The sequence below is a fragment of the Amblyraja radiata genome, chromosome 34 (genome assembly GCF_010909765.2).
Source record: "Amblyraja radiata isolate CabotCenter1 chromosome 34, sAmbRad1.1.pri, whole genome shotgun sequence".
Classification (NCBI taxonomy): Eukaryota; Metazoa; Chordata; class Chondrichthyes; order Rajiformes; family Rajidae; genus Amblyraja; species Amblyraja radiata.
Window position 1 is genome coordinate 12,961,449 of NC_045989.1, and position 229,249 is coordinate 13,190,697.

The 229,249-nt window shown below is 44.3% G+C and overlaps 4 protein-coding genes across 6 annotated transcripts; 1 reads left to right on the forward strand and 3 right to left on the reverse strand.

Annotated features, from left to right (window-relative positions):
• Nucleotides 1-8,126: 8,126 nt before the first annotated feature.
• Nucleotides 8,127-132,652, forward strand: frmd5 (FERM domain containing 5). Of its 3 annotated transcripts, XM_033050464.1 has the most exons (15): nucleotides 8,127-8,421; nucleotides 86,097-86,201; nucleotides 99,423-99,465; nucleotides 101,385-101,463; nucleotides 106,275-106,372; nucleotides 109,182-109,305; nucleotides 109,570-109,657; nucleotides 111,013-111,101; nucleotides 112,585-112,648; nucleotides 113,787-113,878; nucleotides 116,687-116,761; nucleotides 117,703-117,771; nucleotides 118,519-118,625; nucleotides 130,404-130,738; nucleotides 130,918-132,652. In XM_033050464.1, exons 1-15 carry the CDS (start codon nucleotides 8,320-8,322, stop codon nucleotides 130,963-130,965), a joined length of 1,518 nt encoding a protein of 505 aa, XP_032906355.1. In that variant the 5' UTR covers nucleotides 8,127-8,319; the 3' UTR covers nucleotides 130,966-132,652. The 3 variants fall into 3 exon arrangements, with proteins under 3 accessions (XP_032906355.1, XP_032906354.1, XP_032906357.1); XM_033050463.1 differs by having other exon boundaries at nucleotides 130,404-132,652; XM_033050466.1 differs by having other exon boundaries at nucleotides 8,369-8,421; nucleotides 86,097-86,176; nucleotides 130,404-132,652.
• Nucleotides 132,653-133,935: 1,283 nt separating this feature from the next.
• wdr76 (WD repeat domain 76) lies at nucleotides 133,936-148,553 on the reverse strand. The gene is made up of 14 exons (XM_033050100.1): nucleotides 148,064-148,553; nucleotides 147,670-147,765; nucleotides 144,098-144,159; nucleotides 143,535-143,699; nucleotides 143,453-143,504; nucleotides 142,420-142,509; nucleotides 141,314-141,357; nucleotides 141,064-141,217; nucleotides 140,083-140,244; nucleotides 138,430-138,548; nucleotides 137,509-137,607; nucleotides 136,640-136,792; nucleotides 135,956-136,009; nucleotides 133,936-134,791 (listed from the first exon to the last, which is right to left on the reverse strand). Exons 1-14 carry the CDS (start codon nucleotides 148,277-148,279, stop codon nucleotides 134,521-134,523), a joined length of 1,737 nt encoding a protein of 578 aa, XP_032905991.1. The 5' UTR covers nucleotides 148,280-148,553; the 3' UTR covers nucleotides 133,936-134,520.
• A 2,347-nt stretch (nucleotides 148,554-150,900) lies between these two features.
• Nucleotides 150,901-192,539, reverse strand: blm (BLM RecQ like helicase). Its single transcript, XM_033050276.1, has 22 exons — nucleotides 192,259-192,539; nucleotides 189,142-189,240; nucleotides 187,843-188,609; nucleotides 186,337-186,508; nucleotides 181,421-181,518; nucleotides 180,415-180,547; nucleotides 178,060-178,820; nucleotides 175,867-176,058; nucleotides 173,901-174,019; nucleotides 172,989-173,102; nucleotides 171,585-171,683; nucleotides 169,607-169,755; nucleotides 166,544-166,650; nucleotides 163,297-163,457; nucleotides 161,575-161,770; nucleotides 159,898-160,088; nucleotides 157,910-158,057; nucleotides 157,318-157,517; nucleotides 156,976-157,171; nucleotides 155,655-155,777; nucleotides 154,778-154,973; nucleotides 150,901-152,422 (listed from the first exon to the last, which is right to left on the reverse strand). The coding sequence occupies exons 2-22, from the start codon at nucleotides 189,237-189,239 to the stop codon at nucleotides 152,275-152,277; spliced, it is 4,368 nt and encodes a 1,455-aa protein (XP_032906167.1). The 5' UTR covers nucleotide 189,240; nucleotides 192,259-192,539; the 3' UTR covers nucleotides 150,901-152,274.
• Nucleotides 192,540-197,377: 4,838 nt separating this feature from the next.
• On the reverse strand, nucleotides 197,378-221,629 carry ctsh (cathepsin H). Its single transcript, XM_033050278.1, has 12 exons — nucleotides 221,311-221,629; nucleotides 217,910-217,941; nucleotides 214,919-215,024; nucleotides 213,951-214,021; nucleotides 211,731-211,835; nucleotides 209,288-209,374; nucleotides 209,141-209,196; nucleotides 208,692-208,773; nucleotides 205,694-205,762; nucleotides 203,865-203,971; nucleotides 201,740-201,865; nucleotides 197,378-199,332 (listed from the first exon to the last, which is right to left on the reverse strand). The coding sequence occupies exons 1-12, from the start codon at nucleotides 221,381-221,383 to the stop codon at nucleotides 199,251-199,253; spliced, it is 996 nt and encodes a 331-aa protein (XP_032906169.1). The 5' UTR covers nucleotides 221,384-221,629; the 3' UTR covers nucleotides 197,378-199,250.
• Nucleotides 221,630-229,249: the final 7,620 nt, after the last annotated feature.

Here is a 229,249-nt window from a genome sequence, read left to right on the forward strand (position 1 = left end):
GGCAAAAACAGGAATTTGATTACATAGATGCTATGTAATCAAATTCTTTGAACTAATTTGTTGCCTTTTAAATGTTCATATATATATCGGTTTTCCTACAAGAGCATAGTGGTTCTGACCCTAACCAGTTTTAAGAAGGGTCTCGACCCGAAACGTCACCCTTTTCTTCTCTCCAGAGACGCTGCCAGAGACACTGAATTACTCCAGCTTTTTGTGTATATCTTCGGTTTAAACCAGGATCTGCAGTTCCTTCTTATACATAGTGGTTCTGTTCCTGAACTAGACATGTAGCGAACGGGGTTAAAATTCTGATGTGGTGATTTGCGAGTTTGAATTCGCATTAAATTCCGTATTGCAAATAAAAACTTTGTCTCAGCATAAGTGGCCGCAACTCTGTCAGTTTGTGTGACAGCCCATTTGGTTCACAGCGTCCTACAGGAAGAACACCTGCCATTCTCTCCCAGGGGAACGTGACTCGGCTACTACACTGGCAGATGTGTCTGCTAACTTCCCTCTGAAGGGCCCTGTCTTATCAAACTGCTTGCCCAGTTTCTCAGGGTCAGCAATGAAAGGATCAGTGATGCTCACGTCCCCAGAAGTGTTTTTTTACATCCCCCTGCGTGGACGACTGCAACTTTTGTCTCGATTCGTTTGCAGTTGGGTCTCTTGACCAAAGATCATAACGCTATAATCTTTGCTCTTGACACTTGAAGAAGAGTCGAAGCTGACTCTCGCTGCAAGACAAGTCAAGTCGAGCTTCTTGTCATATGTGTAGATATGGTGAGGTACATGTACAATGAAGAACTGAAGGAGTGATGCACTGGGCTGGGCTGGGAATTGGGATTGGGAAACGTCCAGGATTCACGCAAAGTTACCAGCAATCTCTCGACAGAAGAGCCAGCTGGTTTCGGGGCTCCAGTGTGGAGTCGAGTTCTGTCAGCCATTCCCTGGGCTCCTCGTGAAGTCCAGTGTTGAAGCAGAACCACGCCGCGTGGAAGCCTGGGTCGGCACCACGGAGGCGGGAAATGGGGCGTCGACAGAGGCGAGGCGTCGGCGGCAGCGGTGAAGCCTCGCGGGTCGACGGTCGATGAGAGCGTGGAGGACCACCGTGAGGGAGGTGGGAGGGGAGAACAATGGGGACCCGGCGGGGGGGACTGTGAGGGTGGGAGGGGAACTAAAGAGGGAGCCGGCGTGCTTTTGTAACTTTGTCAGCGCCATGGGTGGCTGCTATTTGTATACACTGTGCCTAGTCACATGTGACAATAACGTATTCCTTCCTATCCTATGCTTAGATGTAACCATAATCTTTGGATGTAACACTGCTCACAGATCCCGTGTAGCATTGCCGGCCAGACAGCTTCAGTGACTGGTTGCAATCCTGACCTCCGGGACTCCAGGGGAGTTTGCACCTTCTCCCTGTGAAATGAGGGGGACAGGGCTGATAGAATTACTTTCTGAGAATGGTGTGGATGTGAAGGGCCAAAAAGCCTCTTTTTATATCATGGGAAAATATGACAGTATGACCCAGAGCCAGGTTAGATCAGGTATTGGACCCAGCAGAGAGTCCTGGGCAGTAGAAAGGGGCACAAAGCAACATATTTTTAATTATTTGTATTTTGTTTAATGTTGTTATTTTAAAGTCATTTAGTTGGTTTTTATTTTGGATTTAAATATTTGGATAATTCGAAATATTGCTTAGTTCATTTTTACCTTTGTAAATGTTTTTGTATGTCAGAGTCATTCAGAACAGTGAAAAGCATAGACAGCTTTCACTGCTGGCACATCTGTGGCGGAGGTTTACTGAGAATCAAAGCGGGGAAGCAGAGCTTGTTCTGGCCAAACCACAACACATTATTAGAGAGAATTGGCCATAAGGAGAGGTTGGACAAACTTGGATTGTTTGCTCTGGAGCAGTGAAGGCTGAGGGGCGACCTGATAGGAGAACATAAAATTATGAGAGACAGAGAAAGGGTAGATAGTCAGAACCGTTTTCCCGGGGCAGAAATGTCCAATATCAAAGGGCATAATTTTATGGTGAGAGGAAAAAGGTTTAAAGGAGATGTGGAGCAAGCTTTTTACAGAAAAACGCACTGCCAAAGATTGTGGTGGAAGCAGATATGATAGCGGCATTAAGAGGCTTTCATATAGGCACCTGGATACACAGAGAATGGAACACATGCAGTCAGAAAGATTTGTTTAGTTTGGTATAATGTTCGACACATTATGAACCCAGGGGCCTGTTCCTGTGCTTTATTGTTCGATGTTTATATTCTATATTACCACCTCCTGAGAAAGGGTGAGTGAATTTGCTGGGGAAGGCTCCAAAGTGGAATGGGGAAAATTACGATGGGTGTATCATGGTGACCCGTGACTTAAGATGCCGGCCTGCTTTTCCTTGTATTCAGACTGACCTTTAGTTCAGTTAATTAACTGGGAGTGTTAGTGTGCATGACTTCTGGGAATTAAAGATAAGACATTAAATAAATATGGAATAAAATGCGGGTTTCAGTTATGGTGGCCATCAAACCATTGGGCTGTTGTGAAAATCCACGGTTTACAAGGGAGGATAACTGCTTTGGCCTGTGTGTGACTTTCTCTGTCTCTCATAACTCCACACCAATGTGTCTGCCCTCTGAAATCGCCCAGCAAAGCACCAGATAAGTGTGTTAGGTATGGGCAATATTTGCTGCCCCACATGTGATGCACACATATAGTGAGAAAAGCTTATACCGTCACTGTAATAATTACCAGTTCCTTCCTTCCGGCTCAAAACTATATTTCTCTAGTCCTGAATTTTATGTTTTTTTCTGCATTCACCAGCAGCGAGCTATGAACTCCTCGGATAGAAAAAGTGATAGGTTAGTTCTGTTTATAAGGCATGGAGTATGCAATTATGACAGACAACCAGGTTTAGAGCATGTAGAGTATATTTGGTTGGACAAACAAAATAGCAAGGGAAAGAAAACATTGGTAGGAGCCATGAAAGGTAAATATAAAATAGACATCATATTCAAAAAAGAACATCAATTAAATAATAGCAGAGAGCTAGAACTGTAGCATGATACAGCACAGAAACAGGTCCTTCAGTGCAGCCGTCCACACTGACCATCAAGCGCTGATCTTCACTCTAATCACACACACATTTATTTTATTTTTCTCCACATTCCTATTAACATTCCTCAGATTCTACATCCACCACCCACTAGCAGCAACTGGTGGATGTGGAGGAAACCCGAGCACCCGGAGGAAAGCCTGTTGTCACACGGAAAACGTGCAAGCTCCACACAGACAGCAACTAAAGTCAGAATTGAACCTGTGCCGCTGGGGCTGTGAAGCAGTAGCTTGACTAGCTGTGCCACTTACTACTGAACCCACTCCAGCTAATGCTTTCTTCAAAGTATGCTAATAAATCTGTCAGGAAAGATTCCCATTCAGGACGCCATGTAGAGGTAGTAATGCATTAATCACGGGTAACTTTAATCTTCATGTAGAGTGGGTTAATCCTATTGGAAATGGTAGCCACATGAATGAATTCATGGAGTGCAGTCAGGGTAGTATCTTGAAGTAAAGTGTTATGGAGCCAACCAAGGAACAGCCTATCTTAGATCCAGTAATGTCTAAAGAGACAGGTTTAATAAATGATTTTAAAGTAAAAGATCCCTTTGGAAGCAGTGAATGCAGTGAGATATAATTTACATTTGGCTAGAGAGTAGATAACATGAATCTGAAACAGCCTTGTGCAAGTTAAACAAGGGGAATTACAAAGGCATGAGGGTAGAAGTGGACTGGGCAAGTAGATAAGCAGGTATTCATGGATAAGCAGTGCCTGCTGTTTACGAAGATAATTCATCATTCCCAGCAAAATTATATCCCATCGAGGAGGAGAGAATGTAAGGGGAGAAACCAATCATAACTAACCAAGGATATTAAGGAGAGTGTTAAACTGAAAAGCAAACACAATGTGGCAAAAGTTATCAGTAGATCCGAATAGTGGAATAATTTCAGCCAACAAAGAAGGACTGGAATCAAAACTGAAGAGAAACGCAGAGTAACTGGTAAAAAAATAGTTTTAAAAAAATCAACAGCAAGAACACTTTTAAGTACATAAATAAACAGGAAGAGGGAGAGGTCAAAGACTTTTTAGAAACTGAGGCTGGCAAACCGTTACGGAGAACATGGAATAGGAAGCAGTTAGCAGATATTTTGTGAGAATCTAATGGTCACAAGTAATTTGAAATCCTTGTTAATGCTAATAAATACAGCGAAATAATATAAATGGCATCACTAACAGTAGATGGTTAGTAATTAAAATGAATTGCAGATACTGGTTTATACTAAAGCTAGATGCAAAATGCTGGAGTAGCCTCATCCTTCCCAACCTGAAATGTCACCTATTCATTTTCTTCAGAGTTGCTGCCTGACACGCTGAGTTACTCCAGCAGTTTGTATCTGACTTTGGAATAAACCAGCATCTGCGGTTCCTTGTTTCTGCATAATGTTTGAAAGAGATTTGAACTGGACCATGGATTTGTGTCAATCTTTAGTAGATAATTAGTATCAGGCAAACCAATAGTGCTGAAATCTGGACCTGATAATTTGCATAAAAATAACCAAAAATAATTGTCGATGGAGATAATTAATGCACCAGTTGCAATCTTTCTAAAACCCCGGGATTCTGGAGAAGTCCGGGAGGATTTCAAAAGCTGCCAATCTTGAAACACTTATTCAAAAAAGATGGAGAAGGAGGGGGTGCAAGAAATAGGTATCACAGGTAGACAGGGTGGTGAAGAAGACATTTGCCATGACTGCCTTTATAAGTCAGGACATTGAATACAAGAGTTGGAATATCATGTTACAACTGTACAGGACATTGGTGATACCACACCTGGAGTATTGTGTGCAGTACTGATCACTGAAGACATTTATTCTCAGTCCTGAATGTCAAAGGGCGGATAAGCTTCTAGCGAGCCAAGGGCCATCCACACTTCAGTAGAATTTACGATCACTGTAAGGAATGATGATAAAGCACACACATCAAAATCCTATACGTCCAGCGGCAGAAGTCCGCAGGAACTGGAGGGCGGGGATATGTGGTGCGTCCGTTACCGTTCCCGTCGGAAACCAGCACCACTGTGTCGCTAATGTTTTCAACGATGATGAATGAAGTCTGATCACTTAGCTATAGGAAGGTTGTCATGAAGCTGGGAAGGGTGCAGAAAAAATTGCCAAGGATATTGCGGGACTGGAGGGCTTGAGTTATAAGGAGAGACTAGATAAGATTATTTTCCTCTGCAGCTAGGAGACTGAGGGGTGATCCTGCAGCTGTATATAAAATCATGAGGTTCAGAGATAAATTGAATGGTCACAGTCTTTTTCCCAGGGCAGGAGAATCTAAATTTAGAGAGCATCGATTTAACGTGAGATGAGAAAGATTAAAGAGGACCTGAGGGGCAACTTTTCACACATGACAGGTATGTAGTAGAAATGTGGAACGAGCTGCCAGAGGAAGTAGGGGAGGTGGGTCCAATTATAGTGTTGGTTAGGAACATGCATAGGAATGGTTTATACAAATATGGTTGTAATACAGGCAAATGGGACCAGCTCATCTGGGTAACCTGATTAGTAACTTGAATGTCCCTGTTCTGTGCTTCCTGGTTGTTGCAGTCTTCAGGCTCCTGTACCTTCTACCTGAAGGTAGCAGGGAGATGAGTGTGTGGCCAGGATGTTGTGGGTCTTTGATGATACTGCCAGCCTTTTTGAGGCAGCGACTGCGATAAATCCCCTCGATGGAAGGAAGGTCAGAGCCGATGATGGACTGGCCAGAGTTTACTACTTTTTGTAGTCTTTTCCTTTTCAGGGCGCTCAAGTTGCCGAACCAAGCCACGATGCAACCGGTCAGCATGCTCTCTACTGTGCAACTGTAGAAGTTAGAGAGAGTCCTCCTTGACAAACCGACTATCCGTAGTCTTCTCAGGAAGTAGAGGCGCTGATGAGCTTTCTTGATAATTGCATTAGTGTTCTCGGACCAGGAAAGATCTTCATAGATGTGCACGCCCAGGAATTTGAAGCTCATGACCCTTTCAACCATCGATCCGTTGATATAAACGGGGCTGTGGGTCCCCATCCTACTCCTTCCAAAGTCCACAATCAGTTCCTTGGTTTTGCTGGTGTTGAGGGCCAGGTTATTGTGCTGGCACCATATGGACAGTTGCTCGATCTCTCTTCTATACTCTGACTCATCCCCATCAGTGATACGTCCCACAACAGTGGTGTCGTCAGCGAACTTGATGATGGAGTTCGCACTGTGACCGGCTATGCAGTCATGAGTATAGAGTGAGTACAGCAGGGGGCTGAGCACGCAGTCTTACAGGTCGAGGATCCAATTGTAGAGGGTTGCGCAGAGACCCAGTAACCAGCTTGGAGCGGATGATTGTGTTAAATGCCGAGCTGTAATCGATGAATAACAGCCTGACATATGAGTTTTTGTTGTCCAAGTGGTCCAGAGCGGAGTGGAGGGCCAGCGAGATTGCATCCACCGTTGATCTGTTGTGGCGGTAAGCGAACTGCAGTGGGTCCAGGTTTTTGTTGAGGTAGGATTTGCTCCATGATCAACCTCTCAAAACACTTCCTAATTTGAAGAAGGACATTACTGCTATTGAGGGAGTGCGGCTTAGGTTCACCAGGTTAATTCTCGGGATGGCAGGAATGACTTTTGATGAAAGAATGGGTCGATTGGGCTTGTATTCACTGGAATTTAGAAGGATGAGAGGGTATCTTATAGAAACATTTAAAATTCCTAAAGGATTGGACAGGCTAGATGCAGAAAAAAATGTTCCTGATGTTGGAGGAGTCCAGAACCAGGGGTCACAGTTTAAGAATAAGGGGTAGGCCATTTTGGACTGAGATGAGGAAAAACCTTTTCACCCAGAGTTGTGAATCTGTTAATTCTCTGCCACCGAAGGCAGTGGAGGCCAATTCACTGCATGTTTACAAGAGGGGGTAGATTTAACTCTTAGGGCTCTAGGAATCAAGGGATATGAGGAAAAAGCAGAAATGGGGTATTGATTTTAGATAATCAGCCATTATCATATTGAGTGGCGATGCTGGTTCGAAGGGCCGAATAGCCTACTCCGTCGCCTATGTTTCTATCTGACTATCCCCCCCCCCTTCATATATGTCATCTATTACCTACCACGCTCTGTCCTACCCCTCCTATCTTCCAGTACTCTCGCCCCCCCCCCCCCCCCCCCCGCAACAATCAGTCTGAAGAAGGGTCCCGACCTGCAAGGTTACCAATCCACAATTTATAGGGATGCTGTCTGACCCGTTGAATTACTCCAACACTTTGTGTCATTGTCTGCGCTAATGTGATGGATCGGCCACAACGTTATTGAATAGCAGTCACGGGGAGCCGAATGGCCTGCACCTGCTTCTATTTCCTATGCTCCGTGGCGGTGCTGGCACTGGTGGAGCCTTTTGTCTCCTTGTATTCGCTGCCTGCCTGTGCTTTCTCCGGCTACGGGCTCTTTCCACCGTAACATTCCCAACGGGGCTGAAACTGTTCTTGGAAATGGGAACAGTTCCAGCGTTGTGGCTGAATCCCACCTTGTACCGATCCCCCCCAACCGATCTGCCAGATAATAAAGGCAGATTTATGCACAACAGCAACCAGGAGCTGTGCAGAGGCGCTGCAGACACGCGGAGAGAACAAATTAAACCCGGTGCTGTCGGAGCCATTATTACACGACATTTACAAGGCAGTAGGCACAATGGGAAATGCAGAACCAGCGGACAAAAAATACGAAACAATTCGATGCAAATACCGAATTAAAATCCTGGCAGATCACATTATTTATTGCATTGCAAAAAAAAAGCATTTAACTCGGAGTCCTGCACAAGATTGCCTCCAATTCCTGCAACGACCTTCCTCTCCAGTGTACACGCTCCCTCTGCCCGGGCCCGCTGGTCTCTGCCCGCCTATTGGTTGGCGTTAAGCCCCGCCTACCTCGACCCCGCGGCTATTGGGTGGAACCCACGCCACTCAGGCAACGCATGTCGTTGATTGGAGCAGCGGGCTGCCCGTCAGGGGCTGCTCCAGACCCCGCCCCCCCCCAGGGGCAGACGGATACTTTTGTGGCGGCCGATAGTTTGTGTTAAAGGGCCGCGTCAGCTGGCGGCAGCGATGAAAGGGCAGCCCGGCCACAGCGCGCTAGCGAGCAGCCGGCGACCGCGGTAAAAGCCCAGCAAATCACACACAGCCGGCTCCCGGCGGATCGGTTGCCTTTCTGCGGCTCCCCCGCCGCCTCACACAGCTGAAAGATGCTCAGCAGGCTGAGGAGCGGCAGCATCAGGAACCTGGACCGCGAGTTCGACTGCACTGTCAGGCTGCTGGACGATTCCGAGTATCCTTGCACCATTCAGGTCAGTGCGGGGACCGACGCGGCCGCGTGTGTGAATGAAACACTTTGCATCTCTTATGTTCAATCCGCGGGCGTGAATGTTTGATAACGGAGTTACTGTCTGTGTGCGGATGCAACGCCGAGCTATTCAGCGGCCAACCTGCGCCGAATGAATGGGACGCCGGTCGCGGCGAAGCCCGATTACATCAGTGGAAGCGGGCTTGAACTTCTCTGTTAAACTGTTGGTCCTCACTCCATCCTCCCCATGGTTTTCATAATGTAACTTCAACAAAATGTAGGGAGTGCTTCTGCCACGGCACAGAGCTCCCGTGGCGTGGGAGAAGCAATTTAATTGTGCACATTGCATGGCCTAAAGCGATGATTTGCTGTGGATTAGGTGCCTTTCTGGTGGTTGGTGTTAGAGAACGGAGAATGATTAGGATCAAAGTAGGATAACTCTTGGACGTTCAGACGAGCATATCACTCCGGGAAGATTAATAAATCTGGGGCTTTAGAATTGTAGTGATCTCGATTCCACAGAGGGTAACACAAAGAGATATTAATTGAGACACAAGGAATTGCAGATGCTGGAATCTTGAGTAAAACAGTCACGAGTAAAACACAAAGTGCTGGAGGAAATCAACGGGCCAGGTAGCATTTGTGGGGGGAATGGGCAGGCTGACTGATCCCGATGCATCTCTGCACCAGCGTTGAGTGCTGAATCTGGGGGGATTGCAATTTAAGTTTCTTAGTGCTGGTCGTGTGCTAAATGTCATCAACTCCAATTCATCTCCTCCCGCTCCCCCAAGCCGGTCCATTGCGGTTCCCCAAACGAATGTGTGCAAAGTACAAGATAACTTTGGTGAAATAAGCTGTTCTTTGGTTGGACGGGTCCCTGCCATTGGCAGCGGCAGGGCGCGAGTAAGGACCAGTGGCGTCCTGCAGCGAAGATGCTTTGTGGCTCGCGGGTACGCCTCACGTCATGGTTTACTCGGGCTGTAGTAATATGTACTGGCACGGAGAATGACATTGAGCAAAGCCGCAGATGTAAACAATAAAAAAACCCGAGTAAAACAAGGTGACGGCTGCGGACTGGAAGTTGACAGCGCAGCAGACGGCGCTAATGTCACTGTATGTCCTTACTAGCCCGCAACCTTCACACCGAGCACCTCTACGCTGGTAACGTGTCCCCAGGCACTTTACAGCATAGGAGGCAAAACCTAACGTCGTGACACCTTAGAAAGAAAATTACTGTGCTATTTAAAGCACAAACGTTAAAGCAATCATTGTCTTTTTCAAGCATATTTAGTCATCGACAGGGTGCAGAGGTCTCTGGTGGGGTCAGCATGTATTATCAGCCCAGACTGGGGAGGAGGCTAAGATGTAACTATATTGGTGAATTTTTAAATATATATCAAAATAAACTTTATTCAAGGCAAAAATATGTACAATACAGGAACCGTGCAAAAAACTCATCCGACATTATCGGAGGCTACACTGTTTACACTATATTGGTGAAATAAAACAAAACAGATAATGTTGGAAACACTCAGCAGGTCAAGCAGCGTCTGTGGAGTGAGAAATACGTTTCAAGTCAACCACCTTTCATCTGCTGTGACCTGAACCATTTAGCTCTGTTTCGCTCACCTCAGCATCTTTTTGTTTCAAGCATCTTTTTTTTTCATTTATTTCAATTTTCTCATGGTTTTCGAATCAAATACAGGTCAGAGCGGGCAAGAAACATTGATTTTCTTCCATGAAGAACACCAATGACCAGATGGGGTTGGACAAACATCTGCCGGTTTTCTGGTCTTCTAAATTCCAGATTCCAGATTCATTTGATTTTATTGTATTAAATTCCTTTGATGCATATATGATTCGAATTTGTCTCTGGATTAATGATCCAGAACACTAGCTAATAGTTTTAGCCTGATCACTGAAGTGAATTTTACGGAATATCTTAAAGGAGAATGAGGTTTTCTGAAGGAAATGTCTTGGTAGCTGAATGCGTGGTTCTCAATATTGCAGAGGCCAGGATTGGGAGAGCACCTAGATCCTGGAAGGTTGTAGGTCTGGAATGATGGGACTGAGGAGGTTAAAGAATGCTGAAGGTGGAGGTAACATTGATAGTAGGGTACAGGAAATGCAAGTAACAGAGAGAGGGTGGGTTGAACTGACACAGAGGGTGGGTTGGAGGTTACTGAGGGAAGAAAGGGAGAGAAGCAGGGATGGAAGAGGTGAAGGAATTGCTCTCGGCATTCAATGGATACTTCTGAAGGATGGTTGCAACATAGGAACACAGTAGGGTATCATTATTAAATTATATCCATCCGTTTGAGTTAGCAAATAACTGGATTTAATATTATTATTCTGATTTAGCAATTTCTACACCCTGTTAGAAAGTTCTACTCTCTCAGTGCTCGTCTGGTGTCCAATGTTTCTGGACTTCATCTGATTTCACGGTTGCTTCTTCTGACCTCCAAAATAACATCTTCTCGATGTATCTTTGATAGAGAATTCACCCCTGGTTTACATAATATTTTGTCACAGTCTGAACCTTGGAGCCAAAGTATTATTATAGGAATCCATTCCAATTCTTCCAAGGGCAGTATTTTTCCCCATGGTGTAGCATTCAGAGCAATGCCCACCAGTCCAAATATGATCCAATGAAGGGTTTGTGCAGTTTGGTAAAACTTTCAACCTTTTTATTCTACCAACCTAATTGTAAAAGCTATCATTTCATTTGTTTTCTTTTTGGTGTACCTAGTTCTGACTGCTCTTGGGATGGTACTTTGGTACAGCTAGCAGAGCTGTTACATTTGTGCCCCAAGACTAGGTTCACTCCTGACCGCCAATGCTGCCCATGTGGAGTTTGCCTGTTCGCCCACATCGGTTTTCTCTCGGTGCTCTAGTTTTCTTCCACAACTCAAAGGCATGCAAGTGGTAGATTGATCAGCCACTGCACATTGCCCTGGAATGTAGCTGAGTGGTAGGTTGTGAGAAGAATTAAATGGGATTGGTGTAACTGGGTGCTTGATGGTCAACATGGATTTGATGGGCTGCAGGATCTGTTTCTGTGCTGTGTGACTCTATGATATTCTAGTAAAACCTTAAGTTATTTTTGGACTCCACCGTTTACATATTTTACAAATATATAATCTCACAGTGGCCTGTGTGTAAAAAAAAAAAAGCATCTATTGCCATTTTTCCCAACCACTATGTCTGCATAGTTTTAACATTTGTCAACATGAATTACTAATTGCCAAATTTTGTGTCATTAATAAATATTGATAAATAGCAATCCATTGTGTATTCAACTGTGGATGAGGCTCTCTCAGAGCGAGTGCCCAGTTGAAAATGTTGTGCATATTTACAATAGCCACTCAACCACTTTGGCAGTGGCACCCAAGGGGAGCTAAGCCAGAGAAGGCCAATCGAGCATGATGTGAACGCTTAACACTCTTATGTCTGAAGTAGGGTCTCGACCCAAATCGTCACCCATACCTTCTCTCCAGAGATGCTGTCTGTCCTGCTGAGTTACTCCAACTTTTTGCGTCTATCTTCGGTTTAAACCAGCATCTGCAGTTCCTTCCTACACTCTTATGTTGAAGTTGGGAATTAGTTAACCATTGTTTTAATTATATTTTAACCATAATAATATTATTTGCTCACTTAGTAAATCCACAGACTGAGTAAAATTAGTCTTAATTTGAACCAGAAATATATTCGGACAGACAACTTAAAGTAGAGAAACGAGGAACTGTTGATGCTAGTTAGAAAAAAGAGACAAAGAGCTGGAGTAACTCATCGGGTCAGGCAGCATCTCCGGCGAACATGAAAAGGTCATGTTTTGGGTCAGGACTCTTCTTCAGTACAGGTACAGGAGGCCAGTCAGCCAAACAAGCTGTTCTTCCATTCATTGGTGCCTTGGTTCTGTAACCAATGGCAACCTTATCTTGCAGATATACTGTCAAAGGAAAAAAGCCCTGCAGAATGATGGAAATTAGGAATAAAAATAGGTAATACTGGAATTCTCAGCAAGCAAGGCAGCATGTATGGAGGAGAAAACAGTTAATGTACCAGGTTGAAGACCCTTTATCAAAGTATGGTCAATTTTAGATTGGAAATTTCCAATCCACTCTGACATCAATCTTGTTTATGGAGAGAGATCCCGAATTCAGCTCCCCCGAGCTGGAAAAAGGGCTTCCTGATATAAGCCCAGGAGTGCTCTATTCAACCTAAACAAAATTACATGGCTGCACAAGACAAATGCTGTCTTTGTTCTGAAGATAGACATAAAATGTAGTAAGTCAGCGGGCAGCATCTCTGGAGAAAAGAAATAGGTGATGTTTCGTGTCGGGGCCTTTCTGAAGATCTGATGTGCTTATGGAGGCATACTATACACACATTGTTTGCCACATACCCGATGTTACACAGCAGTATACTTCATTGACTATACACCGCTGAGGTCATGAGGTGCTACCTAAATTCAAGTCTCTTTATTCTGTTTGGGACATTTCAGTGTTCTTTCTGGGATATATGACAATAAAACTCTTGACTCTTGACTCTGCTCAGTGTTCAGCAGTTAACAGACTTCTTGAAGTGTTTAAGGAACACATTCATTAATTGCAACTAATCTTGTCAGTGACTGAAATAACGTCTGGGTAATTAAAACCGTAATCATATCCATTATATAAAACCAATAATGGTTGAATTGTAAGATTCTGCCCCCAGCTCCCTCTCTTGAACTTGCAATGAAAATGTGGAGATAATTGCTGCAGTGTTTCTTATTCTGTTTTAATAATGTGATTTGAGGTTTAAAACAACTCATTTAAATGGGCAGAGTTGTTCCAGGTTGTATGTGCTATTTTGACAATTTAGTAAATGACCTTGAAGGATACTTGCTATATTCTGTGCAGCATGGTTGTAAGGACAGGTGAGGGATGTGGGGTTTTCAATGGGGAACTGGGTTTAGCATGGAGCTGAGGGTTGGTGGTTGGTGGACAGTTTGAGTGTTACTTTGTACCAATGCTCACAAATCACTGCTGTAACCAATCTCAAAAACAGCTATGTTGCAAAACTATTTTGGTGCCAATACAACTCAAAATGATTGATTTCATTTCCTTTCCCCTCAATCTTCAAAGAGTATATAGTAGCCTGGTTATTATGTTACTGGACTACAGATCCAGAATCTTAGGTTCAAATCCCATCTTGCATTTGGGAATAAATTCACTTAGCTAAATAAATCCAGAATTTTAAAATGTTGACATCAGCGTTGGTGACTGGAAATCTACCAGTTAGTCGTCAAATCCCATGCGGTTCCTTAACATTCCTCAGTGAAGGAAACTGATGATCAACTGAAAGTCCTGACTCACGATAAAGTGGTACATTGTTAAAGGTGCTTTGAAATGCATTGAGTAAGCCATTATATTTAAGGGTGATTAGAGGTGGGTAATGAATTGTGGTCTTCAGTGATGCTCACATTCTGTAAATGAAAACAAAAATGGTGTCATGTCAAACATGTCTGTGGCTAAATGTAGAAAAAAGGAACTGCAGTTGTTGGTTTGCACAAAAGGTAACAAAGTGCTGGAGTAACTCAGCAAGTCAGGCAGCATCTCTGGAGAACATGGATAGGTGATGATTCTTGTCAGGACTGTTCTTCAGACTGGAGCAGGGCCCCGACCCGAAACGTCACCTATCCATGTTCTCCAGAGATGCTGCTAGACCCGCTAAGAGTTACACCAGCACTCTGTCCTTTCATATCCATGACTAAACTTGTACTCGCATGTACTAAAGGCCCAGCACTTCCTGCCGGGGGAGCCACCCATACCCACCATTAATGGACCTGCTAAGTCCACCCTGGTTTACGTTGCATGGATCTCCAATGAGAAGTTCCAATTTTCATCAGCGAAGTCTAGAACAGCGCACAGTCTCTCATGTGTAAACATCAAATTGTGTCAGGGCCAGAACAAACCCATCTCACTGAAAAGCTGAAAGAAACAATGTTGACTTGTTCTGCTATGTCCTTTTGGTTTAGCTGGCTGTAAAAACTCGTGAATGTCTCTAATCAATATATTTAAAAAAGCTATTAAGAATAATTAAACAATTAAAAGCATTTAAATATACTACATTAATTAAAATATTCATATGAATATATTAATTGCACACCTGAATCATGTATCCATTCACATCATTGGAATGTTTAGTCCTGTTGTCCTTGTGCTAGATATCCTGGCCATATATTAGGAGGACAAGTTCCTCAACATTACACCTCTTGGGAAGCTTAAAACGTCCCATATTGCTTGGGTGTTATGAATTTCCTGGCACTGGGGAGTGTTCGTAATTCTACAGGGAAGTGATGGCTTTTCACAGGAAAATACTTTCCAATTCTTATTGGGCTCAATGTCCCAATGTGCCTGTGATATCCCTTTACAGCTCCACTGTGTAATGGGTGTCACATAAATGCATGTTATTGTTAAATCATAATCCAAATTTTGTAAGGCATGGTCTGTAGATGTTGCTGGATTCTTGTAACTGAAGCACATTTTACTTTAAATTTACTGAAGTCCTGGATATGCTCTCTTCTAAGATGTTTCTGTAACCAAGGATTTACACTGCTGTGATTGTCCAATTGTCAGGATAATACTAATAAGCATGAAGAAGGTGTGCCAGTGCTTCTACATTCTTAAAATGCTCCAACTAACCTCAACAGGTGCACAGTTGAAAGTATCCTGACTGGTTGCATCACAGACTGGTATGGCAGTCAGGTGTCAGAGGTTATGGGGAGAAGGTAGGTGAATGGAGTTAGGAGGGAGAGATAGATCAGCCATGGCAGAGTAGACTTGATGGGCCTAATTCTACTCCTGTCACTCCTGACCTTATGGCAGTTCCAATGCAAAGGAAAGCAAGAGGTGGAAGAGTGCAGTGGACTCAGCCCGTCAATCATGGGCACAGCCCTCCATAAGGCAGCATCCGTCATCAAGGATTCCCACCATCAGCCCATGTCCCTTTTTTTTTTTGCTGCTAACGTCAGGCACAAGGTACAGTAGCCTGAAGTCCCGCATCACGGGGTTTTGGAACAGCTATTTTTCTACAATCATCAGGACCTTGAACTGACCTGCACAACCCTAATCCTACCTCAGCAACAGAAAACTTCAGTTTCACCTCTTACACTACCAGAGATTTGTTACATGATTGTGTTTGTGCACTAATGTTTTGTATTTTGCACAATCCTTTTCTTTTCATTGTCTTAATTTATGTAGAATTAGTGTTTTGCAGCCAATGAACTACAGTCACTATTGCAGCGTGGGAAACGCAGCAACCAGTTTCAGCAGAGCAAGCTCCCACAGACAACAACATGATATTGGCCAGCTCTTTGATGTTGAATAAGGAGTAAATATTCCCTCCACTAGATTTCCTGTAAATGGTTTCAGAGGAGTATTTGCACGAGAGTGGGCGGGATTTCCAGTTGCTTTCTTTTCTTGTTCAAGGGACATTACTGGCATAAAGTGTCTATTCCCCCATTGTGTTGGACTGAGAAAGAAGTTAAACACTTTGTGGGTGGAAGTAACTGAAGTCGTAAATAGTTTGGGTAAGGACTTCCCTCCTGAAATGGGCATGAGTGAAGATAGACACAAAGTGCTGGAGTAACTCAGCCAGTCAGGCAGCATCTCTGGAGAAAAAGGATGGGTGACGCTTTGGGTTGGAACCCTTCAGACTGAATGTAGGGGGGGGTGGGGGTGGAACTAAAGGCAGAGTGGAAGCAGAGTGATCCAAGTAGGCGTGAAATCTGAATGAATCAGATTCGGATTATATCAAAACACAATGTGCTGGAGGAACTCAATGGTCAGGCAGCATCTGTGGAGGGAATGGGCAGACAAATCTGATTATAACAGTCTCATAGTTTTATAGTAGCTGTTCTCAATCCTAACTTGAATTGAATTATTTGATTTTAAATTCTCACTGCTGAGGGTGTGATGGCAAAGAAATATGAAATGCGTATCTCTGGGTTAATGGTCCTGAACTCTGGCTGCTGGTCTGTTAACTTAACCACATGCTGTTGGCATATCCCACCTCATCACCCCCCCCCCCCCCACATCGTTGCCTCCAGCAGTGTAGCCCTCCATCAGTATCCCACTGGACACCAACAGACAATTGTGTCCGTGCAGGAATTGAACCTGCAGAGGCTGAAGCTGGAGCACTGTCCTCAGAACCACACGGACATGCTGTGTAAAAGGTGAACAGTTGTTAGTGTTGAAACCAAAAGTATCCGCAGTCTGTAGGAGGACGGGGTAGTAGTAACCTTGAGATGAAACGGTCACCACGTTTACCTGGAAATGGTTTCTGCAGGTTCACAGCTGTTTCCCTTTTGTGATATTTTAGTTTGCTTTTCCAATCACGTCCAGAAAATTCTCTTTTATTTTGTGCGAATGGCTTTTTTTTTTTTAGTGCTGTGTTCAATTTCCCTTCAGACAAGTACTGAGCTGCACGTGTCTTCTGTGCAACTCCGATCATTTTGCGGTCAAGGTTACTCACGAGCCTTCATTAACTCCTCCCTCGTCGCAACGAATCCCCTCCCCTCCTCATTTCAAGCCACAAAAGGAGCTCCATGGCATCTGGAGGAAATATCACACGAGACCTGTACTGAATCTTACGGAGATTTCCCCGCTTGTCCCGTTCGGTTTGGGGTTTTGTCAAATGCTCCGTGCCCTCATTCCACAAGTGAACACATCAGAATGCAGCGGGCATCCTGAGACCGGAACATTTTTCAGCTGAGCGATCTGCTGCCCCTCCCCCGCACTCAGACCCCACCGCCTGAGCTGCTGACTTCACTCCGTCATTACCCTTGCTGTTATTTCCAATCCTCTGAGACGCTTCCTCAGTGTCAGTGCTTTACTTGGATCACCGATTCCATTAATTCCATCCGAAGCAGTGAATTGCTTTGACTTAACAGCCCGACTCAAGAAAGCAACCCAGTTGTGCAAGAACTGAAAGATGAAAACGCTTTACTGCAGCTTGAACTGGAATTTCAAGGAGTGTTTTATTTTTAGCCAAATAATATTAGAAGATGAGGGTAAACCTCACTATTCTGAATATTCCAGCAGTTTGCCCCACTTGCTGATAACACCTTATCCCCCAACCATTGGATTTTGGAGCCTGTTGAGGTTTACATAGGTCAGTAAATATGAAGAGTTGATCAACTATTAGCATGCAGTGAACTCCTTACATGCTTCAAGCAAATTAACATTGAAATATAGACACAAATTGCTGGAGTAATTCAGCGGGTCAGGCAGCATCTCTGGCGAAAAGGAAGAGGTGACGTTTTGGGTCGAGACCCTTCACCAGATTATGAGTCAGGGAGGGGGACACCATAGGTATCGGAAGGTACATCACAAAGCAGAGCTTGCATCGATGACTCGGGAAAGGCAGAGCCCACAATGGTCCATTGTTGGTTTGGTGGCGAGGTGATAACGAAGAAATACAAACGGTGAAATTTTGAACATTGAAAGATGTTGTAGACCAAGATTTTGTCAACTGCTGGTTTACATAAAAGGACACTAAGCACCAGAGACCTAGGTTCGATCCCAACTATGGGTGCTGTCTGTACGGAGTTTGTACGTTCTGCTCGTGGGTTTTTATCCTGGCGCTCCAGTTTCCTCCCACACTACAAAGTTTGTAGGCTAATTGGCTTGGTAAAATTATAAATTTCCCTAGTGTGTGTAGGAAAGTGTTAGTGTGTGGGGATATCTGTTCAGGGTGGGCCGATGGGCCTGTTTCCGCGCTGTATCTCTAAACTAAACTAAAAAGGCCAGCTGTGATACACCAACAGTGTGGATCTTTGGGCCAGGAGACATCTAATTTCCTAAAGTTACTGGGACGAGCCTTCTGTGTTTTCAGCACGCTTGGTACCTAATCTCACTGTTCAGAAAGTGATTATAGTTCTCTCTGTTGGCCCACTGATAACATTACTTGTCCGAGTGATGTTATCATAATAGTTCCACGGAAGGAAGGAATCCACCAACCCAATTTGCCAAATGCTCGCAATGGTGCCTCCATGTGCCCTGTCTCAGAAATCCAAGTTTAATTACCTTGATAGTCACAAGGACTTTAACCCTTTTAGATCCCTGTTATCAGCGATTCCAAACATTGTACTTTTCATCAGGTTTCATTTTGTTGAGAGAGTAGAATTTCTTCGATGCTGAGACTTTTATATTGCAGACTTTAAGAAGCACACTGACAATTGTGTTCTGAGCTAGAGATGGATGGAAGTAATTATAAATCGTCCCAAAACCACATAGCAATAATCACTGGACTTGAAACGAGAGATAGTTATAGAGCGATGCAACATGGAAACAGGTCTATCAACCCAACTCATCCATGCAGAGTTAGCAAGACCGACTTGCCTGTGCCTGTATCCCTCCAACCCTTTTCTATCCAGCTACCTGCAAGCTCTCTTAAACTTGGGCACAAAACTAGCCACCCTCCAGTCTTCCGACACCTCGCCCTATGCTATCAAAGATACAGATATCTCCACCGAGAACTGCTCAATTTATTCCCTAGCTTCTCACAATGTCCTTCAATACATTTGATCAGGTCCCAGGGAACTTATTCACATTGCATTTTAAGAACTTCAGCGCCTCCTCTTAGAAACATAGAAACATAGAAAAGTAGGTGCTGGAGTAGGTCATTCGGCCCTTCGAGCCAGCACCGCCATTCAATATGATCATAGCTGATCTCTTCTGTAATGTGAACTCTCCAAGTACAATATGAACTGTTTCATTAAATGGAAGTGGCTTTGAGGTCTTGGTGAGAAATCTGATGTTGGAACTTAACAAATTTACATAGCGTCTTTCACCACCTCCAGGGTTGAAAAGTGGTCTTGTAATTTTCACAGCAATAAGGTGAGGCATGGTCAATGTTGTGATGTGAACAGTTTATACACAGCAAAAACCTCTTCAACAGTAATGACCAAATAACCTGGTGTTTTCTGTAGAATTAGATGAAAGATAAATGTTTGCTTGGACATCTCCAGGCAGCCCCAAGTTCTTTGAGTAACCTGACAGGTTGGGCTGAAAACTTACTTGAACGTGACAAAACTACACTTGACCGTGTGGCACCTCTTCAGTTCCACACTGGGAGTGTGGGTCCGTGGGTTTGGGTCTCTGGAGTCAGACTTTATCAAGTCAGACTTTTGACTGTGAGGTCAGTGTGTCATTCACTGACTCATGGCCAGCACCCTGGATATATCTTGATGCCAGCACTAAGTGTGTGCAAGACTATTGGCTGTTGATTACATGTGTCTTACATGAAGCTTTGGAAGGGGGGGGGGGGGGGAGAATGATATGGATAAGGTATGGAACAAATGGCAATCAGCTCATTGAATATGGAGATGAAGACTCATGGCAGGAATGGGCTGGCAAAGTCAAGCTGAACTGCTAGAGCGTACTGGCTTAATCACATCAAGAAAGATATTGAACATGCCCTTAACCTTCCCTCGCCACAAGCCACATTGGTAAAGCTGAACATTTTATTTTGAAAGAGGTCACCCTGGTGGTGTTCAGAACATTTGTTAGTCCCGGGCAATGTTAATATGAGAATCATCTTCATGTGATGTAAGTAGACCCTGATTGCCATTGTGTTCCTGGGCACTGGAAGAGCAGAGGCTCAGCTTTGGATCAGGTCAAATTATTCATTATAACTCAGTATCAATGGATGGCAGTGTAAACATTAGCATTTAATGCAATGACTTGTGTTCAAGCTGCTGTGTAATGCTGTTAATTTTTTTTCTGCATCAATATTTTTGTTGTTCGTGTCGTACATCATTGCTGCACAGTTTCAGCTGGCCAGCACTGGCGGAGGCACTGAGATTCAGTGGCACCTTTCGCAGGAGGAAGTCACAATGATTCAGGAGCAGGAACGTGCAGCAAAATAATCTAGTTAGACCAGGCTGCAGAGAGCAAGTGGACAGAGCTGCATCCGGTTCACTGGTAATGCAAATTTAAACCAGAAACGGGGAAAAGATGGAGATGTAGTGGAGGTCTGAAATAGGAGGAAAGATTAAAGGTTTGGATTGGATCATTCATAGAATAACACTATGTTGGAAAAAGCTGTAATCCTTAGAAGCTGACATAAAACCCAACAATCACTGCTCGCTGTAAACATGTCACATCGCAGCACAGAGCAGAGCCAGGCAGGGTTTAACTGCACTGCATAGGAAATATTTCAGCAGGTGATCAGGAGTCTGCACGGTGAGGTAGGTTCTGATGACCATCTTGAGGGGAGCGAGGCCAAGAGGTTTAGGAAGTGATTTTCAGAGTGGAAAACACAGTGTGTATCTGTACACTGTGGATGGCTCGATCGTAATCATGTATTGTCTTTCCGCTGAGCTTTACACTACACCTCAGTACATATGACAATAAACTAAACTGACTAACTAACAAGCACAGCTTGATTGCCTTCAAAGATAATCTAGTGCAGAGATTTTATAGTGTTGAGGAGTTCATAGATGCAAGGTGAGGAGAGAACACGGAGGGATGGGAAAACCAGGAAAAGATGCACAGAGATTCACAGATTTTTGAATATTAAGGGATCTGGGGATAGAACGTAGAACAGTATAGCCTGGGAACAGGCCATTTGGCCCACAATGTACGTACTGAACATGGTTAAACGATTTTTCTCTGCTTGCACGTGATCCATATCCTTGCATATTTATGTGCCGATGTAAAAGCCTCTTAAATGGCCCTACTGTGTCTCCCACCACTACCACCCTGGCACTCATCACTCTCTATGTATTGGTGGGGTGGGGCCAAATAAGCTCCGGACATCGCCTTTAAATTTTCCACCTCACTTTAGTCAGACATTTGTACCCCGAGGACAAAGATTCTCTCTGTCTACCCTATCTATGCCTTTCATAATTTTGTATACTTCTACGAGGTCTCCCCTCAACATCCGACACTCCAGAGAAAACAATCCAAGTTTGTTCAAACTCTCCTTGCAGCTAATATCCTCTAATCCAGGCAGTGTTCTAGTAAACCTCTTCTGCACCCTCTCCAAAGCCTCCATATCTTCTCTGTAATGGGTTAACCAAAGTCCTTTAAAGCTGCAACATGACTTCCTGAAAAGTGCAGGTTTACTACAGGAAAGTTGCCTGGCCGGGAATGATTCCGTGATCCCAGTGAGCAGAGCAACTGGTAGTGTTCCCACCGAGTGAAGCCAAGCCCTCTAGTAGGCCCGGCTCACCTGCCGCGGATGTCGATGGGAGCAACGCCGTGAGAGCGAGGAGGGACCCGCGAGCGACCGCCGAGAGAACGAGGTGGGCCGTTGGAGAGCGGACAGGGCCGCTGAGAATCAAAGGGACCCGGCGGGGGTGGGATGGGGGAGGGGTTGTATACGGGTTGCTGCCACGTGCAACAGCAGGCAGTAGATAGGACTGTGTGGTGAACAGCGCCAAAACATGGTTTGTCAGCGCCAAAACGTGGCGACACTTCTGTACTGCCTAGGTGAGGTCTGCTACATGATTTTACTGGGTTTTATGCAAAGCAAAGCATTTCACAACAACGCATGCATGTGACAACAAAGTATCATGGAATCAACCCCATTTATCTTGCCACCAATCTATATATAGCTACCAACCCACACAACTTTGGAACATGAGAGGAAACTGGAGCACTTAGACAAAACCCATGCAGTCACCAGGAAGATGGGCAAACTCCACACAAATGCACTGGAGGTCAGAATCAGACTCTGGTGGCTGGAGCAGTGAGGCAGTGGCATTAACTGCTGCACTAATACTTGCACTGCACTAGCGAACGCATGCACTGTAGTGACAGCAAGCAAAGTTAGTTTTATCAAACATACTTGCATTTATATATCACCTATAATGATCTCTGGATGTGCCACGTGCAGCCAATGAATAGCACAACCAATGTTGTGATGGAGGGTAATTTAGTGCACACAAGCTCTTACAGATGGCATTGTGATGGTGTCTTTTAAGGATAAATATTAGACAGAGCACTAAGCACTCCCCTGCTCTTCCTCAAACAGTTCCATCCGGAAAGGTGAGTCACATCAAGGTGAGTCGAGTCATTTACCTGGCATTGTTCCACTCACTGCCTGTGCACTGGTGTTCCATTCAATGTTATCTCTCCAGTGAACTACCACTAACTCCAGTGAGTAGGACTGAACCTGGAGCCACAATATGATGGAGCTGAAGCCTATCTGAAGCAACCCTTGTTGCAAGAAATTTGGGTCAGTCACCTGTTACTGTGACAAGTGTGTAATTTATTGCCCAAGATATTTTGTGCTTGGATCAGGATTTCTACCAGAAGAAAGATAAAAATATCATTCTCTAATTCAACATAAACAAAAGCAAGAGATAGATCAGTGCCAAATGAAATTATTTTTTTGCACATAGTACTGAGATTTTTTGAATACTCTGCATTTTCTGGGTAACAACACATGCGTCATCCATGCTGTGACTCATAATTAAAACGGGATTATTAATTATTTTTAATTTGCACTTCTGCGCGTTGTGTATAAACGGATTGCATGACACCCATTGGGACTGACATTCATCCATCCTCGCTGCACAGAGCAAGTTGGGATTCCATGAGTAGGGAAGATACTGGTCCATCGACATTGAAAGCAATGGGAGGGATTGAGTTGGAGGGATTGTGCCCTGGAATTCTTTAGTAATAAGATTGCATCATTTACCAGCTCTGAATAACACGGAGAAAGCAAGTTACTTAATGTTCTGGAGTTGTTCAACTGGAAAAATTACAGAGAAGATTTATGAGGATGTTGCCAGGACTCGGACGACTGAGCTATAGGGAGAGGTTGAGCAGGCTAGGACATTATTCCTTGGAGTGGTGGAAGACGAGGGGTGGTCTCATAGAGCTGTATAAGACCATGAGAGGAATGTAGGGTAAATGCACAGCATTTTTTATGCAGAGTAGGGGATTCAAGAAACAGATTTAAGGTGAGGGGGAAATATTTAAGGGGCTGTCCCACTGCGGCGACCTAATCTGCGAGTTTAGAAGAGTTTGCCGTCGACTCAAACTCACAGCACATGGTCCTAGGAGGTCCTATTAGGTCACTGGAACTCTCCTTCATGCTCGAGGGAAGTTCCCGCTACTTGCGGCCTCAGTTTGGTCGAGGAAAATTTTACAGCATGTTGAAAAATTCTCCGCGAGTAAAAATTGGTCAGCATGGTTCTTTTTAACTCTTCATATTGTGTTTTTGATTTTTGTCTTTGGATTGAATTCTGCCTTGGTGATGTTTTTACTATTTATTTCATTCTGCTTACATGTTTTTACTCTATTTGCTAAATTTTGTAAGGTGTCCTTGAGACTCTTGAAAGGCGCCCATAAATAAAATGTATTATTATTATTATTGTAGTGCAGTAGAGTAGGGTCGCTATGTAGTTACAGGCAGTCGGGGGCAGCCGTAGGCAATCTCCTTCGCTGGCCGGGCATTTTAATTGGCTCATTGCAATTTTCAGGACCAAGGAAAACCGACCGGTAAGTTAAATGCCCACTAAACGTTATTTAACGTTGTCTGGCTTCTTAAAAGTGTCTCCCCCACCTTCTCCCCCCTTCTTTCCCCCCTCCCCCCGCGCTCTCTAAAGGACTTACCGCACACTGAGCAGCTGTCTTTTACCTTCCTGTTCATCGCGGGTGTGAATTTCAGACAGCGCTCCCCCGCTTTCCCTGGTCCCCGCCTTTGCGGAGTGTGTGTGTGCGGTCGGTCGATCCAGCTCAAGGTTTTTCAGGCGAGTTGCCCTCGAGCTTGAAGGTCGAAAACAGTCGCTGAAAGGTCGTGTTGGTGGGACAGTCCCTTTAGTAGGAGCTTGAGGGGCAGCTTTTTTATACAGAGGGTGGTAGGTATATGGAACCAGCTGCCGCAGGAGGGACAGTGACGAGGGAGGGGCAGGTACTAACCAACATTTAAAAAGTATATTTGGACAGTTTCATGGATAGGATGGGTTTGGAGGGATACGTGCCAAAGGCAGGCATGTTGGTTTGCGTGGACAAATTGGGTTGAAGAGCTGTTTCCAAACTGTATGACTCTATTACTCTAACTCTACAGTGAGACTAGCATGCCGAAATGGATGATGTGTTTGAGCATTGTTATAACAGTGCAGGAGGCCCCAGACAGGTCAGTGTACAAACCAGGTGGAGAATTAAAGTGTCAGTCAGTGAGGACCTCTGCTTCTCCCTACGAACTGAGCACAGATGCTCCACAAAAGATCACCCTATCTGTAGAAACAAGGAACTGCAGATGCTGATTTACAAAAGAAGACAGAGTGCTAGAGTATCTCAATGGATCGGGCTACATCTCGGGTGAATGGGGATAGGTGACGTTTTGGGCCAGGACCCCTTCTTCAAATTTTGCTGAACGAAAAGGGTTCTGACCTGAACATCACTTATACATGTTCTCCTGAGATGCTCCCAGCCCCGCTGAGCTACTCCAGCACTCTGTGTCTTCCACCCTCTGTGTTTGGTTCCTCTGGTATAGCGGAGATCACATTGTGAACACCGAATGCAGTGTACTGGATTCGACAAAGTGCAAGTGAATCACTACTTCACCTGGAAAGACCCTTGGGTCCCTGGATGGTGGGATGGAAAGAGATGAAAGGACTGGCATTGCATAGCCTGTGGTTGCAAGGGAAACTGTTGTAAGAATGGGAGTGTATGCCACAGGTGGAAGAGCAGACCAGGGAATTGTGAAGGGAAGTGCTTATGTCTTTGTTTGTGTATGAATCTGCATACACACGCATGTGCACATGCATGTACATGTGTGAGTGTTGCCTGGTGAGGACGGGTTGGTACACGGTTCCAGGCCCCTTATGATGAAGGATTGGCCCAGGAGATTTGTCTCTGGGTGCCTTTATCTATATTACTAAATCTCTGTTCTTGACCGCTTTTGGCCTTCTGTGCTGCAATTTCCGAGAGAACGCCGCCACATACGGCCGTCATTTTTGGCCACCTCGCTCAGAGCCCCCCTCCGCCGCATGTGTGCCGAGGATTTTTCCCGTCGATGAAAAATGACAGAGATATTAATGTTTTTACAAAATTCCCCATTCTCTCTGCTGCCCCCGCTGGCGGCAGGGGGGAGGGTGGGACTATAAAACCAGGAAGTGGTGTGCCTCAATTAATCTCAGCAAGATGGAGCTCTGTCAATTAGTCTCTGTCACTCTGAATGACACTGAACAAATGTCTACAGCAGTGAGTACCCTTAATTTGGTTTGAAAATGAAAATATGGTTGGAGGTAAAAAAGCACTGCCTGCAAATGGTTGTTTGGGTTTGGGTTGAAGTAAAAAGGCACTCTCTCTCTCTCTCCCCCCTCTCCTCTCTCCCCCTCTCCTCTCTACCCCCTCTCCTCTCTCCCCTCCCCTCCCCCCCTCCCCTCTCCTCCTCTCCCCTCCCTCTCTCCTCTCTCCCCCTCTCCTCTCTCCCCCCTCTCCTCTCCCCCTCCTCTCCTCTCTCCCCCCTCTCCTCTCTCCCCCCCTTCCTCTCCTCTCCCCCCCCCCTTCCTCTCCTCTCCCCCTCTCCCCCCCCCTCTCTCTCCTCTCCTCTCCCCCCTCTCCTCTCCCCCCTCTCCTCTCCCCCCTCTCTCTCTCTCTCCCCTCTTTTTCTCCCCCTCCTCCCCTCCAACCCCTCCTCCACCATCCCTCCCCTAAACCCACACCCCTACCCCCTTCCCTCCACCCTCCCTCCCCCTCCCTGCTCCCCACCTCTCCCCCGCCCCTCATCTCACCCCCTCTCAGCACACCCTCTCTCTCCCTCCTCCCCCCCTCCCCCCCTCCCTCTCTCCCCTCCATCCCCTCCCCCACCCTCCCTCCCCTAAACCCCCTCCCCTCCACATCCCCTACCCTCTTCCCTCCTCCCTCCCCCTCCGTGCTCCCCACCTCTCCCCCTCACCCCCCTCTCAGCACCCCCTCTCTCTCCCCCTCACTCTCACCCTCTCTCTCTCCTCCCCCACCTTTCCCCCCTCAGCCACCCTTCCTCTTCTCCTCCTCTCCACCCCCTATCCTTCTTGCCCCTCTCTCTGTGTATCTGTCTCTCTCTCTGTCTCTGCCCCTTCTCTCTCTGCCCTCACTCTCTACCCCCGCCACCCCCCCCCCCCCCCCCTCTCTAGATGTGACTGCAAGTTGGGGGCTATGCGTCAGTAGATAGGGTGGTTATGGGGTAAAAGGAGCAAATTAATAATATCAAGGGGGGTAATTATCGTGAGTGCGGGGGGGGGGGTTGTTAGTGTGTGACGCTGCATGCCGCCTCCCCCCCCACAACCGCACGTTGGGGGAACAGACCCAACGGGTCTGTACTTGGTCTAGTAAGGAGTAAAATAACAGTAATGGGCTCGGCAAAGGAATTTACTGAACAAATTGAGGATGGAAATTGCATTGAAGAATTATTATGTGTGGAGCAGAAAAAAACACCAGATTCAGCAGCAATTCTCATTTCAGGTAGAGCAAAGGAGGAGATGAAATAAAACAACTTAATTGCGTAATAAAAATGATATAAACATCAATAAATACTCTCGGCCCGAGTGCAACCAATTGTTCTGCTGCACTGAACACATCGAGACTCCAGCAGCTGCACAGGTTGGACAGATTTGCCGATCCCTGTGTTTGATGCCATGTCTCTCTCCGCCTGCTGGTTGGAAGATTATCAAGTTCCATTTTGAAACCATCATCTCTGTGATAATCAGGAGAGTTCACTCCGTGCTGGTGTTTGCTGAGGTTCTCCGAGTGGCTCACTCTCCTCTTGGTTAGGTGGATGCATGCTCACGTTCTGTTTGAGTATTTGGCACAAAACCTGGGCTGAAAAGCCCCACATGGTGAAACAGTCAGAGCGCTGTACCATGGGTGGAGCAATGGCTAGGGAGCGCTGGGCCATGGGAGAGTTAGTGGAGTAGGTGGGGCAGTGATGAGGGAATGCCGTGCCATGGGAGGGGCAGTGGCGAGGGAGGGGCAGTGTTGAGGTCTCGCCCTGGGAGGGACAATGATGTGGGAGTGGCAGTGCTCATCATGCTTTTAACATCTTTAGAATGGGTTATCTGGTTATTTTTCTCAACGCAGTTTGTGAAAGCGCGCCGTACATAAATTGACCGCCTGGCTCCCTAATTTCTATTAATGACGACTCTTCAAAAGGTGCTTCATTTAGTGTGAACATTTTGGGTGATTGAGCCTGAGAAAGGTGCTCCAGAAAGGCAAAAAGATTCTTCAGTGCTGGTGATTCCTGAAGCTACAGCAGATGGCAGAGTCTGTCCTGCAGATGGTTATGGGAAGCCATGTCTCCACTATCTCCTCATGTGGCCACAACCAGCTGTTCCACGATGTTCTCACCAATTGCATTCACTTTTGTTTCCAATTGTAAAATAATTTGGGCAGCAATTTTCTTCACCTCCAGCAATATCAAGGCAGCCACCACAGCTGGAGGTCTTATCCAAGTGTCAGTGGCATTGATTCAGAGCAGTCAATTTGTGCACAGCAAGATCTCACAAAGAGCATTGTGATACATAACGGGTTAATCTCTGAGCAATGATGGATGAGGGATGAACATTGGCCAGGACTTGCGTCAGAGGCAGTGTTGCAGTAGCTGTTCTCCCTGTTAAACAGTCAAGCACTTTCTGAAGAATTCTTTGGCAGAGAAACAGATCCATTAATCTTACTGAGTGAATGTAGCTCGGTGTCAGAGCACAGCCTGCCGAGGCGTCCTTCACCCTGATAGTCACTGGCAGCATGAACATTGACTGGGAGCCGATAACCAAACAGTGCTCAACAAACCTAAACCCAGAGGACAGAGGTTTAAGTGAGAGGAGAAAGCGGGGAAGGAAGCTGAGGGTCAACTTTTTCATACAGAGGGTGGTGGGTATATGGAACAAGCTACCAGAGGAGATAGTTGAGGTAGGTAGTATAACAACATACAAAAGACATTTGAACAGATACATGGATAAGGAAGGTTTAGAGGGATATGAGCCGAACATGGACAAGTAGGATTTAATGTAGATGGGGCATCTTGGACAGCATAGGCAAGTTGGACTGAATAGTCTGTTTCCAAGCTGTGCAACTTTAGGATTCTATGACCCATATCAGGTTAGAGATACCAGAGGGAAACGGGCCTTTCAACCCATCGAGTCCATACTGACCATCAACCACCCATTTGTACCAATCCTACAATAATCCTGTTTCCATTCTCTACATTTTTTCCCTTCAGCTCACAGATTCTAGTACTTACCTACACACACCAGTGGAAAATTATAGGAGCCAATTAACCTACCGACCCACAGGCCTCTGGGATGTGGGAGGAAACTGGAGCACCCAGGGGAAACCCACATGGGCATGGGGACAACGTGCAAACTCCACACAGTCAGCACCCGAGGTCAGAATTGCACCTTGTTCACCGGAGCTTTAAGGCAGCAGCTCCAGCAGATGCTGTACCACCTGTCATCAGGATCAGTCAATACTGTTTGTCAATTCATTCAATCCAGAATAGGAAGTAAGGCCAATCTTCCATTCTCTCCCTGTTCTTTCTCTGCTGACTCAGTGAATGAAAAATTGACCCCCAATCCAGGATCCAAAGCTGGTTTGCAAGAATTTTATTTTTGATGCAATCACTGATGTGCCATAGTCGGCTGTGGAGGTCAAGTCGACGGATATTTTTTAAGGCAGAGATTGACAGATTCTTGATTAGTAAGGGTCAAAGTTCAAAGTTCAAATTTTTATTTGGTCACATACACCTTTAGGTGTAGTGAAATTCTTTTTGCCATGCAGCACATAAAAAAAGAATACAACATGACAGTAATAGATAGTTTCAACATCAAAACATCCCCCCACAATGGTTCCCATTGTGGGGAAAGGCACAAAGTCCAGTCCCATCCCCATGTCCACCCATAGTCGGGCCTCCTTACTCGAGACCGTGGCTTCTGGAGCCGACAGGGCCGCGCCGAATGGAGCTCAACTGGCGATCTCAACAAGAGATCCGAGGCTCCCGATGGAAAGTTCAGCGCCGCCGCCCGCAGCCGCTCCACAGACCCGCAGCTCCGCAACGGACCCAGCTCCAGTTACCGGAGTTTCAACAAAGTCACCGCCAGCCCCGCAATGGCGCTCCAGCGCTGCACCGCCGTCCTCCGACCCGCAGCTCCGCCGATGCCGAGCCGGTACCGCTGCCGCCGGTGCCACCGCCGCCTCAGAGGTTATGGGGACAAGGCAGGAGAATGGGTTTGAAAGGGAAAGACAGATCAGCCATGATTGAATGGCAGAGTAGACTTGATGGGCCAAATGAACTAATTCTGCTCCTAGACATTATGAACTTATGATTCACAAAGCAAATAATGACCAATTTGCACACAGCAAATCCCCATGCATAAAAGTGAAGTAAATAGCCAGGCTGTCTGAAATGTTGGTGATGTGTGGGAACATGAGAATCAGCAGACTGGAGGACAGCAAATATAATGCCACAGAATGACTGGCATGATGGTGGGTCAGTCATGCGGGGAAGCATTGGGTTGACTAGCTTCATATTCAGGAACGTTTGGAAGATTGGGACATCTCACTGATCACCTATCATACACAATTCTGATGAGGCTCAATGGCCTGGATATGGGGAAGAAGTTTCCTGCAGCTACAGGGACTAGAGCTAGTTATTTGAGATTGAGATGAGGTGAACCTGTTGAAATCAAGCCTCTGAATATATTTAAGGTGAGAGACAGCTTTCTAGATACAAAACCTAGGGATAAGGTATTGAGGTAGAGGATTGCTCATATTGAATAGTGAAAATTTGAGTGTCGAATTGCCTACCCTTGCTCTAGTTGTGCTCTGCTTCTATAAGAAATAGAAGAGTTGGTCATTCAGCTGTCACTTCCGCTCTGACATCCAGGTTTAGGAGCTGCATCTTCCCTGCAACCATCAGGCTATTGAATACTACAAACACCAACTAAACTGCAAATTGTCTTGGATACATGGAGGACTTTGGAGTTTGTTTTATTTTGCACTAATATTGGGGGTTTTTTTAATTGCTTTTTTTTGTTTGTAATTTTGTCGTATTGAGTACTGTGCTGCTGCACGTAAGAATTTAATTGTTCTGTTTCGGTACATATGACAATTGAACATTCTTGTCCCTCACTTGACTCTTTCCTGCCACTTTCATCCACCGGCTCTGCATCCCCTGACCCCCTCACTATTCAAATATCCTATTCAGTCTCTTGAAGGCACTCAGTGATTGAGCTTCCATGGCCTTCTAAGGGAGTGTGTTCAACACTCTCTCCACCCTTTAGGTCACAAAATCCTCTGCTCATCTCTGTCTTGGAAGAATTGATCTTGCCCAACACTTCCTAGTGCTCTGCAATTAGTCCCAGAGGATGGCAGCTGTTCTGTCCAAAGGACAGATGGTGCCCAGATTAATGGGACAGATTTCCATATTATCATACTCTCCCAGGGTGAAGAAAAAGGCCATTTAGCCCATCCAGTCCATGCTGGCTCATCAAGTAGTCCCATTCCCCTGTGGTTCTCTCTGCATCTCCATCAATGATCCCGTTCACCGACACATTAGGGACAATTTACAGTGGTCCATTAACCCATCAACACACATGCCTTTGGGATGTGGGAGGAAGCCAATGCACCTGGAGGAAACTTATGCAGTCACAGGGAAAGCGTGCAAACTCCACAGTGACATAATCGGAGTTCAGGAATGAACCCGAGTTGTTGGAGCTGCAAGACAGGGTGAGGGATAATGAAACCATCTGTCATCGAAACTGGCACCTACTTGCAATTATGCATTTGTGAATTAACGCATAAATCCCAAGATTGCTGTCATTTATTCACTCATACTCTCGCCTGAACGCAAGTTTGCCCAGAAATTCCACAAAAGCATCTGAATAGACAATAATTGCAGATTTATATGAATGTCCTGCTATAAATTACCCTGAAAATCTTGCCTGCCGTTGCATTAAATTGTAATGCAAGGAGCCATAATTACGGCTTAGCAAATTATCCACTCTCAAATAACATTCTCTGTAAATGCATTGTAATTTCCTTATCTGAACATTTCAAATTATAAGGAATAAATTTAGGATATATCCTCTATCTTGACTGCATCAGTTCCAATATTTACTCGGTGATCTTTTAAAGTGTATTAAATCTTAATTAAAAATTGATGCCAATTGTTTCCTGGGTTGTGGCCTGTGAGAATTCTTTAGTGTGATTTGTTGTTCAGTTGGCCCATTGACATTATGGCTGCAGGTTCCAGGGATCCTTTTAAACTGATGTTTGGTAGTGGCAGTTCTTTCCGTAGAGATCACTATCTCTTCAGGACATTACTTTGTTGCTGACTATAAATTCTGGGGCAATGTATTGTCTGAAGTACAGTAGGCCCAATGGGCGCAGGAACATAACATGTTACAGCCCAGGAACAGGCCCTTCAGCCGCAATGTCTATGTTCACTTTGATGCCAAATAAACTAACTCCATCTGTCTGCTCATGAACAATATACCCCCTTCCCTATGTGTTTATATGCCTGCCTAAATGCCTCCTAAACGTCACTATCGTATCTGCTTCAACTACCTACCCTTGCAGCGTGTTCCAGACCGCACTACTCTCCGTGTAAAAGAAAAGTGCCTCACACGTCTCCTTTAAACTTCACCTCTCTCACCTCAAAGCTTTGCCCTCTAGCATTTCACATTTCTACCCTGGGGAAAAAGACTCTGACTGTCTTCCCTGTCTACACCTTTCATAATTTTATAAACTTCTATCACATTGTCCTCTGCCTTCAATGCTCCAGAGAAAAAAAAATCACGTTGATCTCTCTTTCTAGCTAATACACTCTGATCCGCAACTTCTGCAACTTCTCTGAAGCCTCCACAGCCTTCCTGTAATGGAGCGTTCAGAACTGCACATGGTATCAATTAACTCTGAGGAGAACTGAAGCATCTGCTTGGGTTTTGTGCTTGAGTGCCTGGAGTAGAACCACAACTCCTGATCTGATCAATTGACACCTTTTGAATCGCCCTTCACTCTCTGCTTAGCCAACCAAAGCAAATAGTCTTTCTCCATGATCGTTTCATTTAAAAAACCTTCCCTACTTTAAAAGCCTTCTCTGTTCCAGGGGGAACAATTCAACTGTCTTTCCTGCGAACTATAATTCTTCAAAACTGCCAGGAGATGGATCGACCCGCTTTCTAAAAACTCCAGCTGTGGGTTTTATTCTCTTCGCTGGGTATTATTGGAACCCTTCAATTAAATTTCCACCTTCTAGTCATTTACAATGCCCATTAATATTTGCATAAACCATCCGAACTCTGCTATTAAATTGGTGTCTATAGTTGCCCCACAGCATCAATTATTACATGGGTTGGGATGAGTGTGTGAGGATTTCTGAGCATTAATATCCCATCGTCTGCAGTTATTATCATTGATAGTAATTGTATGATTTATGGTAGTTTTGCCCAGACATATTCATTAACACAATTATCTCTGCCATCCAACCAGTTCTGGTCAGAAATAGAGTAGAAAGGTCACTTGGGAAGAATGTGAAACCTCCCTGACTCTGGAGGTTTGACCACCATGTAGACACCAGTCCAGAACTTGTTTCGTAAAATCTCTCCTTGCACCTCTGCCCAGTCTCGCTGTTGAGTTTAACCATGTCCGGGGCTTGTGTCACAAGATGTCCAGGAATGTGTAGGTTAACCTATGATGAGCTTTTGTCGGCACTGGGCCTGTACTCGTTGGAGTTTAGAAGAATGAGGGGGGACCTCATACTGAATTCAGACCTAAACATACTGAATAATGAAAAGCTTGGATAGAGTGGATGTGGAGAGGATGTTTCCACTAGTGGGAGAATCTAGGAGAAGAGGTCATAGCCTCAGAATTAGAGGATGTTCTTTTCAGAAGGAGATGAGGAGAATTTTCTTTAGTCAGAGGGTGGTGAATCTGTGGAATTCTTTGCCACAGAAGGCTGTGGAGGCCATGTCAGTTGATATTCTTAAGGCAGAGATAGATAGATTCTTGATTAGTACATATGTCAGAGGTTATGGGGAAAAAGCAGGAGGATGGGGTTAGGAGGAGTGATAGATCAGCCATGGTTGAATGGGTGAATCTATCACGTGTGAACTTGATGGGCTGAATGGCCTAATTCTACTCCTATTCCTTGTGACCTTGTCCTTTCACACTGTACATCCAACATGAACTGTCCAACATATTCCGTTGCTGAGGATGCATACGGGTTGTATGGGTCAGTTCAAGAAAACTGATGGATGGAGGAAAGTAGCTGCTCCTGAACTTGGTGATGTTTTTGAACCTCTTTGTGAAAGGCTTCAAATTAGGTTCAATATTTACTTGGTTTTTGCTCAGTTCCACGGACTAGTCTCATTGAGCCTCACCCCTGGAGAGAGGAGACACTGCCTCATTTACAGGCTGTTATATGCCTTTCCTACGAGATGCCAGGCAAATACAGTGTGGTGATTTAGAAACAGATCAATGGTTAATTGTGAAACTCGGACAGTGCGCACTTCACCCTGTTATGTCTGCCACTTCACATTGCAAAAGGCTGCATATTCCCCAATATAGGCATTATACAGGATTAGATCCTAACATTCCCCATCAGAACTTCTAGAATTTGATGTATAAAAATAATAGAGAAACATGACCCTATCATTAATTAATGCATCTGGAGTCTCAGTGCAGATCAAGGCCAATCGGCCCACCACACCTGCGTCAGTTTTAAAGGGCTCTCCAGTTAATCCCAAACCACCCCTCTCTGCAAATTTCCCCTTCCTGAAAAGCTCCATCTCCTGCAGTGCGTCCATTGGGCCTGTACTCGTTGGAGTTTAGAAGAATGAGGGGGGACCTCATACTGAATTCAGACCTAAACATACTGAATAATGAAAAGCTTGGATAGAGTGGATGTGGAGAGGATGTTTCCACTAGTGGGAGAATCTAGGAGAAGAGGTCATAGCCTCAGAATTAGAGGATGTTCTTTTCAGAAGGAGATGAGGAGAATTTTCTTTAGTCAGAGGGTGGTGAATCTGTGGAATTCTTTGCCACAGAAGGCTGTGGAGGCCATGTCAGTTGATATTCTTAAGGCAGAGATAGATAGATTCTTGATTAGTACAGATGTCAGAGGTTATGGGAAAAAGCAGGAGGATGGGGTTAGGAGGAGTGATAGATCAGCCATGGTTGAATGGGTGAATCTATCACGTGTGAACTTGATGGGCTGAATGGCCTAATTCTACTCCTATTCCTTGTGACCTTGTCCTTTCACACTGTACATCCAACATGAACTGTCCAACATATTCCGTTGCTGAGGATGCATACGGGTTGTATGGGTCAGTTCAAGAAAACTGATGGATGGAGGAAAGTAGCTGCTCCTGAACTTGGTGATGTTTTTGAACCTCTTTGTGAAAGGCTTCAAATTAGGTTCAATATTTACTTGGTTTTTGCTCAGTTCCACGGACTAGTCTCATTGAGCCTCACCCCTGGAGAGAGGAGACACTGCCTCATTTACAGGCTGTTATATGCCTTTCCTACGAGATGCCAGGCAAATACAGTGTGGTGATTTAGAAACAGATCAATGGTTAATTGTGAAACTCGGACAGTGCGCACTTCACCCTGTTATGTCTGCCACTTCACATTGCAAAAGGCTGCATATTCCCCAATATAGGCATTATACAGGATTAGATCCTAACATTCCCCATCAGAACTTCTAGAATTTGATGTATAAAAATAATAGAGAAACATGACCCTATCATTAATTAATGCATCTGGAGTCTCAGTGCAGATCAAGGCCAATCGGCCCACCACACCTGCGTCAGTTTTAAAGGGCTCTCCAGTTAATCCCAAACCACCCCTCTCTGCAAATTTCCCCTTCCTGAAAAGCTCCATCTCCTGCAGTGCGTCCATTGTCTTCTCAGAAGCATGTCCTCACTGTCCTAGGCGCAGCACTCTCTTTTTAAAACATCCTTAGTTTCTCAATGATTTTTTTTTTTTGGCTCAAAAGTGCAGCTGACCAGAATTTAATGCAGTGTGTTACAAATAGCACAGAAATAAACATTTTCTGAGGTCACAATGGACGACTTTGACTTTGAGACGGAGCTCCCTTGGTCACCCTGTGCTGATGTTGCCTTTTATGTCATTTATCATGATCCACATTTACCCAATCAGCAACCCTCGTCTAATTCCGCTTTTGCCCCCCGTTCCCACCGGGGGGGGGGGGGGGGGGGGGACACACAAGTTCACTGCACTCTGTTCTCACCAGCAATAGCAGGGAGTAGTTTTCAATGGTACACAAAATTGCTGGGGAAACTCAGCGGGTGCAGCAGCATCTATGGAGCGAAGGAAATAGGCGACGTTTCGGGCCGAAACCCTTCTTCAGACTTCAGACAAGTTTTCAATGGATTCAGTTCATAAAGGGGTAGCCAGATTCAATGGAAGTCCATACATTTGTCTCTTGAAGCAGGCATCATAATGATTACAAACCATTCCTGAATACACTGATAATCTCTGCTGGCACTAGCTCATAGAGTCTTACAGCACGGAAACAGGCCCTTCGACCCAACTTGCCCATGCTAACCAATGATCCCCCATCTACACGAGTCCGACCTAGTTCAAAAACAAAAGAAAGCTAAAAGGACAAATGTCTGAAAGAGAAGGTGGGAGATGCTGGAAGCACCGGGCAGGTTGGGCAGTCCCTGTGGACAGTCAGTGGTCCAGCCCACACTGAATGGCAATGGGCTGCTGTATGTGGGTCACTGAGTTTCAGACCAACATCTGTGAAAACATGTGGGAGGTGCTGGGTGTCAGTCAGGGCCCTGCTCCTTTCCTGAACCCACCACTGAATCCCAGGGCATCCCAGAATGTCCCCAAATTTGTAACTTTCCCCTTGTTACTCGGCCCAGCTACATCCTCAGGTAGCTCATTCCATACACCCACACCCTCTGTGTGAAATTGTTACCCCTCAGGTTCATATTAAATCCTTCCCATCTCACCTTGAACACATCAAGGACCTAATTCCCCCACCTAGGAAAAAAGACTGTGCATTTACTCTATCTATTCCTCTCATGACTTTGTACACCTCTATAAGTCCACCTTCAGTCTCATGCACTCCAAGAAATACAGTCCTGACTACAGGTGTTGTAGTTCAAGGGACACCTGTGGCTCTTGTACAGGTCACCTCTGCCCCAGATATCTCAATGGTCCAAAAATATGAATCCAGCCCCTGTGTAAACTCCACAGTTGCATATTCATTTGTGCTCTTTATCTATTCCTATCCTTATTACTACACGGACAGGCAGTAATTCAGAGATTATTACCCTTAAAGTTTTGCTTCGTAACATTTTGCCTCACTCCCTATATTCACTCTGCAGAACCTCATCCCATTTCCTAACTATGACATTTGAGCCAATAATTTTTATCTGCTCCTCCACCTCCTCCTCGAGAATATTCTGCAACTGCTCAGAGACATCACGTACCCTGGCACCAGGAAGGTAACACATCATCTTGGAGTCTTGGTTTCAGCCACAGTGTCTCCGGTGCCACAGACCTGATGCTGCTGATGCTGCTGATGCTGCTGCTCTCCCGAGCTGTCAGTACCCCTAACAGTATCCAAAAGGGCATGCTTGTTTTCGAGGGGAGTGGCCGCAGGGGATTCCTGCACTCTGCTTTCTCTCTTTCCCTTTCCTGGTGGTCGCCCAACTACTTTGTACCTGCACCTTTTGTGTGACCACCTCAACTGTAGCTCCTATTCAGGTGATTCTGTCAACCGAATGATCCCGATGTCATCAGCTGCTATTCCAGTTCCCTCACATGGTCGGTCAGGAGATAGAACTGGACGCATGTCCTACAGGTGTACTGCAGGGTCCCCTGACTTCCCACATCCCACAGGAGGAGCATACCATTGCCATAATTGCCATCCCAACTGCACTAAGCCTAAAGAAGAAAGTAATTAAAAAAATCTTACCCTATCCTACCATCACCCTCTGCTCAGCCTCCTGGATGAAGCGTCTCGAGCCCAAGACTCAACACTCACCCTCACATGCAGCACTGCACCTCAACACCCAGCCTCTCCTAAATTTCCTGGATGGCCACTGCACTGGTGCTTGCCTTCCTTGCACACACCACTAGGAGCACTTACCATGGGACATTAACAACTGCCTTTTAAATCTCTCCTCAGCTGCTCAGTCGCAAGCGAAACGGAGAATAAATTGACCGATGACATAAAATAATTGATGCCTTGCACAGGTCTTTGTGGTGTTTTTAAACCCCTTTTACAGCTGGGATCCTTCCACAAACTGGATGCAGACTGATTATCGCAGACACCTAATTTGTGAGCTACAGCTCACCTCACACAATAACTCGCACTCAGATGCATTTCACCATCCTGCACGTGACAACCAGAGAAATAAATGAAGCAGATCTGACTGGCAGGTTTTATAAATAAATATTAACATGCTAATTGGTTGCAGCTGCAGCTCTAATCATGGCAGGGTGGGTGGGGGCGGCGGCAGGCAGGTTGCTGTAGTTTTTTTTAATCCTTAAAACATAGAAGGTAGAACAGTGCAGCACAGGAACAGGCCATTCGGCCCACAATGTCTATGCTGAACATGATGGCAAGTTAAACTAACCTCTGCTGCTTGAATGTGTGTTGTATCCCTCCATCCCTGCAGATGCATGTGCCTCAGCCTCTTGAACACCACTATCTTATCTGTTTTCACCACCATCCCTGGCAGCACCACCTCGACAGCAGTCTATGTTTTTAAAAAAAATTCTTTAAACCTTCCCCCTCTGACCTTAAAGTAATGTCCACTAGTGTCTGACATTTCCATCTAAGGAAATAGATTCTGACTGTCCACCCTGTCTGTGCCTCTCATAATGTTATACGCCTTTGTCAAGTCTCCTCTCAGCCTCTGACGCTCCAACAATCCAAGTTTGTCCATCCTCTCTTTATAGCTAAAACCCTCTAATGTTCTGCACCCTCTCTAAAGCCTCCACATCATTCCTGCAATGGTTCAACCAGAACAGCACACACTATCCCAAATGCAGCCTAACTAATGTTTTATAAAGCTGCAACATGACTTACTGACTCTTGTACTCAATCCCCCACCCAGTGAAGGCAATCATGTCATACGCCTTCTTTACCACTCTTGTCTTGCTACTTTCTGGAAACTATGGACATGGACCCCAAGATTCATCTATACATCAATGCTGTTAAGGGTCTTGCCATTAACTGGATAATTTCACTTTACTTTTGAACTTCCAAAGTGCAACAACTCACAGTTGCTCGGATTAAACTCCATCAGCCGTTTCTCCGCCTATATCTGAAACTGATCTATATCCTACTTAATCCTCTGATATCTTCCTCACTGTCTGCAACTCCACCCATTTTGGGATCGTCCGCAAACTTATTTTTGTATAATGAAACAAGAACCCATCCTCCTTTATAGAATACTGCTATATAACCTTTCCTTCTCTGTGTCCCGTCCATTGCAGCCTCTACACGCCTTCCCATAAGATATGTCTGACATTCCAATTATTTTAAACTTATTTTTTGGTTGGTCATAATTTTCCCTGGTGTCCGTACCTGTGGTTGTGGAAGGTGTTATGGGAATGTAGTCTTTTTCCTCATTTATTGTGCTTGGCAATGGCACCCAGATAATAGAATAGCCAACGACTCAATGATAGGGGAAGTATAATGGGCACGAAGGTCATTTCTATCCTCTTCCCCATTAGCTGCAGATGCTTTTGTTGGTCGTCTATCTTAGCCGAGTGCGAGGCTGATTACACAGCTCCTTCCGTCTCTTCTTCCCCACATCCCAAAGGACCAGGAGGCCAAATATATTGCAAACACAACATATCCCCTGTTAGTTTCCCATCTGGCGCTAAAGCTTCTAATTAAAAGCAATTTTATAATGTTGGTTTGACAAAAGAAAAGGTGGTGTCAATCTTCATGCTGATTAGGAATCCAATGCACAAAATATGTAATTACTAATTAGCTTCCACTGGTCTGTAGTTTATTCCAGACATCTTGACCCATTCGCAGGGAGACTCCAGGGGATTGAGGAGGCAGCTGAGGCAGTGGTGTCTGAAGTAATTGACTGATGAATACGTTGGGTACAATCTCTTTCCCCTTCTATTGATGCAGCTGATACATAAACACTCTTCAGGTGTGGCCTTGGCACATCTTCAGATATTGGCAGCAGACCCAAAAAGCTGGGCAAACTCAGCGGGACAGGCAGCATCTCTGGAGAGGAGGAATGGGTGACCCAAGGGTCTCGACCCGAAACGTCACCCATTCCTTCCCTCCAGAGATGCTGCCTGTTCCACTGAGTTTCTCCAGCTTTTTGTGTCGCTCTTCAGTTTAAACCAGCATCTGCAGTTCCTTCCTACACATTCAGATATTGGGATATGGGTTGTATGCAGGTAGACAAGTGATGACCTTGGCATCATGTTTGGGAATGTGGTTCATATTTTCACCACTGAGTGTTTGATGGTCAGCAAGGATTCAGTGGACAGAAGGGCTGCTTTCTGTATGGTGTGACCTGACAAGTAGGACCATTGAGAGTAGACGTTAACAAATCGTTGCAAGAGCACGCATTCTCTGCAGTCTCGTCTCTTTCTCTGGTGTTCAGCGGCCGATATCATTAGCCATACAAACGTTGATATCTCCGGATTCAAGTGCCTCTTGTTCATGTATGCGAAATGCCAGATCTGACATCTTCCCACAGCAATTTCCCAGTGGTACACTTGCCTGGTGAAAGGCTGGTGTTTCAAACATTGATATCATGATAAATATTAAAGGCTGACTTATTGTGCACCAGCGCTCCTAAGCTGCACAAGGTCTCGTGACATGAGACGTTGATAGTTGTTCAGGATTTGCACAGCTTGCTGCCGTTGTGTATGTGAGATGATGTAGCCAAGGTTTATACAGTTCCTCATTCGGTCAAATTCCACACACTCACTGGCCGACCCTGGTTAGACATTTTCAGGAGAAATCATTGTACCAGCTCCTCCTCTGCATCCCCACCACCCTCCCCCCTTAAGTCAATCAGAAAACAAAGTGTTTCCTCGTTAGGCATGCATTACACTGTCTCTCAGACAGCCTTTTCTTCCCTCCATTCATCCGAGGGTTAGCTAATGACTAATAACCCAGAGTAGAAATGCAGAGGGGAAACGTGATTGCTGAAACACCATGTGATGCCATTTAATTTCTATCTCCTCTGAAATTTGTGTCAATTAAATCATTTCAATGAAATCAAATTGCAGATGTAGCATTCCTGCATCGTACACTGGAGGCATACATTGGGGAATTAGTATAATTCCATGGGTGTAGAAGGATTTTTTTTTTCAGAAACACATTTTAAACTATTTTTTTTTCTGGGGTATTATACTTCCTGCTGTGTTCTGGAGGTGATTCATTATACCTGAAGGGCTAGCAGCTCTAAATGACCGTCTCACCCAGAGAGATGTGAATCTGTGGAATTCTCTGCCACAGAAGACAGTGGAGGCCAATTCACTGGATGTTTTCAAGAGAGAAGATATAGCTCTTAGGGCTAACGGAATCAAGGGATGTGGGGAAAAAGCAGGAGCGGGGTACTGATTTAGGATGATCAGCCATGATCATATTGAATGGTGGTGCTGGCTCGAAGGGCTGAATGGCCTACTCCTGTACCTATTTTTTATATTTATTTGTTTCTATGTCTGGTTATTCTGCGGTACATACGCTTCGTTCGAGACTCTGGCCCATAGATGCTGCATGGAGCAACAAGTTTTCACCCTTCCATCTCGTTGACGTAATGGATCACATCACAGTTCAGTTCAGTTTAGTTGTCACGTGTCCCAAGGTACAGGGAAAAGCTTTTGTTGCGTGCTAACCAGTCAGCGGAAAGAAAATACATGATTACAATCGAGCCATTTACAGTGTACAGATACATGATAAGGGAATAAGGTTTAGTGCAAGGTAAAGCCAGTAAAATCCAAGCAAAGATAGTCCAAGGATCCCCAATGAGGCTGACGAAACAGCAGGATTTCAATGTGAAACGTGGACCATCCCTTTGATTGCATGGATGCTGCCTGACCTGCTGAGTTCATCCAACATTTTATTTCTGCTCCATATTCTGGCATCGGCAGTCTCTTGCATCTCCAGAAAAGCAAGAGTTGTTCTCCTCGCAGGTTGTTGGTCATTAGGGGTGGCTTTTTCTCTCCCCCATTCCTGTGCTCACTCCCCTACACCATTCCCCAATGCAGCAATTATTCAGTGTTAAAATTCTCACTTCCCTGGTCAAACCCTTCCATGTCCTCACTCTTTTTTCCCCTCTAATTACTTCCTTCACATTTGTCCAAAATCTTTGCTCTCCTCCAATTTTGGCCACTTGTATATTGCTGTATTTAATTACATTGTTATTAAAGGCCTTGCCTTCAGCAGCCAAGCGAATCGTTCGATGTTGGCTGCATCCTTCCCCCCATTGACAAACTGTACACTGCAAGGGCCAGGAAGCGAGCGGGTAAGATCATCTCTGGCCCCTCTCACCCTGGCCACTGAAGCACTTCCCTCTGGAAGGCGACTCCGGACTGTCAAAGCCGCCACAGCCAGACACAAAAACAACTTTTTTCCACAAGCAGTAGCTCTACTCAACAACCAAAAGTCTGTAGCCTCCTGTTGCTCTGGTATTTTATTTCATTTGCATGTTTAAACTATAATGTTTTACTCTTAATGTTTTAATGGTTTATGTTTTATTCTTAATTGTTTCTTGCGAGCGGAGCACCAAGACAAATTCCTTTTATGCGTACATACTTGGCCAATAAACTTATTCATTCATTCATTCATTCATTCATTCATTCATTCATTCATTCATTCAAAACTCTAAACTCTGAATTCCCTCTCCAAACATCTCTCACTTCCCTTTTAAGATTCCTTAGATCCTTGCTCTTTGACCCAGATTCACATAATTTGCCCGAATAACCCATCTCCATGTAGGGTTTCAACCTGAAACGTCACCATTCTGACGTCCCCCCTCCCACAGATGCTGCTTGTTTCTCCAGAAGATTATTTGATACCCTAATAGCTCTTCTGGCTCTGTTAGTATCTGGGCTTGAGAACCCTCTTGAAATATCTGGCAGCATGAAAAATGCTGGCTAGCCAGTAAGTGAAACTTCTTTGTAAAAATGTGGAGCATGGTTAAGGGAAACCCGAGCCACGCAGAAAGAAAACTAGGTCACATCTACTTGTGGCAAAGCCCAGGTGGCTTGTGTTCCAATTTCATTCACATTCACTTCACCGCGTTCACTAGGAAGCCCTTTGTCCACAGACAACCATCCTGGCCTTGAGCCATGGCCTTCCATCCCATATTAAACACTGTGGTGGCATTTGCTCCTTTGGCACCGTGGCGTTTAGTTGAGTTTATTATTGTCATGTGTACCGAGGTACAGTGGAAAACATTTTGATGCGTGCTATCCAGTCGGCGAAAAGACAATACATTATTAGAATCAAACTGTCCACAGTGTACAGATAGAGGATAACAAGTATAACATTTAGTGCAAGATAAAATTGATTGGTTCAGCTCTCTGCTGTTGTTCCCTCTGGATATCCCATATGGTCTTCAACTGCAAACACTCACCCCCCGCCCCACACCCCCAGCTCCACAATCTCTCCCCTCCCCTTCCCTCCCTCTGCCCTCTCTGTCTCCTCACTGCCCTTTCTGCCTCCTCCCTCTTCCCTCCCCTTCCCTCCTCCCTCCCCTTCGCCCTTCCCCTCTTTCCTGCCTATGCACCCCTCCCCACTTTCCTGCCTCCCCCCCCTCCCCCCCCCCCCCTCCACTTGTGCCTCTCCCTCCCCTCTTCCCTGTCTCTCTCACTGTCTCATTTAGCAGAAGCCTCTCCACTTTTGAAGTGTGACACTGAACGTGTGACTACAACAGTGTGAAAAATCCTCTCAGACTTCAGGAAGGTCAGACATTTGTATTCGTTGTGAGGGAGAGTGTTAATTCGCCACATTTACTGTTCCGTGAAATAATTGTTCATTATCACCTTGGTGTCATTTATAGTGGGATCCTGTCCACTGCCTGAATGTAAATTAGTGGTGGAAGACATAGAAACATAGAAACATAGAAAGTAGGTGCGAGAGTAGACCACCAGGTCCGTCGAGCCCGCACCGCCATTCGCTCATGGCTGAACACTAAACAGACACACTTACCCACAAACAGTAGACACAAGACACAGAACACAAGACACTACCCTCCCCTTCATACCGCTATCACCCCTCTCCACCCCAAGAACCGCGTGATCTCCTGGGGGAGGCAAAAAACCGGATAAAAACCCAGGTCCAATTCGGGAAAAAAAATCCGGGAAATTCCTCTCCGACCCCAATCCAGGCGATCGACACTTGTCCAGGAGATCACTCAGGTCTTACTATACTAACCATACCTAGGTCCATATCCCTGCCCTCTCCCCGTAGCCCCTTATCCCCTCGGCAGCTAAAAAACCATCTATTCTAGACTTAAATATATTTAACGTTTCTGCTTCCACTGCTCCCTGGGGCAGTGAATTCCATAAATTAGGGGATGGATAGTGTGCCAATCCAGCGGCTGTCTTGGCCTGGATGGTGTTGATATTCTTGTGTGGTTGGAGCTGCACTCATCCAAGCAAGTCCCATCACGCTCCTGACTCCTGTCTTGAGTTGGTGGAAAGGCTTTGGGCTCAGCAGTGGAACCTGGGCTATCATTCCGGTTGTGGACAGAATCCTCTCTATGGGATACCTGGATTTTGACCTTGCAGACACAGTGTTTATATGTGTAGGAAGGACCTGCAGATGCTGGTTTGCACTGAAGATAGGCACAAAATGCTGGAGTAAAGGAGTATGTACCAGGTCGAGACCCTTCATCAAACATCAACCTGAAGGCAGTCCGCCTGCTTGCACGGACCCACCATTCTATGGGAACTTAATACAAGAGTTCTGCCTAGAACCTGATAATATTCCTCCCACACATTATCTTGTTGTTGTTGTTTGTGAGAACTTGCCGTGTGTGTATCGGTAATACCACGTCTTTTGTGATGTCGTAACATTAGGCAAACCAGCTATGAGTAAATGGTTGGAAGAAGGGTCCCGACCTGAATCGTCACCCATTCCTTCTCTCCAGAGAAACTGCCTGTCCCGCTGAGTTACTCCAGCCTTTGTGTCAGCTGCAGGAGTGCCTCCTGAGCTGACCCTGAGAGCACGGAAGGTAAGACTGGGTCTTTTGTCCAGCATCAGACTCCGTCGCTGACTCTCTCCACCTCCACTCTGGTTCCTGGCCTTTGAGGGCGACCAGGGGCCGGACTGAGCAGTTTCTCCTGATGAACACCCACCCCCTGTAGAATCCCACCAGGTTCACGTCGCTCCAAGAGGTGGCAGCCATATGAATCTGGTCGTAACCTCTTCACAGGAAGGCAGCAAAGGTGCGGGCAAAGGGCACAGTCCGAATCCCACACGGCATCAGCCAATCTTCCCTGTCCCGCCTGCAACTGGTCCAAAACACCGCAGCGAGACTCCTGACGGGCACCCGAAAAAGGGACCACATCACCCCGATCCTGGCCTCTCTCCACTGGCTCCCTGTGCGGTTCCGAATAAATTTCAAGATCCTTCGTTATGTTTACAAAGCCCTTAACAGGCTTGCCCCCACCTACATCAAAAATCTGCTTACCCACCACACCACCTCCAGGTCCCTCAGATCTGCCGACTTGGGGTTACTGAACATCCCGTGGTCTAGGCATAAGCTCAGGGGCGACCGCACCTTTGCGGTTCCTAGACTGTGGAACAGCATCCCTCTTTCCATCAGAACTGCCCCCTCCATCGACTCTTTTAAGTCGAGACTTAAAAGTGATCTTTACTCTCAAGCCTTTCTTGACGTCCTCTGAGGGAGGGTTATATATGTATGTATTTATGTCTGTACTTAATCTATGAACCACTGTTGTATAACGTTAGTACCTCCACCAATGTAAAGCACTTTGGTCAACGAGAGTTGTTTTTTAAATGTGCTATAGAAATAAAAGTGACTTGACTTGACTTGACAGCCCACCGCGACACTGATCATGTTCTGCTCCGCGATGTACAAGTCGAGTACGTCCTTGGTGGGCTGACGGACTTGCTTCTGTGCAGTCTGACTCTGTGCCTCTCAGAGAAATGCAGGCACAAACAAATGCAGGTTCACCAGGATGGTGCCTTGATTACAGGATATTAGCTATAAGGAGAGGTCAGACAAATTTGGATTGTTTCTCCAGAGGGGCAGAGGCTGAGGGAAAACCTGATGGAAGTTTACACAATTATGAGAGACGTAGATGGGGTCGACATATTCAGGACATAGTTTCCAAGGTGGAAATACTGTATTAAGATCAGAGGAGGAATGTTTGGAAGGAGATGTTTCACAGGTAATGGTGAGTGCCTGGAACGCGCTGTCAGGGGTGGTGGACAAGACCGATACGATAGTGGCATTGAAGAGGATTTTGGATAGGCACTTGGATATGCATGGAGTGGAGGGATATGGAGCACTTGCAGGCAGAAATCATTAGTGTAAGCAGGAATTGGTTGAAATAGGCGTTATGTTCTACCCTGACATTGTGGGCTGCAGGGCCTGGTCCTGCGCTGTATTGTCCTATGGTTCAGCTGCTTGGTTTTGCCTTGACAATTCCCTCAATGCGGTTGGGAACAGGAGAAACAACAGCTCCTTCACCCACCCCCAACCCCACCCCGCACCCCCACCCCTCCTTCCCAATCCCATCATCTTTCTCTCTCCTCTCCCCACCACTTCCCTCCTCTCTCCACCCCAGTGCTGTTATAAAGTACATGTTCAGTAAACAGCTGCTGCTAATGTGCCCCCAGCCCGTGGAACAACACAACCCAGGGCTTTAACTAAGTCTGACAAAGCCTCTCCTCTTTAATTTGTTTGTCATTTGTTTTCGGGGATAATTAATTCTCTGTTGCAGCTGCACTGATCTTCTCATTGTTAACCAAAGATCAATCGCTACAGTGTAAAGAGTTTGTGTGCCTGGACTGATGGGCTGGCTTTGTCTTTGTGTGTAGTTAGCACCATTAAATACCAGTTTTACACTGGATTATCATTCATAATCAGAATTTAAATAGGCCTTATAATCAAATTCCATGCAGCAAGTCGAGGCCAAGTTATCAGTGTTAAACATATTTTTGCTGTGTTTGATCTTGCTCTAGTATATCGGTCTGGTCCTATCTTTCTCTACCACTCTGCCAATCCTGCTGTCTGTCCGTATCTGTCAACCTCTCTCTCTCTTTCTCTGTTCCTCCTTTGGCAGGTGTAGCTGGGACCCCTCGTCCCCTTGGCATATGCCCAGCTGACATTGTGTGATGTGACTTTGCACAACACAGAAGGCCTTTCATTCAGGCTAACGCAGGCTCTCATCACTGTTCCAGCAACGGCAGGGCCCATTGTGCAGACACACAATTCACCAGCTGTGACAAGCTGCGCCCATCGCTGCTCCCCTCGATCGGCACAGAGCTGAGCCCAGCTGCAACATTCGTGACAGCTTCACCACTCAAATTGCCCAGTCCCTGGTCAACCTCTGCTCCCCACAGCCCAGCCCCCCCCTCCTGCAGGCTAATGCAGCACAAACGATTACTGAAACACTTCACGTCTAGTTTGTAACCTGTCGGCTGCTTGCCAAGGATGACTCTTTATTTTTCCAGAATATATAGACATGGACAGAAGAAGGACAAATCCCAGGGAGTGACCTGAGAAGCAGCAATCTGGGAGGTGTATGTGCAGGGGAGGTTGGGGGCTGTGGTCTCCAGGTCCAAGGTGAGGCTTGTGCCCAGCAATAACTCCATGGGTCAGCAGCACCTCAAGCATGTTCCTCCAATCCCCCTTCGGCTCACCAAGTCCATGCTGACCAGCAATTCTCGTACACTAGCACTATCCTACACACTAGGGCCAATTTACAATTTTACAGGTCAATTATCCTACAAACTTGTATTTCTTTGGAGAGTAGGAGGAAACCGGAGCACCCGGAGAAAACCTACTTGATCACAGGGCAAACGTACAAACTCTCTACAGACTGCACCTGTAGTCAGGATTGAACCCAGGTCTCTGGCGTTATAAGGCAGCAACTCTACCGCTGCACCACTGTGCCTCCCACAAACAGCGACATTGTAATCACAAGGCAGGTAGTTTTATGGTGGTGGGGAGAATAATTATTGATCGTGTGGGGAAACTTAATTTAACCTCACTCTGAAGGCATTATCTCAAAGAGTGCAGTATTTCTCTGAGACCACACTGGATTCTCTGGAGTGGGATTTAGACCTGGCACCTTTAACCAAAAGATAAAAGTGCAATTCATTGAGACATACCCAGTACCTGCTCTGGGTTTGACCATGTTGTACCCAGTCTGGGTTCAATTGTTCTGTACCTAGTCCAGGTTTAACTCTAGTTGACCCACTCTAACACTGCTTGAGTTGCAGGGGTTAAATGCTAACCTCTGGAGGAATGCTTCAATCCTTTGTACTATCCTTGTCTAGCAGCGGAATCTGATGCTTCCTGCTGTGAGGAGATTGAATCATGTGTAATATTCATTATTTATTCAAACAGCACAATGTATTCTAGCTGGGCTTGGATATTTTCTCCACGTATGCTGTGTAAATTGAACGTTGTATTGACTCGGGGCTAGGTGACTACTTTCCCCAGTTAATCTCCCTGTTTTATTTCAGAATTGAGAAATTGTTGCTCTCATCGCTGTTCCATGGGGCTATAAGTAGAGACAAACATTTCTTGCTGGCCATCTGTTCCAGGCTTGTTGTCTGGAGGAATTGGTGGTGGTTTTTCATGGAAGGGGATGCTGATAATCTCTATGTTACAAGCAGCAGAGACAACTTAGAACATAGAACACAGAATACAGAACAGTACAGCACTGGAACAGGCCCTTCAGCCCACAATGTTTGTGCCCAACACAATGCCGAACTACACTGATCTCATCTGCCTGTACAGGGTCCATATCACCTCTATCCCCTGCACATCCCCATGTTCCTATCTGAAAGTTTCTTAAATGCCACTATTCTATCCGTCTCCACCACCAACCCGTGGCAGTGTGTTCAGTTCCCCACCCCTCTCTGTGTAAAAAAAACTTGCCCCACACATCTCCATCAAACTTTCTGCCTCTCAGCTTATAGCTGTGTCCTCCCGACATTTCTATCCTGGGGAAAAAAGGTTGTGTCTGTCTACCCTATCTATGTCTCATAATTTTATGCACTGTCCATCTATCAAGTCCTCCCTCAATCTCCAACGTTCCAGAGAAAATAATCCAAGTCTATCCAACCTTTCCCTGCAACTGTCGCCCTCTAACCACGGGAACATTCTTGTAAACCTCCCCAGAAAATCTCCACATCGTTCCTGTAATGGGATGACCAGAACAGCATGCAATACTCCAAATACGTCCTAACCAATGTCTTATAGAGCTATATCATGAATCCTGACTCTTATACTCAATGAAGGCAAGCTTATCATTTGTTTTGTTTACCCTCCTATCTACATGCACTGCCACCTTCCGTGAGCTATGAACTTGGATTCCAAGATCCCACTGCACATCAGTGCTGTTAAGGGTCTTGCCATTAACTGTTTAAGAAGGAACTGCAGATGCTGGAAAATCGAAGGTACACAGAACTGCTGGAGAAACTCAGCGGGTGCAGCAGCATCTATGGAGCGAAGGAAATAGGCAACGTTTCGTCCCGAAACGTTGCCTATTTCCTTCGCTCCATAGATGCTGCTGCACCCGCTGAGTTTCTCCAGCATTTTTGTGTACCTTGCCATTAACTGTATATTCTCCCCTTACATACAAGTTCCCAAAGTGCAGCATCTCACACTTGCTTGGATTAAACTCCATCTACCATTTCTACGCCAATTTCTGCAGCTGATCTATATCCCGTTGTGTCTCCTGACTCCCTTCCTCACTTGTCTGAAAATTCTCCAAGTTTGGTATCAGCCGCAGACTTACTCACCAAACCCATCTACATTTACGTCCAAGTCATTTATATATATCACAATAGATGGAGTCCATCGTGTGAAATGCTTTTCAAGTTGGATTATCACTGGGTAATGAGTGGTTAGTGATCACTGCTGTCAACGGGAAATTGTCAGAGGCTTCATTGTAGCGTTTGGTAAAGCACTATTTAGTAACTTCAGTAAAGTGATGGCCAGTAACAGGTACAGCCATTGAGTTGGCAGATTTATCTTGAACAAAATTCCTTCAAAATGTTCCCAAATCAGCAATAATATAAGATTATGTTAGTAATGAGAAAGGTCATTAATGGAACATTAAACTGATGTTAAGAAATGTTGGACTCATGTGTTTCTAACAGCACGTTGCCAACTGTCTCTTTTAGGACCTTTCTCTGCATTCAAGTGTAGTGATGTGCTGTGTACACAAGTGACATAGTCTCGGGGACAACGGTCATTATTTCCATGGAGTGATTGGAAAACCCAGGCCAGCTCTCCCTGGAGCAGAGGAGGCAAAGAACAGGGTTGACAGAACAGACAATTATCGAGGAGTTTAATCTAAAAGTGGAACAGCAGTTGCTTCCAGTGGTGGGAGCTCCATAACATGGACTGAAGCAGGAGGGGAGAGGAGGAGATATGTTATAACAACCCTGGAAGCAACTTCAACACGACCTTTCTGAAGAGAATTGAATAATAATCAAAAATGAAGAAATCCAGGGATATAAGGGAGTGGACAAAGAACTCAGGCAGGCTCAATGGGCTGAACAGTCTGCTTCTGTGCTCAAATGCCCCTGTCCCACTTAGGAAACCTGAACGGAAACCTCTGGAGACTTTGCGCCACACCCAAGGTTTCCGTGCGGTTCCCGTAGGTTGCAGGTGGTTGCTGGAGGTTGCAGGTAGTGGAAGCAGGTAGGGAGACTGACAGAAACCTCCGGGAACCGCACGGAAACCGCACGGAAACCTTGGGTGGGGCGCAAAGTCTCCAGAGGTTTCCGTTCAGGTTTCCTAAGTGGGACAAGGGCATAAGGTTCTGACATCTTGCAGTAAGATGAATGCACTGTTTATATGAGATGGTACTGTCCAGGGAATTGTTTCTTGGTTCACGGGAGAATCCTTGCTTTCTGTTAAATCAAAGTCTCTGGTCTTTCACTGGCCTGGAGTATAGGCGCTGGCAGCAGGATGGCATGGCTGATAACATGGCTCCAGCTGATTATTGATCTTGAATTATCTGTCCAACTGCTGAACCATGTTTAGAATGGAAGGCGTTATACAGAGTGGAGAGGGAGGGTGTTATTAGTGTTGACAATATTGTGCGTGTTGGAGAGGACAGGACAGGATGGTGCAGAGAGACTTGTGGTCGTAGGAGAGAGTCAGACAAAATGCTCTGTCTAAACAGTGTTTAAAGTTTCAGGCCTATACATCCTTTTAAGAGACTCATCTCAGGATATGAATATCACTGAGATATGACAGGTATTCAACTGGGAAATAAATAAGAAATAAATCTCTCCCACTAATGAAATCTTAAATCATGCCCAGGACTTTCAGTTCCACTGTTTCAGTCACACTAGGTTCTGGAAACTAATAATTCTTCTTCTAATGGGCCTGTCCTACTTACGCGACTTTTTCTGCAACTTCCGGCATCTGTCATTGGTCGTTGCAGGTCGGTGAAAATTTTCAACATGTTGAAAATCCAGCGACGACCAGTAAGACGGTACGACTCTTTGGGCGACTGAGGAGACTACTCACGACCATACAGGCAACACCCTGTGGCGACATGTCACGGGGTGAAGCCTGTATGGTCATGAGTAGTCGCCCAAAGAGTTGTACCTTGTTCTGGTTGCCGCTGGATTTTCAACATGTTGAAAATTTCGGCGACCTGTAACGACCTATGACGGGTGCCGGCAGTCGCCGAAAAAGTTGCGTAAGTGGGACAGGCCCATTACATAGTCTCTTGGAAGCAACTCATTGTTGGTCCTGCTCGTTCTGTGGGGTCTGGGGTGGTTGATGAAGCTGATGTAGGAACCACGGACTCTTCCACAGATGGGGCAGTGTGAGGTGTGACGTTCTGCCCAACATCCACCTTGGGTTTGCACAGGGATTCACGGATGGCCGAATCACAGGTGGTGATGGGTCAACATACATGAGAGAGATAGAACACCTGGATGTGTGGTGGCGCAACAAACTCCTCTCGCTTAACGTCAAACACGACCGCTGAACTAATTGTTGACTTCAGAAATGGGATGCCAGGAGACCCCGTGCCAGTTTTCATTAGCGGATCGGCAGTGAAGAAAGTTGACTTCAATAGCTTCAAATTGACACCTTGTACGGCTCGACACATAGATGTAACCACAAAGAAGGCACACCAATGTACAGTATCTACCTTCTTAGAAGTTTATAGAGATTTTGCATGTCACCGAATACCCTAACAAACTTCTACAAATGCACTGGTTGCTTCATGGATTGGTACGGCAATTCCCACATCAAGGAAAGCAAGAGGCCACAGAATGTGATGGACTCATCTCAGTACAGGCTGAGTAACCGACACAGTAACGATGCCCATCACTGGCACAGTAACCGTGGGCAGTCTGTCATCGTCAGTAACAGAACACCACGTTTTCTAATTTTGTTTTTGCACCAATGTCTTGTTTCGCACGTCCTTTTCTTTTTCACTGTCTTGTATAATTGGAATGTGGCACAAGCTATTAAATTGTGCACAGAATGATCCAACAAAAGTACTGCACATAAATACCAAATGTGGATTGTGGGTTCAATATTGGCCCTGGGCAACACTGTCCCTGTGATCTTTCGCTTCCACCTCCGTGGGCAAGTTCCCAATATCAGATGGCACATCCTGTAGCGCAGCTCCCCCGCAGTGCTGCACTGCCCCACACCTGGAGTGTTGGGCTGGGTTACATGCAGCAAGTGCAGCTGCTGCCTCACAGGTTCCATTGTCCCCTGTGATGTCAGTGTGGTGTTTGCACGCTCTCCCTTGTGTGGGTTTCCTCCAGGTGCCCTGGCTTCCTCTTACATCATAAAGACTCTGTAAATTGCCCCTGGGGTGTGTAGGTGAGTGCTAGAATCTGGTAGCAGTCGATAGGAATGTGGGGAGAATTAGTGGGGAATGGGACTGCAGAGACTCGATGGGCCGAACAGGCTCCTGTGACATGAGGAAATCTGAGTCGATGACTGTGAGTTGCGAAGACCACGTGATGCCATTAGATTCTGAAGCCAAACAGGACACTTGGAGAATGTTGACATCATCTGGATCCCTGTGTGTGCGGAGGCTCTGCAAAAATGCAGCAAAACACTGTCCATCAGCCACCTGGCATGTACTGGATGCAAGGCTGCGTTTAATAGTGTTGTAGTAATTTACTAATTCATGAATTTAAATCACTTGGCTGCTTGTCAGAATGCAATAAGCTGCACAATGATGAGCAATAACAAACATTTAGGATCAATCTGCAGTCCTTTCACATCCGAGAGTCCTTCTATGCCCTAGAACCATCAGGACTGTGTATGCTTCCAGTTCTGCCATCCCATCTGGCCCTGATCACCGTCACCCCCACCATTGTCAGCTTTGTGCGTGGCTCTATGGTAGAGCCATCGATCATGATCAATTACTGGTTACTTCTTTACGTGATGGTGGAATGGTTCGCCCAGTTGGTGGAAGGTGGAGGAGGTGGATTGTGACGTACCTTTGTCTAGCAGGTCTACTGACACAAAGGACACTGAGTTACTGACGGTGACACGAGGACTCTTCCCACTTCCGTCAGCGAACTCTGCCCATTGTATTAAGTTCTCCCTCAGAAACCCACTTGCATGTCTTCAAGCAGTTTGGAAGAGTGTGACAGTCGTGAGATTATCTTTGAATCTCATCATCTGGAGGCCCAGATCTCAAATCCAGTGGGGCAGCTGGTGAATTTAAATTCAGTTTAGTCTTAAGGTGTTTCTGTGCAAGTCCAAATGGTTCAACAAGGTCCCTCAGGGAAGGAAGCAAATGTCAGGCAGTAGTTAGGACTTTTATAACTTTGTCGACGGCAAAACATAGCGACACCTGAGTTTCTGCCAAGGCGAGGTCTGATGCATGATAAGTAAATAAGTAAATAAGTTTATTGGCCAAGTATTCACATACAAGGAATTTGCCTTGCTGCTCTGCCCACACATAACAACATGACAAACAATGATGTCATGGGTTTCGCTGGGTACATGTGACAATAAACACATTGGAATTCCAACCCCGATCCAGAGTTGCTGACTCTTGCCTGCCCTGGACAAGGTGTACCGTGCAGGAAGGAACTCCAGATGCTGGTTTAAACCAAAGATAGACATAAAAAGGTGCCCTGTGCCCCTGTCCCTCCCCAGGGATGTGAGCGGGATCCTCCCCACCTCCCCGGGGAGATGAGTATGAGCAGTAAAGAGACACGGCTCACTAATGCATCTTTCGCAGTGTGTGCTGCCACGTCAGATGGGGAAGGGGGGCTCTGGCGTCCAGCGTCGTGGGGACAGGTGGGCGGCTGGGAAGGGCTCCATTGGAGCAGGAGCTGGACTCCATCAGCTCTCGGACGGTGCAAAGTGATAACCAGTCGGTTTTTGCAGATCTTTCATTAAACCTATAATTAAATGAGCATTGATCGCAGGGTGGTTGGCAGCAGGAGATGCAGGGAATTGATCACTGCAGTAAACCTTCGTCTCTATGCTGCTGCTGAGGACCCTGCACTCCTCAGGCTGTGTGTCGTGGAGTGGGCTATCAGTGCTCGCTCCCCCCCCCCCCACCTACATAGTCCCCTGGTATTATGGGGTGGGTGCAGAGCTATTGGGGGGGAGGAGGAGCTGACAGATGTGTGAGATGGTTATTCTTGGGGCCGGGAGCTGAGTGTTGAGAGGGTGGTTCCCCAGTGATCTCCGCTCTCTCCAGACTGGTTTCATCACCGTCCTGTGCTGCTCCCCACTCTGTGGGATGGTGCCTCTGCCGGGGAGCCCCTGTGATGATTCCTGTGTTACTGTGGTTCAGCAGGAGTCGAGCTGTAGAGCTGAGCCCTAGTTCTGACACATGGGCACAGACATTGAGATTAACACCCGGGTGCAGTACGAGCTTGACCGCTGAACTACCAGAGTTTTGCTTTTTGGAGAAAACTTTTAGAAACATAGAAACATAGAAAATAGGGGCAGGAGTAGGCCATTCGGCCCTTTGAGCCAGCACCGCCATTCAATATGATCATGGCTGATCATCAAGAATCAGTACCCTGTTCCTGCTTTCTCCAAATATCCCTTGATTCCGTTAGGCCTACAGATGTCCTGAAGGAACTAAGAGATACCCAGGCTCAATCCTGACAAAGAGCAAGGGCGTTCTCCCCAATTCACAAACTATAATTTCACAATTATTGTAAAATTCAACTGGCTAGTTAATGTATATGGTGATCCTTGGATTTGCAGATGCTGGTTTGCAAAAAAAAGATACAAAGTGCTGGAGTAACTCAGTGGGTCAAGCAGCATCTTTAGCGAACATGGATATGTAATCATGTATTGTCTTTCCACTAACTGGTTAGCACGCATCAAAAGCTTTTCATTACAACTCGGTACACGTGACAATAAACTAAACTCAAGCTCAAACCCAAAAAAAGGTGGCGTTTTGGATCGGGATCCTTCTTCAGACTGATTACAGGGATTGGGGGGGGGGGGGGGGGAAGAAAGCTGTAAGAGAGGATGGGGCAGGCCAAAGCCTGGCATGTCGTGGGTTGATACGGGGGGGGGGGGGGGGGGGGGGGGGGGCGGTTGGTAGTTAATGTCTATGTTCTCTCCAGTTCTGCTGCAGCCTCTTTACCCAGTAGCCACTTTACATCATGAGTCCAGCCAGCAGGTTGAATCAATCAGAATTTGCTCCCATAATTGGCATGAACATGTGCTTGATTTTAGAAATGAACTTGCCTAACAACCCAGTGCAAGATTATTCTCAACCAACCCCAGATGATCATCTTATTGTCATAGTACCTTTTCTGGTGGCTCTCCGATTGCCATGTTACTACAGTGACTAGACTTTAAGTGCACTTCAATAGCTGCAAGTGCTTCAAAGGATCGAAGACATGGAGCAATTTCCTTCTTTTCTAGAAGGCATTCTGGAGTTGTTGACATTTCAGGACAAGAGATGACTTGGGCTCCTGCATTAATTTTCCAAGCTCTTTGTTTTATCCACTTCCCCCGTACTTTCTTTGAAGACCTGTAATTTTCTTCTTCAAATATTTATCAACTTCCCTTTCGAAAGTTACAGAAAGTTCCAAGATTGGCTTGTGGGTATGTTATTTCATTATCCCATTGATGCGTATGTCACTGGCAATTCACTCTCCATTCCTCATTGCTTTTGAGCTGAGGAGTCAAACACATGGGGAAGGTCTGGAGTCCCAGAGAGGCCGAGTTGTGGAAGGACTGCAGATACCCCCCCCCCCCCTCCCCCTCCCCATCCCTCAAAGGGCATTAGTGAACCAGAAGGGGTTTGATGATAACTCAGTGGCACTGCAGAGACCATTATTGAGACCAACATTTTAATTTGTGTTTATTTACATTACACAAGAAGACAGGAGCAGGAATAGGTCACTCACCCCCCTCAGGCTTACCCTGCCATTCAAAATGATATTAAATTATTTGAAGTTTAGTTTCCGAGAGTGGTTTCAAATTCAGACCTCAAATTCATAGATCTTTGCTCTGGGAACTGTCTCTGGCCCTACACTATGAACAATAACTTCATTTCATTCCTAACAACCCCAATCTTGGGAAAATAAACATGATCCTAAACATCACCTATCCATGTTCTCCAGAGATTATGTTTGACCGGCTGAGTTACTCCTGCACTTTGTGTCATTTTGTGTAAACCAGCATCTGCAGTTCTTTGTTTCTACATTTTCCCCATTTTCTCTCTTTCGTATTTTGACAATTTCCATTTTCAAGTTACTGGAATTGTTATCTCGCCAAGCTCATAGTTTGAAAGAATTACAAAATCCTTTTAATCTTCTGTACTTCCAATTCTGGTTTCTGCTTTCTCAATAGTCATTACAACTGAAGGTGCTCAAAGCTGGGCTCAGTAGCCCTGATTTAACAATGCAATGTGTAGAAACCTAGTGTAATCCCCAAAATCGCAGGTATATGGGACTAGGGGAGATTATGTGTTCGGCACGGACTAGAGGGGTCGAGATGGCCTGTTTCCGAGCTGTAATTGTTATATGTTATATGGTTATATGGTAATACAGGTTTGGATTAGATTCGTTTTGAGATACAGTATGGAAACAGGCCCTTTGGCCCACCGAGTCCATAAGGACCATCGATCACCCGTTCACATTATGTTTTCCCACTTTCTCATCCACTTCCAACACACTGGGGGCAGCAAAGGCCGATCAACCTGCAAACTTGCACGTCCTTACGACGTGGAGGGAAACACAGAGGAAACCCATGCAATCACAGGGAGAACATACAAACTCCACATTGACAACACCCAAGGTCAAGATCACATCTGGGTCTCTGGCACTGTGAGGCAGCTGCTCCACCAGCTGCGCTACTGTGCTGCCCATTGACTGTGAGACTGCTGGCTCTCTCTATAAGTAGCGTTGGGTTAACATTGGCACAAACATTTTCATTTTGATCCAAACAATTATTTAATAGCAAAAGTATTGTGTCTTTGCTGTTCTGTTTTTACAATAATCCCCAAAATTGTTGACATTTTACAGTTAAAACTGATGTGTTATGCGGTAGACAGAGTGAAGCTGTTGATCAGACACATTCTAGCTTCTGGAGAAGCTATATTTTAAAACAAAGCTAATTTATTGGATCCCATTTTAGGTTATTGTACCATGTGCCACAGGCATTTTCTCTGAAATGGCTGGACTGTAAAACAAACAGCTCCCGTGCCGCATGTGACACCTGTGATAGAATTTGAAAAATCTACTAGTCTCAACTGAGCAATTAAATGATAAATTGGACAGTTTATGTTCTGTGCACATGTGCTATTAATCTCCTAACCACCAAGTTATCAAGGGTAACCATTACTTGAGGCAATATACAAAGCAAAATATCCCTGGTACAATATTTGTGCAGGAAAGAAAATCATTTGATAATCTTGCACAAGTACTGAGTGATGCAAAAATGTTTGATGCTGGTTCACTTGACGCTCCTTAAGAGTTTGACGGATGGTTTTGAATTATGAGGTGCAAAGCCCCTTGCAAAATCCCAGTGGACGGTTCAGGAGGCTCAAGGAGTGTGTTGGCACCACTGTGGAATTGACTGATTACAGATCTCATTACTGTGGAGCACTTGCTCTGTGTGAGTGATGGTGGAAGCTTGAATGAAGTTGGGGGAGAGGAGCTCCCTGCTGTTTCTGGAGGAACTCCTCACTTGTTGCTGTGCAGCTGAGGCTGAGTCAAGGAGGAGTAAGCAGAGTCTCTTTTTATTTATTCAGTGCCCAGGGAGTGCCAATGATGAAATTCATTGATGTACACATTGTTCCTGGGTCGAGAGACTAGTCAATGTAACATCACACGAAGTATAAACCAGATAACATATCATCCTTCAAAGGTAATCCAATTGAATAGAAACAAGTTAATCCAAGGGTAGTTCGGGGCTCTTGAAGTTTATGTCATACTTGGTTTAATGGTGTGAAAGGGTTGAAAGCATCACTGAATATTGTTATAAATTCTGCAAAAGGACACAATGTGCTGGAGTAACTCAGCAGGTCAGGCAGGATCTCTGGAGAACATGAATATGTGATGTTTCAGGTCGAGACTCTTCCTGCCTGAACAGGTGAGCAACTCCACCACTTTGTGTCCTTTTGTTTATTAACCAAAATGTGCAGATCCTTATTTTTACATAATTTCTCTTCACTTTGGTAATGGCTTAACGGGGAGATGTGAAATAAACTATAATGTTTCTGCTTATAAAGCAGTCCGTGGATGGAGATAACTTGCTCCTACTCCCATTTTGTGGTTTCTATCGTATCGGACTTGCTCTCACCCCTTTAAGATAATCACCTCTTTGCAGATCCCCAACTACAGATAAAAAATTATGAACAATTGCAAATAATTAACGGCATAGTGGTGCGGCTAACGCTGCTGCCCTGGAGACCCAGGTTCGATCCTGACCTCGGGTGCTGTCTGTTAGAGTTTGCACATTCACCCTGTGACCGCGTGGGTTCTCCTCAGCTGCTTCAATACCCTCCCACCCACCTCAAAGACAGGCAGGTTTGTAGTTTAATTGGCTGTTGTAAATTGCTCTTAGTGTATACGTGAGTGTGAAATCTGGGAGGATTTAATGAGAATGTGGGAAGTATGAAAAATAGGACATGTAGAATTAATGCAAAAGTGTAGTTAATAGTCGGTGTTGATTCGGTGGGTTGAATTGGCTGTTTCCATGTGGTATTTCTCCTTGATTTTACATTGCGAACCAACCTAGATTTGCTAAAAGTGTCTAATTTTCAAATGTGACCACGACCGTGGCTATTCAGAGAAAGAAGACACAATGTGCATATGTTTGTGGAAGGCACTTAATGAAATACCTTTACGTTTGTGGATGCAAATACCATTCCAGACACTTCCAAAGTCCTGTGTTGGTGATGAGGGTTTGTCACGGGGCGGCCTTTGCACCTTTCAGGTAAACAACAAGCAAATAAAAGGGTCTTGACCCGAAATGGCACCTATTCCTTTTCCCCAGAGATGTTGACTGACCCGCTGAGTTACCGCAGCTTTTTGTGTCTATCTTCAGTTTGAAACAGCATCTGCAGTTCCTTCCGACACAAGTAAATATTTTGTTTGGAGGAGGGCACAGAGCCAAGGCCAAGGTGGCCACTCCTGTGTTCCCTGAATGATGAGGCTGTCGTTGCAACTCAAAATACCGGAGCCTGAATATCAAGGGCCACTCGCTGAATGAGTCTATCTTTTGCTTTACAGCTATTCCGTCAATTTCTTTCATCTGCAATAGTTATTTAGTTTCTCTACCTATTAATACTGTTGTTCTCTCTCTCTCTCTCTCTCTCTCTCTCTCTCTCTCTCTCTCTCTCTGTCTCTCTCTCTCTCTCTCTCTCTGTCTCTCTCTCTCTCTCTCTGTCTCTCTCTGTCTCTCTCTGTCTCTCTCTGTCTCTCTCTGTCTCTGTCTGTCTCTGTCTGTCTCTGTCTGTCTCTGTCTGTCTCTGTCTGTCTCTGTCTGTCTCTGTCTGTCTGTCTCTGTCTGTCTCTGTCTGTCTGTCTCTGTCTGTCTCTCTCTCTCTCTCTCTCTGTCTCTCTCTCTCTCTCTCTCTCTCTCTCTCTCTCTCTCTCTCTCTCTCTCTCTCTCTCTCTCTCTCTGTCTGTCTTCTTGTATTTTTTATATTTTCTCTTATTTTTCTCATTTTTATTAATCATTTTTTCTTTCTCCCTCTGCTGTTTTTTCTCTCTCTTGTTTTCCTCTCTCTGCACACAACCCACTCACAGTAGCTGGATTTATGATGAAGGTGCAGAGGCTTCTGCCGTAGCAGCTGGAGTCTGAGTGAAGGAGCAGCAGCAAAGCAGTGGATCAGAGTCGGGACAAGCAGCAGGGGCCAGTGCAGTTAGCGCAAGCAAGGAGCCAGCATCAGCAATGGTTGTATGAAGTCTGCACTGCTCCCACCCAGTCCCTCTCCCATCACACAGCTGGCCTACATTAGCAGCAAGACAATCCAAGTCAGTCCTGCCCAAACCACCAAACTATCTGGGTGTCCTGAACAACTTCCCCAAACCATATGGATGTAACACAAGGTCCAGATTGGGAGGCATCAGGAGGGTGTCCCAGGTGCCTTAGTTGCCAGCCACTAACACAAGCAAACATTTTGAGCTCAATAGTTTAGTTTATTGTCACGTATACCAAGGTTAAAGCATTTTTGTTGCATACTGTTCAGCAAAGCATTGCTATACATAAGCACAACCCTAGATTAAGTACAAAGTGTAAATAAATCATTCACTGAGACAATATGCAAGAGTCACAGGGTTTTGGCACCATTTTCAACGAGTGTTGACCATGTTGCTAAAATGATAGAGCACTGAAGAAGACCACTTGGCCCATCGAGACAATGCTAGCTCTCTGTCCCACTCCATTGCTCATTCCCCACAGGTGCTCCTGTACTTGCATTACAGCCACTTCTCTTGTTAGGGAGTTCCTGCTGAAACTTCCCAACAACCGACTGTGTGGAACAACATATCAACTTCCCTCCAGTTCTCCTCCAGCCACCCACAATCATTTATCATCCATTCTGCCTGAGGACACCACCCCGTTTGATGCCCTTCAAATCAAATCAAGTTTATTGCTCAGGTACAGGTACAATGAAAGTGCTGTTTGCGGAAACGTCACAGGTACCTAGGCTCAAGCAACACACAAAAAAACATAAATCATGCATGAAGTGAAATTACCCGAGCAGATTCGAGATCTGTGCAAGACTTGTTTCTGCGAATGGCAGGGTGAGTGGAGTTTGCCACATCAGTTTAGCTGTGGCAGGTTGGACCAGCAAAGCAATTAGACCATCTCATCGCCTCCTGCGAGAAATGACTCGAGGCGTTCTTGAAATTTGAACAGATTTGGTCTGTTCCATCAGTGGGCTGCAATCATTGAGTGGCACTGCTTTATTAGTGTAACAAATCCGTAGCTATAATAGGCTTCCACTGGGAGGCAAGGAATGTGGGGGACGTGGGAGGAGAAGAGGGGGCGGGAGAGCAAAGGAATGAAGGGTGGAGAGAAGAGAGATAGGTGAGGGGGCAGAGGGAAGGGGAGGAGATAGGTGTGGCCTAATCAGTGTTTTATGAATGTGTAGGAAAGAACTGCAGATGCTGGTTTAAATCGAAGGTAGACACAAAATGCTGGAGTAACTCAGCGGGACAGGCAACATCTCTGGAGAGAAGGAATGTGTGACGTTTCGGGTCGAGACCCTTCTTCAGACTGATGTCAGGTGAGTGGGCGGGACAGTTAGAATGTAGTTGGAGACAGTAAGACTGGTGGGAGAACTGGTCAATGTTCATACCGCTGGGGTGTAAGCTAATATGAGGTGCTGTTCCTCCAATTTGCGCTGGGCCTCACTATGACAATGGAGGAGGCCCAGGACAGAAAGGTCAAATTGGGAATGGGAGGGGGAGTTAAAGTGCTGAGCAACTGGGAGATCAGGTAGGTTAAGGCGAACTGAGTGGAGTTGTTCAGTGAAACGATCGCTTGGTCTCGCCGATGTACAGAAATTGACACCAGGAACAGCGGATACAATAGATGAGGGTAGACACAAAATGCTGGAGTAACTCAGCGGGACAGGCAGCATCTCTGGAGAGAAGGAATGGGTGACATTTTGGGTCCGAAGAAGGGTCTCGACCCGAAGCGTCATCCATTCCTTCTCTCCAGAGATGCTGCCTGTCCCGCTGAGTTACTCCAGCATTTTGTGTCTAACTTTGATTTAAACCAGCATCTGCAGTTCTTTCTCACACATACAGTAGATGAGGTTGGAGGAGGTGCAAGTGAACCTCTGCCTCACCTGAAAACACTGTCGGGGTCGTTGGATGGAGTCGAGGGGGGAGGTAAAGGGACAGGTGTTGCATCTCCTTCGGTTGCAGGGGAAAGTACCTGGGGAGGGGGTGCTTTGGGTGGGCAGGGACGAGTTGACCAGAGAGTAAATTTGGATTTCTGTGGCACCCACGTCCACATTGGGATGCTTCAGAGAGGCTGGATGAGAGAGTATTATCAGTCCAGGACACTGGGGAGAATTAAAGTCATTCCTGAGTTCTTTTTTCTGATAGTGGCTCTGGGACCGAGAGGTCAGTTTAAGTTCTTATCTCTGACAATGCGGCTACACTCCATTAGGGCTGCACTGCCAGCATCATCTTGAGTTTTTGTTCTCAGGGGTCAGTGTGGGACCTGAACCCACGACCTTGTGAATCTGAGATGAGAAGTCACATAATACAACACGGAAGGTGTTTGTAATCAGTGCGGTGGCAGGAGGGGCATCTGTGCCCAACCTGTGAGTCGACTTCAGCCGCTCTCACACGAGGTGGTAAATATGTGAACCTGGCTTCGATCCTATCAGTCAAACCAAGTCAAGTTTATTGTCATGTACACAAGTACAGTGATGTACGGGTACAATGAAAATCTTGCATCGCTAGCACACAGACAACACACAAAAATGTAACTTAGACATAAATTATACTAGACAGTGAAAAAAAGACTGCAAAATATAACATCAATTAGAAACAAGTTGATGGTAATGCAAGAGGGCATGGCCCAGATGGTGGGCATCCTTGATAATAGATGCCGCCTTCTTGAGACAATGCCTCACGTAGATGCTCGCAATGGTGGGGAGAGTTGAGCCCGTGATGAACCGGGCTGAGTCCACCAAACTCTTGTGTTCCTCTACATTGGGATAGGACATGATGCAACCAGTCGGGATTCTCTCTACAGCACATCTGTAGAGGTTTGCTAGTGTATTCGGTGATGTGCCAAATATTTAAAACTTCTAAGAAAGTCAAGTCAACTTTATTTGTCACATACACATACAAGATGTTGTGAAATGAAAGTGGCAATGCCTGCAGATTGTGCAAAAACAACAGAACAGAATAGAACTTAATCAGTATTTATATGTTAGGGAAAAAATAAAAAAATGAATAAGACACAACACAACAGTAAATTAGTCCCTGGTGAGATAAGAGTTTACAGTCCTGACGGCCTGTGGGAAGAAACTCCGTCTCATCCTCTCTGTTTTCACAGCATGACAGTGGAGGCGTTTGCCTGACCGTAGCAGCTGGAACAGTCTGTTGCTGGGGTGGTAGGGGTCCCCCATAATATTGCTGGCTCTGGATCTGCACCTCCTGGTGTATAGGTCTTGCAGGGAGGACGAGTGTAGTTCTCATAGTGCATTTGGCCGAACGCACTACTCTCTGCAGAGCCTTCCTGGGCAGAGCTGATCCCAAACCAAATTGTGATGTTGCCGGACAAGATGCTTTCGACAGGCCCAGAGTAGAAGCACTGAAGGATCGTCAGAGAGACTCCGAATTTCCCAGCTGCCTGAGGTGGTAAAGGCGCTGCCTTGCCTTACTCACCAGTGCGGCAGTGTGTGTAGTGCATGTCAGATCTTCTGTGATGTGGACTCCCAGGTATTTAAAGCAGCTCACCCTGTCCACAGTAGCCCCATTTATCTCCAGTGGCGTGTACATCCTCGGATGTTGTGCCCTTCTAAATTCCACAATCAGCTCCTCAGTTTTAGTGACATTCAAGAGGAGGCTGTTGTTCTGACACCAGAGTGCCAGATCAGCCACCTCCTCTCGGTAAGCCTTCTCATCGTTATCGGAGATCTGGGCCACCACCACAGTGTCATCAGCAAACTTGATGATGGAGTTGGCGCTGAACCCTGCCACACAGTCATGTGTGTACAGGGAGTACAGTAGGGGGCTGAGGACGCAACCCTGGAGGGATCCTGTGTTCAGGGTGAGGGGGTTGGATGTATGTCTCCCCATCTTGACCACCTGGGGCCTGGCGGTGAGAAAGTCCAGGACCCAGGCACACAGGGAGCGTTCAGCACCAGTTCCAGCAGCTTTTCAGCAAGTCTGGTGGGGACTATGGTATTGGAAGCGGAACTGAAGTCAATTAACAGCATCCTCGCATAGCCCCCCTTCTGGCTGTCAAGGTGAGAGAGAGCAGTGTGCAGACCCTGGGAGACCGCATCATCCGTGGATCTGTTTGGACGGTATGCGAACTGCAGCGGGTCCATGTTGCGAGGGAGCAGATGTGGTTCTTGACCAGCCTCTCGAAACATTTCATGACTACCGAGGTGAGGGCCACCTGTCGGTAGTTATTCAAGCAGGCTGGAGAGGCATTCTTTGGCACTGGTACAATGGTGGATCTTTTGAAACAGGCAGGGACCATGGGCTTGGCCAGGGAGAGGTTGAATATTGTGGTGAGCACTGGAGTTAGCTGAGTACCACAAGACTTTAGTACTCGCCCAGATATACCTACAGCTTTCCTCGTGTTCACACGCGTCAGAGCCCTCCTCACTTCGTGCTCGGACACCGAGAACGTGTGCACATCCCCAGCGGTGGACGCCCCTCCAGCCTCGTTAGCCAGCATGCTGGCGGTGCTGAGTTTAGACGGCGAGCTAGGGGTGATGTTGCCTGTCTTGAATTGTGCGTAGCAAGAGTTCAGGTCATCAGCTAGGGAGGTGCCGGCACTTCCGGTTGAGGGGGGGCTGCTCCGGTAGTTAGTTATAGCCTGTAGCCCCTGCCAAAGATGTCTGGTGTCCTGCTGCTCCATCTGCGACTCCAACCTGTCACTGTACCTCCTTTTTGCGTCCTTCACCGTCCTTCGCAGTCTGTAGGACTCTGCCTTGTAGACGTCCATATTGCCGGATGCCAGGCCGGAGTTGTAAGCAGCGGTGCGAGCATTCAAGGCAACACGAATGGACCTGTCCACCCAGGGTTCTTGATTAGGAAAGATGCTAACCCTTACCGTGGGGACGATGTTATCGGCTAGGTATCGGCTAAAGTAGAGATGCTGGCATGGTTTCTTCATGAGTATGTCAGTCACAACGCAGGGAGGAAGGAAACTTGAAGGAAGAGGCTGTGACATCAAAGGCAGCAGACCGCAAGAGTTGGCAGAGCTTCGATATTTAAACCTTCACACAGTTTCTGTGCTGGTTGCTGCTTGCACAACTCAGTCATCAGGGCATGTACTCTGTCTGCAAAGCCCAGGACCGCACACAGTGCTCAGAGGTGCTGGCACCGGGCTCAGTGCAGCTCAGCTTACCTTATCCTGAATAAAATCTTTCTGTTTTCACCCGTCCATTCTCAACAAAGCCAGCTTGAATTATTTTGGCTGGGAGTCCTAAACTACCTCCCTAGTGGTGTGCGATGGACAGAAGCTGGGCAATGCTTTGGGACCTGATCTCTCGTCAACACTGTGTACGATGTGGGCTCTGTGGAGTGGGGGTGCAGTGGCTGTGGGGAGGAGTTAGACCAGACCCATCCAGGGCTAGAGGGCCACAGTGCTGGGCCAGGCTCCACTCACCTGGGTCGTGTCCCATGGATATGAACATCAAGTGGGAGTCTCAGCTTCAAGGTGTTGATTGGGTCCAGGGAGAGAAACTACTTCCTCTGGCGGGCAAATCCAGCACAATGAAGAGTGTTTGTGAAGTTAAAGGGGAGCAGAATTAGGAGCCCCTCCCTCACAATGGGGGCAAGGATGAGGAAGGGAGGGGGCAGCTGGAACTTACAGAACTCAAACTGAAGTCTCTTGTTGGTTAGGAAATTGATGCTTAATGATAATATCTGTGATGAGCTTACTGAATAATGTCTGACGATGGGACAAATGGCCTCCTCCTTATGGCACTGAAAATTGGAAGGTTGGAAACCAAGAAACATACACAAACCTGGAGTGTGTGTGTGTGTGTGTGTGTGTGTCATGGACAAACACACACACATACAGAAGCATTCTCATTCCCTCGCACACATACATTCTTTCGGACACTCACAAGACATACAGTCTTTCTCTTTTTCACAGACTCACACTCTCCCTCTCCCTCCCACTATCACTCTAATTTTCACTCTCTCACTCACTCACACTCTCTTTCACTCTCTCACACCCTTTCTCACTCTCTCTCTCTCTTTGTCTCACTCTCTCTCGGTCACACTTGCCATCACTCTTCCACCCACCCACCCACACACACAGTACAGTAAAGAAAAGCTGATTATTGTGGTTTGCAGATTGCGAACTGCTGAAAGGGATCGAACAATATCAAACGCGGACAAATTGGGAATTCTGAGTTTCACTGAAGACTCAGAGGTTCAAATGGCGATGTCTGCAGCTGTAAGTGCTGGGAGTGGGTTGTTCTTGTGTACGGGAGGGGGGATCGGATACCACACAATGACAACCATTGAGAGGCAGTGATTTTCCAGAAGGTCTGAAGCAGTGACATCACCTTTAATTCTCCTCCAAACAAATCATTTGGACAAAAGGGGATGATGCCACAAAAACACAGAGGCAGCATTCAGTCAAATACATTGTTTAGTGGACTGGCACAGCGGGCACATACACACACGCACACACACACGCACACATACAGGCACACATACACGCACACGCAGGCACACATACACACACACACGCACGCACTCACCCACACACACACATGTACGGGCACACACACACACACACACACGCATACACACGCACACGCATACACGCACACATACACACATACACACACGCATGCACACACACACACACACACACACACACACACACAAATACACATACGCAAACACACACAAAATACAGGTACACACAGATACAGATGCATACATGAACGGTAAGAGAGAGAACACTTGCCTACTTACATGACAGATGGACACTCACACAAAGGCAGACATACAGGCAAATGCCTAAGCCAACACTCAAGCACAAGCTGTCACGGTGGCGCCTTATTGCTGCCTTACTGCGAATGCAGCGCCGGAGACCCGGGTTCGATCCCGACTACGGGTGCTGTCAGTACGGAGTTTGTACGTTCTCCCCGTGACCTGCATGGGTTTTCTCTGAGATCTTCGGTTTCCTCCCACACTCCAAAGACGTACAGGTTTGTAGGTTAATTGACTTGGTAAATGTAAAAATTGTCCCAGTGTGTGTAGGGTAGTGTGAAGGGCCTGTCCCACTTAGGCGATTTTTCAGCAGACTGCCGGCGACTGTCAAGTTCCCGGCAGTCTGTCAGAGTGGAACACACGCACGCACGCACGCACGCACACACACACACACACACACACACACACACACACACACACACACACACACACACACACACACACACACACACACACACACACACATCGCAAAGGTGGGGGCCAGGGAAAGCGGGGGGAGCGCTGTCTGAAATTCACATAGTGCAAAGCGAAGGTGATACAGACACACACCGCGATGAACAGGGAAGTTAAGACGGCTAGCACAGTGTACGGTAAATCCTTTAAAAGAGGGTGAAGGGGGGAGAAAGGGGGAGAAGGGGGAAGAAGGAATGGAGACACTTTTAAGAAGCCAGACAAGATACACAGCTGTGAAGTTTGGTGGACATTTAACATTACCGGTCGGTTATCCTTGGTTCTGAAAACTCGTGCTTACGTTTTTGTTCCCCAATGAGCCAATGAAAATGACCGGTCAGCAAAGGCGATTAACTAAAACTACCTACGACTACCTCGACTACCTATAACTACATAGTGACCCCACGGCAACTGCACCTCCGACTACAGGATTATCAATTTTCTCCATGGCGACCATACTGAGGCCGCGACTAGTTCCCAGAATGCGGGAACTCCTCGCAACCATGAAGGAGACTCACCAGAGACCACCAGCGAACATGTGACGATCATGTGGCGAGCGCAGAGTCTCCTGCACTCGCCTAAAAAGTCGCCTAAGTGGGACATGTTCTTTAACGTGCGGGGACCGCTGGTCGGCACGGACCCTGTGGGCCGAAGGGCCTGTTTCCGCGCTGTATCTCTAAACTAAACACATACTGAACACATGTACATAGACACAGACATGCATCAGGACATACAGTCAAACAGAGACAGATACACAGGAGACAAGTTCACTCACGTACACACATTGAAACATTGAGGGTCATTTCAACCAGTTAACATGAATCACTGCACTCCATTGGGGCCACTCATGGTTAGCTTGTGATTCAGAGCACACTTGTGATAAGTATGTTGCCCTTGTTTCAGGAACAAGGACGAAAACATCCCAGCACTCTTCGCAGGGACATCAGTCAAAGAGGGATTGGCAGCGAGCCACATGAGAGGCGCTCATATACACGGTTTGGGAGGGAGGTTTCAATCAGCATCTTAAATGTGGAGAGGAAGGTGGAAAATACTTTGGGAGACAATTCTAAAATTGTGGACTTTGGCAACTGAAGGCATGGATGCCAGTAGTGGAGCAAAGGAAATCGCTAAGATTAATCCACACGATTAAGAACTAATTACTGAGAGAAGTCTCTGTAAGTTAGTATCTGCCTCTAAGGTCTTGGCACCCAGCCTGAAGAGCGGTCTCAGTCAAGGTCAGAAGACAAGCAGGATTTTTTTTCATTCATGTTCTTCAGATGGTTGAGCTGGTGATTGATGTGGATTGAAATAACAACTTGGAGTTAAGCAAAAACATCTCAAGGCTGTAATTAGCAATGGTGGCCACTGACCCAAATGTTAACAGGAGTCACGCACGGTCCAGAACATGAGTTGAATTTTAAAGAGCATAGTTAAAGAGAACAAATGTGTAAAGAGGTGGGGAGGAGGGGGCAGATGGAGATGGGAGGACAGGAGTTGGTGAACACAGGAGGCAGGCAGGCGAGTGGGGGAGGAAGCAAGATGGGGAGACTGGATGAGAGGAAAACCAGGGGGAATGAGAAACGGGGAGCGAAGGTTGGTGGAAGGTGGTTGCAGTGAATTTATTCTTGTAAATGGATCATAGAGGCAGTTGTACCACATTGGAAGAACGGAGGTGGTGCATTTAAATCTCCTCTGGGTGTTGGAGAACTTGTGGACTGGGTTTATTCAGTTTACAGATCCTGGATGGGGAATGATCTCTCTGATATCTACAAGTCGGTATCAATTTGAGATGTATTTATCAGAAATACACCCAACGTTCACAGGGTGCCTTGCCTCTGAACATCAGTGCTGGTCCATTGTCTATTGGCTTCTTCCACGGTTTGCTCAGAGACATAGTCGACTGATCTTAAGGACATTGTGCAATGCATTGAGCATCCATTGGCAGCAATTCTACCCTTTCTTTAGTTTAGATATCCAGTGTCTGACGGTTTTTTTAACTTTCACCAGCATTCATGCCATTTTGTATTCTCCCCATAGTCTCATCATCTCTCTCCCCAGATTCCACCACTCTCCCATCTTAGAATCATAGAATCATACAACATCTACCTCATTGCAACCCTTTGTAGTTATAACACTATATATTCTGCACTCTGTTTAGTTTCTCTTTTGCACTACCTGATATAGTTATGCATGGTATGATTTGTTTGGATGCCACACTGTATCTTAGTACACATGACAATAATAAACTAATACCAATTCTCTCTGTGTGAGGAAAATGCCCCTCGTGTCCCTTTTAAATATTTCCCCTATTACCTCAAACCTATGCCCTGGACTCCTCTACCTCGGAAAATGTCTGTGACCATTTGTTTTCCTTACCAATGCCTCTCATGATTTTCTATATCTTCATTAGGCCACGCCTCAGCTTGCTGTGCTCCATGGAAAAATGGCACTCTCTTCGTGAAGGCTCCAGGCCAGCCCTGGAGAGGTAGCATCTGATAAAGTCACAGGTTGGGGACACTGACCCTTCAGGTGGAGAGGCAGGTGTTCAGCATGTGTTTAATATCCAGGCCAGGATATTGCTAAACATTTCACTGGTCGTTTGCCACCGGCTCAGTCACCAGTGTAACAAAGCAATTTGTTGAAGGAACTCAATGGGACAAGGCAGCATCTGTGGAGGGAAATAGATAAGTGACATTTGCGGGTTGGGATCCTTCTTCAGTCTGATGAAGGGTCCCAGCCCGAATATGTAATCTGTCCATTTCCCTCCACAGATGCTGCCTGACCCACTGAATTCGTCCAGGTGCTCGTTTTTTACTCAAGATTCCAGCATCTGCAATCTCTTGGGTTTCCAATCCCAAGATTTAGAATCTTATGATGTGAACACAACTAGCAACGTCTATAGTCCACCTTTAATTGCCCTTGAACTGAATGTCTGGCTGGTGTTTTCCTGTTGAGTCACCCAGATTGCACATAAAGACCTTCCCTGGGATTCTATGATAATCCACAAGTTCTTGGATACCATTACCAATGTCACTTTTTAAAATTCCAGTGTTTCCTGACTAATCAAGGTTAAACGGTTGGTTGGCAGAGGGAGAATTTATCTCATTTCGCCCAATTGTTATCCGGGCCCCAAGATCACCAGAGAGAGGAGGGGATGGGAGAGGGGGGGGGGGGGGGAGGTGGTGGTGGAGGGGGGGAGGGGAGAGAAGGATGAGGGGGGGGGGGGGGCTGGTAGGTGGCTCCCTCGGCTCTTGGAGGTTTGAGTTGAGTGACAGCTCGGAAAGCTTCACGTGCGCATTCAGAAAGCCACTGAAGTGTACTTTAATCGGGCTGCAAGCAAATTATTTCCTGTTCTTTCATTTCTTTTGCTATTGAGTGGATTTGCAGAGACAGTGCTTGTCAAATACTATTTGACGCAAATTCCGTGTGAGAAGAATTAAATGCAAAATTTCCCTCTCAGGTTGATCAGTAGATTTCCGAGTCTCTGAAGCACAGATTGTTGTGTGCGTGTCAGCGGTTTCCCAATTCATTGGCAGGATAAGTCAGTCAACACAGTTTCCATCAAGGTCCTGGTTATGAGGGTCTGAATAACCGTCCTGACCCAAAATGTCACCTATCCATGCCTTCCATGCCCATATCCATGTTCACCAGAGATGCTTAAGAAGGAACTGCAGATGCTGGAAAATCGAAGGTACACAAAAATGCTGGAGAAACTCAGCGGGTGCAGCAGCATCTATGGTGCGAAGGAAATAGGCAACGTTTCGGGACGAAACGTTGCCTATTTCCTTCGCTCCATAGATGCTGCTGCACCCGCTGAGTTTCTCCAGCATTTTTGTGTATCTTCACCAGAGATGCTGCCTGAACCTCTGCGTTACTCCAGCACTTTGTATCCTTTTTTGACCGATAGTGGATGTTGATTTCTGGTCTATCCCTTGAGATGGACCAGGATGCCAGGAAAGGGAAGAGACAGATATTGACCATGTGAAAGTAGGAGATGGAATTTGGGGGAAAAATCAAATGAAATGTGTAAATTCTGCACGTGCAGGGAGACAGAAAAAGTGTTGAGAGAAGGTGGGAGTTGGTGTGAACCAAGGACTGTTCCACAGATTCACTGAAGGGGCAGGTGCAGCTACACTTTTGGCTTGGCGCAGCTGAGTGCAGTTAGAGGGGAAGATGTTCAGGTGAAGGAGAGTGATGGCAGTAGCGATCCTGGTGTGGATGGAGGTGTCGAGGGGTTGGACATCATGGTGTGAACCAAGGGAACTCTCCTGACTCCTTCAGGAGAAGCTGTGTCATTGATCATAGTCAACGCTTGTCCCTCACTCACTAAATGTAAATTATATCCAACCTGGCCTTTGATGACGTCTCATTCCCATCCTCTGTCTGCCCATCCGCCATCCTCTTCTTCCTGAAGGTTTCCCCCTTTTACAACTACCTCTGCCACTGTTGCTCTTTCCCCTCTCCCTTTTAAATGCCTAATTCTAGTGTCAGAACTATCCCCATGAGCAGTGCCAGGCAGCCTTAAGGCAGTGGCTCTTTGAGTTGAGATATAGTTGGGCAACACAAAGGTGCCACACATAGTGCAGCTGCCTCACAGCCCCAGTGACCCTGATTCGATTCTGGCCCCCAGTCCCATCTCTGGAAGTTGCACGTACTCCCCACGATCGTAACGGTTTCTCCCGGGTGCTCCAGTTTTCTCCCACATCCCGAAGATAAGCAGGTTGATAATTGGCTATTGTAGGTTGTCCCAAGTGCAGTTGGCCGGTGGGACAGTCAGGATGGGGTTAGTAGATGTGTGTGGGTATACATCACAGGGAACTTTGTGGGGACATGGGATTGTGCTGAGACCTGGCATAGACTCGGTGGGCTGAATGGTCTCATTGAAATATATGATAATAGGAAAATAAAATATAAAATATGTTATGATGAAGGCAGCAGTGTGGGCGAATGATCACTGGAGTGCTTAATTCTCTTGAATTCTTGCGGGAAGCTCAGAACAGCTGTCAGAAACATTATCTATGGTATTGTGTCCCACTCGCTGTTAATCCAGTTCTTTAAGAGATTAATTTCATGCTTGTGACATTTTTAGTGTCTCCTGTATCAGACTTCAATCCTCCTCTTCTTCAGTAACACTGGAATTGAGTGGAATCGGCCAGCCTTCAACTCGACCGAGAAAAGTGAATCTGGAATTCTGTAGCGTTTCTCACATCCCTGTCGGTTCCCAATGCACTCCACAGTCAACGAGATACTTCTGAAGTGGAGTCAATGTTGTAATTTTGGAACTTGGGCAACCTGCTTGTGCTGTGAGATCTCACAGAGGAAGGTGAGAATGAACTAACCACCTGCTGTGGCGGTCAGTGCTCTGCAGGGCGGTTTCTTGCCTCAGAAAACTGCGCAGTCCCTGCTCTTCCTCAAATCGCATTAGTTTCAAAGGAGGAGATATTAAATAAATATTTCTCAACCACTTTTACTGGAGAGAAGATCATGGATGCTAAGGAATTGAGGCAAAGGAGTTGTGATGTCTCAGATCATATATATACAATACAATACAATACAATTTATTTGTTGTCATTTGAACCTCATTGAGGTTCAAACGCAATTTGGTTTCTGCAGTCATACACACAAGGAAAAGAACAAAGACACAACACAATTTACACAAACATCCATCACAGCGCATCCCCTCCTCGCTGTGATGGAAGGCAAAGACTTATCTCTCCCCTGCACTCCCCATTCTCCGCCCGATGTCAGAGTCAAAGCCCCCGTCGGGCGATGGTAAGTGTCCCGTGGTCATTAAAGCCGCGCCGGACGATGCAAGGCTGCGCTCCGGGTCTTGTTGTTGGAGCCCCCGGCAGGCGCTAGCAAGTCCCGCAGCCATTCAAAGCCGCGCCGGGCGATGATGTAAGGCCCCGCTCCAGGTACTCTTCAGCCCCGCAACTCGGGCGGGAGAAGTCGCCGTTGCGGAAGCCCCGAAAAGCGGTCACCCAGCAGGGACCCGCGGGCTCCCAGTGTCACCGTCCCCCAGACCTGCGGTTGGAGCCTCCGAATCTCCGGGGTCGGGCCGCAGCAGCGCGCCACCACAGCTCCACCCGCTCCGAACTCGGCCAGCTCCGCGATGGTAAGTAGGTCCGCAGCTCCGCGACTGGAGCCCCAGGTCGTTCCGGTTGGAGGCCGCTCCATGGTGCTCGGCCCCAACGACAACGGAGACCCGACAGAGAAAGGTTTGGGTTCTCCTTACAGGGAAAAGATTTTAAAAGTTTCCCCACCCCCCGCCCCCCACACACATACCCAGTTTAAAAAAATAATAAAAACTGCATTCAAACGAGACAAAAAATAATAAAAAGACAGACGGACTGCAGAGGCCGCTGCGGCGTGAGTCGTGCCGTCCACCCACCTCTGTGCTTGCCCTCATGCTTATTCATACTAATCCAACTTGCCTGCACTAACTCTCTGCCTTGCTCATTGAATTACCAATGTATTACCAATGTATTACCAATGTATTACCAATGAGGAGATATTCCAAGGTAGCAAATTCTAAAAGTAAAGGGTGTAAGCTGAAGGTGAGAGGGGAGAGGTTTAAGAGACCTCAGGGCCAACTTTTTTCTCTCAGAGGGTGGTCAGTATCAGGCATGAGATGCCAGAGGAAGAAAGAGACGCAGATGCAATTATGACTTTTAAAATAAATTTTGATTTAAGGGCTAAATGCAGGCAAATGGGACTAGCCCAGAATGTGAAGTTAATTGGCATGGACAAGATGGGCCAAAAGGCCTGTTCCTTTGCTTAGAGCTCAGTGACTGTATGACACTATGAATATGAAATTGACCTCATGGTGACTGTGCTCTGTGGAGGTCAGAGGCGACGTGGTCAAGTCCATTTCCAAGACCACAGCTAACGTTTCAGTGCAGTACATGGGTGGGGTGGAGTGGGGTGGGGTGGGTGTTCTGGGATGGGCTGGGGCAGAGTGGAGTGGACTGGAGTATGGTGGGGTGGGGCGCTTGGTAGCGGAGGGTGCTGCATTGTCAGAGATGCCATCTTTCACATCCTTACATCAGAAATTGAAGTGATGTCCTGTCTGCCTTTCAAGTGGTTTCCCACTGCATTTGTGTTGTGCAGTGGAGAAATAGCCCCTTCCACCTACCACCTCTGTGCTGGCCGTCATGCCTATTCATACTAATCCAACTTCCCTGCACTAACTCTCTGCCTTGCTCATTGAAGTACCTGCCCATGTGCCTCTTAAATGTTGTTACTGTTCCTGCCCCTACTATCTGCTTTGGCAGCTCATTCCAGATACCAAGTATTATTGTTTCTATTAAGAGAGAGTTAGATAGAGCTCTAGGGGCTAGTGGAGTCAAGGGATATGGGGAGAAAGCAGGCACGGGTTATTGTTAGGGGACGATCAGCCATGATCACAATGAATGGCGGTGCTGGCTCAAAGGGCCGAATGGCCTCCTCCTGCACCTATTTTCTATGTTTCTACTTTGTATGAAAAATGTATCCTTCAGATCCCCTTAAAAACGCCTCCCTCTCACCTTAAACCCTCTAATTATAGACACCCATATCATGGGAAATAGGCACACTATGCCTCTCATAATTTTATACTGATATCATGTCAGCTCTCAGCCTCCTTAGCTCCAGGGAAAACACACCCAGCTCTTCCAATCTGTCCTGATAACTCAAATCATCCAATCCAGGCAAACTCCTTGTGAATCTTTTGTGTAGCTTACCCACATCCATTCTGTAGCGAGGTACTGCACACAGTATGGCTTCACCAGCATTTTGTACAACTCTAACATGAGGCCAATATTTATCCTCAACATCACCACTTAAGGAAATACCACTTAAAACGCAGGTTGATCTGCTGCGACTGATCAAGAATAAAAAGGGTAATTTCAACATTGCTGTGAAAATCGATTTATGTTTAAAGAATTTCTCTGGCAGCAGCATTAGTTTAATGCATGGATTATCTTTCTGAAATTAAATGCAGAACAGGCTGTAGGCAAAGAATAATTACCATGAGAATGTTTCACGGGGGGTCCCCTGGGTTATCTCATCTAGGGGAGGAGGGGAATTGCCCATCCATCATTTCTCGGATAACATTCACCAAAACACACCGCAAAAAAATGAACCTAAAGTCATCAGAAGCATAATCCTCAATGCTAAAGATATTTTAAAAAAGAATAGCGAAGAAAATAAATATCTTCATTGAATTCGATGAGAGTTTCTGAGAATAGACCATGGGTCATAAAGTAGTTATCATTTATCAGATTTCACAAATAATTAATTCTCTATTGAACTTTCGAGCGGATTTATTGATCTTATATTAATGCCCTCAGGTCATTAATGCCACCTTTCTCAATCTGTTTTTGCATCCTCTCCAAGATATCTATATATTTGTTATTGTTTTCTGGCTACTCCAAGCCTAGCTAACAGAGGTTAAGTCCAAGTTTAATGCAATGTATCTACATGTTAATTCTGTCCCTCTAGAAATAAGCCTGCTTTCTGGTTTGAAGGGACATAATAGAGTAATGATTAAGGTCAGAGCTTGCAGAGTCGGGGGACTTGCCACAGAATGAATCTCCATCTGGTTGCAACACAAAGCAATGATTCAAAGTAACTGGACCTATTCAGTGGCAAGGATAGAATGTACCATATGGTTGACTCCAGGTGTCGAGGACCTGGCTAGTCTTCATTTATCCATTCACCACCATGGCATCATTCAAACTGTACAAACGTCAAATTAAAGACAATGCTCATGAGTCAGCAGATAACATTTGCAGCTCTGTGTTTTTTAGTAATTTTTAGACTTTCGACTCAAAGCCACAATTTAAAAACATATTGATGAAAACAAATAAGAATAAAGGAAATTGGACTATTTGTCCATTGCCTTTCTCTGCCCGTTTTGTCCTTTAATAAGGGGTGATGGTTGAGAGGAAGAACGAGTGGACTCCGTGCTGAACGAGCTACAAGAGAGAGTGAACTCAGGATACATGCACACCATGGATAAAGAGTACACAGTCAGGAAGTCATGATGAATCTGTATGTAAAAAAACTGCAAATCAAATCATTTCAGATGGTGGAAATCTGAAATAAAAGTAGAAAATGTTAGAAATACTCAGCGGGTCAGACAGCCTCTACGGTGAGAGAAACAGAAGATGTTTTGGGTTCAAGTCCCTTTGTCAGAATTGGGAAAGGAAAAAAACAGGTTGGCTTTCAGTGGCAGAGAGTGGGGAAGAATGGCCGAACAAAGAGAATATCTCTGCAAAGATGAGCCCAAGTGACTTCATGTGGCAATTAGTATCACACATATACTTTTTGTCTGCAATATGTGTTACTAATAGCAGCCTAGTGGGGCATGCCCTGCAAAACAGACTATATTAATAGAAAAATAAAAACTGAGCCAAAATGATGAGAGCACAAATGGCCATTTCGGATGCAGACAGACAGACAGACAGACAGAAAGTGCAAATTGGAAATGCAAGAAACTGCAAATGCTGGAATCTTGAGCAATAACTCACTGGGTCAGAGAGCATCTGGGGAGGGAATGGACGGGTGACGTTCAAGGCCAGGACCCTTCAGTCTGTGGAAGGATCGCAAATTGAAACATTCCATCCCCAGATGCTGCCTGACCTGCTCAGTCCCTCCAGCCTTGTGGGGTTTTTTTCGCAGAAAGAGAAAATTACCTAAAGCTGGGGAACCAAAATCTGGAGAATTCAATATTGAGTCTGGAGGCTGTGACGGAAAGCAGTAAGTGGTTGTGGTCTGGAATGTGTGGCCAGGGTTACAGTGGAGGCAGATTTGATTGCAATTTTCAGAAGAGAGCTGAATACGTTTCTATAAGGAAAGAATTTCAGGGCTGTGGGAAGGGGTGGGGGTGGGACGGGCTGGTTTGCTATTACATAACCAGTATGCTCAGTCGACCAAATGCTATCCATCCCTGCTGTCACCATCCTATGATCTGTTCTGTCCTTAATTCCAATTTTCTGCAAAATCCCCATATACATTCCCTCCTCTAAGCTGCCTATTCTGGCCTCAAGCGCATTCAATGACTGCCTACAGTCCTCACTGCCATACTGAATTTCAAAAAATCACAGCTCTCAGAGTGAAGAGATTCATCTACATCTCCCAAAAAAAATAGCCGCCCCCTTATAAAGAGGAATAATTTATGCTGAAGGTGACTGCCAAGATGGTAAAGCATCTGAGAAACAGAAACAAAATAACTTCGTAGAATGCCACATAATTCAAAACTGAAATCTGAGGTTTTACTTTTCAGTGTGAAAAATGAAGACGTCAAACATTGCATACAAAACAAGATTCTGAATGAGGCAATGGAAAGTACATACAAAGCCATGAGAAATGGCAATGCAAGTTAATAAGGAAAAATAAATTCACACTAAGCAAGGGGGATTATTCAAGAGTTTAGCTTTCAGAAGAAGAGAAGCTGTGTGAAATATGCTTTGGCCTTTGATGAGATCACAGATGGAGTCTGAAATTTGCTCACAATTTTAAGAACATAAGAAGTGGAGCAGGAGTACTGGCTACATCATTTATTAACATTATGGGTGATCCACCTCAACACCATTTCCCATATCCGTTGACTTTCTCAATGCCCAGCGATCTATTAAATCAATTCAGTGATTGAGCCCCCACAGGTTGGAGACTTCCAAAGATTCACCACTCTGGGTGAAGGAATTTCTTCTCCTTTCAGTCCTTAACAGCTGATTCCTTTATCTGAGACAGTGACCCCCTGGTTCTAGACCCCACAGCAAGGGGAAAATTCTTCCCTGCATTCATCCTGGTGAGCCTTGTAAGAATTTTGTAAGCTTCCCATTCTTCTGAACACTAGAGAATATTTTGGTCAACGCAATCTCTCCACACCAGCAAATCCACCATCCCTCGATTCACCATTTCGGTGATTCTTTGCTGGACACTCTCTGTGACAAATGCAACCACTTTAAGGCAAAGAAACTAAAATGATACACAATGCTCCTCGGGTAGTCTCACTAGGGCCCGATGTAATTGCGGTAAGATATCTTCACTCAATTACTCTTGTAATTAAGCCTAACATAACATTTGGCTTCTTATCGCTTGCTCCAAAGAAAGAACAACAGTGTCACATAAAAGGCACCCAACACTTACTCTTGAATCCAGTCTTCATTCCATTCCCGCTGCCAATTGTCACAAATATACCATCAGTGTACTCGGAGAGCAAGAACAGTACTCATGGTTCAGCAGTTAATGGGTGCAACTCTGTGTCACAAACAATTGTATTTTTTGTTGCCATTTATTTATAAGAGACCATTGATAACATTTGAATTACATCACAACAGCACGGTGGCGCAGCGGTAGAGTTGCTGCCTTACAGCACCAAAGACCCGGATTCGATCCTGACTAGAGGGTGCTTTCTGTATGGAGTTTACACATTCTCCCCGTGACCTGCGTGGGTTTTCCCCGGGTGCTCCAGTCAAACACCAAATATGTACAGGGTTGTAGGTTAATTGGCTTTGGTAAAGATTGTAAATTGTCCCTAGTGTGTAGGATAGTGCTAGTGTACGGGGATCACTGGTTGGCGTGGACTCAGTGGGACGAAGGGCCTGTTTCCACACTGTATGTCTAAACTAAACTAAACACAAGGTTCCCACCGGAAGTTAAAGAAGCCCTAATTTTCTCATAGTAGAGAAGGGAATCTCACTCACTCACCGGGTGGTTGTGACAGGGATATACTTTGGGGAGGTTGGATAAATATGGGGAATGTTGACAAAAAAAGGAAAAATGGATGTGGTGAGTGCACATGAAACTGGCTGGTGGGGCCGAACAGCTTGTGTGTGTGCTGTATGCCATGTGAATGTGTACCTCGACTTTGCAATGATTGGTTTTCCTGTCTGATCCGTGCTCTCCTAACCGTGCTAAACTTGACCTTCTTGCTCAGCGTGTAGCTGAACTGGACACTCTGCCAGCGGTGTTTGCCCAAGTACTTCAATGTGTTCAGTCCACTTGCAGTGGAGAAGGGATGCAGCCTGACAATTCATTAAGCCAACATGTGTCAATTAAAGACATTCAACTGGAAACTAGTTTCGGGGACTTGCTGTCTCCTTAGGGGGACCTTTGAGTTGTGGATATTCTCCGATTCTTAACTTATGGGCCTCACTGATCTCTCTGCCCCATCAGCGGTCGTGCCTTCAGCTGCCTGGGTCCCACACCCTCCCTATCGTTCCGTCCTCATCCTCAAAGCCTCTGGGTCCTCATTAACCTCCTTAAGTGGCTCAGCAGTAAATTTTGTTTGGAAATCATTTGAGAGCCACTATTTTGGAGCTTTTACTTAACTGCAAGTTGTTGTTTGAATTCTGTCATCCGATGGAGAACAGTCAGAAGGGGATGGAAGGATGTTCACCCTACTGATTCATTAATCTGATCCTCACTTTATTTGCCAACTCTAAAATTTAGTTCAGTTCAGTTTAGTTGAGAGAGAGCTTGACAATGGAAATAGACCCTTCAGCCCACCAAGTCCACACCGACCATCGATCGCCCACTCACACTAGGTCTGTGTAATCATGTTTTTCCACCCATTCCCTGCACACTCGGGGCAAATTATAGAGGCCAATTAACCAACAAATAGTAAAGTGTATAGAAAAATGAGAGCTAATCTCACTGTAACTTTTAAGATTCAGAAGTTGAACAGCGTAGACACTGGAAGAATGTTTCCCCTTGTGAGTCGTTAAAAAGGAATCAGCTAACAAGGAGGGATTTCTTTCCTCAATGGGCTGCAAGCTAGTGTTTAGGGATCGCTGGTCAGCGCGGACTCGGTGGGCCGAAGGGCCTGTTTCCGCGCTGTATCTCTAAACTAAGCTAAACTAAATCAAATTTGTGTGACAGGATTTCCACCTCTCAAAGCCATGCTGACCTGGGCCTCAGAATGAAATTTCCTTTTAGAAATAGTCATAGAGAAATACAGCACATAAACAGGCCCTTCAGCCCAACGAGTCAATGCCATCCATTCACACTGTCCCACATTCTCATCAATTCTCCTCTAATTCTACCACTCACTGCACACGCGGGGCAATTTACAGTGGTCAATTAATTGACCAGCCCGCCTGTCTTTGGGCTGTGGGATCTCGAGCACCCAAGGAAACCCATTCAGTCACAGGGAGAACATGCAAACTCCGCGTAGAGAGCACCTAAGGTCAGGATTGAACTTGGGTCGTTTGCACTATGAGGATGTGGCTCTACTTTCAGGCTGAGCTGCTGGGGCCGTTCTCCAGAGCTTGTTCTGTGTAATTTCAGCAAAACGTCACTCATCCTGGTGCAGCCATTAAATGCTTTTGAGGAGAAGCTGAACAAATGACAGTGTGTGGCAGGCAGGAGGTCATTAATCAGTAGCCGAAGGAAGCTCTGCTCCTTTATTGCAGGATGAAGAACAGAGGCTGCTGACGTCTCCTTTGGGATAATTCCTTTCCACAGAATCCAACAGGGAGAGGAGCGTGTGTTATCCATATTTAGCGGTGTGGAGAGACCAGTGTGCTGAAATTAGCCGGTGCTATAGTAACATGCGCCATCCCAAGTGAAATCCCTCTGACACTTCAATCCAAAGGAGAGGTCATTACAGTGTGAGATGTTTGTATGTTTGCTCACAGTCCACTTGTCACCCCCCCCCCCCAGTAAGGTTGCCCGACTGCCCTGCCTCAGATGTTACTCATCCCCTCCGTCCATGCTCTACCTCCCACCCCCACGCTTCCGCCCTCCCCCTGCTACACCCAACTCCATGAAAAAACCCTTCCCAGGTTTGCCCCTCCCTCTCTTTCTTCACCTCCTGCAGTTCTAGAAGTCTGATCTGTCCTCCACTTCTGCTGTCTTGATAATTCCCAAAGTTATTTGCTGTGGTGTCATGTCTTCAACTGCCACGACCCTGAGCTCTGGAAAGTAGGAGGAACATAGATAGGATGGGTAGTGAGAACCTTCTCCGTAACACAGACAGACAAAGGCTGAGGTGTGGAGTGAAGGGGCTAGAGGGGAACCAAGAAAAAGTACTTTCATCTGGCGAATGGAATACGCTATCTGAGAAGGTGGAAGAAGTGATTTTCATAATAGCTTCAAAAGTATCTGGATGACCACTTGAATCATTGAAGAAGGGTTTCGGCCCGAAACGTTGCCTAGTTCCTTCGCTCCATAGATGCTGCCATGCCCGCTGAGTTTCTCCAGCAATTTTGTCTAACTTGAATCATTAAAAAGGCGAAGGCCATGGACCAAGTGCTGGTAAATAGGATCAGTATAGACAGATAGATGCAATAGTCAGCCTGAACCTGATGGGCCAAAAGGTCTATTTCTATGCTGAATGACTCTTTGATTCTGTGGTTCAACCTTGTATCCATACTTGCCTTGTGAACATATCTCAGTTTGTGCTAAACGAAAAATGGACATCAATTCACTAAAAGAGGTTAGAACAAGAGTTAAATTTTAAAGGGAACACCTGGAAGAAGAAAGTGGTCTTGGGTTTAGGGAGGGAATGACCAGTTTCAGGGTCTGGGCAGTGGAGCGATGGAATTTGGGGAGGAACAAGAGGCCGGAGAAGGAGATGGAAATTCCCGATGTGGAAAGCCATCAGCGTGGGCGAGGGAGGGAGGGAGGAGACATTTCTTTGTTTCGACTCTCCCCCACCCACCCCCTGAACTGCTGCATTCCGTCACTGTTCCCAGCCTGGAACTAAGCTGCCCCTTTGTCCAGGACGTTTGAAAGATTGTTCCTAAGTTGTTCAGACATTTAGCAAGAGTATTGTCTAATGTAGCCCAGCAGCTGCCAAAGTCGGTCTCACAAACAGGCTGGCAAACTGTCGGACAGCATTTGCCATGTGATTGAAGATCTCTACAATACTCCCATTATTGTCATAAACTCACATCAAACCAACAAGCGGAATATCCCAAAATAAAGAGGCTTGACCTTGAACGCAGCAAATGTTTATCTGGACCAGAGAAGGCAGTCTAATCTAACAGCTCGATCTTTGGGCCTTGTTGCCTCTGAAAGTTTCAAGGCCTCATCTCCAAACCCCTGGGCAGACTTTCCTCCAAGTCAGGTCGTGGTCTGGAGAGGCCGAGTGCATGACTGGAGAAGCTGCAACCAGGAAGCTTTGGGTACATGTGCTTGGTCATTCAGGACATATACATGATGTGAATGATTGCATTGCTCCAGGCCAGACGGTTCTGATGTTATGGAATAATAAGTGACTTGAGCGGTTGCAGGGATTGGATGGTAACATGCAGTAGGACTGAGGGGCCGAATGGCCTGCTCCAGCTCCTGTTGCCTTGTAGGCAGCAATGATTTGAACCAGTCTCCCTGATTCCATTATGTCATTTAGTGCCTCACTTGAGGAGGGATGAGTGGTGAGGGGGATCAGAGCCGGGCACTTTGGCCCACACTCAGCACTTGAGATCCCACATCTTGCTCCAAGCTGAATGTTCCAGGTTCAGAAAATGCTTCTTCCCCACAGCCATCAGGCTATTGAACTCAACTCAAACAAAACTCTGAACATTAATAGCTCATTATCTGTTTATTTGCACTTTATCTGTTTTCTTTATTGATGTGTGTATATATTTATACAATGGTATATCGACACACTGATCTGTTCTGTATTTATGCCTTCTATATTCTGTTGTGCTGAAGCAAAGCAAGAATTTCATTGTCCTATCTGGGACACATGACAATAAACTCTCTTGAATCTTGATCTTGAATCTTGTTCTGCTAGGACCGGCTGTTCACTGAGATTGTAACAAAGCCATATCTTCTTTGATGTTGATCAAGGGGACACCATGTTCCCTCAGTAAGGAGTAGATCCTGGTGTGGGGCCGTGGAGAGTGTGGAACCAGTTTCTCCCCTCTGACGAGAACTCTGGAGCTCCTGTCTCTCTCACTGGGCTGTCAGGAGGGGGATTGAACCACTAAGCCTCCATCCATGTCTCGTGCTTGCCTGGATTACCACCATACCATTGACTCAGATGCTTTTTGAGTAACAAGCCCTCCTCCCGCTGACAGGGTGCGATCCCGTTGGTTACCACAGCAAACAGTCGCATCTTGCTCTCCCAACCAGTTAGCATTCTGATATTGACGTGGGCCCGTCCCAGTGGGAACCGGTCAGTGGACCTTGCTTGTGCCTGCCACATACTAACGAGAGGTTGCCATTGTTTGGTCTTTGGGACTCAGCAATTAGTTTAATTGGCTGGCAGTCTGGAAGTGTAGCTGAAAATTACAGGCCGTATCTCTGGATGACAGCCAGCTGAGAGGCACACAGCCCCAGTGTCTGCACTGTGCTTGTATTGAATCAGAACACCGTCAATCCCCACCCCCCGCACACACGCAGTCAATTGGCAGCACCGGGGCAGTGCTGCTTTGCCAGAGACGCCATTCGCTGCCTTCATGTCCAGCACAGACATTGTGGGCCGAAAGGAGAGAATGAATGGGCTTCTTCAGAAGGGTCTCACCCGAAACGTCACCCATTCCTTCTCTCCATAGATGCTGCCTGTCCTGCTGAGTTACGCCAGCATTTTGTGTCTATCTTCCATTTAAACCAGCATCTGCAGTTACTTCCTACTCAGGTATTTCAGATATCTGGATTGCCTCAAGACAAATTATTCAAAGTACTCAAAGACCAGAACTGGAAAGATACCCAAGCCCAAGCTGTAGATAAAATGGAGGCAGTAAGCTACCCCTCACCCATCCCACTGGATCCCAATGTTAATTCCTTCCCTCACCACTGGGTGGGAGCAGTGAGGCACTGGGACCTCAGCAATGATGCCACTGGGAATTGGGGTTAGGTGAGAGACTCCAGGCCTAGTCAGTACCAAATTATGCTCACAACCCTCAGCTTCGTGGCCACAAAGGTGGTGGGTCTGCAGGAGGAAGTGTCAACCTGAACAATCACAAATTAAACAGGGAAAGGAAAGGCACAAGAGACTGCAACATCAAGCTGGGTCAGGCATCATCTGTGGATGAGGTTCAATCCCCAACCAGCTCAAATCTCCCATTTAATGTTCATAATGTCAGATTTATGATTGATAACTCTCCTCTAAAGCAAACTAGGATACTTGGCTTCCTTAAAGTGCTATATTAATGCTTGTGGCTGTTGTTATGTAGATAAGACCATGAGGATTTTAGCCCTTGTTCACAATGGGTAAAGTTGGGTCAACATAAACATTTGGGGGGCACAGTGGTGCAGCGGTGGAGCTGCTGCCTGACAGCACCAGAGACCCAGTTTCCACCCTGACTATGGGTGTCGTCTGTATGGAGTATGTACGTTTCCCTGTGCCCACGTGGGGTTTTTCCGGGTACTCCTGCTTCCTCCCACGTTCCAAAGATGTACAGGTTTGTAGGTTAATTGGCTTTTGTTAATTGAACATTGTCCCTAGTGTGCTAGTGTAATACTAGTGTGTGGGGTTGTCGCAGGTTGGTGCGGACTCGGTGGGCCGAAGGGCCAGTCTCCATGCTGTATCTCTATAGTCTAACGTCTAATAAGCTAAGGGTGAATTCCCGATGAATCAGTCTGCCTCGTTGTAATCCTTGCACTTTTTATCTACACTTTCTCTGTACACTATATTCTGTATTCTGTATATATTTTTTGCATTGCTTGATGTACTCCTACAGTATATGGTATGATTTGTGTAGGAAGGAACTACAGATGCAGGTTTAAATCAAAGATAGACACAAAAATGCAGGAGTAACTCAGCAGGACAGGCAGCATCTCTGGAGAGAAGAAATGGGTGACATTTCGGGTCGAGACCCTTCTACAGACTGATGATTGAAGAAGGGTCTCGACCCGAAACATCACCCATTCTTTCTCTCCAAAGATGCTGCCTGTCCCACTGAGTTACTCCAGCATTTTGTGTATGCCTGGATAGCACACAAAACAGGGTATTTGCCTGGATAGCACACAAAACAAGGTTTTTCACTGTACCTCAGTACGTGACATTAATAAACCAATACTGACAAGATCGCCAGCTCAGCGCTATGAGCTGAAGTGTACGTGGAAGGCTATGCTATGTATTGCTGGTACAGGGAGGCATGTTGTCAAAGGGAATAACTCTGATCTGTTGATGGGGAGCAAGCCCTGGGCAGGGTGTGAGGTTATTTGTGCTGTTTATGTCCTTGAGTCGGATGACCAGTTCTCAATCCCGCGCGCGCTCTATGTCGGACCACATTGCAGTGATTACTGTGGCGCTGCCATTGAAGTGACAGAGTGAACACCCTGTCCAGCCCTCCAGATCTGCTGCCTTGTGCAGAACATCTCAAACAACTCATGCAGGAAATGTTGTTGGTTTGTGCAGAGTTGTCCCAAATATTCATCAAGCTCAGTCCTGAATCTCTCCTTGGCCATCAGTCACATCACACTCCGGGGAGTGCCGGTGACATGGTGACATCCAACAACAGCCTCTTCAAGTGTTTATTTGTCAAATGCACCAGATATCAAACCGGAACAATGAAACTCTTAGTTGCTGCAAGCACATTAGATGCAGCAACAACAATAAATAAACTTGAAATAAACTATCAATTATTCTAAGTCAACCTGACCGTGACAGTGCAAAAACCGAAGTATGTTTAGCAACCATAGCTGTACAAAATCCTTAGTGGTTTGGTGCTGAGAGAAGGTCATGGTTAGAGTTGTGCAGGGTGCTTCACGAGCCGGATGATGATGGGAGGAAGCTGTTCTTGAACCTGGAGGTCATGGTTCTCATGCTGCTGCACCTTCTTCCCGATGGCAGCAACAAGATGAGTGTGTGGGCAGGTTGATGTGGGTCTTTGATGGTATTAGCCGCCTTCTTGAAGCAGCTCTTCATTTAGGGTATAATTCAATGTCAATAGCCTCACATTCAAACAGGAAGCCTCAGTTGCAGTGAATCCAGGGTGAACTGAACTCGTGTTCTTGTTGTTATTTTCACAGCGGGATGCCAAGGGTCACTATCTGATTGATCTTCTCTGCCATCACATGAACCTGCTGGAGAAGGACTACTTCGGAATCAGGTTTGTGGACCCTGACAAACAGAGGGTAGGTTCTGGGAGAGGCTGTTGGGCACCAATCAAGCACTGTCAGAGTTATTGTGCCCTGGCTTTTCCCCACAGAATCTCTTCCCCTTTTATACACTGGAAACAAAAGCTTCAGATTGAAGCCATGGATCAGCCTTAATTTCATTGACTGGGACCGTTTTGAAGGGCTGAATGGACGTATTTGCATTAGTGTTGGCTCTTCATCTCATAAAACATTTTAGTGCATCTTTGATCCCGTGGGAACACGGGGAGGCCATTCAGCCCTTTACAATTGTTTTCCCATTCAGTGAGGTTGTGGTTGCTCAGTATTTACACGCCCTGGTTCTCTAACCTGTATTCCCACAGCATCAAAAACCTTATCAGTCTCAATTCTGACATTTCCATTTGGCCTCCAGATTTTTTGGGGGAGGATGTTGCAAATATTCTCTCCCCTTGCTGTGAAGAAACACCTCCTGAAGGGTCTGGCTCCAAGTTTAATGTTTTGTTCTCTCCTCTTGAACTTCGTTCAACCCATCAATTGATCCATCAGTCCACCTTCACTGTTAGTGGCAACCATGTATAAGAGTGGAGGAGATGATCTTTGACCGAGAAGCCAGCGCGCGTATCAAGGACCAGCCTCTTCTCCCTTGTATGAATAAACGCCTCTGCTAGATTCGGCAAGGCTCAGTGTTAAGTTGGCTTCATGCAAGATCGAAGAGCAGGCTGCGTCCTTGGAGGGTAACGTTATGGTACTGGGCCAGAATTTACTGGAGTGGGCATCTTGCGACTTTCATCCATTAGTTACATTTCTTCTAGTGCGTTACTGAGGGAATGATGCATCATCTGAGATCTGGATGAGACTTTGAACTTTTCTCTTCTCTCATGTGCACAGGCTTGAAGAAAGGCAGGAGTTCTTCATGGTCTCCTGACCAAAATCTGACTTTCTAACAAATGTCAGTGGGAGCTTGCTGTGTGCAAGTTAGCTCCCACATGAGCTACACTGCAACAGTGGCTGCACATCAAACAGGAACCCTATAGGTTAATTGCTCAGGGATGTGAAAGGTGGCATAGAAAGCAGTTTGTTTCAATAAAATTTACCCACAAAGAAATAACAAGATAAACAGTCCATCTCCTTCACTCGTGAGAGGAAAGGACAGAAAAATAAACCGGGAGAAACTCAATGTCAAATTGGAGATGGAAAGAACAATAAAGAGAATGTTAAAATTATAAAGGAAAAAAATTAAAGATGTCAACAACGGAACAAATGATGCCCTGGACTGCAAATTGTTCACCTTTTGGGTTAATGGGATTAATTGGAAAACTGTAATGATTATTTTATTGTTAAAGGGGTCATTATGCTGTTAATTGCCAGACTTGATTTTCTGCACTGAGTTTAATGTTTAATTATTGTGCAAATGTAACAACCTCATGTTAACCATGGGGAGGTTAAACGCGAGATGCCGCTTTGTGAAGTTAACAGAATGCTGCGAATCATCCGACCAGTTGTTGCCATTCCCACTCTGAGTGGTATCAACTGCTCGCTGTAGTTGCTGCCAATTAGTGCCCAGTAACCAAGGGCATTGTTCACCCACTGTTACTTCCTGGAAAATCTGTGCCATTAAGTCGAGTAAAGCTGTTTCACTTTTGGTGTCTTAGATTTTAGTGTTTTGGCAGAAAATGTAACATTTGGGATGTGGCAATCAAGTCAGTTCTGGAGATATAAGAGGCTGCAGGCGCTGCATGGCCCACTGAGTTCCTCCAGCGCTTATGTCAGTATGAATTGTTGGAACTTTGGGTTGATGTGATTATGTATGCAACATCAGTGAAAATCCATCCATAATTGTTGCAAAAATATGCTTGCCCAGAGAGACCCTTGGATTCCACAATACAGGCTGAACTCGGGTTTCCATTTATATGGACTCCCGTTTGACAATATTATAGAGTCATACAGCATAAAACCAGGCTCTTCTTCCCAACCTGACCAAGATGCCCCAGCTAAGCCAGTCCCATTACTTGTCCAAGTGTCTTTCAAATGCTGTTATACTATCTGCCGCTAACCTCCTTTTGACCATAAATAGGAAAATACATAAAAGTCACTCCACTTACTCACCTCCAACACTGTTACAGAGAATGGCCTTAAAATCACGGCAGACAGGCAAGAAAGAACAATTTAAAATAGAGAGAGGGAGATGAAACTAGTTTTGTCATTCATGGTAACGAACATTCATTTTACATCAGACTCTTGAATGTAATAATATTATGGGAGGTTGTTCGTAAGTAGGGGTGTGTACTAGTTGAGCCATCGAACCCAAGGATGGCTTATACAGTAAGCAGAATATACACTATCGTGACAGTTATTATTTTTAAACAAAATGTAGTGTCAATGTTTGCTGTGTTCGTAATTCATTGGGATTAGTTTATTAAAACACCGTTGTAGCACAACTTTCCCATGAAATAACAAGAGTGGGGAAGCTTGACACATCTCGTTCCCTCATTATAGTGGCATGGTCATGGTTTATTATTGTCATGCATGTCAAGATACAGTGAAAAACTTTGCATGATATCCAGTCAAATCCTGGTGTACACAAGTACAATCAAGCCATGCACATGTACAACATGTAGTGCATTAGAGAATAATCCCAGAGTGCAGATTATAGTGCTACAGCAGTTTAGTGTTATAGTTAAAGAGAAAATGCAGATTAAAAAAAGTGCAAGGGCTGTAATGAGATAGGTTGGGAGATCGGAACTACATCCTTAGCTTCTGAGGGGATCGCGACTGCACAGTTTGGATCTGAGAGATAAGACTTGTACTTCCGCCCGCTGGTAAATCCAAAACACCTGCCCTCTCTCTCCCAACATGGCATCTCTCCTAACAAGCCCGTGGGTGCCAGTGCCATGGTGAATTGGAAGGTTAGCATGGCAATCTGCGGCCCTACTTTCACACCAACATGCAAGGATTGACGTAAACTCAGCAACCTCCAGTATTGCTGATGATCATTTAATCAGCAAAGGTTAAAGTCTTCATATTTCCGTTGTGGAGAATCTTATAATCGAAGGGCATAGTTATATTACGGTATGGTGGTATTAGACAGGATCTGAGAAAGAATGCTGTTCATCCAGAATGTTTGGAATCTGGAACGCACTGCCTAAAAGGGTGATGATGGCAGAGACTCTCATTGTATTTACCTGGACAAAGCACCTGATTCATCGGCATAGCTGTCTACGGACCACTACCTGGAAAATAGGATGAGTGTAGGTGGATACGATGGTGAACATAGACATGATGGGCCAAAGGGCCTGTTACTGTGCTGTCTGAGTCTTTGACTTCAATCAGGTTTTGTTCTTCCCAACAGCAGGAAAAAACTCTTTTGTTGCTCCAAATGTTACTCTCTGAGGTCAAGTCAAGTCAAGTCGTCAAGTCAAGTTTATTTGTCACATACACATACGAGATGTGCAGTGAAATGAAAGTGGCAATGATCACGGACTTTTGTGCAAAAGACAAACAACCAAACAACCAAACAAACTATAAACACAATCATAACACACATATACCTTTACATAATAAATAATGGAAGGAAAAACGTTCAGTAGAGTTAGTCCCTGGTGAGATAGGCGTTTACAGTCCGAATGGCCTCTTGGAAGAAACTCCTTCTCAACCTCTCCGTTCTCACCGCATGGCAACGGAGGCGTTTGCCTGACCGTAGCAGCTGGAACAGTCCGTTGCAGGGGTGGAAGGGGTCTCTCATGATATTGTTGGCTCTGGAGTTGCACCTCCTGATGTATAGTTCCTGCAGGGGGGCAAGTGAAGTTCCCATAGTGCGTTCGGCCGAACGCACTACTCTCTGCAGAGCCTTCTTGTCCTTGGCAGAGCAATTCCCAAACCAGATGGTAATGTTCCCGGACAAGATGCTTTCCACCGCCGCTGCGTAGAAGCACTGGAGGATCCTCGGAGACACTCTGAATTTCCTCAATTGCCTGAGATGGTAAAGGCGCTGCCTTGCCTTACTCACGAATGCTGAGGCATGTGATGCCCATGTCATATCCTCGGAGATGTGGACCAGATATTTAAAACAGTTCACCCTATCCACAGGATCCCCATTTATCCTCAATGGAGTGTACGTCCTCGGATGATGTGCCCTCCTAAAGTCCATGATCAGCTCCTTCGTTTTTTTGATGTTCAAGAGGAGGCTGTTATCCTGGCACCAGAGTGCTAGACCAGCCACCTCCTCCCGGTAGGCCTTCTCATCGTTGTCTGAGATCAGGCCCACCACCACAGTGTCATCAGCAAACTTAATTATTGAGTTGGAGCTGAACCTAGCCACACAGTCATGTGTGTACAGGGAGTACAATAGGGGGCTGAGCATGCAACCCTGGGGCGATCCTGTGCTCAGGGTGAGGGACTTCGATGTATTCCCTCCCATCTTGACTAGCTGGGGCCTGGCGGTGAGAAAGTCCAGGACCCAGGCACACAGGGAGGTGTTGAGCCCCAATTCCATTAGCTTCCCGGCCAGTCTGGTGGGGACTATCGTGTTGAAGGCTGAACTGTAGTCTATGAACAGCATCCTCACGTAGCCCCCCTTCTGGCTGTCCAGATGGGAGAGAGCGGTGTGCAAGACCTGGGAGACCGCATCGTCCGTGGATCTGTTCGGACGGTATGCGAACTGCAACGGGTCCATGTTCCGAGGGAGGAAGGCCCAGATGTGTTTCTTCACCAGCCTCTCAAAGCATTTCTTGACTACCGAGGTAAGGGCCACCGGATGGTAGTCATTCAGACAGGCTGGGGAGGCATTTTTTGGTACCGGTACAATGATGGATTTTTTGAAGCAGGCAGGGACCACGGACTTGTCCAGGGAGAGGTTGAATAATGTAGTGAGCATTATTCTAACTCTAACTCTGATATAAGTTCTGTTTGGACATTACAATGCTGAAATTTGATGTCTCAATTCTATGCACTGTGCCTGCAGTGGTTTGCTGAAATTGAATATCATTTTTTTTAAATAACCTTACGTGCTTACTTTGCATGTCTGCTGTGCTGAGATGCAGAGTTGAACTTTCATTGTATCTGTACCTCATTGTTCTCGCATAAGCTTGGGTATAGTTCCAACCGATCTTCCAACCAACCCCATTGCAGACGTTGCAATGTTTCTGTAACTGTAACTGTATCTCTGTAATGCTACACTCAGCACGTTGGTATTTTTCTCTCTGCACTACCTGTTGTACCTGTGCATGGCTTAATTGTACTCATGTATAGGATGATTTGACTGGATAGTGCACAAAGTTTCACAGTATCTCGGTACATGTGATAAACATAAATCAATACCAATACTAATACATGTTCGTATGAAAATAAAGTCGACTTGATCTGACTTGAATCATTTGTGTCCCATGACTCTATTCTCAGGCCCTCCTATTTCCACTTTGTCCCTCAGGATGGAGAGCCCCATGCAAACAACAGGTCAGTGGGTTTACTCCAGTCGGCTGGTGGAACCCCAAATACCCCTCGATGTCAGCAAGGTGGCAGAGGCGGCACAGTGGCGCAGCGGTAGAGTTGCTGCCTTACAGCGCCAGAGACCCGGGTATGATCCTGACTACGGGTGCTATCTGTACGGAGTTTGCACGTTCTCCCTGTGACCCCATGTGTTTCGCCGGGCGTTCCGGTTTACTCCCACACACCAAAGATGGGCAGGTTTGTAGGTTAATTGGCTTCTGTAAATTGTCCCTAGTGTGTAGGACAGAACTAGTGCACGGGTGATCGCACAATGGCGTGGACGGGGTGGGCTGAAGGACCTAATTCCATGTAGTATCTCTAAACTAAACGGATGACTTTGAGAATTGGAAATATGACACATTGATTTGGAGGAGAGGTTATATTCCTGATTCCTTGCTCACCCTCTCTCCCTGTGGAGCGCACTAAATCACTGCTCTTAATTCATGGCTAGGACCCGCACAAGGGCATCCCTTCTTGAGGGTTGCCATGGCACCATTTGACGTCAAGAGTATAATTTTATGCCTTTAAACAGAATTGTCACTCTTGCGGTGTCGAGAGACAGATTGCAGAAAATAGGATTCTTCCTATTGCTTGAAAAGTTAAAGTCGCATTTAATTCAAGTTTAAATGAAGGGCTTTGAGAGTGTACAAGGAGAGAGAGGGTCACCTGAGCCACAGAATTCATGTAACTGGTGAAATAACCAGAGGGGGAGACTCAACTCAGAGAGCAAGCTATGAACTAGAAGGGGATGTTTGAATGGACAGAGAGAGTGGAAACATCAGGAACTTGCAATAGAACAATGAATGAATACTTGAAGGGGCGAACATTATAGGGAGGAAGGAGAACGCAGCGAAGAGAGACCCTATGGGGGATCCTTATAAAGAGCCAGCACAGAGAAAATGGACTGAATGGTTTCTGTCAGTGTAATATAAATCTGAATGAAGGTGCTCACAAGACAATAGAGAACGTGGTATATTAATTATAAACTTGTGGATTTATTGCTTTGCTATGTTGCAGATTTTAAACTTTAGACTTTAGAGATACAGCGCGGAAACAGGCCCTTTGACCCACGGAGGCTGCACTGACTAGCGATCACCCCGTACACTAGCACCACCCTACAACTTGTAACAATTTACAATTTTCACCAAAGCCAATTTTAACCTACAAACCTGTACATCTTTCGAGTGTGGGAGGAAACTGGAGCACAGGGAGAAAGCCCACGCAGTCACAGGGAAAATGTACAAACTCCGTACAGAGCACCTGTAGGGCATGACTCGGGGCCATTCAGCTAAATCTGGAGTTGTGCTGGCAAGGTGGAGAGTAGACAGAGGTCCTGTTTGAGGTGGTCACAGGCGAGAGAACACAGCGCCTTGAAACATTTGGGCTCAGTTGGGGTGACAGCTTTGCTTGGAGTTTCATCACATGACCCTCCTGTCTCAAAAGCTCTGCCCCCTCTGATACCTCCATGGTGGATTGATCATTCAACATATTTACATCCGTTGGCAAATTGTCATTTTCATTTCCCCGCTGAGTGTTTTCTGACTTTAGTCAAACTGCGTTTGCAATAACTAATTGTATTGTATTGTATTGTATTTTAATGACCACACAGCCAGGCTGGTGGAATTTGTTATCAGTACAGCTCGATACAGGTTCCAACATTTCATCAAACATTAAACTTGTAACATAGATATACATACAGACACATTTCATAATACATAAGGGCCATGCTTATTCGTATTTCCTCACCGTACAGATTTTAAAAAGTTAATTGCCGTGGGAATGAAACTGTTTTTGAAGCGGTTTGTTTTGGAGGCAATTGACCTGTAATGCCTCCCAGAGGGCAGTAGCTGAAAGGCATAGTGTGCAGGGTGAGTGGGGTCAGAGATGATCTTGCGGGCTTTGTGAAGCGTCCGTTTGTGGTAAAGTGATTCAAGGGATGGTAGGGGTAAGCCAATAATTTTGGATGCTCTGTTTATGATGCGCTGTAATTTCTTCCGGGAGAGTGAGTCGAGACTGCCGAACCAGACTGTGATGGATGAAGTGAGGATGCTTTCGATGATGGCTGTATAGAAGCGGAGCATGAGATGAGACCTTACTCTGAACTTCCTTAGCTGTCGAAACCTACAGAGCAAATTGAAACTTTAGGTGTTGATGGCACAGTGGTGCAGCTGCTGCCTCACAACGCCAGCGACCCAGGTTCGATCCTGACCTCAGGTTCTTCCTGTGAATGTGTGTGTTTTCTCCGGGTGCTCCCAAAGACGTGTGTGGGTTTGTAGGTTTAATTGGCCCCTGTAAATTTCCCTGAGAGTGTAAGGAAATAGGATAACATAGAGCTAATGCAAACAAGTGATCGATGGTCAGCATGGAATTAGTGGGCCGAAGGGCCTATTTCCAGAATGATTGTTCAATCAATCAATCAATCATTGAAATACCGCAGTGATACTGCTCCCAGATTGCTGTTGATCCATAATTCCTGCAGAATCCTGAAGCTTTGGGAATCCCAAGGCCCTTGCAACATTTGGTGGACAGGGTTGGGCATTGTGATCACCTCACTGCATCCGAGCTTGTTGCAGCTGCTATCAGAAGTGATTTTGTGCTGCGGTATAGGCAGAACCCGTTTGTTCTTGGTGTTAAACTCAGCTGCAGGGAAGATGAATGGGGTGAAGATCTCTTTTCACTGCAGTGACCTGCAGTAATTGAGTTTAGATGATCTTACTGTGACTCAGGAGAAGAAAATTAATTAATATGGATGCCTGCCAGCTTTGTACATGGATGTTGGTGATGTTCTGCACCATAGAAACTTAGCAAACTAGGTGCAGGAGTAGGCCATTCGGCCCTTCGAGCCATCACTGCCATTCAATATGATCATGGCTGATCATCTAAAATCAGAACCCCGTTCCTGCTTTCCCCCCCCCATATTTATTTATTTATTTATTTGTTTGTTTATTTGTTCCGAACAAGTAAAGACATAAATAGGAATAAATAACAACAACAAAATCGAAATAGTCAAACATTTGGACATTCCAGGCAATATTTGCAAAGCAATGAAAAGCATAAAGCAAAATTTAAATGTCCAACACTTTTTCTTTACAAGCTCGAAAAGGAGTGAGAAGAAGAATAACTTATTTAATCTCACCCCTTCTCCCTAAACCCTTCTTCCATATTTAATAATTAAGTAATTAATAATAATAATACCCCAGACAATTTTTAGAGATGCACACAAACATATATATACATACAACTGATATACACTTACAAGTAATATGTATGAAGTAACCAAAAAACATAAATAAATAATAAATAAAATAATAAATAAACATTAACCCCTGTTTGTCAACCATCCCCTTCATCCCTGTACCTTGTGAAAAAAAGTTTTTTGTATGTCATTTTGAACTGGTTCATGTTTGGACATTGCTTTAACTCCACATTCAAACTGTTCCACAATCCTACTCCACAGACCGAAATACAAAAAGTTTTTCTGGTCATGCGGACTCTTTGTACCTTAAAATTAAATATTCTTCTTAAATTATAACCCCCCACTCGCTCATTGAATAATTTTTGTATATTTCCAGGTAAGTTTTTATTTTTGGCCCTAAACATTATCTGTGCTGTTTTAAATGCAACCAAATCTGCTAATTTTAATAATTTTGACTGTAAGAATAATGGATTAGTGTGATCCAGATACCTGACATTGTGAATAATACGTATTGCTCTTTTTTGCAGAATAGTTAATGAATGTAGCGAACTTTTATAGTTATTGCCCCAGACTTCTGCACAGTAATTTAAATAGGGTAAGATTAGTGAACAGTAGAGAATGCGGAGTGATTTGTGATCCAGAACCTGCTTAACTTTGTGTAATACAGAAATGCGTTTTGACAGTTTGGATTGTACATGTTTAATGTGTGATTTCCAGCTGATTCTAGCATCCATTATAACCCCAAGAAATTTATTTTCATGAACTCGTTCAATTTCAACCCCATTTATCTTTATATTCACTTGTGTATTTGTTCTGCAATTACCAAATAACATTATTTTGGTTTTGCTCAAGTTTAATGATATTTGGCATCCACTGCCTTCTATGGCAGAGAATTCCACCGATTCATAACTCTCTGGGCAAAAAAATGTTTCCTCAACTCAGTCCTAAATGGCCTACCCCTTATTCTTTAACTGTGACCCCTGGTTCTGGAGTCCCCCAACATCGGGAACATTGTTCCTGCAGCTAGCCTGTCAAATCCTTTAAGAATGTTATATGTTTCTATAAGATCCCCTCTCATCCAGTGAATACAAGCCCAGTCGACCCACTCTTTCATCATATGTCAGTCCCGCCATCCCGGGGATTAATCTGATGAACCTGCTGCACTCCCTCAATAGCAATAATGTCCTTCCTCAAATTAGGAGACCAAAATTTAAATCTTGCCACCAAAGTGGATAACCTCACATTTATCCACATTATACTGCATCTACCATGCATAGGCCACTCACTCTACATATCCAAGTCACCCTGCAGCCTCATAGCATCCTCATCGCAGCTCACACTGCCACCCAGCTTTGTGTCATCCGCAAACTTAGAGATTTCACATTTAATTCCCTCGTCTAAATCGTTAATATATATTGTAAATACCTGGAGTCCCAGCACCGAGCCTTGCGGCACCCCACTAGTTACTGCCTGCCATTCTAAAAAGGACCCGTTAATTCCTGCTCTTTGCTTCCTGTCTGCCAACCAATTCTCTCTCCATGTCAATACCCTACCCCCAATTCCATATGCTCTAATTTTGCACACTAATTTCTTGTGTGGGACCACGTCAAAGACTTTTTGAATGTCCAGATACACTACATCCACTGGCTCTCCCTTATCCATTCTACTTCTTACATCCTCAAAAAATTCCAAAAATCACTCAAGCATGATTTCCCCTTCATAAATCCATGCTGACTTTGACTGATCCCGTCACTGCTTTCCAAATGTGCTGCTATAACATGTTTAACAATCGACTCAGGCATCTTAGCCACTACCAATGTCTATAACTGGTCTATAATTCCCTGTTTTCTCTCTTCCTCCTTTCTTAAAAAGTGGAGTTACGTTGACTACCCTGCAGTCTACAGGAACTGATGCAGAGCTGAGAGAACATTGATCACCAATGCATCCACGATTTCTAGGGCCACCTCCTTGAGCACTCTGGAATGCAGACCATCAGGCCCTGGGGATTTATCTGCCTTCAGTCCCAACAGTTTACCTAGCACCATTACCATGTGGATTCCCTTCAATTCCTCCCTCCCACTAGATCCTCGGTCCCCTAATATTTCTGGGAGATTGTTTGTGTCTTCCTTAGTGCAGACAGAACCAAAGTACTTGTTTAACTGTTCTGCCATTTCTTTGTTTTGCATTATAAATTCACCTGTCTCTGATTGTAAGGCACCTACATTTGTCTTCACATCCCAGCAGAGAGAGCAGTAGGTAGAAGAATAGTGCTGAAGACCATCACTGGGTGGACTGGGGGCAGGTGTACAGTGATCCCACCAGCGAGGTACAGGCAGGGGCATGATCCTCAAAGAAAGGAAGAAAGGTAGATGGAACAGCAAGGGTGCGGCAGGGACCTGTGTATCTAGGGAAAATGCACGCATTTCCACATAGCTTTTTAAAATATTTTCCCACCCACATAATTATTGATCATCCTTTGTCCAAACTTTAGAACAACACAGGCCACTTCAGAGGGCATTAGGTTCCAGCACCCACTGGTGTGGCTCTGGACTCACACCTTGGCCGTGGCAATGGAGGCTGGAAACTTGCATTCCTAAAATACATCAATGAGCTTGTTGGATGTTTATAACATTGACAGCTCCAGCCTCACTTTAAGCGATGGCAAATTTCCTGATGTTTAAATTATTTTTAGAATGGATTTGTATTCCCAACTTGCTGTGGGTGCATGTGCTCTCAGCCTCACTGGGGGGGTTAGCCCAGTGTTACCCACCACAGTCACCTCTCACCAACACTTGAGGGTTGGTCGGTGTAACCCGCCTCCATCACCTCTCATCCTCACTGGAGGGTGAGCCCAGTGTAATCCATCTCTGTCACCTCTCATGTCCCATGGACGGTGAGTCCAGTGTAACCCACCACAGTTACCCTCCACCCTCACTGGATGGTGAGCCCAGCTGCCAGAGTTTAGTCTCAACAGCATTGTAACTGGTACCAGGAATCCACTCTCACCCTAAACCTTGGAACATTTCTACACTCTCAAGCACTGACATCCCCATAGACATAATGCACACAAGAAGGTAATTCGGCCCTTCCTGCGCATGTTAGCCCTTTGAAATAGTTCTTCATTTGTTCCTATTTGTCTGCCCCCCAGAACTGACCTGCTTATTGTGGTGTCAGCAGTGAATCCTGATCTGAGAGATACATTGGAATTATTTGGGAGTTTCTCATAAAGATCAACAAAATAGCAGCAGGAATAGACCACTCAACCGCACAGCCCTGCCTTGCACAGTCAACATGAGTGTGGGCTTCTTTTCTGTCCCACCTCCTCCTGAGACACAGAAATAGAGTTGCCAGAACTTTCCATCGTCCTGTAATGTTTGTTTGCCAAGAGAAGTGTTGATGTATGCGTGGAGAGTGTGAATCAAGGAATAGGGTGACCTTTCATCAGGTGGAGAGGGTGGGCTTGTCCTAGCAATGGTCAGGAGAAGGTGTGATGGCCTCAACAATGGCTCACTGTGACAGGAAGAGTAACTCAGGACCACACAGGATGTGACATTGTCAGGCAGCCACCGCTGTTTTGTCTCCCTCCAAATTCAATTTCTCCAATCTCTGCATCTCTCTCCACTTGAATTTGATTCTTGTTTCTTTCCTGTTGGTTTTTTTGGAGAGATTGTTACCAAATAGAGGGAATGTCACTGGAGAATGGAGGGGTGAGGTTGAGGCCAGGACCTGCGTGCCTGTGGCAATCACACATCAACCGGGTGGCAATGTGTCCGGGTTGGTGGCGAGGATAAGTCACTGCCTGTGATCCGAATGGGTTGAAAGCCTGAGGGGTTACCCAGTGTGTAGAGACGAACTGGTGAATTCAACAGCACAGTGCAAGCTGTGGAGCAACTAAACTAAATGAGGGATAATACTCTTCCTTTGCAGGTAACATGAACCTTGGAGTATGCGATTGTCAATTGCTTAATTTTAATGATTTTGACTGGGAAATTGGAACAAAAAGTTGCAGATGCTGAGATCTGAAACAAAAACCGAGAATGCTGGAAACACTCATTAGATTCACCTATAACGTGCTTGCTGATCTGATGCAGGTGGGGCTCAGTGAGATGAACCAGAGAAACCTTCAACTCAACTTAAATTCTTGCTGCTGGAACTAACACTCATGATTGTGGTTAATTTATTGTCTGTCTTGTCCTGCCTTGTATTCCCAACACTGCACCCCATTCCCATCATGATAAAGGTGAGTGTCTCAATGCTCCCCGAGCTGAGAGCAGTGTGGTAAGATGGGACCTGTTTCCAAAATCGTGATGGTTGAGAGGACTCAGTGTGGGAATGGACACACTATCCTCATCTCTCTCCCTTGCAGTAGCTGTGAGTCGCAATGCTTTGTACAGCTCACCTGGATATCCTTCCAACCCATCTTCAAGGGATCAGGAGGAACCCATCGAACAACAAAGACCTTCTTCCGTCTACCCACCGAGCTCAATGTGATTGTGTATCTTTATCAAGTCACCTAGCCGTGATGTTTTAATCGTGTCTTCCTGTTATTGTTTTCACAGCACTGGCTGGATATCTCCAAATCCATTATTAAACAAATGAAATGTAAGTTCTCAAATTATTGGCAGTTTTTCTAGAAAAAAAAATGTTGTATTGTGATTTTTCCAATGAAAATGTTACATTTAATCTTTTTTGCAATGTTTTTCGATTTTTCTGTGTTCACTACGCTGTAGTCAATTGTGGTAGAACATCAATATATAATCCCTGGTTTCTCAAATCAAGCATTTATCAAAACCAAAAAATAGCAGATTATTTCAGATCTTGGTTACTCTGCTCTGCTGGCTAATCCTCTGGTTCTAATTCCAATGGCTGACCCTGCCTCCAATTATAATGGACATACATTGGAAACAAGGTCACACAAGGCCCAATTATAATGGTTGACCCTACCTTCAATTCTAATTAGTCACCCTGTCTCTTATTGAATTGGGAGACCATATCTACTACTACAATGGGTTCTTTACCTCTAATTCCAATTGGTAACCCTGTTATTCCATTGAAAGATCCTTCCTTTTATTCCATTAGGAGCCCCTGTGTGACCTTGTTTCCAATGTATGTCCCTGTCTCCACTTCCACTGAATGTTTTTGCCTTTTATTCCTTTGGGAGACCCTGTATTTTATTCCAATGTGTGTCCTGTCTCCAATTCCCATTGGTGACCTTGCCTCTTTATCCATTGGTTGCCCCGTCTACAAATCCATTTTGTGACTGTCTCATTCCATTGGATGACCCCGTCTGCAATTCCAATGAGTGGCCCTGTCTGTTATTCCACTCAGTAGATCCTGCACTGTTTCCCTCCCCTGTGCCCCACCTGAACTCACACCTATCTCCCTCCTTCCTTCTCTACCTACAATCATCTCTGTGGCTTCACAACTCTAACCTTTGTCCACCCATCTACCTATTACCTGTCACGCTTTGTGACTGTTAGATAACCAGACTGTTAGGTAACATCTGACTCCTTCACCAGCTCATGTGATGGTAAATATCTGCCTGTCAGTCTCCAATGTAGGCGATTCTAAGAACATTCCATTAATATTAAAAAATATATATGGGTGAGAACAAAACACCCAGCCTGGCACTGTAGGTCAGCTTTGATCTATACGTCGGTCTTCGGCCCTGGGTCACAGTGAAGGGGCAGGTGACTGATGGGATTGGTATGAACTCAATGGGCCAAACAATGGGCCAAACAACCTTCTTCTGTGCATGAAGGAACTGCAGGTGCTGGTTTAGACCAAAGAAAGACACTTATCTATCTGTCTTCTATTCATTGGTAGAGTCAATGATGAATAGAAGACAGATAGATACGTGTCTTTCTTTGGTCTGGTAGAGTCATACAACATCCTCGGTCCACCACAACTGTGCTAATCATTCTCTACTATCTATCTCATCAGAGACCCTGAGACTATCTTAGGTCAGACTTTACTGGACTATAGTTACCCAACCAGATGCAACTACATTTAAAGTAGCTCTTTCTTCCCAATAACCCTTTCTGGCTTAATCCCTCCCTTCACCACCTCCAGTTTAAATTCCATTTGGAATATTTTGGAGGACCAAGAAACCAAGAACCAAGACTTTAACTTGCAATAAAAAATGTTATTCATGTTATTCCATTTATCATGCATTTGTACACTGTGGATGGCTCAATTGTAATCATATGTTGTCGTTCTGCTGACTGGTTAGAACACAACAAAAGCTTTTCACTCTACGCCGGTACATGTGACTACAAGCTCAACTCAAACTCAAACCAATCACTAACTGCATGTGGATAAACGTGAGGGGAAAAGGAAAAGAAGGAGAGGGGTGGTCTGAGATCAGGTGGGGTAGCGGTTTGAATCATTGATTCGGTATAGTAATTTACAACCCGATTGCAAAAGAAGGGAATATAATCATTGATTATTATAGGCTGTTTGACAAAATAATTTTGCAGTGCGCACCCAAAAATGACATGACTCTCCCCTCTGTTTGGCAGCTCAGCCTCCGTATACCATGTGTTTCCGCGTCAAGTTTTATCCCACGGACCCTGCCACACTGAAGGAGGAGATAACTAGGTAAGGGGCTGTTGGCCACCTGTTATGGGCTATTGTCCAGGCAAAGAACTACAGATGCCAGTTAATACACAAAAGGAGAAAAAGTGTTGGAGTAACTCAGTGGGTCAGGCAGAATCCCGGGAGAACATGGATGGGCGACATTTCGGGTCGAGATCCTTCTTCAGACTGATTGTGGGAGGGGAAGAAAGCTGGAAAAGGGGAGAGGCAGGAGGACCTGGTTGGCAGGTAAAGGTCGTCACAAGTGGGAGAGGGGGGGGGGGGGGGGGGGGGGGGGGGGGGGGGGTGGGGGGGGTTGATAGGCAGCTGGTTGGAACAAAGACCAAGGATAAGAAAGATTAGGAAAAGGGGAGGTGAAATGAGACCTAGGTGTGCTTGTTCATCAGTCACTGAAAGTAAGCAAGCAGGTACAGCAAGCAGTGAAGAAAGCTAATAGCATGTTGGCTTTCATTACGAGAGGATTTGAGTTTAGGAGCAAGGAGGTCCTACCGCAGTTGTACAGGGCCCTGGTGAGACTGCACCTGGAGTATTGTGTGCAATTTTGGTCTCCTAATTTGAGGAAGGACATTATTGCTATTGAGGGAGTGCAGCGTAGGTTCACCAGGTTAATTCTTAGGATGGTGGGACTGATATATGATGAAAGAATGGGTCGACTGGAATTTAGAAGGATGAGAGGGTATCTTGTTGAAACATATAACATTCTTAAAGGATTGGACAGGCTAGGCCATTTTGGACTGAGATGAGGAAAAACCTCTTCACCCAGAGAGTCATGAAATTCTGTGGAATTCTCTGCCACAGAAGGCAGTGGAGGCCAATTCACTGGATGTTTTCAAGGGAGAGTTAGTTTTAGCTCTTAGGGCTAAAGGAATCAAGGGATATGGGTGGAAAAACAGGAACGGGGGACTGCTTTTAGATGATCAGCCATGATCATATGGAATGGCAGTGCTGGCTCGAAGGGCTGAATGGCCGACTCCTGCACCTATTTTTCTATGTTTCTATGTTCTATGTTTCTATGAAAGGAGGGGAGGCGTGAGACAGGTTTGAAGAGTTACAGATTGTAATGCCAGAGGGAGGAAAGCAGCAGAGGGGAGAGGTTAGTGGAGGGTAGAAATAGGTGGGAATGTTTGGTGGGGCACATGGGAAAAAAGTGCTGCCTATCAAAACCCCGTCCCTCCTCTGTGTTGATCTATTACCTGCCACATAGGTCCTGCCGCTCCCTTTTCCCAGCTTTCTCTCACCTCCTACAATCGGTCTGAAGAAGGGTCTTGACCTGAAACGTCTCCTATCCATGTTCTGCAGGGATGCTGTCTGACCCGCTGAGTTACTCCGGCACAGGCACGTCCTTATGACAATCCACCCTAGATATAATAAGTCCCTAACCAGAGAGCGGGAGACTGTAACTCCGAGCAAGGACTGCCACTTTAAGGCTCATCACTCATAAAGCTCTTCTGTGCTCCTTAACGCATAAATAGATGCTTTCTATGTACTTAACTTTCATTGAGGTTTAACTTTACTGTGTCACAGTGTTCAAAGCAGACATTCGCTCCTTCTGGAAGGTAGTGCTATCTAGCTGTGAAGAGAAGCAGTATTGTAACTCAATCCATTCAGAGGCTGTTGCGATCCTTACGGACTCCAGGCTGATGTGATGTGGAACACAGTCTGATCAGTTTTACTTTCGGATCTGCAGCCTCCGCAACTTTACGTTCTATTTTAACGTTGGAACATTGACTAATCATCAAGACAATCCTGTTAATATTGCTTGGGGAGGTTAGAAATATCCAAATTTTGCCTGTTAGGAGATAAATTATACTGAAAGATATGAGCTGAGAAAATCAAAAAAATTAATCTAAGAAATGTTGATAATTTTTATTCTCCATTGGGATGAGAGGATTAGTAAAGGCCAGTTTTTATTGCCCATCCCCCATTGTTCTGGGCACCTACAAGAACATTGGTAGACTTTCTGATAGAGCTGGTGGTGATAGGGACGGAAGCGGAGTTCCAGGATTGAACCCAGGAACAATGAAGGAACAACAATATATTTCCAAGTCAGATGGTGGGGGGGCCTGGAGGTGGCTGTGATCCATTAAACATTGTCTGGTTCTCTTTGGCATCAATCAACCTCTCTTCACATTTTCTACACCCCAGAGTATGTATAATGGGGAGTGGATCTGCCTCATATACTGTGTGTTAAATGGAATCTAAAAAATGATGCAGAGTCCAATTGATACCATTAACTTAGTGACCCTCTCATTCTGTTTCTCCTTCACATTCTTCAAATTTCAGATGAATGTATCTTTTTTTCTCTTGTAAATATGCTAAACAGAATCATTGTCAATGATGAAAAACTCATCATGGTCACATCCTGAGTAAGGTTTGACCTCATATAATGTGCTCCATCAACTTTATTAAGGGTGATGGAAGTTATGCTTTGTAAAGAGAATTGAATGGGTGCACAAGGGGGAATAACTTGCAGGGCTAAAGGGTACCAGCAGGAGAAGGGAGTGAGGAGGTTGCTCCAATGAGGGTCCCATAGACTAAGGGTGGAGTGGTCTCCCTCCTTGCCAGAACAATCCCATGATTGTATATCTGTTAGTAATTAAAACACAAAGACTGGAGTAACTCAGCAGGCAAGGCGGCATCTGTAAAGGGTATGAAAAGGTGATACCTTGGGTCAAGATCCATTTTCAGATCAAACCTAAAACATTACCTATTCATTCCCTCTACTGATGTCCCGCATTCCGTGGTTATGCTCAAGATTTCAGCATCTGCAGTTCTTGTTAATTATGTTGGTCCCGTTATGGCAGAATAATTACGATGACAGTTCAGGACATGTAGAGGGGAATGGATGGGGTGGATCATTCCACCTGTGCATTAAAGCCTGGAGATTCACGTAAAGTTGACCAGAGAGTGTGCGGTTTCACAATTGACCAATGCTTGCTGTAAATTGCGTGAGATAACTTTTTGTTTGGAAAAGCAATGAGTCGTGTGTTGGCCTGGTCCACAACGAGGCAGGGATGAATCACCAAAGGCCAGCATCCAACAGTTGTTGTGACCTTCAGTGAGCTTTTCAAATTCAGGGTACTTTCAGTGGCAACGGCATTGTTGGAAATACTTACATTAAAAAAAACATTTAATGAAATAAGAAACGGAATGCAACTCTGATGAAACTATATGGTTAAAGTTATTTAATATTGGGTCACTTGCCAGAAATGGGCATCAAGTGTTACGGGGAGAAAGTAGGAGGATGGGGTTGAGATGGAATCAGTCATGATTGAATGGCGGAGTGGACTCGATGAGCCAAATGGCCAAATTCTGGTCCCATGAATCAGACATTTGGATTGAAAAAAAATCGTGTGACTGTTCTGAGAGTGCTAACACAATTAGGATATGTTGGAGAGATACTGACTGCTCTGACGGGTTCTGGCAGTTTGCTGCTCTGGTGCTGCATTTTATCTTAATTTAAAAATTGAAATAAATTAGTAGATTATGCGTGCCAGGAGATAACGATGAGGCAGCACTGATTGGTAGCTGGTGGGTGGATAATGGCAAGGCTGGTCGATGATGTGGAATGGAAGAGCAAACGTCTGTCAGGGCTCATGGGCAATAACCTTGAGGCGTGAATCAACATCACTCCCCTCCTCACCTTGCGTTGAGGTCTCCTCCTGGGAAATCCACTGTACCCTTGGCGCTGGCAAACGCACCCACACACAGAAACAACAGCAATACTTTGCATTTTTATAGCACCTCTCATAGCCACTGAACGTTCAAAATTGTTTCAAGACTTTTGAAGGGTTATGGGGAGAAGGCAGGAGGGTGAGGTCGAGAGGAAAAGATAGACATAGCACAGGTCTCCCTGAGAATAACACGTTCTCCCTCGGCTCAGTGCAGCCTGGGAGATGGGGGAGGGGGGTAATGTGAGGGGGGGGGGGGGGGGGGGGGCTGATCGGCGGGGAAAGTGTTTCACTAGTGTCTACCGTGCAATTATGTCCTCTAAGTCAGTTCTTCCGGACATGGGGAGTGTTGAATGGTCCCGTAACTCCGCACCTCAAGGTCTTGGGCAGACCCACTTTGCCAATTTTCACCTATTACCTCCCGCACTTTGAACCGTCTCTCCTTTCTAGCTCCCCCCCCACCCCCTCCCCCCATCCCCCCTCCCCCCCCCCCCCCCCCCCCCCCCCCCCCCCCCCACCCACACACACACACAACCAGTCTGAATAAGGGTCCCGATCCGCAACGTTCTCCAGAGATGCTGCCTGACCTGCTGAGTTACTCCAGCACACTGTGGCTTTTTATTGTAAACCAGCATCTGCATTTCTTTATTTCTACTAAGTCTCCAGGGTCTATAGTTTATTTTGTCTCCGAGAAAATAACCATGTGGGGTGGAAGGGAGTAGAGGCTGTTGATGAAGTACAAGTGATGCTGTCACTCTGACAGTGTCAATCCAAATCACTCACAATGGTTCAGGGTGTGGGTGTCGGGGGTTATGGGGAGAAGGCAGGAGAATGGGGTTAGGAGGGAGAGATAGATCAGCCATGATTGAATGGCGGAGTAGACTTGATGGGCCGAATGGCCTAATTCTGCTCCTATCACCTATGATCTTATGATTATGAGATGCTTCATTATTGTCAAGGCTGCTCAGACCACCCCACTGTCAGCATGATATCTTCCCTCTTCCCGTTTCCTTTCACAGCCAACCGTGCCCGTGCTCTCTGGAGCCCGTGTCCCTGGTGGGATATCCCATGTCCAAACGGGCTTGTGCACCCAAACATCTCCCTTCAGTCCTCCTACCTTCACCCGCTCTTCTTCCCCTCCAGGTACCTGGTCTTCCTTCAGATAAAGAGGGATCTGTACCACGGCCGCCTGCTGTGCAAGACCTCCGACGCGGCGTTGCTCGCGGCCTTCATCCTGCAAGGTAACCTTTACAACAACAATTACACCACACCACAACAACTGAGGTGATGCAGCGGAATATCGGCCGGGGCTTCAATGGGAACAATTATTGAACACAATTTGACAATGGACAGGGGTCAGAGTGAACGGCGGTTGGACTGAGTGGTATCGGGAGTGGAGGGAGGGTTTAAGATAACAGTGTTAGGGGGAGCAAAGTTCGGGGTGAAGTGGTGTCAGGGTTACTGGATTAAGGAGTGCGGGGCGAGGGGAGATTGAGCTCCTCAGAGATGACCTAACGACCCGCTGTTCCCAGGGAGCTGCCGTGTCTAAACCCCCGGCTGGGCTTCCAGAAGCAACCGCTCCTCGTTGGCTGGAAGATGCCCCGAGGATTGGCTCGGTGCGACATCAATGCACGTTGTTACCAGGTGCTGGCGATTCAATCTTACTCCCGAATGCAAGGTGGAATATTTGACAGTGTTGATGTGGGTAGCGTGAGTCCGGGGTCAGAATGAGACGGTGTGGGGTGAGGCGGAGTCATTGTAAGGCGGGGTGGGGTCAAGGTGAAAGGATTGAAGGTGAAGGTGAAGGTGGTCAAGGTCTGAAGAAGGGTTTCGGCCCGAAACGTCGCCTATTTCCTTCGCTCCATAGATGCTGCTGCACCCGCTGAGTTTCTCCAGCATTTTTGTCTACCTTCGATTTTCCAGCATCTGCAGTTCCTTCTTAAACAAGGTGAAAGGATTAGACTGACAGGGGTCAGGGTGAAAGGAGTCGGGATGACAGTGGTCAGTTTGATGTGATTTGATGCCAGGGGTTGTGGAGGTGGGGTTGAAGTCAGAGTTCGGGGTGACGGGGCAGGATGCCTTCAGTGATGAAGGGACTTATCGGGTAACAAGTGGTGGGTGGGGTGGATGTGGTCGCCTGGGTTTGCGGATGTAAGGATGGCAGAGTTGCCTAACCAGAACAATGTGTGTTTATGACAATTCAAGGACCTTTGACGGACTATCCTCTCGATGCCAAGTCACGGGATTCTGGATGTAACCACATTTGATTTCACAACTTGTAGGATTGTACATCGTTTGGCTCCATTACTACAGTCACCGCTCTGAAGGGGGTCGTTGTGCGCAAAGCCTTGCCCCTGAGATGTGTGAAGTTCATTGTCATTCCAGTCCTCCTCTCTACCCTTTCTTGCGTTGAATCCCCACACGAGCCCAGCCCCGCGGACTAGTGTAACCATCCACCCCCCCCGCGAAGTGAAGCGGTTGTGGAAGTTCTGAATAAAGGCAACAAACTCAAAGGCCACCAGGGTCTCCTCCGACCAAACGTGGCCTTCAACACGCATTTGTTTAAGAAGGAACTGCAGATGCTGGAAAATCGAAGGTAGGCAAAAGTGCTGGAGAAACTCGGCGGGTGCAGCAGCATCTGTGGAGCGAAGGAAATAGGCAACGTTTCGGGACGAAACGTTGCCTATTTCCTTCGCTCCACAGATGCTGCTGCACCCGCTGAGTTTCTCCAGCACTTTTGTCTACCTTGGACACGCATTGTTCCCTGAGCCCTGAACGTGTCCATCTTGGGCAATGTCTGGTGGCCACCAGAGCCCCGGTTGGAGAGGAGCTGGTTAGTGACCACTCCCTCCAAGGACCTTCTTGGGGGAAATCTTTCCAAGATTATATAAGGCGGTCATTATGAGTTCAGGAGAGGTTATTTCTCCCAGAGAGCTGGAAAGAATGTGATACTCCCAGGAATGGTTTACGGGAAAGCTGGACAAACAAACCCGGGATAGATTGGGGAGGAGCTATTGTGGAGAATAAACGCCAGCGCGCAGCAGGTGGGCCGAGTGGCCTGTTTAAAGAATGCGCAGTGCTTTGACGGGGGAAGGCCAGACGTCTGGTTACAGACCACCTGGGGTCATAAAGGGTTGAATGGGAGTGAACTGGGAGGTTGTGGAGAGATGATGGTGTTGACGGCGGATACAAAGTCGACAGCAATCTCAGGTCTAGTACAGTCAGGTTTAGTACAGTGGTTGGATAGTGGATGGGCATTGGATAGATAATGGATGGTCAGCGCTTGGACAGTGGTTGGATAACGGGTGGGCAATAGATGGCCATTGGGTGGTCTGCGCCAACAGTGGATGGGCATTGGGGTAGATACTGGATGGCAGTGGAAGGTCAGTGGTTGGACAGTGGTAGGTAGGCAGATAATCAAGGAACGGCCACCGGTCGAACAGCAGATGGTCAGCAGATTGGCATTAGATGGTCAATGGTCAGGCAGCATATAGTCATCACATGCTCATTGGATGGACAGAGGATGGGCAGAAATAGTTGTATTCAACCGGGTCTCTAGTGCAGGGCTTCACCAATGAGTCTGGCAATCCAGTGTGCACATCGGCTGCTGTTCAGAGAGGAGGGCGGCTCTCCTCTGGTCCACTAGACCATGGTTTCCTCGTGTGCTGCTATGTTCAAGATATAAGATGAGAATTGACACCAGTTCCACCAGCCTCTTGACCCAATATCAGCGGGTGCTGACTACTCCAGCTATCATCTATTAGCGCTGGGGGAACACACCGGGCTGGCGGACAACGACAACGGCAGCCGGTGATGTGTACGGTCAGAGGAATATTCTCTCAACCCCTCGCCTCCTCTGTTTCATACCTTCTATGACAGGCTCGTTTTGGCGATCCCTGATCTTTCTTCTCTGATGGGAAGGTGTGTTCCATTGATTTAGTGATAACCATTCACTTTTCCCCCAGAGTCAGTACAAATATGACTCAGACCGTGGGAAACCACGTCTCCTTTTTGAAACTGTTGTTTATTTAAAGATGTTCTCAATTCCAGCTGAAATCGGGGACTATGATGTAGGAAAGCATCCCGAGGGATACAGTTCCAAGTTCCAGTTCTTCCCGAAACATTCCGAGAAGTTGGAGAGGAAAATTGCCGACATCCACAAAACGGAGCTTAGGTACAGTAGTGGGCTTAATGAATGTTATCTGTGAATGTTACATGCGAAGGGCCTGTTTCTGCGCCGTGGGCTCTTGAGGCTGGGAAGCCGCTCTTTCTACTCTCGGCTCTTGGGCCGGTCCACGGAACTGGGACACATGAGCCCAGTCGGGGGCAGAGCGGGGAGAACTTGGGGTGGGGGGTGGGGGGTGGGGGAGGTCTCTGGCCGGGTGAGGTAGGGGGTTGGAGGATCTCTCCGTGACTCCGTGTCTTTCCTTCGACGCAGCGGGCAGTCCCCGGACACTGCAGAGCTGAACTTCCTGAAGAAAGCGCAGACGTTGGAAACTTATGGAGTTGACCCTCACCCTTGCAAGGTACCGGCAGAGGCTCCGGGCTGACAGCGCTGGGACCCGGAGCTGCCATTCATCGTCGGTGGCCACTCACCCTCTAATTGACTTTAAAAGTCCCCTCATTCGCAAGTCACACATCGCTCAAACACCAACATCCACATTGGTTTTCAACGTTTCTTCAAGGCATTTCTTCATCCCAGTGACCCCTTACCCATCCCCCCCCCCCCCCCCCCCCCCCACACACACACACACACACAACTCTCCTCTTAACTCTCCCACCCACCTTCTCTCCGACTCCCTCCCTATCTCTCCCTCTGCCTCTCAACAACTATCCCTTAGTTTTTAGAAGACCGTAAGACAGAGGAGCAGAATTAGACCATTCGGCCCATTGAGTCTTCTCCCCCATTCGATCCTGACAAATATATTTTCCCCGTTCAATCTCAATCTCCTACCTTCTCCCCATTAACTTTGACACCCTTACCAATCAAGAACCTATCAATCTCCACTTTAAAAATCCCCAATATCTTGGTCTCAACAATCGTCCGTGGCAATCAATCCCACAGAATCACCGAACTCTGGCTTAAGAAATTCGTCCTCGTCTCCAATGTGAAGGTACGTCCCTTTATCCTGATGCTGTGCCCTCTGGTCCTAGACTCTCTCACTACTGGACACATCCTCTCATCCACTTTATCTAGGCTTTTCATTATTAGTTTCACTCTCCACCTCCCTCCCTCCCCTCCTCTCCCACCGATGGGAGGAAGAGGAGGCCACGGTGGAGTACAATGCAAGTTGACGCAATGTTACCCACTTTATAAGGAATAATGATATGCAGATTATTACATAAATGGAGCGAGACTACAATGTTGTGAATTGTGAATTTCATCAGCCATGATATTAGTGAATGGAAGAGCCGGCTCAAGTAGCCATCTATCTGGCTTATTCCTGCTTCATGTTTATAATATGTTTTTCACCCCCTTCTCATTTTTTCTTTACTTACCTCCTTTCCTTTGTCCCTCCCTCCCCCCTCTCTCCACCTCTTTCTCTCTCCCTTTTCCCTCCCATCACTCCCTTCCTCCGATCTCCTCTTTCTCCTTCTCCTCCTCTCTCTTGCTCTCCACCCCTCCCTTCTGCTCTCCTGCCCCTTGCCTCACTCTCCCCCTCTCTGGCTGGCTCACACCTGTCCCTATGTCTGTGAGCAGCTTGGACTCTGGCCGTGAGCTAGGATTATGTAAAGTGACCTCGGGCACATCGAGGGGGGAAATGTGAACTGTGCTGTGCCACATGGTGAGGAGGGGGCTGCACAATATTGTAACAATATCTCATCTATGATTCCTGCAGAAAGTCCTGGGATTTCTCAATATTGTAATATTTCTCTGCAGGATGTCTCAGGGAATGTAGCGTTTCTCGCCTTCACCCCAGCGGGCTTTGTGGTGTTACAAGGAAACAAGCGGATTCATTACATAAAGTGGTGAGTAGAGAGAGCCCTGGCACAGGGCAGACCTGTCACTGCTTCCTGTAAACTAAAATACCACCTGCTACAGTTTCAGTGCTGTGGTTCCTGAACTAGGCCACTAATGCTCCAGAACTTCCTGGACCTTTGCTGATCTGAGACAGATATCTCTCTCTGGCCCGTGTCACCGTTCAATGATAACTTTCCCCAATTCATTCTGGTGGACCCCAAGTGGTGGCCACTGTGACTGGAAAGGATTGTTGAGAGCTGTTTGAAGTCACTGGCCCAGCACAATGTCTCCCAATATTTGGAGCCATAGTGATGTACAAACTGCACTGTGTAAATGGGTCAGCCGGAAGCACTGTAGTTCTCTGAATCATCTGGGTCTCCAGTGATCTCATCACAATAAATCCCTCGGCTTCCGTACTATTAGCCCGGACATCACAGTAGTTTCCAACATCATCAAAAAATGGGTCCTTGGTAACCTGCAATGGGCTGGGTGCCTCTTGACTCAGCATCAGGTGTCCATGCATTGGATGTGCACGCCAGAGAGGTGGGAACAGAAATCTAGGCTGTCATAAGGCCATAAGGTCATAAGTGATAGGAGTAGAATTTGGCCATTCGGCCCATCAAGTCTACTCCGCCATTCAATCATGGTTAATCTATCTCTCCCTCCTAACCCCATTCTCCTGCCTGCTCCCCATAACCTCTGACACCTGTACTAATCAAAAATCTATCTATCTCTAATGTCACAGTAGTGCAGTACTGAGGAAGTGCCTTGCAGTCAGGAGTGCTGCTTTTGGAATTAACATTAACCCTAGCACTTCCAGCTGGGATGACTGTCAAGATTCCCAGACCTCTGCATTGAAGATGAGTGCAGAACTCTCTCTGCCCCCGTTCTAAATCCTTAATGTACACGTTCATGAAAAATGTTCAGTTTAGTGATTTTTCATAAAACAAAAAGGCTGTGGGCATTCTGCTAAATCATTCACACTCAAGAAAAATATACACTCAAGTAAATCAAAGGCTCAAATCCCAACGAATCAAGAGTGTTATTGCAGAAATTGCTCAATGGATAAATCACCACGACATTCCTCGCAGCCCTGCTGAAACAGATTATCCCATCATAGTTGCATTGGGATCTTGCCCAGTACATATTGGCTGCTCTGTTAAAATGTACTGAAGGGTGGACAGCACTGATTAGTAAGGATGTCAGGGGTTATGGGGCGGAGGCAGGAGAATGGGTTTGAGGTGGAAAGATAGATCGGCCATGATTGAATGGCAGAGTCGACTTGATGGGCCGAATGGCCTAAATTGGCTCCAGGAATTTATGAACTTCAGGGCCTGAGCTTGTGGAGGTTATTCTGCAACTGCACATGGTCCCTGCCCGGATTGAACCAAACCTTATTGTAATGTTACTGGTGTTAGTGAAGATTACATGGCCCAGAGGCTGTGTGAATATCATGACTAACACTAATGCTGGTTCCTTTCTGAATTCCAGGACTGAAGTGAGCAAGATGAAGTTTGAAGGAAAGACGTTTAATTTATACGCCATTCATAAAGAGGTGAATGCTGATTCTGTAAAACCTACCGAGTTTGTTACAGCTTTTTTCATCCCATCTGGCAGCAAAATATCCACACTTTGATCTTCCAATATATTCGCATTATGATGCATAGCTATAGAAGCAGATACAATCATGGCTTTAAAACACATATGGACAGATATGGCGATTGGAAGCATTTAGAGGGATATGGACCAAATGTAGGCAAATGGGATTAGCCCAATGTGTCACCTTGGTCATCATGGAGCAGGTGGGCTGAAGGGCAGTTCCCATACTGTGTAGCACTATGTCACTGCATATTCCAGCTGCATGCAAGAACCAACTTGGTGTGTGCCTGCATTTCTGATGTACCATCCGTCCCAGGACGGGGTGATCTGTTCTCTTCTCCACCCACTCAAGCACTCTCCCACTGCCTTCAGATGAGGTTCCTGTCTGTCCTGATGAATTCTCACAATTAAATACCACTGGGCTGTTCCCAGGGGGAGAACTCCAAGCCAGGTGCTGCCTGACGTTCAATGGTGGTGCTTTTTATTGTCACATTCGCAAAGTGCAAACGCACAATGAAATTATTTTCTTACAAGCTCACCAGTAGCGTATTTTCACACCTAAGCACATCCCCGATTAGCAAATTGCACAGAAATAGTCTGCAGATCTCGGTTGCAGACCAAAGAGAGGGTTAGTAGCCTAGTGTTCCACTCAAAAATCAGTCCAGTGACTGTCCACAGCCACTAACGCTCCACACTCTGCAGAGATGGCACATTTGCTAGGATCCAATCCTATGGAGACATTTCGCACAGCGGACCCCTTTGTACAGAGTCTGGGAGTGGGCAGTCCAACACATTCAACCAGGAACCCCTCAATTGTAAAACATAAAATACTCCCTGTCATTCCAAATGCTTTACCATGCGCTGTCTGTGAAACAAAGAGATATTTTAATATCCCTCAGCCAGCAGTCATGAGGGGCCATTGGTACTTGGTCTTCCTGTTCCTCCTACTCATTGCTCCTTCCAGCTTGGCCTGCCTCCCCTTCAGTAGCCCTCAGTCCCTGACAGCATCAGCATCCTGGAGAACCCATTGAGCAGGGGATGCGCGTGCTTCGAAGCTCCATCGTAAACCTCCAACCAATTTATTTTTGCATCAGGAATCGAAGATTATTTTGACATACTTCGCTCCAACGCCTGAGGCTTGCAAACATCTGTGGAAGTGCGGAGTGGAGAATCAAGCCTTTTACAAGTAAGTACATTTACTGCATGGAATGGTCAGCATTGAGACAGGCCATTCAATCCCCCAGCCCCATGCCCCACATGAACTCCCTCCACTCCTCCGTCTCTCCCTGTTACCATCTCCTTACGTGTGACCATGCAAACATGAGGAGCAGGAGTAGGCCACTCAGCCCTCAAGCCTGCCCTGCCCTTTTCATAGCTGCATCCTCAACTCTTACATTCTTGCCTCCCCGTTGTTTATAAAGTATCTTCTTCTCCCGCCTTGAAGATATGCAAAGACAATGCTTCCATTGCCCTTTGAGGAAGAGTGTTTAATATCCTGTGAAAGAAAGCATTTCACCTCATCTGCCTCAAATGGTGGACCCCTTATTTCTAAACAGTGACCCAATTCTTGATTCTCCCACAGGAAAAAACATACCCACCGTATCAAAATCCTCTTGCAATAAAAGCTAACCTTTTGTTTGCCTCCCTGATTGCTTCACTTGCCAGTATGTTCATTCACCAGTGCAGAAGGAAACCCCAGGTCCCTGTGAGCAGCAACATTCCCCATTATTTCTGTTCTGTTAGAAGAGTGAGGAACCTCACATTTCCACACTGTCTCCATCTACTCCACCGTTGCCCATTCACTCTGCCTGCATCTCCCTCTTCCTATCCTTCGATCCACAAGCAGCATTCCACAATCTAGAGAAATTTAGAAGATACTAGACCAAGTGCAGACCCGTTGGGTCTGCTCCCCCAACGCAGCCGTTCCCTACCCGTAGCCCCCACGGGAGACGTGGTCCTCCAAGTCAAGCCGTTCCCGCAGTCCGCAGTGCGGCTGTTTTTAAATGGCGTCTTTGAGGCGAGAGGCGGGCGCCAGCAGCCGTTATGGTCGCTGGCCAGCAGGAGGCGACAAAATGAGTGAGTGGGGGGGGGGGGGGGGGCGAGGGGGGAGAAGGATTTTATTAAAAATGTGTACATAAACACGACAAAATATAATGAGGAGTGGATACTTGGAATGAAAAGTGAAATCTCTACCGAAATGGAAAAAATGTCGGCGTTTCTGGGTCTGGCGTTGGCGTAGCAACGAATCAAAGGCTGGCAACCACAAGTCAGGCAGAAACACAGCCAGCCAGCAGCCACAGACTTTTAATATTATATAGATTTAGATAGATAGATAGATAGATAGATAGATAGATAGATAGATAGATAGATAGATAGATAGATAGATAGATAGATAGATAGATAGATAGATAGATAGATAGATAGATAGATAGATAGATAGATAGATAGATAGATAGATAGATAGATAGATAGATAGATAGATAGATAGATAGATAGATAGATAGATAGATATAGATAATCAGAAAACTCACTGTTACTAAACTCTGGGGTGTAGATCACCAGGTCCCTGAGATTCACCAGCTTCCAGCCTTTCCTGACAGCATCTCCTCATGAGTATTGCTCCAATATTTCTGCAAGGTTTTTTTTTGGTCTTTATTAAGACAGACAAACTACTTATTGAAACCCATGCCAGTTCCACTTTTAACATTATAAATTCTCCTGTCTGTCTGTGAGAGACCATATTTATCTTCCCTGGTCTCCCTTTTTACTGGATCGTAAAAGCTCCTACAATGTTCTTATGCTTCCCTTGAGTTCACTCTCATGCTCTGCTTTTCCTTCCATTATCAATCCCACGGTGATCATTTGCTGAATTCACATACTCCCCAACCTTCGGGCTCACTACATATACAGGCTTTCTCCTTATATTTAATACTACCATTAGTTTCTCCTGAAGTCGAAGATTGGGCCACTTTTTCAGTTATGTTTTTGTGCCGTGAATGAAGGTGTGCGATCTACATTGTACATTATTTCTTTCAAAACCCGCCATTGGCAGCCCGCTGTTATTCCTCAACGTGGTTGCCCAGTCTAGCCCAGTTGACCTGCCCCACACACCCTCATCACTGCCTATTTTTCCACGGGTTCCAGATCGAAACTCATGTAAAATTCTGTCATATTATGTTAATTCTTTCCTTGGGGCTGTTTCTAACAAGGTTATTAATTGAATGTTTCTGCCTCCACAGAAAAATCTCTAAAATAGCTTGTTTCCCAATCAGCTCCATATAAAGTTTGCGCACATTCCAGGAATTCTTTCCCCACATGGTTAGGATAATTTGATTTACACAGTCTATTTGTAGATTGAAGTCCCCCATGAATAGTTTATTACCCATGTTACATGCTCCTACAATGTTCTTATTATATCATGTCCTACATTACTATTCAGAGGCATGGAAACTAATCCCATCAATATTTACAGCCCACTGCTGCCTTTCAGCTCTGCTCACACTGATTCTAATTCTACATTGCAACTTGCTTAACTAGGATCCTTTCTAACTACTGTACTGATGTCAAACCATTTAATAGGACAACCCCCTACCCCTTTTCTTTTCTGCCTGCCTATGACCCTGAAATATTTGGATCTGAATTGTGGTCACCCTGCAGCCATGCTTCAGAATGGCAATTAACACATCCATTTAGTCTCCATCATCAACCTGAAATGTGAACTCCATTTCTCTTCCGCACTTGAACCCCTGAAAATCACCCTCTTTGACCAAGCTGTCGGTCACGTAGCCTGGTTGGTGCCTGAACTCATTTTGTGTGTGATGATACTTGGAACATTTTACCGTGCCCGATACAACATAGAGCAGCAGCTATAGTTAGGGAACAAGAGTGGGGGGCAGAGATGACTAGTTCACCCCTTTGGCAGGGGAGGGAATGTATTCTGTGGAGTTTCTAGGGATGGGCAATGGGATTTGATGCTTTCTCTGGCCTTCCCCAGGTTTGAGAAATCCAGTCAGGTGCGAACTGTTTCAAGCGGCAACATGTTCTTCAAGGGGAGTCGGTTTCGATACAGGTAAATACCCACAGTTAGTAGAGGATACTGTAGTGAAAGAGGAGACCAGAGGCTAAAGTCACAATCAAGAATGGACAATGTGTTTACAATGTTCCTGCCATTGCCATTAGATTGGGAATGCATGGACTGAGACAGTCGGGAGCCATTCCCATTTTCCATTGGGTTTGGAGCCAAGGCCGGTGATTGCTGTCACCATAGCTTTCAGACCCAGCTTCCCATTGCAGAGCGTGGTCACAGATGGGTGGGTGGCACAAGGAAAGCTTACAGCCAGCATAGGGAAGCACATTCAAACAAGAACACTGAGATTGCTTGACAGCTTCTCAGCAAGAAAACGCCACAGCATTTTTGCAAGATTGCATTTAACTGTTGTCAGCAATGCTTGCTTAACCAGAGATAAATGAACGCTGTTACTGTAATGTGGCATACTCATGCACAAGAGACCCTATTCTCACATATACTCATGTTCCTTTTAACCATAGAAGGAGGCCCTTCAGCCCATTGTGCCAATGTCAGCGCCAATAGCAAACCCACCAGCACCATTTACCATGTATTTCCCTGGGTCCTATTTTTCTCACACACCCATTAGCTTCCTCCAATTCCTTTTCCTCCCACCCATATTAGGGATAATTCACAGCAGCCAGTTAACCTTCCAGCCGAACATGTCTTTGGGATGTGGGAGAAAACCGGAGCACCCGAAGGAATACCTATGCGGGTTTTCACATGGAGGAGGTGCAAACCCCAACTGGGTCACTGGAGTTGTGATGCAGCAGCACTAACCGCTGCTGAACCATGCCGCCCACTCACACCAATCATCTACCAGACTGACTGGAGAAAAACTATGTGATACATCCAGGGCCAGCGAGGGAGCGTTAGTACCAACTTGTTGCCTTCATTCGCTGACACCCCCCCCCCCCTCCCCATTTTGTGATTGCTGTTTTCAGTGGGAGAGTCGCAAAAGAGGTGATCGAGTCCAGCGCAAAGATTAAGAGGAGCCCCCCAGAGATTCACAGGTAAGAGTGTGCACTTGACAGTTTTGAGTTAAGCATTGGTTCTCATCCTGCTTGTGGTGTAAGCAACGCTGCAGGAAAAACATTCTCTCTCCACTTTAAAACCTATTCAAACACCTTCTGTATCCTTTGTCCACATTGACATATTTGCTTAAGAAGGAACTGCAGATGCTGGAAAATCGAAGGTACACAAAAAAGCTGGAGAAACTCAGCGGGTGCAGCAGCATCTATGGAGCGAAGGAAATAGGCAACGTTTCTGAAGAAGGGTTTCGGCCCGAAACGTTGCCTATTTCCTTTGCTCCATATATGCTGCTGCACCCGCTGAGTTTCTCCAGCTTTTTTGTGTACCTTTGACATATTTGCTGTTCTCTGAAAGCCTTGTCTCTGTTTTCACTGCTCTGTGATGCCCCACCTCTCTGCTCTGTAACCCCTCCATGGGATCTCTCCATACATCACCACCCACAGGCCCAACTGCCGGATGATACCATCCATTGTGTAAAGGTTTGTACAGTTACTGAGGCACGGGCTTAATGCCAGTCTAGAAAGAAGGGTCTGAATGTCCTTGATTCTGTGACAGTGGTTGTCTACGCTTGTTGCTTTTTGCCCTGTCTAGTCCGCCTCATGTAAGAGGCAGTTGAGGTGGAGGGTATGGCTGCTACTATTATCTTGTTTCCCAGTCTGTTGTACAAGGAGGCAAAGTCTCGTGCTGGGATTGCCTTTCACACATGCTCGTGCTTTCCTTGCCCACAGGTCAGGCCTGGTGCCCAGCCGAAGTTGCCCTTCCATTTCCCACGGCTCCAGGTTGAGCAGTGTGCCCAGGACCCGCAGGAGGGCGGTGCACATCTCCATCATGGAAGGTAATGGACTGGCCAAGGCAGAGTGGGGCAGAGTGGGGAATGGTCCTGTGACACCCACTAGGCCTGATCACTAGGGTACAGTGGGGAAAGGTGGGGAATGTTTGGGAGACGGCATCAGGCTTCGCCAGGGTGGGTAGACCCAGATTCTGCACAAATTTCAACATGAGCCTCCCATCAATGAGAAACATGTCCTTTATCATCTACTAGTGGCCATCGTAGCCACTGGAAGGAAGTAGAATTGATTAAAAGTGAAAACGGCTGCAAACTGAGGAGTATAAACCTGCTGGCATACAGTTTATCAAGAAGGAACTGCAGATGCTGGAAAATCGAAGGTACACAAAAATGCTGGAGAAACTCAGCGGGTGCAGCAGCATCTATGGAGCGAAGGTAATAGGTCTGAAGAAGGGTTTCGGCCCAAAACGTCGCCTATTTCCTTCGCTCCATAGATGCTGCTGCACCCGCTGAGTTTCTCCAGCATTTTTGTGTACCGACAGACAGTTTATAACTGGACCCTTTTCTGGGGAAGTTTATAAGGGGACCCCTGGTTGGGGGGGGGGGGGGGAGGTCTGTTTATAAGGAGACCTGTCCCAAGTTTGGTTTACAGAGAGGCCCTGCACTGGTGGGTTGCTTATAGGGAGAAGCCCTATTGGGGGACAATGTTCAGGAGAGGCCTTACTGAGGGATGCTTTATAGAGAGAGACCCCAAACGGGGGGAACAGTTTAAAGTAAACTTTACAAAGACTGGGCCTTGACACGATGGGCTGAAGGGTCTCCTCGTGTGGTTTCTCTGCCCACCGTCGGTGTTGTGGCGAGGCCGAGTGTGACTACGTGTGATTTCCACCCTCTGCTCTCACTAACCGCTGTCAGGGGCGGGGGTCCGCGGTACACACGCACCCGCCCGTCAGTAACCTCAGGAGATCCCCCGGCACAACTAATGAAGGACCTTCACAAAGGCACTGAAGCAACACTGGGAACTTGGCGGCCGATTTGTGAGCCGCAGGACCTGACATACAGCAACGTGATACAGACTAGAGGACGGGTCTGGAGAACATTCAATCTTGATTGTGCATGTGGTAGAATGGAGATGTGGCGCTCCCTCCTCACTGCCCCCCCCCCCTCCCCCCCTCCAGTGCGGCGCTCCACTGGGACGCTTGAGTCCTCAGCTCACGTCCCCGTCTCGGGTTTTGACTCGGACCGGGAGTGAGTGAAGAGCCGGGCCCGGTAACCAGTGGAGCTGCCTCGGCCCCTCGGCCCCGGCTCCCAGTGCCAAGCTTGCCGCTCAGAGACTGTCGGACGCTCGGCCAATGTCCCCGAGGCTGACAAGCTGGTCCGCACCTGTCAGTGACACTCAGAGGCATCTATTTCAAAGCTTGTTCATAGGGCATTTTAACAGCAAATCAATTTGTCACTGGAAGGAGAGGAGGGCTAGCCAACAATAACAGCCCTGGCCTGTTGATGCACCCACGGAGCTGCTCACACTCGGGGGAGGAGGGGGAGGGGGAGGTCTCCGAGGGCCCAACTTCCTCACTGGCCAAACCAGACATGGGGAACAAACAGGGAGAGATTCGCACCCAGAGAGCGGAGACTTGGAACTGATCCACCAACTCACATCACATGTAATCCTACACCAGCAATAACGGTGTCTTTAATGCAACAACAATCCCTGGATGTTTCAATGGGAACGTTGGCCTGTGCAGGATCTCTGAGCTTGGCTGGAGGAGGGGAAGTGTGGGGTGTTCAGGAGCAGACAGCAGGGCAGCGGTGGAGAGGTAGAGAGGGGGCTGGCCTCGGACGTGGTCTCTCTAACTCTGAAACGGCTCCCGGCAGAAGAGGGGCAGGTGACCCTTGAGATGAAGTGGCTCAAACACCCGCAACTACCCCGCAAAACCACCGCTCACGGGTGCAAGCGGGAAGCTGGGGTCACACACACGCTGGCTGGGAAATATATGTCATATCGCCACTGGGTCACAATTCTGGAACTGAAGTGTGTGTGTGCGTGTGCGTGTGTGTGTGCGTGTGTGTGTGTGTTCTCCAGGGAAGTACACATGGCCATTATGTTAGGGGGTGGGTCTGTGTATGCGTTGGGTGTGCGGGTGTGTTCTGTGGGATGGGGTATGTGTTTAGTTGTGGTTGGGTGGAAGCATGGCGTTGGGGTGATGGGGATGTGAGTGTGTGGTGTGACGTGAGATATGTTGGGTACGTTGTGTGCGTGTGTGTGTATTGGTGTCTGTGTTGTGTGGGCACTGGTGTGTTTGTGCGTTGGGTGTGGGTACTTTGTAAGTAGGTGTGTAATTGTGCTGTGCATTGCGGACGGGCACAGCGGGCCGTGGGGACAGTCAGACCATCGCTGACCTTCCTCTCTCCCTGACCCAAGTACACTGAGCGGCCTCGGTGTAGCAACAGTTGTAGTGAGGCCGCCGCTGTATGGAGGCCGGTTTGAGGCTGATACCAGGACATCCAAATTGGGCTGAAACCCGATAGTGTGTACACGGCAGAGACGAACTGCGCTCCGTATATAAACCGTGACTGCAGCATGGGTATAAATAACTGCTTAGTAAATGACGCTAATGCTACTCGCGGCTCCGCATGTTTCCCGCAGCCGCTGAGCCCTTCAGTTCCACTTCCCTTGGTGGCTTCGGGCTGGCAAACCCTCGTCCGCCGGGACTGTTATTCTGCCAGAGGGAGTGAGGGTTCCGTGTCAGGGAGCGGTCATGGTGAAATGTCTGATCAAGATTAGAACCAAGGTCAACGTGCACATACGGATGATAAACCATTGCTGCCGAGATGTCAGGATCAGGATCCTCTCCCTGGGCCCACGGATCCTCAGCAAAGCGCTGGGCGCTCTGCCGCTCTTCCCCGCCCTCACCGCGGCCTCACCGCACGACGGGCCCTTTCCCGGGACGTCCGGCGCCAGTACAGGTAAACGCGGTTGCCGTCGCCCTGTGCAAGTTGCCGGGCGGGGGTTAGTTCAGGAGGTTGGGGATGAAAGGTCACAGAGGCCGTTCGGCCATCCTCCGTGCGACTGGTCCCGCTGGCCCTTTCTCACTCAAAGGCCAGGCTGTCAAACCAAGCGATCCCTGTTGACACGAGAGCGGGGGGTCTGTTCCCGGGCTTCAGTAGTTACCGCTGGAGTGGTTATAGTCACAATACTCTTTCTGGGAACTTGCTGTGTACACGTTAACAGAACGAATCCCACAAAACAGCACGTTTCTGGCTGTAAGGGAAGGAGCAAGAAGCATTGTAGAAATGCACGGGGGAGGGGAGGGGAGGGGGCGCGTTATAAGGAGGGGCTGGAGTTCTTGGAGGATAGGAGGCTGAGGGATGACCTTGTAGAGATGTATACAAATGATGAGGCAGTAGATACGGTGAATAGTCACGATCCTTTTCACAGGGCGGGCGAGTCTAAAACTAGAGGGCGTAGGTTTAATCCGAGCCTGAGGGGGAACCGTTTCACACAGAGGGTAGTAGATTTGTGGAGGGTACAATTACAGATACAATTACAACGTTTGAAGGACATTCAGGCAAGTACATAGGTGAGGAAAGTTTAGAGGGATATGGGCCAAACGCAGGAAAGTGGGACTAGCGTGGGTACTAGGGTACCTGAATAGCATGGAGGAGTTGAGCCGAATTGCCGGCTTCCATAAGGTTTAACTCTATAGCTCTTTTTCTTTGTTCATGTGAAGTTCGCAAAATATCCCATCAAACATGAAGTATGATGGGAATATTTCTATTCTGTTCATTTATGGATTGTGGGCGTCGCAGGCAAAGCCAGCGTTTCTCGCCCTTTAGAAGGTGGCGGTGAGCGGTGGTTTAACTGCAGTCTACGCGTGGACGGTGCTGGTGGTCGGGCGGGCGGGCGGGGGGGGAGTTTCAGGATTTAGATGAGGTGAGAGTGAAGGAACGGCGAAATGTTTCCAAGTCAAGGTGGTGTGTGTTCTTGGCGGGGAACCTGCAGGTGGTGGTGTTCCCCTGGTCCCATCTTGTTGCCCGCGGTCATGGGTTGTGAAGTGCTGTCGGTTGCCCTGGGGGAGGAACTATTCTGCAGATAACTCACTCTGCAGCCAGGTGGGAGAGGGAATGAATGTTCAGGCTGCTCGAAGCGGTGCCGATCGATCGGACTGCTTTGTTTTTGGATGGAGTTGAGCTTCTTGATATCATGCGGGGATTTGTACTCTATTACAGTGCTATATAAATGCTAATGTTCTTGCTGCAGCATCTTGAATGTAACATGTGCAAGAAGTATCTGAAGATTATCAATCGGTTTGGTTAAGGAAGAGATTCTGGGACCTGAGAGACAGTGGGTGGGCCTCTGTCCGTGAGAAGCTGTAGGTGGGATCTCCAGAGAGCTGAACAACTGGGGTGCCCTTCCTCTTGGCACTGACCGGGCAAAGGGGGAACATTAAGGCAGGATCTCCAGTGGGCCGTATCACTCTATCCAAACAAACCTACCACTCAGTCAATGAATCTGCGGCACAGAGGGACAGTCTCCCCCTCAAACCTATGAAAGAGACATTGGATAATTAACCTATCTTTTCCCCTTAACAATGTGATTTTGTTCAATTGAACACAAATACAGAACAGTGAACAAAATAAAGTCTGTCATTGGGAGTTTACAAACTACAATCACACAGTTATCAGATTTGAAGAAGGGTTTCGGCCCGAAACGTTGCCTTTTTCCTTCGCTGCATAGATGCTGCTGCACCCGCTGAGTTTCTCCAGCATTTTTGTGTATCAGATTTGAACGTTGCCTACCTTATCTACCGTACATTCGACCCTCCACGCGGCGACCACCGTCCACCCTGTATGTCTTTGGGATGTGGAGGAAATTGGAGTACCCGGGGGAACCAATATGTTCAGAGGGAAAGCGTGCAAACTCCACACAGAAAGCGCACGAGCTCATAATTTCCCTTCCAGTACTGTTTTTCTTCCTTCGGAAAGTTCCTGTTGAATCTGCTCCGATCCCCCTTTCGGACACTTTGTTCCCAATCACGACTCATTACGTAAATAACATCCCTTCCCACTGACGGTCCGCTCGTCTCAGTGAACCCCTGTCCAGGCACCCCTGTCTAACACAGCCACTGTATGGCCCATTAATCTCTACCTAGATTCTCCGGTCTCTCCCACAGGGGTGTCCTGTTGTACCTCACAATCCCTCGCTCTCCGAGGCCTTTCCGTGGCACCTCCGTCTCTGGGATTAACTGTGCGACCGGTTGGCATTAGTATGCCCTGTTGTGTCCTTTGAACTGGTTCTACCACGGCTGCCACGTATAGTCTTCACACCTTCCCCCTGTAACTGGCTGCCTGCATCAGACATGTCCCACTCAGCTCTTGCTGAGTGGTTATAAGATTGTGCCAGGTGGGCTTTTGCCAGCAGTTAACATGAAACCTTCCGCTCATCATTGCCACAGGATTGGGTATTACATGTTTTGGCTGTGACTGTGAATATAATGAATAGCAGCCGGGCTTGGGTGGGGAGGAGGGGTATGACTGGGCGGGGTGGGGACGGGACTGAAGTGATGGTAGAACTATAGTAGTTACAATGAGACGAGGTTAGGCAGGCTGTGCAAGGGTGCGTGAGGTCACCGCAGTGCTCCTCACATCACCCTTTCCCCCTTCTCCATGTCCCCGTCACCAACTCCAGATCCCCGTTACCCCTGTCTACCACTGAAGATTCTGTCCAACTCCTATTTCTCCGTTGAAGTCCGTTTGTACTAATGAGCTAAATTCCTTCAGTGTCCTGAAAAAGATTGATAAGAGTCAAGACTGACTCTAAGTGCCGCCATCCCTATTGAAGAAGGTAGACAAAAATGCTGGAGAAACTCAGCGGGTGAGGCAGCATCTATGGAGCGAAGGAAATAGGCGACGTTTCGGGTCGAGACCCTTCTTTCACCCGCTGATTTTCTCCAGGATTTTTGTCTACCTTCGATTTTCCAGCATCTGCAGTTCCTCCTTCCCCATTGAAGAATGTAACTCTTGCCCATCTTACCTAAAACATTTCTACAAACCTCCAGTCTATAACCCACAGGCGTATCCACCGTGGGGGAGAGGATGTCACGAGGTTGTTGTCGCAGGTGGCCTTACACATCTTCTCCTACCATCTTCCAGAGACCCAGAGAGTCTAATTCAGTGTCCATAATGTGGTCTCCGCTAAAATGGAGAGTCGTGGAGAACGCGAGCTCAGCCCGCACGGACCACCCTGAGTTTGCCGTTGCCCTCCGCTCTAACTGATTGATTGAATGATAGAGCAGGGAAACAGGCCCTTCGGCCCACCGAGTCCATGCCGACCCCCACCCCATTCTCACTCTGATCCCCCTGTCTGTGGCCTCAGTAAAAACAACAAGCACTTGTCCCTGAATGTTCCAAAGACGTACTGGTATGTAGGTAAATTGGCTTGGTAGATGTAAAAAATGTCCCTAGTGTGTGTAGGACGGTGTTAATGTGCGGGCATTGCTGGTCGGCGCAGACTCGATGGGCCGATGGGCCTGTTTCCGCGCTGTATCTCTAAACTAAACTAAACTAAACAAATTCAAAGGGCCAGGCAGCATCGCTGGATGGCATGGATGGATAGGCGACGTTTCCGGTCGAGACCCTTCTTCAGACTGGGGCTGATTGCCATGGACCCGGGGTTCCACTGGAAGCCGTGACTGGGGTGTGGGAGGGGGGGGGGGGGGGGGGGGCAGTTCTGCGAAGTTTAACGTACGGAATGGGTTTATGGAAGCATGAAGGGAAGGTGCTGGGAGTCAGGACACTAACAATATAGTTCTGGGTTTACAGAGAGGCTCTCGTTCGGGGCTCGGTTGAAGAGACGATATTTTAGGCGTCGCATTCGCCACTGGTTTTTGTAGATCAGGCGACAGTCCCGTTCTCCTGAGGGAGATCACGTTCTATTTTTTGACCCTGCATCATTCTCTCTCTCTCTCTCTCTCTCTCCCCCCCCCCTCACTGTCCCTGTCGCTCTAGTGAGCGCTCTGCTTACACCCTTCCCACCTCGTCGACACCACCCCAATGACCGCCCCTCCCTACACACGACCTCAAAGACCAGGCCTCTGTGTTTCCACTACCGCATCTCTGTCAGGTCAACGAGCTCAGCAGTGGATTACGAGACCAGGAGGGGGCGGTTCGGTACCTTGTGCCGGTTCAGTTCATTAGAGACTGCTCTCCATATTACATCCTTCATCTCTCTGCCAATCACTTAACAAATTAAGCCATCGGACTCAGCTTGAGTTGAAGAGGGGATTCCAGAGCCATGGTGGAGCGGCTGCTGTCCGTGTGGAGTTTGCACGTTTCCTTGTGACCATGTAGAAACGAGGTGCAGGTTTACACGAAAGGGCACAGAGTGCTGGAGTAACTCAGCGGGTCAGGCAGCATCCCTGTAGAACACGATGACCTGAACTCCTGTGACCTTGGAGGTTCCCCCCGATTAGTCCAGTTCCTCCCACATCCCAGAGACGTGCGTGTTTGTTGATTAATTGGCCGCTGTAAATTCTGTTGTCAGTGGTAGAATCTGGGGGAAGTCGATGGGAATGTAGAGAAAATAAAACGAGGCCGGTGTACACGGCTGCATGGTGGTCGGCGTGGACTCATTGTGCCAAAGGACCCGTTCATGCAATGCGCTGGAAACAGAGTAACCTCGCAGTGAAGTAAATGTCACAATTGGCGGAGAGTATAGAGAGTGAGAGTGAGAGAGAGAGAGAGAGAGAGAGAGAGAGAGGGGCGGGGGGGGGGGGGGGGGGGGGGGGGGGGGGGGCGAGACCGCGGTGGGACTTGAGAACGAAGGATTGCATTTTAGACCGTTTAAGAGCAGGGGAGCGGGGGAGGTTGTTGTCAGGTATAGGGGATGTGCTGGGAGTCAGGACACAGACAACATAGTTCTGGGTAGCCTCGAGTTTGCAGAGAGTGAAATGGGGTGAACCAGACAATAAACCAAATCGCAGTGATCTTAGCTGATATCTCTTCACTTCTGTAAACTTGGACTTTATCTTTATTGATAGGAGTTTTAGTGAACTCACTCACAGGAGTCCGTGTCTTCTGCATGGATTGTTCAGGAGAGAAAGGCCATTGAATCTATTTTTTTCCCCTTTGTGGGAAAATTGGGATCAATTGAATTAGTGTCAGTCCACCAAGACCACGCGTGGACACAACTTCCCTTCCAGTGACTTAGAGTGAGACCACTCTTGCAATTGGCTGTAAATTATCTGTTTAACAACACAGCAAAGGTCTACAGAGTTTATTTGGGCACCAATTTCGGCGATTGGAACTCGCAGCCAAACATATAACAGCGTCTCCCGACAGGAACAGACTCATGTCTTCGGTAAAATGGGGGAGAGTTACAGAACAGTGCTGGCACCGGGTAAGTCCATTGCCTGCCACCCGGCGCAGGCGAGACTGGCAGATACAGACATACAGGTGTGTGGTCACAATGTGCCGCCTTCAAACAGAGCTACGTTCAGAGATTCAGAAAAGAAGGGGCTACTCCCCAGTCACAACTGTTTGAAGGGAAAGTTGTTGAGGGTCAATGTTGGTGAAGGAACTACTTTCAAATCCAAAAGGATTGGACTGGGATCCTGCTCACGGCCTCAGTCTTAGGTTTCTGACATTTTGACAATACACGATGAAATGACCTTTTCCTCGCACGCGTTATTGTTTATCTCTCCTGTCCAGGGACAGCAAGTCAACGGTAATTAATGATTAAACTGCTCCGTCTCAGCCCGCCTGGATAGAGCAAATCTCTTAGGATTTGAATTATTCATCAAAGATTCTTAGATCCTAACGTCGCAGTCTGATTTCCTTGTGGATCATCAGGCGGTGATCAGGTGCGGGCCGCTGTCATCTGACCCACACGACGCGGATGTCCACATTAGTAAATTGCTACAGCGCCTGAGATCAGGGGTCTGGGTGACTCAAGGATCAGATCAGACAAGGTGTGTGTGTGTGTGGATGTGTGTGGCGCAAGATGCCGCATTTAAGCGCATCAATTTTTGGCGCATATCCCTCTAAACCTTTTCTATCAATTTGCCGACCCAAATACCCTTTAAATATTGTTCTAATACCTGCCTCAACTACTTCCTCTGGCAGCTAATTCCCTATACCTATGCGTAAAACCTGCCCCTTTTTAAGTTCCTATTAAATCTTTCCCCTCTCACCTTAAACGTATGTCCTCTGGTCCTTCATTCTCTTATCTTGGGGAATAGACTCTACATTGACCCTGTCTATTCCCCTCATGATTTTATACACCTCTTTCCCCCCCCCCCCCCCCCCGCTCAGCATGCTGAGCTCCTGACCTGCCCAAACTATGCCCAAACTATGCCCATGTCATGCCCTCGAGTCCTGGAATATCCTCATAAATTCTGCACTCCTTCCAGCTTAATGGCACTTTTTTTCTGCAGCACCTCCCTTTCCCCAAGTCTGCAGTGGGATTTGAATTCTCCCTGGATCACTGTTGCTGACTCAGCCTGCGTATTCGCTTTACTACATGTGCCAAGTTTGATGTTGTAAATTTGTGAGCTACCAGCTTCTACAAACTGCCTTGGCAACTTGTCCCTAAAACAATCCGAACCTTCTCAAAAACCAATGAGGCAGACAAATAGACAAATAGCTCAACAGCACCATGACAAAGCAGAGCGATGGCACCCCTCCACCCACTTATTCCACTGGCGCAGTGGGTGCGGTGCGCGCCGGCCGACCACAGCGCAGTTACCCGCATGGCAGCATTATCCGGCCCTCCGTCACTTCCACCCCCATCCCATGTTCCTCGCCATCCTGCCTGACAACTTCCAGGGTACCTCGTCCCCAGCGGTTCAGGATGGACAATACGCGCTGACCCCGCCAGCACAGTGTACACGCTGGGAAGGAATAAAGTAATCTATTTTCACGAATCCCACCTCCGCCAGGACAATCACAAACAAGGCTGCCTGCTCCACATCTCCAGCCTGAATGCTGACAGTGCAAAGACTTTATTAGCGCAGTTTGTGCTGATGCAGAACGCGCAGCGGCGCCTCACATCAGAACCGTAAACTCGGTCTAACGACAGGCTGAGATTAAGCAAGTGTAGCTGTCAGTGATTTGTGAGTTTTCCCCCCCAGGTTGGAGAGCGACGGGATTTCGACCCGAGTCTCAGCCCAACACACGTTGGGAGAAGAGAGCAGGCACCTATCCATCAGTGCAAGGTCGGGATCAAATGGAAACACATTGATCTCTGAACCGCGGGGACTGTGCCGAGAGCTGGCGCTCTCTCTGTGCTCTGCTCGCTCGTCTAAATCTCTCCCTGTTCCTGACCAGCTGCTGCCACTCCATCTGCCGCCCTCTCCTCTCCACTCGACATCTGTGGCATTGTGCATGTTGGAGCGAACACATACTCCGCCGAGCCGTGGCACGGGGCTTCTTCACCTGTTCGGGGACGGCAGCACCTTGAGCCAGGCTGTGGGTCTCAGCTGTGAGAGGGTTGGCGGGGGAGGTGGATTACGGAGATTGGTGAATGAGGAAAGCCACGAGTTGGAAGATGTTGAGGTTCACGTCGGAGGAGAGGACATTTTTAGTGATTTCTAGCGGAGACCATTCCAGATGTAGACCGCACACTTCATCAGTCGGTTCTAAACAGCTCAGCCACTCCCTCTGCAGAGCTCACTGCAAACTACATCACTGATACCAGCGCGCACTCACAGCCACTCTCACCCACACGCACTCTCACTATCAGACCCACTCTCACTATCATACAGATCTTCACACACCCACACACCGTCTCTGCCACACACGCTCTCACACACCCAGTCACATTCACACATTGAGATACATTTGCAGTCACAGATTAAGTCATACACATTTACGCACACACATTCACACTTACGCTCACACACATACTTCATACAGAGATATATATGTGCACATATACACTGTATTTGTATACAAAATATGTGCATCCGATTACTTAAAGCTCAGAACAGCCAGTGTTTTATTGATTGGGAGCAGTCTCTCATTTTTATTCTGGTCAATTTTCAGAACTGGCAAGAGTTCATCAGAGACGGGCAGAGTGTCACTGCCCCCCAATCCACACTCCCTGTCCAGTGGAGGACCCCTGGGCCAATTGATCGCTCCCAGTAACCCCTCGCATCCTGGCAGTCACTGACCTCCGGGCTGGGTAAAAACTCCGGGATTTACCATCGACCCCCCCCCCCCCCCTCCATCGCTGAGGTAATGTGTCTTTGGGCACTAAATATCAATTAACTACCTCCATAAGGCTTCCTAAGCCGTCTAAGGAAGTGCAGGTCTTGGTGTACTTTCTTGGCCATAGCTCCCACGTGGCTGGTCCGGGATAAATTGCTGTCGATATTTATTCCGAAGAGCTTGACGCTTTTGACCATCTATACTTCAGCACCATGAATATGCACTGTTTCGCTCGCTGGAGTCAATCGCTGACATCGAGGGTACCAGGTGAGGAGGTTCTCAATCTCCATTTGTGCTCAGTCTGGTCATTATTTGATACCCGGCCCACTACAGTGGTGCCCTCTGTAAACTCCTAAATAGATTTGGATTGGTTTTGGCTGCAGTCATGAATGTTTAAGGAGTATAAATAGGAGAGAGAGAACGCATCCTTGCGGGCACCAGTGTTGAGGATTACGTAGAGCTGAATGGCATCATCTGTGTTTTATGCTGGGCCCTGGGTTGGACAAGCACCTTGGTCACAGGCCACTTGTTTCCGAAGAGGCTTCATTCATGTTTATGGTTTGTTGCGCGGGCGTTCTCCCGGGTTTCCCTTTCACTGTGTCAGTGTCTCTGTTCTAGGTTTGGAATCACTCCGGGATAGCGCCCACTCCACGCCGGTGCGATCCAGCTCTCACACAGACTCCTTCATGATCCGCTCGAGCAAGGCTTCGGCCGCCGAGGGCAACGAGCGGACGTCGGTGATAGCGGACGAGATGTACAGTCCGGCCGCCAGTGTCCTGCCAACGCCGGTGTCGGAGCCCGGCCACGAATCCATCCTCCTCCAGCAAGACTACAGCTCCAGCGGCATCGAGGACAGGGGGAGCGAGGTGGGAGCGTCGGCAGCGGCAGAGAAACCGGCCAGAGGGGCTGGCACCTCGCCCGAAGGTGTTAGTGAGAGGGCGGAGCAGGAACAGGTGAATACATTTGTTTTAAGTGTGGCCCGTTTGCTACTGGTGACCGTCGGACTGCTCTTTGCATTGCTCCTCCTCCTGATCGCTCTTGCCGAATCAGATATTGACGTAGCATTTTTACGTGATATACGCCAGACCCCCGAGTTTGAACAATTCCATTATGAATACTTTTGTCCCCTCAGGCGATGGTTTGCCTGCAAGGCGCGGTACCTGCTAAACCTTCTTATTGACACATGACATCGCCCAGCCTGAGATATCAGCCCAGGGGCAGTGAGAGGACAAGATGACGACAAGCTCCCCTTCTCTCCTCTCTGGTACCATCCAGCTTTATTGGGTGAATTCAACTACTGCTGGGAAACTTGCTGACTCAACAAGCTTTCAAGAGGAATTTAAATCCAAGAGCGAATTCCACATTCAACCATGCCCTGCCCCCATCCCCTTAACCCCCTCTGATGCTCTTGGACTGTTGCGCTATCTAAGGTCTATTAGAGTAAGTTATTAACCATTAGTACCCACAGGAACTGAGTAATACAGCGTGGAGTTTTGTTATTGTGATGTTAAAGAGGTATCCTGTCTCCAGACATTAATAAAAGTACCAAGACTTCCCTGTGATATTAATATTACAGCAGGTGGATGTCTCATGTCTAAGTATATTCAGTAGTGACAAAATGTTCTCTCAAAACTGTAAGACTCTCAGTGTTTGTTAATTATACCTTGTAATATTTTAACAATTTGACAAAATAATTAGTTTGGTTATGATGTACAGCTTCACGGGATATCCCTAAAACTAGGATTTTTTTCATAATGACTAAAGGACAATATATGCAAAAACCCAGGCTGAGTGATGGAAGGGTTGTCCAAAGGCACAAGACTGTTTGGCCAGTTGTTAAGGTTGAAATAAAGGGAAGATGGGGAGTAAATCACTGAGTGATGTGTGCACTATCATCAAGGTGTTATTTAAATGAAGTGATGGAAGCAATGTTCTGATAACTCAGGCAGTACATTGGATCGGTTAAGTTTGCAGATTTAACAAGCTGGTTTCATCTGGTGCATTGACTTGGGCAGCTCTGTCACTGTTCACTTGGAAGAGAGCATCTCACTCTGTTCCTCACTACCTTCATTCACTAACAAGCAACTCTGACAAGCCTAAACTCTAAGCACAAATGGTCTGATACTAAAAACAAAGGAATGTCTGCCTCGTTCAGAGGCATGTGTCAGGAGAGGACTCTATAGCTGGTCTTCTAGACTGGCCATATCAGCAGGCCCTGGGGGTTTGGCAGCTGCTGTCAACCCTGTGACTGAAGTAATGAAAGCACTTGTCCCAGAGGAAGGAGGCAATGCTCTGATGTGCCCAATAGGCCACCTGTCCATTCAATCCCCACTAAACCAAAGTCAAGAATGTTTTATTGTCATATGTATCAGCACTGACATTCTCACTTGCTGCCGCTTAACTGGCCCAGTAACGCAATAACAGATACATTTATACTAGTCAATAATAATAAATTAATAACTATATTAGGCAATCATAATAGTGCATAAAATCATTCTGCTTTGGTTTGTGACTCTCATCTAACGTCAGATTTACCCAACAGCAGTTATAACCAAACAAGCTGGAGGGACGCATGGTCTGAGGTGGTGAGGATACTTAAGGGGTTCACTTAGTGATGATGTTGTCAACAATAATGGCCCAAACTAGTCACTGACAAATGCAAGAGGGGATGGAGTATGTTAGTTATGAAGAGGCAATGGGCTTATTTTCTTGTATGGAGGCAGTTGAGTGGGGATTGATAGAGGTTTATTGCCATGTCTGTTTTATTGCTTTAGGTACCAGAACAGAACATTCTCACTTGAAGCAACACTGCAGGTTTGTAAACAGTGCTCAATAGATAATGTAATAAACAAAAAAATAAAAATAAAAACCCAATATAGTGCAAAACCAAAATAAAGCCCTAAGTCTCTCGTGCAACCCAGGCACCTTTTACTTTAGTTGGAGTTTGTAATATACAATGACCTGCTGGTTGTTGGGAAGCTCTTCATGAACCTGGATGTTAGTTTTCAGGCTTAAATATCTCCTACCCACTGGCAGGAGTGAAATTAGTGTGGCCAGGGTGGTGTGGACCCTAGATGATGCTGGCTGCCTTTTTGAGACATTGCCTCTTATAGATCCTGTCAATTATTGAATTATAAGGGATATATTTGCTCGCAGCAAAGGTGTCTAAAACCAGAGGTAGTGTTACAGTGCATGTGATACAAGGTCATAAACATACAGCACAGAAACCGGCCCTTTGGCCCAACTCGTCTATGCCATCCAATATGTTCAATCTAAACGTCCCATTTGCCTGCGTTTAGCCCATATCCCTAAATCTTCCCCATCTATGTACCAGTCCAAGTACCTTTTAAGTGCTATAGAGATCAAGGAAGTAATATTTTCCAACCAGTTTTAACCTCTCCGCATTGCTCTGGCAAATCTTCCCACAAGGACATTGTTCCTGGTTCTGTAGTGATGCAATCTGCCTGGCCTAAGTTGGACCCACCTCCTCCTGCTAGCTCCACTGCTCCCATAATCTAATGGCCCATTCTCCACCCTATCCTTGTTTCTATATTCAATGGTGTATGATACAGAGAGCAATTAGAAAATTGCTATAGTTGAGATCCCACATCTCTTTCCTAAATCCTTAAACCTGCCTAGAGAACCTCTTCTTCTATTGTTGGTCATCTTCGTCCACTTCCTCACCTTCCAGAAATAGCTGAAACTGTTTCATGATATCCTTAACTGTGGAATCAGATATGCAACCAAGGACAGCTTGTGGGCAGCTGTTGCTTTTTTGGCCTTTCTGTCCTTCCTGTATACCCAACGCACGCATGATTCCACCTCTTGGCTCTGGCTACACTCCAGGGAAATCTCTTTCCCCGTCAGCAGCAAGCTATAGGTTGATATACGACAAAGTCGTATACTGACCCAGACTGGAGAAATGCAGTGAGGTTTGGTCCTTGAAGGACAGTGGCGTTCCATTTGAATGAGAAAATGGATTCTTAAAATATCAGTTTCATAATCTCTTTAACAGATATATACTTCTTATTCCCATATTATTATTTTTTTTTAATCAGAATTCTTAAACTTTTAATCCTTTTCTCAGGAATCACTCACCACATCTCAAAGATAAATTACCATGCGCAGCAGCAGGCAGTCAGGCACAAGATTTAAAATTTTAAAAAGTGCAATTTATTTCAACCTTATTTTAAAACTCCTGAAACATCAGAAATGTCAAAGCAGGACAGACACTACTTAAAACATATCACAACAAGAATACTTTGCAGCGCTCCACACATTCTAGTTTGCAATGTCTACTGTGAAAAGCAACATTTTAACCTTCAAGAAAATATTCTAATTGACTTTCTACAGAGGGCAGTCTGCAGAAAAAACCCCATTCCAGAATGATGGTGTCAAATCTGTTTGTATCCTGTTGATCACTTACATTTTATGTACACATATAAAATTTGGCACCACAAATACTCAGCTAACCTAATACAAAATTACTGCTTTTGGAATGGTGAATATGGTATAAAGTGGCAGTGTTTTAACGTGTGGGGAGGAAACGGCAAGGAGAGCGGGGAATGGTTGAAGGACTTTGCTGGTATTTTTATTGATATATTTGAGCTATTTTTTCTCCCCACACTAAATACCAAACTCCCACATAAATATCATCACAGCATTTGACATGTCAAGATTCCTGCTGTCTCTACAATGATAGAGGTGGCCCTCTATTTTGTGTGGATGCCACCATCTATCCACTTAATCCATTGTCCATGAACACATGAAGTCGGCCACTCGAGTTTCCACCAACCAAGACATTTTTGGTTGGGTGCATGACATTAATGGAGCACACAGACCCCAGCCATTCAGCATGCTTGAATTCATGAACCTTGATTCCTGTACTGTGGAACACATCAATCTGCCTGGGCCTGACCATACTCCCCACTACAAAGCAATCTTCCTTTTTAGGATCCCACACGGCTTGGAATTTGGTAAGCCAACGTCCAGTGTCGTTGTTATGACTGTTTAAAACAAAAATAGACGTTATTGATCTAGTTTTAAACATTTACACAACAGTAACCGGCCTGATGTTAATACTCCTTTCTATTATCCTCTGATCATTTCACTCCCTCCTCCTTTGATTATATAGCTTATTCTGCTTACTGTGTTCTAGCTAATTTGCACATGGTGAAAAAGCACCCACATTGAACAGGATCCAAAAAAAAACATATCCCTTCACCATCAGGTCTGGATGTCTGCTCCAATTTCCACAGGTGGGACCCTGTGGGTATGCTTTTCTGTTCTTTTTGTAAGCTGGGCAGACAGAGCTATGGTTCCCACCCCATCAATCTGCACTTGGAAGGAGGTATCACAACCTACAAAGGAGTTGCAGCCCCCCTATAATCCAGTCCCTTTATTCAGTTATCTACTGATCATCCACCTTGACCACACTAGATTCCCAGGAGAATTGTTCCTTGTTTTGTCTCTCTTCTCCCTGTTCCTCCACAATTAGTCACATTTCTTTCCTACGGCAACTCCAGACTTGACAACTATAGTGCAGCCATTTTTAAGTTAAGACTGTAAAAGCCATGGGGCAGAGGTGGTTAAGAGGCAATTTAAATTATACGGGGCAATGATAGGATAGACCAAAGAAACATTTTCCTATATCAGATTTGTGTAATAGCAGGCAAGTTTAGGGCAAGGTGGGGCAGGGAGGAGAGAAGAGGTTTAAAAGTAGCAGGGGGGTGGGAGAGGTTTAAAAGTAGCAGGGGGAGGGGGGGAGATTCATCTTCACCTAGAGAGAGACGTACCTGGAATACACTGGTGGAGAGTTGTTGAAGCTGGGTCTTTTATAGTATTTAATTGTGCAGATGAACATGTCAATTGCTTAGACATTGAGGGCTATGGACAAAGTGCGAGGTAATGCAATCAATATGGTGGGGTGCTCACCGGTTAGTGTGGACAAGTTAGTCCCAATGGCCTGTTTCCATGCTGTCCGATTCTATGAGAAGGGTAAAGTGGGAGATGTGGAACCTCGACAGCCGAACACGGCTGCAACTTGTGCAGCATTTACATTACACAGGGTGCAGAATTCCAGGACCGCGGAGAGTTCAGAAGGACTGGAGAGATTGTAGACATGGACTGCTTAAGCCGTAGAACTGAACGACAGGATTAATTTTACTTACGTTATTGATGCCACACAAGGAATCTCAGGAATGATGGAATTTGTATCAAATACTCTGCAACAAATCATTTAATTAATTTATCAAGATTTGACCCTGTGCTGTTCAGTATCTTAACGTATAATATTCATTTTACACGCAAATCATTCAACTTCCCGATTTAAAGAACAGATCGCCACACTCCATCACAACATCTGGGGATCAGTGGGCAGAAACCGTCCTCTCGCAGGGACACTGCTCGGTCACCTGTCTCAGGGACATCATGGTGCAGGCCACAGCCCCAGAATGGCTCTGAAGGCCAGCGAGACCCTGCTCCCAGGCTGCATGGATCGTAAAACCGCCATTTAAATTGGAATGACTGAAGGTCAAAGGCCACAAAGCCAGTCAAATTAATCGCAAAACAACTTAAAGAAATAAAAATAAGAAGAAATTAAAATTGGCGTTTCGGTGTGAGGTTGGGAGTTAATGGAAATATACTGGTGGTTCTGGATGACACTCTCATAAACCAGAGCAAAATAACAGAATGCTGGAAATTTCAAAGCTAGAACTGATCCACTGGGACAGGATGATAACATGAAATTTCTCAAATGAGAAGATACAAACTTTAGCAGATGTAACATTTTAAATGGTCTCCTAGATGCACATTTTAACTTCTGTCGCACTCATATACGATGTGAAGCTTTTTACCTGATCATGTCATCCATGCTGGTGGTCACCACACTGTTACCAGTAACCGGTGAAAAGTAGGCCGAGTTTACACGTCTGGAGTGGGGGTTCATGTGCGCCACAGCTTTTGCTGATGATCTTTTTAGATTTCGGATATCATAAATAGTTGCACACCTGGCAAAACGAAAAGCAGCTAGGTAAATGTTCTTACATTTGGCATATGGGGCCACAAATTCAAAATTGTGGCATTATGAATGTCGGAACAGGACAGAGCTATTCAATTAAAAAGCACAGCTGAATGGGAACTCCACTAAAGATTATTTTCTCTACATTGATAAGACTCTTATCAAACATAAACACAGCATTCTCTAATTTTGATATTTTCAATTCACACCAAGACCCATTACACCTATCCGAGAGGGAATGTGGTTGGAGTCAGGGGTAAAAGAGATCAAATTTACAGGATCCCTTGTGTGATAATGTGTCTCTTGAATTCTCAAGATGAGTAGTCTTGTCTTAAAAGTCAGATCCAAAATCTTGAGTAATATTTAGGTAATTCATGCCATATTCCTGGGTCTGTTATTTTGAGGCATAACCAAATTGTATCTTTAAAATATTTGTGAACTGTGACTGGAATTTCTATTCTGGTGCTACCTTCAAATTAAATCCCACTTGGTGGATCAGTAACAAACATGGAGATTTTCCTCACAAATCAAAGCATGAACTTGAATTCCAGCACATTAGGTGTTTATTGGGAATTATAGAAAAGTTCTTTTTAAAACAAATTACAATTGAATCAGTTAAACAATTCATTTTGCAGGATTGTGCTGGTAATACAGCATGCAGAAAAATCATCCACACCAGTAACCTCTTCTATCAAAGGTACTCACTGTGCTGCAGCAGTTGCAAAGTAATGCCGATCCAATGGGTGAACACTGACCATTCGTAAATAGTTCAGGCCCAGGTGTGCATTCAGTTCTCCTGAATTGCTGCAGAAAAGCAAAAAAAAAAGTACTGTCAGTTTGAGAGTAATCAGTACCTACAAAAGTTCAAATTGTTCACCTGGAATTAAGCACAACCTTCCTACACTTCCCATCTGCTGTGTGTCAAATCTGCCTGGTGCTAAGTATTCCCTACCATTGTTCATTCTAGACTCAGCATGGTTACCTATCTACTCAGTAGAATTCAGAGTTCAGTGAAACTGCAGACCACCGCACTCTCTCCTCCTTTTTGATGCTCCTTTCTCTTTGACAACGAAAATGCAGACTATATATGGCGCAGTATCAAATTCTATCTGACGATGCTCCAATGCAACAGGTTTAGGAGATAATATATTGCACTGAGCTACACAATTTCAAGCTGTTTTTGTAGACTAATCCAAAAATTTAATGTCCAAAGCACCAAAATCCCAGCACACCATTTAACACCAGTGATTTATTCAGAGCATGCATCATTCCCTACGAGACATGAAAACAGAATTTGCAGCCAAGGTCAACATAAATGAAAGGATACTGACGTGACTGTTTTTCACGTTGGCCTACATTGTAAACTGTGCTCACATAGCTGTAGTAGCCTTTATTGCTGGACCTTGTGCAGCATTAAACAAAATGGAGCAATTGGACTGGAGCAGTTCAAAAGAAAGCACTGGCATCTGAACACTACTGGCAAAGCTTTCCCACAACCCAAGAGCAAATAGAAGTCAAGGCTTTGAGGAGAAATGAGAAGTGAACAAGAAGTGGTAAAAAGTTGAGAGCAACTACAACCACCAAAAGTCAATGAAAAGCGAGACTAAGCACATAACTGACATTCACCTTTGGGTTCGTCTATCCACTATAGCCACATTTCCATCCCAGTGACTGACAAGCAAGGTGGACCCATCCTCAGACAAGAAGTCAAAAGAAGAGGTATTCCAATCTTTGGATACATACACCTACGGAAATATCAAAGGCAAAGTCGCTTTACGCAAAAATAAATTAGGCAGCAAATTTTCTCAACTTGAAATTTATTTGGAAAAATTACCTTTTATAAAAGAAGAACATGGTGGGCATGGAAACAAACTCATCCATCATTGGGCCTCATGGCACAAATTAATGCAGAATCCCAGGTCAAGAGGCTTAGCTTGGTTAATATTATTGCTACATGTACTGAGTAACTGTAACACTTATTCTGTAGCACTATATTCTGCACACCGATTATTTTTCTCTTTGCACTATCTATTGTACTTTTGTATGGCTTGATTGTACTCACGACTGGGTTGCGCACAAAGTTTTTCACTGCATCGTGGCATTATGACAATAACATACCAATACCAACAACTTGATATATTTAAGAGAGAATATATTCATTACATGGGGGCAATGCAAACAAAATGTCCTCTTGGAGTATGAATGATTGCTTTTCCAAGCTTGAGTTTATTTCCATTTAGCTTTTTAAAAAACGTATGAAATGAATTTAAATGGCATGATTTAGTTAGTTAATACAAGCTTTGCTGTACACCTGCCCGTCCTTTCCCAACTGTGGCAGTTCTCACCAGCCGATGCTTCCTGGTATGATAATATGTTTCATTTGGAATGGCAGCGTTCAGACCTGACCTCCTGATCTCTCAACGTACCTCATTGTAGCCTTTGCATTTTTTTTTTTTAATTGGCACTTTCTCGGTGGCTGTAATGCCATAACCCTGCAACACTATATTCTGTACTCCAGGTCAACATCTTTCCTATAATGGGGCAACCAAAACTGAACAACAGTCGGCTAGCTCTCCCTGGACCCCATGTGATTTAACCTTCTGGAGTTAACTGTTTTTGCAGAATATCTCCATCAATTACAGACAGGTCCTCAGTTGTCCTGTCACTTGCCACTTTAATTCTCCCTCTTTTCTCAGCCTCCCTTACTTCCTCAATAATTGTCAATGCGAGCCTGAAAAACAGACCGAATCTTCCAACCAGGCAAATTACAATCTTCTGGGCTCAAAATGGCATTCAATCATTTCAGAAAAGGCCTCCCTCATCCTCACTTATATTTCCACTAGATCATTCTCGATTCTTCCCATTACCATACCTTGCACCAGCACCATCTTTTCTTATTCAACACTTTCAGCCTCCTCTCCCCCCCCCCCCCCCCCCCCAACCCCCCCAACCAATCACTCAATCTTGTTATCCTTACTGAACATCCACACTTCTAATTCCGTATGTCTAATTCCGTATGTACTAGTCTAAAACCTCCTATTTCTGTGGTTTTCACAGTAATGGTCTGGAAGCATTCATTCTATCTATTACTCTGCAGACGTACTGAATATTATTGCTTACATTTCAGAACTCCTGCTCTTTTCTTTCTGTGCTAAAAGCAACCAAAGCCATAGGAACCTAAAGTTGGCAATTCTTGTCAAATAACCACAGCCTGTCTTTCTTTATGCAGGAGATTTGGGCTTTATGAGTAAGCGCTCAAAGGACTTTGATGTATTTTACCTCATCGAAGACTGCAGCAGCAACATTTCCACAGCGAATGGTCCCATCATTGCTCACTGATAGGATCTCAGCAGAGTTAGCAGGAGAAAAGTGTAAGCAGTTAATCGAACTACAGTGAGGTTTGAACTGACCAACAGCAACTACATCATTGACCCGAGAACTCTGCAAAAATGAAAAGACAGCAAAAACATCCAATAAGAACTGGATCGTAAAGTCAAAAAGCCAAATATTCTGACAGCATTATCACCGCTTTGATCATTCCACAACACATAGCTATTTAGTTTAGTGACACAGTACGGAAACAGTCCCTTCGGCCCACTAAGTCCGTGCCGACCAGCGATCCCACACATGTATACTATCCTACACACACGAGGGACAATTTAAAATCATACCAAGTCAATTAACCTGCAAATCTGTACTTCTTGGGAATGTGGGAGGAAACTGGAGATCCCAGAGAAAATCATGGAGGTCGGGGGGGGGGGGGGGGGGGGGAGAACGTACAAACTACACACAGGCAGCGCATGTAGTCAGGATCGAACCCGGGTCTCTAGTGCTTCAAGGCAGCAACTATACTGCTGTGCCACAGCGCCACTTACTGCTGCAACATGGAAATTCAGTTGCAACTCCTACACAGGAAGATCCTTGTCACAGCAATGTGTCACTTATTTGAGTGACACTGATCAATGGACAAATATCAACTAGGACAGTAGAATTCTTGACTGCTTTTCATCAAAACAATGTCTTAGGGTTTTGTATGTAGGGAAATTATCCCCATTATCCTGGCTAAATTTAAATTCTTCAACCCAAGTGTATGGTGATATGCCATTTGTCAGATGTCATTCTGCCATTTGACATAATGTGGGTGAATTAGAGCAGCAGCAGCAGCATTTATCTGCCTTTCAAGTGTTTGTGAACTTCCAACCACAGTAAAAATGCCTTTCCTTCTTTAACATGAACAGCAAAAACTAAGCACTCACTGACCAGATCCCAAATTCCAATATATCCATAAGTGCTTCCTGCAGCCACCAGGAACCTCTGCTCAGACGGATGAATAGCCAGTGCGCACACTCGTTTTGGTGTTACTTTTGCAACAAAGCTTTCTTGGATCGTCATCCTTTTCAAACTGGACTTGTAGCTGCTCAAACAAATAATGAAGGAACAGTTTGTCAAAAAGCTACTAAAAATAGAAATAGCTATTATTTAAAATTGACCAACTATTAAAAGAACTTACGTCTTTAACTCTTTTGGTTGTTTTGTTTTAACCCGAGATTTGCCCTAAGTGTCAGAGTTGGAAGTGTTAAGTCACTGATTAAAAAACACTTTTTAAATACCGTAGCTTAACTCATCTATATTTACACTATAACGCAAACATAAAACAGATCTGTTGGTGGCAGAGATCATGGGAGAAAGGGTACGTAAAGGCACACGTTTAAAAATGATGGCTAATCACAAGATCCCCCATTCAACTCATGGCTGTATCACGGCTTTTGCCTTTATATTGCACACACATGTATCTTTACATTTCAGATTATTGCTTGACTATACAAAGCTTTTACCAGAAAGAACAGGAATGCGGATTATTATCTGAATGGTGTCAAAATAGTACATCAGTCACTGAAAATAAGCATGCAGGTACAGCAGGCAGTGAAGGAAGCTGATGGCATGTTCGCCTTCATTGCGAGAGGATTTGAGTTTAGGAGCAAGGAGGTTCTACTGCAGTTGTACAGGGCTCAGGTGAGACTGCAGCTGGAGTATTGTGTGCAATTTTGGTCTCCTAATTTGAGGAAGGACATTATTACTATTGAGGGAGTGCAGCGTGGGTTCACCAGTTTAATTCCTGGGATGGCAGGACTGGCATATGATGAAAGAATGGGTCGACTGGTTTGTATTCACTTGAATTTAGAAGGATGAGAGGCGATCTTATAGAAATATAAAATTCTTAAAGGATTGGAGAAGCTAGATGCAGGAAAAATGTTCCAGATGTTGGAGGAATCGAGAACCAGGGGTCAAAGTTTAAGAATAAGGGGTAGACCATTTACGACTGAGATGAGGAAAAACTTCTTCGCTCAGAGTTGTGAATATGTGGAATTCTCTGCCACAGAAGGCAGTGGAGGCCAAGTCACTGGATGTTTTCAAGAGAGTTAGATTTAGTTCTTAAGGCTAAAGGAATCAATGGATATGAGGAAAAAGCAGGAATGGGGTACTGATTTTAGATGATCAGCTATGATTATATTGAATGGCTGTGCTGGCTCAAAGAGCCGAATGGCCTACTCCTGCCTACACCAATTTTTCTATGTTTCTAAATCGAACTTCCCAGAACATGTATTAATGGAATACCTGACTAATCTCCAGCCACGTCTTCATCAGATCCTCAGTTTTTTTGCTGTCCTTTTCTTCAATAGCGACCATTGTAAGAGGTCCAGAGAACTGAGGCAAACGGAAAGTAACATTCAACACCAGCAATATCACTTTCCTTCCTATATCTACTTGAATGTTTGATTTAAATAGTTACATAATAAACTGCTATCTTACTCAAAATTTAGCTTCAATTCATCAAGCACATATAGGCAGTCAAACTCAAAAGTCATGTCAATGAAGGCCATGGTCTACTATTCAGTACATTGTAAAGTGTAGTATAACCTGTCCTGCAGGTTGTCAGCAGTGAAAACGGAAATGCCCTCTGGGCTTGGCTGAGGATGTTGTGCGGGCTCTCGAGGACTGAAAAAAAGCTTTTCTGATAGGTGTTGGAAAAGGTCAGCAATAGCAGAAGTGGACCCTTGCATTTTGTTTTTAACCTGCAGTGTCTCTGCTGTTGTATTATATCCTGCACCCTGCTTATTTTCTCTTTTACACGTATATGATTTGACTGGACAGCACACAAAACAAGGGTTTTGCTGTATCTTGGCAAAGGAAACGTATGAGGGGGAGACATGGGAAGAAAAGTAGGAACTCCAAACCAGAAGCATCACACTGAAGTATTCATACTTCACTTCGGCATAGGAGCAATGGCTTGAAGAATATGCCGACCGTCTAAGCAATCCCATTACTGCACTCATTTTACTCCAATCAATTTTCTCACAAATGTCCATTGATATACCCTTCCAACACAATTCTCCCATCACCCACCTACAATGGAGAAAATAGTGGCCAACTAACTTGTTACATCTTTGGTATACGGATGGTAATTGGAGCACCTTGGGGAAACCCATGCAGTCACAGGGAGAATGTGCAGGGATCAGGATTGAACAGAGAGTCGTTGGAGCAGAGAGAACTGCACTATCTATAATATCAATTGTAGTGTACTTAAGTGAGGCCCTGGATAAATACACTGGTTGAACACATAGCTGAACGATCTCCACGCTCCATCTACCTGGTCTGCAATCTGATACCTCGTGCTATCAACCTTTCCCCTTCCATCTAAACTTGGTAACACAGCAGAAAAATTGAACGGCTAAGATGGGACAAATCCCAGTCTGAGATATGTGGAAGTGATACATACCTGCTCCTCTGACGTTTTTATCAGTAATTCTGGTTCTGGGGAGTCGGTAGATTTCAGCATCAGTAGCCGCTGTGACCGGCGAACTATGCGTTGCTCTCCGGAGTCTTTAACCTTCTCTCTAAACATCCGAAAAGGATGAAGTTCATTATTATGCCGCAACTGCATTACACTGTAACTAAAAATGAAACTTAAAGTTCATCCCTTATTTACTTTTCAATAACTGCTTTGTCCAGTTTTACAATAAAGGTGGAATAGCAACGAGAGTTGTTCATGAAGTTGTGTTATCAATGTTTAAAAATATATATATACAGAGAACAAGTCATGCGACCTGACCCACAAGTAATCAAGTGTTGAAAAATACCGAAATCAAGTCGTTCCACATCCTCTTTGGTTACCGAAGATAGACACAAAAAGCTTAAGTAACTCAACGGATCATGCAGTATCTCTGGAGAAAAGGAATAGGTGGCATTTCGGGTCAAGACCCTTTTTCAGTCTTTGGTTACTGCAGATTCATACCTTTTGGGTGTATTCTGTCTCCTAGGTCCTTTTCCACTAACTTCCCAAAGCATTTTAGCCGTCTGTAAGACAAGAGAAATTCCACAGGTCAGTAGATCATATTTTCAAATTCCTACAAGTGAATGAGCCTTGGTTCTGAACAGAATGGACGAAAGGACAGCACCAAAAATTGGTAAAAACAACAGTATAGATATTTGGAATTTAAGACACTTCTATTTTCCCCATATACAATCGACTCCAGGCCACATTAGGCTGAGCATTAGTCTCAACAGACACAACCCTGTGCTCGTTACACCCAATGGCACTGCAGTGTTGAAGCTACACCTTGTAGTCATGGACAGCACTGTCAAGTACCAAGTACCTAGAATTCTCTTGTTCTGAGCAATTTATTTTATTATACTGAATTATTCATCATGTGGCTTATCCATGCCTGTGCTGGATCTTGGTGGATTCATCCAAAACTACTCTTGGTCTTTGCATACTGCCATAGAATCATGGAACTAGACAGAACAGAAACAACCCATTGGCCTATCTTGTTCATGCCGACCAAGTTGCCATACTGTGCTAGTCCCATTTGACCATAGATCTCTAAACCTTTCCTGTACATATCGCTGTATAAACAGGCAACATTCTTGGGATTTTTTTCTGTATTGTCTATGAGTTTCAAGACCTCTATCACCTCCTCCTTTGTAAAGAACCCAGCGATACCAGTTTCCTCCCTTGAACTCACAAGCTTTTATGTCCTTTCCCACAATAAATACAGCTGAGCAGTGTTCATTGAAGACTTCACCCGTTTCTTGTGGCTCCACATTGATCCTTAAAGCCCTGTCCCACTGTGCGAGTTCACCTAAGAGTTCTCCCGAGTTAAAAAAAAATCAAAATTCGTGGTAAGCACGTAGAATGAACGTAGCTGGTACGTCGGAGCTCGGGATGTCTCTTAGCACTAACGGCAGGTACTCGGGAAATGTGGTAACTCGTGAAGATTTTTCAACATGTTGAAAAATGTCCACGAGTACAATATACTCGGGATGTAAAAATTTGATACTTTTTAACACGTAGTCATACCGTAGTAGCTCGTGAGTTTACCGTAGTAGGACCTGGTGTCCTATATCACTATTGTATGTTTGTCAACTAAGCTGCAAAGATTTTATCTTCAAATTTTCATACAAATCCTTTTTGACAGTTAACACCAAATCTTTAGTGCCCTTTCTGATGCATTAATAAATATGCTTCATGTAACTGCCTCTGGTATCTTTTCCAAGTACCTTAAGCCGATATCTGTTGGTCTTTGATTTATTAGCCATTCAAAACCGATCTATCCCCACAATCTTTCAGGATTGAAAGAACCTGCTATAAACATTCATTGCTCCGAGGAAAACAACCTCAGACAATTGGACTATAGTATGACAAGCCGCTGGAGTTCAGAAACCAGAATTCGACCCATCAAACGGGCAATTTAAACTCAAATAATTAAATAAATCTGGACTTCAAAAACATCGGAGTAACCAGGAAACCTCAAAAAGACACCGATTCACTTATGTCCCCTAAGCAGCTGGACCCCAGAGCCATCACGGTGATTGAGTCTCAGCAGACTCCCACAATTGCTACAGAATGCCCATGGTAAATAAATGCTGTCCACATCACGAGCAGTTAAATAATCTGCCCATGCCTACCACATCTAATTTCAGGAAGGCAACTGTTTACCCAATTATAGTTTTTATTTGTAAGCATGAATTTCAAATGTTCATTCTAACAAATGCCTTGAGTTTAAATAATTTAACACTGTTGGTAATTGGGCTTATTATTGCCCCATGTACTGAGGTACAGTGAAAAGCGCTGTTTTGCATGCTGTCCTATCAGATAGTATACATAAATACAATGTCAAACTCAAGTACAATAGGCAGAGGGAAGGGGATGACAGAGTTCTCAGCACTGTAGCACATCAGTTCCAGAGACAAAGTCCAATGTCCACAATGGGGTAGATGTGAATCGGACTGTACCCCAGCTCATAGAAATACCTTTTAGAAGCCTGATAACAAAGGGAAACAAGTTATTCCTGAGTCCAGTGGTGTGCACTTTCAAGCTTCTGTACCTTCAGCCACACGGGAGCAGGGAGAAAGACGAATGACCCAGACGCGTGACAAACCCTTGATTATGTTGCCTGCTTTTCCAGGGCAGCGTCAAGCGTAGATGGAGTCAATAGTGGAAAGCCTGTGTGATGGAGTGGGTTACATCTACAACTGTAATTTCTCATGCTCTTTGGCAGATCTATTCCCAAATGCAAATTGTGATGCAGCCTTACGGTTTGCTTCGTACAGTGTATCTGTAAGACTCATTGGAGACATGCCAAACTTCCTGTCTCCCAAGGAAGTATAGGCATTGGTGTGCCTTCTTTGATGTCACATTAATGTGGTTCAGCCCCACGAGGACCAATGTATGTCCCAGCTACATTAGTCCCACCTGCATGCATTTGGTCCATATCCCTCCCTGACCAATTCTTGGTACTATTAACACCACAGAACTTGAAACTTGCAACCATTTTGGCACCTTTGATGATGCTGATCGGGGCAGGTAATACACCAGGCTTCCTGAAGTCAATAGGGAGGTTTCACGGCAGTCGGGTCACGACCCATGACCCGTACTGTTGCTAGACTACTCCAAATGGATTACACGCGATGTACTGCAGGTAGGCACTTACCATTGTTTCCAGCGTAGCGGGCCCGTTAAAACCCGCTGAAATGGTCAATTTTTGCGCTGAATTATGAAATAATTATGGAAATCTGGATGAGCGTGTGAGACATTTAGCCTACTTTAGAATTCCAAAAGTGAGGAGAGATGACGGTAGATAAAAACAAGAGCTGAAGGGACAACAACAGCCAGAGTGCTTGGCGAACATTGGCCGTCTGCTCACTGCATTTCATCAACAGTAAGGCATTATTTGTGTTTTTTCTTGATTCCTTTGGCATCTAAAAAGTTTGAGAAGTGATAAATCTGGCTGTAATTTTTTTTAAATCGCCCATGGTTCTCGTGGGTTTTTACATACAAAATGAAAACGCATCTGAAGAAACATTTACAGCCAGATTTATCACTTCTGAGAATTTTTAGATACCAAAGGAATCAAGAAAAAACACAAATAATGCCTTACTTGATGAAATGCAGTGAGCAAACGCGATAATTCCCAATATTTTCAATGTTTACCAAGCACTTTAGCTGCTGTAGTCCCTTCAGTTCTCGCTTCTCTATACTTTCATTTCGCTTCACGTTTGGAATTCTAAAGTTGGGTACATGTCTCTCACACTTACCCCGACTCCCACAATTTTTTTCAGCGCAAAAATTCAACATTTTGGCGGGTTTTAACAGGTAGGAAAGTACGCGTTTCTAGCATTAATAACATGTACCGCAAGTGACGGATGTCTTCCAGTTGGATTTAGCGGCTCGGTGCATCGAGCCCTATGACCCAGTGACCTTTCGTGCAACCACCCTATAACTAACTCCTTCATCTTACTGACATTGAGGGAGAGGTTGTTGTCCATCATGTTATTAAGTTCTCTATCTCCTTCCTGTAGACTTACCTCCAGCATGTTTAATGATGCAAAGAACTCAGCATTTTCCTGAATGTTTTTCAATCGTTTTTTTTCGTAGACTGACAACTCCTCAGACTGGTTAAACTGTTAAGAAAAAGAAAAATTCGAAGGCTTCAGATATTATCATATAGTGAAAAGATGACTGCATTCATTTTAATGTACTCATCCTTCAATGCAGTCTTTTGCCTCTAACACTCTGCAACTTATCTCTAACTGCTCCAACACCAGAACCCACCATTATCCAGCCTCCTCTGAACCGAAATGCACCCCAATCACAACCCACCTACGGCACCCAAATGTACCCTGACTCACTGTCCTACACCCAAACACTCACATCCCCCTCACCCCCCGCCTCACATTTTACACCCCCCAAGCTCCTCACCGCTACCTGCTCATCCCCGGTGCTATCGCCATCAGAGTCGCCGGCCGCCGTGGCCCCGGACTGGGCCGCAAGCTGCCGTCCACTCGCGTTATCCTGCACCGGGCGTCTGGGCCTCTTGGACAGCCGTTCATTGCCCGCTGCCTCGGGAGCGCCGACCGCGGGCAGACGCTTGAGGCTCTCCAGCCGGATAGAGAACCTGGTGCCGGCCGCCTTCATCTGGTATCGGGGGGGGGGGGACGGGACAGCGGCGAGAATCAGTCCCGGGCCAACTCAGGAGTGGAGGAAAGACACTAGAGGAGCCTTTAGTATATTTGCCCTTCCCTGCGACCTTATGTAAGCGCAGATTGTATAACAGGCATGGAGTCCGTCTCCGTCCCCGCCCACAGTCCGCCCTCCTCCCATCTCCCGCGCTCTGTCTGTCTGTCTGTCTCCCTCCAGCGCGCGCCCGGGCGGTTGAATCTCCGCGCCATTTTCCCCAGTTGTTTTGATAGAGCGTATTCACAGCCGCCATCTTCCAACGCGCGCAGGGTGACGGCATAGCCGGAAACAACAACAACAACACTCTGCACCAAAGGCTCTGGTATCTTTGCTCTGCACCTAGTCATCATGGTTCGATTATTGAACTCTCTAGTTTAGTTTATTGTCACGTGTACTTCTTCTTCTGTCCTATCAGCTCCGTTGAGGCGAGCCAGGCCAACGTGCCATCCTCCAGGTCAATCAGACCTCGTTCACCATTTGGTGGCCAGTGTTTGGGGCAACTGGTGACTATGTGCTCCACTGTCTGTGTTGGGTCCCCACACACGCAGGAGGCGCTGTCCACGAGGCCCCACCACTTCATCGCTAACCCATAGTGTCGTCCTATGCCTGTCCTCAAGCGGTTGAGGGTTGTCCACTGCTTTCAGGGCAGGTCCTGGGCAGGTCCTGGCCAGGGACGTCCATGAGGTCATTGATGTACTGGTGTAGCCTAGATGCACAGTCACGTGTACTGAAGTACAACGAAAAGCTTTTGTTGCGTGCTAACCAGTCAGCGGAAAGACAATTCATGATTACAATCGGGCCATTCACATGATAAGGAATGACGTTTAGTGCAAGATAAAGCCAGCAAAGTCCGATCAAACACAGTCCGAGGGTCTCAAATGAGGTAGATAGCAGTTCAGGATCTGGATCGGAAGAAGGGTCTCGGCCCGAAACGTCACCTATTCCTTCTCCCTAGAGATGCTGCCTTTCCCGCTGAGGTACTCCAGCATTTTGTGTCTACCAGCAGTTCAACACTTCTCTAATAAGCGAGTTCGATATTTCAACTGCGTATGCCCAGGTCATGGGTCACTATCCAGCTGAGCTGCTGCATGTATACAGACCTGCATTTCATCTGTAGTCAGGATCGAACCCGGGTCTCCGGCACTGCAAGCACTGTTAAATTGCAACTGGACCGTCCCAGTCCCCTCCCAAGTGTCCCATCCCTGTCTGGGGGCGGCCGGAGATGTTCGGGGTGACCCTGGACTGACGGGACAGCGGCCCAGAGCAGTGGCAGCCCCAAGCTTATAGCCAGCGCGGAGAAGAAGTGTTAACTCCAGCTCAACTCTGCCTGTCCCGCCGGGTTAACCGACAGCCCTGGGTAATTTCGGAATACCGAACTCACTTATTGTGGTGGGATAGTTCAATTGCCTGATAACAGATGGCAATAAACTGCCTCTGAATCTGGAGGTGTGCGTTTTCACACTTTTACATCTTTTGCCTGATGGGAGTGGCCATGGTGTGACTGTCCTTGCTTATACTGATGTCTTGCCGAGGCTACATGAATGGAGTCAATGGAAGGGAGGTTTGTTTGTGAGATGTGTCCACAATTCGCTGCAATTTCTTGCAGTCTTGGATGGAGCTTTTCCCAAATCAAGCTGTGATGCATCCCAATAAAATTATTTCAACAGGTTAGTGTAAAGGTTGGTGAGAGTTGTTGGGGACATGCCAAACTTCTCAAGCCATCTAAGAGGCATTGGTGTGCTTTCTTGACCATTATTTCAGTATGGGTAGTCTAGGAGAAGCTGATGGTGATATTTACTGCTAGGAATTTGAAACCATAAGAAACTCAACTCTAGGTTTTTTATTCTCTTAACAAACAACCATTCTTCATCGGACTTTTTCCCACATAATTTTGCTGTCATGGAGATCGTTACATTCTGCTTGTAAATCGGATTTATGGCTAATTTATTCTGTACTTACTCAACATGGCCTCTAAATTCCCCAGCAGTGCTGAAGATTGCACCTCTTGTAAGGCAGAGCAAGCTATAACTATTAATACTAAGATGAATATAATTATTATCAATTTATTAACGTAAATTAAAAACAGATGAACGTCTGATGTATTTTAGTTACTCATTAAATCTTGCAGCACCAACAAAACTATGCTTTATAGTATGGACTAAACAAAATTAAGTATTAGCTCTGGAAGTGTATTACATTTGTCTTGTGGGAGACACAGCAAATACCGTGGGTGCAGATTTTCCCAAAGAACTAACTACTCATCAAGGAAGACAGTTACTCTGTTAATCAAGCATTTAACAAATCTATCTCAATGTTTCAGAAAAAGATGCCCTCAAGTACATTCATCTTGAGGGATCAGAAATCACTTCCAGGCTTCAAGAGACCCAACGGTCACCTTACTCTTCAAATTAGTAGTGTCCTCATCTCCAAGTTGACAAATGACCTTAGTGCTGTAATGATTCTTTGAATCAACACCATTCTAAAGGAACTGCCTGACAAAACACAATTATATAGTTAGTCACAATAAAGTCTAGTTTCACTCTTCTGTAAATGCAAATTCCTTTCAAATATGACCAGTAAAATTTCTAATCCTTTATTGGACCATGCGTATTCTATAACAATTCAAGTAAATGTTTCACGTTTTACCATAATACAACTGTTAAAACTGAAACCCTAGCTTTGTATTCATGGAATGCAAAAATTCAGCTGGAAAGATCCATTTTGTGACCTTTGAAACTTAACTTGTGGCAACACACTTGATTGACACATTGAGGATACATGAAATTAGCTACTAGAGCTAGAGGTGGACAATAAAACAATGTCCAAAAAATATTCTTGTTCTTCAGAATAAACTCGGCAGCCCAGGATCCCTTTATTTTGTAGTTTAAGTTACTTTAAGATTCTGTGCATAATTAATGTACAATATGAACCCAATAAATATGGGTGACATTTCAGGTCGAGACCTTTCTTTAGATAGGTTTGAAGAAGGTCTCGACCCGAAACGTCGCCCATTCCTTCTATCCAGAGATGCTGCCCGTCATGCTGAGTTACACCAGCATTTTGTGTCTAAATATGACATCAGTTATACTTGGACATGAGCATTATACCAGCAGTATTATGCACAGAAATCACATAGAGAGAAGGAGAAGGTAAGCAAAATGGGATCGACAACCAAACAGATACCATCTCCCACCTGAGTGACCTTCAAAAAACTTGGTCAGGAATGAAAATCTGACACTTTTCAAGTGAGTGAGGCTACAGAATATTAAGGATGAATAAAAAGGGGGCAGGCAAAAATAAATTACTGAACAATTGAATTTCACAGCATAAATACAATTTCCAAACCTGGTAACCTAGCTTCAAGAATTAAAATATAGAATTAATTTAATTTACATATGACACATATCATGAAGAATACAGATTTTATAGACAGATTTAAAAAACAGCAAACATCCTAAACTGTTAAATTTAAGCAACATTGCAATTCCACAGTGGTTTAGAGGAACTGGCCAGTTAAATAAAACAGCTTTAGGGATCAGACATTAAGTGAACACAACATGAGATTTATTGTCCAGGAATTCCACCCTGGTCTCAAAGCAAAAGTATTCTTCGGGTGCAAAGTACCTTAGATTTTAAATGTTACGTCTTCACAGCCACCAATGTATTGAAGCAAAAGTAGCTTTGACTGCTGATCAATGTAGCAGCATAACTCAGAGGGTACTACCTTAATTTGCCATAGTGGATAGTCTTTAATCAAATGAGATGGATTGGATTCAACAAAACAGCAGCTTAATTCATCAGATCTTGTCCAGGTTGGCAGACTTGGAACTTGAATTAAACCAACAAGAAAATGCGTTGGATTCCATTTTCCTTATAGATCCAGTCCCACACGATCCATTTGCTCTTTGCACAGGAATGTGAAGGATTGCGCACAGTCAGGCGAAAACCAAGGGTTAACTTAAAGAGTAGGAAGGCTTGAGGAAAGACCGTTGGTTGGTGCTGCCACGAGGAACTGGCAGTGGCATTACTCCTGGCCGCCTGGCACCCGTGCTCGGTTCATGGTTGAAATGCTTGGAACTTGTCGGATTCTTCACATTGGAGCTGTGTTGAGCAAAAACAGAACATTAATATATACCCCAAAAGTCTTCACCACACAGCACAGGTAAATATATAGAGAGAATGATCCCAGAACTGTGACTAACAACTAGCACACATCATCTTCCAATGACCTCCCTGCTAATTCAGGTTTAGTTTTGTTATACAGCATGGAAACAGACCCTTCGACCCACTGAGTCCATGAGATAATGATCATTCATCTAAACTAGTTCTATGCAACATCACTTTCTTATCCACTTCTGATACATAAGGGCCAATTAACCTGCAAACTTTTTTTGGGGTGTGCGAGGAAACTGGAGCATTTGGAGGAAATCGGCATGGTCACAGGGAGAACATGAACATTTTGGATGATCTAACTTCACTCTGAAGAGCTGTGAATTCAAAGTATTGGATTTATTCACTCCAATCGTGAAAAATAATAGGCCAATCATCTTACTATTTGTGGCACTCCGTGGTGTAATAAGTGGCCAGCAAGTCTAACAACATAATAATTAGGGAGAGCCCAAATTGTCTCCCTTGTCAAAAATGTGAAGATTATTGCCATGAGATGTTATTCCTCCTGAGCCATTTTAAAATGCTGGGTAAGGGCTCCCTCCAGTGGCTCATCTGGAAATGACTGATTAGCACTTAACCAGAAGAACAAGGCCCTAAGTTCTGATTTAACCTCAGCACCTTTATGTCGGGGAAATTAAGAGGCAAATGTGTGCGTGATCCTACTATTAGTTTTGTAAGCTGGGTTGTCTTCTTGCTCTGCCACTCATTAAATGATAGCCAAAGCTCTGCAAGTCCAACATTCAAATATAGCTAATAATAGCAGAGAACATATTTAATTAAGCAAAGACCAAATTGATATAATCGGTGTTTAATTATAACTGGCTTAATTGGACAGACAACATTTTCTCATTCTAAAATAAACAGATTCTGTGACACACAGCATGTGACTTACATCTCCATATATGAACTTAATTCCCAAACTTACATACAACTTAAGTCTTTAATCAACAACTCTGCTGCATTATCATCAACAATTCCGTACATCATTAGCCAGTTTAAATGTGACAGTGTCATCACGTGAAATTAATGATTTTTAAATTTGAGGAACATGCATGAAGAGTCATATGTCACCATGAAGAAGCGAGAATAAATAAAAAATGCAAAGGAAGGGGTGTTTTGTGCACCATGTTTTACCTTAAACACCTGGATCGTGATTTTGGAGCCTGGCTTGGAACTGGCTTCTGGACTAACTGACCAGCATAATCCTGCAAATTGGAATTGGTCATAGCATTTACTCCACCTTGACCCTCAACACTGGTGCTCCTCATGGTTGTGTGCTCAGTCCCTTGCTCTATTCCTTGTAGTCATGACGATGTGACCAAGTACCAATTAACATTTGATGATACCACTGTTGCTGACTGGATCAATACAAGGAGATGGAGTGCAGGAAGGAGATCAGGAACCGCATATCATGGTGTCAGAACAACAACCTTGCCTATAATGTCAGTAAGACAGAGAATTGGTTGTTGACCTTAGGAGGGTGGGGTTGGGAAAGGAGTGAACATAATCCTGTCCTCCTCAAAGATGAATAGCTTCAGGTTTCTAGGCATCCATGTCACCAGCAGCCTAACCAAGTCCCTTCATATTGATCAAGAAAATACATTAGTGTGTTTACTTTTATATGCGTCCAAGAAGATTTGGCATGTTCTCTCGAACTACTACGTCTCAGAAGCATCTCAGCCTGTTTTAGCAACTGCTCTGCTGTTGACCACCTGAACCTACAAGAGTGGTTACACAGCCCAGTCTATCACAGGCTTACCACTTAATTATTTCAAGACCATCTTGACAGTGCATTGCATCAGGAAAGCTGGAAACATTACCAAGGATGCCTGCCACCATAGCCCCTCAATTTTCTCTCTTCACGTTCTAGGAAAAGATACAGGAATTTTGAAGTTCAGCCATCCAGGCTGAACAACAGCTTTTCCCCCCCACTGCTTTCAGACTCCTAAAGCAATCACAACCTCCAAACCCACTTCCTGGAGATGCAGTCACGTGCTCATACTCTTAACTTTACTTCCTTCAGTTGTTCTTTTATGCACATTAGTACTTTATCGGCACTACTTAAGATGCACTACAATCTTTGACCTCTTCTGACGCTTTTGTTATTGTATCTATCATCACCATTCTTACTCTATGAGCTTCATGTGAACAGGGGATTTCAGTGCACCCTGGTGTAAGTGACAATAAATCAATTTAATCTAATCAACATGCATTACAGGAACAGTAATTTCAACAGATTATAACAAGCTTTCATATTTCAGGCTATTTTGTGGGCAGATCACCCACCTTTTTGAAGGTTGCTGGCTGTTACATCCGGTTTTCCGTTTCTTTGCCCTCTTGTAATGTGGGGCCCTTTTTCGCTTCCTCATGGGGCCACCTTTGCCTTTGTTGAAGTACGCTGAGGTTTCCTCTGACTCTTCATCCTGGTTTTTCTGGCAGTCTATCCAGCCATTGGGAGCATCAGCTTCACCAACTTCCTCTTCTGTTGGGCCACAAATGTGACATTGTAAAGTGTGAGTAGAGAAGAGTTTTACCGTAGAGTAACTTACACAATAAAGGTACCAAGGTCAGTCCACAATCTGCTTCCCATTCTTTTCAGATCAATCTGAATCCATTCAAAATTCTGCTGCCCGACTCCTAATTTGCTCCTGATTAATCTAATCACCTCTCACAAGAAAATAGTAGGCGATCACATCCTTCAAGCCTGCCTCACCATTTAAATAATCAAGGGTTACAACTCCTCTCTTCCCTTCTATGTCATTTCTTAAAACTTCTCTCTCCTTTTTTTTATGCCATTTATTTCTCGATTTATTAAATACTTATCCATCTCCATTTTAAATACTTATAATGATCCAGCTCTAACCACCCGCTGAGACAGAGAATTCTAGAAATTCATCCTCATCTGCAAAAATTAATTTTGAGAAACCAGAGTTTTAAATGACTGGCCCTGCCTTGCATTATGTCTGCTTGTTTAAGACGGTTCCATTACTGGAAGCATCTCAACTTCTAGCCCGCATATTTTACACCATAACTGACCAAATTGATTACAAAGAGCTTTGTAATATCCTGGGAGGAAAAACATAAAGCTGCTATAATAATGCAAGAAATTCCCTTCTTTCTGAACATTCCCAATAACACAGCATACTAAAGAGACTTCCCTTACCTGGTAGCTGCCATTCGGAATATTTTTGGAGAACTTCAACAAGTTCACCTCCGTATTTGTCCAGTTTGTCCTCAGTAACTCCATCGATCTGCAGTAGGGCCTCAGAGTCTGACGACAGTGTCTCTGCATAAAATATATTTTACTTATCAACATTTTTTCAGGTACAACTAAGGCACTAGTGCTGACTGTTTAATCGGCAAGACTTTCCATAATCTCCATTCATTGATTATTATTTTGCACATTTTGATTTTGTTATTTTTTATAGTTTTCTCATTAATTCATTTTTATAAGGTAGATTCATAGGAAGATCAGATGTTGCTGATATACAAGAATGGAGAAATCATTCAAGCTTATGATCCCCTTCTATATCCAGAACCCTAAAACTCTACACCCAAAATTTAAATTTAATTTGCCCAGTAGACTGAACATTTAACCACATATGAGGAGTAGAAATGTCAAAAGGACAAAGGTTATTTTTTGTTAAAAAAGTTGGCAAGACACCCACTTTCAATGCACCACATGACTCTTCATACTCTGATGTGGTTGGGAAAGTACTTAAAATATTCAAGAAACCCAAGCACAAAAATCTAAGCTGATACTCCAGTGCAGTACTGAATTATTTGAATATAACACATACAATAGGAGTGTGGGTGGAGGGGTAAATAATTTTTCTCCTCATATCTGCTCCACAATTTAATAAGTTCACAGCTAACCTTTCACCTTGGGCTCATTTTCCTGCATGGCGCCTATACCCTTTGATTCCCAGATGAATCATTAAACAGAGCCTGTGATTCAGCTAAATTTAAATAATCTCAGAACACCATTTGTATTTATCCCTCAACCAACATCGTAAATAAATCAACTGCTCATCGTCACATTGCTGTTTGTGGGAGCATACTGTCTGTAAATTGTTGGCATGTTTAGAGTCTTATAGTAAAACAGCATGAAAACAGGTCCTTCAGCCCAACTCATCCATTTTGACCAAGATGTCCATTTTAGCGAGTAACATTAGTCTCCAGTAGCTTCTACATCTCTCTAATTTTTTCCTATCCTTGTTTCCTGTTTATACCATAATTAATACAATTCATTTACTGGTGTAAACAGTTTTGAAACATTGAGATTGCAAAACATAATAATAAACATAAACATTATTTTTCTTTCATTAGAACCATCATCAGGAATCTCACCGCTTAAAGAGTGCTGAATGTGGTCTGTAGATGGCAGCAATGCCATGCTTCTGCTCTAAGTTAACACTGAAATCACACAAGCCCAGTTTTAGTTCAAGTTGTCTAACTTACTTATCTATTTTATCCAATAGTACCTGCAATTCTTTTGATGGTGGCAGTGTTAAAAATGTTGAAGTAATGGACCCCATAGACTTTGCCCAGACGTTTGCAGAGTTCGGTCAGCTCAGCGAGACACTTCTTCACCATCTCCTCCCGTTTGGAAATGTTCTTTGTCACTGAGCTCCTCTGCTTCCTGATGCTGCTGGCATTGTCCGTCTCCTGAAAGTCCACCTTGGATCACAAAAACACATCGTTATACTGTTGCTCAAAAGGTCAAGCCATCCAAATACTTCAATGGAACCCACTGGAGAGGATAAGCATGAACAATACTATGAATGCAGGGCAGTTCTACAAGTTCAATATAAGAATTAACTTACTTGAAGGAAACCCATCAGAACCTGCTGTGCTTTTTCACCTACGTTTGCATAAGCAATCGCTTGGTCATTGGCTGTGATGTATAAATCCTCTCTCAGAATTTGGTCTAGAACCAATTTCCGAAACAGTCGCTCCACATTGTGACGGGAGTATGCAGCACCTGCTCCAAATATACCCGACTGGATCCTGGCATTTTTACACCCTGTGGGAGAAAGGCAAGTCAACTTTTAGGCTAGTTGACAATCAGATATGTTCCTCAAATCCTAGGGAACGGGGCTTACAGTCATTGGGCTGCACTAAAGAGACAAGAAAGACAGGGCTTTGTGTGCTCATGAAACACAGAAATATAGACACTTCACAAATGGAGTCGGAGACTAATTTTCTGCTTTGTGATTTTTGTCCTGGTTCTACCTTAAGAAAAGAAGAGCCTGCATTTTATAACACCTTTCACAAGAAAGACACTGATGAATCAGAATGCTCAGGCATAAATGAAGAAATTAACACAGCAGAAGAGCCCCTTATAACAAAAACACACGGAACAACCGCTGCCTGTCATTTGCTACATTCAATAATCTGGAAACAAACTTCACTCACCGAGGTAGATGTCAATCAGCATGTTCAGGGTGAGCCTGCTAGAAGGCTGGCCCGCACTGTATTTTCTTCCACTGCCACCACTGCAATTCTCCTGTACAAAGCGTACAACTCTCTTCACTTCCTCTGTCACATTTTTTGTCCTATAATTCTACAATAAGGACAGTTAGCAGTGATGGAGTTCAAAACCATAAGGACAATTTAGAACATTGTGCAGAGAATCAATTTAAGAAACAATAGCTACTCAAAGAAAACTCTTAGTACAGTGGATGGGATTTGTATTGTGTTCCCTAATAAACAGATAAATGTTGATTTAACAGTGGCAAAAAGAAGAGGGACTAAATGGATTGCTTTTTGAAAGTGTTACCATAGATTTAATGGTTTTAATGATTTCCTCCTGTGCTATGCTGTTCAGTGATAGTATGATATTCACCTGACCAATCATATTAAGGGTATGGGTGTATTGGAGTTACAGTGCTGACCACCAACACGGATATTGTAAGTTCAAATCTCAAAATGGCAATTTGTGGCAAAGATATGCAAAAGACACATATGTACACACATCCATTCTTCCATGTATGGGATGTGTCTCCATTCACGGGATATAGCAAGTCCAGCAACTATTGTCCATCCCTAATTTCCCATCAAGAGGTGATGGGAGATCATACCCATCAAGGAACATAATGATGCTCCCAGTATCTGTTGCCCTTATCCTTTGTGGTGGCAATAATTTAGTGGGTGCTGTCAAGAGTAGCCGAGGAACGTTAGTGTAGTACCTTTTGCAGATGGTAGTGGCAGAGGGAGTGAATGTTTAGCATGACAGGTGTAGTGTCAATCATGAACGCTGCTTTATTCTGGATGGTGTTGAGTTTTCAGTGATGTTAGAGCTGCACTCATCCAGGCCAGTGGAAAGTGTTTCACCACAGTCAATAACATGATAATGGATGGATTTGGAGCTTCAGAAGATGATATTCATTATAGGAGACACAGCCTGACATGCTCTGTTGGCCGCAGTATGATTGCTGATTAAGCTACGTTTCTGGCTAATGGCGAGTCACTGTGATGTTGATGGCAGTTCTCATGATGGGAATGACAAAGTGATAGAGACTCTTCCTTGTTGGAGATGGTTATTGCCTGATCACAGAATTCCAACTCCTGATGCTGTGGCACAGCATGTTGAACCATTGACATGTGGTTGTCAATTAATAGTGACCGTCAATATGAATATAGGGCGAGAACACAGTCTATACTGAATGGTGCATTGCTGCCTTTAATGAGTCAATAGGTAATACTCTGATTCTGCAGGCAATCATTGACTAGATGAAATAAACATTTCCAATGTATAGACTTTCTTAAAATGGTAGGTTTTACGTGCATATGATATGGTTTGATTGCAACAGATGCAGGCATGTTATTCATGATCATGCTTGCTGTGCATAATACACACCAATTAAACACCCACCCTTCATCATAAAACTGACTTTAGGTTAGTTTTATGAAGGAGGAATTAACACATTCAATCATATGTACAGAAGCAAGCCATTTTCCTGCTGTGCCCTTCCTAAGTAGTCAACAATTACTCCACCATTCCTTTCCCATAGACCTGATCATTTGTGTTTTCTAACAATTCATTCAATTCCATATTGAAGGTTCCTGAAAAATCTCTTCCCAGTTCTCTTTCAGGCAACACAATCCAGATAACAACAAGAAGCTCCATAAAACATTTTTTCCCGTATCCCCTCAGGTTCCTTTGCTAGTGTTCTTAAGTCTACGCTCGATGGTTACTGACCCTCTTGCCATTGCAACAACAGTTTCTCCTTATCCATCATATCAAAACACTTTATTTGTATTTCAACACCAATTGTCATTAAATAATAGTATTTCAGGCCTAGTAACAGTAATTATTATTTCAGTATTAGTACAAGAGGTTAGTATTGCAGTATTATCATTTTAGGACCAGTAAAAATAGCCAATAATTTAGTGTAACATACTTTCTTCCGGACACAGTTGTCACAAGTTACTTCTGGGTGTTCTTTGCAGTACTGGGTGTTGAAGCCCTTTTCCCCAAAGTAGGCAAGCAGCTGTATCCTGCGGCACTCCACCACATTCTCACAGTAATGGACCATATTGTACAAGTTGTTAAAGTGAGTCTGCTTGGTGAACTGGTTCCCCTCCTTATTCACTGCAGAGAACACATCATTATTAGTTCAGGTGACACATGGTCCAGAATGCATTTTCTTGAAGGATGTTCTGTTTATAATTCCCCCCATACAATTCAAGTTTGCACAACTTTATACCCAAGATTTCTGCAAGGATTCGCTGATAAAATGAGCAGATGGCAGAGATCATGAGGTTTCCTATGATAACAGAGTAACAAGGCTTCCCTTTAATCAAGGAGGTGAGGAGATAAACTAAGAAATGATATAATTTGATTTTAAAAGTCACAACCAACCAGGGACCTACAGGAATGAAAGTTAACAGTTTCAATTACTCCTTTTCTGGGTGACCATCATGGGATGACATTGGAAATCATAAATCTTAAGCATCAATCTTAACTTCCTGTAGTGTTCAATCTATTTTCACAATGAAAACAACTAGTTTTATTGAAACTGAAGCTAGTTAAGACCGATCTTCCATTTTGGTAGGGCACAACTCATTCTGTAACAATTCTCCGTTGCCACAAGTTACTGTGCTCATCAAGAGCCAAGTATAAATCTTGCTGTTATTTCCTCAGAATATCCTGGGCTGTTCTTTTCATGCTCGTGTTTCAAAGTACAATGATCATACTAGGGCTACAATGGACACTGGATTATTCTGCCCAGGAAGCTGCCACAACCAATCTATGCTTGTATGTATGCATGCATTGTATAATGAAGACAAATAACTCACATTTATATCATGCCTTCCCTGATCTTATGAAATTCCAAAAGCCTTAAACCAAGATCCTCAGATGACACTCTCCTCACAAATGCGCATCTGGAACATTCCGACATGTCCGAGGTAATAACAAATTCTATTCTGTTGTCTTAGATGGGAACATCAAGAACTGCAGATGCTGGTTTACAATAAAAGACACAAAGTGCTGAAGAAACTCAACGGGTCAGGCAGCATCTCTGGAGAACATGAATAGGTGACATTTCGGGTCAGGATCCTTCTTCAGTCTGACGGGTCCCAATCAGAAACGTCACCTATTCATGTTCACCAGAGATGTTGCCTGGTCGGCTGTGTCTCTTTCTGTGTCTTGGATGGGGTTTAGTCACAAGAGCATCAAGACATCAAGAATGGTTAATGGGAATTCTGAAAAAAAACATCTTCCCACCACAGCATCTCCCTACTCCCATGAGAAAACCACAGACCAAAGATGTTGACCGAGTGTTTAAGAAGGAACTGCAGATGCTGGAAAATCGAAGGTACACAAAAATGCTGGAGAAACTCAGTGGGTGCAGCAGCATCTAGGAGCGAAGGAAATAGGCAACGTTTCGGGCCGAAAGCCTTCTTCCAACGAAGGGTTTCGGCCCGAAAACGTTGCCTATTTCCTTCGCTCCTAGATGCTGCTGCACCCGCCGAGTTTCTCCAACATTTTTGTGTACCTAAAGATGTTGGCCAGATGCCTCAACTGAGTTTAGTGCCTTGCTCTGATAAGCTTTCGATGGCAGTTCCTTACTCACTCTGGATAATGCGCCGGATCCTGGTGACGTCACTGTAGCTGTAGAAAAGAATGCAATGCGAAGTTTCCCCATCTCTTCCTGCACGACCCGACTCTTGGTAAAACCCTTCCATGGACTTGGGTAGTGTGGCATGGATCACATACCGAACATCTGGCTTATCAATCCCCATACCAAATGCAATTGTGGCACAAATCACCTAATGGAACAAACGATTCACAGATGAGACAGGTAATCATCTTGACAGACCTTAATCCAAGCAACACCCCCTGTGAACCATACAGTCACTCCCTATTTACGATTAGGATTTTCATGGCATTTTGCTTCCACAGAGAATATATCGAACAACTTCACCTAATGTCACAGCGCACTTATATGCCCTTTTCAAAATTTCTGCTGCACAGTATTGATTGCTTTTTAAAAAGAATCACTTTAATATAGAATTTCCTAGAATCACAGGTTTATAGGATTTTAATTATATAGGCAATTAAGTTGTCTTGAGTGAAGAAGCCTAGGTTTATTCTCATTCTTTTTCAGTATCTGGTCTTACCGTCAAGGATAGCATTTAATGCTCAATCCTAATTGACTTTGAAGTAATGGAGGTGGTGAGCTCTCACTGAACCACTACAATCCATTGAACGATTGTGTTCCTTTTTGGGGAGGGAATTTCATGTTTGGATCCAGTGATAATTAATATGCGGTCTTTGGCGTCTCTAATATATTTTTAAGTCAGGATGTGTGCATGTGGATGGAGCCAGTTTACATGTACTTGCTACCCTTTCCCTTCTTGGTGGTAGGGGATGCAAGTTTGGGAGGTGCTTCAGTGTAAAATGAGTGTGCATTTTGTAGATGGCACATCCTATGTACCAGTGGAGGAGCAAGTATGAATGGGATGCCAATCAATTGAATTGTTTTAATCTAAATGATGATGAGCCTCTTGAAAGTGCACTCATATTACCAGGGAGAGAGTACTCCATCACACTGTTGACTTGTGCCTTGTAGATGGTGAAAAGGCTTTGGCTATCAGGAGACATTACACTTACTACAGGATACCCAGCCTCTGACCAACGTTTGTGGTCACAGTATGTATCTGTGACCCAGGGATATTAATGGTGGGAAACTCAGCAATGATAATGCCATTGAGTTTGATGGACACTCTCTTGTTTGAGACAGGCAACTGTCTGGCACTGTTATTTTTAGGGAAGAAATATAAATCTCCTCAAAATTAGGAGTTGGTTTGATAGGGTAGACAGGGAGGCCTTGTTGAAGGTAATGGTTAATGAGTTGAAACAGTTTCCAAGTGACAGAAGGGTCAGGAACCGAAGGATAGGAATTAAAAGTGACTGGTCAAAGAATCAAAGAGACAAGGAGAATCTGTTTAAAAGAATTAACCATTATAATTTGGAATATGTTGCATTTAGGGGCAACGGAAGAAGATTCAACCAGAACTTTCAAACATTGGTGAAGAATGAACATTAAAGAACTAAGGGAAAACAAGAGCTAAATAAGTACTTCTGATCTTTCAAAAGCACTGGGACCGATGGACTAGGTGGTTCCATCTGCCACAGATCATTACACCTATAAGATGCACCACTAAAAATTAAAAATAATTTCCTTCACGTGTTACCTTTTTCCTGGTTGAAAAACATCACTGCAGATCATTTTTATAAGCCACTGAAACATAATAAAACTATACATCACAGGCTGGTTCTAGGGCCCCTTTACCTGACAGCCATCTTGGTTAATCCACTTGTTTTGAACCATTTCCCTGATGGAGTCCTCCAGGCCAGCATGATATGCTAGACCAGCTATCCCGTTCCTCTTCAACTTTTCCGCTACAGTGTCGCACTCGCGCCGAGACAGACAGTAAATAATTCCAGACTCGCCTGTTAATGATGGAAACAAGGAAGTTAGTGCAGCACCAAAATGTGCCAAGTACCAGTGTGGTTGAGGGCAGTAAGAATAACCCAAGTTCAAACAGGAACTGCCCATTAGATGACAACAGGGTTTGACAGTAATTTGGGGTTTGATTAGATGTCTCTCATAGGTGTGAGCAATTCAGAGAAACCACCAGATGAAAGATAAAATGTCCGTCCATTTCTCTTTGTATAATAGCTTGAAGATGAGGAGAAGATGCTACAAGACTGAAATTCCAGAATCAGTCTTTCACGCACTTTCTAGGATGTATGTAAACCAATGGTTAAAACATGGAAGGATGAGACACAAGGATGGGCGTGACAGTGCACCATTGATGATCATCAGCATTCTCCAGCAAGGTGAGCTGAATGGCTGGTGGCGCCATCTTGCTGGTTGGACAGTAAACCAAGCAACATCTGCTCCCCAAACGAGCAAGTGGTGGAGTTCTCCCACCAAGACCGCTCAATCAATATCACCAAAACATACAATATGATAATTTTTATGGAACCGATTGTGGGAGCTTGATGGGAACATTGGCTATGTGTTTCCTCTTTATGCAAATTACTAATTTTTTTAAATTAGTTATAAAGAGCTCCAAGACATTGAGGTTGTGAAATTGAAATTCTTTCTCTTTGACCGTAAGCATCAATCTCAATACATGTGGGGTGGGGAAGAACAGAATGGGTATGAAATTTTGATTCCATCACAACAGAGATTGGGCATTCAAGTCCTACTGTGTTCCGAGATATTGTGCATTGTTTATGTGCCCATACATAAGCAACAACTTTAACGGGTGTTCCTTACAGGCAATCAGGATGCAGTCTAAAACTAATGTCATTTCACAGCATTGGCACAGTGGATTACAAAGTTACGTCATAATGGATTGATTATGCTGGAGAGTATTGGCTGTGAATATCTCCTTCAGGTTTTTACCGTCCAAATGCACATCCCTCCATGCAATTTAATAAAATCTACTTTTTTCTAAATATCAATTAGAAGGATGTTTGATGGGTTGTTTAAGAAAGAACTGCAGATGCTGGAAAAATCAAAGGTAGACAGAAATGTTGGAGAAACTCAGCGGGTGAGGCAGCATCTATAGAGAGAAGGAATAGGCGACGTTTCAGGTCGAGACCCTTCTTCAATTTGATGGGAGTATCCCTAAAAGGAGGTAGTATGTGATTCTTACTTCACTGCCAGTGATTTCCATTTCAGTGATAAAACAGAATATAAAAGGAAAACAGGGAACTACCGATATGTTAGCCTGACATCAGTAATTGGAAATTGCCAAAATCTGTAACCAAGGATGAGATAACAAGACATTTAGAAAATTAATTACTTTCAGCAGAGTCAATGTGAATTTTATAAAAGGGAAATCATATTTGACCAAGTCCATTGAAGTCAAACCTGTGGAAATGGGGTATTTAAATTTTCAGACTTCCTCCGTTAACTTTCTACATAGGTTGGTGAACAAGAAACTTCAATGGAATTTAGTTAATGATTAGGTTGAAGAACAAGCACATAAATTAGGGATGATACACAAACAAGATTGAGAGATAGTTAACACAAAGTAAACTATTAAAACGTGTAGGAAGGAACTGCAGATGCTGGTTTAAATCGAAGATAGACATAAAATGCTGGAGTAACTCAGCGGGACAGGCATCATCTCTGGAGAGAAGGAATGGACGACATTTCGAGTCGAGATCCTTGAGACTATTAGACTATCAGACCAATAAACTATTAAAAAGGATCTTCTTAGGTTGGCAGACTATGATTAGTCAGGTATATTGGGATTGGTGCATGGGCCTTAACTATTCACAAACCTAATAAATATTTTCTCCTCAGCCAAACTGCAGGATTTCTGAGTTTGCTGTTGACACAAGACAAAGTGAAAATGCAAGTTTTTATGAGGATGCAATGAAGCTTCAGGGGAAATAAACAAGCTGAGTGAGTGGGCAACAACATGGCAGATGGAGTACAAAGTGAAAAATGTAAAGTTACCCTCTTGAGTAAAATGTTGATGCTTCAATGCACCTTGATATCATGGTTTCTAAATCACTGAAAGCTAATGTGGCGCAGCACGCAATGAGGCAGGGAAATGGCATGCTAGTCTTTATTGAATGAAGATATAGTTTAGTTTGGTGATACAGAATAGAAACAGCCCCTTTGGCCCATTGAGTCCATGCAGACCAGCAATCACCCGTTTACATTAGCTCTATGTTATGCCACTTTCTAATCCCACTCCCTACACACTGCAGCAATTTACAGAGGCCAATTAACCTACAGACTTGCAAGTCTTTGGGATGTAGGAGGATAGCAAGGCACCTGGAAGAAACCCACACGCTCACAGGGTATAGGGTAGATGTAAGGAGAATGTTTCCTTTGTCTGAGGAGCCTGAAACTAGAGGGTCACAGTCGCAGTATAAGGGTCAGGCCATTGAGGATGGAAATGAGGGGAAATTTATCGCAGGAAAATCATAGTAAGGTAGAAGATCTTGTGGAGCACTCCCAAGGAGCATCCTTATCATTTTTATGCGTGCATGTCATTTTCAAGATGTAATATTGACAGTCATCCAAGCACACAAAATGCAAGTCAGTGTGCACTGAAATTGATTTGAAGTGTAATCACTAACCAGGTCAACAATATAAAGTAGCTATTTTGCATTAACAAGATCCCCATAAGCAGAACTGACCAGTTATGTAATTGTTCACTGATTGGTGCTAAATTTGAAGATATTTTTTAATAAAATAAATTCTGGAGATAATTGCTTGAATAAAAGCTGGCATAATCAGAGTTACTTTATGCGTGCTATCACTTCTTTTGTCTCTCCTTCTCTCAAGATGTGACTAGTCATAAACTTCAGTGATGATCTATTACATTTATGGGGCATCACAGCCCGAAATACATCAGTGAGTCATGGGGCCCATATAAATACATAGCTCTGAATATACAAAAGAAGATTAAACTGTCAAAAGTCATTGGGCTGTGTACAGAAATGATCAGAACTGCATGCAGACAGCCGCGGGCACAGCAGCATACAAGCTGAACGATACTCACGTGGGTAGTTCTTTTTGATCCATTCTATGCAATCTTCAGCAACCTTCTTGGGCTTTTTCGGCAGGACCTCGTATTTCAGGTTGTGCCGATTGAAACTCATGGTGAACCTGCAGAGATTCAATATAAAGCCTCTGTCTTTGGTCATAAAAAAGAAGTGGTGGCTGGGTCAGACTCTAGGCTCAATGCATATTGCAAATCGAGCAAATGTGATTTTCTAACTTTAAATGCCTCATTGTGAGAACTGCAGAATGCATAACCATGGAAACGAGAGGTTTACATCATCTTGTCAGTAGTGCCCAAGGGTGTAAATGGGCAACTTTAAAATTTGATTTATTTCATGGTTTTCACATTCCTTCCAGGCATGGCACAGACATGATGGAGTCCTCCTTTTACAGACAATATCTTTAACTGTAACTGGTTGTGATGTAAATGCTAATATGCACACAGCAAACTCTCACAAACAGACGGATGCCCAAGTATTGTGTTAAGAGATGTTAATTGAGGGATTACTATTGGCCAGGACACTGAAAGAACTACCTTGCCCTCTTCAAAATGGAGCAACAGGCTTTTTTAAGTCCACCTTAGGGAGAAAGAAGGATTATTATTGTAACATCTTAAGGTGGCATCACCAGCACGCAGCACTTGCTCAGTGTTGCCCTGGAATATTAGCAGGAATCATGTATTGAAGGCTGGCATAGCACCCGACCCCACACATTTCTACTTTGAATGCCTGAAAGATGACACTCGAGGCAAAAGGGAAGAATTAAAATAAACCTCTGTCAAAACTCCAATCCCTATTGAAAGGAAAATGATCTTCATTACAGTGAATATGCTGCTATTGAACAATGCAACATATCCAAATGACTGCTCAATGCATAGAATTATACAATGAGTGGTGAACACTACATGTAATGTGTAGCAGGATCTGGGGATCATCTACAATACTGAAAGTGTTACGTTAGCATCACTTTTAAGGTGATACACTAAACAGATACGTTACCTTCTTTCTTACATGAATAAAAAAATGGAACAATGGAACTGGACCAACATTTACCGCTCAATAACCATCACAAAACAGATCATGAAATCACTATTATGTCACTGATCACGGGATTTTGCTGCAAGCAGACTGGGTTAACAATTTTATTACCTCACAACAGTCAGGCTAAATTGGAGGAACAGCATCTCATATTTCGCTTGGGCAGTTTGATTTCTCTAACTTCAGATAGCCCTGGCATTCCCTCTCTCTCTCTCTCACTCTCTATCCTTCTCCCACCCAAGTCGGACTAGCTTCTCGTTGTCACCTAACAAACAACTAACAATGGCCTGTTTCCTTTATCATCGTTACTTTTTCGCACATCTTTCACTCATTGTTCTTTATCTCTCCACATCATCGCCTATAACTCTCGTTTCCCTTTTCCCTAACCAGTCTGAAGGCGGCTCCCGACCCAAAACGTCACCCATTCCTCTCTCCAGAGATGTTGCCTGTCCCACTGAGTTACTCCAGCTTCTTGTGTCTATTTTCGGTTTAAATCAACATCTGTTGTTCCTTCCTACACATTACATGCACAATATTGGTTGCAAGGTGTTTTGAGATGACGAGAAATAGAAATACAAATTTTTCTTACTTTCTGAATAAAGGCATACAGTCAACTCGTACACACAGAAACAGCTCCATTTCTCCCCATGTCCATGCTGTCCACTGTACTCATCTACACTGAACCTATTTACAAATAGATCCGTGGCACTACACAAACTGACAATTTAAGTACTCGACTAGACGCTTCTTAAATGTCATTAGATTATCTGTCTCCAAAACCTCGTCAAGTCTAGATTCCGATTTATTATTGTCATGTGTACCGATGTACAGCTTTGTTTTGCATGCTATCCAAACAAATATACCATAAATAAATACAATCGAGTCAAACACATGTACAATAGATAGAGCAAAGGGGAAGATACAGTGTGCAGAATATAGTTTGCAGCATTGCAACATTTCACTTCCATAGACAAAGTTTAATGTCCACAAAGGGGAGAGATAAATCGGACAGTACCCTATCAAACGGAAGGACTGTTCAGAAGCATGATAACACAGTGGAAGACGCTGTTCCCGAGCCTTGTGGAGCGCTCTTTCAAGCTTGTGTATTTTCTGCCGGACTGGAGCAGGGGGAAGGAGGAATGACTGGGGTGGAACAAGTCTTTGATTATGTTTGGCTGCTTTTCCAGGGCAGTGGAAAGTGTGGATGAAGTCAAAGGTGGGAAGTCTGGTCTGTGTGAAGGACTAGGCTACGTCTACAACTCTACAATTTATTGTGGTCTTAGACAGAGCTGTTCCCAAACCAAGCTGTGATGCAATCCAACAGTATGCTGTCTATGGTGCATCTGTTGAAAGTTGTGAGAATCAATGAAGACATATCCAAATTTCCTCAATCTCCTCAGGAAGTAGACCTGTGCCCTCTTATTTTAATACCCCCCTATCTGTCTTATCCAAACCCCTCGATTTTAACTATTACATCCATCTTACACGTTCACTTTACATTTTTATTTTTTAAAAAAGAACAATTTGGATGCATTTAAAGGAAAGAATGGTCCTTCGCACAGAAAAAGCTAAATTAGTAGGAAAATATTTTAAATTCCAGACTCCAAACCCCAGACAGTGGAGTCAAAGTCTGGTGCTTTTGAAGAGCGCTTCTATTGTGTCCAACTGAAAGACTATAAACCATCTGTAATTTTTGGAATGTATACAGGTTATAGTACTTCTGTGACAATTCTGATGGGGAGTTGGAGGACAGGGGATTGGAGCATTATTCTGCAATCAGGTGAAACTTGTGCATCTCGAGTCATAGATCTAATGGCCTTGGGGTTTGCCACTGGATTGACACTTGCTTTTAGATAAAGAAACCGTTACTCAATTCTGAAGAAATGCAAGGAAATAATTTGACACCAAAAAAAAGCAGAAGATATGTTTTAAATTGAATAGGTAATAGTGTGTAATAAATATTATGAATCTATACATAAATGCTCATTAACCTCATACCACTTTAAAAAAAGGAGGCTACATACACTTGAGGCCTCAGCATCTTGAGCTGGTTGAGGATGTCCTTCTGTACACGTGGGGTAGCTGTAGCTGTCAAGGCCATCATTGGGGTGGAAGGAAACTTCTGCCGGAGTTCATTCAACCTCTTGTAATCTGGACGGAAATCGTGGCCCCACTGAAAGCAGAAACAGAAAGGGTTAACGTGTGATCAAAAAATTGGGGGATGGATGCAAGAAGCTGGGAGAAAAACAATTTGCCCAATGAACAATTATTGTCCCCGAGCCATGAGAAATAAGGGCACTATTGGCGAACAGCAGTGGTATTTCAGCCATAATAAACCCGCTCCCCGAATAAAACCTTTCATGAGCAACAGGCAAGGAGAGAAAATTGACAAAATAAGATTCTACTACAATAAGATGAAGAAATAAAAAAATATTGAAACCAGGATCTTGAGAAATGCAAAAGAAGGGGGTGTGCATGGGCGGGGAAGGTCCTGTTGTTAACTTGCAGGAAAAGCCGCAATTCTGAGTATTCAACTGATGTGATGCCGAACTGATCTTTCCAGGAAGACACTCACTCATCTTCTCTAGAAGATAGACACAAAATGCTGGAGTAACACAACAGGACAGGCAGCATCTCTGGAAAGATGGGTGACGTTTCGTGTCGAGACTGTCTTCAGACTGAAGAAAGGTCACGATCTGAAAAGTCACCCATTCCTTCTCTCCAGAGATGCTGCCTGTCCCGCTGTGTTACTCCAGCATTTTGACTATCTTCGATTTAAACCAGCATCTGCAGTTCTTTCCTACAACGTTCATCTTTTCTCCAGGCATCAGGGTATCTACAACAAATTTCATATTTCTGCTCACTCTCCATCAAATTTTACCATATGAACAGTCAGCTGAGACTGACATCTTGCAAGACAGGATCCTCTTCAAACTGCTGCCACTACTGAGATCTCAATAAAAACATCACAGAGGAGAGGATCTTTTGTTTGTACAAGCCACTGGGAGCTGTGATTTGCATCGTAAACTGCAGCCTACACTCATTTGGTGCTAATTTACAAGATGAATCATGGCTTTGAGCAGCAGGTATAATATTGAAAAAGATATTGCTCTCTGCTATTCCCTAAGGTGTTTGTCAGCTGAGTGCATCCTCCCACTCAAAATAAATTCATCTGCTAACTGCAGAATTGGAGCGGGTTTTTCAGAAACAAGCAGCTTTCCACTAGGGGTGAGGCAGCACACTGCATGTTTCATCCCCTGCTAGCATCTCACAGCTGGGGTATAACAATCACTTCCATCACCCCTTGAATGGGGAGCTTGGAAAACAGCAAAATGCTTGTGTGCCCGCTCCTCTTCGCTTAGTGACAGCCACCCTTACACCAGCTGGAAAAGAGCAATCATCTCCTTGCTCCGAGTAAGGCAGCACACCACCACCACTGCCCCTCTCACCACTGTACCAGTCAGCTCCCTGAAACCAAGAGAGTGCTATTAGCTGAGGACTGTCGCACATCAGATCAATGAGCATGTTCCGTAAGAAGGGCAAAGCACTTGCTTCAGGCTAAGTCGGACAGAATCCTCCACTCCTCATCCCACCCTCCAGGTCAAGTCCATGTCCAATCCTCACATGCAGTTCCTTTTAAGGCCTTGTGTCGTTCCAAAGCGCTTCACAGCCAACGAAGTGTGATCAAATAAGATCCAACAAATTATACGAATGATGATAAAGTAACCACAATGCTCAGTTTTGGGCAGGGTACCAATCTGGATTCCCCCAGTTATCTTTGGGTGTTTCCCAGTACTCTTTCTCCAAGCGATTCTACCCATCTACACGATATCTACACGATGAGAAAGGCAGATCTTGGTTTGGTACCTGCTAGTTGCATCTGACAGTAGGATACTTAATAAAACATTCTATCCAGGAGTATTCCTCTGTGCACAAGTATCACGAATAGTCTGATCTACTGAGCCAAATCTAGAAAGAGAAACACATAAATAGTGCAGATACCTGGCTGACGCAGTGAGCCTCATCGATAACAAAACGAGCCAAAAGCTTCCTCTCATACAAATTTACCAGCGCTGAGACTAATCGGTTGCTAGCACTAACCTGCATGAAAGACAAAAATCAAGGTTAATAGAAAAATAGGTGCAGAAGTAGGCCATTCAGCCCTTCGAGCCAGCACCGCCATTCAATATGATCATGGCTAATCATCTAAAATCAGTACCCCGTTCCTGCTTTTCCCCCATATCCCTAGATTCATTTAGCCCCAAGAGCTAAATCTAACTACCTCTTGAAAACATCCAGTGAATTAGCCTCCACTGCCTTCTGTGGCAGAGAATTCCACAGATTCACAACTTTCTGGGTGAAAAAGTTTTTTTTTCCCATCTCAGTCCTAAATGGCCTACCCCTTATTCTTAAACTGTGACCCCCGGTTCTGGACTCCCCAAACATATTCCTACATCTAGCCTGTCCAATCCTTTAAGAATTTTATATGTTTCTATGAGATCTCCTCTCATCCTTCCAAATTCTAGGGAATGCAAGCCCAAAGTGTTGCAGACTCCGGAAGCTTTTATAAAATATTGTTTTTGGGACATAGTAGCCCCATGATGGTGGTCATGTGATGCCTTCTACAACCAGTGCTGTGGCACTTTGATATTACCAAGCAGCGATCCAGTCAAATGACTGCCAACTGCTCTCCTCTACCCCACACCCCCAACCTCCCCCACACAACTTGGTCACCCTCACATCTTTATTCCTTGTGGATGAGACCACAGAAAAAGCATTTGCAAAAGTACAAGGGCATTGTACTCAGACTCTGCAAACTCTTTGGGAATATTGTGTAAATGAATACTCGGATTTTTAAGTATCTACAGTTCAAACACAGCAAGGTAGAGGGTTACATTGACTCGTGGAACACCAGTACAAGAATAAATTAAAATAAATAGCTTAGGAAAATCAGTGACAAGTTTTTGTGTCTCAAGGGGATAAACATTTGTTGTAAACTGTGTATAAATTCTTAAAATGTTGGCCATTGCTCGATCGTTCATCTTTTAAATGCAGTTTCTCAACATACCACAGCTAACAAACACTTTGTAGTTTCCTTGATTTAAATTCTGGTGTCAGAACCAATTCTCTTTCACTCTTTATACGAGTTACATTATATCATATTCATTCTGCCCCCGAAAAACCCTCAGCTACCAGATCATCAATGACTCCTTTTGCACAATAAGAAGCTTAAAACAATCAGTTAGTTCTCTCTCTGGGCCTGCAAAATACAGATCTAGAAAAGCATATACTCAATGACTTAATCCACTACACTGTTACTGCTAACTTGGTAAACTACCCCAAGAATACTGTATTATCCTTGTTACATACAGATTTAATTTTCTGACTTTTGCCCTAAACTACCACCTTCTCAGGAGTGCAGTAGAGCAGCTTCACTGTGGGATCCTTTTTGGACAGTTGCATGTAAGTAGCAGCAGCTTCTGAATCAGTCTTATTCCCAGTCAGTTGCGTTGCTGGGATCTGCAAAAGAAAAATTAAGAGCACAATTAAGGTCAGCTTCCCTCTCCTTATCTCACTTCACCTATTCCTGCCATTAAGAGTTCCAGCTGGTAAGTTCATTTCAAGAATGGTTAGTGACATACATCTGCCCCTCTGAATTGGTTCAACATGTTTTGACCAGGAATCTGGGGAGCACAGGATTCAAACCAGTGCCTGACAACCCATTGTCAACTGTGCCCACATGTTAAAGGCAAGGGGCCCTTTCTCGTTCATCCATGCAAAACACTTTGAATAATGTAATCCCTGGTCTCTCTACATCGGCTGATGTCACTGAATTCTTGCAACATGCCTCAAAAGTGCCTTAATCTAACTAATTCACTACCTGCTCCCTGCATTATAAATAATTGACTCTTATGACACAGGACACTGTCAATTGGCCTGTCGAGCAAATAATGACCTTTAAAAACTCTCCATTAACTCCTAATCTCCTTCCCTTTTCCCAATTCACCTGCAATATTTTTTTCCTGCAGGTATTTATACAATTCCCATTTGAAAATTCCTGGTGAATCTGCTTCCACTGCCACCAGGCAATGACGTGAAAAATACTCATGACTCCTTTCGTTATTTTATCACTCACCATTCAGTGATCCATCTGCCAATGAAAATGGTTACTCTTTATCAAAACATGCCATAATTTATCTATCATATGCTCTGCTCTATCCAAGAACCACCCCAATAAAAGATTAGCTTTGAAAAATTCTCGGTCATTCTGTCATCACTGCATTATCTAAAAAATGGAAAGTCATTTAATAAACTCACATCAAACAGGGTCAGTTTCTGCACCTGGTCCATGATCAGTGACTTGAGTGGGGAAATCACTACAGTGACTCCTGGTGTGAGACAGGATGGCAGCTGATAACACAAACTCTTTCCTCCACCTGAAATATAAATACAGCATAAATTTCTATCAAGGTTGAAACAAAAAAAAAAATGGAGAACCTACAACACAACTGGGTATCATTAGAATTTCTTCTGCAGAAAAGCTTCTGTCCACCATTTTCATCATGAAACCAATTAAAGTTGAGGAACTGCTCTCAGTGACATTGGTAGTTTTTATTCCTCAGCAGTTACCACTAAGAATAGACCTTACTTGTCTAATGTCCTCATTTGTTGGTCATGGGTTGTTGCAGAGTACAATTGGACTGTCACACTTGGCTACATAAAAGCAACTGAACTTCAAGAGAGCAGGTGAGAGTTCATACCCAAAGCAGTGTTTATTTCTTGCTTCACCATGATACGAACCTCCTCTCCACACACCATTTGCTGCCAGATTTTCATAGGTGTTCAGAATCTGTAGCATACCAATTGATATTGAGCAGTCCAGTGAACAAAGAGACATAAATGGTGGGAGTGGTTGAGGAGAAAAACAGTGGCAGTATGCAAGTGTTGAAAATCAATGGGAGAGGGAAGAGATGGGAGAGCTCAAGTAGTCTACTTTCAATCAGCAGCATTGTGACAGAAGGGATAATTGATTGTTTGCTATCAACTTAAGTAGAAGCAAACATGTTTAAACTCCTGCAGTGAGGGGGGGGGGGGGGAAAGAGGTTACCTAAAATTGGAGAATCCAATGTTGGGTTGTAAGTTACCCCAAGTAGAATAACTGCAAGAGCAGATACACACTTAGAATTTTGTTTAAGAAGGAACTGCAGATGCTGGAAAATCTAAGTCAGACTGAAGAAGGGTTTTGGCCCGAAACATTGCCTATTTCCTTCGCTCCATAGATGCTGCCTCACCCGTTGAGTTTCTCCAGCATTTTTGTCTATACTTAGAATTCTCTGGCAAGTGACTCATCTGCCAATTTCTCAAAGCTTGTCTACCATCTGCAAAGCTCAAGCCAGGTGTGTGATGGAGTACGCTCTACTTGCCTGGATGAGTGCAGCACTGAACAACATTCAAAAAGCTCAACATCATATAGTATCTAATGGCTCGTTTGTTAGGCACCCTATCCATAACCATTCAGTCACTCCACCAATGATGCACAGTTGCAGCAGGTTGTACAATCTATAGGATGCACTGCAGCAACGCTCCAAGACTCCTTAAACCACACCAACCTAACCATGGCCTCTGCCACTAGAAGAACAAAAACAGCAAAAGCATGGGAAACGCCACTACCTGGAAGTTGCCATCCTAGCCACACACCACCCTGACTTGCAAATATTTTGCCAATCTTTCAGTCACCGGATCAAAATCCTGGACCTTCCCCAACACTGTGGGAATACCCACACCTCAAGGACTGCAAGGGTTCAAGAAAGTAGCTCATCATTACCTTCTCAAGGGCAATTGGGATGGGTAATTAAATGCTGGCTCAGCTTGTGAAGCCCAAGTGCTTTGAAGAAGAGAGACTCAAAAGTAAAAATAGCTAGCATTTAGAAATAATGAACAGCAGATACTGATTTACAAAAAGACAAAATGCTGGAGTAACTCAAGAGGGTCAGGCAGCATCCCTGGAGAACATGGATAGGTAACATTTTGGGTTGGGACCCTTCTTCATCTGAAGGTCCCAACCCAAAACCTTACCCATCCATATTCTCCAAGGAACCTGCTTGAGACCCACTGAATTGCTCCAGCATTTTGTGTCTTTTCATAGCTAACGTGACTTTTGAAATCTGTAATTATAAACAAAATGGAATAATCATGTATTTATATAGGTTACAAAGATAAGGTACTCAAACTTCCATGAAGTGAGTGACTGGAGGCACTTGCTCGAGCTACCTTAGCGACATACCAGTGGGCATCAGAACAAAGCAGTCTTCGTTCAACAGCGCTGCATTAATAGCTTCCAGCTGGTTGGTTCGGAACTGGTGCAACCCAAATTTCTTGTGAAAAATTCGCATCATCTCTTTGGAGTGTGGAAATTGATAGCCTCGGAAACGTTCAAGAGCTGGGTCTTTAGAGAGACCTTGCTCACTTGAAGACCCTAATGGAAGAAAGTAAATGCACTGTCATGCTATTCATTTCAAAAAAGAAACGTTATAATCATGCCGCTCTCGGCACCAGCCAGTGTTCCTGAGCTTGAATCTGTGGAGCAACCAACATAGTAATAATGAGCAGGGTAGTAACAGACTGCAGGAGGCCAACAGATTGCCAAAATCAGCAGATACATCAGCAAATGCAATTTAACGAAGGTGAATGTAAAACTGCACATTAGGACATGGAATCTACAGAGATAGATTAATCTAATTTGGACCATTTTAAATGGAATGAATGAATAAAGAGACATTGAGTGAATATAAATCATTAAAGGTTGGAGAACAACAGGTTGAAACAATTAAGGTACCATGTCGTCACATTTTAAAACACAAAGAGGTACACCATTTGGTGCACCTTGCTTTGGAAAGGATGTCAAAGCCCTGGAACATATGCAGTGGTTACTTACTACGGACATATTTGAAGAAAGCAGCAAAGAAAATCAAGTTGGGCCGAAGGGCCTGTTTCCATGCTGTGTGGATCACTCTAAGATGGAGACACAACAGCAATGCTCAAAATTCTAAAGAAACAAATAAGAAATTGTTCATAAAGGTCCAATAAACAAATAAATGAATAAAAATGTCTTCAACAAGCTGCTGCAAAGATCGAGAACTCACTATCTGCAAAGATGGAAAAATCTGATTCAGAGAAACATTCAAAAGGTAATTTGAAACACATTTGAAATTGATTCATAGGCAGGGCTATAGAGATAAAAAGCTGGAGTTTGACATGAAATTAGAGAGCTCTTTGAAAGAGGCCAGGCACAACCGGCTAAATGGTCTCTTCCTGTGTAGAGGTACAATGATTTGACAGGATGGGCACAGAGATCTATTTGAACTGTACTACACGAATGTCAGATACTGAACGAGCGGTTTCATACATGAGGTATATGGCATTAGGTAAACACGGCAAAATCTTTGGAACCTTCTCTCACAATACCACACTCTGCATGGAGAAAATACAGTTTTTTAATTATGAATTATTAGAAGCTTATACAATACCGGACAAAGCAACATGAAGCTTACAAGCCCTGTCCCACTGTACAAGTTCATTCAGAGTTCTCCCAAGTTTGCCCTGATTCGAACTCGAAGAATTACGGTAATGGCCGCTCATCGGTATTCGGGGCTCTCGTGGACATTTTTCAACATGTTGAAAAATCTTCACGAGTCTTCCCGAGCTTACCGCATTTCCCGAGTACCTGCCGTTAGCGTTACGAGCGGCTAAGAGATGTCCCCGAGCTCCAACGTACCCGCTATGTTCATTCTACGTGCTTACCACGAGTTTGAATTTTTTTTAAACTATTGAGAGCTCTTGAATGAACTCGTACAGTGGGACAGGGTCATAAGTCTGCAAACTTCAGTTGAAAATTGAACCTACATTACTGCAAATTCATGCCCCAGTCCTGCCTACAGGACGAACATGAGTCACTGGACATCACTGTACCTGCCAGCACTTTCTTCTTGCCTCTCGTTCACAGCTCCGAGGCAAACATCAGCAGCCACAGTTGAGCAAATAAGTTCTGCAAACACCAAAACACGAAACACGAGAACTCAGGAAGTATCCCAGTTATAAATCATACTGGCATCTGGTTGGCTTAATGGGCAAAGGCACCTACTGGTGCACTACAGTGTGAATGAAAGCCCCAATCAAACACTGTTACACATTGTTGATGTAATTTTTATGCAGGCTGACCAATGACAGGAAACAGACTGCCACCAACACCATCACTCTAAGGGAGAGTTAAAACATGGGCATGTCGCAAACCTCTGGATCTGGACAAGATAATAGACATCTGCTGGCACCAACAGGTCTCAGCTCAGCATGAATAAACCCAGACAGAAGAAAATATAAGACCATTGGGAATATACAGGCCCCACACTTATCTACGAAACATTTAGCTGGTTATGGTACGGATTATTTTATCCACATTATTGTAAAGCTCACTGATTACCTGTGGAACTGAGCTTGGTTTGAGGTTTGACACTGGTAGTTGCAGAGGGATTAGCCAAGTATGTGCTGCCATCTTGTACTAAAGTTCTTGTCTCCCGGGACTTCTTGGACCCTCCCTCCCTGATGGGGAGAGTACTTGCATACAATGAATCATTGGACGCAGGAACACTTGTCGAATATGAAAAACACTCCATCTCTTCATCTAAATCGTATAATTCTAAGTTATCAATATCAAAATCATCCTCCAGTGCCGACGCGTCCTTGCCCTGTAGCCTCTGATTACGAGTAGAACACGTTCTTTCAGCAGACACTGCTGGCTGTCTGTCTGCCTTGCTTGCCCCACCTTCATTTTGTGATCCGTTTGCGATTTGACCACATGGAGAATAAGCGTCCTGATTGGAACTCGATACTGAAGGAACAAGCTTGCTTCTTTGTAGATAGGGCTTGTTCTGCGTGCAGCTAGTGGCAGGTGCAGAAAGGACACCTGTCCTGCCAGTGGGTGTAGAAGTTTCATCAATTGCATAGAAATCTGCCTCATAAAGAAAATTATCATCAGGCAAAGTTGGTGTATTCTGGCAAGATTTCCTAAACATAAAGGTTTTAGATGTTCTTTGCCACCGGTCAGGATTTACACTAACAGGGGAACCAACAGTATTGGTAGAATAATTATTCGTTAAAGTCTGCCCTGGTCTGAAGGCAGCTTTTGCCGTATCTTCATTTAGTATTTTCTGCGTTTCATTCTTATCAGCCAAAAGCTTCTTTCTAGAAGGAAAAGAACAATTCCTAGTTAGCACTAATAGAAAATAGAAATTTCCTACAAACGATACAGAAATTATGCCCTCAGTTGGGTGGGTGGGGGGGGGGGGGATAAAGGAGACAGGGGGTTGAAGGGTGTGAAAATCAGTTAGTCAGACAAACTCCGTACAGACAGAATCCATAGTCAGAATTAAGGCAGCGACTCTACCGTTTGGCTACTGTACCCACTAAAGAGCTACGTTTCTGCAGAAGTTGCTTAATTCTCAGCGATTTAGTGCTTCTATTTCCCAAGCCCAGGATCCTATGCTTTTGTTCGTTCCCAAAATTATTCTGTCTTCTACCCATTTAGCCCTCAGGTTTATGTTACCTCTTCTCATTCTTTCTACCAAAATGTAATAATTTACATTTCTCCTTATTATATTTCATCTGACACCTACTCACTCATTCTGCCAGCCAATTTACATATTCTTGAAGTCTATTATTGTCCTCCGAGTTTTGTATATTCTGAAATTTAGAAATAAGTTCCCTGAACACCCAGTGGATATTAAGAAAACCAGCGATCCATAATGATCGCCCGGAACTTCACCGAACACTTCCCTCCAGCCCATTACGAAAATCCCTTTCCTATTATCATAATCATAATCATACTTTATTAGCCAAGTATGTTTTGCAACATACGAGGAATTTGATTTGCCATACAGTCACACCAATAAAAAGCAACAAGACACACAAAACACATAAGCATTTAACATAAGCATCCACCACAGTGACTCCTCCACATTCCTCTGTGATGGAAGGCAAAAAAAAGTTCAGGCTCTTTCCTTCTTTGTCCTCCCGCTGAGGGGGGCCTCGAGCCTTCTGTTGACGGGCCGATCTTGGCTACTGTAGCTGGCGGTCGGGCCCTCCGCATCGGGGGGGGATCTCAGCTCCCCGCGCCGGGCGATCAGACCCTGGGTCGGGGCTAGTCGAACCTTCTGCGACTTGGAGCCTCCCGAGACTGCAAGCTCCTCGATGTTGAAATCCGCAGGCCGCAGTAGGAGCGTTGATCCCAGGCAAAGAATCGCAGGCTCCGATGGCAAGTCCACACCCCCGCGGTGGGGTTCAAAGTCAGTCTCGAGCAAGGCCGCCAGCTCCATGATGTTAGGCTGCAGAGCGGCCGGAGATACGATCCGGAAAACAAGCTCATCTCCGGCAAGGTAGGGGATTGAAAATAAGTTTCCCCCGACGACCACCACCCACATAAAACAAATGTATATATATATATATGTGATATGTAAAATTTAATAGTGTATATGTACACACATATATGTATATATACACATACATATAAGTTTTATGGGGAAAGGGTGGTAACAATGCCAGGGAGAGATCAGAACTCGGGGATGATAATCTGAAGAACAGCACTGGCGAGTGAATAGGAAGCAGATCCGAATTGGAAGCAGACAAGCAAAGGTTGTGATGGCCTTAATTGTGAAAGAAGATGGAAGGAGGGCTGGCAGTGCTTTGGATGTTTGATAGTGAAAATCACAGTGAAATAACCTCAAACTATACACCTCACTGTGGTGGTCCAATACCTCAAGTCTTTGAAGCCAGTACTTACCGAAGCTCTCTCTGCCGAAGCAATTGGCTTGCACAAGACAAAGCCTGCAGTTCACTCACAGGAATCTGGTCGACTAAGATACAGATATCTTCCATCACTTGGATCAGTTGCTTGCTAAACCCCATTGAATTATCTGTTTAAAGGACAAAACCAGCATCTTAATATTCACAACTTTGCAGTTTGCATGTTTAGATTGCACCTAATGCACACAAAGTAGACCTCTCTAACATTGTAAGCAAAGTTTATCAACACCGGCAGCATTGTAATGATGGCAGGATCCCACAAGAGGTCACCTTGCACCGTTGCTGCATTCTTTAGTTGTTAACTCTGTTCCCAGTGCAGTTTTATTCCTCTTGTTGCTCTACATTGAATAAAAACTGAAACATCTATTCAAGCAAAAATATTTACTTCAGTGTTAATGCTCCTCATAAATATTCTCCAACCCTCATTCACTAAATCTCAATTCACACCTTTTTCTATGCCACTCTACCACAAAAATTATGATAAAAGCATAGGTGTTCAGAGAAAACTCTATGGAGAAATGTGAAGAATAATATGATGAAGTTAAGCGAGGTAAAATGAAAGGAAATGCATATGGAGCATTGCATTCAGACAGAGTGGTTCTGATGAATATCCTATTTTCTCAGTTTCATATTTTATGTATTCTCATGACGTTCCTGAAATAGAAGAACGTGTGCAGTCTCACACTGCAACAAAGAAAGCAGAGTGAGCAAATTGAATCTAGTCTTTTATTCCTATTTTACAAATCATCATGTTCATACTTACAACGGGTAAGTCTGAATAAACCAGTTATACCTCCTGTGACAGGGTTCATATTATACATATTCACAGAAATTTACAATGGGGAAAGCATGCAGCAGATACATTTTTTAAATTCTCAATTTAAATTTATTAGCAATAATATGACAACAATTTAAAATGATTTACTCCTTTTTGCAGCCTACAGAAGGAGTTCCAATGGACTAACAACAAGATAATCTCTTACCATTATCTACTCTAGTCATTGATAGTTTTTTGGTTGCATCTTCATCGCGTGGCTGTGGATTTGGTGAGGAGACGAATCGCTTAGTTTCTGCCGAATTACTGTGGAGGGAGAACATCTTATTAAAGATACTCAAACTCTTCTCCAAATACTGACCTGACAAAAGTATTTAGCTGTCTGTCATGTTCATTGTTAGCACTCTAACCTCCAACTCACTGGGTTGGGGGTTCCACTCCAGAGAAACAAGTTCATTTTTCGTGATGACAATCCAGAGCCTTAGACTTTGCACAAGATGTTAACCAATTGTTGGTCCCCCTGTTAATGTCAATTCCGACCAGTGGCAAAGAACCAAGATGTTAGATTGTTCTCCAAAGTGAATTTGAGAGAACCCGTAGTACTGATTATGAATGGTGCAATATGGTGCATGGAAACAAGATCCTTGCCCCACTCGGCCATGCTGACCAAGTTGTTTACCTTTGTCTGGCTCAAATCCCTCCAAATCTTTCCTATTCACATATCTATTCAAGTGTCTTTGAAATTTCACATTTGTAGTGGTCTCTAGCACTTTTTCAGGTAGTTTGTTCGACTACAGGGCAAAGATTGTGACTACTCATCTTATCTATGCAATTCATGATTATTTTTTTAAACCATGATTAGGGCACCCCTTAGCCTCCTATATACACCAAGGAAAAAAATCCAAGCCTCTACTTATAACTCAACCCCCCCCCCCCCCACCCCCACCATTGCCAGCAACATCCTCATAAATCTTTTGTGCACCCTTTTCAGTTTAACATCTTTCTTACAGCAGGGCAACCAGAACTGTACACATTACTCCAACTGTAGCCTTACCAATGTTTACAGCTCTAACGTGACTTTCCAACCCATGTCCGTAATACATTGAACATCGAAGGCACTCATACCAAATACCTTCACCACTCTATCCACCCATGTCACCACTTTCATGGAACTACGCAACTGCATCCCTAGGTTTCTCTGTTATATAACACTCCACAGGGTCTTATAACTTATTGTGCAAATCCTGTCCTGGTTTATCTTACCAAAATTCAACACCTCTGAATTAAACACCGTCTGCCGTTCGTTCCTCAGACCATTCACCTGATCAGGATTTTGTCACAAATGTACCACCTATACCACCAATTTCAGTGTCGTTTGCGAACTTATTAACCATGCCACCCAGATTCTCATTCAAATCATTAATATAAATTACAAACAGCAGTGGACCTAATGCCTCATCTTCCTCAAACAAGGCTACACACCAACGCCACTACTTCCACAGGACACTGAGAATATTTGGCACATCTACAGATGCACTATAGAAAGTATATTGTCAGATTGCATCACAGCTTATTTTGGAAGCAGCACTGCCAAAGACCGCAAGAAATAGCAAAGGATGTAGCCTAGTCCATCACAGTCCAGACTCTTCACCGTTGATTCCATATGCACTAAACATCGTTTCAGTAAAGCAGCAAATATAATCAAAAACGTCCCATCCTAGCCATTCCTTTCTCCCCGCTCCCATCAGGCAGACGATACAGAAGTTTGAAAACTTGCACCAAAGTCAAAAACAGCTTCTTCCCCTCTATTATCAGGCTTCTGCACAGTCTTTTCAGAAGTTAGGGTGCAGTCTGATTCACTTCTACTTCATTGCAGACATTATACCTTTGTCTCTTGAACTGTTGCACTACAATGCTGAGAACTATATTCTGCACTGAATCTTTCCCTTTGATTCTACCCATTGTACTTGAGTTTGGTTCGATTTTATCTACAGTATTATCCAATTTAATTGAATAGCATGCAGGGCATGGGTTTTCACCACACCTTGGTACATGTGACAATAATAAACCTAAATCAGCACTGATCTCTGTGCCACACTTGTTACAGGTGTAGTCTGAAAAACAACCTTCTAACCAGACCATGTGGCACCTTGTCAAAGTCCTTCGTGGGACAAGTACACTGAGATTTGGCCCTCAAATGTTGTTCCACATTTTCAATTTCTAAAAATATATTTCATTGCCTGTTCCTAATCTATCTTATTATGCCCGACTCATTTCTCTCTCATTACCATGTTGCCCCAACTTCACCCCTCTAACTTACACTCCACAATCCATGCACCCTGGAATTTCCACTCCATGTTCCTCTTTTTCTTTAAATGCTAAGAAATTCTGCTTTAATCAATAATTGTTAACAATACACTATCTTTGAATTGAATACCTTTAGTCGTCATTACTTGGGATCACTACTTAGAATGCTCAAATATTTCACAACACCTTGGACTACTGTCCTGAAAAGTAACAGTGAGTGCTATTAAACATACTTGTATTGGGACAAAATTCTGGGGGGGGGGGTCATTGCTGATATTTTCCCCATAAACATCAAGCCATTCTAGAATGGTAGATCAGGTTGTTAGTCATGTAATTTCAGAATAATTTAACCAGTTAATTAGTTCAGGAACATAACAATACCTCAGCACAGAATTACTTCCTGAGATGGTAATTAATCATCAGGAAAATTCCTTCCCAAATGATTTATCTACTAGAATCGCAATGCAGAGCTTGATGTCCTGCTAAGCCACAGCGACTCAAAAAAAAGGTCACGTTTCTGGTCTGTGGTTTTTTAACTGATCTCAAGCAGCAAAGCAGATAAAGAACCAAACTCTGCTTCAGAAATGTTGCACTATTGGGGCACAGACAGGGATGAAGAGTTCAGGGGAAAAAATTGAGATGGGGGCAGAAGGGGGTTAACTGAGAGGAATGCAAAGATGCAGAGAATAAAAAGTATAGGATTTGTATAAACGGGTATTTGTAATGGTCAGCACAGATTTTGTGGGCTGAAAAGCCTGTTTCTGTGCTGTATCGGTGCGACGCTGTGGTAAGAATAACCAGCTGATATAATTTGCATCCCCATCCTACTCCAACTCCACTTAGCGGTGTATTTGCAATCACCACGTAATCACCGCTTCAGCAGTAATGCCTCTGAAGTGTAAACATCTGGTTAAGTTTCACTGTCTGTTTTCACACATAAAGCTTGAGCACTTACTTGAGGTGCATAGTGGTGCAAGCACTGGAACGATGGTCCTGTGCTTGGAGTCTTTGAAAACATAGAACATAGAAACAGGAACATGTTGACCCACAGGAAAAAGGAGAGTAAACTTTATGATGTATCTAGTGAAGATGCTCAGAGGCACAGATTCCCAGTCATACAAGATTTAAAAAAGGCCATTTGACCCAGCATCTCCACCATCAGGCATCCATCTGTACCAATCCCATTTTCAAGCATTTGGTCCAGTGTTCAGGTGCAGATCAAGATATTCTGAGAGTATCTTCCTATCTTCACCACCCTTGAGGCAAAGTATTCCAAATTTATGCTACCCTGGGGGTGATAAAATACTGGGGTCCCTTAAATCCTCGACTCCTTGCCTTAAACCCACACCCTCTTGTTTTTTACACCTCTGCTGTGGGGAAAAGCTTCTCTTTGTACTATCAAGCCTGTCTATAATCTTGTATACCTCAATCAGGACTTCTTAAACTCCTCTTCGCCAAGAAAGTAAACACAGCCCACCTGGTCTTTCCTAGTAACTGAAATACTTCAGCCCAGAGTACTCTGTTTTGGCCATACCAATATTTGACATAGTTGTAATTACTGTGCTTTTCTATTCTATGCCCCGTCTTAACGAAAACAAGTATCACATATGGCCTCTTAATTACCTCTTCCATCCATTCTGCCAGCTTCATGGGCTTTTGGATTTGTATATCAAGATCCCTCTGTTCCTCAATATTCCCCAGGGACTTCCCATTTTTTTTGTATAGCCCAGCATTATTAGTTCTCTCAAAATGCGTCACTTTTCAGAATTAAATTCCACCTGCCACTGCTTATCCAACATACCAACTGATAATCATTTGTAGCCAAAGATTACACGCTTCACTAACAATACCATACATTTTCATATCATCTGCAAACTTATTAATACCTTGTACATTCACATCCAAGTTATTAATGTCCACAACAAACAGTCACAGGTAGATTCTCAAAGTACACCACTGATCAAACAGCCTTCAAACCAGGCAATCAACTCCCCATTATCAATCCACCACTCCTATTACCAAACCAAAGATGGGATAAACCTGAATGGCAAATTCGTTATGTTATTGATGACTTCAATGCAGAACAAGTGAGATAAGGTAGATTAGAAAATTACAATTGGATGTAAAGATTGGCAGTGATTTCACTAAAGAGGGCCATTCCAAAGATTAAGATCCAGCTACAGCTCAAATATCATTCATGTGCAATGCAATAACTCAAACTACACAGGCCAACTGGAGCCATCCTGATTGGTGAAACATAAGGTGCATCTTGCGAATCAGTGAGAAAAATAAATAAGACGAGAGAAAGAAATGGATTGGAGCTAAATCAAGTTTAGAATATTATAAAGTCATACCAGATTGATGAAGCAAAAACATGAAAAAAAGTAAGAAAAAAAAACTCTTGAGAACAATTCACTACCTGCAGGATTGACTGGCTGCAAGTTCAGTTGTTCACTTTTCAGATTGGTTCTCAGCTGCATTACAAAATTAATATTACAATTATAACAAATCATAAGATCCCAGGGGAAGGATAGAACTAAGTTTAACTTTCAGAAGATTAACGGCAGACCATTATGGAACTTGTAGCAATTTGCAGTTCATTCTTTCTTGCACACTGGATACAAGTAACAGTGAACAATATTAAACTTACTTAACTGGGAACCAAATTCTGACCTGTTAAACTTCTACCTACAGTTACTCACGATGATCTTCCCATGGACAGTGACAGAAAGAAAATACACATTCATCCACAGGATGGCATTAAACAATCTCCTACATAATCTTCAATGTAAAATAAAATCACTTGTACAAACAAACCTGAGACAATTGAGGAAGGATGGCAGAGATGCCTGATCACTTTCAGGGGATGGTGGAATAAAATCAATTTCACAGTCCTCATTCTCCAGGTGATCGGGGTTTCTGCCCTCAGTGAAAATGGCATCAAGTTGTGGCTGGCTGCTCCGAGGGCTGTCAGCATCTGTAAGGTCAACTACAGTTGCAGAAAGTTAGAAAGTAGATAAAGTAAGTAATTAGGAATATGAATGTCCTTATTATATAGGGCTAGAGGAGACGGCAAGGATGTCTTCCGATCAAGGGCTTTAAGATCATATCTGGAGAATTGTTTACAGTCCTGATCTCGAAAATAAGGTTATATTTGCCATGGGGAATGTGCAATGTGGATTCCAGATGTGATTGTTCTAAAAATGACAAAAAGAGGATGATGAGCTCACAATTATTGGATTTTAGAAGACGAGAAGCAATTTCATTGAAATGTACAATGATTCTCAGACAGGTGTCAGAGGCTACCATTTCCTTATGATGAGAGTCTAGGTGCTGTAATCTCCAGACTGGCCATTTAGGAATGATGACTAAAAAAATCTATTCACTCAGGGAACAGTAAACCTTTGTAATTCTTTACCCCAGGACGCACAGCTACTGGGCCTATTGAAGGCTAAAATGAATGGATTGTTGGATATGTGGAGACCAGGCAGGAAATTAATGGTCTTATGGCATTATATTAATTAACAGAGCAGGTCAAGGTAATGGTGATGATGGTGGAGGTACCACAGGCCTGATCTTCCTATATATTTCATCCCTATTTTTATCATTAATTTTTACATTCCGTAATGTGGAATTCTAAAGATGTGGTAAGAGTGACTCCCCCTGATATCAATGCAGTAGTGTGGTATTAAGGTGCTCTGATAAAAAATGAAGTCAATAGGCATCAAAATGGAAAATGTTCCAATGGTTGGAGTTATATCTCGCGCAAAGGGAATGGCTGTGGCTGTCAGCCCAGCTCGAGGATATCATTGCAGGAGTTCCTCAGGATTATCTCCTAGGCTCAACCACATTCAACTGCTTCTTCAATGACCTCCCTTCCACCAGAAGATCTGAAGTTAGAATGTTCACTGATGACTACACAATGTTCTATTCAATTTGCAACTCCTCAGCAAATGAAACAGCCATTGCCTACACGGAAAATATTCAGCACGGAAAATATTCAGCGTTGACCTGATAAATGGCAAGTAACATTCAGACCACACCAGTGACAGACAATTACCATTTCCAACCAGAGGGCATCTAACCACCCACAGTTGACATTTAATGGCATAACCACTGCTGAAAACTCATCACTAATATCCAAGGAGTCACTATGGATGAGCTATATAAATACTGCATTTACAAGAGACATTAAAAACTGGGTTACTGTGGCAAATAATTATCATCCTCGTGGTACCCCAGAGCCTCTAATCTTTTACTAGTGTCTCGTTTAAGAAATTTATTAAATTTAAGACAAATCATAACAAACCCAATAACTCTTACTTTTCTCTTCTATATCCTCCTTCCCAATGCCATCCGAGTCATCGTCACTTAAGATGATCCTTGGGCCTGAAGACCTGTTCTTCTTTGGAGAAAAAGACCTGGTGTAATCTTCATCCTCACAGTGGGGAAGCTCCCGAGAACTGACCAGGCAGATTTCAAGGTTGTTAACCTGCTTTGACTCTGTAAAGCAATTCCTTGGAGACTGAACAATTGTATTCTCCTTGGTGAGGAAAGACAAATTCTGTTCTCCATTGACATGTTTCACGTTACGATCACCTCCATTTAGATCTTTGGGTGAAGTCAATCCACTGGTGTTTGAATGTTTCACTTTATTTGATTCCTGTGTTGACTGTTCTGTGCTCGAGGACAAACTTGATTTCAAACCACTTTTTTCTTTCTTTGGGGTTTCAAAGTCTTCCAGATCATCCCAATCATCCAGGCTGATAACAGAGCCTGAGGACTCATCTGGATCAAGCTTCTTAGAAATCAGGGCAGCTGTTGCAGTGTGCCTCAGAGATGGGGATGTTGTCAAAGAAGCAGCAAATCGGGATGTTGAATCCAATTGCTTGGCAGCATGTTCAAGAAAGTTATTGATTTTGAGCGGTTGTTCATTAGGTATTGGTGAACGTGGTTTAGATTCAGGCTTACTCACGGTTGCTTGTTTGAAAACATTGACATCTCTGTCCTTGAGAGCACTGGTGCTGGTAAATCTCTGTAGACTGGGAGTTCCAACAGTACCAGGGTGAACCTTCTTAAATGTGAATGCCCTGTTAATGATAAATTGCATTTAAAAGTTAGTACTATTTGGAGACTTGCTTTGCTTTATGGCAAGTCAGGGAAGAGTGCTTGTGAGGAATAAATCAGGGCAGCACAGTAGAGTAGTGTTAGGACTGCACAGGCAGTGTAGGCAGGTCACAAGGCAGGTAGAGCTGCTGCCTCACAGCTCCAGAGACCCGGGTTCAATCCTGATCTCAAGTGCTTTCTGTGTGGAGTTTGCGCGTTCTCCCTGTGACCACATGGGTTTCCTCCAGGTGCTCTGGTTTCCTCCCAAATCCCAAAGACGTACGGCTTTGTAGGTTAATTGCCCTCTGTAAATTGCCACTAATGTGTAGGGGTTGCATGTGAAAGCGGGAGAACATAGAACCAGTGTGTTTGGGTGATCGATGGTCGATGTGTACTTAATGGGCCAAAGGGCCTGTTTCCATGCTGAATCTTTAAATTAAACTAAATTCGGAACTGCATGGAGGGCAGTCAGATATAAATATTGCTTTGAAATTAATAGATATTTTTACTACTTACCCTTGTTTGCTCTTCCCCAGTGAAAGTTTATTTTGGACTCCTTTCTCTGAGTGAAGCTCCAGCTGTTTCTGGAGGTTGTTCTGTGGTAAGCAAGTCATTCTGCAGAACAAATCAAATCAAATAAGAATAATTTGTGATCACATTTTTAGAGTTTGGCTTATTTTACACTTTGGTAATCACATCCAGGTGTTTACCAAAAGTTGCTAGCCAAGGTATCACAATGCAGCAATTTGATCCAAGCAACTGAACTGCCATCTGGTTTTCTACCATTTTCCAAGCACTGTACTCTCTAAATTAAACAAAAAACACAGCTGGAGGAACTCAGGCAGCATCTTCAAGGGAAATGGACAGATGACAGTTGGAGTCAGGACCCTTCTTCAACCTGATGGAGTAGACAAGTAATAACTGATAGAATGAGGCGAGAGGCACAGGCGGGGAAAGAGTTAGCAAGTAATAGGTGGATTTACAGATGAGTGAGGTGGGAGAGAAAAGTGTGGAGATCGTAACCAAAGCTAAGGGTAATAAGTGGGGAAGACAAAAGGGTGAAATCTGATAAGGATGGAACGGAGTAAAATATAATCCAAAGGGAGGGATATTCGGTAGAAGACGTTTAGATACTGACTGGGCATGAACCAGAACACCTGGAAATCCTTGTGGAATAAGATGCCAGCAAAGAACTGTGGAAGGAGCAAGTCTAGGTAAGAACATGGTCAAGGAGCAGGAGAACAGTAGGAATCACAGAAAAGATGCAGTCAGAGAGAGTCTCACAGAACTCCAATCAAACTGTAGATGATGAGTTTAATCACCACCAAGTCAGAATTCTATAGCTTTAGATTTGAACAGATAATCTGAATGTCACAAAAAGCTGGAGGAACTCAGTGGGTCAGAGGGCATCTCTGGAGAAAAGGAATAGTTGATGTTTAGCGTCGAGATCCGTCTTCAGACTCAAAACATCACATATTCCTTTTCTCCAGAAATTCCGTTTGACCTGCTGAGTTACTCCAGATTTTTGTGTCTATCTTCGGTTTAAACCAGCATCTGCAGTTCCTTCCTACACATTTAGTCTGAATGTCATTTCTCTACAGCTACATGCAGATTTAGATTTCAAGGCTTATTTCAATGATTAAATCACATAATACAGGACGAGACATGCAGTAGTGAGGAATCCATGCTCAGAGTCAGAGAGTTATACAGCACGGAAACAGCCCCTTCGGCCCAAAGTATCCATGTTGAATAAGTTGCCTAACTGAGCCAGTCTCTCTTGCCTGCAGCTGGTCCATCTTCTGCCAATCCTTTTCTATGCATGTACCTATCCGAGCACCTTTTAAATGCCTTAATTGTACCTGACACTACCACTTCCTCTGGGAGTTTGTTTCAAATACACACCACGCTCTGTGAAAAGAAAAAGGGTGCCCATCAGACCCTTTTAAGTCTTTCTTCTCTCACCTTAAACTTATGCCTTCTAGTTTCACACATTGCAAGGGAAAAACACTGTGTCCATTCACCTTACCTATGCCCATCATGATTTCTCTCATTGTCAACCAATCTACGACCAGAGTCTTAACTGCTGTTATAAACTACACGTTTTTGAACAACGTCCCTACAAAGATCACACCCGAGCCAGGCGTGCATCAACAGATCTATTCCCAGTTGCAATCTTAGGTTCAGTTCATTCTGTCACCATTTTTAACTCTGCTTCCTGCTATATGAATATAACAAACTATCATTTATCATTTATCATATATAAAAGCAAGAGATCCCTTGAAATCATTGAAACGACCCGACTGTCCTACCCATAATAATATCATTTCAGTAGTTTCCAGTGTGAAAATTGCAATGTTTATTAGATTACAACAACATCTACATGTTGCGCACGCCACTCCAGCCGGTCACTTTAAACATTTAACCCTCCCCACCCACCAAAATCAGCTTCTCTCCCTTTCCTCTCTGTAAACCTGTCATGGCATACATCTGCCAAACAACCCCTGCTTCAGTATATTCATGTGGTAGGAAGTTTTATTATTGTGTAGCGATATAAAGGTTGAGAAGATTACGGAGAGTCGGATTGTCAAGGAAGACTCTCTCTAACTTCTACAGGTGCACAGTCGAGAGCATGCTGACCGGTTGCATCGTGGCTTGGTTCGGCAATTTGAGCGCCCTGGAGAGGAAAAGACTACAAAAAGTAGTAAACACTGCCCAGTCCATCATCGGCTCTGACCTTCCTTCCATCGAGGGGATTTATCGCAGTCGCTGCCTCAAAAAGGCTGGCAGTATCATCAAAGACCCACACCATCCTGGCCACACACTCATCTCCCTGCTACCTTCAGGTAGAAGGTACAGGAGCCTGAAGACTGCAACAACCAGGTTCAGGAATAGCTACTTCCCCTCAGCCATCAGGCTATTAAACCTGGCTCGGACAAAACTCTGATTATTAGCAACCACTTTCTGTTATTTGCACTACCAGTTTATTTATTCATGTGTGTATATATTTATATCATGGTATATGGACACATTTATCTGTTTTGTAGTAAATGCCTACTATTTTCTGTGTGCTTAAGCAAAGCAAGAATTTCATTGTCCTATACAGGGACACATGACAATAAACTCACTTGAACTTGAACTTGAACTATAGTTCGGAGCTAAATGTCAGTAGCCAGTTCTCCTCGCTCAAAATAGCTCGGGGGAGTTTGGGGAATTCTGCTGTGGTTCGTGAGGACTGGTTGCAGCCGTTTGCCGAAGCAGAAGAGCTAACTGACCAGCTAATAAATGCTCTTTTTAAAATAATAAAACAAAGGGTAGTTACCCTCATTTATTCCTCGCAGGCCCTGCAGAGACCAGGGTCTCTTGCTGTGTGCGAAGGAACAGCAGATGCTGGTTTCCACCGAAGATAGACACAAAAAGCTGGAGTAACTCCGCGGGACAGGCAGCATCTCTGGAGAGAAGGAATCGGATCGAGACTCGTCTTCAGGCTGATGAAGGGTCTCGACCTGAAATGCCACCCATTCATTCTCTCCAGAGATGCTGCCTGGCCCGCTGACTGAGTGAGTTACTCCAGCTTTTTGTGAGCTTGCTGCTTGTTTACCCGCCCGCTGCTGTCCGCAAGAATTAAAAACGTACCTCCACACCGCATCTCAGCTGAACCTGCAGAAGCTGCTATGCCTGCAAACCGTCCCAAGTAATCGACAGCCCGGTGTTCCCCGCTAGGCCCGGTGTTCCCCGCTAGGCCCGGTGTTCCCCGCTAGGCCCGGTGTTCCCCGCTAGGCCCGGTGTTCCCCGCTAGGCCCGGTGGTGCTCGCGACCTCTCTCCAGCGATCAAATTCCCGCGCCCGCTCCTCCGCCGTGTCCAGGAAGTGCGTTGGAGCGCTCGCTCTCTCTCGCCCCCCAGCGGGCAGGATAAAGAAATGGCGCCAGGCGGAAAAAAACCACCAAAGGCTAAATATAGGATAATCAATGGGTTAAACAATCTCAAGGGGGACATTTTCCACACAGATGGTCGATATATGGAGCAATCTGCCAGAGGAGGTAGATGAGGCAGGTACCATAACAACAATTGAAGGATATTTGCACAGGTAGAAGATGGATGGAGAAAGTTTAAAGGGACATGGGACTAGTGTAGATGGGGCATCTTGCTCGGTATGTCAGGTTGGGCAAAAGGGCGTGTTTCCATTCTGTTTAGACTCTATGATTCTAATTCCTTGTGTTTCAGAAGGAACTGCAGATGTTGGAAAATCGAAGGTACACAAAAATGCTGGAGAAACTCAGCGGGTGCAGCAGCATCTATGGAGCGAAGGAAATAGGCAACGTTTCGGGCCGAAACCCTTCTTCAGTCTGTTGTTCACTAACAACAACGTATGAACTGGAGGTAGACAATCAGTTTCCTCCACTCCACAGATGCTGCCTCACCCGCTGAGTTTCTCCAGCATTTTTGTCTGCCTCCAGTTCATACGTTGTTAAGTTAGTGAATAAGGAATTCGAATCATAGTCTAAACAGAATGGAAACACGCCCTTTGGCCCAACCTGACAAGCAAGCTTTTTTTGGCCAATTTGTACATAGCAAGCTCCCACAAACATCGCTTCCCAGATACTGTCCCTGATGGATGTTTGGCGTTTGGCCCACATCCATGGGACGTCTTCTATGAAGTAATGCTGTGTTCACCATGAGGGCAGCTTAATATCTCGGCTGAAAGAGGGCATCTCTGACAGTTCAGCATTCTCTCTGTACTGTGTCAGTCAGGGTTTTTATTCCAAGTGTTCAGGGGTGAGACTTAGATAATTTTATACAAGTCATGGTTGATAGTGAAAAAAAATCAAAATAAAGCTATTAACTAATGGTGTTGTATTTTTGCTTTCAATAGAATTGTAATTTGTTCAAAATGCAGTTTCCTGAAATTCATCCTCAAAAAAGCTTATTTTTAATCTTCGGAGGCAAAATTAGAAATTTAATTGTAAAAGTTATTTGTGTGTTCTTAGCTATGTTGAAGTGCAGATGGTTATTAGTTGCATTGAGAAAATTCATTGTAAATCAATTAAATTAAAATTATTCCTTATGGATGTTATGGATGTTCAATTTCTTCAGCAACAGACCGCAATTGGTACAAATTGGCAACAACACTTCCTCCTCGATAACCGTCAACACAGGATCAGCTCAAGGCTGTGTGCTCAGTTCCCTGCTCTTTATTATACCCATAATTCCGTAGCTAGACACAGCTCCAACACCATCTTTAAATTCACTCATGATATCACTCTTGCACAAATAATGGGTAACAATGAGACAGAGTACAGAAGGGAGATTGATAATCTCATTGAATAAAATGAGATTCCATAACAAGAATCTTGCTTGCAATGTTAACAAGACCAAGTGCTGATTGTTGCCTTCAGGAGCAGCAAGCTAGGGATCCACGAATCTGCCTTTATCAATGGGTCGGTGGTGGACAGAATCAATAGCTTCAAGTGGCACAGCTGTTGAGCTGCTGCCTTAAGCGGCCTTTTCACGGGGCGACTTGACGCAAGAGTTAACCGGAGTTTAACATCGTGGGAACCTCGTGCGATAACAGTACGGCATTCGTGGACCACCGTGGACCACCGTAGCGCTAACGGCAGGTCATCGTGTAACTTGGTCACTCGGGAGAAAATTCAAGAAAGTTTGAATTTCTCCAAGAGTGACTTGTACACTTGTGGTTGAGCATTGCAACATTATATGAACGTAGTGGCCAGTGCGATATCCGTAATAACTCTTGCGGGTATCGTGGGAACTCCTGCGAACGGTGAACCCGGAAGCTGGACAGAGGGGACAGAAGGTGAGTAAAAATTATCTTCTGTGGGATTGAATTTAAAAAATAAATAAAAATAAAGATTTGCATCCGCATATGGACATCAACTTATTCATGAGTTATGTTAATGAGATTCAAGAAAATAACTATACTCTTTAAAAGGGACTTTAAAAGGGACTTTACTGAAAGGTTACGCATTTTTATGGTCCGTGAGAAATTTTTCACATGTACTTCTTTGAGAGATACAGGTCGGAGTCCTCGGGTCCAGGGGTCCGGAACGCTACCAATCAATGTTGTACAGAGACCCATGTAAGGAGTGAACTGCACATGCTGGTTTAAACCGAAGACAGACACAAAAAGCTGGAGTAACTCAGCGAGTCAAGCAGCATCTCTGGAGAAAAAAAGCGGATGTTTCGGGACGAGACCCATCTTCAGACTCAATTCCGATTAGGCTGTCTGAAGAAGGGCTCCGATTCGAATCGTCACCTATTCTTTTTCTCCAGAGATGCTGCATGACCCGCTGACTTACTCCAGCTTTTTATGTTTTTCTTCCAAGATCTGACTTGCCTGCTGAGTTACACCAACATTTTGTGTCCTTCTGTGCATATTAACCAGCATTAACCAGCGTCTGCAGTTCCTTTAGACATTACCTAACTTCAGATTTTAGAGATATAGCGCGTGGGAACTCCTGCGAACGGTAAACCCGGAAGCTGGACAGAGGGGACAGAAGGTGAGTAAAAAGGTGGTCTCAATATCGACAAGGGAACATGTGTCCTTCGAGGACGTCCCACCTAATTGTCATTGTTGGATAATCTTTTTAACAGGAACACTTGCAGAGATGGCTCCCAGAAAATCTCAAAGAAAGGGGGTAAAGCGTGTCAGAGATGTTTTTGCCATGCAGGAGAATGAGGAGGAGACGCAGCAAGAGAGACAGGTGGAGAGGCAACAGGAGATGCCACAGATAACACTGCCTGTGGGCTCCTTGGAGCAGGGAGAGGGTGAGCAAGGTGGATTTCAGATTGCCTCCCCAGTAGCCGTTGTAGGAATAGCCTCTACAGACGCTTATGTAAAGGGAAGATGGCAGAAGGTAAGGCCATATAACTTCACCAGGGAACAAGAGGGGGAACTTGTAGAATGGTACCAATTTAACGAGATTCTCTACGATAAATCCAGAGAGGATTATAGAAACAGGGAGAGAAAAAGGAACCTGCTGGAGACGAAGGCTGCCGAGTTTCCCGAGTGCTCATGTGAGTTTATATAACGATATATAAGTTCATCAAGAGGAGAACCATTTAATGTTATCCAAGATTTAAAAACATACATTGCTATTGATGTAAAAGTGCTGTGTTTGCAGTTAACTTAAACTTCTCTTATAAGTCTGTCTGTGCCCTGCAGCTGCAAAGTAAAAAAGTCGCAGACAGCGCGTCAATTAAAAAAACCACCATCCTGTACTCGAAATTACTTAGTATAGGCATGTCTCCAAATGAGCCAATTCAACCAAGGGAGGATATTTATAGTGTGTGAAAAAAAAAGTTACATCATTTGTGTCACGTGTAGTTCACGATGTTCATTCAAGATTTAACGCGAAAGCTCGGGAAACGGACAAGTCACTCGCACAAATAACAGAAATGCCGAGTACCGTGGGAACTCTTTATCTACCCCCGTTATATCGTGCGAGACTCGTGCTGGACCACGACCTCTTCACTCTGGTGACATCTTGCGTCAACTCGCCCCGTGAAAAAGCCCCATTACAATGCCAGAGACCCAGGTTTGATCCTGACCTTGGTGCTATCTGTATGGAATTTGCACATTCTCCTTGTGACCGAATGAATTTCCTCTAGGTGCTCGTTTCCTTCCACATCCCAAAGACGTGTGGGTTTGTAGGCTAATTGGCCTCTGTGAATTGCTCCCAGTGTTTGAAGAGTGGATTAGAAAATGGAATAACGTGGAACTAGGGTCAGCGTGGATTCGGTGGGCTGATTGGCCTGTTTTGATGCTGTACCTTTAAACTAAAGTCTTGGGCATGCTTATGTCCAAAGTTGTGCCGTGGGTGTAGAACAATGATGCAATGATAGAGAAAGCTCAACACGCCTCTAGTTACTTAGAAGATTGAAGAGATTACATTTGTCAAAAAAATACTTTATCAAACTTCTATTGGTGTATGGTAGAGAGCAAACCTACTGGTTGCATCACAGTCTGGTTCGCCCGGGAAATCCCAGGAACAAAGGAGACTACAGAGAATGATGAACAGTCCTAGTCCATCACCGGTGTGGACCTCTCCACCATCGAACGGATCTAGAGGAGCTGCCTCAAAAAAAGTAGCCAATATCACCAAAGACCCACACCACCCTGACATGCTCTCATTTTGCTCCTATTATCAGGAAAAGGGTCCATGAACACCAGGTTCAAAAACAGCTTCTTCCGAGCAACTATCAGGATCTTGAACACTACACAACACTAACCTCAGCAACTATGATCTTCTATGGACTGTCTTTGGTTGAATTGTGGACTGGTCTTTTGTACTGATGATTGCCTAGTATTACAGTCATTTACTTTAATGTATTTTGATTATTATATATTTTGTGTTATTGCATTTATGGGCCTGTTAAGCTGCAGCAAGTAAGAATTTCATTGTTCTGTTGCAAGTACATTTGACAATTAAACACTCTTGATGGTTGTATATCAGGACTTTCATAATTCTTTACAGCAGCATCATCAACATATTTGCAGAGAACACAAATAGTTGTATGGAAAACTGGAAAGTCAACGTTTTGAGGTAGGAATTACAATACACTGTTGGTACAAATTAGGGAAAACTCTGCATAAAACTTGCAGAATTGAAATTGAAAATGCTTTCCATTTGTTGACTGAACAATAAAAATATAAACATTAAATAACAATTGCTGGAAATATAAAGTTTAACATAATGACAATGCCATTTCATGCATGAAAAAAAACCCAGCACGTTCTCAAAAAGATACAATCTTTATTTCTGTGAAAGAAATATGATTCGCATAAAAATACTTAACAATTAAAACTCTGCTTGAGTGAGGATAACTGTGAAAGCGTTAAGCAGGTCTTAGAAACTCACCCTTTTTAAAAGATGTGGAGCATAAAAGTCAATTGAAAATATAAATTTTAAATTGATGTATTAATGAAGGATATTAAGTGTTATTGAAGCAAGTTGGAACTAATATAGATCAAGCTTAAATCAAAAGCCTCAATTGGTTGAATTGATTCCTCTGGTCATTGTTCTTAAGCATTTCAATAAAAGCAATTTTGATTCAAGATTCTAGCCTGTAATCTTTCAACTAATGAATATAACTAACAGCAAACATTAAGGTATCCTGCATAGACACAAAATGCTGGAGTAACTCAGGCAGCATTTCTGGAGTGAAGTGACTTTTCCTGTTGAGACCCTTCTTCAGAAGTCACCCATTCCTTCTCTCCAGAGATGCTGCCTGTCCCTCTGCGATACTCCAGCATTTTGTGTCATCTTCGGTGTAAATCAGCATCTGCAGTTCCTTTCTACCCAAGGTATCCTGCATGACTGATTGGAAGCTGCGATTGAAACAGAATAGCAAACTGGCTTTATGATCAAATTACAGCAAATGTAAATGTATGCTTTTCTTGCCACACACAGCAAGAGTATTTGCAGTGTAAATGTGGTTCACATTTTGCATTTGAAAATAAAAACAGAAAATGCATGAAATCCACAACAAATTAGTTATCAATTGATTAAAGTGGCATTCATGTACTGCCTAATGTTTCTGTTCACAGGCTTTTTGTTTGTGGGACACTCAAATTCCTACCCCTCTTTCATGACAAATTAGTTTGGGGAGACGACATGAAGTCCACCATGAAACTTGAATCTCACAACCATTGGATAATGGAGGATTTAAAGTCTGGTCAACAAGGGTAACAAGATTCTGATGGTTCTAACATAACCAACCCAAAACATTAATCCTGTACATTTCCCCTGACCTGTGAATTTCCAGCATTTTCCATTTTTAATTCAGATTTTTAACCTGAAATATTTTGCTTTTTGATTTAAAATCTAACGATTTAGTTTTATAAAGGTTCCTTCCTTTTTAAGATTTTCTTTAATTGGTTGTTGAAAGTGTGCGAGCAGGGTAATTTTTATTTGGGGTTTGGTTGCTGCCGGTGTTAGAGAAAGGAACTACAGGAATGATTAAAAATGCTTATATTACTTGTTATACTGATTTTTGTGTGTGCTCTCATCCCATGCCTTTGGCATTCTCTCCTTGAAAGTTTCATGAAGTGGGTTATGTCACCCCTCTTTTCCAGTTCTGTTAACAGGTCTACATCTGAAACTTTAAAGTGCTTTTTCTCCTCTCATGGCTTGTTGCGATTTTGTTGTCGATTTCAAACAGCTCTTAATTGTGCTTCAAATTTACAACACTTTTTTAAATCTTAGGTTTTATTTACTAAATCCTGATCAGAATCCGGATCAGATTACTCTGTTTTGTTGACTTCTAAGTAGCATTGTCCCTTCTTTGCTGCTATTAATCTTTCATTCAACAAGTCAGTCAGGATTTAGATTTAAGGAAAAAAATCAATATTCATTTGTCAGTTGAGATTCATTTTTTTAAATGTGCATTTGATTCCAGTTTGACTGATTTTAGTGCATGAAGAATTTAGAAATCTGGACGCAATAGATTATTTTGCACTCATAAGAGTCCTTAAATCGTGTGAAAACTCACTTTTTTTTACAAAAATGTAAATAGTACTAAATTGATTTGGAAATATAAATGCATTTTGCTAAAGCAGTAATCAGCACTCCATTTTTGAGATTCCATGTTGCAGCTGGATCATTCCTCATTTCAGGGGCTGGGGGATGGGGTAGGATGCACATGCAGCCAATCCACACATGTTCTTTCCTCTTTCAATGTAGAAATAGCTAAAATAAAACACAGATTTAAGTGTCAGATAGCAAATTAAGTTAATTTGAAATGTGGTTACAGTTGTAATGGAATGAACAATCATATCACGCTTTTCTTAAATGGCAGATGGGCCAAGTCGTCAACTTATGTTCCCATTTCATATGTTCATATATACACCTGCCAATGTTGCGCACACCAAACTTCCATAAACTGCAGGATGCAGACATTGTCTTTTGAGCATCCATGCCTGTCGCTAAACGGCTTTTTGTTATTGCATTAAAATCTTTGCATCCACTAAACCAATCCATTAAGGTCAGTTACACTCCCCTACATTTTTATTATTCTCCAAAATAAAACTCTTGCAAATCAGTGTCTCAGGAGTGTTTGCTATGAAAGAACTCTGACTCTTCATTGTCAGGCTGCTTGTCTTTCACATTTACCTGCAGTTTGAGAAGTTTGGGCAACACAATGACATTGCTGGTAAACTGCTGCCTCAGAATATCAGAGACGCAAATTCGACCCTGATTTCGAGTGTTTGGAGTTTGCACGTTCTGACCGTGTGGGTTTCCCACAGGTGCTCCGGTTTCCTCCCATGTCCCAAACTCAAGCAAGTTTGCAGGTTAATTGGTTTCTGTAAAATTGCCCCTAGTATGTAGGGAGTGGAAGGAAGGTATGGTAATGTAGAATTAGTGTGAACAGGTCGGTGTGGACTTGGTATGTTTCCATGGTCTGAATGGCCTGTTTCCATTCTGTATCTTTCAATCAAGGTACAGCTCCCATTTCAAAATCTCACAGGCCTGCAGCTCGAATCCAATCTTTAGTCATCACGCACTCCTGGTCTCTGAAAGTCTGCTCTAGTAGGGAGAATACAGAGTTGGGAATCTTCTCAATGAAGGGACAGGGAACATATTTATTGTCTGAACTAGGTATCAGGAGACAGATGCAGATATGTTGGAGGAATCTTCTGTCTGTGATTTTTGACCACTTTCATATAGTCAAGGCCTTGCACTTTTGCAACAGTGGGCACTGCTAAAATTGCAGGACACAGTGGTCACTGGATACAATCTAATTTGTTACCTTTTGATTTTGTTTTACTTTAATTTGGCATATCACTGTCATTGCCCCAGGCTAAACTTTGTAGAACATCCCACATCTTCTTTGTTTAACCAGGGATTCCAGATGACTGCTGTGGTCCGAGGGACATCACCGGATGTAGGTGTGCAATTTATCACACTCAGTATCCATCATTTCTCATGGATAAGCACAAGAAATCCTGCTTGACTGTGAACTATTACACAGAGCGATGTTACAGTTTCCACAGTACTCTATTCATAATGATGATTGACACACGATGTGGAAACCAATATACATTTAAAATATTTATTTCAAACACACATGGATCGTGGACACTTCAGAGTAGTTGTAAAGGGTGTTAGCAGACAGAAGGATGGCTAACTAGAGGACACAGATTTAACAACTGACATACAAGAGTTGTGCGTGCGTGCAAATGGGGGTGGTAGCAGGTAGGATACACCTAGTAGTAGTAGACAAATCTAAGGGTAATTAACCAAATGAATAGTTGAAAAGGGCCAGGAATCATGGCACTGTGGTGAAGAGCAACATTAATGGAGGCCTTTCAAAGAACCAACAAAACCATGATGTGCTGAATGATCTCCTGTGCTGCACCATTCTGTTGGGAAGAATCTTGCCTTTTATGGATAGACACAATTTTGATCTTTGTCTTACAGCCATCTGCTTTCCTCTCTCTCTGTCCATCTGATCTTGTGCACCTTGACCAGTTTAACTGAGCTAGGGCACATTCCTTGAATGAATCCGTCCTTCAAAGGCATGTTTTTCAACCTCATTTTTCCATATTCCCCTTTACAGTCAGTGTTGAGTTAGTTTATTTGACTCCAGTGCTCAGACTTCAAACACCAATATTTTTCTGCCCCCATCTCATGCCCCCCCCATGTCTAAGCAAGGCTTGCACTTGAACCTAATGGCCTCTTGTCCTCGATTTAGTTTATCTTATCATTGCAGATCACCGCTAAAATACACGTGCAAAAATGAGCACTGGTACGAACTTACATTTTTGAAGACTAAATATATATATACTTTTAAATTGGGGATTTGGCAGAAGAAGACCACTCATGATCTTATTAAATGATATTTTGAGGGGTTTAGAGCCTTCAACAAAATTACCTTTGAGCCTTCGTACAGACTGATCAACATATGGGACCAGGAATTGAAAAAGCAACATAAAGTGAATCAAATTGCAGGCCAGTAATCTTCCGTATTCATTGCTCAGCTATTAAACAGTGTAACTGGTATATGTTACTGCCAGTTAATCATAATCTCATTGATTCAAGTATGCAGTTATTTGACAAAAAACTATTTGTTAAGACATTGAAGAAATTTACAGACCCATTGATTCCCCACTTGGGTCCCCACGAGTTCTTCACAATCCAGTATTTGGTCCCATTAGATACTCCATAGCCCACAGCTAACACAGCATGATTCACTTTGTCTGGAGTCGAATCGCAGTTTTTGCTGTCAAAGAATTGTTTAAATACCATAAGTTTCAATAACTTGAAAAAATAAAATTCATATATTTCTGCATAGGTTAACATTTCCCATTGTAGTATAAATTACTTTGTCAATAGTTACAATGGGAATTGTCCCCGGAAACTTAACACGCTAATTACAACATCGCCAGTGACAGAAGATTTCATTGCAGGATGACAGGTTTAGATGGGGATTCTTCATTATAAATTCAGAAATTCATGCTGGGATCTGGCACTGAATTTTGGTGCCCTGGTTCAGTTCAAACATCTCGTATACCCTCAGTCCTTGTATGCGAAACACGAGGTCAGCTAAATATATATATTTTTAATAAGTTCTTTAGAAAGGCAAACCTACTAAAAGTATCTAAAACATCAAATAACCCAGAAGTGAACACCAGAGGATTTTTGCTAAGTTGAATCTTTTCACTTGAAGAATGAGAGGACTATGCACTGGGTTACGAGACATCAACTCAACTGCATGCTTTAGAGGACGTGAAAATGTTTGAGACCAGGAGTGAGACAAATTCATTGAATTTATTATTCCAAATACATGGATGTTTGTAATCCCTCAAAATCCTCTGTCTTGGGATTCCAGACCCACCCTTCAAAAACAGAAGGTTAAAGGATAACTTTATGGAGATCTTTAAGTTTAAATAAAAGTTTGACAGAGTAGCCGTGGAGAAGATGTTTCCATTGTGGAGAAGCCGGAGACTAGTAACTGTAAATTTAAGAAAGTCATTAATACATCGAATTAAGTAATTCAGGAGAAAGTTCCATACACAGGGGATGATGAGAATATGGAGTTCTCCACTACAAGACAGAGGCCATCAGTTCAGAAGCACTTAAACAGAAGTTACATAAATATAGTGATACAGTAAAGAAACAAGCCCTTTGCCAAACATGTCCACGCCAATCAGGTTTTACAGCTGAGATGGTCCCATTTGCCTGACTTTGGCCCATAAGCCTCTAAACCTTTCCATCCATGTGCCTGACTAAATGTTTTTTAAATATGGCCAGCATACCCGATTCAATAACACCTTTTGACAGCTCATTCTACATACGCACCGAGGTCTGTGCGAAGAAACTGTTAGTCTCAGATCACTTAAATATTTCCCAAATCGCCTTAAGCCTATGCCCTCTAGTTCTGGACTCCTCGGGGGAAAAAGTCTATAACTATTGACATTATCTAAGCCTCTCATGATTCTCTGTGAATCTATATAATCAAAGAAGCAAAAGGGTAAATGGGTATGTTGATGTGCAGAGCAATCATGATTGACACAGGCATTTGTGAACAGACCAAAACAGCCATTCAACCCCACTGTAGTGATGTTGGTGTTGTTTGGTATAGTTGGTGTATTTTGGTAACCAAATATTTGTTAATAAATAGAAGCCTTCCAGTTATAATAAAATGAGCCCAAAATTCTACATTATTAATACATGGTCAGAAGTGCACCTGACATACACAAGGCCATAATGTTTTAGTGTGGATGAAGGGGTAGGTTGGAGGGATTGGCTTGATCATAATAATGGGGTTTGAGGGGTAATGGGGGTATAGGTATAGGGGTAATAATGGGGTATATAGACCGTGACTCTAAGGTATTTAATAATTACTGAGAGATTTTACCCACAATGCCTATTGATTAGTTAAATGTGACATGAACTTGTTGTGAACACAAAACTCAGCAGTGGCCCTGGATCACTGGAGACACTACGGTTTGCAACCTAACAAGAGAGGAACTAGCATGCAGTTATACTGGATCCAGTAGAGGGGAGTACTTACCTGTAATAATTTTACTTCCACCAACTTCATTAGAAAAATGCATTAACTTCCCGGGAGATGCCAAGTTCCCTGCAGATCTCCCAGCATTTACACTTGGACGTTAAGGCAGTTCAGACTTTCCATTTATGCTGATAAGCAAAACGTCTTTTGTGACACCTGAGCTGTTTGAAACTGAACTGTGTACTTATGGATTCAAGAAACTTACTTGGAATAAACACCACTTGTGTAACTTAAAAAATCATCAGTCACTTGAAATGCCAAACTGACAGGATTCAATCTTGCCACAGCATCCACCATGCCATTTTCATCATACTGTAAAACAAACAAGGTGTTAGACTGATGTACTTCCACAAGTACTGCAATAACACACTAGACATGGAATTGTAATTAAGGCTTTCAACCTGTTGGGTCTGTTTGGTCTAATGAATCATAATATTTCCGTTAAATAATGGCATATTCTTTGGTAGTTTTGATCACCAATAAGCTATTATGGTCATGTTTCAAATTAATAATTGAGCATCAATTTACATTTGGTCTCAAACTTATTATTCCTTTTGTGTGTATTTGTTTATTAACTACTAAAAAACTTGATTCTTAATTTCCTGAGATTCTCATTCTGGTAAAACAACTCTACTTTTTTCAAGACCAATGCATACTAATTTGACCAGGCCAGAGGTGTATAACTGAAGCATAACTGTTCCCCTTAATCTTTATATCCAGGGTCTTTATTATTTTTAATTAATTGTGTACTAATTTTATATACATAAATCTATAAAACTTTTCAGAGCAGGAAAAAGGGCTGAATTAGAAAGTTACTTCTATTTCTATGTTCTTTTGAACTGTCACATATTATGTCAGCTACACCTCGAACAATCAAATACTGTATTTGTAACTTTTAACATTACATCAATGTGCCGCCTTTCACATGCTGTTTGGAGATGGTTTTGTCAATCTTGTTTGAAATTGTTGCAAGAACTGCCTGTGCATCTTATCCCGATCCCTCTGCAGAAGGACGTGGGTAGTGACCACCATAGAGTCATAGAGTGATACAGTGTGGAAACAGGCCCTCTGGCCCAACTTGCCCACACCGGCCAACAATGTCCCAGCCACACTAGTCCTACTTGCCTGCGCTTGGTCCATATCCCTTCAAACCTGTCCTATCCATGTCCAACTATTTCTTAAACAATGGGATAGTCCCAGCCTCAGCTATCTCCTCTGGCAGCTTGTTCCATACACCCACCATCTTCGTGTGAAGAAGTTACCCCTTGGATTCCTATTAAATCTTTTCCCCTTCACCTTGAACCTATGTCCTCTGGTCCTTGATTCCCCTACTCTGGGCAAAAGACTGTGCATCTACCCGATCTATTCCTCTCATAATTTTGTATACCTCTATAAGATCCCCCCCTCATCCTCCTGCACTCCATGGAATAGAGACCCAGCCTACTCAGCATCCCCCTACAGCCCACACCCTCTAGTCCTGGCAACATCCTCGTAAATCTTTTCTGAACCCTTTCAACCTTGACAATATCTTTCCTATAACATGGTGCCCAGAACTGAACACATTATTCTAAATGCAGTGTCACCAATGTCTTATACAACTGCAACATGACCTCCCAACTGCTATATTCAATACTCTCTGATGACCTTGCGAATCTTGCCCTGTATGTTCTCATCCAAATCATTGATGTAGATCACACTATCACATTCTCAAGTAGTTATGTGTGGGAAATAAATGCTGCTGTTACCAGCACTGCCCATATCCTATAAATTAATAACATTAAGAGAGGCTATCAAATGGCTTGTAGAAATCTGTGAAGACATCTATAATCATTTCCCTGTCCATAACTATAATCAAGCATGGTCCATCCCTTCCGAAGCTACGATGGCTCCCTTTTGATCAATGGAAAAAATACAAGGTCATTCCGTCCTTCTTGCTTGAAATTAATTTGAGCATTGAGTTGTGGTCCAATTTAATTCAGTTGTGTTTAGAAAGGAGTGAGTGAGTGTTGTAGTCCAGGAAGATTAGCAACCTACCTCTGTAATGTTCACCACATCTTTGACAAATGCGACTGCTTTGCTTGGCTGGAACCTGCAAGATCCATTCTGGTAGAAACATGAGCGGTGAAAGAAGATTATAATAGGAATATTAACTGCAGTTTGGTTGCTTTTTCACTCGGCTTAAGTTGGACAGACTCTAAGATTTTGGGTCTGAGTTTTACTCTCAACATTTTGAAGATGAATGTATTAAACTTTATTACTTTGTGAGATTAGTTAATCTCCATTGCACCCCTTCAAAAACTTGCATCCTAAAGTGGAGAGATTAAAGCAGTACAAAGTACTCCAGGGTTGGGCCTAGCAATAAATAAAATGCTGGAGGAAGGCAGAGGGCCAGGCAATATCAGCGGCGAAAGGGATGGTTGATGATTTGGGTCAAGACCTAGCATCTTGTTCTGATGCAGGATCTCAACCTGAAATGTTGACCCACCTCTGCCTCCACATCCTGACCTGCTAAGTTCTTCCAGCAGTTTGTTTTTCGTGTCGGATGGAACTGCAGATCATGGTTTAAACTGAAGATAGACACAAAATGCTGAAGTAACTCAAGTGGACAGGCAGCATCTCTGGAGAGAAGGAATGGGTAATGTTTTGGATCGAAATCCTTCTTGTACTGGATTCCAGCACCTGTGATCTCTTGGTTTACCAAAACCCTGTATAGCTGCAACCAGCCTTCCTTATGGTAACATCCAAACCCACTACATACCAGTTCACTCTTTTGCTGAATCCAGTTGTTACTCTTCTATGCTTTATACACAAGAGCACAGACATCTCTCCAAGTTGCATTTCTCTGTCTCACACTTCAAAAAAAACCCTGCCAGCAGATAATTTCACACTTCACCACCTTATTCTCCACCTGCTATAATTTTGCCCACTCAAAATGCATCTTTGTAGACTCCTCATAATCTTACCTAGTATTTTATGATCAATAATGTATCATGAATATACTACATTGTCCTCTCATTGAAGTTAAAGTAAATTATAAAAATAGACCCAACCATGCCCTCGTGGCATGTATCTATGCTACCCCAAGGATGAACTGTGTATTCTTATCCTGTAGTCTGTCAGTGTGCTGAATCCAAATTCATGCTGTTTTCAACATATATACACAACTCAAATTTTAATCTAGTTCAATAGTCCACTGCATGACATCTGATCAAAGGCCTACTGCAAATCCAAAATTACATGCCCTCTGGCTCGTTCCTGTCTTCTAAATGCTGGTTATATTTTTAGAAGCTCTAATAGGTTAGTGAAGCACAAGTTCTGATCTTTAAAACCATGCTGATTCTGCTTAGTTTTATTGTGACTGAGTGCCCTGATTCTATGCCTTTTGTGAGTCGTAGTTTTACAGCAAGGAAACAGTTCCTTTTGCTCTTCATCCAAGCCAGTCGACCTTCTTGCCCATCTTCCTGCACACTTACACATCCCATGTGCCCCTATTTAGACCATATCCTTGCTTGTGGAAGAGTTTAAGTATCTCAAAGTAATGATTGTATTCAATTCCACACCTTCTCTGGCAATGTTCCAGATGTAGTAGCCATTTAGCTTAACTCAGTATGTTATAACTATAACCAGTTACTTTTAAATTTTATCTGCCTGTAATTATGTGCGTGGGATTTATACGTAGTCTGTGGCATGTTGACGGCTGGCATTCTTTCAACCATACTCTGCAAAAATAAACTTTTCCCTCAAATCTCATTGAGAATTCCTTCCTCTCAACTTAAACCTATGTCTTTTCTTAGTGTCCCTTGGTTGCCTTTGCTCTGGGGAAAACAAGGCCAGCCTATCCAGTCTCAAGATAAGTAAAGAGTGTGTTTAATTATCATATACACTGGAAACAGAACAATGCTATTCTTATTTGCTGTAGCTTTACAGACACATTAATGCAATAACAAAACAAACAAATAAATAAATATACGTTAATTATTAAGACAAGGAATTAATAGTTATACGAGGTAACCAAACCATTAAAATGCAAGCCAAAGTTCCACTTTGTGAGGTCAATATTAAGGGGAAAATATACACATTTGTGGTTTGACTATAACAGCATTGATGTGGAGGAATCTTGGTGTCCAAGTTTATAGCTCCTTGAAAGTGGCAAATAAGGAATATGCTTTCATAGGTCAGGGCGTTGAGTACAAGAGTCAGAGAGTCCTAATGTAGCTTTACAGGACTTTGGTTCATCCACATTTGCAGTATTGTATTAGAATCAATGTCAAATCAATTAACTACATCTGTAATTCAGCATTAGTTTCTGTGACCAGCTTGAACTATAAAAAATGTACGTTCCCGTGTCCTGTACTATTGGTTGTTACAATAACACATCTATTTCAATACAGAAGATAGTGCATCATATTAACCCAGTCTGATATTTGTGTCTCAAGACCCACAAGCAATTGAATCTTAACTGTTCTCTGAAAGGGCCAAGCAAGCCAATCATTAATGAGCGTTTATTGATGGGCATGAATGCTGGCCTTCCCAATTGAGGCCTGCATCCTTTGAGTGAAATCTTCTTTAACTTATTTGAGCTCTCGCAGTAAACTAAATTGATTTTTTTTTTAAGACCCTGACCAAGATCAGCCAAGTGAGCACTAGCCAAGATTAAATATGGGTCTAACATGGGCCTCTCCCCTCCCTTGCACTGCCGCTGTCTCATTTATTGGAAAAACAATAATAATAATTCTGTGACAAGTCCAGAAGGAAATAGTTACACGAGACTTGCTTGTTGATATCATAAAAGTGCACATGCTGAAGAGCATCAGTCAACTAATTATAATTACATGCTTAAATTTCAACATTCACATTATTTTCACTTCGAGTTTTCACGGGTTTTACTATCCTCCAATTTAGTTTACAGGTATATTTTGGTGCCATTTTTTTAAACTTGTCCAGCAATTTATTTGTCCATTTGCAAAAGTTAAGTGATTGAACAAGGACATCAATTCTATTTAACTGTGTAGTTACAAATGTAAAATCTCACCTTTCCTTCATACGGATAATCCTTTTCAGTTTCCAACCCATTGTTGTACTTAATGTATTCAAAGGCTTGACTTGGTAGTCCCCTGGTGAAATATTGAAAACAATAGTGTAAAATATGAAATAGGCATGGAGTTCTTTACAAAACGAGTCCCTATTTTAGATCAAAAGCATTTTAATCATAAAGCACAGTATTCTTTACTTTTGGATAGACTTTTCCAATTTTGATTCCATGCAGAGTACTTGAATTCTTCAGAACTAGGAGAGAGATTTCTCCAATGCTCTGAGAAGTGAGAGATATGGAATAAAGATTGTGTGAAGATAAATTCTTCCTTAAAAAGGCTTTGTGGTAAGGATGATAGGTCCTTATAAAAAGAACCAGATAATAATTTCTTAGTTCCACATTCGAAAAGTCCAATTTGAAAATGTATAACACATTGCACATTCACTCACCCAGAGCATCCATGATTGTTAAAGTTCTGAGCACAGTCTACAAGTTGCTGTTCTGCCTACAAGAAGTTTGAAAATATGTTAGCCTCATGCAATTTTTGGAAAGTTGTCCAATAACTCAGATAAACAAAGATTGGGAACAACACTTACCAGTGAAAAAAGTTTTCCTGAATGTATTGCAACTGCAGATTCCAAACATCCTGTAGTAGAAAAGGTCCAACAGCTTCCACACCCACCCTGTGGAGATTGCAATCTGTAATTAACGTTACTCAAACCAGAAAATAGACATGATTGGAAGCCAAACGTACTTTTGCTGTCAGTGGAGTTGCTCCTACAATCCCACTTAGACCTTACTTAGAGGGCTGACACCCTAAAGGGCCTGTGCCACTTTCCCGAGTTTTTCACGAATTCTCCCGAGTTTTCAAACTCACAGAATGTTCGTAACGAGTCCGTAGGAGTCTGTGGATATATCGTAGCGGCTCGTTATGCCAGCCGTAGGTACTCGGGGCTATTTTTTTTTACTCGTGGACATTTTTCATCATGCTGAAAAAACGTCCCGACTCACCTGATGCCCCGAGTACCTGTGGCTGGCATAACGAGCCGCTATGATATATCCACGGACTCCTACGGCCTTCTACGGACTCGTCACGAACATTCTGCGAGTTTGAAAACTTGGGAGAATTCGTGAATAACTCGGGAAAGTGGGACAGGCCCTTAAACCTAAGGCAATCTCCCTCTCTACCTCTTTGATCTTTAAAAATCTACCTCTCTTAAGCGGCCTTTTCACGGGGCGACTTGACGCAAGAGTTAACCGGAGTTTAACATCGTGGGAACCTCGTGCGATAACAGTACGGCATTCGTGGACCACCGTGGACCACCGTAGCGCTAACGGCAGGTCATCGTGTAACTTGGTCACTCGGGAGAAAATTCAAGAAAGTTTGAATTTCTCCAAGATTTGCCTTAATGTATCGTTAAATGAGAAATATACTTTAATAACACTTGTGTGAAGCGGTTTAGGGAACTTTCTTATTTTATAGGGACTGGTTAAATGCAAATTAAAGGCAAACTGCCATAGTCGTATGAAATAATTATAGATTACTTCAATTTAACAAATGAAGAAGAATGAAACCGAGCTTAAACTCCATTGGTGTAAGTGTACTGCGATGATGGCCAGTTGTTTTCCTGAGAGAAATGTGTTGCTACCTGCTACTGTAGTTGTTGACTCACTGCGTTCAAGGAGAAGCTGGATCAGTTTCTGACGAGGACTGTAGACACTACCCTGACCACCATCTTAGTCTGTATGTTGAGAGTAAATACTGCCTGAAACTCTAGCTCAAGGAACCAATATGAGTTTAGGACAATAGTTTCCCCATTGTTTATGATCAATCCCAAGTTGGGCATGCAGGCTGGAGAGGGGCGAATGACATTACGTTAAAGCCACATAATTGATCTCTCTCCTGGTTAAAAAAAGGTAGTTGGGAACTTTTTCTATCACCATCACCCGTTCTAAATGCATGAAAGTGTATGTTATAACCATAATTTTGTATTCTGCTTTCATCTTCTGAGTATTGCAGTTGTAATAATAGTATGCTTTTAGACAATAGACATTAGGTGCAGGAGTAGGCCATTCGGCCCTTCGAGCCATTCAATGTGATCATGGCTGATCATCCGCAATCAGTACCCCGTTCCTGCCTTCTCCCCATATCCCCTGGCTCCGCTATTTTTAAGAGCCCTACCTAGCTCTCTCTTGAAAGCATCCAGAGAACCTGCCTCCACCGCCCTCTGAGGCAGATAATTCCACAGACTCACCACTCTCTGTGAGAAAAAGTGTTTCCTCGTCTCCGTTCTAAATGGCTTACTCCTTATTCTTAAACTGTGGCCCCTGGTTCTGGTCTCCCCCAACATCGGGAACATGTTTCCTGCCTCTAGCATGTCCAAGCCCTTAACAATCTTATATGTTTCAATGAGATGACCTCTCATCCTTCTAAACTCCAGAGTGTACAAGCCCAGCTGCTCCATTCTCTCAGCATATGACAGTCCCACCATCCCGGGAATTAACCTTGTAAACCTACGCTGCACTCCCTCAATAGCAAGAATGTCCTTCCTCAAATTAGGGGACCAAAACTGCACACAAAACTCCAGGTGTGGTCTCAATAGGGCTCTGTACAACTGCAGAAGGACCTCTTTGCTCCTATATTCGATTCCTCTTGTTATAAAGGCCAACATGCCATTCGCTTTCTTCACTGCCGCTTTTCTCCAGTTTTGGCCATCTGTTGGCTGTACAGACGTTTTGCTGAGTTATAGACATAGCTGTAAAATCAGACTACTTTATGTGCATCTTGCTTTAGGAACCACTTCAGCACCAATTCATTAGCTAACAACACAATGCTGACAGACACTGTGTGCTTTAACCTTATCTGCAATTGATTAAAAAGATGTGTTATATCTGTTTCTCCCCGATATATGCAGTATAATCCAGATTAATACTTTCAGCATTTTGTTTCTATTTCAGGTTTCCAGCATCCACTGACTATGTTTTTTTGTTAACTTATTATTCTTTCTGTACCTGATTGAGTGAATCATTTGTCTTTACCTGATTTTTTACGGGCGTGACAAATTTTCCTTTCTTTCTCCAATCCATGGATTTGGGTAACGGGCCGTGTTTTGAGTAATGGTTCCCTCGTGTAGCCGAGCAGTTCTATGAGACAGAGGGAACAATTTATATTTTGCAAAGATAAACCCAAAGCTATCAAGGCCCGAGGATAGTTATTCACTGCAGTCTGGAACCCAGCTCTTCATTTCAGATTCCCAGCACCTGGAATATTTTAATTTTGTATTTAGGGCTTGGATTTTCTAGGAAGTTTACAGCAAGGATTCCAGCATTCCAGCTCAAGGCTTCTGTACATGTGTGAATAGAAGAACTAGTGCCCCATCAAGCAATTTGGCACTGGAAGCCCCCAGCTCCAACTATAGGCTCCATATGAAGACCACAAAGAAACAGACTAGCTTCCCTGAAAACAGGGAATATTACCAGGAAACCCAGTGGCTTGAATGGAAAAGCCTTGGACAAGTGATATTATATAAAGACTTATACATATGTTATTTACGTAAAACCATATAATCTTAACATTTTTAAAATCTTTAACATTTAGTTTTTTTTGTTTTTATAATGTTAAGAAATGTAAGCATTTTAGAATCTTTACTTCTGACTTTTTCCTTTGTTTTGCTAAAATTTGAGATGTTTCTGAAAAGTTTGGGAATATTTTTAAGAGGTCAACTGTTTAAGCATTGATAGTTTTGACAATCAAGCTAATTAAGGTGGCATGGTTTAGCCCGCTGTCAATCTTTCCCCACATTATAGATGGACGCCCCTTTTGCCATGAAAGACCTTGTCATCAGGATAGTACCAACAGGCATATCGCTCAGATGTATATCAAACTTTATTTTCTTTAGCTCAGCGACAAGTGTTGGTTCCTAATAGAGTCATAGAGTGATACAGTGTAAAAACAGGCCTTTCAGCCCAACTTGCCCACACCGGCAACATGTCCCAGCTACACTAGTTCCACCTGCCCGCATTTGGTCCATATCCCTCCAAACCGGTCCTATCCATCTATATATTGGGGAAGTTCAACAATGGCATCAAATGTCCACTTTGCCACTGGGGGAACTTGCTGCAAATAGTGCCTTGGAATCTATTGTCTGCAACTGAGAAGGAGGATGGCCTGGGGAACAGTTTAAGATCTCATTTGAAAGATGATACCTTGAATCATTCTGCATCCCATCCTACCCGCACTATAGCACTTTTCTTTCTAGTGAGGCACTTGGATGTTTCATGCGATAGCATATGTTGAATCATCAACTCTTAAGTTCAAGATAATCCTGTTAGTTTTAAAGAGTTTCTCCACTGTCAAGTACAATAATGTTCTTGTTAACATAATGATGAAGATATTATATACACATTTGACCAGCTCCCTGCCTTGTACAACCTGGTTAGTTGGTTACTACTGAAACAACATAAGATACTGCAATAACCACACAACTGGGAAAATATATATATATAAAATATATACATATACATAGCATACCTCTGGTAATTTCTATACAATATCACGACAGAGGATTTAAATCAGTATGTGGATGAATGAGCCATGAACGCTTGAAAACCAACTATAGAGCAAGTGAAAGAAAGCATTTGCATTTCCAAAGCACCTTTCATTAGGGATGTCTCAAAATGCTTTGTAGGAAAGGCAGCAGCCGACTTGGAGATGGCAATGTGATAAAGTTGGGAGTAGGGGCCAGGGCTGTGGGTTTTATTTTTGAAATTGCGATGTTTCATCTTCTGACCATGTGTAATGGTGGATTGAATTTGGTTAAAGAAAATCTAATCAATAGTACTTCTAATGCTCTCCATTGTATTGGGATCGGGAATGTTGACATTGATTGTATATGTAGCTGGACTCATGTTCATGTAATGAACTCATGATCATCTAAACTAGAGACAAGAGAGGTGCCCACCAGAGAAGCATTTCAAAAGAAAACTGTACAACTTAAAGAGCAAGCGTAGGAGACAAAGTTCATTTGAGGTTAAACATACTGTCACAACCCTCTGTAGTTGCCATTAATTTTTGACTTCCTCTATATTTTTTTGTGTGTTTTACACATGGATATCCAATTACTATAGTGACCTTATCTTATCACAATGGTGCCTGTTTTAAGGGAAACCATAAGTAATGGGCAGAGAAACTTGAAGGCAGTGAATTAGCATGAAATCCAGGTAGAAAGTTAGCAGCAAAGAGCGGAAAGAAGCTGTTACCTGTGGTACTTTCATCAAGTACAGTGTCTTAAACTCACTGAAGGTCATGTCAGAATATTGGTTGAGACCCACTGTAGAAAGGGAATTCAAAATATGAGAAGTTAAAGCTTTGACATTATTCCTCCAAAATGGTATTACAGTGTAAATAGTAAAGCTTGCATGCTGCAAAACACAACATTTATATTGATGGTAGACAAAAATGCTGGAGAAACTCAGTGGGTGAGGCAGCATCTATGGAGCGAAGGAAATAAGCAACGTTTCGGGTCGAGACCCCTCTTCAGACCTGAAACATCGCTCATTTCCTTCGCTCCATAGATGCTGCCTCACCTGCTGAGTTTCTCCAGCATTTTGGTCTACCTTCGATTTTCCAGCATCTGCAGTTCTTTCTTAAACATTTATATTGATGGTATTACTTCACAACTGTAAAGTTGACAGAGTGCAGTGCTTTCCTCCAAACTGTTGTACTAAGTCTGTTGTACATGGAGATTATAATTAGCACGGCAATCGTTAAAATGAAGCTACTTCAATCCATGATGTTTTATTAAACGGTCAATAAAAATAACTATAAACTATTTTTTATAATCTGTTGATCTCTGCGCCATGACCGTGCTCTTCATCCAATCTAAGTGTGTAGGGTACTTAGGAACAGATGAAGTGGAGGAACTTGAATAAGGTTGGATGATTTGTCTATAAAACCCATTCTACCACAGGATTAAAGCTTCACTAATCTGACCCTCAACATGTGAATACTTTTGCACGACACACTTTTCAGTTTTTTTATTTGTAAAAAAATTTGAAAACCATGTATCATTTTCCTTCCACTCCACAATTATGCGCCATTTTGTGTTGGTCTATCACAAAATCCCAATAAATTACATTTACGTTTGTGGTTGTAACGTGACAAAATGTGGAAAAGTTCAAGGGGTATGAATACTTTTGCAAGCCACTATATATTCGAGTGAACTCACTGCGAAAGGTACGACTGCTTTCGTTGTGGTCATCAATCCTTCTGTTGTTCTGGATGAAGGTTTGCAGCCTGTGGGTGTACTCCTCTGAGCTGTAGTCTTTGTTGTGCTGCTCGCAAGAAATGGAATCAAGCAAAATATTATCTTGAATCAACAAGAATTTTGATTTACGTATCATCTTATAATGCAGTAAAACATCCCAGAAAGCATAATCAAATAAAATGCGTTACTAAACTCCATGTTAAGTCACTATTATGAATTGTTTTCAGAGTCATTTAATTATATAGCATGGAAACAGGCCCTTCGGCCCAACATCATCCATACCAATCAAGATGTCTATCTGAGCTATTCCCATTTGCCCGCATTTGGCCCATATCCATCTAACCTTTCCTATTCATTTACCTGTCTAAATGTCTGAAACAGACAAAATGGTAAAAGACATGAGATGGGTCACAACATTTGTAGACCAATGCAGATCATGCATCACTAAAGATCTTTTGGGCAAACTGCATACCAAAGACTTTAGCTTTTCAAAGTCCTCTCTCCCCAACCACCACCAACTATCCACTGTATTCTATTTTTACATGGACCTGCAATTCCTTTTCAAGTATCTGTTCAATTTCCTTTGTGTGCGGTTGAATGATTTATAATACTCTTTCATACGATACCATCCAGATTTCAACAAATTGCTGAATTAAATACCATCTTCTAATCCATCCTCTGATCTCTTGCCAATTATCTCAAATCAGTGTTGTCAGTTATTGATTTGCATCCCTTTGTAAATGGAATCACTTTCAATAGAGAGTTGATTGTGTTCATTTACAATATAGATACACATAGAATATACGGCACAATGATAAGCCAATGGGCCCAATTAATTTATGCTGGTGTTTATAAACCAAAGGAGCCTTAGACCTAATCTATCGCATCAAACTCTCTCAACATTCTAATTTCCTTCAGAAAGCATCCAAAGTATACAAGTTAATTATTCCCAGAGGCAGAGAGTTCCAACTTCTAATTACACTACAAGAGAAATTTATTCTGAAGTTCCCATTGAATTTATTAGAAACGACCTTGCATTTATCAGGCTAAGTTCTGGGTTTGCCAACAAATAGAAGCATTCTCTCTTTAACAACCTTGACTTATCATTCATAATTTTAGATTTCTACCATGTCACTTTTAAGCCATTTCTAAAGGAAACAAAGCCCGATCTACTCACTGTTTTCATTACAACAATTCATTTCTCAGTCTGCTTTGTGCACTTTCTCCACAGCTTCCATTCTATTTTACACTACAGTGGTAGAACTAAACTTACTCTGAAGCAAAAGGAGGCCAGTAAGCTTATTGGGTCCATGGTACACTCAGCATAGCAATCCCATCAGTCCCATTCACCAGCTATTCATCTCCCCACAACTCTGCACTCATTCACTCCCACATCTAACTAGGCCTCTTTGAGTCTTTTTGCCACCTACACTAAGAGATTACTTTACAGAGGCCAGTTAATCCACCTGCACATCTTTGGAATCTCACGTCTGAAGAAGGGTCTTGACCCAAAACGTCACACATTCTTTCTCTCTAGTGATGCTGCCTGTCCCGCTGAGTTACTCCAGCATTTTGTGTCTGCACATCTTCGGAGATTGGTAGGAAATTGGAGAACTGGGCATACATAGACAGCATCTGAGGTCTGATCTGAAGCCATGTCTCTGGAGATACAAGACTGCTGTGCCATGTCTCCATGGGGGTCTATTTCCAGCCGAACGTGCCCTTCCCAAGTTTTATAGAACTTTATAACATTTAAATTCTATTCTCCTAGAAATAAATCTGTATTTTGTTAGCATTTTAAAAAAAAGTTTTAATTACTAGACTAATAATCCAGAGGTCTTGGCTAAATCTGAGACTTGTTAAAATCCCAGCAATGTGATTAATTCTTAACAGTTCTCTGATGTGGCGCAGCCTGATACTTTGTACAAGGTTAGAGAATGATGGGCAATAAAAGCTAATCTAGCCATAATAAATCTTAGCCAAGCCAACAAGGCTCATGTGTTGTGCAGTTCAACATGAATTGCTTTGCTGACCTGCGATTATATATTTAATGGTCAGTAACAGATAGGCTAACAAATTTATGGAATGCTCTCCTTTGTTGCCCAATTGTCACCCTGAGTTTCTGATAACATTAATTTCCCTCCCATTTCCACCCTGACCTCCCTTTCCATAGCCTCCCATTCTGTTACCATAAAGCTCTCTTTAACTCACTAGTCTTTTACATCCTTCTGAACCAAACAGCAAGTTCAACAGTTTTGGGTAGGTATGGGTTCGGTTTGTATTTACATTTGCTCTACAACAGTCTTTTATTTATTTTCCTATTACCAATGCAGTTTGTCCCCGCAGCATCATTATCATTACTTGTTTTTCTGCCTTGGGCCTTTCTATAATGGACCTTCACTTTTGTTCTTTACTCCTACCTACTTTCCTCTGCAATTTCAGATCCAGTTTTATACTGATCTTCCAAAAGAGGCCGTGGGATATTTAACATCCACCTTGGCATCAGAGCAGGAAGACAGGCTTGAATTTTAAAAAAAACATTTGTGTAAAAGATTAACTGTGAAGATAACATGAACCACTGAACCTTTAGTAGCTTTGTCTAATTCCAGTCTTCCCACAATGAAGGAACTAATTTTGTCTGATGGAAAGTCCCCTTAATTCTGTCCAGTAGCTGACAAATCAAGAGCAAGAATTCTACAAGGCCTTAACAAAACTTTTTCCTATTCTGAGAAATGTTCTTCTTTTTAAATGTCATATTCCCACATAGGCTTTCTTTAAAATACAAGAGGGATCTTGCTTCTCAAGTAATTGGTACATGGGTGACTCAGTCAAAACTCTGACTTGAAATCCATCTCGGGTAGAGGGACCAAGGTATAAAACACGGCAGAAATACAAGTACGATTGGTTCTGACAGAATGGCAGAAAGGATCAACGCAGCACAGAAATAATTACCATGATCATCCATTCTTTGAAATAACTTATTTCTGTAAAACAAAATAAAGAAAATTAACTCCAGTTATGGCATTTAAATTATTGCCCTCCCTCCATTCCCAAGGTCTCCATGTTACCAATACTGTTTGTATCAAAAATTCCTATTTCTATCAATTCTTCCCTAATTGGAATCCGTTCATCCAAATCAATGCTGTCCCACTTGTCAGGACCGAGATTAAAGCCAAAGAGTTATGCACGGCCATACAAACAAAGTTGCCCATCCTTTCGTTTATCTTAGAGATACAGTGTAGAAACAGGCCCTTCGCCCCACCGAGTCCACGCTGACCAGCAATCACCCAGTACACTAGTTCTGTCCTACACACTAGGTACAATTTACAGAGGCCAATTAATCAATCATTCAATTTTATTTGTATAGCACATTTAAAAACAACTCACGTTGACCAAAGTGCTGTACATCTGAGCAGATACTAATGTGCTACATACAATGGTACACAGACCTCATACATACATGAACTGTTTACGGCACCCCCTCAGAGGGCCTCAAAAAACGCTAGGGAGTAGAAATAGGTTTTGAGCCTCGATTTAAAGGAGTCGATGGTGGGGTCAGTTCTGATGAGGAGAGGGATGCTGTTCCACAGTTTAGGTGCTGGAACCGCAAAAACGCTGTCACCCCTGAGCTTAAACCTGGACCGTGGGATAATCAGTAGCCCCAAGTCGGCCGACCTGAAGGACCTGGAGGCAGAATGGTGGGTTAGAAGATTTTAGATATGGGGGGGGGAGGGGGGTGGGTTGGAAGCCTATTAAGGGCTTTTTATACGAATAAGAGGAGCTTAAAGTTGATTCTGTACCGTACTGGGAGCCAGTGGAGAGAGGCCAGGATCGGGGTGATGTGGTCCCTTTTACGAGTGCCCGTCAGAAGTCTCGCTGCAGCGTTTTTAACCAATTGCAGGTGGGACAGGGATGATTGGCTGATGCCAGAGTATAGGGAGTTGCAGTAGTCAAAGCGGGAGGAGATGAATGCATGGATGATTTTTTCAAGGTCGTCGAATTGGAGGAATGGTTTGATTTTAGCTATGGCACGAAGCTGGAAGAAACTAGCTTTTACCACAGAGTTAACTTGCTTGTCAAACTTTAATGCGGAGTCAAATATCACGGCAAGAGTTTTGACGTGCGGGTTGACTAAGGAGGTTAGGCTTCCAAGGCTGCCTAGTTTTGATGGAGTCGGAGAGGCCGAGTAGGATGATCTCAGACTTGCTCTCCTTTAGTTGGAGGAAGTTCTGGGCCATCCAACATTTTATGTCCTCGAGTCAGTGCATGAGGCTGATTAAATTTGACCGGTCGTTGGGTTTCAGGGGGAGATAGAGCTGTGTCATCTGCATAACAGTGGAAAGAAATGCCGTGCCTTTGAATGACTTGGCCGAGGGGCAGCATGTACAGAGAGAAGAGATTGGGACCAAGGATGGAGCCTTGTGGCACCCCGCAGAAAAGGCTAGCTGGGGAAGAGAAAGAATTGCCTATGTTGGTAGAGAAACTCCTATTTTTGAGGTAGGAAACAAACCAGCTCAGGGCAATGCCATCAACACCAACCCCATACTGGAGATGGTCAATTAGGATGGTGTGGTCCACTGTATCAAACGCTGCGCTGAGGTTGAGAAGGAGCAGGACTGCACAGTCACCGGAGTCGATGGCGAGAAGCAGATCGTTGTGTACCTTCAACAAGGCAGACCTACAAACCTACAATGAACCTACAATTAACCTGCATGTCTGGAGCAGCCAGAGGAAACCCATGCGGCCATAGGGAGAATGGCAAACTCCACATAGACAGCACCTGTAGTCAAGATCGAACCCCAGATCTCTGGCACTTTGAGGCAGCAACTCCACTGCTGTGCTGTGCCCCTGAGTTAGTCCTATTTGCCTGCATTTAGCAAAATGCTAAATGGCACTTGATTAGATACCTTTTGGAAGTCCAAATATACATCAACCACGTTACTGCTAAGTGGATGTGATTTATCTTTCATACTGCCAGCTTCCTTTTTTCTAATCAGTACAGCGGTGCAGCAGAGCAGCTGCGGTAAATCAGGGCCCAGTCCTAGCCTTCGATGTTGTGTGTGTTGTGTGCATGATTCCCCTGTGGTTCAGTTTCCTGCCACATCCTAAAGATGTGTCAATTGATAGGTTTATTGGCCACTGTAAATGGTAAATGTGTAAATGAGTGATAGAACCTGCAATGGGTGGGGGGGAAGAGAACAAAATAGTAGTATAAATGTTTGTTCAATGATGGGCATGGACCCAATTGACTGAAGGACCCGTTTCCATGTTGTACGACTCTGACTTATCCATCTGTCTGCTAACTATTGTTTCTGAAACTTTCTCCATTACCGGTCTTAAACTACTTGGTCTGTTGTTTGGCTTTCTTCATACACTGTCTATTCATTAATATTAAGTTCACCAGCAGCACAACCTAGTACAAGGTAACCCCACCAATATTACACACAACAAAGGCCATACGGTTCGCAAAGGGATCTGTGGAAAAATATCGACAGGAGGACATTTCTGTTTGACGTATTAACCTGCCAATACTGGCAGCTACAGCCCGGGTTTTGGTGCCCTGGCTTCTGAAGAACGACTGATTCAGAGTGAAAAATGCTCCGCACTTGAAACCAAACATTCCCAGGCCCTGATTTTATTTCCCTAACAACAGTCATGACAACATTTTTTTTTAAAATCCTCAATTAGTGTTAAAGCGCGTTGGGTTGTTCTGAAGGGGATTTGAATGATGCAATGGAAAAAACAAGTATTTTATTTTGTGTAGCCACCAGGAACAATAGCAGAAGAAACGACGGGAGAGCAGCCAGAGCACCCAGTATTAAGGGAACATACAAGGGGGTTTCCAACATATCTGTAAACAAGTTGGTACCGTTCGAACCTGTCTCAGTACAGTCTGCAATTGCCTGAAAATTAAACGCGAGCTATGAGACGGGTTAATGCCGAATGGCCTGACCACACACAGCAATTTGAGTTAAAAATTATAAAATAATGTGGAACGGAAGATAGTTTTGCCCATTGTGTCAGCGATTTTTGAAAGTTTTCCAATTACCCAGCTCCTGTGCTCTATAACCGCGGCCCTAAAGATATATATCCTTCTTGTAAGCATATCTACTTCCTTTTTTTTGAAAACCTGCTGATATCCACCAAACCCCCGAGCTGTGATTTCTAGGTAATAATTTGCCGTGTTAAACAAGTTTTTTCCCCATCAGAAGCTCTCACCACGACTCCCTGCACAAAGCTCCCGTCGCATTTATTGGAAAATTCATGCCAGAGGCTCCGGAACAATCAGAAATATGATTCCTGTTTCTGAGCTTCTGAAGAAAATTCCTTACCTTTGAAAGAAAATGCCTTACCTTTGAAAGAAAACTCGGGCAAGCTGCAGACGGAATGAAAAAACAGGAGTAATGGGATAACTATTCCCGACATTTTCAGGAGGTGACTGAGCAGCACTAGCACCGTTCTCCTTCCTCTGCTGAATTTCACTGCTTCTACTTCCTCTTACTGTACAGCAGTTGCCTCTTACTGTGCAGCAGAGCTGTGAACAAATGACGGAATATCCTATCCTACTTCTAATTGGTGGCTGTTCGGCGAAATAGTGGGAGGGGGCAATGAAGCGCGTTTTCTTAATGCTGTCAATGTTGAATTTTACAAACCCTGGTCTGTGCTGGAAGAGAGATAAAGTTGCAAACCCTATGTGTTTTCAATTAGTAAGGGGGGATGATTGAGGTTGGTGCCATCGTGTGGATGAAGGATGTATTGCTCTTTAATAATTTGGCTTCTTGACAAAATAGATCACCTATAATCACGCCATTTACCAGAAGTGCCATTTACCAGCAGGGCAGTGCTATTAAAAACTTGACAATAATCACGACACAAAACACCAAAACAGCTGGGCTAAAATTCTCATGATCTAAGATCAAATTAAATAACTGAGCAAGAAATGTAACCTTTAAAAAAGGTTAGTTTCACATCCCATTGTCCAACTGATCCACACTAGTGTTTATAGCCCATTTTAACGTGTTCACTCATTATATCACTGACTTCTTCTTTCGTGTGGCGTGCACAGCCTAAAGTTGTAGGACAACTTGTTCTATTTGATCTTCCGTTTGATTGCATTAGTCGAAACATGATGGACCACTTGAAGGTTGCAATCTTCCACCCCATATCACTGAGAATAAAACCTATTTTGTCAATTAAATAAAATATTTATTGATACAATATGGGTAAACTACGAAAAAAATCATAGAATTTTTCACACTTAATGGTCTTCCATACATCACCTGGCATCAACAGGTCGGGAGAGAGAAATAAAGTTAACATTTCAGTTTGATGTACTTTTAAACCTTGAGCAAACAAGTGGGTTTTAAAGTGCAGTGGAAAGGAGGTCTGGAGAAAACAGAGGGAATGTCTGTGACAGGTTGGAGCCAAGATTGCCCAGATGTACAAAGGAGTTAAAAAGGGCTGTGTGGAGGAGGTATAAATGGTGGGAGATGAGTGAGGACAGGGGAGATGAGAAAATGCAAAAGATGGTGTTGGAACTGTGAAATGCAGAGCATTGCATTTTCTAAAAACTTAAATAAAAAATAATACTGAAACTACTCAGCAGGTCAGGTACATCTGCAGAGAGAGAAAACATGTTCCATGTTACATGTTGATTAGGCCTCATGCAAGGTCAGTTTTTCTCTCCACAAACTAGTTCTGATGAAAACTCATTGACCTGAAATGTTAACACTGTTTTTCTCTTCACAAATGCTGCTGGATTACGGAGAGTCGGTTTGTCAAGGAGGACTCTCTCTAACTTCTACAGGTGCACAGTAGAGAGCATGCTGACCGGGTGCATTGTGGCTTGGTTCGGCAACTTGAGCGCCCTGGAGAGGAAGAGACTACAAAAAGTAGTAAACACTGCCCAGTCCATCATCGGCTCTGACCTTCCTTCCATCGAGGGGATTTATCGCAGTCGCTGCCTCAAAAAGGCTGGCAGTATCACCAAAGACCCACACCATCCTGGCCACACACTCATCTCCCTGCTACCTTCAGGTAGAAGGTACAGGAGCCTGAAGACTGCAACGACCAGGTTCAGGAATAGCTACTTCCCCACAGCCATCAGGCTATTAAACCTGGCTCGGACAAAACTCTGAACATTAATAACCCATTATTTGTTATTTGCACTTTATCAGTTTATTTATTCATGTGTTTTGTAGTCAATGTCTATTATGTTCTGTTGTGCTGAAGCAAAGCAAGAATTTCATTGTCCTATCAGGGACACATGACAATAAACTCTCTTGAACTTGAACTTGATCTTGGATCTGCTGAATATTTTCAGTATTTTCTTTTTCAGATTTCCAGCATATTAATTTTTGTTTGCTTTAGAATATCATGTTTAGCAGAATAATTACCATTACCTGATGAATCATTTCATGTTTCATGTCTGCCACTTGAAAGCAACTATAATAATACAGAATGCAAAACTTTTATTATGTTCATCTTACTTGCATTAAATTCTGTGCTGCTGTAATAAATATTTAAGCAAAATTAAATTGAATGAACTATTGCCCATTTGTATTACTCTAGTCTTTTTTTCCCACTAATACTCTCCTTTGGTATTTAAAACACATGCTCAAGGTTGTTATCAATGATATTATTGATTGATTACTTTATTAATCCCCTTATTCAGGGGAAATTCTGATGTCCTTGCAGCACACTAATAAAAATACAACACAGTATTCATAAAGAAATTCAACACCAAAACATCCCCCCACAGTGATTCCCACTGTGGGGGAAGGCACAAAGTCCAGTCCCCATCCTCTTGTCCACCCATAGTCGGGCCTATTGAGGCCTCCACAGTCGCCGCCACGGCGCCCGATGTTCTCGCCGGGTGATGGTACTCCGGCGTCGGGAGAACCCCCAGCGGCTTGGGGTGCCAGGAACGGCCGCCTTCCCACCGGAGCCTGCGGCTTCCAAGCCAACAGACCACGCCAGACGGAGCTCCGCACACTGGTGATCTCGGCGAGATGTAAGTTTAACGTCACAGCTGGCCGCTCCGCAGAACCGCGGCTCCACGATGTTTTCCTCGGCGGTACCAAGCATACTGGAGTCCCAGCGTGGCGACCCAGGAAAGGCATCGCCCGCTCCGCAATAGCGCTCCAGCGCTGCACTGCCGCCAAAGCCGATGTTCTGCGCCGCCGCCGCCAACGCCGACGTTCTGCGCCGCCGCCAACGCCGATGTTCTGGCCAGGTCCCCTCAGGGAAACGTCGCTCCAGGACCTGCTGGTAGGCCGCGAGGACAGGTCGAAGACGCTGCTTGGAGGAAGGCAACCCCTCCGACCAGGTAGGGACTTAGAAAAGCAGTTTCCCCCTTCCCCCCCCACACATAAAAGATTTAGACCCCCTGACTGTACACTTAACGAACTAAAAATAATAAAAAAGAAGGGGAAAAAACGGACAGCTGCAGGACAGGCAGCCGTTCAGGACAGCGCCTCCTCCGGTGTGACAATCAGCAACCCACCACTCTTGTTATTTGCATTACTCAAGATCTCAATTTAGAAACACAAGGCTCTCGTACTCGAATGTTAATAATGTTTCAAGTTCGGTAATAACACATTCATCCATCCAAACCTGCTCATGTTACAGTTCAGTTGAGTTCAGTTTATCAATATGGTTCACATAGATAATTGCTTTAAGGGCCTGTTCCACGAGCATGCGACTCCATGCAGCAAGCGCGACCTAACGTGATCGCTTGAGCCGTACGGCCTCGCGGGGCCGGTCCCACTTCAATCGCCGGAGCCGTGTGGAGTTGTGCGGATCTGGTCCCGACATTGGTCTCCGAAAAACAGACCGTGTTCAAAAATTCCGCGCGGCAACGGCCTGCCAGCCCGCAGCCGCCTCGACGCCGTACGCACCGCCTCGACGGGCGTGCGCAGCGTCTCGACGCCGTACACAGCGTCTTGACGCCGTATGTCACGCGCGAACTTCCCGCGGACTTTGCTCGAACTTCACGTCACTCACTCGACTTCCGCGCGGCCCCCGCTTCCGGTTTGGTCGCGCTCGCCGCATGCAGGCGCATGCTGGTGGGACCGCCCCTGTACGGGGATCACGCGACCTCCGCACGGCCCCCGCTTCCGGTTTGGTCGCGCTTGCCACATGCAGGTCGCATGCTCGTGGGACAGGCCCTTAAGGGATTAAAAATTGACATGGTCTTTACATTCTGTTTATTTTATTAGAAAAGTGTAATCATTTGTAAATGCTTTTAAAAGTGATACATGCAGTTGAGTATAAAGTACCTGGAGATGCTGGTATATACTGAAGATAAACACAAAGTGCTGGACTAAGTGGGTCAGGCAGCATCTCTGAAGAGAAAGAATGTGTGACATTTCGGGTCGGGGCCCTTCTTCAGACATGTAGTTGAGTTGTCAAAGTATTTTACATATTGCAAATACTTCATAGTCATAAACAGAAGGAACATTAAGAGATGAGGGCACTCAGGTCATTACCAGTGATAAGTTTGCTATTTGCTATGTCATTTATCTTTAAATTATTCATTGCTGACGATCTGTTATCTGTAAAGCTCATGTGCAAGGTAGAATTGTCTGTCAGCATTATACAATATTGCAGTTTGTCATCTTATTAGCCCAGGAATTCTACTGATATGCAGGCATGCCCGGAGACTGCATTAAACACCAGGTTTCCTCACTTGAATCCTATGTGGCTTCAGTGATATACATGGCTGTTGAGGCAAGATAATGTTCAATGAGCCAACAATCACAAAACAGTCTGCAGAGTTTAGGCAGATGATTCTCTAAATGCAGCTGTAGAAAATAATCATTTGCATTTAAACTTTCCCCTTGAGTCACTTTTTCTTAGTGACTTCTGGAATTTCTTAGCTATTTTCACGAAGCTGCTAATTATGGCAATGTGGGAAAGGGTCCAAAACAGTGTGGCTATATAAGGTAAATGGTTATATAAGCAAATCACCTTCCCACAGCCTCAACACAGGCAGCTTTGGTAATGAAGGGAGGATTGCTGGAGCTGTTATCCCTGTGCTGCTATCTATGATAGAGCAGTGGACATCACAGGCATTGACATCCCAGGTGCCCAAAGGACATTGGTTTACAGTGAAAGGGAAAAGATTTAATACTGATCTGAGGAGTAACTTTTTCACACAAAGGGAGGTGGGTGTATGTAAAAAGCTGCCAGAGGAGGTAGTTGAGGCAGGGACTATCCCAACATTTAAGAAACAGTTAAAAAGGTACATGGATAGGACAGGTTTGGATATATATAGGTTATATGGACCAAACGCAGGCAGGTGGGACTAGTGTAGCTGGGACATATCCACTGGTGTGGGTAAGTTGGTTCCGAAGGGCCTGTTTCCACACTGTATCACTCTATGACTCTATGACTCAACACCATTGAAGGGATCTACAGGAAGTGTTGCCTCAAGAAGACAACTAATATCTTGCCACATTCTCTTCTCACCGCTACCATTGGGAAGAAGGTACAGAAGCATCAGAAACATTACCTCAGCTTCCTCCCATTAACCATGAGGTTCTTGAACAATTGTGCACAACCCGACCTCAGCAGCAAACTGCAACAGATTTTGCAATATTTTGGTCTTTTGCATTATCATTGTCTAGTTTGTGTAAAATAACTTTTAATTTACTGTATATTTTGTTGTTATTGTTGCATCTAATGAGCCTGTAAAGCTGCAGCAAGAACAAAGTCATATTCAGCGCATATGAAAATGACGATGGAAGAGTTAAAACAGGATGCAATATCAACTACTTCCAATTTGTTTTCCTATTCGTATTAAGGCCAGGAGTATAGCAGCAAGACTTGGCAGTCATCTCCTTCAATGAGATCTACAGATTGGAAATGGATTTTGATACCTTAAGTATCAGGTGACAGATAGAGCAGTCACTGATACTGATGGACACTGTAACTTGAGTAAACATGTAATGATTCTAAACCTCCTCTCTGTCTTCGGTCACATCTGGTAAACTCCTTTTATGATTCTAAAGACGATTGTCCGTGGAATTTGTTGGAATGGTTTAACTATTTGAAAATAAAAGTGATGTTTTTTTAATTAACATTTGAGTTTGGTATCAATAAAGCAAAGGATCAAGAAAAAAACTAATGACCTTTAATAATAATAATGGATGGGATTTATATAGCGCCTTTCTAATACTCAAGGCGCTTTACATCGCATTATTCATTCACACCTCAGTCACACTCGGTGGTGGTAAGCTACTTCTGCAGCCACAGCTGCCCTGGGGCAGACTGATGGAAGCGTGGCTGCCAATCTGCGCCTACGGCCCCTCCGACCACCACCAATCACTCACACACATTCACACACATTCACACACAGGCAAAGGTGGGTGAAGTGTCTTGCCCAAGGACACAACGACAGTATGCACTCCAAGTGGGATTCGAACCGGCTACCTTCCGGTTGCCAGCCGAACACTTAGCCCATTGTGCCATCTGTTGTCCCTTTGGTGGGTTTAAATTAGTTTGGTAGGGAGTGAGACCCAAATCAGATGGGAAAATTGAAGCAAACATAGCTATAAAAATGATTAAGTCAAGTAAGCAGGAGACAGGAAGGTTGGAGTAACTAAACTGCATTTATCTTAATGCATGAAGCCTGACAGGTAGGCAGATGAGTTTAGGGCAAGATTGGGGGAAAGTGGTGGGAAAATTGTTGGTAATATTTCTGAGAGATGGGATATATTTGCATTTGGAAAGGCAAGGACCTATTAGGGATAATCAGCATGGCTTTGTGCGTGAGAAAACGTGTCTCTTTAGGCGATCAGGAGAATTGATGATGTTGGGCGATAGATGTTGTCTACATGGACTTCAGCCAGGCCTTTGACAAGGTCCTGCATGGTTTGCTGGTCTGAAGGTTAGTTTACTCATAAAAGGAGAACTAGCCAAATGGAAACAAAATTAATTTGATGGTAAGAAGCAGAGGGTGGTGATGGCTGGTTGTTTTTCAAATTGGAAGCTGGTGACCAAATATGTGACACAGGGATTAGTGTTGTGTTCCTGTTATTTGTCATACATCAATGATTTGGATGAGAATTTAGGTGGCATGATTAGTACATTTATGGAAGGCACCAAAATTGTTACTTTAATGGACAGTGAAGAATGTTGTCCATAGTTACACCAGGTTCTAGACCAACTGAGTACATGGGCAAAGGAATGGCAGATGGAGTTTAACTTAGTAAGCGCGAAGTGATGAACTTTGGTCGGTTAAATCAGGGCAGGACATACACAGTAAATGGCTGGGCTCTGGGGAATATCGTTGACCAGAGAAATTGAGTTGCCTGAAATTGGTGACACAGTTCGCTGAAACTGGTGACACAGGTAGACAGGGTAGTGCTTACCTTCACAAGTAGGGACATTAAGAACAACACTGGGACAATATGTTGCAATGGTACAAGTCAATTGGAGTCTTCTATGGGTTTCTGATCACCAGACTAGAAAGAATGTGATTAAGCTAGATGAAGTGCAGGATAAATTCAGCAGGATGTTGCCTGGAATGGAGGATTTGAATTATAAGGAGAGACTGGACAGGTTGGGAGTATTTTCCCTGGAACAAAGGAGACTGAGGGGAGACCTTAAAGACAGTTATAATATTATGGATAGTCACAGTCATTTTCTTCAGATAAGGTAGTCTACGGCTAAAGGGCATAGGGTTAAAGTGTAAAGATGAAGATTTAAAAGAGATCTGACTGGGGCAGGTTTGCCGTTCAGAGGTTGGGTTTATGGAATGAGTTGCCATAGGAAGTGGTCGAGGCAAGTACAATTACAACATTTAAGACATTTGGATGGGTTTAGAAGGATGTGGGCCCAGCATAGATAAATGGGTCTAGCGTAGGTAAGCACCTTCATTGGCACGGATGCGTTGGCCTATTTCTGTGCTGCATTAATCTGACATGATGACCTTCATGGCAGTGAAAAGCACAAACATTAGAAAAGCACTATTTCTTAAACCATGCTTTCATTTGTACTGCATTTATTTTTTTTGAAGAACTGAAACTAACAATAGAAATTAAACAGTGATAGGAACACAGGAACTTGAGGGGATTACACAGCCCCGCAGTCCTCTCCTAACATTTAGAGCTAGACTTGCGAGGCTATTGACCCATTACCGATAGTAAGGGTAGCTTAGGGTTCAGAGAGGCTTTTGAAATTATGAAAGCATTTAATGGAACGTGGAAAAACAATTATCAGTTGTAGGGACCTAAAATCTAGAGGTTATCGGAATATGAGTCATTGGTAAATCCAACAATGAACTCT

Excerpts from the sequence above, each read along its gene's own strand:
- wdr76 (XM_033050100.1), bottom strand. The coding sequence starts at position 148,279 with ATGAAGGCGGCCGGCACCAGGTTCTCTATCCGGCTGGAGAGCCTCAAG. Across the intron at positions 143,700-144,097 it reads AGACAGAATACACCCAAAAG|AGAGAAGGTTAAAGACTCCG; the intron begins GTATGAATCTGC and ends TCGGATGTTTAG. Across the intron at positions 138,549-140,082 it reads CTGCTGCAGTCTTCGATGAG|GTGTATGTATCCAAAGATTG; the intron begins GTAAAATACATC and ends ATATTTCCGTAG.
- ctsh (XM_033050278.1), bottom strand. The coding sequence starts at position 221,383 with ATGTCGGGAATAGTTATCCCATTACTCCTGTTTTTTCATTCCGTCTGC. Across the intron at positions 211,836-213,950 it reads ACTTGATGAAAGTACCACAG|AACTGCTCGGCTACACGAGG; the intron begins GTAACAGCTTCT and ends TCTGTCTCATAG. Across the intron at positions 201,866-203,864 it reads ACAAGTGGTGTTTATTCCAA|CAAAAACTGCGATTCGACTC; the intron begins GTAAGTTTCTTG and ends ATTCTTTGACAG.
- frmd5 (XM_033050463.1), top strand. The coding sequence starts at position 8,320 with ATGCTCAGCAGGCTGAGGAGCGGCAGCATCAGGAACCTGGACCGCGAG. Across the intron at positions 112,649-113,786 it reads TATACGCCATTCATAAAGAG|GAATCGAAGATTATTTTGAC; the intron begins GTGAATGCTGAT and ends TTTTTGCATCAG. Across the intron at positions 117,772-118,518 it reads AGCCCCCCAGAGATTCACAG|GTCAGGCCTGGTGCCCAGCC; the intron begins GTAAGAGTGTGC and ends CCTTGCCCACAG.
- blm (XM_033050276.1), bottom strand. The coding sequence starts at position 189,239 with ATGACTTGCTTACCACAGAACAACCTCCAGAAACAGCTGGAGCTTCAC. Across the intron at positions 176,059-178,059 it reads AACCAAGCTCAGTTCCACAG|GGTCTTCAAGTGAGCAAGGT; the intron begins GTAATCAGTGAG and ends TTCTTCCATTAG. Across the intron at positions 152,423-154,777 it reads AGCCAGCAACCTTCAAAAAG|CTCCAATGTGAAGAATCCGA; the intron begins GTGGGTGATCTG and ends TGCTCAACACAG.